The sequence below is a fragment of the Onychomys torridus genome, chromosome X (assembly GCF_903995425.1).
Source record: "Onychomys torridus chromosome X, mOncTor1.1, whole genome shotgun sequence".
Classification (NCBI taxonomy): Eukaryota; Metazoa; Chordata; class Mammalia; order Rodentia; family Cricetidae; genus Onychomys; species Onychomys torridus.
In genome coordinates this window covers 86,891,488-87,179,845 of record NC_050466.1, presented here as the reverse complement: position 1 = coordinate 87,179,845, position 288,358 = coordinate 86,891,488, and the positions used below count along the sequence as shown (strand labels likewise).

At 37.5% G+C, this 288,358-nt stretch overlaps 1 protein-coding gene and 1 non-coding gene across 3 annotated transcripts; one reads left to right on the top strand and one right to left on the bottom strand.

Annotated features, from left to right (window-relative positions):
• Positions 1–78,517: 78,517 nt before the first annotated feature.
• Positions 78,518–252,540, bottom strand: Ar (androgen receptor). 2 transcript variants are annotated; one of them, XM_036174680.1, is made up of 8 exons: positions 249,958–252,539; positions 150,839–150,990; positions 112,896–113,012; positions 95,760–96,047; positions 90,313–90,457; positions 86,513–86,643; positions 85,503–85,660; positions 78,518–84,803 (listed from the first exon to the last, which is right to left on the bottom strand). In XM_036174680.1, the coding sequence occupies exons 1-8, from the start codon at positions 251,511–251,513 to the stop codon at positions 84,648–84,650; spliced, it is 2,703 nt and encodes a 900-aa protein (XP_036030573.1). In that variant the 5' UTR covers positions 251,514–252,539; the 3' UTR covers positions 78,518–84,647. The 2 variants fall into 2 exon arrangements, with proteins under 2 accessions (XP_036030573.1, XP_036030574.1); XM_036174681.1 differs by lacking the exon at positions 85,503–85,660 and having other exon boundaries at positions 84,699–84,803; positions 249,958–252,540.
• Positions 210,952–211,055, top strand: LOC118574855. Its single transcript, XR_004943753.1, has one exon. It is a non-coding gene; the product is annotated as a U6 spliceosomal RNA (small nuclear RNA).
• Positions 252,541–288,358: the final 35,818 nt, after the last annotated feature.

Sequence of the window (288,358 nt, the reverse complement as noted above, 5' to 3'; positions counted from 1 at the left end):
TTCTTTGACAAATGTGGGTGCTCTTGTATTTGGTGTATAGATGTTCAGAACTGAGACTTCATCGTGGTGGATTTTTCCTGTGATGAATATGAAATGTCCTTTTCCATCCCTTTTGATTGATTTTAGTTTGAAGTCTATTTTGTTAGATATTAGGATAGCTACACCAGCTTGTTTCTTAAGAACAATATTGGAAAATCTTTTCCCAACCCTTTACTCTAAGGTGACGTCTATCTTTGATGTTGAGATGTGTTTCTTGTATGCAGCAAAAGGATGGGTACTATTTTCCTACCCATTATGTTATCCTGTGTCTTTTTTTGTTGTTTGTTTGTTTGTTTGTTTGTTTTTTGGTTTTTTGAGACAGGGTTCCTCTGTGTAGCTTTGTGCCTTTCCTGGAACTTACTTGGTAGCCCATGCTGGCCTTGAACTCACAGAGATCTACCTGCCTCTGCCTCCTGAGTGCTGGGATTAAAGGTGTGTGCCACCACTGGCTTGCTAGCCTGTGTCTTTTTATAGGTGAATTGAGTCCATTGATATTAAGAGATATTAATGACCAGTGATTGTTAATTCTTATTATTTTGGGTTTTGGTGGTGGTGGTGGTGGTGCTTGTGAGTTTCCCTTATTTTGGGTTTGTTAGTGTGTGGTTATCTATTGCCTGTGTTTACAAGGGTACAGCTAACTTCCTTGGGTTGCAGATTTCCTTTCTGTAGAGCTGGATTTGTGGATCAGTTTTGTTCAAATCTGGTTTTGTCATGGAATATCTTGATGATTGAAAGCTTTGCTGGGTATTTTAGTCTGGGCTGGCATCCATGGTCTCTTAGTGAGGGCAGAACATCTGTCCAGAACATTCTGACTTTCAGAGTCTCCATTGAGAAGTTGGGTGTAGTTCTGATAGGTCTGCCGTCATATATAACTTGGACTTTTTCCTTTTCACTTCTAATATTCTTTCTTTATTCTGTATGTTTAGTGTTTTATGTCTGAAGGAGATTTTTTTTGGTCCAGTCTATTTGATGTTCTGTAAGCTTCTTGTATTTTCATAGGCATGTCTGACTTTCACGTGAGAAAGTTTTCTTCTATGATTTTGTTGAATATATTTTTGTGCCTTTGAGCTAGAATTCTTCTTCTTCTATCCCTACCATTGGTCTTTTTATGGTATCCTAGATTTCCTGGATGTTTTGTGTTAAGAATTTGTTAGATTTAGCATTTTTTTGACCAATATTCATCCAGTATTTCCTCTATCGTATCTTCAATGACTGAGATTCTCTCTTACATCTTTTGTATTCTGTTGGATGTGCTTCCATCTGTAGTTCCTGGTCATTTACCCAGATTTTCCATTTCCAGAATTCGCTTGGTTTGTGTTTTTTTTTTATTGACTCTATTTCAATTTTCAAGTCTTGAACTGTTTCCTTCACCTGTTTGATTGTTTTTTGTTGTTGTTGTTGTTGTTTTTTTCATGGCTTTCTTTAAGGGACTTAATGATTTCTTCCAATCTTTTTATTGTCTCTTCCTCCACTTGTTTAAGAGAATTTTTCATTTCCTCTTTAAGGGCCTCTATAATCTTCATAAAGTAATTTTAAGAATGTCTTCTTCTGCTTCTTCTACATTGGGATGTGCAGGTCTTGCTGTTGTATAACCACTAGATTCTGGTGGAACTATATTGCTCTTTATGTTATTGAATGTATTTGTATACTGTCGTCTACCCATCTCTTTCTTCTATCAGTGCATGTGTGGCCTGTGCCTTAGGGGGTCCCTTTTCCTCCTCTAGTTGTAGATGGGGCCTGTGGCTTAGGTGACCACTGATGCATTGGAGGATATTTGGGGATAAAGGGAGGCTGCTGCTGGGTCTCTGGGGCTTCAATGGGTGGGAGTGGGGCATGGGATGTGACTGTGGAGTCTTGGGCCTAGAGAGCACTGTTGTCCAGCTGGGAGCACAGACACTTCCCTCTGTGCAGGTGGTTCCTGTGGTAGCTGATGGGGTGGGGCATGGTTGGATGTGAGGGGAGGCTGTTGCCAGATCTCTGGGTCTTTGATGGCTGAGAGCTAGGCACCGGTTGTGCCCCTGGAAGCTAGGGCCTAGAGACCAAAGCTATCTATCCCAGAGCCCAGATGCTCATCTCCTCCTCCAGGTGCAGGTGGTTCCTCTGTATTTGTTTCTTATGCCTTTTCTTAGTTTCTCTTTTTTTTTCTGCTTGTTTTCTTTGATGTATTCAGATGTGTTAATCTTTGTTGTATCTTTTTATATTATATTCTGTATCATATTATCACTTAGAGATCTGTTTGTTTCTAATGAGAGTCAGGAAAAGGGTGGATCCTGATGAGAGGGGAGGTGGAGAGGAACTAAAAAAAGACCCAGTATGTTGGGACTGTATAGATGGCTCAGTAGTCAAGAGAACATGCTGCTCTTGTAGAATATCTGATTTAAGCTCCCAGCATACACTGTGTGGATTTTACAACTGCCTGTAACTTCAGATGAAAAGGGATTTGATGCTCCTTCCATAAGCTCTGCATGCATGTTGTGTACATACATACAAGCAGGCATGTACATACATATAAATAAAGTAATATATTAAGAACACAGGGTGTTCTAGAAGAAGGTAAAACATTCCATTTTGCAGGGAAATTCAGTGTAGCTTAGGAAGTTCTAAAGGGACGCTCCTTAGGATTAGGGAGGTAACCAACTCAGAAGCCTCAGGAAATCTTTGAAATTCACTGAATGTACCAGGCTCCTCTGTCTTGAAATTTACATAAATAGTAAGGAATTCTAAAACATATTCTCATAACTAGCTGAGACATTCTCAGACCAGCTGAGTTATTTGGAAGAGGCTCAGACCAACTAATCTACCCAGAAGGGACACTCCCAACTTGTCAACCTGCCGGAAAGTCACTCAGTGAACTCTAGGCTCCAGATTTTGTGAGCCATCACTCATGCTTGGTGTTGTGTCTGTTTTTAAGTAGTTTCTAATATTTCTGTAAGAAACCTGAATAAAATTATTTGGCTCACCAAACTGGACTTTGATAGTATCATTGTTTTAGTCCTTTGTTGGTTCCTTGTCTGGAGTGAGTAGGTATTTGGTTTTATTTCTCAGGAACAGTGTCATACATCATCATACTATCCTTAGGCTGTGTGTGAATGTGTGCATATACGGTGTGTGCGTGTGTGGGGGCGGTTGTATGTGTGCCTATCTTGATGGTATCAGTTGTGTCTCTGTTCTGACTGCCTTAGTGGAGTCTTTTAAAGTTTTATTGTGCATCTTGTATGATGGTACACATCATTTCTGTTCTAGTCATTCAAAAAATTGTTTTGTCTCAGGGATGGCATAGACAACACACAGTTTATTCTCCCTTCCTACTTATATTAAATCACTATTAAAGAGAGAAATCAGTAACTTCACTGACTTTTTAATTCATGGGTGATTATGGTTAGAAATGTGAAGTAGGAGAAAATGAGGTAATTTGGGATGATTTGGCTGCCCCTGACATGATACCTATCAGGTTTGTCATTCAGAATTTGAAGTTAGAAATTCTTTTAATGCAATATGCTAATGAATACCTACTTTGTGCCAGGTTCTGTGTTAAATATGAGAAAAATATGAGAGTGAGAAAGAAGAAGCAAGCTGGGCGGTGGTGGCGCACGCCTTTAATCCCAGCACTCGGGAGGCAGAGGCAGGCGGATCTCTGTGAGTTCAAGACCAGCCTGGTCTCCAAAGCGAGTTCCAGGAAAGGCACAAAGCTACACAGAGAATCCCTGTCTCGAAAAACCGAGAGAGAGAGAGAGAGAGAGAGAGAGAGAGAGAGAGAGAAGAAGAAGAAGAAGAAGAAGAAGAAGAAGAAGAAGAAGAAGAAGAAGAAGAAGAAGAAGTTGGAAGAAATTGCACAAGGAAGTTTACAGGAAGTGGAGTATGTGATTTCCTTGTTTAAAAAGATTTTCTCTTTCTCTCTCTATCTTTCTCTGTATGTGTGGGGGGTGTGGGGTGTGGGTGTGCAGGTGCCTGTGGGGCCCAGAAAGGCCCTGGGTCCTCTGGAGCTGAAGTTATAGGTAGTTGTGAACTGTCCCACATGGGTACTTGAAACTGAACTTAGGTCCTTGGCAAGAGCAATAAACACTCTTAACTGAGCCACCTCTATAGCTCTTTTCTTAAGGAACTAATTTTATCATGATGCTGAAAATATTTGGGCTAAATAGCTTACTAAAGAGGCAAAAATGAGAGACACAATGAAGGGGGGATATGAAGACCATCAGGGGAGAGGTCTGGGAAGAGTTTGTGTTGGGTACATTCCCAGAAAGCTAAATATGATTTTATCCAAAGGAAGAGAAGAAAGAGAGAAGGAAAACTGAAAACTCAGGGGCCTAAAATCACAGAACACATCAGAGTCTTGTGATTAGAGCATACCAGGAAGAGGTGGGGAGATGTGATTTCACAGGGAAGAAGGGCATAGAAAGTCCACCTGCAGTGCCAGTTAGACATTTCATCTTATCATGAGAATGGTAGGAGAACCACTGAGGAATTTTAAGAAGGAAAGTTGTATAATCATACTCTATTGTTTGCTTTGTTTTATTTCTTTGCATTGTAGTTATGGAAGAAATATTTTTGGCTGAAAGAGAGTAGTGCTGAAAACTGAGAGGCTACATAGAGCATTTTCTCTAAGCTAATAGAACAGATAAGAACTTCACAGTAGTATGAACAGCATCAAAGTAATATGGAATCAATGGGTTTGTCAATTATCTCTCACTCTAGTAAAACTACATAAGAGCCACATGATCTTAATACCATATTACAGTAAGTATTACTTTCTCCCTCAAAAGTCCACAGATCAGCTGAGTTGCTGTTTATCTAGGATTTCCTTGATTGGCTACAGTGCTGAAAATTTGTACAACATACTTTTATTTTTTGAGACAGAATTTTTCCGTGTAGCTCTGGCTGTTCTGGAACTACCTCTGTAAACCAGGTTGGACTTGAACTCAGAGATTCATCTATCTCTGCCTCCCAATTGCTGGGATTAAAGGCATGTACCACTATTTCCTGGCACCAAAAGTAGTGCTTAAAATTATTTTCAGATTTGGCATACTGTCACTTATCCAAGCTTCTAAGGTTTGAGAATGGGTTGTTATTTCCAAAAGTCGGATTTAGGCTTGATACCCTAATGTAACAGTGTTGATAGGTGGCAGGATGCCCGCTTCCTCTGAAATTGTCATTGTAGGCTACTTTAAAGAGAGTGTGCTCCCTCCATTACCCTCTCACATGTGTTGTCTCTCTCATTGCACACTGCCTCCACTCCTTTCTCTTTGAACACACTAACTTGGCTTTTCACTTTCTATCATAAGGCAATAACCAGATGCAGATTACCTGCAGGCTCTTGAACTTTGAGAAGCACGAGGTAAAAATAAACATCTTCCCTTTTTAAATTGCTTAGTCACAGGTGGACTGTTATTGCAACAAAAAGTGAACTAAAACATAAACTTTTCCTTGATTAAAGATGAAAGAAAATCACACAGGCCAGCCTTGACTTGAAATAGAAGGACACTGCAATGACACATGCCGATTGGCATAGATAAAGGGAATGATTAATAACTCTACCAACTCAATTAATTTATTACAGTTGGATCTGAAGAAGGACACAGAAAAGGGGAAGAGGTGAAATGGGTTATATGACATGTTTGAGAAGCTGAAATCAAAGGCCACTGTGACCTGATCATAGCGAATGGAGAGAGAGAGACTGGTTTGATACAAATCTGTTAAGGATAAGACCATATAAGTTTTCAAGTATAATGTTAAGGGTTATGTTTTATCCTGTGTTATGAGAAGGTAGTACAGAATTATGAGCATGGGAGGAAAAAGCCTTAAATTTTGGTACTGCCAGCCAGATAGGAAACAGTGCAATTCCTAGCTAAAGGTGAGCCTTACAGAGCCTGGGCCATTCTCCAGTCTGAAGGTCAAGGGTAGGTATGTAGTATATCTTGGTAGTAAAAGGCAAAATTTCCAAACCTTTAGTACTATTGAAATTTGAGGTGAGACCATTATTTGCTTTGAGGCTGGTCCTGTGCATTGTAGAATGTTTCACAGAATCTCTGGCTTCTACCTGTCAGAAGCCAATAGTACTATTCTCTTCAAATTGTAATAAAAATGTAAATGTCTAACAGAGTCAAATGTCCCTTGAATGCAAAATGACTGCTTGGTAGGAACAAGGAAGTGCTATGTTTTTTAGAGTGCTTGATACTCCCTGATATCCATTTTCCTCTTATTTTGTGGCAATATAGTGCCAAACTTTAGCTGATCATGTAGAATTCTCTTGCAACTTAATATAGTATTAATACTAAGTTTTCACCTGTGAAATTTAAGTAGAAATGTGATATGAGATTTATGGGAAGATTTCTTAAAATATTTGGGGTATGCCATGTTTTTGGTTTTCTACATATTCCTTCCTAAATCTGTGTTCATAAAAGGAACTCTAATAGACACGGGAGTCCATGTAGAGCTGGGTAATTCTGTAAGAATAGCTGAGCAGAAAAATGGAAAAGGACTCTGGCTCTCAAGATGTCCTGAAGATGTCATGCCAGGCTGCATTGCCTGCATCTAGGATTCTGTACAGAAAAAAGTCTTTAACATATCCATGTCATGTTTTGTTTTGTTTTTCTGCCTTGGTACTGCTGAATCTAGTTCTAACTGCTAAATACTAGTTCTTATCCATAATATGTGAGGGGACGTCCTTCGAAGAGCTTCTGAGATTTTTTTCTTTACCTAAAAATAGGATGAAGAGCAGCTGTTTCCTCTACTTTCAGCCTTTGGACATCATTGTATGAAGAATTGCTGCCTGGCACAACTGTAGTCATCTGTTAACAAACTAATGAGAATGAAGCAGACAGAATGAACTTCAATCCTTGATATCACTGAGCTGCATTCTGAGCTTTCCTTATAGTAGTAACTCCAGCAAAAACTCCATTCCCCTTGAGGCACTTCCCTAGGATATGTTCATCAGCTGGTCCTTGTTGTGATAATGCCATTAAACCCAAAGCTCTATAACTAAGTTCCTATATGTGCTTACAGCCACCAGAGGACACTACGGTCTAGATGAGCCTTGTCAGCCAGCAATTCAAGCCAGTCCTCCTGGAATCATTTATTGCCTGGATCAGAGGCCCACCTGCCACTGTCTTTAATTTTAGGCTGGGGCACAAGAGGCCCTAGGAAGGAACCTCACAGGCACTGGTTTTTAAAGGAAACCTTAATGCCTTGTTTTTGTTTTCATTACTCAGTTTTAGGCTTTGTGGGGTAGCAAGAACTCCTCATGGTCTCAGAGACATGGATTAAGGCCAAAAGTAGCTTGGAGCACAGGCCAAGGGATATATTTGGAAGGTGGATTCCAACTCCTCTTCCTCCGGAAGGGGCAGGCGGGCCTTGGCCTCATGCCCAGATCAGAGAACCGTAGACTCAGAGCTGAAAGAATCCTTAGCACAACAGGCAGAAATCCTTAGTTTACTGGCCCGTGACTGCCCTGAAATTATATGCTGAATTGTGGCGTCTGCATCCACAGATTTCATCAGATTCTCAGTGGTCTGAGATGCCACAAAAAGTTAAAAAGAACCTAATACTCTAAGTCACAGACAAGGACCTAAGAAGGGAGGGACTTGCCCAAGGTCAGTTATTCAGGAATAGAGCTGAGATTAAAGTCATAGACATGCTGCACCACAAAAATATTCTTGAAATGTTTGTGTTCAAACTGGAGAGTAGGGACCCAGGTTGTGTCAGAGGTAAACTAGAGCTGGATATATAGTGGATATATAGTGTCTTGCAGAGTCTCTTTCGCTCTCCTTTCTGTCTCTGTCTCTGTCTCTCTGTCTCTCTCTGTGTCTCTCTTTCTCTTTTCTCTCTCTCTCTTTCACTCACTCTGTGTGTTTGTGTGAGGGAAGGTAAGGAGTACCCAAAGTACTCAGAAGTATTTTGAAGCAATTATTTGAGTTCCTTCCCTATTATTATGTCTACTTACTTCTCTTATTCACCATGATCACTAAGTTTCCTTGGATTCCACCCCCCTATGCCAAAACAAAGTTTGACTGTGAATTGAGCACAGTCTTCATAGCTTCCCTCATATTTTGACTTGAACAAATATGGGTCTTGGTGATACTCATTGGTGGGCTGTGAAAAGATCAGAAAAAGTATTATTAAAGTAAAAATTATTAGAGAATCTTACAGTGTTTTCTAACCATCCTGATTCTGTTATTAAGATCAGTGACCAATAGAATGCCAAAACGAGAAGAAATCTTAGACACTCTATAGATTCAATTCCTTGACAATATAAATGAAGAAATATTATCACATAGAATTTATGAAACTATAGTTTGTACCCAGTATTATATTATTCCCAGATCTTTCTACCATGTTGCCCATATCAATTACTTTCCATATTGTTTTGAAAAAAAATATCTGACAAAATTAATTTAAGAAAGGGGTAGGTTATCTTGGCTCACAGTTTGAAGGTACAGTCCAACATGATGGAGAAAGCGTCATACATGAAAAAGGTGTCATGGTGAGTGCAGCTCTATCTATGGTGGCAGGAGTGTGAGGCATCTGTTCAAACATTGTGTCCCTTGTCAGGATGCAGAGAGAGATGAATGCTAGTGCTCAGCTCACTTTCTGTTTTTTATTCGATGTGAAGCATCAATCTATTCATTGAATGTCACCTGCAATTGGGATGAATCTTCCACTTCAGTTAACCTAATCTAGAAACTCCCTCACAGATGTACTGGGAAATTTATTTCCATGGTGATTCTAAATCATATCAAGTTGATAATCAAGAGCCATTCTTCTGAATGTATTTTACTTCTGCTGGAAAGGTGCACCATAATAATCTTCCTATTCATATGCATGACAGACAAGATCCTCAAAATAGGCCAACAAGCCCACCCTTTATTCTCTAGCTCTTTAGCTATGTGTCTTTGAAGGCACAATAGCAAAATGAGAAGAGTTCCACACACAAAGAAGGACTTCTTTTGTCAAACCTCGGAATTCTCACCTTTAAAGTGAAGATAGTAGCTCACTGGGAACTCCTTAGTTCCATGCCTTCGTGTTTGTGACAGACTCTCATTACTTAGTTCAAGTTGGCTTCATCCTTGCTAGGCAGTCCAGGCGGGCCTTGAAATGACAGCCATCCTGCTTCCCCCTTCCCAATATTTGGAATACAGACATGTATCTCAGCAGATACATCACTATGTCCCTCAATTCCTTTTATCCAGCTTTACATCTTCTCACAGTATTGCTTACTTTTCAGCTTGCTCCATAATTTCATTGCCTAATGTGCTTCTCTAAACAAAGTATGATTCTACACAAATGTAGAAATCTCAATTGCTTTATTCACTTATGCATGCTCAGTGCCTAGATCAATTCCTGACCCACAGTGTGTACTCAGTGCAAAGCTGTTGAATGAATGACTAGGGATTAAAATAAGAATGTACAGGAAAATTCCCAGGTTATAGGAAACCATCACTTTGAGATGGATCTCTGTCTCCTTTCATCCTAGGCATTCTAAGTATGTAAGATAACTGAGTATTCATTTGTTGGACTGCTTTTACCATAACTTCAGTCTTCTCTCTTCCCCATGTACCAAAGTGAAATTCTTTCTTTCCTATTTGTAAAATTGGAGACCATGTCCTCCACCAGTTTTAGAGGGAGTACAACAGCCAAAGACACTGTATCAGTTAGATCTCTAGCTACATCCCCCAGATCATGAGATTTTTGTATGGAAAGAGATGAGAGGGTCATTTGCTCTCTCCTGAAAAAAGAAATGGCCTAAACTCCATGAAGTATATATGATTGATTTACTGAGCAATTGAGTTCCTTTGATGGACTGAATTCAAAAGCACTTTGTATTTATAAATCTCTTAGAAGCCAGAGGTTATATAACTGCTAAACTTTCTGTGGTGTGAGCTTTGTGAATTTAACAAGAAACTACTGAATGTATTGTGCAAACAGGCTGGCCTCTTTGGTCTATTCTTCGCTTCTTTCATCAGCTGACTCACCCTTGAAGTTATATACATCTCATCAGCCTTTATGACTATCTCCCGGCCCATCTCATGTATCTCAGCTTAAATTTTCTGGGTGAGTTGGTCACAATATCTTCTGCATCTCTCTGATTCTCAGCCTTCATCTGAGGAGACTCTAGAATACACAATGAGAATCAGAAGTGACAAAGCAATTTTTCTCAGTAAGTAAGTAAGTAAACACTGAAATCCTATAGGAAAATTTGTGGACCACTCCACAAAAGTTTCTGAGGCAATAGTGTCAAAAAACCTCCGTCCTGGATAAATTTTCAGATGCACAGAGCTAGACGCATGTAGATACCTAAGAGGTCCCCTGTGCACCTTAGCTGATACACAATTCTCCTAGGCAAGATCCTAGACAAGCACTAGGTGGTTTTTCTTATATATCACCCTTGATAAGGAGCTCATTCCATCTAATGATAACCGGTTTTCCTCATATCTAGATCCTGTGGTTAAATCATGGATTTCAGTTCTGCCTCTGGGAATCTCTCATGCCCTATCTGCTCTTCCTGTCCTTGGCAGTTCTTTGGAAACCTCAAGGCAGAGAGCTCCTCCTTCAAGTCTTGCCTTCTCCAGCATAAACAGGCATAGATCTGCTTTTGTACTCCCCTACTCTGTCTGTTCACTCCCTTCTGGATACATCATACATATGGCCCTTTTAATATATGATACTCTGTGCTAGACAGTAAGGGCCTAGGAAGGGCAGAGTGAAAAGGGACTATTGCTTCCCTTGACCTGGACCCTATACACATGCTGATGAAGCTTAAGTTGTCATTTGATTTTTGGCTTTGAAATGTTGATGTTGGTGACACTCAGTAAGGACAGTCTCAAGTCCCTTTCCTTTAAACTGCATGCACAGCAATTTCTTTCGTTCTGTGAAGTCAGGTGACTCTCAGCATCCAAGTGACGACTTCCCCATTTGTAACTGTCAATCATCTGATCAGGTTCAACCACTTATTTCAACATGTTGACAACTTTTTGGAGCCTTACTCTGTGTCCTGAAATATTCCTCCTCTCCCTTACAGTTTTCAAATTTTAGCAGTAATCATCTCATGTCTTTGTTTGTGAGCCTGTTTTGTTATTTTGTTGAAATATCCAGACCTCCAGTCATTCTTTCAGGGGAGTGGTCACCTTCCCCAAGTGCTCACAGGGACAGTTCTCAAGGCCTGTGGCATGGGAATGACCTTGAGCACTGAATACAAACACAGCCTCAGCTGAGAAAGCAGCTTCAACCTTAATCTCTCCCCCAGCCTGGCTGGCCTCTGTCAGGGAGAACCCCACACACTGGTTGGCTCAGTCAGCAGTGAATGGAATAAGATTTCCAGTTGGCTGCCAGGGCTGAATTTCTGGAATATCAGGCCAAGCAAGGACAGATCGGGACAATATGATTTTGCTAATGGCTCAGGAGCTGTCAGATTCAGTGGGCCTGCAGTTTGCTGGCCCAACAACTCCAGCATTAGACCCAAACACTCTGTTTCTTTTTTCCTTAAAAGTATTCCCATCTCTGATACTCATAGAGAAAAGACTGAAGATTAAAAAGGACTGTGATATCTCCACTGCATTTTTCTCATTAGTTCCTTAAATAATTTATGTACTATTTTATGTGTATATGTATGTTCTTGAGTGGATGCAGGTGTACTGTGTGCGTGTATAGGTGCCCATGAAAGCCAGAAAGTGGTTGGATCCCTTGGAACTAACATTGCAGGAGTTGTGAACTACCTGATATAGGTGCTGGGAACTAAAAGAAGTTCAGCAAATGTTGTTAACTACTGTGTATTAATTATTTTTTCTGTAACATTTTTGAGAATATATTATAATTGCATTTTTCCCTATTTCTCCCACATACCCCTCCACACTTTCTTTTAAATGTATAACTTCGTTTTCATTAATTGTTATAATATATATGTATATGTGTATATATGTATATATATACATACATACATACATATATACATACATACATATTGCTGTGAAGAGACACCATGACCAGAGCAACTCTTATAAAGGAAGCATTCAATTGGGGTGTCTCACTTACAGTTTCAGAGATTCAGTCCATTATCATTATGGTGAGGAGTATCACTGCAAACAGGCAGACACAGTGCTGTAAGCTGTAGCTGAGAGTCCTACATCTTACAGGCAATAGGAAGTCAACTGAGACACTGGGTTTTAACCTGAGCATAGGAAACCCCAAAGCCAGCCCCCACAGTGACACACTTCTTCCAACAAGACCATACTAACTCCAAACAAGCCACAACTCCTAATAGTGCTACTCCTTAAAAGATTATGGGGGCAATTACATTTAAACTAACACACACACACACACACTCTCTCTCTCTCTCTCTCTCTCTCTCTCTCTCTCTCTCTCTCTCTCACTTATACACCACTCAATGAAATTAAAGAAGATAAACATAAACCCCTGAGTGATGTCTAATAGAATACAAAGATATGGCTAAATGAAAAAACAAAGACAATTCAGGAATTTGAAAACCAAATTCACTAAAGAATAGAAATACTTAAACTAAAATTAAGATGTGATTAAAAACTCAATAACTAAATTAGAAAAATTAGGGGAATACCTTATGAGTAGGACAGATAAAGTAGAAGATAGACTATAGGGATTCAAAAATAAAAAGAGGAATGGAGTACTCAAAGAATATGAAGAATTTAATAAACCCAATACCATAAAATGATCATGCAAAAATTCTGAGACACCATGAAAAGATTAAGCCTAACTATAAGTAGAAGGATAACAATATTATATCAATGTCATGCAGTAGATCTTCAAGAAGATCAAATCAAACTTCTTGAAATCAAGGAAAATCACACCCATACAAATACAAGGATCACTCAGAACACCAAATAGACAGGATCTAAAAAGAAACTCTCTGAAGTATGCTAGAGTTAAAATATTATTTACATCTTATAAAGAGGGTACTGAAAACTGCAAGCAAAAACCACAAATCATACATAAGGAAAAAACCATCAGACTAACAGCTAATTTCTCAACAGAAACTTTAAAGGTCAGGAGAGCATGGAGTAATGTGATCGACAACCTAGACTACTGTACCAAGTGAATTTTCTGCCATAGTTGAAGGAGAAAGAATACCTTTCTGTGATTAAAAACAAACTAAAATAACTTATGTCCATCAGATCATCCATAGAGACAACACTGGAAGCAATAGTTCTGACTGAAGAAGGGGATAAGCATAGTCAAGGGACTACAGGGGAAAAATGAAGTTATAATTACTCAAACCCCAAAGAAGAATTAAAACAAACAAAAATGGCAACAATTATAGCATACCTTTCAATAATAACTTTAAATATTAATGACCTCAGGATTCAATCAAAGGACAAGAGTTACCTGAATGGATTAAGAATCAAAACCCATCTGTCTGTTGTCTATGAGAAATTCATTGTACTTTCAAAGATAGACACCACTTTAAAGTGAAATGATGGAGGAAAGGAGTTCAATTAAATATGAGTAAGAAGCAAGCAGGGCTTACTATATTAATATCTGATGAAATAGATTTCAAACTCAAATCAGAAGAGATGATGGACAATTCATTCTACTCAAGGAATTAGTTAATCAAAAAGAAATACATTACAATTCTAAACATGTATGCAACAAACTCTGATATATTTAATTTCTTAAAAAGTATTCTATTATGACACCTGGGGCCATTTTGGTGTCTGAGGACCACACTGCCACTTGGAGCATACTGATCTGAGTGGCCTGCACTGCCACCTGGGGCTGTGTCTGTTTCTGTGTTCCTCTGCATCTGGGGTCTGTGGTAATGTTTATAGCCTGTGTTACCACAGAGGGTCATAGGAATCAAGCTTGTTGAAATTTCAGCCATGGGATAGCTGACCCTGCCCCTGCTGGACACTGCAGCAGGACAGATGGCCTATCCCTCATAGGAGAGCTGTCCCCCCATTGCTCAGGAGAGACATGGCATGGTCCTAGGAGAGCTGGCTTTGCCCCTTGCCTCAGGCGGGTGGTCCCAGTGGCCAGACTAACCAGCTCAGCTACCACCCAGACCTACATCCTGGGCCTTAGGTCAGAGTACCCTAACATCTATGACCTGCTGGAGCATGTGAAGAGACTGGTCTTGCAGAATGGTGGCCACAGGATCTCCATTATTCAGGGAAACAGCAAAATAGCCAAGAGGAGTTTAGGTAAGAGTCCAGTGATAGTGGTGTGCCAGAGGCCAGAGACCTTGAACTAAACCAATAACTAATTGCAATAAACATTTGAGGATAGAGCTGAATGGATAAAAGGCTAGACTGCATGACACACCACAGTTCTCCAGGTTACTAGCATGAATAAAAAGGTGTTGGAGAGATGGGAAGACAGAAGAGGGAAGGAACTTTTTTGCTTGTTTTAAATAGTTTCTTTTTGGGTTTTCTTTGGGGAAGATGCTATAGGAGAGAGGGATGAATATGGAGGGACTGGAAGGTGAAGTTCCCAAAGAATCAATGAAGAATTATGTTACTAAAAAGTATACTACTAAAATTAAAGATACTGAGTAACCTCATCCTAGAAGATCAGGTGATTTAAATACTCCACTTTTTCTAATAGACAGATCATCTGAACAACAACAAAAAAAGAAACACCAGAATTAAATGATATGACACATCAAGTAGACTTAACAGATATCTACAGAATATTATACTCAAACTCCACAGAATATACATTCTACTTATAAGCCCATGGAAACTTCTTTAAAATAGACCACATTCTGGGACACAAAACAAATCTTAAAAAGTTAAGAAAAAAATGAAGTAGATTCATGTATAAAATCTGTACAAAATGCAATAAAAATTAAAATAAACAACAAACAAGTCTCTAATAAGTGCATAAACTCATGGAGATTAAACAACTCATTACCAAAAGATAAATAGGTCAAAGAAGAAATCAAAACATTCCTGGAACTAAATGGAAATATAAACACAATGCAACAATAACTCTATAACACATGAAAAACAGTATCTCCGGGGTAGTCCTTGCCCTGGAGGAGATGAGAATGGGGAGTGGGTTGAGGGGAGGATGAAGAGGGGTGGGAAGAGGGAGGACAGGGGAATCTGTGGCTGATATGAAAAATTAAATTAAATTATAAAAAAGAAATAATATAATGATGCAACTCAAGTGTAGACAAATTTCTTTTATTTCCTTTCTTCTCCCTCAGAGCTGAGGACTGAACCCAGGGCCCTGCACTTGCTAGGCAAGCGCTCTACCACTGAGCTAAATCCCCAACCCTAAAAGGGTAGATGAATTTCTAAGTGGTCTTATTAAATAAAGAACACAGAGCCAAATATAGAGGTGAAAGCCTTAGAGATCAGGGAAATAGTGAGAGACACCAACTAACCTTACCTCATCAGTTCTGCAGCTTCCCAAATGCAAGGTACTTCCTGTCTAACCTGAGCCTTTATTGCCTTGCTTTTCTGCCCTCTCATTGGATCTTAGCCCAGCTACCTCACTTCCTTGTTACTGCCTGTCTGTACAAACCTCCAGGTCTCTATGGTTGGTACTGGGATTAAAGGCATATGTCATCGCTTGGCTCTCTTCCCTAGTGTGTCCTTGAATACACAGAGACCCTGCCTGCCAAGTGATCAGATGATTAAGGGCATGTGCTATCACTGCCTGACTTTTGTGTTAATGGCTTGCTATTTCCTCTGATCTCCAGGCAAACTTTATTTATTAACATACAAATAAAATATCACCACACTCGAGAATTAGAAAAATCAAACCAAACCAAACTCAAATCTAGTAGATGACAAGAAAAACTAAAAATCAGAGTTTAAATTAATTAAGTAGAAATTAAGAATACAGTATAAGGAATCAGGAAATTATTTGAGAAGATAAACAAGGCTGACAGATCCCTAACCAAAAGAAAGATACTAACACAATTAATAGAATTAGAGATGAAAGGGAAAACATTCCAGTAGGTGCCACAGAACTTCAGAATATAGTAAGGGGTATACTTTAAAAATACTTTAAAAATCTGTAATCTATTAAGTTAGAAAATCTTAAAAAAGTGGATAAAGTGATAGATTCATCCAAACCACTGAAGTTAGATTCAAGAGGAAATAAACAATTTAAGCAGATCCATAAAAATAAGGAAATTGAAACAATAATTAAAACCTTCTGAATGTAAAAAGCCAAGTTCCAGAGAATTTTAGAGCAGACTTCTACCAGACTTTCAAAGAAGATCTACAACCAATACCTCTTCATTTATTAAAAAAAAGAAAGAAAGAAACAGAAGTAGTACTTCCAAATAACTTGTATGAAGCCAGTCTTACTCTAATATCTAACCCAGGTAAATACACAACAAAAAATAAAAGTACAGGCTGCTAACCATCATGAATATAGATTAAAAATTACACATCTAAATACTTGCAAATCCAATACAAAAAGATCATCCACTATGATCAAGATGGCATTATCCTAGAGATGCAAGGATAGTTCAGCATATGAAATCAATAAGTGTAATAAACCATATAAATGGGCTTAAGAAAAAATTACATAATCCTCTCAATAGATGCAGAAAAGGCCTTTGACAAAAATCCAAATGCATTCATGGTAAAAGTCCTAGCCATACCTAGTAGGACCAGAGGGAACATCTATATATGACAAACCCACAGTCAATGTCATCCTAAATAGAGAGAAAACTCAAAGAAATGAATCAAAATAAGTAATGAGCCAAGGCTATCCTTTATTCCACCCCCTTTCCATATAGCGCTCAACAAATACTAAATAAGAGAAGGAAGCTAAAAGGATACCAATAGATAAGAAGTTAAATTATCCTTGTTTTCAGATTTTAATTATGCATAAGAAATCCTAAAAATTCTACCAGAAGACTTCTAGAAATGATCAACAATTTCTGCAAAGTGGCAGGACACTATATCAACTTACAAAAATCAGTAGCCTTTCTACATCACAACAAACATGCATACAGAAAAAATCTCAATTCATAACAACATCAAAGAAAATAAAATATCAGCGAATAGACCTAATCAAGGAAAGAAAATACCTGTAAAATAAAAACTTCAAATCTCTGAAGATAGAAGTCTACCCCCACCATGATCATAGGATGGTAGAATTATTATGGTGAAAATGATTATCCTGCCAAAAGCAATTTACTGATTCAATACAGTCCCACTTAAAATCCCCACAAAATTCATAGAAGTCAGAATATACCCTTAAACTCAGATGTAACCAGAAATGACACAGATAGCCAAAGTAATCTTACCAAAAAGAAAAAAATATGTTGGAGAGATTATCATTCTAGATTGCAATCTGTAACACATGGGTATAATAGTAAAATTATCATGATCCTTGCTCCAAGTCAGTATAGACCAATGAGACAAGATAGAAGATCCAAAACATGAGTATATATAACCACAGCCATTGGAAATTTGATGAAGATGTAAAAAAAATATACACTATAGAACAGACAGGATCTTCCACAATTTGTGGTGGAAAAAAATGTATTTTCATATGTAGAAGAATGAGACTTGATGTGTATCTATCACACTGCACAAAAAACAAACTCAAAGTAGATTTTTTTTAAATTAAGCTTTAATGTGAATCCTGAAATGCTAAAACTTCTAGAAGAAAGTGATAGACCCCAGACTCAGGGTATTACCTTCTTGGGTGGGCGCCCCAAGAACCCAGACTCCAGTCCAGTTGATGCAAGCAGCAAGAGGGTTTTTTTCAGGCATTTGTACAAATGGGCTGTCTCCTCTCCACAGAGTAAGAGAAGGCCCGAACTGCAGTCACATACAATTTTTATAGGCCAAAACCACAAGCTTTACATAAGATTGAGGGGCTCTACAGGATTGGTTACTTTAAAGGTTACCTTAGGTTCAGTTGAGGTTTCTCCGAGAACTTCTGGGGGTTTACACATCAGGGCGTGGGCAAAGGTTACAGTTGTTTTTCCCGGAACACAGTAATTATCTTAATTATGGTTGAGCAACATATCTTAACAGATATCTTAACTGTGCTTGAACAATGGTTTAGCAATTCTGCTTTTAGTACAGGTTTTAGTTCCTCATTCCCAAGAGGGGGGGAATAGACCTGAAGGCTCAGGGTCTTTCATTTCCCCATTTTCTTTTGGGCAGATTTTAATCCTAAAATTACGGTACTTTGGGATCCCTCAGAGTCTGATATTGTTGCATTAGGACAAGAGCCTGTACAACTGATAATCTTTCACGAATAAACTGCAGAAACTTATTTAAAATGCATGGACCAAGGGTTAAAAGCAAGAGTAAAATAAGCAAGAGACCCATGATTGTGGACACCAGGGTCGTCATCCACAGGGATCTATTAAACCATCCCTCAAACCAGCCCTGCTGGGCTTGCCGATCTCTTTGTCTTTTGTCCAGCCTGGTTCTGAGCTTTTCCATGGAGTCCCTGACCACCCCAGAGTTATCTGCATAGAAGCAGAACTCTTCTCCTAGGGCCGCACATAGGCCACCCTCCTTTAAAAATAACAAGTCTAGCCCTCCTCTATTTTGTAACCACTTCTGAAAGGGAGGTAAGGGACTGCTCTAACTTTGAGACTGATTGTTCTAGTGCTCGGAGGTCCTCATTGACTGCAGCCTGGAGGGTTAAGTAATGTTGATTCCCTTGAACCAAGGCAGCTGTCCCTGTCCCTACCCCTGCTGCTACCCCAAGTCCCAACATGACTGCAAGGGTTAGGGACACAGGGTGTCACCTGGACCAGCACAAAAAAGGCTCCCTCTGTTGCTTGCTTGAGAACATCAGTCGATACACAGTGGGTTAGCCTGGTGGTGCAGACCCACCAAAACTCCTTAGGCAGGATGGCATAAGGTCCTGTCTGGTTGGCAACTGGGATAGTCAAATTACAGAGGCCAGCTTGTGGCCCAGATGGTTAGCTGAGGCAAAGGCCTGTTCCACTGACTTCAGTTAGGGTCAATTTAGGAGTGGCATTCCAGAGGCAGTCAGAGGCCTGGCCAGAGGTGTAATTTCCGGTGACAGCAATACCCTCATAGTAAGGGGGTGGCACTCCTAGACATAACCAACAGGGGTCTGCTAGGCCAGGGTTGGTCTGATTGACAACCCCAAAAGCCCCCTTGACTAGGTTGAGCAACCTGTTTCCAGTCCCCTGTGGGCTCCAGGTGCTGGGCCTGCTGGGGCCCTGGGTCAGGGTTGTTAGGGATCTGTTCACCTGGGGGCTGGGGATCGGCTTTCTGGGCTCGGTGGGGACCTTTTGTTCTGCCAATACTTTGTTTGGTTCCAATACTTGTGGGGCGACTGAGGGCACAAACCGATGGGAAAGAGTGAGGAGGGTCCTCCAGTCATATCCAGTAGAATTATATTTTCATAGTCCCCAAACTCCCTCTAAGGCCAATGGTGGCTTACAATCAAGTGTTAACCTGATGAAGGGGCCCTGTGGGTAAGGGGTCTTTACCCAAAAATCCATCCGTAGGGGGTCGTTGCCTGGTGTGGTGCCCCATTTTCCCGCCAACCTACCAAAGGACGATGTCTCACAGCCCCATCATCTATCACAGTAGTACTCCTGTGGGGAGTTGCACCCAGATCTGCGAATGTCTCTGTTCCCAGGGCAAACGTACCAGTCGCTAAACATTGCCCCCTCTGGTGCTCTGTTAAAGGCCTTAAGGATTATCCGGAGGTCTATTTTCATCTCCATCGGGCATCCAATCCTGTACGGGCCAGTGAAGGATGCGGTGCTTAGAATGACATCAGTGCCTGCAACGGATAGGGTCCAAGTGGTAGTTCCTGGTACGTGAGGGTTGTTAGCAGACAGGGTCCTGGTTACTCCCATCATTAGGACCAAGATTAGGCCCGCAAGATTTTGAGCTTTAGAGGATTTTGGGTAGTTGAAGCTTCTATCTGGGCGCCTCAGGGTCCTCACTGGTCTCAGCGGGAGCTGGCTTGACGTGGGAGGCGTGGATCCAGGCCACAATTCTGTCGACCTTGACGGCTGTTGGTGTGGTCAGCAGCACGGGCTCTAAAGTTTTGGTCTGGTGTCTGCGAACATAGACAGAGTCCCCAATTTGGAAGGAATGAGGCACCCTGGGTGGTTTAGACTGGTACACTGCCGCCAGTGGCTTCCAGACCTGGTTCTGGATGAGTTGTAGGGCCTTCAGTCGAGCCTGGATTCTGGGGGATGTGGAAAAGAGTCTATGACAGGTCCCAACAGATCTGCTATTGGGGGAGGGCCCCGCAGAGGATTTCATAGGGGGTCAGTCCAAAGGAAGCAGGAGTGTTCTGGACTTAGAACAGGGCCATGGGGAGGAGTTTGACCCAGTCTCTAGTGCCAGTCTCCATCGCTAATTTGGTGAGGGTCTCTTTTAGGGTCCTATTCATACGTTCTATCTGTCCTGAGCTTTGGGGTCTGTAAGTAGACAATGTAATTTCCAATCTAACCCCAGTACCGTGGCCACCAACTGACTTACTTGGAAGATGAAGGCAGGGCCATTGTCTGACCCTATTACCTTTGGCAGGCCAAAACAGGGGAAAATCTCTTCCAAAATCTTCTTGACCACCACTTGAGCCATCTCTTTCTTCGTGGGAAAAGCTGCCATCCACCCAGAGAAGGTGTCTATAAAGACTAAGAGATACTTAGCTCCATACCACCCTGGGCGGACTTCTGTGAAGTCCATGTCCCAGTTTGTCCCTGGTTGGGATCCTTGTGTGCGGGCCCCTTCCGGCAGCACGTGACGATTGGCATTCACCTTGGCGCAGGGGACACAAGACCCCGAAATTTGCTTAATCAGGGAATCTAGTTTGGGTATGAAGTAGAGTTGTTCTTCCCTCTGTAGTAGCTTCTTGAGCTTTTTATGTCCCAGATGGGTCAGGCGGTAGAGGTCAGTCACTAGTGTTTTAGCCATCTTTTGGGGTAGGACCGTTTTATCCTGGAGTCTCCAGGCCCTGTCTTTTTCATTGTACTGTGCCCCTATCTGTTGGACAATGTCCAGGTCTTCATCTGAGTATTCATACTCAGGGGGTTGTAGCTGTTCTTCAGATGTCTGGAAGGCAAGTACCTGCTCTCCCAGGGCAGTGGCTTTGGCTGTCTTATCTGCCATCCTATTTCCCTGAGCCACAGGGTCATCTCCTTTCTGGTGGCCTGGGCAGTGAATAATACTCAGTCTTTTGGGCAATTGAAGGGCCTCTAGGAGATCCAGGATCTCTTGTTTGTTTTTAATGTCCTTACTGGCAGAGGTCAACAACCCTCTTCTCCAATATATTTCCCCATGGACATGTGCAGTGATAAATGCATACCGGCTATCAGTATAAATATTAACTGTCCTACCTTGAGCTGCTTTTAGAGACTGTGTGAGGGCTACCAGTTCAGCTTGCTGGGCTGAGGTTCCAGGTGCCAAGGCCATCGCCCAGATCACCAAGGTGGTGCCATCCACCATGGCTGCTCCTGCCCTTCGTTCACCCTGGTGTAGAAAACTGCTTCCATCCATGTACCAGGTGTAGTCTGCATCTGGGAGCAGCTGTTCTGTTAAGTCTTTGCATGTGCCATGGGTTTCAGCCAGCACTTGATGGCAGTTGTGCTGTACTATAGCCTCCCCCCTCAGGGAGCAGGATGGCTGGGTTGAGGGAGGTGACTGTCCCAAAACGGATCTGCTCAGGATTTAGCAACATAGCCTGATAGTGGGTGTCTCAGGCATTTGAGAGCCACTGATCGGGGGTTGCCAGATCACAGTCTCTATGGCATGTGGGGCCATTACCATGGTAATGGTTGCCCCAGGGTGAGCTTGTCGAGGAATCTTTGATCAGAGTCTCTACTGCGGCTATCATGCGGAGACAAGGGGGCCATCTGGCCACCACACTGTCCAATTTCTTAGAAAAATAGGCTACTGGTCTTTTCCAGGGGCCCAATTTTTGGGTCCGGACAATCCTTGACCCAATGTTCCTTTTCTTTGCAGTAGGCACATTGGTCATGTTCCACCTGCGGCCTCCTTCTGTCTCCCTGGTTTCTATTCTGCCTAGGCCTGCCCTGCTCTGTCCCAGTGACTATGGTGGCCAGGATCCTCTCTCTGTTCCTGCTCCCTGTGCAATCTTTCCTCCTTTTCCCCTGGTGTCTACCTTTTGTTCAAAATCTTTTCAGCTTCCCTTACTAGGTCTTGTAGGGTATACCCCTGAAGTCCCTCCAACCGCTGTAGTTTGGTGCAGATATCAGGCGCGGACTGTCCGATGAAGGACATTATTACTTCAGCTTGTCTCTCTGGCGCCTGAGGGAGGAAGGGAGTATACATGCCGTATCCTTCCATTAATCACTCTAGGAACCCTGCTGGAGTCTCCTCTGACCCTTGGATTATAGCATGTACATTGGCCAAATTGGTGGGGCATGTACCTGCCTCTTTGAGACCTGCCAGGAGAATCTGGCGATAGAGACGAAGTCAATCCCTACCAGCCCCAGTGTTGAAGTCCCAATTGGGGCGAGACAAGGGGAAGGCCTCATCGATCTCATTCGGCAGCTGGGTAGGTCTGCCATCATCTCCCAGCAAATTTTTGTGAGCCTCCAGGAACACATGCTGTCTCTCTTCTGTCATGAGGAGCATCTGTAAAAGCTGCTGGTAGTCCTCCCAAGTGGGCTGATGAGTCAGCAGGATGGATTCTATCAGCCCAGTTAATGCTTGGGGGTCTTGGGAAAAAGATGGGTTTTGGGTTTTCCAGTTACAGAGATCAGAAACAGAGAATGGCCAATACTGGATTTGGCCAGCCACCGAGGAGAGGGGAAAAACCTGTGATGTCCAGGTGCCCTCCCCTTCCCCAGTGCGATCAGGGTGGAGGCGGAGGCGGCTACTGGGAGGTAGCAAGGGGTCTTTGTGGGGAGAGGGGTCTCTGCAGGAAGAGTCCGCCTCTCGAACAACCACCATGGGGGGTTCCCTCCCTTGCGGCATAAGGAGGGGGCAAATCCATCAGCAACAAGTCTCCCAGGCCTTCAGGGAAGACCGGGGGTTTCCTAGGTTCCTCGTGCTGAATTTCCTTGAGAGGGTAAAGGGAAGAGGTGGGAGGTGTTAGGGGGGCAGCAGGGGCTGAGGGGGCAAGGGGAGTGTAAGGGTCCGGGGCAGGGGTACAAGGGGAGTTTGGGAGGGGGGTGGAGGTCAGGATCCTAGAGTAGCTGGGGAAGATGGAGTGGAGAAGAACGGCTTCATCCAGACAGGGGGTCTCTGCCAGATTTTCCTATACTGAGATGTAAGGCACTTACTTGGTCTGGGTGCCCATGTGGCCCTTGGTCATAGACTCGAGCCTTCACCTGTAAAGTGATATCAATGTTAAAGGTCCTGTCCCTCGGCCAGCCAACCTCAAAGGTTAGCCACTCTGAGGAGCAGAAAGTGATCCATTTCTTCTTTTTGACCTCCAGGGAAGCGTTGTGTGCCTGGGCAAGGACATCTCTCCAGTTATCTGGAGTCAAACTTAGGGGGAGTAGTTACTTGTTGCCCCATATTGAGAGAAAGAGAGAGAGGTAAAGACAAATTCCGAAGAACACAAGATAGACAATTATAGACAAAACAACAGACACAATCCTCGAGGTGGTCGATCAGCAGTAAACCGAAACTACAGATTCAGACGGGAGTGGCCACGAATGGTTTCACTCCCCGGAAAGGAGCGACACTAGGTCCTTCTCCTTCCTCCAGAAGACCCAGAGGAGACCTCCAGGGTGGGACAGGGGGAGGGGTTCCAAGGCATGTCTGCCACCCCACAGGTCCAATAACCAGGTACAGGTCCTGGGCAGGCACAAAATACAGATGCCTAATTGACCAGACAATGGACAAACACAGAACACAAAACACAGTTAGAGGTCGTTCTTACCTCCAACTGGCCCCAGAGTGGGGGTCTGGGGTCACCCCCCCAAAATCCCAGACGAGCCCCCAAATGATAGAACCCAGACTCAGGGTACTACCTTCTCAGGTGGGCGCCCCAAGAACCCAGACTCCAGTCCAGTTGATGCAAGCAGCAAGAGGGTTTTTTCAGGCATTTGTACAAATGGGCTGTCTCCTCTCCACAGAGTAAGAGAAGGCCCGAACTGCAGTCACATACAATTTTTATAGGCCAAAACCACAAGCTTTACATAAGATTGAGGGGCTCTACAGGATTGGTTACTTTAAAGGTTACCTTAGGTTCAGTTGAGGTTTCTCCGAGAACTTCTCGGGGTTTACACATCAGGGCGTGGGCAAAGGTTACAGTTGTTTTTCCCGGAACACAGTAATTATCTTAACTATGGTTGAGCAACATATCCTAACAGAAATCTTAACTGTGCTTGAACAATGGTTTAGCAATTCTGCTTTTAGTACAGGTTTTAGTTCCTCATTACCAAGGTGGGGGGTAGACCTGAAGGCTCAGGGTCTTTCATTAGGACTTCATTTACCCAGAAGTTAAGGACAATGATTAAATCAGATCTTAGAACACTAAAATGCTTCTTTGCAGAAAAGAAAACTATCAGTTGAATGTAAAGGAAGCCCAAGGAAGCCCACAGAAAGGGAAAGAATCTTTGCCACCTATACATCTGGCAGAAGATTAATACACACACACACACACACACACACACACACACACACACACGCCTGAGCACATACTGTGGGGTGTTCTCTATGCTGTGAATGTGTTGCTCTGATTGGTTCATAAATAAAGTGCTGATTGGCCAGTAACCAGGCAGGAAATATAGGTGGGACAAAGAGAGAGAATTCTGGAAACAGGAAGGCTGAGTGAGGAGACGCTACCAGCAGATCTGAGCAGAGAGTTCTCTAGGGAAGATATAAAAATGTCTGAAAAATATCTCAAAAAATGTTCATTTTCCCTAGCAGTTAGGGCAATGCAAATCATCAACTTTCATATTTCATCTTTACCCTAGGAAAAATGACAAATATCAACAAAATAATGAACCACAAATGCTAGAGCAGATGTGTGAAAAAGGGAACCCTCAGTCACTGTTAGTGTAACTGCAAACTGGTCCAGCCACTATAGAAATCTGTGTACAGCATTCTCCAAAAGCTAAAACTAAATCTACCATATGACCCAGCTATATCTCTCCTTGGCATGTGCCCAAAGGACTCGATGTTTTACTCCACAGATACTTGCTCATCCATGCTCATTGCTGCTCTCTTAGCAATAGCTAAGGAATGGAAACAACCTAACTGTCCTTCATCTGACAAAAGATTATGAAAATGTGATATATTATACATTGTGGAACACTATTTTATTATAAAGTAAAATGAAGTCATGAACTTCGCAAGTGAATGAATGGAACTTAAACCCAGAAAGATAAAAGACACACATTCTCTCTTGTTTGTGTAACCTAGGTTTGGAGTAACTGTAGATATGAGGAAAGCAAAAAGGGACCATGGTGGGGGTGGAGAGAGGGGGCTCTGAATGGAGAATACAAGGGTATAGATATTATGAAGAGGGAAATAAAAATGTATTGAGGGAGGCTTACTGGGAGAGGGTAATATTGGGGGAGAAAGTGGGAGAAATGGGTAAAGGAAGTCTCTGATGGTTTAGATTCTAAAATGTTTCTCAACCTTCTTAATGATGCAGCCTTTTAATACAGTTCCTCATGTTGTGGTGACCCTCATAAAATTATTTCATTGCTACTCTAGAATTGTATTTTTGCTACTATTATGAATCATAATATAAATATCTAATATGTGACCCCCAAAGGGGTTAGGGTCCACAGGTTGAGAACCACTGGTTTAGAAAAATAATGAGAAAGTGTTGGACCTTTGTGGTGTCTAAAGGAAGGTGGATTAAAGAGGTGGGCAGAACATTTGCACCTCTCCATAAATGCCTGGTTTGGACAAGTGGTTGTTTCTCATTTCTGTCTTTCCATGTCTTATGACTACTTCTAGATCAATGCAAAAATTAGAGATAAAATTTCCTTTCTGTCAAAATGTAGAAATCATAAAGTCAGGTGAATGGAAGTAGGATAAAACTGATATAAAAGCATCTTATTAGAAAACTATTATAATATCAGGCACTGAGGAACTAAGCAAGAGTGGAAATACTTGTTATATAGTAAAGGTACGAGTACAATTTCAAGGTAAAAAGTCACAGTTCAGTAGAAGCAATTGTGAAAATGACATTGAATTGATAGTGAATATCTTGATTCAATTATGTGATCTGATACAACAAAAGTCAATGAAGTGACAAGGTGGTTTATAAAGCATGGAACTTGGGACAGTAAAAGCTATCAGCTTCCTAGTATACATTGGTTGACATGGCCCTTCTACACAGGGAGTCATGAATCTTTTTATTATGTTTCATCTATGTGTCAGTCACTATGTACTTAGAGTTCTAATTGGTCTTGTGTGACAGAAGAATTGTACTAGTCCAGAATATTAGCTATCTCATCTCAATTTTACAGATGAAGAAATGAAGCCAAGGCTTTCCACCATGTAATGGGAAATGGCTGAGTAATAATTACCAAAAGGACTTAATAATGACATTTAACATTAGAATCATGTTTACAATAGAACCCTTTTCTGTTAGAAAAGCCTTCTTGAAATATTAAGATTAAATGATAAAATGTATATATGGAATATGTTTTAAAATACTACAGGAGGTGAAAATTAAAGTAGAAGTGGTAGAGAGTGAAAATGGAACAAGATGAATCAAGATAATGATATTATGATGTTCTTTATTAAGTTTATGTTTACTTTTTTCAATAGTAAGTTAACAAATTAAAAAACAAAAAAACATCAGCACTGTTAAGTGATGATTGTTGAATTACTTGTATGGAAAACATGGAGGGTTGTTGGTGAGTCAGGGTGTGAGGAGGTAAGTTTCTCTAGTTCTCTAGTTTTGCAGTGTCTCACGAGGCAGTCACTAGCCTCTTAATGTGTAGCTGTTGGAATTTGACACTGACTATAAATAAAAAAAGTACATTGGATTTCAAACAGTAGAGATGTCAAAGAGAAAAAGGGACATACATGGAAGCACACACATGCAGATATATATAAATCCCTCTGGATCTCTGTGAGTTCAAGGACACATTGGAAACAGCCAGGCATGGTGACACATGCCTTTAATCCCAGGGAGTGATGGCAGAAAGTAGAAAGATATATAAGGTGTGAAGACCAGAAACTAGAAGCATTTGGCTGGTTAAGCTTTTAGGCTTTGGAGCAGCAGTTCAGCTGAGATTCATCTGGATGAGGACTGAGAGGCTTCTAGTCTGAGAAAACAGGATCAGCTGAGAAACTGGTGAGGTGAGGTAGCTGTGGCTTGTTCTGCTTCTCTGATCTTCCATCATTCATCACAATACCTGGCTCCGGGTTTGATTTTATTAATAAGACCTGTTAAGATTCATGCTACATCGGGGAGGTGAGGGTGAGGGGCTGGGAAGAGAGAAGGGAGGGGAAACTGTGCTGAGGATGTAATATATGAGAGAAGAATAAAAAAGAGATGGCAATAGTCAATCAAACTACATTATCACTCATGCACAAATATCATAATGAGACCTATTTAACGTTGTATAGTAAATGCACGTTAAAAATAAAATAAAAATTAAAATGTAAATTATACCACTATTGTCAATTAAGAACTGATCACACATTGAAATGAAAACATTTTACATATGGTAGATGAAGTAAATACACTATAAAATTAATTTTTGAAACCTTTAAAAGATGTGCTCAGTAAAAAATATGAGATTATGCAGTCATGAACTATACAATAATGCTTCAGTCAATTGTAGACTTTAGGATCATAGCCCTGGAAGATGACATTGAAGTGATGAAACATGAGATGAATAACTTCTAAGAAAGAAAAAAAATGTTTTGGTCATGTTTCCTGTAGCTGAAAATTTCTCCAGCCTGTCTTGTCCAGCAGTCTGGATGGACAAATCTCTCCCACCTGTGGGTCCCACAGCCACTTATAATTACTCAGAGGCTTATATTAATTACAAACTGTATGGCCTATGGTTTCAGCTTCTTGCTAGCTAGCTCTTCCATCTTAAGTTAACCCATTCCTATTAATCTATGTATTGACATGAGGCTGTGATGTTACTAGTCTGCTGGTGTCTTGTTGCTCCTTGGGTGATGGCTGCTGTCTCTCCTGCTTCTGCCCTTCTTCTCTCTCTATCTCTCCTTGGATTTCTCACCTGGCTATAAGATTTCTTGCTATAGGCCAAAAAAGCTTTATTTATTATCCATTGGGAGCCACACATATTCACAGCATACAGAAAGACATCCCACAGCAGTTTCCAGAGTTCATTAGCAATTGGCTGTGAGACTTTTGATCCTGCAGCCAGGTAGTATATTGTAGGACAAGTGCATGGCAGAAGAAACTACTCATCGCATGGCAACTGAGAGGCAAAGTGAGAGCCAGGAGGGGGGCCAACATTTCCAAAATCCTTTAACAGGCATGGTCTTAGTAATTTAACTTCCTTCTGCTAGGTCCTACCTCCTAATGTTTGCACCACACCCCAAAATCACTAAAGGGTGGAAACCAAATATTTACTACATGGGCCTTTGTGGGGACAGATTCAAACCATAACACTCTCTTGATTTTCTCAAGAAGTCAGATCAAGTGACTGATCCATGTTACCTGTAATAGCATATTTTATGACGTTTTCATGATGATAGGTTCATCTGAAATGTATTGCTCAAAATGTATGGCTATTAGTAAGTGAGGCATATGAAGAATACATATTTCTGGCCAGTGACAAAATGTCATTAGCTACTTAATTTCAAAGGCTGTGATTTTTAGTTATGCATTTGTTCATTTCTTCATTCACATTTTTATGCTCAAATTGAGAACTCATGAAAAAAATATTGTGAAAGAGAAAGCATGAACTATACTAGCTTGAACAAATTACTTAACCTCTTCATGCCTTAGTTTTATTATCAACCATTACTCAAGGCTGTTAAAACCCTTGTACATAAACTATTCTTTGTTTGTCAGTTTACTGCTATTATTTCAAAATTCCCACTGAGTTTTAAAGAGAAAGGACTTGTATGTAATTCCTAGTTTGAGATGTTCATCTGTTGGCCTTATTTGTTTAGGAGTTTAGTGGAACAGCCAATCATGGTGACAACACATAGAAGAGCAAAACTTCATAGTACCTTGCCAATAAGAAAAAGAAAAAAGGAAATGTTCCCATGCTCCACAACCTTCTTTGGGAGCAGATCACCAAGGACCCAAAGGCCCAGTAAGTCCCAACCCCCTCACAGGTTATATCAAGTATAGTAGCTGTATCCTGAAGTCTAATCCTTCAAAATATAGGCCTTTGGGGAGAATGATAAAGATCATAATTATACCAGTGCATTTCATCAAATCTAAGATGTCATTGAATTCATTCTATGATTTTATGCAACACTAAGGAAAAGCATCATCAAAATCCAACATACTATTTAGATAGTACCAGACTCAAGAAGCCTTCCATTTCAGAGGTGCCAACAATTTCATGCACTTAGATTTTTTTTTCAAAATCATGAAAGTCCATCTTTTCCACTTGACTGTGAACTACTTAAGGACACAACCTTAAATCAAAATTACTGCCCTTTTTTCTATTCAGTAATGACATGTGATATGTAATTTATCTCCTTTATGTAGTTAGCTTGACTTCTATTCCTCTACATTTTCTCACTTTTGCATACTGGGAGACAGTTATAAAGCACATTAGGTACCATAGATGAGGACATCATAGTTCTGTGAGAATTTATGACTGTCATGAAGGTACAGAGAGTATGTGACTATGGAGTCCCTAGCCCCAGTATACACATATATAATACAACCCCTACAACCAACATTTGGGGGACATTATGGAAAAGGGGACATATTGTAAGAACAAGGGGCCTAGGACACCTTCTGCTAGATAGTGTCTTCTAGACATGAAAGGGAAACTGTGCACAAGAAAACTCAACAATACAGTTGCCAAAATAAGACCTGTGTAATAAGGATGCCAATTGACGTGCCAATGTGGATGGGAAAAAAAATCACAGGGACTCAAACGACAGATGAAGAGCTCCAGGCTAATGGGCCATCTAATCACAAGTGGTGAGCCTTGAGCACATGTAAATTTCAGCAACTTCCTTTCTCCTGTGTGTGTGTGTGTGTGTGTGTGTGTGTGTGTGTGTGTGTGTAATTTGTATGTAGAGAGACAAATATGTATTAAAAAAAAGAGGTCATGAATTTGAGGAGTGAGGATCACAGAATACAATATACACATGAAATTCTCAAAAAATAAGAAAATAAATAAAAATGCAATGACAATAATTTGTACAATTTTTAAAGTCTTTCTAGGTATAAATATTTTAACTTTATAGTTACATAAACTTTGATTAGTTCCTTGTAACTTTTATCATTCATTTTATTCATTTGCTATTTACCTTTTTGAGTCCTCATTTATATTTTAAGTAGGTTTTTGTAGCACCAATCCATATAGTTGGGTGTTGTTCTCTATCTCTCATCTCTCTCTGTCTCTTTGTCTCAGTCTTTCTCTCTTCTCATCTTCTTATGTTTTTCAATTTGTGTACTAATTTAGGCCATTCATGGATACAGTGGTTAGTGGTAAAGTTGAATCAACATTTATCATTTTGTAGTTATTTGGTGGGGGGTACCTCTTCCCATTTTCTGTCTCTGGTGACTTTTAGAAGTATTCTGAGTACCTTTTTTGTTTTTTACAAGTGAGTTCCTTTTTTTAATAAAGATTTTATTATATTTAATTTTAATTGTGTGTGTGTGTGTGTGTGTGTGTGTGTGTGTGTGTGTGTGTACACCACAGAGGCAGAAGAGACATTGAATCCTCTAGAACTAAAGTTATAGGTGGCTGTGAGTCAATCAACTTGGATGCTGGAAACTGAATTTGGGTCCTCTGTAAGAACTATATATGTTTTTTTTAACAGCTGAGCCATGTTTCTGGGCTCCTTCCCTGAATTCAATTGAACATTTTATAATATTCTATTTTTCTCCCCTCACAAAAAATCAATTACAATTCTTTCAATAAAGTAATAGTTATACTAAGTTTTGCAATATAACTGTGGTGGTTTGAAAGAAAATGCCTCCTCAAAAGGAGTGACACTATTGGGAGGAGTTATGGCTTTGTTGGAGTAGGTGCGACCTTGTTAGTGTGTCATTGTGGGAGTGGGCTTTCAGATCTTCTATGCTCAAGCCACTCCCAGTGTCACAATTTACTTCTTGTTGCCTGTGGATCAAGATATAGAACTCTTAGCTCCTTCTCCAGCATCATATCTACCTGCATGCTACCATGTTCCACCATGATGACAATGGACTAAATCTTTGAAACTATAAACCACCCCAATTAAATGTTTTCCTTTGTAAGAGTTTATCACTGAGTGACCCACCCAGTGAATTCTTGTCAGAACTGACTCTTTATTTTTGCATAAGTATATGAATAATTTCTTGTAATTAATCTGTTCTTTTCCAGGTATAATTCTGAGTGATTTAACTCAGGTAGATCTTTGATGTAAGATTAAGTACTTCCAAAAGTAGATACTATGGTTTCTTTCCTATGTCTATTCTTGGCTACACATCCCCTATACTGTGTTTGCATTTTTGCATCTTGGATTTCTGTGTTAGTAGCTTATTGTACTCTCCTGTTCTGTTTCAAGCTGTGTAACCACTGCCCTTGTTTATTCTGTTATTTGGATGTTAATATAATTCACAGAAATGCTTTCCTGTCAAAGAAAAAAAAAGAGTTTCTGATGCCATGGTGTGTCTTCACAGCAGTTGAAACCCTAATAAAGACAATAACCTAAGTCTAAATTATCTAAATCTATTTTCAAATAATTCATTCTGGATTGAGGAAGTTGCTGAGGACAATTGCAGTAACTATAAGCATAAAGACTAGACCATTTTTATGTAGAGCTCAAGTAACCGAGTATTTTCCATTCTTTTTTGTTCTTATTATAGTCATTCATTTAACTTACTATAATAACACTTGCTTACTAGTATCAATTTAAGCAAATAGTGAAGGACCTATATGAAAAGAACTTTAAGTCCCTGAAAAAAGAAATTGAAGAAGATGTCAGAAAATGGAAAGATCTCCCATGCTCATGGAAAGGCAGGATTAACATAGTAAAAAAGTCGATCTTACCAAAAGCAATCTACAGATTCAATGCAATCTCCATCAAATTACCAACACAATTCTTCACAGTCATAGAAAGAATAATACTCAGTTTCATATGGAAAAACAAAAAACCCAGGATAGCCATAAGAATCCTGTACATTAAAACAACCTCTGGAGGCATCACAATCCCTGACCTCAAGCTCTACTATAGAGCTACCATATTAAAAACAGCTTGGTACTGACATAAAAAACCAACATGTGGACCAATGGAATTGAATTGAAGACCCTGACATTAACCTGCACACCTATGAACATATAATTTTTGACAAAGTAGCCAAAATTAAACAATGGAAAAAAGGAAGCATCTTCAACAAATGGTGCTGGCATAACTGGATATCAATGTGCAGAAGGCTGCAAGTAGATCCATATCTGTCACCATGCACAAAACTTAAGTCCAAGTGGATCAAAGACCTCAACATAAATCCAGTTACTCTGAACCTGATAGAAGAGAAAGTAGGAAGTACTCTTGAATGTATTGGCACTGGAGATCACTTTCTAAATATAACACCAGTAGCACAGACACTGAGAGAAACAATCAATCAATAGGACCTGTTGAAACTGAGAAACTTTTGTAGGGCAAAGGACACGGTCAACAAGACAAAGCAATAGCCTACAGAATGGGAAAAGGTCTTCACCAACCCCACATCTGACAGAGGGCTGATATCCAGAATACATAAATAACTCAAGAAATTAGACATCAAAATGCCCAACAGTCCAATTAAGAAATGGGCTATAGAACTAAACAGAGAATTCTCAACAGAGGAAGTTCAAATGGCTGAAAGACATTTAAGGAATTGCTCAACATCCCTAATTATCCAGGAAATGCAAATCAAAATGACTCTGAGATACCACCTTACACCTGTCAGAATGGCTAAGATCAAAACCACAGAAGACAGCTTATGCTGGAGAGGATGTGGAGCAAGGGGAACTCTCCTCCACTGCTGGTGTTAATGCAAGCTTGTACTGCCACTTTGCAAATAAATATGGTGCTTCATTAGAAAACTGGTAATCCATTTCCCCCATGACCCAGCTGTAGCACTCTTGGGCATATACCCAAGGAATGGTCAATCATACCACAAGGGCATTTGCTCAGCTATGTTCATATCAGCATTGTTTGTAATAGCCAGAACCTGGAAACAACCTAGATGCCCTTCAACTGAAGAAAGAATAAAGAAAATATGGTACATATACACAATGGAGTACTACTCAGCAGAGAAAAACAATGACATCATGAGGTTTGCAGGTATATGGATGGATCTAGAAAAAATCATCCTGAGTGAGGTAACCCAGACTCAGAAAGACATACATGGTATGTACTCACTCATAGGAGGATACTAGATGTAAAACAAAGATGACTAGACTGCTACACAACTCCAGGGAGGCTACCTAGAAAACGGGACCCTAGGAAAGACACAGAGATCATCCAATGACAGAGAAATGGATGAGATCTACATGAACAATCTGGATGACAGTGGGAATAATGAAGCGCAAGGTTTGAGGGAAAGAGAGCTTAGGGGAGCAGGAGATCCCAGCTGGATCAAGAACAGAAAGGGAGAACAAGGAATAACAAACCATGATGAATGATGACCACATGAGAATAGGAATAGGCAGAGTGCTGGAAAGGTCCCCAGAAATCCACAATGATATATCCTCTGTAGACTGCTGGCAATGGTCGAGAGAAAGCCTGATCTGACCTAGTCTGGTGATCAGATGGCCAAACACCCTAACGGTCGTGCTGGAACTCTCATCCAATAATTGAAGGAAGTAGATGCAGAGATCCTAGACCAGGCCCCAGGTGGAGCTCCAGGAGTCCAATTGTGGAGAAAGAGGAGGGACTGTAAGAGCGTGAATTGTTGAGACCAAGATTAGAAAAGCACAGGGACAAATAGCCAAATGAATGGAAGCACATGAACTATGAACCAAAGGCTGTGGAGCCCCCAACTGGATCAGGCCCTCTGGATTAGTGAGACAATTGTATAGCTTGAAATGTTTGGGAGTCACCCAGGCAGTGGGACCAGGACCTGTCCTTAGTGCATGAGCTGGCTGTTTGGAACCTTGGGCTTACATAGTGACACTTTGCTCAGCCTGGAAGGAGGGGATTGGATCTGCCTGTACTGAATTCACCTGGTTTAAATGAATCCCCAGGGGAGTCTTGGCCCTGGAGGAGCTAGGAATGGAGCTGAGGGGCTGGGTGGGAGGTGGGGGTGGGGGTGGGAGGTGGGAGGACAGGGGAACCCAAGGCTGATGTGTAAAATTAAAACACAAATATAATAAATAACAAAAAAAGGAGAAGAAAAAAATAAAAATAAAAATTTAAAAATCTCATCATGGAAGCAGCAGTGTGACCATGTGAGTCATGAAAGTCAATGAATTTCATACTTGGTAAAAAAAAAATTGAATCTCAAAGTGTGGCATACACTTTCTGGTACAAAGCAATAAGACTTCTATTGTGTTTATACAATTATACATACTTTTTCACATGCATATATGTATTTTTGTGCATGTGCATATGTATATATCTTCATATGGATAAAAATTTACAATTTTGATCTATCACAATAGCTGAATGTTTGAAATTTTGTATTCTTCAAACTAATATAAGAAAGGATTCACTAAATAATGCCACTAATACATATAATCAGTATATTTTTATTTTATTAATTTCATGTTTAGAAAGTGCTAATTGTTATCTGACAAACATATTTAATAATTTCAGAGTGAGGTGACATAATATTTGAAAAACATTTGATTACATTTCTCTCCAAAAACCCTTTTATATTATTATGTATTTTAAAATTAGGGTACAAAATAGTGAGTTTCATTATGACATTTCATATACATATATCACTGTACCTTGCTCATATTCATTACTCAGTACTTTTTCAATAATAATTTTCCTAACTACTTTCTAAATATTTGTCCTTATGTCTGCAGACAAGGTTAGTTCTCATTCCTCATGAAAGAAATTTCTTTTTGTAACACATCCATCCACCATTATAGAAAACTACAACTGATGTTTTCTTTTCTATTTTACTATTACCTATTATTGTAGCTTCTTCTCTGCTCACTCTTTCCTTTTCAAGTTTATTGTAAGTCCCCTTCTACTTTTGCATCATTCATATATATATATATATATATATATATATATATATATATATATATATCATAATTACAAGAGAAAAACACAAAATTTCTCTTGCTGAGTCATTTGGGAAGATATAAAATAATAATAGCTGGAAGAATTCAAACCTGCTGGAGAAATTGATATGTTCAAGGAAGAGATTTTGCAAAGTCATTTTTCAAATGTGTCACAGAACTGGAACTAGGATCTGAGACTATTGACATGTAGTTTTGAATCCTTCCTGCCAAGAAGAATTATGGTAATACAGGGCCTAGTCCCATAGACAGAGCAAGGTCCATAGGTTAGATCTGACACCAAGTATCTGGTATCTGACAATATTTGTGTCCAGTGGGTGGAATGATGGACATGACTTTAATCAACTTTTAGCCGGATACAGTACAAGCAGCTCCAGCCAGTTTAAGATGACTTGTCATCTCCCATCTATTCTGCTGGTGGCAGCTTTGTTGGCAAAACTAGTATCTAGTTACGTGTTCATCTTAGTTAAGTAAGGAGGGTAAGGAGAATTCAGTACCCATGCATTATTTCTACAAGTCAGCTTTCTAGTTTGGGCAGAGAGGTAGCTCATGGATTGGTGGAAAGAGTTATAGAAATCAAGGCACTTTGGCTTTCTCTTTTTTTAATCTTCTTGGATTCCAGAAGATTCTAACTTCCTTCTTAAGAATAGCTAGGGCCTCTTTGACTTAGTCAGTAAGCCCAATCTTGCTTGATGGTGGGTTTAGAACCAATCCCAAAAAGATGCTACTTGGCTTCATTTCATTATATCTATATTAAACCCTTTTCTGGCTTTTGAGTTTCTACATGGGTTACCTAACTTGCTTCTAAATTCCTGTCTGTGTGCCAAAGCTAATGTGGAAAGTAATACATTGTTTTTGGCTTGGATAACAAAGGTAGTCAGCTGAGAAAGTAGCAAAGACTGAAGGAAGAGACAGACTGCTTGTCAAATGGGTATTAGTGCTAGTACTAGTTCCCACAAAGAAAAGACCCTTTTGTGCATGTGGGATATCCAGAAGATGTCTTTTTTAAATTCACATTGCAGGGGGCAGAGAAGCATAGATGAGACCCTAAGAGAACATTTTGAAAGAAATTACTAAAGGAGATTCTCTGGAATTTTGTGAGGATTGATAGTTCTCTGCTCACTACATGTAGCTCCTTTTTTCTTTATATCAAGTCTTCACTGTTTCCTTCCATGTATCTGTCCTTAATTCAGATCTTTAGGCCAAATTTTACTCTTGAGCTCTAGGAAAGTATTAGATTTCTATGTTCCTTCTTTACCTGGAGAATCTCATATTCGAGTGTCCACCTAATCAGTTAGCCTGCCAATAATCACTTGTAAATTTTCCTATTTGCCTTATCTGATCACTTTTTACATTTTCTCAGATTTTGATATTTCCTGTAATTCTGACTTGTACATTTTTACATACTTCTCTGATTCTGTCTGTCCTGTAGCATTCTCATTATTAGATAGAAATGTTTCTTCCACTAGAAATTGTTCCTTTTAGGGGTAGGGACTGATGTCTTGATCTCTGTAGCCCTAATGCTTTTTGGGGGGTCTTCCACACAGCAAGTGCTCAAAGAATATAGAAATGAAGCTTTTTTCTTTCCCTCCCTTCCCTTCCCACTCTCTTTCTCTCTATTTTTCTCTCTCCTTGCCCCTTCCCTTCTCTCTTCTGTTTCTGTCCCCTCTTACCCTCTCCCTCACCCTTCCTACTTTATTTTTTTTTTTCATTTTGCTGTGTGCATGCTGACACATGATAAAAGTGAAATGATGAGAGTCATGGGTCTCAAACAAAAACTGAAGAAAGGGGTGTGAAGCCAGTGGCCTTGAAGAAAGGAAATGAAGAGAGATTTAGGAATCAACTATTATACTCCAATATATACACAGGTAATTTTTTTCAACATAGCTAGGAGAAAGTTGAAGGGAGTCATAAAGGAAGCAGAAAGGTTTGCTGTTGCTATTTAAATGTGGAAAGGATATACACAGTGGGGGCGGGCTGGATTGGAAGAATGGTACATGTTAAGGTGTACAAATGAGCCCAGGAAACTAGCACAGGTAAGTAGGTAGCAAGGGAACTATTTAACTATATATTTTACTCTCGTTTTATGATGATTCTGATTCATTCTATATAAGCTTCCCTGGGAATATACTATTTAACAGGTACCACCCATGCTAATAATACGTATGACTTAGGAAGTAACCTTTAAGAAACACTGATGGTGGTGGTAGGGTTTCAGAATTAAAATAAAGGGATAATTGAATCTTGGATTAGTGATGGAGAAATAACCTCATTTGCACAGCCCTCCAAAAGAACAACTCCCCTCTGGTGGTATCCTCAACATCCTATACTGTAGTTTAGTCATTTTGCTATTATACTGACAATACAAATTAACAGAAAATGCCCATTTAAGTTGAATTTCAGCATTGCTGTAATTATGCCTCATTTGCCCTTCGTTTCCTTTCTAAAGTGGCACAAAATAAGTCATCTCTGGACTATATGAAATAAAGTCTTCTAGGAAGGGGAATAATTTGATGCTTCTACTCCTAAACCCTGGGGCTTTCCTGGGTGTGAGAAGACAGAGCTGCTTAAAGAAGCATATAGACATAGAAATAACATTTGAGTAGATCTTCTTCCTGACTGTCAACCTTCTTGTATACTCCAATTGTTCCTAAAACAATCTTTTACACACTAGTATATTGAGGCAGGCTGTTCCCTGTAATCCAAAGCACAGCAATACACTAACATTGTATATCTTGTAAATACTAGAAGAAATATAATATCACACACTGGCCAAATATATTTCATGGGTCTATAATACTATTATAAATCCTAAAAGGGATAGAATGTTTTAAAAATTCACAGATATCCAGTGAGAAGGGTACTGTTACTATCCTTATTTGAGGCATGAAAAAAACCTGACATACAGATATAACTTCAGAGTACCACAGCTGGGAAGTATCAGAGAGAAGGATGGAGTTTATGAATTCTAGTTTCGTATAGCAGGAAAAGCCTTTCCTCAAGGGTCTAAAGTTTTTTTTTCCTTTTTCTAATTTAGAAAAAAATATTCATTTTATATACCAATAAAAACTCCCCCTCTTCCCTCCTCCTGACCCTTCAGCCTCCCCCGTCTAATCCATCCCCATTCCCTCCTACAAGAAGGTAAGACCTCCCATGGGGAGGTATATTTAGTAGAGGCAGGTCCGAGTCCCCTGCCCCCCTAGCCTCAAGGCTGTGCAAGGTGTCCCACCATAGAAGTGGGCTCCAAAAAGCCAGTTCATGCACCGGGGATGGATCCTGATCCTTCTGCCAGGGAGCCCCTTAAGCAGATCAAGTACACAACTGTCTTGCTTATACAGAGTCCAGTCCAGTGGAGGCTCCACAGCTGTTGGTCTAAATGTCTTGAGTTTCCACTAGTTTGGTTTAGTTGTCTCTGTAGGTTTCCCCATCATGATCTTGATACCCCTTGTTCCTAGTATCCCTCTTCTCTCTCTTCAACCAGACCCGTGGAGCTTGGCTATGGATCTCTGCATCTGCTTCCATCAGTTACTGGAGAAATAGTCTAAAGTAATAGAATTAAACCTTTAATGTACCACCCTACAAAGCCACCCCTTCTTCTGATCTCAAATTACATATTTTTAACACAGCATGTATTAAAATACAGACCAGAGGTGTCAATTAGCTGACTTTCAAACACTCTACCAATTAATTCAGTTAGTTAAAAGGTTTTCTGTACCCACCCCTTCAAGGCCAGAATTCCTGCAAAAGAGAGCAAAAGTAACATGTTCTGAGTTTGAAGCTGTCCGGCCTCAGTTGTCATGTGTACATACATCCATGTATGCATATGAAAGTACAAAAGATGCTGGAGGAAGAGTAACTCAGTGAAAGTTGGGTCTGGTTGGTTCATGGGTCCTTAGGGGAAAAAAAGCCAATGTGGCAGTCTTTCTTGTATGCTATTATTCCCATGATCTTGCTATAAAAAATTTCCATTGGAAACCACAATGTTGATATATTAGTGGAGGAATCATTTCCTTGTAATGAATAACTACTTGGCATCTACAAGTCACAATTACTTCTGAATCAAAGCTTCTAAATCAGTCAAGGGTGGAGAAGGTGGGCTGGCACAGATGGTGCTTGAGCAGCATGCACAAACAATATGCCTGGAAGACTGATGGAAGTAGGAACAAGATGAGAAAGGTGGGAGGGATGGAAGAAGAAAAAGGAAGACAGCAGAACTGGAATTACCTAGAAACATGTCTCTGCATAATTTTGATCTTTGATGCCCACATAGTTTATCTGAACTTGTTGAAGATGACAGTATGATTTAAAGGAGCAAAGTGAGAGCTAGTTCCAGCTCTTTAACTTCTGTGCAGTGGCTGCTAATGAGTGTAGGAACCTCAGGAGGCTCAACAAACACTGAAACTAGCTTACAATTCCGAAGCTTCATTGCTTTTCTATGTTTGAAATTCTAGAAGTCAATTTTATCCTCTGTGGTATTTTCAGGGTCCAGCTGGCTTTCACTCAGTCCTTGGTATAAGAACTGCTAATAAGCTTCATTGTTTTGTTGGTCTTTTACAGAGCTATGAAACACCAATGGAAGAATTTCAACATTTGGGTCAGGTGTTGAAAAAACACATTCTAAGGTCTGTAGTTGTAATCATGTAATAAAGATGTTACCCCTTTTCCTATGCTTGTGCAGAAATATTACACCGCTTTCTTATCTAGGATTTAGGTACACCCTCAGAATCTTTCTTTGACAATGAGTAAGTACTGAAATATATAATATTTATTCTCAATCTCACTTAGGCCAACAATATATACTATGTGGGCAATGGTTGGCTTCATGCACTCATGGGCTTCCGGTTGGAACACTGAGTCTGTAAAGGTTCTTTCAGCACTGTCTATTCTGAGCACCTCCTGGAAAGAACCAAGAAGGATAGCTACTTCCCACCCCAAGGTCCTTAGGTATAACCTAACAAATTTGAACTATTTCTACTGTTTACGCTAAAAACTTTAGAAGTCCTAGAGCAAAATTATAAATTATGTTTGATAATTTAATTTCCACATCTGAGCAAACTACTTATTTCTTAATTTTATTTTTGTTCTTTAAAAAAAAAAATGTTCTCATATATTACCACACAGATCAAAGATTCTCCTCTTTCTTCTCCTCTCATTCCCTCCTCCCAACTCCTCTCTCCCCCAGATCCACTCCTCCTTCTCTCTTTAGAAAAGGGCAGGTCTTCCAGAGAGATCAACCAAACATAACATATCAAATTATAATAAAACTAGGCACATCCCCTCATACTAAGTCTGGATGAGGTAACCAAGTAGGGGGAAAAGGATTCCCAAAGCAGGCAAAAGAATCGGAGACAGCCCTGGTTCCTACTGTTAAGAGTTCTACAGAAACCTCAAGCTACACAGCCATAACATATACGCAGAAGACCTGGGTCAGACCCATGCAGGCTCCCTGGATGTTGGTTCTGTCTCTGTGCGCCCCTATGGGCCCTGGTTAGTTGATTCTGTGGACCCTGTTCTTGTGGTTTCCTTGACCCCTCTGGCTCCTACAATCCTCTCTTATTCTCTTCTGCAGGGTTGGTTCCCCAAGCTCTGCTTAATGATTTGCTGTGGAACTCTGCATCTGTTCCCATCAATTGCTGGATGAAACCTCTCTGGTGATGGCTGTGTAACCAGACACTAAGATGGCTGGTTCAGGTTCTGTATCCCTCATTACTAGGAGACTTTGATAGGGTCACCTTCTTCAGTTTTTGGGAGTTTCCATTGTACTAGGTTTTGATCTCACCGCCCCCCTCAAATACCCCACAATTCCATTCATCTCTCCCAGTAGTCTCTCTCTCCACCAAGCCACCTAATTGTTCCTGTTCCCATCTGCAAAGGCCCCCAGTTCACTCAGGAAATCTATTTTATTTCCCCTTCCTAAGGAGAATCATAAGTCCCCCACTTGAGCCCTCCTTTTTACTTAGCCTTTCTGAGTCTGTGGATTGTAGCATGATTGTCTTTTACTTTATAGCTATTATCTACTTATAAGTGAGTGTATACCACTTGTGTCTTTCTAGGTCTAGTTACCTCACTTGGGATGTTCTTTTTTTTTTTTTCTAGTTCTTTCAGTTTCCCTGAAAATTTAATGATATTTTTAACAGCTGAGTAATACTCCATGTGTAAATGTACCAGATTTTCTTAATACATTCTTTGAGTGAGGGACATCTAGGTTGTTTCCAGTTTCTGGTTATTACAAATAAAGTGAACAAATAGTTGAGCAAGTGTATTTGTTGTAGGATGGAGTATCCTTTGGGTATATGCCTAGGAGTGATGCAGCTGTGTCTTGAGGTAGACAGATTCACATTTTTATGAGAACCCATCATATTGATTTCCAAAGTTGCTATACAAGTTTGCACTTCCATCAGCAATGGAGGATTGTTCTCCTTGTTCCAATTCTCTCCAGCATGAGGTGTTTTCTTGTGTTTCTGATAGGTATAAGATGGAGTCTCAGAGTTCTTTTGATTTTCATTTCCCTGATGGCTAAGGATGCTGGACCTTTTTTTTGTTTTTTTTTTTGAGACAGGGTTTCTCTGTGTAGCTTTGTACCTTTCCTGGAACTCACTTGGTAGCCCAGGCTGGCCTCGAACTCACAGAGATCCACCTGGCTCTGCCTCCTGAGTGCTGGGATTAAAGGCGTGTGGCACCACCACCCGGCTAGACATTTCTTTAAGTGTTTTTGGTCAGTTGGAATTCCTCTGTTGCGATTTCTCTGTTTAAATGTATACCCAATTTTTAAATTGAATCATTTGGTTTGTTGATATCTAGTTTCTTGAGTTCTTTATATATTTTGGAAATCAGCCCTCTGTTAAATGTGGGGGTGGTGAAAATCTTTTCCCATTCTGTAGGCTGCTGTTTTGTCCTGTCAAGGTGTCCTTTGCCTCACAGAAGTCTTTTAGTTTCATGAGTTCCCATTTGTTAATTGTCACTCTTAGTGCCTGTGCTGTTGGTATTCTGTTCAGGAAGCAGTCTCCTGAGCCAATATGTTCAAGGTTATTTCCCACTTTTTCTTCTATCAAGTTCAGTGTATCTGATTTTATGTTGAGTTCTTTGATCCATTTGGACTTGAGTTTTGTGCAGGGTGATAGATATGGATCTATTTACATTATATAAGCCAAAATCCAGTTATACCAGCACTATTTGTTGAAGACACTTTCTTTTTTCCATTGTATATTTCTGGTTTCTTTGTTGAAAATCAGGTATCCATAGGTGTGTGTACTTATGTCTGTGTTTTTTATTTCATTCCATTGGTTAGCCAGTATGTTTTTATGTCATTCATGCCGCTTTTACTGCTGTAGCTCTGCAGGACATCTTGAAATCAGGGATAGTGATACCTCTGGAAGTTCTTCTATTATACAGTATTGTTTTAGCAATCCTGGGCTTTTTGGTTTTTTTTTTTTTTATATCAAGTTGAGTATTGTTCTTTCTAGTTCTGTAAAGAATTGTGTTGGAATTTTGATGTTGATTGCATTGATTGTAGATTGTTTTTGGTAAGCTGGCCATTTTTACTATGTTAATTCTACTGATCCATGAGCATGAGTGATCTTTCCATCTTCAGATATCTTTTTCAATATCTTTCTGCAAAGATTTAAAGGTCCTGTCATACAGATCTTACACTTGCTTGGTTATAGTTACCCCAAGATATTTTATACTATTTGTGTCTATTGTGAAGGCTGTTGTTCCCCTGATTACTTTCACAGTGCATTTATTGTTTGTATATAGTGGGTGTACTGATTTTATTGAGTTAATCTTGTTTCCAGCCATGTCTCTTAAGGTGTTTATAGGAATTCCCTGGTAGAATTTTGGGGTCACTAATGTATACTATCATGTCATCTGCAAATAACGATGCTTTGACTTCTTTTTCAATTTGTAACCCTCCTTGATCTCCTTTTGTTGTCTTACTGCTAGAACTTCAAGTACTATATTTAATAAGTATGGGGAGAAGGGACAGCCTTGCCTTGTTCTTGATTTTAGTGGAATTTCTTTGAGTTTCTCTCCATTTAATTTGATGTTAGCAATTGGCTTGCTGTGTATTGCTTTTATTATGTTTAGATATGTCCTTTGTTTCCCTGATGTCTTCAAGAACTTTTTTATGAAAGGGTGTTGGATTTTTTCAAAGGCTTTTTCAGAATCTAATGAGATGATTATTTTATTTCTTTCAATTTGTTTATATGGTGGATTACATTGACAGAATTTTGTATGTTGAACCATTGCTGCCGCTCTGGGATGAAGTCTACATGATCTTGGAGGTGGACGATCTTTTTGATGTGTTCTTGGATTTGGTTTCTGAGTGTTTTATTGAGTATTTTTACATGAATGTTCATGAGGGAAATTGGTCTGTAATTATCTTCCCTTATTAAATATTTGTATGGATTGGGTATCAAGGTGACTGTGGTCTCATAAAATGAATTTGGCAATGTTTCTTCTGTTTCTGTTTTGTAGAAAAATTTGAGGAGTATTGGTTTTAGCTCTTCATTGAAAGTCTGGTAGAATTCCACACTAAAACTGTCCACAACTGGTCTTTTTTAAATTGGGAGACTTTTTAATGACTGTTTCTGTTTCCTTAGAGGTTACAGGTCTGTTTACATAGTTTATCTGATCTTGATTTAACTTTGGTAAGTAGTATCTCTCAAGAAATTGTCCATTTCTTTTGGATTTTCCAACTGTTTGGAGTAAATGTTTTTGAAATATGTCCTAATGATTCCTTGTATTTCCTCAGTGTCTGTTGTTATGTCCCCCTTTTTGTTTCTGATTTTGTTAGTTTGGATATTCTCTCTGTGTGTTTCAGTTAGTTTGGATAAGGGTTTTTCTATCTTGTTGATTTTCTCAAAGAACCAACTCTTTGTTTCATTGATTCTTTGTATTGTTCTTTTTGTTTGTATTTTATTGATTTCAGCCCTCATTTTGATCATTTCCTACCATCTACTCCTCTTGTGTGTGTTTGCTGCTCTTTGTTCTAGAGCTTTCATGTGTGCTAATATGAGATCTCTTAATGAAGGCAATCAGTGCTATGAATTTTCCTCTTTCATTGTGACCATAGATTTGAGGTATGTTGTGCATTCATTTTCATTGAATTCTAGGAAATATTTAATTTCTTTCTTTATTTCTGCTGTTAACAACGTAGTCATTCAGTAGAGAGTTGTTCAGCTCCTGTGAGTTTGTAGGCTTTCTGTTGTTTCTGTTGTTGAAATCCAGTTTTAATATGTGGTGGTCTGATAGGATGCAGGAAGTTATTTCAATTGGTTTTTTTAAAATTTTTTTCTTTATTATTATGTGTTTTAAATTTTATATATCAGACATGGGTTCCCCTGTCCTCCCCCCTCCTGCCCCACCCCCACCTTCCCCCTAGCCCCTCCCCTCCATTCCCATGTGCTCCAGGATCAAGGCACCCCTGGAGATTCATTTAAACCTGGTGGATTCAATACAGGCAGGTCCTGTCACCTCCTTCCAGACTGAGCAAAGTGTCCCTGTGTAAGCCCCAGGTTTCAAACAGCCAGCTCATGCACTAAGGACAAATCCTGGTCCCACAGACTGGGTGCCTCCCAAACAGATCAAGCTATTCAATTGTCTCACTTTTCCAGAGGGCCTGATCCAGCTGGGGGCTCCACAGCCTTTGGTTCATAATTCATGTGCTTCCATTTGTTTGGCTATTTGTCCCTGTGCTTTTTGCAATCTTGGATTCAACAATTCACGCTCTTGCAGACCCTCCTCTGAGGTTTGCAGGCAAATGGATGGATCTAGAAAAAATCATCCTGAGTGAGGTAACCCAGTCTCAGAAGGACAAACACGGTATGTACTTACTCATAGGAGGATACTAGATATAAAACAAAGATGACTAGACTGCTGCACAACTCCAGGGAGGCTACCTAGAAAACGGAACCCTAGGAAAGACCCAAGGATCACCCAATGGCAGAGAAATGGATGAGATCTACATGAAAAACCTGGATGACAGTGGGAGTAATGAAGGGCAAGGTTTGAGGGAAAGAAAGCTTAGGGGAGCAGGAGATCTCAGCTGGATCAAGAGCAGAAAGGGAGAACAAAGAATAACAGACCATGATAAATGAAGACCACATGAGAACAGGAATAGGCAGAGTGCTGGAGAGGTCCCCAGAAATCCACAATGATATATCCTCTGTAGTCTGCTGGCAATGGTCGAAAGAAAGCCTGATCTGACCTAGTCTGGTGATCAGATGACTAAACACCCTAACAGTCGTCTTGGAACTCTCATCCAATAACTGATGGAAGTGGATGCAGAGATCCTCATCCAGGCCCCAGATGGACCTCAATTGTTTTTGTATCTCTTGAGACTGGCTTTGTGAGTACATATGTAGTCAGTTTTAAGGAATGTTCTGTTAAGTGCTGAAAAGAAAGTGTGTTCTTAGTTGAGTGAATGTCCTTGTGGTATGGTTGAGCATCCTTTGGGAATATGCCCAAGAGTGATAATAGGTGGGTCTTGTGGTATATAGATTCTCATTTTTCTGAGAAACTTTCATACTGATTTTCAAAGTGACTGTACCAGTTTGCACTGCCACCAATGGAGAAGTATTCCTCTTGCTCCAAATCCTCTCCAGCATGAGCTTTTATTTGTATTTCTGATTTTAGCCATTCTGACAGAGTCATTTGGCTTTATATTTCCCTGATGGCTAAGGATGTCAAACATTTATTTAGTGTTTCTTGGCCATTTGAGTTTCCTCTGTTGAGAATTCTCTGGTTAGAACTGTACCCCTTTTTAGTTGGATTATTTGGTTTGTGGATATCCAATTTCTTGAGTTATTTATATATTTTGGAAATTAGCTCTCTGTCAGATGTGGGGTTGGTGAAGATCTTTTCCCATTCTGTAGGCTGCTCTTTTGTCCTGTGAAGGTGTCCTTTGCCTTACAGAAGCTTTTTAGTTTCATTATGTCTCATTTCTTGTTAATCTTAGTGCTTGTGCTATTGGTGTTGTTTTCAGGAAGTTGTCTCCTGTGCCAATGTATCCAAACCTATTTCTCACTTTCAGGGTATCTGGATTTATGTTGAGTTCTTTGATCCACTTGGACTGGAGTTTTGTGCAGGGTGATAGATATGGATCTATTTGAATTCTTCTACATGATATCTAGTTAGTCCAGCACTGTTTGTTGAAGATGCTTTCTTTTTTTCCATTACGTATTTCTGGCTTCTTTGTTGAAAATCAGGTGTCCATAAGTATGTAGATTTGTCTACTTCTTCAATTCAATTCCATTGATCCACCTGTGTGTTAATATAGCACACTAAATGAAATAAAATGAACATAAATATTTTATAGTATTTTTATTATTTAACATTTGTAATTGTTAAAATTCATAGAAACAAATAATATAATGGTGGTAAAGGGGTGAAAGACAAATATGGAATTTTGGTTTAATATAGAGTCAGGTTTACAAATTAAAACAACTCTAACAATTGACATTGATGATCTTTACACCATATGAAAAGAGTTATCACTGAATGATATATTAAAAGTATTTAATTTTAAAACCAGTAGTATCACATAGTAATATATAATTTTTAATGCTTAATATGTCAGATAAAATAAATTTAATTAAAAAATGAAATTATAGTCTTTTGTTTTTGATTGTTCTATAAATATCTGCTAGGTTCATCTGAGTCATAACATGTTAGTTCCATTGTTTTTCTGTTTAGTTTCTGTCTAAACAATCTGTCCTTTAGAGTTAATGGGGTGTTGAAGTCTACTACTATCAATGTGAGAGGGTTGATGTGTGATTTAAGCTTTAGTACTTTTTTTTAAACTGGGGGGGGGGCTTTGTGTTTGGGGTATAGATTCTAATAACGGATTTGATAAGTATGAAGTGTCTTTCTCTATCTATTTTGATTGACTTTGGTTTTAACTCTGTATTTTAGAAATTAGAATGGCTATACCAGCTTGTTTCTTAGGTCCATTTGCTTGGAAAATCTCTTTCCAGTCTTTTACCCTGAGGTAATATTTATCTTTGATGTTGAGGTGTGTTTCTTGTATGCAGCAGAAGGACAGAGTCTGTTTTCATATACATTCTGTTAGTCTGTGTCTTTTTACTAGGGAATTGAGTCCACTGATATTGAGAAATAGCAATGAACAATGATCGTTATTTCCTGTTACTTTGTTGTTGGTGGTGGTAGTGATGGTGTTGGTCTTAGTCTTGGTCGTGAGTGTGTGTGTGTGTGTGTGTGTGTGTGTGTGTTTGTGTGTGTGTGTGTTTCCATTCTTAAGGTTTCACTGATATGAGATTTATTGCCTATATTTTTCTGGGTATAATTAACCTCCTTGGGTTGGAATTTTCCTTCTAGTATCTTCTGTATGGCTTGGTTTATGAACAGATATTGTTTAAATTTGACCTTATCATGTAATTTTTTTTATCTACACTGAAAGTTTTGCTGGGTATTGTAATTTGGGCTGGCATCTATAGACTCTTAGAGTCTGCAGGACATCTGTCCAGGCACTTTTGTCTTTTAGAGTCTCCATTGAGAAATCAAGTATAGTTCTAACAGGTCTGCCTTTATCTCTTGCAGTTTTCAATATTCTTTCTTTGTTCTCTGTGTTTAGTACTTTGATTATTATGTGGCAAAGGGACTTTCTTTTATGATTCATTCTACTTGGTGTTATCTAAACTTCTTGTACCTTTATAGCTATGTCCTTATTTATGTTAGGAAAACTTTCTTCTACAATGTGGTTAAGAATATTTTCTGGACCTTTAAGCTGGGTTTTTTCTTCTATTACTCTTAATTTTTGTGTTTGGTCTTTTCATGGTGTCCCAGATTTCCTGTATGTTTTGTGTCAGGAAGGTTTTAGATTTAACAATTTCTTTGACCAATATATCTATTTCTTCTATCATATCTTCAATGTCTGAGATTCTCTCTTCTTTCTCTTGTATTCTGTTGGTGAAGCTTACCTTTATAGCTCCTGTTTGAATTCCTAAATTTTTCATTTCCAGAATTCCCTCAGTTTGTGTTTTCTTTATTATTTCTATTTCCATTTTTCAGATCTTGAACAGTTTTATTTGATTCCTTCAATTGTTCATTTTTCTTTAAAGAATTTATTATTTTCTTTCAATGTTTTGATTGTCTTTTCCTCAATTTTTAAAAGAAATTTATTCATTTCCTCTTTAAGGATGTCTACCATCTTTATAAAGTTGGTTTTAAGGTTGTTTTATTATGCTTCAGCTGTGTTGGTATATTCAGGGCTTGCTGTAGCAGGATGACTAAGATCTGGTGATGATATATTGCCCTGGCTATTGGAGATTGTGCTCTAACCCTGGCATCTAGACATCTGGAGTTGGGGTGATTATAGGTCTAGGTACATATTTCTGAATTTGTCTTTGTTGGATTGATATTTTGTTCCTTGGTTTATACTTTCTGGTCTTCTTGCAGGGGTGTCCTGTGGTTGAGTAGAGGGTCTCTGTTCAGTTTGGAAGCTGGACTTCTGATGGACAGGGTGGCCTCTTGTCAAGCAGGGGGTTTCTTCCTGAGTTGGGGGCTTGGAGTTCTGACAGCTGGAATGGCTGTTGGTCTAATTGGGGGTCCTCTGGGATCTGAATGCTGGTGTGATCTCTAGGGATCTGGATGCTGGCATGGCTTCTGATGCATCAGGGGGCTTACACTGGAGGTGTGGGCCCCCAATAGGATGACAAGGAGAGGAGGAGCTATTGAGCTTAGGCTGGATGGGTTCTGGGGGGGTATTAGTGGTCTGGAGGGGGATTACATGGGTATCTGGATACTGAGGTATCCTCTGATGAAGCAAGGGGGCTTTTGATAGAGGTGTAGGCTGGGGATCTGGGTGCTGGTTTGGCCTCTAATGGGGTAGGGGGCTTCCACCAGAGGTGTGGGCTTGTGATATGATGACAAGGAGAGGAGGGTTTAGGCATCTGGGTGCTGGGGTAGCCTCTGCTAGAGCAGGGGACCTCTGCTGGAGGTGTGGGCTGGGCATCTGGGTACTGGAGTTGCCTCTGCTGGAGCAAAGTTGCTTCTGCTGGAGGTATGGGCTGGGGATCAGGGTATCGGCAAAATACTTCTGAAGAAAAATATATTAGTCATATTTCTATCACAAATATATAAAGATGACAAAGAACAGTGATTTATTTTGTCTCCTATATATGACACTGTCAGTGAGGCCAAAAATATGTGGCTAGATAGGTCATGGGCTCAATAGGAAAATCTACTATTAAATTATACTAAATGGGCATAACAACAAAATAATTTCTAATGACATATTGCTATACCCATAGATCAATGGATTACTCAATTGTCATCAGAGAAGCTTCTTCTTGTGGTAGATGGCAACAATACAGAGACCTAAGCTTGTCAATGTGCAGAGAATAAGAGATTTTGGACTGCTCAGCCTTGAATGTCTATATCACACCCCTTTCCTCAAGGCTCAAAGATTTATGTCTTAAGAGGGAGCAGAATGATAGAGCAAGAGGTGAGAGACAACTTCAAGGAAACAATGTTTTCCAATATAGCAGAGCACGGATGAACTCTCTGGGACTGTGACAGCATGTGCAAGATCTGCACAAACTCAAACCAGACAATATCTAAACATGGTGGAGAAGTGGGCATAAAGCCCATCTCTGTACGCCCCTCCCCACCCAGCTGTGGAGCTATTGGCAGTTGATTGCTTCTTCAATGGAGTGACACCTGGTATATATTGACCACAATCCAGGGCAGGTACCATGAGTAGCAAGCAAACACAAATCATATTCTATGTTGAGAGGAAGGGGGTAGTGGTGGAGGGAGGGAAGGAGGTAGGGAGAGAGAGAATGAGAACATGAAGTTAGGTGGGTAGAGAGGTAGAGGAGGATCTTGGAGAAAGAAAGGAATGAACATAATCAAAATATTTTGTATGGAATTCTCAAGGAAATAAAAATATGTAGGGTGCACGAGTGCTCTGGCATTCCTGTAGAGGTCAGAGGAGACAATTTAGGAGTCTGTTCTTACCTTCCACCATATTTTGAGTCATTGTCTCTTATTATTTCTCCTGCTTCACAGAGTACTCCTAATAGCTGGTCCATGAGTTTTCAGGAAATTCTCCCATCTCCATCTCCAATCTCATAGCAGAAGTACTAGAGTTACAGACACACATCACTACATCTAGCTTTCTATATGGGTTACAGGGAGCTGAACTCAGGCAATCAGGCTTGTGAGGCAAGTATGTTTATCCACTAAGTTAACTCCTTGGTCATAATAGTATACTCTTGGCTTGAATTGCTGCCATTTAATATTGTGTCAATCTTATTCTAAATGAATTAGACATGTTTTGTGGATTGTTAAATGCACAATAAGAGAGGTAAAGAATTCTGTTCAAGACCAACAACTGGTATATTATAAAGTCAAGATTTGATCAATGATTTATCAGTTTATCAATAATTTTTGCAAGTTGGGTGTGGGGGTTCATCTTTTTAATTCTATCATTGGGGAGTTGTCAAATAAACCACTCACTAATTCCATTGTTCCCACCTGAAGTTAATTCAAATTACAGAGTTGCTGTCAGATTGAAGTGAAAACTTCACTTTTTCAAGACCCTGTTGATACTATAGGGGCTTTCACACAGCTAACAGATTTTTCTCTTCTTAATTCTAAAGCTCAAATGATGAAAAAGGAAATATACAAAAGTGTATAGCTTTAGGCTTCACAGCAGATCAGGGTGGCACTTGTGTCCTTACCATGTTGAGTTGCTGTGTATACATTCCTGATAACTCTGCTAGTGTCTCATCCCTTTTACAAGACCTACAAAAAGCAGACTCAGACCTAAAAAAAAAATGTCAGACAACTCAACATCACAAAGCATGCTAAGCCGAAGACAGCATGTGTACTATTATGACCATTCTGGTGCCAGAGTTATGCTAATGTTCAGGTTATAAAAATGGTGTAGCTGGGCGGTGGTGGCGCACGCCTTTAATCCCAGCACTTGGAAGGCAGAGACAGGCGGATCTCTGGGAGTTCGAGGCCAGCCTGGTATACCAAGTGAGTTCCAGAAAAGGCACAAAGTTACACAGAGAAACCCTGTCTCGAAAAAACAAAACAAAACAAAACAAAAAAACAAAAACACAAAAACTGTGTAGAGGGCTAGAGGGTTGGCTGAGCAGTTAAGAGCAGTTGTTCATTTCCCAGTACCTGTATGCTTGCAATCATCTGTAACTCCAGTTCTGGGAAATACAATGTCCTCTTATGAACTCCACAGTACTAAGCGTACACATAGTGCATATATATATATACATGCAGGCAAAACACCCCCACACATAAAATGAACAAGAAAATACTCTTATGGAATCAATAACTCAGAGAATATACACATATCCAATTTTAATAGATAATGACAGTGGTCAAATCACATTGCCACTAATAAATATGAGAGAAACCATTAGTTTACATTCTTACCAGCACTCAGTCTTGTCAATATTCTAAATGATATTTTGGCTTTGGTTAATATTCTAGATATGTACTTTACAAAGCTCTCTCTAGTTACAATATGAAACATGCCTCAAGCGATTTTATAGATGACATAGACATACCTCCATATTCCATTTCTATTATAACAAATGAAATTGCATGGAAACAGAACTAAGGAAACGTATTTTGACCAAGGAAGGGAAGAATTTATGTCTCAGAAGGTTCAGAAATCTGTTCATTAAACATAGGATTCACAATTTTCTCTGAGCACCACAATAAACTCACAGGGACATTTGGGGGTATTTAAATTTTTAAAGAAAAACACTGTGATATTAAACATTTGTCAAGGATCCCATAACCTGCTTGCTTGAGGTGGTTCACAGGTGTAATAGTAGATTGTACTATATTTTTTATGGTTGCAGTATTAAAAATTAAGCACTGTGCGTAAGTCCACAGGGGTCAGGAAATAAAAGGAGTGATGTCCAATCTGATCCTAAAGTCTGAAAAGATGTCTAATGTTCAAAGGTGGTTACTTAAGAGGAAATAATATATTTTATTTATATTAAGATTTCGCCTTAATTTAGTCATAACATTTTAAGTGGCAACTGTATTGTTTATAATGAATACATACTAAGTTGGGGGAATTTAACTATTTAATAAATGGAAATGTTGGGTACCCTGTTGGTCTAGACTCACCATGAAAACACATTGATGAGACACTAAGGAGAATATTGGCAACCAAGAAAGTTTGGGAAGTTACAATAGAACTTGATGAACCATAAGAAGTAGATTGGAATGGTGACCTAAATGCTTTCACTCTCACTTACCTCTCTGTTCTGTACTAGAAGACAAAAAACTCCCCATGCTCTCTTCCAGTTTTGTCTTGTCTATCTCTAAACCCCCCCCCTTGCTTGAAAGCTGTTAGGAGTTGGGTTGAGTAGGACAAGCATCTTAATGCCTCTGTTGTCTGCAGAAGAAACAGTGATTCCAAGCATCTATCGTGGCTTTTGACTTGTGGCTATATTTTTATTAACAGCTTCATTTACTTTATGTTATCAATAGGTGCAATCATTTGAAATAAAGCTATATAATTTATCTGTTCTGATTATCATTACCAATGGATGGAGTGAAATTATTAATTTACATCTGGACTCATTTTATGAAAAAGATAACTACAAAGGGGATTATAATCACAAGAGGATTCCCTCTAACAAATTGATCTTTCCAATAACAAAGGAACTCTGACGCCCATGCTAGGTAGACAGGCTGGTGGATAATTAGGGGAGTATAGGTAGAGAGTAGATAGAGGCCAAGATATATGATCCAAACAGGTATACAAAATCAAAATTACCCTTGAAGAAACAATATAAAACTTTTTAACATTTTATTTTGAAGTGTGTGTGTGTGTGTGTGTGTGTGTGTGTGTGTACATGTGAGTGCATGTGCTTGGAGAGTTCTGCAAAGAGCATTAAATTCTCTGGAGCTGGAGTTACAGGTAGTTGTGAACCATACCATCCAATGTAGGTGCTTGCCTGGTCCAAAAAAAAACCTCCATTTGTCAAATTCTGATGGTTATACAACAACCAATATTCCTTAGGAACTTGTGAAGCTAATTGCACTCTGCCAAAAGGAGCCATTTATCTTACCACTGGCAGAAAGGGCAAATGGCTGTCTGTGGTGCCTTAGCATACCAAAGTCCATGCTGGCCTACAGTCTCCCTCAGTATCAAAGGTACATGTTATACATTTCAGATTCCATGCTGGCATCCTGGCTTTTCTCACCTTCCCCCATCCTAAACTCCCTCCATCTCAAGAGCTTCCCTACCCCTAGCTACTCATTCCTCCTTATAACCCTGCAATCTCAGCTATCCTTTCTCTTTTGCATCTTTCTGCTGGTCCTCTCTTTGTCTTCATCTCTCCCCCACTCCTCATACACACTGCTCCTGCTTCTCTTCTGTCCAGGTCCAGTCTGCTGGCCACGTTCAGTTTATTATTTTTCTCTCTCTCTGCTCTGGACTTTTCCAGATGCCTCTGGCTGTTATCTCCCTTATAGCTATAATAAAAACCTTCTGCTTAACCATACCTTGGAGCAGTCAAGTCATCAGTTTATATGGTGCTGGGAAACAAACTTAAATCCTCTGCAAGAGCAGAATATGCGTTTAACTGTGGAACCATTTATCCATCCCCAATATTAAACCCTCAAAAGTTCTCATCAAGATGGGTAGGAAAGAAAACTCAGAGGCATAATGTTATAGAACAAATACTCCAGAATTTTACAGTGGTCATGTAATGACTGTTTGTTTTAAATACGGCACTTTTACCATGCAAGGAAAGGTCAGAGGTACGACAAAACCCAGTATCAGAATTTCATTAGGAGGAAGTGAGGGAACAGAAGAGAGAGTGGCCAGGCCTGGGGCAGAGACACATGCAGGAAAGAGAGTGGGAGGGGGAGGAAAGAGCAGAAGAGAAGAGAGGAGTCTGGGTCTTAAGAATTCCCCTGCACATGCACAGGTGAGCTTACAGAGCTAAACCATGCATGCACTGATTGCATGATCGCGCTGCACGCATTTGCACAGTCACACAGCACACTGATGTCGTAAGATGTAAGTAAGACTCCTTACTTAGCTACTGAACTTTGCATGTGTAGTCATGTAGCTGGAGTGACAGAATCCTAACAATGACTCTTTGTCAACATTATACATAGGCTTCCCAGAGATACAACCAGATTCTAACACAATGGTTAAGATTAGAGTGGACAGGGTCACAGGGTAGTCTGAACCCTTGTAGGGTAGTTTTCTAAGGAGCAAGTGCAGACAATAATTGCTTTATTTTCAAATGGTCTTGCTTCCACATGGCTACCACAAAGTTTTCTTCCCTAATGTCTTGACAGTTAAAATGTTATTATCTGTTTTAAAAAAGTAGATATGGGGTTAGTGAGATGTCTCAAAAGGTAAAAGTGCTTGGCACCATGCCTGATGACTTTAACTTGATAGTTGAACTGTATGATGGTGGGAGATAATCAAGTCCCACATGTTGTCCTCTGACTTCCACAAGTATGGTGTGGCATGGGCATCCACGCACTCAAACACACACACAGCACAAAACACAGTCAATAAATAAAAACTTTTGAAAAGAAAACAGACATGTTCTGCTTTTGGAAGAATGCAATTGTGAGAGCAGCTGCTATGTTTCTGGAGATTCTGGGTTCAAGAGAGGGTTTGGAAGAACACAGTAAGAACTAGAACTTGGGGCTTCTGAGTAGAAGGCAAAAGTTTTATCCTATTGGCCCCATTGATCCAAGAGCCCCGCATCTGCCTTCTAGCACCGTGAATCAGTAAAACTATAATCCAAACTAGTTTTCTGACTTTCCATAGACTAGGGAACTCCTTTTGCTCAGGCAGCTTGGCTCCTGCATCTGGTCTCAGGCCCAGTGCCCAGATTGTTGTACTGGGAAACTTCCCAGACCGGTTTTGGGCTTTTGGCTTCCCTACCTAAGAGCTCAAAAGAAAGGGTTGGTGAATCCCTTGGGGTAGAGAGGATTTGCAACCCACCAGGGAGCTCTGTTGGAATGCTCATTCCCCTTGTCTCTGGAATTAAAAAAAAAAAAAAAGAAAAGGGAAAGGAAAGGCGAGTAGGGCCAGGAAGAGCCCTAAAGCAGGGAATTAGTTTCTGCAACTGTCTCCTAGCAGGTACTAGGCAGGAAGGAGCATTAGGCCTAACTCCTTTAGCCTGAGGGAGAGATCTGACGATTGCTTACTAACTGGGTTTTCCACCCTCCCTCCCTTTTTCCTCCTTCTGCTCCTTGGGTTATGGTGACCTGAAACATCTCTCACAGTCAGTTCTGAGGCAGCAGTGCCTGAGAATAGCTCACAGATCAGCAGCAGTCTTTCCCCGACCTCCGAAAAGATAGGCAAGGGGAAAATTGTGCTGCATTGCTTTGCATACCCCACCTCTAAGTGCAGTGTGGGGCGGGGGTTGAGTGCTGAGGGGGTGGGGAAGTCATAACCTTGTGTTCCTTGATGTTATTTGATGTTGGTTTTGGCTGCATTCAGGGAGCTAAAAAGCATATAAAAATGAAGCTAATAAAACTGTAGGGCTAGAGAATGGGCCAGGCACAAGCTGTGGACTCCCAGAACAGCTGCGACTGAGCTCTTGAGCCCGACTGGCTCCCATTCCTTCCAAGGTGCAGATTTGGGCAAGGCCACAGCCAAATTGCAGAAAATCGTTGACCTTATTGGCCTATATTATTTGAAATCTTGATTAGCATTTTAGAGGGAAGACAATGGATGACATTGAGCATCCTGTGTGGCTACCATGCAGCAGGACTGAGGTTGTTTCCCATCCCTGCAGCACATATACCAATCAAGCTGTTCTGTCAGTCTTCCCATGAGGCAATCTTAAACTGAGAAAAAGTGTGACAATTGACTTACTGGGGGTAGTCATCAAGATAGTTATAAAGAAAAAAGGGTTCTGATTATTGGGACCAGCTCCAAACTATGAAAGTCAACCTATTTAGGTGATTTGAGGGATCCTTAGAAAGCTCAAGTGGAAATAGTAAATGGAGCCATCTGTATGGCTCCCTGATTATCTGGGAGTGAAATGTGGCAACCAAAGTATACCCATATGAATGTGAGTGATGGACATCTGTAATTGGTTTCTCATATCTACCAAAATGGTGGTCCATGCATATCAGAAACTAGGATGAGACTCTGCCACATAAACTTGATTAAAGTAAAAAGTTAACGTTTCCTACAGGGACTCCTAATTGCAAAGGAATTGGGTTTTGAGTTAGAAAGCCACAGCTCTGACTTTGCTGCATCTTATCTGTTACCCTGTATGACTTTCCTACCTTCTATTACGTTTTCTCATCTTGAGAATGCTTAGAGACTTTTTTCTGGTTAAAAGTGAAAACAAACGTAATGTTTGCCAATGTGTTTACAAACATACCAAGTAAATGCTTAGTATTCAACAAATTCTCAGCTCCTCAGCTCCAAGATTTACTAATGTCCATAATGATGTCCAATAAAGTTTGGGGTTATGTATTCTCTCCAATATAGTCATAGATGTTGATATAAAGAATCCAACTCTGGAGGCCTCAAACTTAAGTGATCCATAAAAGATGGTCCCCATATCCATTTTGATAATGAGGAGTAGAGCTAAAAAAAGAGAAAGGGAGAGATGGATAGTGTTGTGATCTGAGACAAAAACCCCAGATGACTCAGAGAGGGACAGATTGCACTTGATGAAGGTCAAGGACACTTTTCACTTCAGTACTGGAAGTGTTGAAGATGGAGAGCTAGTGATAGATGACTTCATAGTTGTTTTAGGAATCCTTATACTTGCCATCTTCTCTCTGTTTCCTTGGGGATAGCCTTAACTCTGGTAACCATCTACCCTGACATCTATCCTACCTTTACTTTGAAAAGATTCACTGGAACTCTGTCCTATTCATTTAGTAGAGGAAGTAGTCAGCCAACCCCAGCAGCCATCTTGAGATTTATTCTTTAAAGATTTATTTTATTTTTGAAGTATTTGTAGATATGTGTCTGGGAGTGAGTATGTACACATGTGAGGACAGTTGTCTGTGGAAGAGGGCATCAGACCCCTTGGAGATGGAAATACAAGGGGTTGCGAGTTACTTGCATTAGGGGCTGGGAACAAAGCTCAGGTCCTCCGTAAGAGAGTACATTTTCATAATATCTGAACCATCTCTACAGTCCCTTGAGATTTCTTTTATCTTCCTTCTTACTGATAGCACAAGACATTTATGACTACATGAAATCCACTTACTTATTACTAGAATCCTCATTGGTGGCCTGATAGATTAGCTATAGTTTATAGAACAGGAAAATTAAGCTTATAGAGATAAAATTACTTACATGTAGTCATCTATTGATAGAACCAGGACTGAAATTCAATTATGTGTGACTGTGAATACTTCCAGAAAAGTTTCCCCCAAAGAAGACTTCATATGGACTTACAGTGTAGGAAAAGCCAAGGCCTCAGTAGCACATTTTTCTTCTTCATATGGACTTACAGTGTAGGAAAAGCCAAGGCCTCAGTAGCACATTTTTCTTCTTCATATGGACTTACAATGTAGGAAAAGCCAAGGCCTCAGTAGCACATTTTTCTTCTTCATATGGACTTACAGTGTAGGAAAAGCCAAGGCCTTAGTAGCACATTTTTCTTCTTCATATGGACTTACAGTGTAGGAAAAGCCAAGGCCTCAGTAGCACATTTTTCTTCAACACCTGGGTCCGCACATTCTTGTTCATAACACAACTTTCCCTTTAGACATAGTTTCATAAATGAAAGATTTCCCTGCAGGAAAGACAAGTCTCTCACAGTGATTGATAGATACAGTAGAGAGTTCATGAAAAATCTCTGGCTACCATTTTAGGCATGTCTGTGTTTCCATTCCTCCTATCTCTAGTCCAGTTTTGAGCTAAGCTTAGTGTCTTAGTTGGGGTTTTTATTGCTGTGAAGAGCCACCATCACCAAGGCAACTTATAAATGAAAATATTAAGTTGAGGGGGCTTGCTTACAGTTTCAGAGGTTCAGTCCATTATTATCATGACAGGGAGCCTGGCAGCATGCAGGCAGATGTGGTGCTGGAGCTGAGAGTGCTACATCTTGCAGGCAACACAAAGTCAACTGATAGTCACACTGGAGGAAGTTTGAACAAAAGAGACTCAGAGGGGTACACTTCCTTCAACAATGCCACACCTTCTAATAGTGCCACTCCTTTGGGGGATCATTTTCTTTCAAACTACCACACATGGTTTTCTGGTTTTTATTCTCAATGAAAGTCATGTTTTCTTCTTGTAGGTTTGGTTGCCATGTTCATGATACAAATGTCTCTCAGGCAATGGTCTCACTGCTGATTTGGATATTGTTTTCCCCTCTTGCAATTGCCCATGTTCCTCTTGCCTGTTTTTTCCCCCAGGTATTGACCATACTTCTTTCCTATTTTTTTAATTCTAATTAAGGGGAAAGTGTATACTCAGTCTCCTACTATCCTAAGTTTCCCACATATGGGGAAATTGAATGGATCAGCACATCTGAAGTGTAATTGGTAAGCCTTGCCATGAGAAAACCATCTTCATACCATGATCTTGTCATTCTTTCTTCATACTTTTATTTCCAGGCACCATTTACTTCATCTGGGGTAGAATTATCAGGGTGCTTCTACCAGCCTGGCCACCAAGGGACTTTGGTCTAGAAATCCATTATGTTTATAAGGATGCTTCTGTTTACACTGGATATATTAAAATATTAAACTTTCATTCAAATATGCCTCCTAGTTGATATGATATAATAAGTTGATACTCTACAAGCATTGAGATAAGAAGTCTTAATATCTTTCTCTGGGATCCTAAATACAGACATAGCATGAATCTGGAGCTTCCTGTGGCTGGTTTTTAGATAATGGTAGAAGTGAGAGGGTGGTAATTATTGCAGTAAGAGGTGTGTGTTGGAATCATTATGCTTCAAAATGAAATATTTGTATGACATTTTTTCTTGCATTTCCAATAAAATTAAGAGCTTTGGGGTCTAAATGCTATAACCTTCAAAAGATACAGTCTGAGCATGGCAGTGTTTGTCTATGCACCAGAATAAAGCTTATAAATTAGAATCTGTCAGTCAGAGTTCTCTGTGGAAAGGTTATGCTGTACCTGAGAAACGTGTACTACCTAATTAATTCTAGTCTAGATTGTAACTGCAGAAGCAAGATAATGTGATGGGGGAGGAGATCAAGCTCTGATTTTCTTTGAGGTTAAATTTTCCTTTATTTGTGACACAGATATAGGACTCCCTGGGTTTCCAAGATCTTAGTGACATGGCCCTGATGGGAAAGAAATTGCTTAGGTTATTATGAATATAGTGAGAATCTAGTAGATGTAATAGCCTGAGATGGGCAGGGCAAAACAGAAGCATTATAGCTTAGTTCATTTGCATTATAGTTGATGCACGTTTAAAGGATGGGAAATCCATGAGACACAGGAGTAAAATATTCCATGGGAAGTAAAAGGCTGAGGGTGAGAGTTGAGGTTGTGAGTATAGGTTCATACACACATGCTTAGAATTATATGAGGCAAAATAATCAGGCAGGAGGTCAAAGTTGTGCACTGGATAAACATAAGGACTATAACATATACCTCTTCCTGCAATACGGGTCCCAGAAAAATGAAAGAGGACTTCCTTAACCCATGTGCTTTGTAGAACATCATTTTGCTACATCATATGAACAGGTTGGGATTGCTACATTATATGAAAATTTTGAATGCATAGTCAGTACTTAATCTATTCAGTGTAACAGAAGCAGCCTTACAAACATGATGGATTTATTGAGGAGATAGAATTCACTTGTTTCACTGCTCACTCAGCAGTTACCTGGTTCAGTTAACAGTGGTGATGACAAGTAAGGAAAAGTGAGAATATAGTCACTTCATGTCAGCTCCAGTGATGGGAATGAAACTCACTTCTATATTGCAGTTAGAGGGAAAGGATTTTCTCTGACACATTGAAGACTGGCTCTGAAACCAGTGAAGACAGGTATTAATGATACCATGAGTGTGATGAAGTTTTGATGGGAACTTCAACAGGGAAGGATCTGGCTCTTATATTGTACCAGACCCAGCAGAAGGAAAAAATGAAGATGTCCTAAAGACATTTGTGTCTCTCAATCTCACCATGAGACTATTGAAACAATTGACCCCAAAGAAATGAGAATTTTCATGAGAAATCTCACTCTAGGAGAAAGAAAAGGCCTTAGCTTAAGGGGAAAGTGATCTTCCAGAAAGACTTCATATAGTTCTAACAACTTTGTCAGATCACCTTTCTGAAAACCAGACAAGGATGAATCATTGCTGGGCAACTACACTCTCAATGAGACTGTTTAGATGTACAAATTCTGACATTCTAGTTAAACTTTAATCCACTTCAGGTTCCTCTTACTAATGGGATCACATTGAATAAATCTCATTTTGCTATTAATTTGATTCTTTTGATTGACTTAGTGAAAATAGCCAAACTTGATTTGGAGCACAGGCTGCAACTCCCAAGTTGGATAATTATATTACTTGTATATTCATTTCTCATCCCCTTACTGACACTCACCCTTCATTTCTGCTCTCTGTTAATAGTTTTGGAGTAAGCTTCAATAATGTCTATTACATAAAATAAGAATAGTATAGGCCTTGAAATAAATACAAATTTTAGTCCTATATTTGCCTGTGACTTTAGTCATGCCTCTCTATGAACCTTACCTCCCAATTACCATTTCTTTTTTTCTATTTATTTATTATTTTATTTTATAATTAATCTAATTTTACATATCAGCCACGGTTTCCTCTCTCCTCCCTACAACCCACCCCCCATTCCCACCTCCTCCAAGGCAAGGTCTTTCTGGGAGTCAGCAGAGCCCGGCAGATACAGCCAAGGCAGGCCTGTCTGTGGTTGGAGAGCTTCTCTCCAGCCCCTGCCAAGCCCTATTAGTCCAACAACCCATTTATAAAATAAACACACAGACATTCATATTATTTAAACTGCTTGGCCATTAGCTCAGGCCTACCATTATCTAGCTCTTATTCTTATATTTAGCCCATTTCTCTTAATCTATACTTTGCCATGTGGCTTGTGGCTTACCAGTGTCTTTACATGTTGCTTCTCATGTCAGCGGCTGGCAGTGTCTCCTCCAGCCTTCCTGTTCCCAGCCTCCTCCTCTTCCTTGTCCCACCCACCCTATCCTTCCTGCCTGGCTACTAGCCAATCAGCACTTTATTTATACAGAGTGATATCCACAGCACTTCCCCTTTTCTTTTTTGTTAAAAAAGGAGGGTTAACTTTTACATAGTAAAATTACAGATAACAAAACAATTATCAAGCAAGAATTATAGTTACAATATTAAAGAAGATATCTATCTTATATTTGTGAGTTTAAAGTTTTATATCTAACTTACCTTGTATCATAACTGAGGAAATTATAACTATCTAGTCTTCAACCACATCAAAGACCTCAGAAGGATATAATAATACCCGAGAACCGGGAGAAGGATGCAAGCAACTTTTGGGAGTCTTGCAGGGTAGACAGAGACAGCTGGCAGCCTGGACAGTCACCTAATGTTCCTTTGTAAAGTTGGGGCATTTGTCTTCAGCCCACAGGGCTAGAGTCTCTTGGTCACTTTTTTCAGTGTTCTGTAGAATGTCTGGCAGTTTCCTCTGTGAAGCAAGAACCTGAAGGACCATTTTGTCAAGCAAAGTTCAGTGGTCACCTTTCTATGGGTCCTGTATGTCCAGTTGATCAAGCAGTCCAGGTAAGAACAGTTTCTTGCCCAAATGGCTATTTTTGCCAAGGTGAAGATAAACTCCATATGAAGTGTCTTCAATGCCCATCCTCCTCTCTGAAGTAAAACGGTGCTGCCAGGAGCAGACATGTCTCACAGTCCAGAAAGTCTAAATTTTAAAAATATTTTAAATGCCATATTCTGTAGACCTTTGAAGTGTTTGAAGATTACCTGTCTATCTGAAATATATCTATGTATACCTAGAAAACTTAACTAACATGGCTACGAGTATGATTATCATAGATGACTAATTATTAATCTATTTTAATTATCCATTATAATTTTAAATGAGCTGTACAAATATAATACCTTAAACAAGAGTAGAAATATACACACAGTATAACAAAATTAACTTTAAGTTTGTATCAATAGCCTAAAATCTATACCAATGTAAAACATTTTAAACAAGTTGTTGCTCTTTAGAAGTAAGTTCCTTAATCTACCTTTGCAGACAATTATATCTATATCATATCCCCTTTTCTTCTTTAGAAAGAGATCACATTTATAATCAACCTGCTTTAAATAAAAATATTGGTTTTTCTCTGTCCCACACCAGAGGGCTCTTCTGATTTGGGACACAAGAATCTCAACCTTTTCTTTTAACAATATGCCTGGGTTTAGAGAAGGAGTGAGCCAATTCCATCTCCAAAGCCAGCTTGATAATTTTGGGAAATTGGGCATAGTTTTTCTCACAACTTCCTGCTGGAGGGGGGCGCTGTATCTTATGGGAACACAAAGAAAATTTTAGGATTATGGAGTAGTCTGTGAGGGTAAACCTCTGAGCAGGTTGCCTTGAAATCATTCTGGATGTTAGATCATCTGGGTCATTGTGTCATAGGAGACCCTTTCAGGTGGTCTTCGCTGATCAAACCTGATGTATCTTAATCTGGAACAAATCCACAGCCTCTGGCTTTCTGTGGGAACAAAAGCAGAGACTCTCTTCCAAAGCAACATATCCTTACATCCAAATTTTGAAGTCAAGGTACCTTTAATTACATATTTGTTTAACTCAACAGCGTTTACAATCAAATCTTTTTCTGCAGTTAAAAGTCCCAAAGACAAGACAAACCAGATCCTCTGTGTAGTACTCATCTTTGTAAGATTGAAATGCTTCTGTTGCTACTGGCTCCACCCACCTCAGCTTTCCAACATGGCGGTGGTACAGTTTACCGCCAGCTCTGGGTCTGGAGCCATGTGTAGCATCAACTATCAGAAGCAGTTCTATCAAAGCAGTGCATAGCCCAGAAACCTTTTTTTTTTTTAACTAGCAAAGGCTAAATCCACCACGCAGCAGAGTAAAGTGCCGCTTGTAGACTCCTCATTTCCGCCACACTGCAGGTCAGATGCACACGCCAGGAACCTGCCATAGTAGCTCAAACCAGCAGGCTGCCGCTTTAGAATCTTTTTTCTCAGGTTTTAGGTGGACATTCTTGCCAACACATTGGGTGCCATTTGTAGTTGGAGAGCTTCTCTCCAGCCCCTGCTAAGCCCTATTAGTCCAACAACCTACTTATAAAATAAACACACAGACATTCATATTATTTAAACTGCTTGGCCATTAGCTCAGGCCTACCATTATCTAGCTCTTATTCTTATATTTAGCCCATTTCTCTTAATCTATACTTTGCCACGTGGCTTGTGGCTTACCAGTGTCTTTACATGTTGCTTCTCATGTCAGCAGCTGGCAGTATCTCCTCCAGCTTTCCTGTTCCCAGCCTCTTCCTCTTCCTTGTCCTGCCTACCCTATTCTTCCTGCCTGGCTACTGGCCAATCAGCACTTTATTTATACAGAGTGAGATCCACAGCACCTGTCCCCTCCCCTCTGCACCAAGGCTGAGCAAAATGTCCCAGCATAGGCCCTAGGTTCCAAAAAGCCAGCTCAGGCACTAAGAACAGGTCCTAGTCTCACTGCCTGCAGGCCTCCTAAATAGTTCAAGCTAAACAGCTGTCTCACTTATCCAGAGGGCATGATCCACTTACATGGGGGCTCCTCATCTAGCTATTGGTTCACAGTTCATGCATTTCCACTACTTTGGATATTTGTTCCTGTGCTTTTTCCAATCATGGTCTCAATATTTCTTGCTCATATAATCACTCCTCTCTCTAGCTTGTTGGACTCCTGGAGCTCCACCTGGGGCTTGGCTATGGATCTCTGCATCTGCTTCCATCAGTTTCTGAAATGAGAATTCTATCATGACAGTTAGGGTGTTTGGCCATCCAATCACCAGAGTAGTCCAGCTTGGGCTTTCTTGATTATAAAGGAGACTAATAACCCCTTCCTTGCAAAGTTCTTGTCAAGAGTAATGAAGTTATTCTCCATAATGAAATAAAGGTAATATTTGTTTCAAAGAGATTGTTCAGTATGTATTTCTTAAATGTGAGCATCTAAGGGAAATTTGGGACCTATTTGATGTAAATATTGATCCTACTACAAGCCAAAGATAACTGTACTCTTTGGATGGGTTTGTACAGGCACTTATAAGGAACTAGCCAAAGGTTTTTTTTTTTTTTCTTTAAGTCTCTTTTTAGAGAGCCCAAAAGCTCAGAGTATAAGATTAAGACAAAGGGGAAACATGATATACTGACATTAGAGGGTGAATATGGCTTAGCTGAAAGAGAGAATTAGGAGTGAATGGAGGAAAACCACAATCATCACTTTCTCTCTTGAAGGTGATATAGAAAATGTGGATAAAAGGAGAGTAAAAGAATTAGGAGGGAAGGAAAGATTGTGAAAAGATTGGAAAAAAGAAAGGGAATAAGAGAGGAATAGGGAAACAAAATGAAGAAAATGAGAAAGAAAATTAATGATAGCTTGGAATAATCCAAATTAAATTGCCCATTGGGTTTGTCCTACCCTGAGACTCAAAGATTAGGAAGAAAAGTGAGGCACAAAAAGAATTTTGACAGAATGCATGTAGTGCAGTTCTAGTCTAGCTGATGGAATACAGGGATAGCATGAAAATTGCTCCCTCATGCTCCACCCTACTTTAGTTTTAATCGAACTGAGAAGACAAATTTTGTGTGGCAGAGAGCCTCATATTTTTAGCTGCTTCTCATACCACTTCATCCAAGGACTTGTTTTTCCTACAAATTGTACACCTAAATCTTCTTCATTCTCCTCAAGCCTTGTTGTCTGCTACTTTTCCACATGGAAATCCAAGAGGTGACCTTTTCTTTATTTAGTATCCCAAAGAGGAGTGCTGGACTCAAGCACTGATAAGGAAGAAAACAGATGTTAATATTTGCTTTATGTCTTCTCCTGAATCACCAAACCTTCTTTTTTCTCAGCTATACAGACATTATAAGACCGTACACAGGGAAATCAAGGTAATTATACCTTTGGAAGAGCAGAGAGGCTTTCTGTGTTTCTTGGTTGATGACAAAGTGATAGGCTTCTAGACTGCTCATTAGCAGTAAAAACATGCATGTCTCTTCTGCAATATTTTGGAAGAGTATAGGTTCCATATATTTCATGGGTTCTGACATACCAAGCATTTTATCCTCTGGGTTCAGCCTCAGTGATCTTCTTACACTTGTCTCTGTGTGACACTTTGTTTCCTTCCATTACAGTCATTACTACACTATACTGCTGCTTTCTATTTTCAAGGGTCGTGCTCTTTTCAGGTCCACACCACATTTGTTCTACCTTATCAGCAGCGACCACAAAAGCCGAGACACCTAATTTTGATTAGAATTTTTGAAAGTATGAAAGAATGAATAAATGTTCTAATTTTCCTTATATGCCTAGTGTATTTAATAAAATAGTGTATAATTGCTGAGTTGAGGAGCTATATAATAAGCACTGACTTTATTACTTATTTGCTTGTTTGTAACTCAAATTTAGTACCCATTAGTCATAATAATAGATTCTCTGTATGATCTTCACCAAAAATAGATAAAAGTCATATATATTAATTACCTTTGAAACTGTGTGAAAATATATTTGTAGGCATCAAACATAATATTTAACATAATGTAAGCATTAAAAATCATCAGTAGAACTATTTTCCAGGCATTATCAATAACATCCAGTGCCAGAGACAATAGATAGTTTAACAGATGAAGGTACTAAACTTCTATTTGTGACACAGAGTTGAACAACTAGGGAATGAAAGCCTGTCTTTCCCAAGATATTCAATTAGAAAAAATAGAAGATTTAGAAGCCAAAGATGTGGGTTTTAGTCCTAACTTAAGTCAGTTACTGTCTTTATTATGGCTTCGAACAAGTATGTTTTATTGATAATCTAAATGTCTTTCAACTGAATGTTTTATAATTCCAGAACCCTGTTATAAGTTATTATTTCCTTTAATAATTAAATTTTACAATAGAGGGATTTCTTACCTCAGTATTTTGAGTCATCACATAATAGATACAATGTCTGATTTTGATTGCCAATTTGATTGCATTAAGAAACATCTGGTGCATTAGTGACTCTCACTTTGGGGTGTATCTTTAAGGGTGTTTCCAGAGAGGATTAACTGAGATGACAAGACCTGTTCTGAATGTGAATGGCACAATCCCAAGAGCTAGGGTCACAGACTGAATAAAAATACCAAAAGGAGAGAGCGAGCATCAGCATTTGTTTCTCTCTTCTTCTTCTTCTTCTTCTTCTTCTTCTTCTTCTTCTTCTTCTTCTTCTCCTCCTCCTCCTCCTCCTCCTCCTCCTCCTCCTCCTCCTACTCCTACTCCTACTCCTCCTTCTTCTTTTTCTTCTTTTTTTTACTTACATGAGTGACTAAAATTTTATTCTAAACTTTAAAAAATAGTTTCTTTTTTATTATTATATTTGTGTTTTAATTTTACACATCAGCCATGGGTTCCCCTGTCCTCCCCACTCCTGCCCCCCCCCCCACCTCCCACCCAGCCCCTCCCCTCCATTCTCATCTCCTCCAGGGCCAAGACTCCCCTGGAGATTCATTTAAACCTGGTGGATTCAGTACAGGCAGGTCCAGTCCCCTCCTTCCAGACTGAGCAAAGTGTCCCTGTGTAAGCCCCAGGTTCCAAACAACCAGCTCATGCATTAAGGACAGGTCCTGGTCCCACAGACTGGATGCCTCCCAAACAGATCAAGCTATCCAATTGTCTCACTTATCCAGAGGGCCTGATCCAGCTAGGGGCTCCACAGCCTTTGGTTCATAATTCATGTGCTTCCATTTGTTTGGCTATTTGTCCCTGTGCTTTTTTCCAATCTTGGTCTCAACAATTCACACTCTTACAGTCCCTCCTCTTTCTCGACAATTGGACTCCTGGATCTCCGCCTGGGGCCTGGCTGAGGATCTCTGCATCCACTTCCATCAGTTATTGGATGAGAGTTCCAGCTCGACTGGTAGGGTGTTTGGCCATCTGATCACCAGACTAGGTCAGATCAGGCTTTCTCTCAACCATTGCCAGCAGTCTACAGAGAATGTATATCATTGTGGATTTCAGAGGACCTCTCCAGCACTCTGCCTATTCCTGTTCTCATGTGGTCTTCATTTATCATGGTCTGTTATTCCTTGTTCTCCCTTTCTGTTCTTGATCCAGCTGGGATCTCCTGCTCCCCTAAGCTTTCTTTCCCTCAAACCTTGCCATTTATTACTCCCACTATCCTCCAGGTTGTTCATGTAGATCTCATTCATTTCTCTGTCATTGGGTGATCCCTGTGTCTTTCCTAGGGTCCCATTTTCTAGGCAGCCTTCCTGGAATTGTGTAGCAGTCTAGTCATCTTTGTTTTACATCTAGTATCCTCCTATGAGTGAGTACATACCATGTTTGTCCTTCTGAGTCTGGGTTACGTCACTCAGGATGATTTTTTCTAGATCCATCCATTTGCCTGCAAACGTCTCTGAGATACCACCTTACACCTGTCAGAGTGACTAAGATCAAAAACACAGAAGACAGCTTATGCTGGCGAGGATGTGGAGCAAGGGGAACTCTCCTCCACTGCTGGTGGGAATGCAAGCTTGTACAGCCACTTTGGAAATCAATATGGTGCTTCCTTAGAAAATTGGGAATCCATCTCCCTCAAGACCCAGCTGTAGCACTCTTGGGCTCAATCATACCACAAGGATATTTGCTCAGCTATGTTCATATCAACATTGTTTGTAACAGCCAGAACCTAGAAACAACCTAGATGCCCTTCAACTGAAGAATGGATAAAGAAAATATGGTATATATACACAATGGAATACTACTCAGCAGAGAAAAACAATGACATCATGAGATTTGCAGGCAAACAGATGGATCTCTGCTTTTTTTATCCATTCACATGTGTGCAAGAAATCTCATTCTCCTCTTGTCACCACCAATATGTCTTCTTTTTAACAAGGTAAGTACTCTCAACCTGTGGGCCAGCATGAGTCCTTCATCCTTTAAGTTTATTCTTGTCATGTGTTTGGGAATAGCCTTGAGAAAGACAATTAATAGAACAGTTAAAGTACATTTTCCCTTTATAGAAGTATTCTATTTAGTAAGTAAAAAGAGAAAGTCTCATTATATAGTCCTCAGCCTTCCATGTTCTTAGATAATGGTCATTTGCTACCATACTTGATGAGTGATTTACTATTTTGTTATACTTAATGTACTAGCAAGTGTAGACAGAGCTCATCAATGGCTGCTTCCATAGCAGGGAGAAGTCCAGATACTTTGTTCTGTACAAAAACACACATTTATGAAGTATTGCTTTGTGCTAAAACTTTTGAACCTTTTGATCAAGCCACTAGTTCTAGTGACCAATTTTTCAGAATCTCTAAAAGACAAAGAAATTTGTTATGAGGAAGCAGACAGTAAAATGCAAATTGATAGCATCATACCAGTAAAATACTTAAGAATAAATTTAAACAAGGAGGCTCAGGGAGTATACATTGAAAACAATAAAGCACTGTTGAAAGAAAGAAAATAAGGCCTAAATAAATGGAATTACATTAATATGCTTATATATTAGAAGACTTACTGTTCTTAAAATTACATTACCCCAAAACCTAGTTACAGATATGTGGACATTCCTATCAATAATCTCAGTATCATTTTTCTTGAAATTGATAAACGATTTCAGAAGTCATATGGAAGCACAAGGGATCCCATATAGCCAACATTAGACTAAAAAGGAAAAAAATGAGACTAGAATTTTATAATTCCAAAACTTATCATAAAGTTTTGGTAATCAAGAGAATGAGACATGATACAATGAGAAACAAATAAAGCAATGGAATAGAATTGAGAACCTGGAAGTAAATTCTTACTTTAAGTATCATATTTATTTTTGAAGTGAGTACTTATAAGTCTGCATGGGGAACATCTTTAAAACACAAAGTACTGAGAGAATTGGAAATCAGTATGCAAAGAATGAATGATGAACCTTTATCTCAAACATGGTACACAAATTAATGAAAGTTTAACAAATACTAACCATGACTAAAATTGTAAAATTTGTATGGAAAAATATATGTACAGTATTTTGAAGTCTTGTTTTAGACAACAATTTCTTGGCAATACTCTAAAGGCAAAAGCAGCAATCAATATAATGGCTAAATGGACATAATCAAAATGAAAAGCTCTTGCAGATTAAATGAAGTCATTCAGAAAAGGATATCCTACAGAATGGGAGAAACTATTTCAAATAATATAATGGCTTGATTCTAATATATATATAGTAACTCAATGATGAAAAGAAATAATATAATTTAAGAATGGGCAGATGATTTTAATGAATAGCTCTCCAAAGAATATATACAAATAACCAACATAATGGAATGAAGAGATTACCAGCATTATTAGATATGAATAAAATTTAAACGAGCCCAGCATGGTGACCCATGTCTCTAATTCCAGCACTTGGAAGGCTGAGACAGGAAGATATCCACGTGTTTAAGGTCAGCTTAGACTATAGAGTTCATTCCAGGCCAATATATCTCTTAAAAATATAAAAAATGAAAATGGAAATTTAATTGAAATGCTAGTTTGCACCATCTGAGAAAAAGACAGATAATATTTAGGTAAAATGAGAGATTAGAAGCCACCTCTGGGTGGCCTAGTCAAAGTTCAGACAAAAGTCAATAAACTATTTTTATAAGAGAAAACTAAAATGGTGACCATGAAATGGGAGAACTAGATCTTAAGGGCAAACAAAGAGAACCATGGGCTACATGTGACATCAAAGCAGGAAGAAAGCTGTCAGGGAGGAGAGAGTGAAACTAGAGGGAAGCACAGGATAGAGAAGAGTGATGTGGGCAAATAAAAAATGTGTTTAAGAATGCCATGCTACAAGAAAAATGTCTAAAATATAATAAATGTTGCTGAGTGTGTAGAATAAATACACCATCATACACTGTTGATGAGGATGCAAACTTTTTAAAGTACTGGATAAAGCTAGCACCTCCTCAAAATGCTGAATCATTGAGTCACTGAGACCCAACAATTCCACTCCTAGGTATATATTGAAGAAAAAATTAACAATAACAACAATAACAAAAATAAATATTCATACTGCATCTAGTATATGAATGATCACAGTACCATTAATCATAATAGTAAAACCATTAAAATAATTCAAATTTACATCAACTGATGAATAGTCACAATGTGGTATATATATTGGTTTTTCGAGACAGGGTTTCTCTGTAGCTTTGGAGTCTGTCCTGGACTAGCTCTGTAGACCAGGCTGGCTTTGAACTCACAGAGATCCACCTGCCTCTGCCTCCCAAGTGCTGGGATTACAGACATGCACCACCACTGCCTGGCAATAACTACATTTTTATCATTTACACACATTTCCCTTCCTCTATCTAACTCCTTCCATGTCCCTATAACTCCGTCTCAAATTAACGATCTCTACTTCTTTAAATTCACAGATATACAGATACACACACACACATACACACACACACACACACACACACACACACACACAGAGGTAGGGAGGGGGAGAGAGAGAGAGAGAGAGAGAGAGAGAGAGAGAGAGAGAGAGAGAGAGAAAGGGATGGAGGGAGAGTAAGCCAGAGAACCAGAGCCAGACATATGTGAGGCACACACACACACACACACACACACACACACACACACACACACACACATGCCTATATAATATTTATATATTATGTATAACATATAGAAGCATATATATGTCTATATAATATTAAATAGGTTTTCTGAGTCCATTTAGTTTTGTTTATATGTGCATATGTTAGGGTTTGATCTATCAGAAAGTTCATCCATGGAAAAATCAATTCTCCCTTTCTCAGATGTCATTGATTACCTATAGTTCTTCATCTAAGTGGGGGATCTTATAACATGTCCTATCCATGCTGTCATGTCAACTGGGGTTGTCATTACATAGAAAATAGATGATAGTTGTGGTTGCTTTTGTATTTAGTCTTGTGGTTTTATGTATTTTGATTGGAGGAATTCAGGTTATTAGTATTATGGGTTATTATCAAAGAGTATGCATTGATTTCTGCTGTTCTGTTGATTTTGTAGTGTTTTTTCCACTCTCTTGACTATTACTATAGTGGGACTTATTCTTTCCTGAGGCCTCATAGAAAGATTCATTTTTCTTTTCATTTTGAAGTATCCTTTATATATTTTTTTCTGTTGATTTGGCTTAGTGGTCATCAATTCCTTTAGCTAATTTTTATCACAGAAATTTTTTTCTTTCAATTATGACAGATAGCTTTGCTGGGTCTTGTAATCTGGGTTGACAGTTGATGTCTTTCAGAACCTGATAGTTCGCGTGGACTGCTGCACCCCACCATGGCCTTTTCTGATCCTACAGATCATCCCTGAATGTGAGGAGTGGCACTTCCTGGCAGATTCTCTGCTCTCTCCTAGGCAGCTTTATTAGGTAGGCTAGCCAGACATCATAGAGACAACTTCCAGAGGGACTCTGATTCTCAGCTTTCTTGCCCTCTTCTCCATTTCTTGTAGCCACTAAAACAGAAATTTAGCATCTCCTGAGATTGTAATTGCAAAGTTATGCTGTAATAATTGCTTACTATATGTGATTTTTTTACTTCAATTCATTTTTTTGGCTTCTTTGGATTCTTTACTAACATATCAGTTCAACAATGACATTTAAAATATCATTTTTCTATTTCACTTAGCACTTTAGTTAGTTTCTCAAAGCTTATTTGTAATTCCTGATCTTATACAATTTTTGTGAGTTCTTTGTGACATTGAGATAACAAAATTATAAAAATGGAAGTGTTCTGCTAGTACACATAACTACAAGCCCACCCAGTGGCTTATGCTTAGAAAGGGGAGATTCAATGTTTAAAAAAGAGACCTTTATTACCATTTTTGGAAATAATAAAAAATTAGGCCCTGAATATTGCTATTAAGATTAGCATTAAATGACCAGAAAGGATTTGGTAGCAGAAATATAGAAGAGCACTTAATATGGGAGACCCACCTGAACAAGGACTACTAAAAAGGATTTTCCCATTCTCCAAAGAAAATCTTTGGCCTTATCCTGAAGAATAACGCTTTTCCATCCACATTTCCCACATTCTGGTTTTATAAGTCCATATCCTCCAATACCTCAGAGCACCTAAAATTGACCACATGTGTCTATATGTATCAGTTATTTGTATCTTTGGCTTACATCAATATAAGTGAACTGTATAATGGCCTAAGAAACATTGACAAAAACACCTCCCCACCAAGATGGACACATACATATGAGTAACAAGCAGAGTGGTATGCTATGTGCTAGAGTCTGCTATGAATAACAGATTACTGATGTGTGGAGACAAAGCTGATGGCTAGATATTTGCAATAGAGGAAGCTCTAGGGCATAGGTTTCTGAAATGAAAGCACAAGGTGACAGGTATGAGTATAATCAAAGTGAGAAAATACCAGGTTGATAAAATTTTTGGTTTTTGCCATTTTTTCCCACAGTCCAAGAAAGTATGGAAAAGCTGAAAAAAGTAAGTCAGAGAGTCTTTAGTTTTTTTGTTCTACATATGGGAGATGATTACCCAAAAAGGTATAGGAGTTATATGAGTTTGTTAGTGAATAACATAAGTGATAAATCCCAATGCTTGTTTATTCTGCCTTCCTTAACAGACAAATATGTTTGTAGATTACTTGGATGCCAAATGAACTGCTAACCAGACAGGAATGGAGAGGAATATTCTTAGTTCCCAACTATAGTCAAATGAAGTTTGGGCATGAGGCTATGTGGAAATGACTTCATATATACCAGATATAACTGACACTTTCAAAGTGGATGAGTAAGAAGACAATTGCATTATGATATAGATCCATCTTCCCTCTTGTTTATGTAGCTACTGCCTGCTTTGGGGTTACTTGGGTCTCTTTATAAAAGCCATTAAAAAAAGCAACCAACCAGCCTTTTAAGACAGATACAGTGATCAAGATCGTAGGCTTTGGCAATTCACTTACTTGAGTTTGAGGTTAGGCTGTATTGTTTAGAAGTCATCTTAGTCTATACTAGATGTCTTTGATTGCCTGTCTATATAACAAGGGTAACACTGCTCCAATGGTTGATAGGAGGATTATATAACAATACTATAAAGAGTTTTATAACATACACAGTGGAAGGAATGTAGCATTAATATTTCCAGATATTTTATTATTATTGTTGCTATCATTATTACTGTCAATTCTATTCTTTAATCTATCTCTGCTTCACATTCTATTAGATTCTCATACAAGTTTTAGCTTAACTTCTATCGTGTTACAGCTTTATTAAAATTTCTTAGTTATTTCAAATGGTGTCCTAAAATCAGTTGTGAGCTGTGGCAAGGCATATATTAATGGTTTAAATATTGATGTTCACAGATAATTTTCTTTAAACATGATGAAAGGCCTAGATTTTTCCTTTCTAAGGCTGTTGATCTCATTTGCACTCATATTTCATTTCTTAAATGGGAGAGAAGGGAGGGAAAGAAGCTTGGTGAGCTTGCTCTGTGTTACATGTCACACACAATCCTAGTAGCCTTTTCTCATACTATGGCATATATAAGGCCATTATCTTTCACACATGGTACCTGAGAATGAATGGTCTACAGAAGAAATTCTAATTCTTAAAAATGAATATTTTCACAATCACAATTCTTAACAATGAAGATTTTCACAACCAGATTCACCTTCACCTTTTTTCTCTGTTTTTGTTTGCTTTGACTTTTTTTCCCAGAAAGAAGGGACAAACTTTCTCTGCCCTGGTTGTCTACCTAGCTACCTTCATCTCTTGTGATGTTTTAGCTGATTATTCAAGGACAGGGTAGATATTACCTCAGGTAGAAAGTTGGAAGGTTGTCATTTCTGTAGAATTTTCTGATTTCCTGTTTAGATGAATGAATGAGCTCTCACAATCAACTGAACACCAATTTAGCTGACCCACATCCTTTACTACTTCTGAAGTTAATGTTACTAATCTTTTTCTCTGGGGTTTCTTCTTTACTGTTTGGGACCCTGGTGTCAGAGTCACTCTGGTAAGGCCATGGCAAGTGCAGGTGGGGTAGCCGGCAACACGTGCTATCATTACAGAGATGATTGAACATTTGCATTTCAGTATTTGCATTATAAGGTCCTGAGGTCTTTGCTAAATTGATATGTGAGAAGAACAATACTGGAAATCAGGAAATGTGGGTTTATTGGTTTAGATTTATAGATATCAATTATTCTGTAGCAACCTTTGGGTAAATAACATTCACAGGCCTCAATTTGCCTCTCTGTAAATTGGTTGATTGCTGATCTCCCTGCAGTCTTAGGATGTTATGATGTTTAGATTAGGTCAATTATCTGACAGTGTTCTTGGAATTAAAGTGTTGGCAAGGACTTTTACGAATCCCTGTTACTCATAAGATAAAGGCTATACTCTTTTATGAGGCCATTTTGTATGTGTGTGTGATTCTTTTTGTATACTTACATCACTTACAGCCATTCTCTTCTTCAATTCTCCCTATTATCTCAACTCAAGTACTTCTAGTTTCCTTTACAAGCCTGACAACTCTCACCTTAGGCAGGATTCTATTTTCTCCACTCCCAGGCTCATCTTCATTCAATTTGAGTTGTGGTCTTGATATCTTTGAGAAGTCTTCCTTGACCTTACCTCCAGACTAGGCAGTCACTATTCCTCTGTGACAATGACAAAGCCCATTGACCTTCTTGTCATAGCATCCATTAGGTGATATTACAATGATCTGTGTCTTTTTTTTTTTTTGCCTCCCACAGTAGACTCAGCTGTTCATCAAGGTAGAACTATACCTTATTCTTGGGAAGCAAACAGAATGGTTGTACAAATAAATATTTCTGAACAACTGAAAGTTTTTAAAGTCAATGAGATTCTCTTTCAAAGTTACTCTAACACTGTAATGACCTATTTTTGACACAGTTTTACTTTGGGTATGCATGTGACTGCTAAGTGACTGCTCTGTGTTGTCACAGAGTCTACCTCTTCTGATGGTCTATTTTCTGATTTGTGATTTGAGGCAATGCAATGCAATGAGGAAATGTGAAGCACTGTTTACAAAGTTTGTGTTAAATCAGCTTTTTCTTCATGGAGCCTTGCTGGTTAGCAGTTAGACCAACTCTCCCAAATGACGTTTGCACTTAAGCCATTGAAGGGAGATGAGAAGCTTTGGGCTAAAGTGTGGCAAAATTATTGGGATGCTTAAGCCATCCATATCTGCCTATTTTCTCAGAAAGCCATCCCCATAACCATGTCTCTCATTTGCTTGTGCAGTCCCTGTTAGAGCTCATCAAGTGTGTCTCTTCTTTACAGTGGTGAAGAAAGCCACTTGGAATAAGTAGAAGGCAAAGTAAGTTCAGCTACTAGGGTAGAGATTCTTGGCCTGTGTACATAGGAGCCAAATATAAACTGAGTCTTAAGGATGGTCCCTTGCTACAGGCTCTAGACTATAATACCATTATACATTTTGGCTCAGCTTTCCTATGTAAAGTAGAAATTTGGAATATGCCTAAAAGCCCTTATAGCCCTAAGGTTAGCAATTCTAAGCAGGAAATTTATGTTTGTTTGTTTGTTTGTTTTTCAAGACAGGGTTTCTCTGTGCAACAGCCCATATGGCCTTGGAACTCCCTTTGTGGATCAGACTGGCCTTGAACTCACAGAAATCCATCTGCCTCTGCCTCTTGAGTGCTGGGATTAAAGGCATACACCACTACCTCCCTCACTAAAGTTATCAATTATAAATTAAAGATCAACCTTATTTCTTTGAGTCGAATGATATGAGAAAATTGTGGGATAAGTGTTAATAGATTACAATCCCAGATTGGTTTAAAAATCTAGGGCATGTAATAGACTGTCAACTCACTGAAACCATAGTGCTTGACTAGGATTTATTTAGCTGCTACTTATCTCTCTCATTTACTCAATAATCTCTATGATAAATACATGATTTCACTTGTGTGCCCTTTACCAAACATCAAGATTTCAACAGTATTTGACACTCTGCCTCCCACCACTTGTTCTCTGAATCTTTGTTGAGTACAAACTGTGGATATGCTAGCTCCAAAACTGTGTTCTGCAGATAGTGAAAGTCCTTTTCCTTTTAATCTTAGGTCATAAATATGAAAAGTAGTTTTGGAATTTTCAGTTACCATAGTGTTTGGGCTGGAAAAGACTTTCTATTTCATACGGTTCCAAATATCTTCTCATAGACATTTAATTTACTGATGAATCAACTCAGATCTAGAAAGGGTGGTGCTTTCTATTTTCATACATTAAATGCATAGGCTTGGGTAATAACTATGTATTAGTTGCATGACCATAGACAAGTCAATACAGGACTTTCGTCTGCAGGTACTTTCAAGTCTATTAAGTGTCTTGTCTCTGAACTTGGTGTTGCTACTTCTGGAAAAAGAACCTGTGATAGATAGTAACCACCTTTCCAGGAACTAAGTGGTGAGTAAAATCAAGTAGTATAGTTGTTGGGTCATTTGTTGTAGATGCAAGGCAGGACAGCCTAAGCATGATGGTCAGTGACCTATTCTAGATGCAGGCTCTGACTTATGTAACTTACAAACATACACATGCCTCTTCTTCATTGTAGGCACACAGATACACATCCTAAGAATTACTGATATTTCTCTCTTCTTGCTCATGCATTGATATCAGGAAAGATTTGAGAAATCCATATACTTTGAGATGTACATGGGGTTCTAGAATTTTAATAGGGAATAGAGCCAAAACAAATAGTCCATCAGCTGTGTGACATATGTTCTCACTGAATCCCCAACCCAAACCAGAGTGGAGACCTGGAACAATTCCCTTTACATGTGAGGATATGAGGCACAGAGAACATTCTTACTGCTGTCGACGATACCAGCAATACCTCAGTGATGGATCGATCATATCTCAATATCAACAATTCAATTTGGGATTTCATATGTATTAACATAGGGATGAAACAGGAAGAGCTCTTACTTGACAAACCAAGAAGTCTGGCTCAGTTTATACTTGAGTGGTTGAGGATAGTATGGACCCCAAAAAAGGGAGGTTGAGAATATGCTCATTCTTGTTCTGAAGCTTGGTTCAGACTGAGTAGTGATGCACCATGCTTTTATAGGAACCAGCACATGAATGTGAGTAGCTGAGCTTTGGGCAGATTTCCCTTAGCTCACAAACTTGGGGCTTCTCACAAAAGGTTGCGATGGGCTGTTGGTGTCCATCTGTGCTTTCTAACACAGATGCTTTGTTATTTTGGTGGTCTCGGGTCATCCTATGCTAAGGTTAAGATAGGGCAAATTTATAACCCCTGGCTAAGAGTCTTTAAAAATATACGAAAATCAAAGTAGCATGAAAGGCCACTGGGCATGATACCAATTCTTGACTCCAATAAAGACAGCCAATAAAAAGAGTTAATGAAAAGAACTCTGATGACATTCATCTGAAATTTTAGATTGTTTTATGTTTTAACAAATTAACAATGGTGATAAGAGGACATTAGCAGCTTTTTGGGGGGCTCTTTGTTAACAATAACTTGAGCCTGCAGCCACAACAGGGTTTGTGGCCAAGTTTTAGCTGGCAGACCAACAAGCCAATATTTTACACAATGGATGACATTTCTAAAACCAGACACAGAGACAAACTGAGAGTCGCACACGTATTTCAACAAACAAATTTCTGCCATTTTTAATTGTATTTAGAGCAACAAAAGATTCCAAGATTACAAAAAGAGAACAGAACGCTAGCGCTTGGGGCTGGTCCTGCTGCCCAGTGGAAGCCAAGTGCTGCTGTGAGAACTGAAGCCCCATCAAAAGAAGTTTCAAGCAAAATTAATTTGTTTCTTTTGAAAAAATTTTGAATAATGCTTTCTCTCTTTGCTCTCTCCACATGAAATTTAATTCTTATCTCTGGTTACATTGTCTATCCCCTCCTACTGCCAAATTAATCTCAAGGACAGTGTAAGAATGTCATCTGAAATGCCCTCCCTAATCAATGTCCATTATATCTGTCTAGAGCAGAATGGTGTGTCAAAAAGTGGTGAGGGTACTTTTATTTTTTTTTAAACAATGGTGGCTACTCTCAGTGGCCAAAAGGAATTATAGGACAAGTTCATAGGCACTTCCCTGCAGGACAGTTAGCACCAAGTGCTAAAGTCATGAGATACTGCAAACCTAGTCTGTCTCTCATATAAAGCACAATGACTCAAACTACAAGGTGGCAGACAGAGTGCCTGCAGAGAAATAGTAACATTTCAGAATTGGTTCTTTTGAGGGGGTACTGTATATGTGTGTCATCCAGTTGTTGGCCAATAGTATCTGCAGCTAAACAATAGTCTTACTGAGTAGCTTACATGGAAACTATTCCAGGCTATCTATGCTGCCCATTTCACAGCTTCTCATTTAATTCCATGAAAAGCCAAGAGACAATTGGAACACGGAAAGGAAGTAGAACCCTGCTATGCTGAACAAGGACTGAAAAGCACTTAGTGCATATTACCTGCTTCCTGGCCAGAATAAATTGATCACATTAAAGATGGGCCAAAGGCTGGTTTTTGTTTGTTTGTTTGTTTTTTGTTTTTGTTTTTTCTCTAAAATACCACCTGCTGAATTTAATTATCTACCGTTCTTTTGAGGGATAGGAGAATTCCCAGTGATTTGTTACCTTGGATGAAATTTCAGAAGAAAAGTGACAAAATGTGGGTTTTCTGCCTTCACCTAGAATGCTTGAGGGTTAGGAGGCTCTGGGCAACAGACCCCAGTGTCAAACTCTTAACTGAAGAAAAATACCTCTACTCATGAGTAGCAATGGAACTGTACCTACAGAGATATGACTTCTAGTACACTAACAAATTTTAACAGAGAAAAATACATTATCAATTATCAAAATCTTTACAGAACATATCCCAAACCAGAATTAGAGCACACGGACACCCAGTAGCAAGAGCACCTCAATTGCAGGGGAAAGAATTGATGTGACCGAAGGAGCATTTGCTCCAGGTTCCCAAGATCAGGCAACTGCCCTTCTCTAACAAGAATGGTGAGGACCAAAGAAATAACCTTCCTTCTCCCAATGACTCACATCCCACAAAGAGGATGCTGGCCACTCCTTTGGGTGGGCACTTGGCTCCACATCTAGATTTCTCCCTATTGCAATTCCCAGGCAATTTCAATGAGATTTCACCACCCTTTCCACATTCATCTGTCTTAAGCTAGTAAAGTGCAATACATCATGTACCCTACCCTTTCCTCTTCCACCCCATTGTAAGGCCTGAACACCAGGCTCAATATGGGAAGAGTTATCAATTATCTGATCAATCCAGGTGTCTTATCCATTCTGAGAGAGCATCCAAAATGTAACTGCAACCTCTCTTACAAGTTCATGGCATCAGATATGACCTGGAACCAAATATAAAGGTGCAGAGAAAGGTAAAGCTATCAAACACATTACATCTATATATATAATTCAGTTTTGAAACATGGATACAAATACTAATTTACAATATATTTCAATTTTCTGCCTAAAACTGCAGAGAACTTTTTGTGCTGTCTAAACTGGGCAGAAATGAGGGTTTCTGCCTGCCCTCCTTCTAGTGCAAAATCTAATCCTTTAAACGTACCCCTTCTTATCAAGGGTTTCACATCTTCAAATAAGCTAACATGGGCACTAGCAAACACAGTGGCCAAGACCAGCTCCATTTCCAACCATGCAAAGATGGAGCTTCAAGAATTTGCTCTGCAACTACTAGAAAAAAGAAAAGCTAATTCTGCTTATAAAATCAGCTAGTGAAGGACACTATAATCCCATTTTTTTTCCAAATTATCCTCAACACTTCTAAATATGTATATTGTGAGACAACCCTTCCCCACAAAGTCTTCTAAGTAAGTCATCAGAAAAGTCCTCCAGTCTGTCTTTGGATAGTTTACCAAAGAGGCACTAATGCTTGTTCCTTCCCTGCCTTTAAAAATTTTGGTATCTTAGCAGATACAACATAATCTTTGGTTACATAATGTAATGCTTTCATCTCCTTTTCTACTTAAAAAAAAAAATACTTTCAAAGATTTTCAAAGTGAAAAGTGGTAAGAACCAACCTGTCTGTAAAGGCAGCCAGGAAAGAAACTTCTTAGTCCAAGAAATTTCACATGCTTAATGGCTTCTTTTGACTTTCAATTTGGGATTTGATCTGGAAGGTTACCATTCCTGGTTCTCAAGTATGAAAACCATGCCTTTTGCCCAATGACTTCTTACCCGGGCAACTAATATAGGAGAATTATAGTCAGCCTCTTTTTGTCCAGGGCCATGTTATGATCATGCGGCGATAGTCAATCAGTTGTTTTCAGAAAACTTTCTAAAGTGAGATGCTGCCATAGGTCTTGGGGAGGTATAAGGGATGTCTTGGGCCTTTGTGCCCTGACAAATTTAAGGGAAAGAAGGAGACAAGACCATACCTGTACTGAATAAAAGAGTTAGAAGCCCCTTGAAGCTTAAAGTCAGGTAATTTGTGTAGTATCAGGTTATTATGTGGATGGTGGACATAATTTTTTCTTCAAGTGTATTGACTATATCTTGTTATATATACCTGTATGTATTTAGAAATAGAGTATGGACAGAGAAGGATATTAGCATCAGCACATTTCTCAACCTGGACAATTAACCTTACTACCCAAAGGACAGAGTGAAACTCCCCCCCCCCCCTTTTTTTCTTTTTTAGTGCCAGTGAACATACATAAAAATATACATATTACTGATTTTCTGTTTTTCAAAGATATATGACAGAATCCTTCAAAAAAAATCCCTTTCTCAGAGTAAGGTAATTTAAAAAAATAATGAACTTTCCAAGAACAATAATATTATTGTCTGTGGCATAGAAAATCTATAGAACAAAGAAGCTAACTCCCATGTCAGCTCAGAGTCCACACACAGTGAGCTGCCCTGTGAATGAGAGTTGAAAGCGATACTTGACTCTTTTCTTTAACCACAGAGTTCGTGACCCAGCCCAGATAGGCCTTTTCCATGGTGCTCCTCTTTTGTCTCATCCTCACATTCCATTTTCATTGAACACTGTAAAACTCTTTGGAGATGATCACCTTGACTTGTCCAGTGAGTGATCTTCATCTTCCATCTTACCAGATGAGTGGAGCAATGGCCAGTCATTCACAGGTAAGCACAGTTTACCAGCAACACTCACTCTGCCGAATAGAGTGCTTACAAGATGAGACTTCTGCCAGTCACACTAGCTGGAACATTGATGGCCAAAGAAATAAAAAGAAATGAAACAAAAAATAAAAAAAGAAAGAAAGAAAGAAAGAAAGAAAAGAAAAGAAAAAGCAAAAACCAACCTCTTCTTTGCCTGTGTGGGAGAACACAGCCAAGCTATAACTTTCATTGCTTACTCAAATCCCAATGCAGAAACAGTAGGCATAAGGCCTTGTGTAGGCTGTTTTCTCTAGTTCTGTAACTTGGAAATTTGGAATTATGTAGTTGGTGTTGCTTTAATTGAACTGCTGTTTCACTGATTTTTTGGCTTTTGCAAGTAAAAATAAAAACAAAAACATATACATTCATAAAGACAAGAGTCATGATCTGGAACTCCATAAGATGAAAAACTTCATAGAGAAATGGAACAAAGAGCCTCTAGTATTTACAAAGACAAATAATGTTATAATAAAATCCATGTACCATAGAAGATGGAAATTGCTTCAAAACAGAAGTAAAGGAACTATTAAAATGTAACATAGTTTAACTGAAAGGAGTGGTGATATTTTTTCTGTTTAAGACACAGCTAAAAGAGATCCTGTACATAAGCCAGATGGTGTCATCACAAAGCAAATCAGAATCTACCTATCCTAGCTCAACAAGGGAACCTGTCAGCTTCAATTTTTGTCCAGCAGTGCTGGATCGTCATATCACTCATCTTATATTCTCCCTCCCTTGTTATTTAAAGAAGTTGTTTTGCGAATTTGTTTTGCTATTAATATCAACACAGAAATCAGGGAAGGAAACTCATGTGTATCATATCATGTCATTCAGAAACTGTCTTCTCAATCAACATAGTATACCAACTAAAATGGGCAGTTTGGGGGCTGGCCCTTAAATTCTTAAGCTCGGCAGTAAAGTGAAGAGCTGAGTGAGGAATAATTGTACAAATGCAAGAGTAGGTGGGAATTCTTCCTGCACCCAAGGTTGAGGAACAGAGTCCACAGAAAACAAGGGTACCAATGGACTACATGAAACCAGTGACCCAGGGCGTGGGTCACTGTTTATGTTTATGGGTGCAGTCTATTTGCAGCCACAACAGCAAGATCTGTCCAATAGGAGTCATGGCTCTACAGAATGTCTCAGTGGTCCTGCACCCTCTGACTGAGAGGCAACAACTCTGGTGGGGCATTTGAGTGACTTTGGCTAAGGTCATCCCAGCAACTGCAGTAGAGGAGGATGAGCAAACTGGTCCCCATCTAGCCAGATGGCATTCATTTATTTGGCTTTAGACTTTGCCTCTGAAGATGTTGGCAGCCTGTATTCTCTTTTTTCCTTCTCTCTTCTTCCCATGATTTCTGCAGGTGTGTATTCTGGGTATAAAGGAGAGCAGTTTATGCCTTCTGGTTCTAGCGTCTTCACTCTTCCCAGCTTGGTTACTTAGTTTTTTACCTCCACCATGGTCTGGGTAGGCCCTTTAGTCACTCTGAGGAGGAAATTGACATTTCTCCACTTGATAGGCGTATATTGTCTCTGGAGGACAGGGGCAAGGTGCCTGCCCAGTTTGTCTGGTCCCTTTGATGATTTTTTTTCCCAATTTGTCTAAGGGCTCCAGAAATCTGACTGTTGATGACGGACATTGAGTGAGATGTCTTTTAGACTGTTGACATCTAAACACAGATGCTGTGGCTGCTGTTCTGCTAGCCTTCATGGTGGTAGTGGGAGGGAGATATTAGCAGTGTCTACAAACACATCCAAAGAAGTGAATAAGCTTTACCACCATGGCTTAAATGCATTATAGTGAAGTTCAGGCTGACCGAACACTGAAGAACTGTGGAGTGACAACATGGCTACAAGGAGTCTGTAGGTCCTTTAAAAGTAGAGGAAAAGGTGATTGCTCTAAGGGATCAACTAGTCACTGTCCTTAAAGGGAGAATGGCTAAGCCATCACTTTCTTTTCCTCTGACTCCAGCCACAAAGCTCCTCTATGGCTCACATATGGAAATACAGACATAGATCTGAATGAAGCCTTCCAAAGGGTCAGATCTCTCTGCTTTCTTCTCACTGACCTAACTTCGGTGGAAGTGGCCAAAGTAAGTTTTGGCTAAAGAGAACATTCAGTTCAAAGCTCTTAGCAAAGCAATTGAAAGTCAGTTGAGGGTGGAAGCAGAGGTTAAGAGAGAAAAGGATTTGAAGGAGGAGGCATTCCCATGCAGACAAGTTTTCAGATGAGAAGCACATTTCAGCACAATGGATTGTACTGCAACTGAGCACTCTAGCACTCAGGGACAAAGGCTGTGGGGAAGCAATTGGTCATCCATCTGCCCTCCTTGTCCTCTTTTCTCTCTAGCCTGCCAGTAAGCTTTGGGGTCATCCTGCTCTTTAATGGCAATAGCCATTAGCAACAACTGAAGTTTCCCACAGAGAGACAGGATGAACAACAATAGTGACTCCTCATGTACCTGTGATTTTTACTTTCTTCTTTCTATTCACTGTTGGCTTCTTTGGGAATCCTATGTGTTTATTTATTTCTTGTGAAGAAACAAAGCTAGCATTGTTCTTTTTTGGCTTTTTATTTTCTATGTTTGTTTCTTCCCCAGATACTTATAGCTCTCTAAACTCCACATTGTACAAGGTGAGTAAACATTGGCATGGTTGGCACACAGCACAGTGCTGTAAACAAGCACAATTGACACTGGGCCACATGGGGACCATCACAGATTCAAAGGAATACAACACAACTCAAAACCCAGGCAGGAGCCACAACAAGCAGCAGATTCAAAATGTGCCATGGGAGGGTGAAAGAGGGAGAGAAGAAGAGGAGGAAAGAAGGAAAAGCCCAGGAAATAGAACTGAGGAACATGATCACGACAGACTGTACATCAGTAGAGGAATTTCCCCCAAGGCACTGCAGAGAAGTAGTGCAGAATTATATAACAGGCAGAAGACGTCTGAAAAGGGGAACAAGGTGCATTTGGGTATGAAGGTTTCCAAATCTTCACTGTGTGTGGAAATAGATGGGCTTGACTTTCCCAGAAAGGATCTTCGGCACTTGCACAGAGATGATCTCTGCCATCATTTCAGGAAAGTCCACGCTCACCATGTGGGACTTGATTAGCAGATCAAAAGTGAACTGATGCAGCTCTCTTGCGATCTGTAGGGAGAGTAAGAGACAGAACAAATGTGGTTTGTAAAAGCTGGGCTCCTGCCCAGCTCTCCTCCCACCTCGGAATTCCAGTACCTTTAGCATTTTTGTCCCAAGGCCTAGCCTTGATCCTTTCCAGTGAGTGAGTGATTGTGTGTGTGTGTGTGTGTGTGTGTGTGTGTGTGTGTGTGTGTGTGTCTGTGTCTGTGTATCTACCCATTTGTGTGTTTGAGAAATGATCTCCAGGGAGGCACCAAGGGCTACTAGATATCATTTATACCATTTCAAGTCCTCTGACTTAGGACTGAGTGTTCCTCTTTTCACTCCTCCATTACACACACACACACACACACACACACACACACACACACACACACACACAAACTCACATGTATAATTCTCAAGGAAAAGAGGAAAAAAATATCTAGGCTTGTTTTGTCTGCCAGGGAAGTTCATCTGCCTTAAGCTTCTTCCCTGCAACCCAGCTTCTCTGTACTCAACTTGTCCACCCCTTTCACAACATCCAGCTGGGACACTGTGACCTGTGTTCCTTTCTTCTCCATTGCATTTTCTTCTTGGACCATACTCAAAGCCAGAGGCAAATGGAAGCACCTCCCAACAGGTGGTGCCAGACCCTAGAGGAGCCTATTATCAGTGTGCTCTATCAGGCTGCTCCCCCTGATAAAGCACCCTCTGTAGTTTGCTTACAGGCTGCACAGAATCCAGAAGCTTGGTGAGCTGGTAGAAGCGCCTTGAGCAGGATGTGGGATTTTTTCGTTTGCATGCAATGATACGATCGAGTTCCTTGATGTAGTTCATTCGAAGTTCATCAAAGAATTTTTGATTTTTCAGCCCATCCACTGGAACTGATGTGGGATGAAGACAGAATGGGGAGGGGAAGCATGCCCACGAAGGAGCATTAGACAAAGCACCAAATTTTCTGACCACAAACTTGACCCCTCCACCCCCACCCAGAGGTAACCATCTATTTGGCTTTCTGTCAGTTGAAGTCTGTGTGCCTGGTGCCTTCAGAATAAAGGATTTTCTGTACTTAACATGGAGGAGTTAGATAAAATAGACTGAACTTTCTTTTGGACTAGTTTTTTCATGTACCCATTTCTCAGGTCCCAAACTTTTTTGTTCTCCATCAAACTGTGATTTAGACATTAACAAAAAAACAAAAAACAAAAAACAAAAAACCAAACAAACAAACAAAAAAACTCCCCTGGGTTATCAAATATCAAATGCCTCTATTCTCCCCCATTCCACTCTGCTTAGAGAAGACATTAAAGAAAGCTTCCTTGATTGCCAAGCAAGTCCTGTCTCAGTGGCTTCAGCCTCCTTTGGTAGCTAGAAAAGGAAATGTCCTCTAGGAGGTGATCCCTCCTGCTGTATGTACTCCTCTGTAAGGAATGCAAGGTAGCTTGTGCCTGTTACTACAGTAGAGACTACAGGATATATTAGAGGCTTGTTACAACATCTTTAAAGGCCTTATTTCAGTGAGGGAGTGAGGGTAGAGAATCTGGTAGAGGCTGAATTAAAATTGGTCTTTGTAAGGAGAAAGGATGCTGAGGGGACATGGAGGGTGAAGGGAGGGAGAGAGAAGAAGGGAAATGTCCAGGAGCTGTATTCTCCCTAATAACAGTTTAGTGGAAAATGTAGCCCCCCCTGGAGCCTCTGTGCTCCCAGTGGCATCCTCTGCAGACCCAGGTACTTACTAATGCTGAAGAGTAGCAGTGCTTTCATGCACAGGAATTCCTGGGGGGTTATCTGGAGCCATCCAAATTCTTGAGACAGGTGCCTCATCCGCACACACTGGCTGTACATCCGAGACTTGTGCATGCGGTACCTAAGCAAGAGACATAGAGATGAAAAGGAGTAATGAGGGGAGCCTTCCAACCAGCATACAGGAAATGTTTCTTGAAGCCCCTCCCTCCCACGATTTTCCAAGAAAAGCTGGCTGTTTGTCCTGCTAGGACTTCAGGCACAAGGAACTATGCTGTTCTCTCTGTTCCCCAAACTTCTGCTATCCAGATAAGGACTCATCTTCTCTGGTCAGGATATGGTTTAGCACATGGAATTTCCAGGTCTGCATTTCCTTTCTGTTTCCTGAGTCAGGGACAGGAAAGCATAACCAAATGAACACAATGGGGCAGGGACATGGTCTCCCTGACTACAGTGTTAGGATCTCAGCTACAGCCAGAGCCAGAACCTGCCATCTAAGCAGCCCATTTCAGGATTTCTCAGAGAGACTACCAGGCAATCTGATCTTAATGTAAGAATGCCAGGGTTTGCAAGTAGCCACAGGTGTTTATCTTGTCAACATCCCTGCCTGCCATTTCCTGTAATAGAAATGTAATCATTTCTTTAAAAACACCTAGCAATAGATATAAATTGCACATTGTCCTTTCACAATGAGTTCCAGTGCTTCTAAATGTGCTAGGGGTGTTTTGCAATGTCTATTCTCAATGTCCTCTGCAGAGGGGAGCCCACTCCCTCAAAAACTGGCTGTTCCTTACCACAGTTTGGGAGTTGTAAACATCTGTGAGCTGCTTTCTTATGGTGAGTTGTGAACAGATTATCACATTATCACCTATAAATTATGTGGGGAAATGGCCAAGGCTTGGACAGCTTTAGGGTGGAGACAACCTCTCTGTTCCATGTCTGGCTAGGGCAACTCTCTAGGAAAAGACACAGTATCTCCAACTAGTAGGTCTCTAAGTTGAGAAGTGTGTGTATGTGTGGGGGAGGAGGGGAGAAAGAAAAAAAAAGAGAGTAGGGGGAGGAGAGAATTCATTTGTAGTGTGTGAAGAAAGAAAGAGGAATTTGACACCAGCTTAAGTGCCTAAGTGATGAGGACAAAGACCTCCCAGATGGACTATAAAGACCATGTTTTGATATTCTGGTTCCCAAGCCACTAGCCTGAACAGGCTTATCATTGCCTGGGCAGAAGCTCTGAAGCCTATCTCACAGAGACCTTGGCTGCCCTGGAGGAGAGAAGGTGGCAGGTGGTGAATTATTCAATCCAGGCTGAAATACAACTGGACAAGGGAAGTGTTTAGATAGTATCACAAGTCAATTGAGCAGAACAGCGCTGCTCTAAGCTCTTTTACCCTAGAGGACATTTGACTAAGTTCTGCCTTCCTTGGAGCCTAGCTGTGCTCCTGTCCTCCTGCCCTAGTTTCCATTGTATTTGCATGCCTCCTTTGATGTCAACATTGCAGTGTTTGAAATCATGGTCCCAGCATAAAGGATTCCTGGACTATTGCTGTAGGCCCCTGAGACAGAAAATATAGGGAGTGGATAGGAGAGAGGAGGAGAAAGCAATGAAAGGAATTCAAAGAGGAAATAAACAGGAAGCAGGAAGAAAGAGTTGGGAGAGAATTAAAGGAAGGAAAGGGGAAGTGCAGTAGGGGGTAAAAATAAAAAGGAGGAATGGAATCCAAAAAGGGAGCAGAAGTGAGCATTGATAAAAGAGAAGATTAAAGGAAAAGTGAAGATTGGAAAACACTAAACATAGTGCCTGGTACGTGGTAAGCACTTAGTTAATGATGTGTATGTGCTGTTATATTATTTATATTATATAAATTATTATATATTTATTATTATATTATTATTCATCATTCTATGGTGAGAGATGTATGACTCAGGGAACTTCAGCAATTCTCACATGGTTACAGAGCTAGAATTTAAGCCCATTATCCTTACAGCATGGATTTCCACAAAGAAGGAAAGAATGAAGAGAACTTTACTGAGAACAGAGTTTTGGCATTCTGTTGAGTAGCATATGGCTTTTCTCAGCTTCAAGTCCTCGTCTTTGTCTCTCTGGACCACAATTGACAGCCATTATTGTTCTCAACTGGGGAGTACTGCATTCCCAGTGGACAGTAGAGATAGATGTATGGCATCAATTTGGGTCTCAAATGATTAAAATCTTATTTATCAAGCAGGTACCAGGGATACTAAATGTAATGCATTATACAAAACGGCATAACATCTTACACGTGAAAACACCCCAAAATGTCAACAGTATCTGTATTGAGAAGCACTGGTCTAGATATTTGTAAGGACTCTGATAGCTGTATTGCAATTGGTTCCTACAAATGTGAAGGAGCCTTGTAGCTTGATAGATCTAAGCCTGATATCTTCAGAATTTACTGTGGCATATTTTTATGAGATGAGTGAGACCTAGCTACAATGCTGAAATAGGGTGCCATAGGCATTCCTGGAGAAGGAAAAGGCTATTTAGAAATTGATCACTGTGCAGACCCCTAAAGGTCATAGGGCTCTGAGGAAGGTGGAGCTTAAGGAGTTGATTCAATCAGTAGCAGCAGTGGTTATGGGGCTTTATAATGTCTACCCCAGAAGATGGCATCAAAGGTAACTCTTGGAAGGTCTGGAAACCAAAGTCCTGGTGGCTATTCTTAGCTTCTGACTACCAGGGCTGGCTAGGTTGAAAAAGAGCAGCTGGGGACACTTTCATGGCACAGCTATGTTTTAAGGAACCAGAAACCTGTGGATTTTATTTAAAGACCTGAAGGAGGAGGAAGCTTAATTCCTTCCCTGACTGAAGGGATTCTCTGTAATAAAACTAGCTCAAGGTTCCTGGGAAAATTATTCTGATCAGCTCCATTCATAGGAAAGGGGGAAAGGACATGAAAATGGGGTCCCTAGACTGTTTCCTTCCTTTCATATCCTTTCCATTGATTTTTCCGGTTTCTTTCCTTTCTTTCTCATACAGTGGGAGAAGATGCTATTTTGCAGCCTAGGCTGGTGGCTCACTTTGAATGTCCTACAGAAGTTAATTTAATCTTGAACTCCTGATCCTCCTGTCTCAATCCTTTGAATGCAAAGATTTTTGAGCCACCATTCCTGGCCTAAATGATTTTTTTTAAGTCTGTTTTTTTTTTTTTTTTTTTTTTTTTTCGAGACAGGGTTTCTCTGTGTAGCTTTGCACCTTTCCTGGAACTCACTTGGTAGCCCAGGCTGGACTCGAACTCCCAAGTGCTGGGATTAAAGGCTTGCAGCGCTGCCAACGCCACTGCCACTGGTGCCACCACCACCTGGCTAAGTGGTTTTTTTTTTTTTTTAAAACCATGGGCCAGGAAGACTACACCCATCAATTTCTGTTTAAAATGGTTAAGGGGTTTTGTACAAAGATCAAGACATGGATAATAGCAGAACTAAGACTTTAGGAGAGAATATGATTCCAAAATCTAAGCCCTTGGTTAAATTCGTGAAAGAGAAATATAGTCAGTAGGAAGACAGATATGAATTCAATCTATTTAAGAAAAGGGAAATGGCAGGGCCATTTGATTTTGACACATATAACCTCCCACATCCCAAAAGACATGACTATCTATGAAAACATATCAATTTACCATGGGAATTCAGTGAGACAGGTTCTTGAAAGTACTGAACATAGTCCTGGCATGAAAGTAATTGCTCAACAAATAGTGACTGACAGAAGTCCTCAGTGGTAGCAGAGGGACACAAGGCTGGTCATAGAAGTACTTACTCATTGAAAACCAGGTCAGGTGCAAAGTAGAGCATCCTGGAGTTGACGTTAGTGAAGGACCGCCAACCCATAGCGAATACCATGAGTCCCATCCAGGAATACTGAATGACTGCCATCTGGTCATCCACATGCAAGTTGCGGAATCCTGGAAAAGATGGGGCAGAGGCAAAGTCAGATTACCATTGGTGGGCTGAGTTATGTCTGGGCCTCTGCTTTGCTGAGAATATGGAGCCTACACAGCCACTGAGGAGCCCTAAAGAAGTCACTGACAGCTCTTGAGGGAAGGGTTGTAAAGAAGAAAAATCTACATGGTGGTGACCCATTCTCCTTCACTGAGCTCTTCCAATGAGACCATGATAGCATCAGAAAGAGTACTGATGTTTGGAAGGGAGTCACAATCTCACACTACTTACTTATAGTGAGTTGACTCTTTTCTGAGCCCTTTACTTCTATTACTCATTTCATCTTTAGATGGAATATTATATATATTATAATATAACACACACATATGTACTTTTATTATCTCCTCTCTGTGCATCAGTAAAAATGAGTTACAGAGAAGCTCAGGAGTATGTTCAAGGTCATATGTCTATATCTAGCAGACTGATTTCCCAAGCCTACATTCTTGATCATTGCACCTTTGGCAAGATTCAGTTTAATTGCCAGTTCTTCTATGTGGACAGTTCTCCTCATTTTACAAAGCTGTCTTCTAGTTGTAATCTGATGTCAGCCATGCCACAACTGGGAGGAGGATACACTTACATATCTGTGAATTATGGGAGGTGTTTAACAAGTATTGCTTTCTCTACACCCTCTTTAGGTTTTTTCCTCCATGAATCTCTTTCTGCTCTGACCCTCCTAGTTTTATACCCTTCTCACACCTAAACTGCTGCTGTAATACAGAAGCAGGCTTTGTATGACCTGTACTACTAGACTAATTTCTTGTCACTTGCCTTCTGATAATTTAGGTCCCATCCTTTCTTTAAAACTTATAATTTGTTGAATGCCTCATTCTTTTCCAGGCCTCTGCCTAGGCAGATGCCTTTGCTTAGGATGTAACACTACATATCTTTCAAGTATTTTTCTGAAACTAGCTCCTCTGTGAAGCATTTTCCTACTTATGCAAGAGCATGGACCAATGATTATTACTTTACCTTTTCAAGGAACCTGGAATAGCTTTAGACAACTAAAGAACTCAGTTCACAATATCATGATTTAGAAATGGACACATCTTTCTCCTCTACAAGACTTCAAGTTTATCTTTCTATTCATCATTAATACATAGTGTACCTTAGGTATTTGACTGGACACTTGAAAAACATTAATCAAACAATAAGGTATGGCTCCTCAATATTTTTCATTCAGTTTTTATAGAAGAGGAATTTTATTTTCTCCTATTAGCTTGCCTTAAGTGCAGGAATGAGCCCCCCCCCCAAAAAAAAAGTTACATCTGTAATATCACATAGGTAGAACATACAGGCCAAGTTTCCTGGAACTTTCCAATTCTTTGCATGATTAAAAAAATTTAGAAGTATCACCCCACAGATCATCCTTACTAGTACCTCCTTTATTTTGGTACTACTCATTGAGAATTATCATTAAGAATGTTTCTTTCAATTTAGAGCAAGCATCTGTGAACATTTGATTCTAATGACCCCAGATGTGACACTTATTTTATCAACATGGAACCTAAAAATTAGGGCAGTTATGTGACTTGCCCAAGGTCATGCTGCCAGTATGGCTGAACTAGAACTAGAATCCAAGAATTTTAGTTCTCTGTTCCATTCTTTTTTTCTTTTTCGGTTTTTTGAGACAGGATTTCTCTGTGTAGCTTTGTGCCTTTCCTGGAACTCACGCTGTAGCCCAGGAGGGCCTCAAACTCACAGAGATCCACCTGACTCTGCCTCCTGGGTGCTGGGATTAAAGGTGTGCACCACCACCACCCAGATCCATTCTTTCTTTTAATCATCTGCTGATGGTCACAGCTCAGAGATTATGCAGGTCATCTGCTTTTCTTAGCCATGGGCTCAAGTGTGAGGTCTTCACTATCAGAATGCTCTCTGCCCACTCACCCACTCACTCACTCACTTCCATTTTCATTTTGTTTTAGATCTCAAGTCTCCTAGCCATATGCTATTCTAGAATACCTCATAACATCACCCTGCGCTGTTATCTTAGCTCCCAGGCCAGTGCTATTTTCTTCATTGTATTGACAAATGAGCAGACTGGCTGGAGCCTCACACTACAGAGCAGTACTTTCCTGGCACCCTTCTATAGTATAGAATCCCTGGGTCTGATCTTTCCACGTAAAAGATAAGAGGCCAGGTTTAATGAGGCTACAGTTAAGGTTCACATGGGGAAAGAGTCCTGGGAGTTTGAACACTGAGCATCTGTGGTGTGATGCAGTAGACAGGAAAAAAGCCCTAGTTGGTAAGCTTTTCTCTTCTGATGGAATATGTAAATCTGAAGCTATGTGGAAGGGGTAAGTATTAAACTGTGCAGGTATCAAAGAAACTATACAGATGCCTGCCCCCCAATTGTCCAACACCAGAGAATTAACAAAAAGGGGAACATTTCAGTTAAGCTGCAATACTAATTAACAGTACCTAGAGTTGCTTAGCATTCAGACACTGTACCTTTGAACACACAAACAACACAGCACACCAGCTTTCCATTATATTGCACTCTGTTTGTAATACCTGACTGTTCTTTTAATGCTTAGCTTTTCAAGTAGCCTGTTCAGACTACATGGACAACAAGGGGAGATGGGGGAAACTGCAGTCTCAGGGAGTAGATGATGCTTCCTTCTTATCTCATTAGACAGTTCAAACCTGAGGTCAGTGTCAAAGAAAGGCTGGTGGCAAGTTAGACTGAGCTTAATGCAAGATATAGCTTTAATATTCAATCATCATAATTATAAGCTACCATCTGGAGAGCAGCTACTGTGTTTCACCTCCTGTACTAGGTATTCTTTATACATAAACTTTATGCTGATGACAGTTCTCAAAGTGTTCTACCATCTCTAAAAATGAGGAAAAAGCTGCACAAAGACCGGTGATTTACTTAAGGTTATATATCAAGCCATAGCTAGGATTCCAATCCAGATCTATCTGATTCTAAATATGCTATGTATATACAATTGATTCAAGTGTCTCCAATTTTTAATTATAATTATTAGTGTGCCAGGTACCTTATGAGAAATTTCCCAGGTGTTATCATCATTACAGAAAATGTACAACAAAATTCATCTGACTAGGTTCTTGCATAAAACAGAAACTCACACGTTGAATGTGCAAATTGCTTGAACTAGTAGGTGATTATGGACAATTTGAATAGTCATTCTTATGAATGCAGTAATCAGCTTCCTTTAGGAGCTATTCTTCTAAATGATTCAGTGTCAGAGGTCATTTATTCTGGAAAGACAAATGCTAAACTGATTTTGGCTCACAGATTTGTTAATGCAAGGAGAAGGCTTCCCATGCTGAGGGTTGAGCCATGGACAGCTAGTATTTCCAGGTAAAAGAAATTCTGCCATGGCCATTGGTACTAGGTTATTTCTAAGGTCACTAAATTAGAAATCAAAGTATCTGAGTTCAAGCTCTAGTTCCATTGTTAAGTAACCAATATAATAAGTTAGTCTTTGAGCTGTGGTATGTGGGAGAGAAATAAGAAGATCACTTTTGAGACTCATTTATATGAAAAGGTTGTGAATCCTATGAAATGAGAGATGTTAAATAATTGGAAATTGAGAATCTCCATTAAAAAATGGCATCAAGACATCCAGCTGGATAAATGATAATAATGTCTTTTCTCTTGTTTGTATTCTTGCTCCCCGTGTGAACTCTCAGTTTTGGCACAGTGCATATCCAGCCTCAGTCCTTGGGCTTCCTGCCCAGTAATCTTACTGGCTACTTAAACTCTGTTTTCTGATATGAGAAAGAAGTAGGGCAGTTCTAGAAGCTGGGACTGGGACCTTGTGAGTTAGAAATACAAAATGAGTTCTTGACAATCAAAATACTAAGTTGTCATAAGCAGAAAGCCCACTACATGATTCAAGTGGCTTTCCAGGAGGTTTGGACACCTCATTGTAAAGCCAAGAATGACAGAAACAGAGAGCTATTACACACAATTTCTAGAGTTCATAGGTTGGAGGTAGTTTGGAATTAGGAGGACCTGGGTTCAAGTTGTATTTTTTTTATTTTATGTATGTACATATATACTTCTGTCTTTAACTGTAAGATAATCACAACTCTTGTCAGAATTTAATTCCATGTAAAATAGAGAAATGGGCACCTACTTCATAGGGAATTCTTATGATAAACCGATCAGAAAACTGCTTTTTTCACTATAATGAATAGCAGTTTTCATTAAAAGGTAGGTTAATCTTTGACTTCACAGGAAGAGACTTGGTTGTTGAAGTTTCAAAAGAATTTTTGAATCATACAGTCTCAGGATTGGGAGAATCTTTAAAGAGCATACGCTTCATTGCCTTGTCAAAATGAATTCCAAACAGCCCCAAGATTGTGTGCCAGTGAATAGCAGCTGTAACTTAGTTGGGAGTAATACCGAGGGAGATACGATGGTGAGGTGTTGAGAATTAGGCAGAGATTCTGGTTTAAATCAATTGAGTGGGTCACTTGTATCTGTGCACAATGCTTTTTAAGAAATAAACAATTTGTTTACTAAAGGAATGTTTGTGAATCCTTAGATAGAAGCTATCTAAAGCTTCCCTAATCTGTTATAGCTAAATAATAAGACTTATTTAAATAACAATGGTCTGCTAAGAGAGTTCCCATTCTTTACTGAAGGTATCTTTGAGAAGTAAAATAATCACTTGGTAATTCTTTCAGCATGACCTAACCTTTCTTCCCACTATAATTTCTAAAATACTGTAAAAAAAAAAAAAAACCACTAAGAGTTCCTTGAAGTGAAGTTTAAAAGTTATCAGGTTAGTTCAAAATGCTCTTGATATGTATAAATAGAGAAACAAACCCAAAAGAGCAAAGGCTCACAAACTGGTTTTGAGCAGAGCTAAGACAAAAACCCTGTATTCTGGCTCCCAACTTTCTTTCTACCATACCATATAGAAATGCCTGTGGGCTAGTTCAGGCTTAATACTACCTCTGGCATGAACTTACATGTTACATATCAGAAGAAAATCTTGGGGATTATGTATGTAGCTATAGCTCTAGGATATGTGATTTGGGCTTAAATGACAAAGTATAATCACCATGCATTAAAGAAGTCATAGAGGATCCTAGCATGCTGTCTGTCTTCCTGCTTTCTGACTCTCAATTTCCCCAATGTTTAAAGTGAGACTTTACTATGACCATCCTTTATCTACAGTGTGGCATTGAGTACTGCTTGAGTTAACAAGTACTGGCCCAAAGAACCATTCAATAAATATGATATCCCTTATCCCACATCCTTATTTTCCTTTTCCTTACCGGGCAAGGCCTTGGCCCACTTGACTACATGGACAAGCTGTCTCTCACCAAGCTCATTGAGGCTAGATAACAGGGCAGCAAAGGAGTCAGGCTGGTTGTTGTCATGTCCAGCACACACCACTCCTGGCTCAATGGCTTCCAGGACATTCAGAAAGATAGGCTGACATTCATAGCCTTCAATGTGAGATACTGTCATCTTCTGGGATGGGTCCTCAGTGGGACTGCCAGCACTGGAATTTTCTCCTTCCTCCTGTAGTTTTAGATTTCCAAGTTTTTTCAGCTTACGAGCTGTTAAGAAGTAAAAGAAATTTGAATTTATTATCAGTGGCCAAAAATACACACTGCAGTTACCCTGTTCGGAAAAGTGATTGCACTGAAAAAAAAAAAAAAGATCTTTTTCTCTTGTTATAGAATCTAAGTTGCTTAAGGACAATATTTATTCAACACTGGTTGGATGAGTGAGTTAGCATCCATCACTGTTAAATCCCAAAGTATCATACAATGCTTTCCCCTTTGATCCTTCCTCCAGACCACTCTAGTATATCCTTATGCCAGAGTGTAGGCTTCAGTATTTATTCCTGGGACATTCAATTGATTCATTTACTAAAACATTCATGGCTGATTTGTTTATTCATCTATTCTCCATACTTCCATTGGCAAATATTTGTTTTCAGGTAACATTATGAACATAGTCCCTGCTTCACTCTTGTAGAAGAGAAATAAATACCCACAAACAATTCTAGAAAGTGCCAGCGTAGTACAAACTACAATAGATGCATCATGAAGGGGGAAAAACAATCTTCCTGCATGGTGAGGTTAGGGAATACTTTACCTCAAAGGTGGCATTTCACCTAGAGCTTAAATACTGGTAAGAATTTCACCAGGTAGAAATGGGTAGAAAGGGTTTAAAGAAATGGGACAAACTAGAAATCAGTGTGAGTATAGTTTATACTGTATATCTGGAAAGATTGGCCATCTATAGTGTTATAAACAAACTGTGGCCTGGTTTTAATGGATGATGTATATTGCATTAAGAAGTACAGGCTTTATCTTACAGGTAATAAGCAAATAATGAACACTGTAAACAAAACAACAATATAAATGTGTCTATATTTGATATTTATATTAAGAAGTTCTGACTTATAGGTTATAGGCATATTCTGAACATTGTAAGTGAGAAAGCTATGCAAATGCATTTATGTTAAAGTGACCAAAAGTACTTGTTAAATGATGATGTGGACTTTATTCTGTGGGTTCTAAATGGGTAACAAAAAGTACACCAGTTTGGAAATCAGGTCCTTTTTCTCTATCCATGCGTTCTTTTCAGCACTGTGAACTGAACATAGTCCATGCTTAATAAATACTCATCACTTAGCCAGTATCCTAAGTCATCTTTTTTGCTTTGAGACTTGCATTGAACAAAGCTGATCAGGCTTGCTTTGAACTTTCTCTGTAAGCTGGGCAGGCATTGGATTCGTGATTCTTCTCTCTTGGCTTCCCAGTAGCTGGAAGTATAGGTCATTGCTACTAGGTTTAGCTCACATACATATATTGGTACTTAATGTTCTCTGAGGACAGAAAGGCTGCCACATATTCATGTCTTTATAGAGATTCAGAGACTAGATTTACAGCAGTTGAGAATTTACATATCAGATGGGAATGAAGTTTAGAAAACAGTCTGAAAATCCTTTATATCTTCAGACTACCAAATCATCCCACCTTGGGAATAGTGAGCAGGAATTTTCTGGTGTGCTGCTTCCCACCACATACTATAAAGTGCCTGAGATGTTGTCTGAATGATATTCATAGTTGATCATGTACCATAACACATATTAATTTTCTTCTTTAGCAGAGGGGAAGAAATGGAAGGTAAAGGATCAGAGCCTGTAATAGTATTAAATAAATAACATGATGTCCATGACTCTATTATCCATCTATAAAAAATGGAAATCATACTAGGAGACAGCTGTTAGAATATTAGATATAACATTCTTTAAAACAACCACAGTAATCCTAAATTCAGTCATTAAGAACCATTTTCCTGACATACTAACACACATATGCACATATGTGTGAACGTTTGGGCATGTGCATGCCCCCCCACACACATACACATACACACACTTACTTTAAAGGTCCTCTGGCATTCCAATGGTTACTTTCTTCTGTTTTCCCTAGCACTTATATTGATAAGTATAAATAATTGAAAAGGTCATAACTCTGAGATCTATCATAAGCAGATGCACTGGGAGTAGACCATAAACTGAATTTTTCTCTAATCCTTTAAAAAAATAAATAAAAAAAAAAACAAAGAGAAGTTGATCCCTCAATTTAAGTGCATAAATTTGATAAAACCTACTATATATCTACTTCTGGCTCCATAGAAAAATGACATATCTGGAACAGACTTTAAACCCTAATTAGAAAAGTAAGGCCTTTACTGCAAATTTTATCATACTCTTACTCAGTAAATCAAAGTAATAATAGGTTGCATGTTTGTATCAACACATAGGACAGGGAGAAGAAAATGATGTGTCTAAGAGCATTGAGAAGAAAAGGGGGAAAATAATAAGTAAGCCTGAGATCCCAACCTTGACTGCAAGATGACCTTGTCCAACAATAATTTTTGCAGGATTTGGGCACAGTCAGTAATAAGGAGATAGGCACTTCCATTGCCAACCAACTTTCACCTCCCACTTAAAGGCATAAGCCTGGGGGTTTGGTATGAACCTAGTCAATTTACTCCCAGAGCAAGAGGCCTGGTCTTCATAATGTTTTGCCATTTGGTTAATCTATTTCTTACACTGGATCTTTTTCATGTACATGGCACTGCAAACTGATGGTGCCTCCAGAATGTTCCTGGTACAGTTCCCATATAGACCCCACACTTATTGCTGGTATTTTCTAGTCTTGAGCTTAGGGAAAAATAACCTCATTGATCTGAACCTGCTTTACCTAGAAAACCCACATTCCTGTACTTTATCATGTGGTTTTTCCAAGGAGTCTGAATCCCTAAGGTCTTATCTTCTTCTACTATAATCTTTACTCCTTTAGTAGCTAGCATCACATGTAGAAGTGGAGAAACAGGAAGTTCTGAAAATAGTTCCCTGACTTAAATGGAAACATGTCTCGGGTACTGTAGTGGTACAAAGAGTCACAGCTTGGCAAATAGGAAGAGTCCTCAGAAATCATCTTATCCAGTGTTCACATGTTCAAATATATTCAGAATGTACCCAGGAAATATAGTGTGTCGATATGTGTATAGAAGAATGGTTGGCATCCTGCCTGACAAACTGGGATAAAATGTCTTACTGCCTTCCTTTCACTAGAAGACATTCATGTAACATGTAAAATCTCTCACGAAGTGCATGTATTCTAAGCTGAATTTAGCCCCTAGCTATCACTTTGAGAATTCTTGTATTAGTCCAAAGTTTCAAGTCAAAGATGGGGAAGTGGAATCTGGTGAGGCTGAAGCAGTCTAGTGGCAGAGCCAGGATTGGAACCAGGGATCTTATTTTTCATTTAAAATCCCTTGTGACTCATTGCTTCTCTTTCACTGGCTTATTCCTGCTCTATTTCAGTATGTGTCTCTCTGAGATCCTTTCTAGGCGTATATTATTTCATATTGTAGCCACTAGTCCTGTGTGGCTATTAAAATAATTAAGATAAAGGAAATAAAAATGTAATGCTTGAGTCTCACTGGACATACTGCCAGTGTTTAAAAACCACATGTAGCCCGTTACTGCTGAACAGAACAGCACAGATATAGAACGTTTCCATTATCTCAGAGAGTTCTGTTGAATAGTGCTATGAATATGGCCTGCTCTCTGGGGCAGCTGTTCTATTTGTCATGCTATGCTAAAGCCATTCATAAGAAAATAATCCAAAATGAATGATATATATAGATGAATCCACTGAATTGCACTTAAAAGGTGCAAGGACAAAGAGAGTAGTTGGTGTTGTTACTATCAGTGAGATTTAGTCTGTCACCACTATTCTGTATGGTGACTCAAATCACTGAGGTGATGACTTGTAGGCCTAAACAGATTCATTTCAAACAAGATCAATATGCATAGGGACTGTGGGGAAGATCCATCAAGATGAAATTATTCCCATTTCTTTGAATTGTACCAATCAGAACTTGGCTGGCATTTTCATATCTTCTTCCAGAGCTATAAGGCATCTGCTTTGAAGAAGAAAGTCTGCATTCCCATTTGCCTCCAGGACCCTGGCAATGTGCTGTCTGTGTGATCATAGGGGCTCGAGCCGCACCAGGTGTTCTGAGCTTGAAGAGGGTGGCTGCGCTAAACATAATTGAAATCGGATTCCATTCATTCTGTGGGGATCCTCTGTTCTCTCTCTGCAGCAGAGGCCAGCATGTTGCTAGACGACTTGGAATCCTAGACAATGAAGCTTGCTAGTCTCAGCTGTTACTCAGTGCCCAAGGCCTTGTTTTCCTCCATGAAGGCCACCCCCATGCTCCTCCCTTCCCTGCACCTGAGCCCCAGAGTCAGAGATAACTCTCTATATAAGATACACACAAACTAACTACTATGACAAAGCAGAGGCTTACCTAAACTGAGGGGCAAAGCAGAGAGGCGGCGCCAAAAGTGGGTACTTCTAATGGTATATGAACTGCTTTACATCTCATCACGGTTTTTAGACTTAGGTTACAGTAGTAGCATTAAAGGATCCTCACAAGGTACGATTTGTTCCTATCTATTCTTCTGGAGCTTGGCAAGCTTGGATTCTGGTATATCAGCCCTGGGACAGTGGATTTCTGTGGAAACTACCTCCACAACATCAAAGAGAGCCTTTTCAAATCATGTTTCATGGTGTGTTCCTAAGGAGGCCTACGTGTGCTTAATCTGTAACTTCTCTAACCTCAGTGACCTTTAGGAATGTTTCCAGATCAATTCTTTGTTTTCTGGGTTATATACCTTCTCACTCTCAGGCAGCGGAGAGGTGTAGGTGATGTTTCTAGTCTTTGAAACTTTGAATTACTGTGCCCAAGGTCAAGGTTGCCTCTCTTCCTGATACTTCATCATGGAATTTGGAATATCAAAGAATCATTTTCTCTGGAAGACTAATTTCTAGGATGGCCTCCAAGATTCTGAGCCCCATGAGTAGGTGCATCTTCGTTCAGTTATGCAGTCATGTAGTAGTGTAGTTGCTCTTGTGGAGTACTGAGCAAATGATATTCAAGTCCCAATTCAACTGAATGTGAAAGGCTTGGCTGAATCAGGTAAGCTTTTAAAATACTGAGCTCTTTCCATTAAGACCATCACCATTTGAGGGACTCAACAAAAATAAGATTCTCTGTAGCTGGCTTTGAAAATGAGGTTGCCTGAAAAGAAATAGAACTCTCCCTCCCACAGCCGCCCTCCACTACCCATAGCTCCTCAGCTAGGGTTAGAATCTCAGTGCCCTTTTATCTTCCATGATGTAAGTTTTAACTGGCTGGTCCTGGCATGTATGGTGAAATATGCCCGGAGCTTCAGGAGGAAGAAGAAAAAAGTGACACTGAAATTTTAAAATGTTGTTATAAAGGGCTTATTATTTGCTTGGTGGTAATGTTAGAGTCTTATGGTATGTATGCTCATAAACAAATCAGTTGTTTTCTCCTATACTTTAGTTTGCTAATCTACTTGGTGAAAATCCAATCTGATTACTCTATATGACTACTTTATGATGAAAGCCTAGCGAATCCTTTCTGAATCCTGTGAAAGTATAACCCAATGGACAGGCTCTGACTTTTCTCCATAATGGATTTCTAGCAAGAAACACTTTGAAAAGCTGATTACAGTGGCAAATTGTGAGGAGTATCAGTTTTCATTTTGGGTGAACGATTGAAGGCCATACTGACAGCTTTCAGAGTCATTATATAATAGCAAGATCTAACTCACAGGGTTGTGATTTTTACAAAAGGGTATGTGTGTACATTGCTTAGTACAGAGTAAATTAGGTAGGCCAATATATGATGGCTTTCACTCTTACTGAGCCCTACTAATATTACTCTATGTTTATGCTCTTTATCCTAAATAGGTAAATTTTCTAAGAAGAAATTAACTACTTTCTGAAATTTATAATATACACCACGACTAAAATCTAATAGGGAAGAGAATGATAGTTCAAAGGATTACTAGCTATCAGTCTAGTATACCACTAGAGCCCTTAGGAACCTATGCATTTCTTCAAGCATCCCTGTGGAAAGGCAAAGTGAACTTTAATATTGTGACCTCACCTGCTTTCCAATCAGAGCAGCGGTGGTATAGTCTATAATATCTACATTTGGAACTCTATGTCAGATTTTATTAGAAAAAAAATTCTATTTTCAACAAAAGAGTTTGGGGACCTATATGCTGTCTATGCTTTCCCTTGCTTGCTTTATAGATGGAGAGATGAAAGGGCAAAGGTAAGTCATACCAAAACACATAGTTACAGCAGAACAAAAGACAGAAACAGATGTCTTAGCTTGCAGGGTGGTATGCTTGCCTTGCTGCTAGCTTGACCACTGTGCTATTAGTAAGAATGGTCAGAAGCAGGGATTGGAATCAGACTCGGGGGGAATTAGGACAGGGGCAACTGGTAGAGAATAAAAACCAGTCCTTGACAAGAGTGAAGTAAGAGCTTAGCAGGAAAATGTGACCAAGTGGAATTAATAAATGTAGGACAAATATCCTCTCAGGCAAGAAGGCTCTTTGGTCCCCACCCCTGCTGGCTGACTCCCATTCTCTTCCCAGTCCCAATTCTTCGTCAGGAGAATAGCCAGAAGAGAGAATATCAAATTTTATCTTTCAAGGTTTATGTTGGACTATTTAGTCTAATGGTTTTTAGTTTGTGGAGGAGTAAACATAATTAATAATAGAATGATATGCAAGGCTGCACAACCTTGCCAAAGCACAGAAACTATTTCCAAGTCTCCCTCCTCCGACTACTGAGCCAGAAGAAAGGGGTTCACTGTTCAAATGCCATCCTGAGTGAGGAGCACAGGGTCATTGCCCCAAACCTGCTTATGAGAAATTGTAGAGCTTGGAAATGCTTTTGCATACCAGGCTTTTCCACTGGAAAAAGTAAGTACATGAATTTAGAGCATACATGCTTTCACAATTACATTTAAACTGACATTAAAAACAAATGCGAAACAGTCCATGCTGAACAGGTCAGCACGACCTGGAAAGCAAACGAGAGTTTTTTCTTTTTCTTTTTCTTTATTTTTTTTAAAGAAAGAAAAGAGAAAAAAAGGGGAAAAAGGCCCAATGTTAACAGGATTAATTATGTCAGTCTGTCGTAAATAAAAAAAAATACCATTGGTGTGTTAATGGTTTTATTACAGGACAATTTCACTAGCAGAAATATTCAGTATTCAAAGCAAATAGAAAGCAGTTAAAAAATAAACCACATTAGCCTTTCAATCCACATTAGAGAAGTTCTTGTTGACTAGATTAAAATTTTGCCCTGAGAAGGAGGAAATGTCCCCGCTTCCGCTCAAAGTTGGCTTTGTTTCCCACCAAGTACGGCTAAGGAAAGGGAAAGAGAAAGATTGTATACCAACACACATGCAAGAGTGCTGTGTGTGTGTGTGTGTGTGCGTGTATGTGTGTGTGTGTGTGTGTGTGTGTGTGTGTGTGTGTGTGTGTACGCACAAGTGCGTGCATGTGTGAAGGTGGTGACTGGAAAACGGACAGAGCAGGAAAGGCAGGTCCCAAGCAAGACAGAAAGAAGATTTTTACTTTCATTTTTGTCTGACTAGGCCTTGTATACTGTGCCTTCAACTGGAGGAAACTACTTTCAATATGGAGGTTGTGGGAAGACAGAACAAAAACCTGCAAATGCTGAATGTCTCATCTGTTACATCAGTATGTCTCACACATGATCTGATTGGAGGCAAGAGTTTTCTGTGAGAAGTAGTGGGGAGTGAAGGAAGCACTCAGGTGAGAAGAAGGGTAGACACACTTCCTCTATTAGCTTAGCCTTGGCAGGAAACATCTGCTGCTCAGATTTTGCCTTTTTCTGCCTTATGAAAGGTTCAGGTTGTGTGGGCTGCTGCAAACAGAGTCACCTTGACTTTGGGGAGAAAAGGACTATGTGAATCTAGTTTTTTTTTCTTTCCCTCCAGTATTTTAAGAGAGGGGATGGCTGGATGGCTGGCATCTCTTCTAGGAGAAGCAAAAATTTGGTTCTTCTTTCCTGTCTGTAGATCAGTAACTTCCTTCAGTTCTTTTCTATGGCCTGAGGCTGAAAACTGGACTTTTGGCAGAAATCCAAAAAAGCCTTTTTCACTGCCTGGTCATTTGAGATATATGTAATTGCCAAACTTGAATTTTCTAATATGAAAGAGTGATTTTGTTGAAAGTAGTGGCTTAGGAAGGGTGGGTTTATACCTAACATGCTCAATAATCAGATGCCTGAGTTGGGTCTTCTGACAAAGGAGGCATCATGCACAAGTGGAGAAAGAGGTGGTTGCCATTTTGGAAAGGGGTTTCCATACCTCTTTTCTTATCATCTTATAAGAAAGAGGTGAAATGAAGAAACAGACAACTGTTATTTGGGGATTTTTTTCTTTTCTAGTTAGTGACAAATGTACTTAAGAACTTCAATATGAGTACATGTTTGTGCACCTCTTCATAAACAATAGACAAGAACTAATTTTTTCAGAGTAGAGAATATGATGGGGCACAGAATAGGAAGGTGCAATGGAATGTTTCCGTTACAGCTGCTCAAAGACCAATAACAATTCTTTATTAATGGTATTCTGAATTTGTTTGCTAAACTATCTCATAAAAATCCCAATATCCTTACTCAGCTGGAAATGAAATCATTTAAAAATGAATATGTCTGTATGTAATAGTTCACTAATCAAAGCTTCTATGTCTTATTGCCTGTCAAGGAGAAAGAATCCTCAATTGCTTTTGGCCTCAGAGTAGCCAATATGACACTTCACTGTGTCAGCTTAGGTTGGTAACCTTTCATCTTGATCAAGATCTACATCTTAGTTTCAAATGCCAGTCCAAATTTTCTGATGGTGATTAGCACTCACAAAATTTTAGTTGCAGACTGCTAGAAGGTTGAAACTATACCTACCAATTTATTTCCACTTCAGCCTCAGAAGACATTATTCAATGAGATGGTAAGCCAGTAGGAAAAGAAGGAACTGGCACACCTAGGTTTATATTTAGCATCAATTAGTTGGACTAAGTAACATGGAATCTGATGACAAAAGAGGTCATCCAGGGTAGTCATTATATTTCCAGTTTGCTACTTAAACATATGTATGTTATCATGGAAATATCAATAACTACATCTAGATGTTTTATTGGTTTCTCTGTGAGCACATACTTCTTTTCATAGTTTTCCTTCTAAGCAACATGCCTCAAAAGGTGTTCAAAGATCTCCAAAAAGTTATCTCACACAGGTAAATTGTCTGAGTTCAGTAAATAAGAAAATAGTTTAAACTTGTGTGGTCTTAAGGAACACATCTTACAACTTATAACAACAAACTGAATGATTTCAAACGAGCAGTTAAATTACTAAAAAAAAAAAATTAAACTTTTTCATGGATTGCTACATTTGGGAAATACTTGGCTCTCTATGTAGTCTGTTGTGTGTTGTGTGTTCTATTTTCTGTTCAATACGTCAGAAAAATATTATCTACAACATTGTCTTTTGAAAGAGCAAATGTGGGATTTTGGATCTCTCAAAGCAAAAGTAAACACCAATAAAATCTTTCTAAGGCTAGCACATTTTAAAAATTCAAAGATTTTAAGGAGACATTTTATGAGCAAGATTCAAGTATTAGATATGGAGTATCATCAATTTTGATGATAAGAAAAATATTACTTACCTCTAAATATAGTTCACTAAAAGCAAGTATTTGGAAATGGAACACATCTATGTGCTTTCTCAGATAACTGGTTTGGAGGTAAGAGAGAGAATATATGGTATCTCCCCACACAAGTTCCATTTGAAAGCACAATTAGAAGATGCAAACTTTCTTCCTTTTCAAAACGTGTGAGTGTGCGTGTGTGTGTGTGTGTGTGTGTGTGTGTGTGTGTGTGTGTGTCCAACTGGGAGATGGCAATGACAGCAAAAGATAGAAGGCTTCAAGTCTTTACTAAAGAAAGGCTAAATCAGAAACCAAAGGACCAAGGGCCAGTAATCCAATACTTAAAGCCATATTTAACAGCAGAGAAAGAAAAGTCTGTAGTGGAACATGGGAAAACAAAGATCAATCTTTACCTAAAAAAGGAGTAGAAGGTACAATGATAATTACTGTGTACCTACTACATGACCCTTTATTTACACGTGTAACAATTTTATAAGAAATGGTGTTCCTACCATATAGCTGGGAAAAATAAGGCTCAGAGAGTTCTACAGAATTTCTTAAGCTCATCAAAATAGTAAGTGGCAGAATTAGGACTAGAAACAAGTCAAAGTAAATCATGTTATTTCTCCTAGAACTACTACAGGACTTTGGTTTACAAAACAGTACTAGTGGGATAGCTGGCAGTTTTTGTCTAATATGTTAAATTTTTAAGTTCCATACTCAACACCACAAAAATACCTTAGAGTTCTATGTGTCAACAATATATTGTACATGTGGATGCTCAAACACATAGAGTAACTTTTCTACTCTGTACATCCTTTTGTGATGCAGGGCTGTTAAAACTCTCAGGTATATGGGAATTGTGTGTGGAAGCAACACTTCTTAGAACTAAGACTCCATGCTTGCATCTCCAGACTGAGAGCTTTCTAGACATAAAAATCCCCAGTCCCTGAATTTCACATTTTATTATTATTATTTCTTTGGTCACATCATTTGTATACTAAGCATGTGTCCTACCACTGAGCTATATTTGTTTTGGTAATGGAGTATTGCTGTGTTTGCCCAGGCTGCCCTGGAATTCATAATTTTCCTGCTTCAACCCCTTCAATGCTGGGACTACAGGCACACATCCCTATTCCTAGCTCTCAAATTTTGAAGTGTTCTTTGTAACACTCTGTCGAATGTCAAACATGAGATACAGAGTTGTACCATAATGTTGGTGTTCTGGCTAAGTATGGGGATGTTGATAAGACAGTGTTCAACAAAACTGTTAGTGATCACCCTTTTTGATTCTGGAAGTCATTCTATTTCTTAAACTAACGTTTCTATCATGCTCCTTTGGTTAGGATTATGTGCCTATGGATATCAGTTGTGATGGACAATATAAGGCTTTTGCCTTCTTATACTGTGTGAAAGACAAGCATGCTATAGATATTCTTTGGTATACTTTAGTAGATTTGGTAGCCACTGGTACTGAAATGTGCTAAAGACAGTTTGCTCTTGTTTGTTACTTTACTGATTTACTCAGTAAGTGATGACACATACATTTGGAAAATGGATGACTTTGAGTAGGTAAAAGTTTTGCTCACAGAATAAAGTCTTTATTTATACCCAAGTTTTTTTTTAATAGTGTTTTCCAGAGAGCAGCGTTTTGGTAGGATATTAAATGATGTTATGTGAAAAAGGGGACCTGAAATTTAATTTAGTTTGGGAATCTTGAGTTATAAAGCTTCTCAGTTTATTTTATTATAGTATTTACAGTGCAAATCTTCCTAAGGTTAGTAATATGCAGGTTTCTTCTCCTCATTTGAACTTAAAAATTGGTTTCTCTAAAGCATGCACAGAAATAGTTTTCTATGAGCTCATAGTGGAAAACTGTGGTCAAGATCAAAGCAACTGTCATTTGATGTACATATAGGTTCTTCATACAAGCAAATTCTTTGGTGTAGGTCAGTGTTTCTTCTTTTGAATGGTCAGTAATTGCAGGTTTCCAAGGGGAGCTAAGTAGCCTCAGGAATAAAGCATAGGTATTTAGCAAAAGTTGATGATAGAAAGTTTGTTTCTCTCTGCATGGCCTGACACTCTTCATTTTGTAAACTGTCAGCCCCTAAACATTCAAGCTGCCAGAAATTCTCTTAAAACAAATACACAATTAATGATCTGACATATGGTCATGTCTGTCTGGCAACCATAAATCTTCAACTGCTTGAAATTGGGCTCACTTTCAGTGTGATCCCAGCTTGCCTCCCTACTTTCCTATCTCTAGCCATGTTAAATCATTTGCTGTTCCTTAAAGCCTCATCATGGTTTTATGTCTCTGTGCCTTTATTCAAGTTGTGCCCACAGCCTTGAATGCCCCTCACTAAACTTCTCCAAGTCATTTTCTCCTTATAACTTAAGACTAAAGTATAACCATAATCACTGTCTCCCTTGTGTGACATAATATTAAAAAAATATTTATTTATTTAGTGTGTGTATGCATGTATTCACATGCGTGTGGATGTGAAGATGCCACAGGTCAAAGGACAATCTGAGGAAGTTGGTTACCTCCTTGCACAATGTAGGTTCCAAAGATCAAATATGGGATGTGGGGCTTGTCAGCAATTGCCTTCACCCACTGAGCTACCATTTTGTCCCTATATAATTTTTTAAACATACATTTAAATATCAATTATTAGGCTTGTCCTCCAAAGATGTCTTGTATAGACTGTTGTACATATTTAGCAGTCAATAGGTACTCATGAAATGTATTTGTAGATAGGTGAGTGCACAGAGAGATGAAGTCACATCAATGAATTAAAAAAAAAATACACAAGGAACCATGCCATAAATGGTATTTCAGCATTGCAATCCTTTTCTTGTATCTAGGATACATGATAGGAGCAATATTATACTTTTCTTGGAGTTAGTGGCAAAGGGATTATCTTGAATATTGGAAATTACTGTTTATCATGGCATCAGACTATTGCCAGGGCTCCCTGAACTATTTTCCTAACTACAGAACTCATAGACATTGTTAAAACTTGCATATATATTAAGATTTTTACCCTTAGAGGCAAAGTTCAATCTCTTAGTAGTAAAGAAATTTCTCAATTAATCTTTTGCTTGCTTGTTTATGGAGAATGACCCACACTATAGTCCTAGCTGGCCTGGAAGTTTGTAGCCCAACTAGCCTTAAAGTTAGGATATTCCTTTGTCAGCCCCAGAAACACTGAGATAACATGCTCAAATAACCTTTGAAATAAATGTACACTTTATCAAATCTCACATGCTCTGGGTCCCCATGGTCCTTCCCTTTTTGTGATGGTAGCTGCTATCTGCAATTCCTGTACAGTCTACAGCATGATATGGTTCAGGGCAAGGAATACTTAGGCCCATGCTATTTACCACATACTGAGAACTTAGTCTCAGAATACAAAAAGAAGTGATAGTTGACAAGGGCAATAAGTGGACAAATGGAACATGAGCAAAGGAAAGGGTCAGGAAAGCAGATGTCAGGGAGGCTGGTTCTTTCTTTCTGATTCCATTTTGGAAACTGGAAGTGTTTCTTGGGAAGTCCAAAACAAAGTGAGAGATGCCAGTGCATTTATTTGAATTATGTGCTATATAAAAGTCACTATCAATTAACTGGAGGCAAGGTCCTTATTCAGACAGTTAAGGGTTGTCTTAAAAGAACAAATGGGCAAGACATTTAAAATTTTTAAGCAATTCTTGATGTATGGTTTTCAAAAGCATCCAGACATCAATCAAGAACAAAGAAAAGTATCTATTTTTCCATAGATGTTCATTTAAGAGCCTTAAAGGTCATCCTGAAAACTCACCACTCATGGTATTGTTTCATAAATACCAATAGGTTCTAAGAAAAGAAGCAAGGGGGTAGGAAGGTAGGCATGGAAACATGAAGAGAAAGCTGTACTTACTAAGTGTCTCCTAATTTAAGAGCTCCCATCATTAGCAAATGGAACACTATAGACACATCCATGCTAAAGATCATAAGATGTCAAGCCCAAGCAGACATCAGCTATAGAGTGCCATATTCTCCAAGAATTCAAAATGTCTGCTTTGTCCTCCACTTCTTCAATAGTCTGTTCATACCATATGGTTTTGGCACATACCTTACATAGGTGTGAATAGGGGCAGCTAAAATTGCAGTGCAAATCAATCTCTTGTATTAGTACTTCTATAAGCAGGTGACTGGGAATTGAAGAAAAAGGTGATAATCTTACAATCTTTTCTTTGTGGATTTTGAGATCAAATGGCAAAAAATTATAACAGCAGAAGAGTCCTTGGAGAGTCTGATCATCCTGGAAGGGAGAAGGGACTTGCACAAGACCACATTCTGAATTGCTGCTTTATTATATGTTACATAATTGTAGTGTGATACAGAAAAGGAACCCAAATTATGTAAATTATTCTTAAAAGTGACCAAAAAGTTAATACTAAACCCAAAGAGTATGAAAATGAGGAGCTATTGCCAAAGTATTCACAAAGGTCACTATGTATTGATGTTTTCTTTTATCTTTCCATTGTTTGAATAAAATATGTGTTATATACTGATACTGTAAGTTAACAATAAACTTCGGAAGAAGTTATGTCAGAAAGTAGGGGGTGTGATGATAACTCCAGCAAACGTTTATATTTTAAGCCTATGAGAATAAACACTTTGGTTTTCACTGACTTGATACCTCAAAATTAACATAAACTTTTCTAAATTAGTGAAATCAGATTTTAAGCATTATGCTGGTAGCACTTTTTTAGTGTGAGGTAATCAGAAGTGATTTTTTTGTGATCCACTGGCTGTTGTTACATACCACATATTGCATGGCAAGTCAAACTAGTTATTATGGAGAAACTCGTTGGAAAGTGCTAAGAACAGCCTGCGTCTATATAATATGCTGGTGACCTCATTGTAATAAGAACTCCTCACATTTGTCTACTACTTTCTCAAAGATGCTTTTATTCACCTTTTCATTTTCTCCTAACTATAACTCTGAGGATGATATTTATAAATTACAGATAATGAAAATGAAGTTCACAGGGGGCATGGAGTAAGTAATACATCTAGGCTTTTAATCTAGGTCTGTCTGTTTCAAACGTAAAGCCATTTACACAACATCAATAATCCTTCTATGAGTTGGCTGGATATCCATCTCTGTGGAATAATACTTGCCTATCATGCCCAAGGTGCTAGGTTCAATTTCCTGTATAGCAAAAGGCAAAAAAAAAGGATCCTTGCATTTTGTGAAGATCTATGTTCTAGTTTTCTTGAAGTTTGTTATCCTGAACATCCTGTGCCCAATGTGCTGTTTTGTATGTATGTATATATCATGGGAAGGAAACTGAGGTAAAAACTATCAGCATTGTATTCCTCATGCCCACTCAATTTAACCACATGCCCACTCAACTTAACCACTTCTTCTAGTAAACAAATCCGATCACTTTTTGTACCACTCCTTCAGTGACTGAATTCACAAATTTATGTCACAGTGCTAAACTGTATAGTAAAAATCTTAGTCATATGCAGATTTCTCTTCCAAAGAGGTTCATTGTAGTAATGCCAGAAGACCTTTATTTCGTAATGGAGGATATGGGATCTGACATGAAACCAATGTCTTAACAGGGGATCTTCAACCTAGAAGCCACTCTATATTATGCACAATTCACAGGAGGTTAAATTATTGAGAGGAGAGTGTATCATAATACTTGCTCAGGACTTATCCATGTAGTAAAACCTTTCTTTTCAATCATTCCCTCTGTCACCCCAAATGGTCTTGTGGCTTCTTCCCCACGGCATATCACAACAATAGGATGTCCTTAGAGTAGACCAAAGAAGCAAAAACAAGGTCAGATTTTTGTCAAATATTTGAATCTCATTTGATGCGGTTGCCTGGAAAATAACTCACAGAGCATCTACCTGTGATGACTGAGAGTACCACATATTATTTGAGATGCTCATGTTGAAATGGTCACTGATCAAGCCTGAAACAATTTGCTTGCAGTATTATGGTCTGGTTAAAAGACTGGTCTGTGAGAAGGGGAGGATGTTGTTATTTACAATGATATATAGGCATTGAGTGCCTTATAGAAAGCCAGAGATAACAACTGTTCCAAATTAGTCCTGAGATGGAAGAAAAGTGGGCTGAATTCCAGTCATTTGGGTTTTCCCAATTGATACTGAGTAATCAAATATAAGGTTATAGTTTTAGGCACTCAGAAATAGATTTGTTTTCCTTTGAGTACCTTTTCTAAATAAAAGTAGACTAATGGACTTATTTTTCTCATGAAAGATGCATTTGTTTGGAAGCATCAGGCAGCAGCATGGATTCTGGCATGGGGCAGATGAAGATAGGAAGAATTAGAAGAGGGGGAATATGTATCATCAAGTAGTATGAAGCCATTATAGAAGGACAATGGAGCTCATGGTAGAAACAAGCTCATGGGACACAGAGACTTATGATAGAGGGTCACCCTTGAAAGCGCTATATTTTCTAAGAAGCTACTGTGCCATTGGGAAAAATTCTTCTGGAAATGATCAATGGATTTGTAAGGAAAAGGAAATGATTAAATAGCCTGCTGATTTCTGGGAGACACAGGATAGGAAATTGGCTCTGTTTGGTGCTTTAGTCACAGATTCCAAAGAGAAGCAGCTTTACACTCCAGTTGGCTGTCTCTACAGTACGTGCAGCAGTTAGCTGACAGATAGTTCCAGGTGTTTAGAGCCTGCCTGTGCCATGCTCATCTTGCACCTGTGACAGTTTTGATTACTTGGTTCTCTCATCCCTACCAGGCCAGTATCAATATATCACTTGAGGAACTGAATCCAATCATTCATCTTCTGTTAGTTTCTGATCCTTATTTCCTGCCTCCTGGTCCTATGTCAAATATATGAATGCCATAGGTAAAAATAAAGAAGGCACCATGGGAAAGTCAGCCTGAATCTATTGAGTATATGATATTCTTAGAAACATTACAGAGGAGAATCAGATCTAAAACAATAGTTTTATTTATTTGTTTATTTATTTATTTATTTATTTATCTATTTATTTATTATTTATTTATTTATTTATTTATTTATTTATTTATTTATTTAGGTTTTTCAGGACAGGGTTTCTCTGTGTAGCTTTGTGCCTTTCCTGGAACTCACTTGGTCGACCAGCCTGGCCTCGAACTCACAGAGACCCACCTGCCTCTGCCTCCCGAGTGCTGGGATTGAAGGCGTGCGCCACCACTGCCTGGCTTAAAACAATAATTGTAAAGGATGGAGGCAAGCAGAAGAAGGGCAAGAAGAAAAATGAGGAAAATATCCATACCTCCCAGAGTCATCCCTGCTTCATAACATTTCCGGAGTCGACAAGATGGACAATTTTTCCTCCGAAATTTATCAATGGTGCAATCATTTCTGCTGGCACATAGATACTTCTGCTTCCCTGGGAGAAAAATGCAATAGTAGATCTGTTAGCGTGTCTCCAGAGTTCTTTCCTTGAGTATTTCTGGGCAAAAGGACAGTAATATATACTATAAATTAAGAGACAGTGGCCCCAAACAATTTGATCATACAGAATCAAGCCATTTGGTTTAATGCTATGCTATGTTGCTTGTTTTTCATAGATGTTTTAACAGATATTAGCGATTCAGATCCTCAAAATACTTCCATTATTAGGACTATTTACTGCGTTTGAAAACAAGATGCTTTAGCTTGACTAAACCCAAGAGTGCCCTTGAGAACATGACCAGTTGTGGAAATTATCACTCTGTTAGCTTGGCACAGGATAGATGTTGGCTCAGTCAATGCGTCCTCCTACTGACACCTGTAATCATACATAGATTCATACTTTAGCTAATTAGATACTTTTAAAAATAGTACATTACTTTTTTATGTGACCCCTAACTGTTTTTTCATTGCTAGTGATGGTACTCTCAGGCCTGTAGGTTGTATAAGCCAGAAATAAAGCCCATGCTTTGTGTGATACACAGCAAAAGGAAGTCCTCTTAAGTAGAGAAGACAAATCACAATCATGTACAACTTGAGTTCTTATAGATATACAGAGAATCTAACCTCCATCTTTTCAGGATAAGAGTTACTCAAAGGAAGATGTGGTCCAAAAACATACGATTTGCTTAGTACTTTGCTTTTGTTACATTGCTCCCAGTATCAGCCCAACACATAGCAGGCCTTTGATAGACATGTATGCATGCAGAACATAGAGATACATAAGTAAACAGAGTCACCAAAGAAATAGTCCAAAATACATCTTCAAGTACTCTGCACATTGTGGATTAGGGATAAAACAAGATGGAAGAAAACAGTCTTTTAAATCTCTATTAATTCTTTATTATTTATTCTGTTTCACTGTATGGATGAAATTTTTAGAGTTCTATAACAGAATAATGATATGTCTGCATATTTGGTTTGTTTACAGGCTTAGTAATAACCCTGAGCAAAATACTTGTAACAGAATTTATACCCCTTTCTATGATAACAAAAATGAAGGTAATTATGATGAAAAAGGTTCTACCTTCCAGCATTATGTTGAACTGTAGCAGGCAATGTACATCCTTGTCTTTTTACTAGATTACAAGTATGATGTTAATTACAGACTTGTATATGAACTTTAATTTCTGCTAAGGGAACATTTACCTAGTTTATTCAGAGTATTTATCATAAGATAAATTCTGTCAAATGCTTTTTCTGTCTTTGCTGAAATTATCATATGATTTTAATTTTTCATTATATTGATGTGGTGAGTTGTATTTATTCATTTATATATATTGAACCAGCCTTGATGTTCTACATTTTCTTTCTGGTCATATTCTTTTCTTTTAAATCACAAATCTTAAATATGATTCCATGCCTCAGCAGGAACTGAGACCATGTACCAAGACAGTTTATTTCCCCACAGCCTCCCTGTTCCTGCTCTTGTCTGTCAGACCCACAAAGTTTCCACCCAGTTTGACTTCACATCAATGTCTAATTAAGCTCTTTCCAACTTAAAAAAAAAAACCACACACACACACACCATTTTGAGTAAAGGAATAAAGTAGGTGACTTAACCACTATCAGTGTCCTTATGTCATGTGAGTGTCATTATCATTAACCTACAGTGAAGACTGAAGAATGGTTTCTCATCCTTCATATAGAAAGTTTTAATATGGAATTTAGAAGGTAAAATTAGAGAAATTATTGAGGTATGTAATAGAAAGTCTGAATTGAATAAAAAGATGTGTGATGATCTTCAAGGAGAAGATACAATATTTTACAGATTTTCGTTCTCTTCCAGTAAAGTATATAAATTTAAAACTATCAAAACAAAATTTTGCCAAAATAATTCCAAAATGTATCTAGAAGAATAAAATGTGTGATAATGCCAATATAGTTTTTGAAACAAAGAATAGTAAGATATTCTCTACCAGCCATTTAAATTACTTTTTTTCTTTATTAGTATGTGTTTTAAATTTTATACATAGGCCATGGGTTCCCCTGTCTTCCCCCCTCCCGCCACCCCCCCCTCCCCCCCTCCCGTCCCTCCCCTCCATTCCCACGTCCTCCAGGATCAAGGCACCCCTGGGGATTCATTTAAACCTGGTGGATTCAGTACAGGCAGGTCCTGTCACCTCCTTCCAGACTGAGCAAAGTGTCCCTGTGTAAGCCCAAGGTTTCAAACAGCCAGCTCATGCACTAAGGACAGATCGTGGTCCCTCAGACTGGGTGCCTCCCAAGCAGATCAAGCTATTCAATTGTCTCACTTATCCAGAGGGCCTGATCCATCTAGGGGCTCCACAGCCTTTGGTTCATAATTCATGTGCTTCCATTCATTTGGCTATTTGTCCCTGTGCTTTTTGCAATCTTGGATTCAACAATTCACGCTCTTGCAGACCCTCCTCTTTCTTGACAGTTGGACACCTGGAGCTCCACTTGGGGCCTGGCTGAGGATCTCTGCATCAACTTCCATCAGTTATTTGACGAGAGATCGAGCACGAAAGTTAGGGTGTTTAGCCATCTGATCACCAGACTAGGTCAGATCAGGCTTTCTCTCGACCATTGCCAGCAGTCTATAGAGGATGTATCATTGTGGATTTCTGGGGACCTTTCCAGCACTCTGCCTATTCCTGTTTTCATGTGGTCTTCATTTGTCATGATCTGTTATTCCTCGTTCTCCCTTTCTGTTCTTGATCCAGCTGGGATCTCCTGCTCCCCTAAGCTTTCTTTCCCTCAAATCTTGCCCTTCATTACTCCCACTGTCATCCAGGTTGTTCATGTAGATCTCATCCATTTCTCTGTCATTGGGTGATCCTTGGGTCTTTCCTAGGGTCCTGTTTTCTAGGTAGTCTCCCTGGAGTTGTGTAGCAGTCTAGTCATCTTTGTTTTATATCTAGTATCCTCCTATGAGTGAGTACATACCGTGTTTGTCCTTCTGAAACTGGGTTACCTCACTCAGGATGATTTTTTCTAGATCCATCCATTTGCCTGTAAACCTCATGATGTCATTGTTTTTCTCTGCTGAGTAGTACTCTATTGTGTATATGTACCATATTTTCTTTATCCATTCTTTAGTTGAAGGGCATCTAGGTTGTTTCCAGGTTCTGTCTATTACAAACAAAGTTGATATGAACATAGTTGAGCAAATGCCCTTGTGGTATGATTGAGCATTCCTTGGGTATATGCCCAAGAGTGCTATAGCTGGGTCTTGGGGGAGATGGATTCCCAGTTTTCTAAGGAAGCGCCATATTGATTTCCAAAGTGGCTGTACAAGCTTGCATTCCCACCAGCAGTGGAGGAGAGTTCCCCTTGCTCCCCATCCTCTCCAGCATAAGCTGTCTTCTATGCTTTTGATCTTAGCCATTCTGACAGGTGTAAGGTGGTATCTCAGAGTCGTTTTGATTTGCATTTCTGAGACTGATGTAATTCACCTAATATAATTATCCTCAGGTGCATCCATATTCCTGCAAATAGCAAAACTTCACTCGTTATGTTAAACAATTCCTTTGTGTATTGGACATATTGTTTTATCCAATCTTCTGTTGTTGGATACCCAGATTAATTATGATATGATTGCAGCACCTATTATGAATGGTGCTGCAATAAACACAGATGTGCATATTTGTAATATATTATTTAGAATTCTTAGCTAAATATACAGGAGCAGTGTAGCTGGGTCATATGGTAGATCTTCCCCACCCCCTGAGGAAAATCCATATTGGTTTCCATACTTAGCTGACTAGATTACATTTCAACCTACATTGTATAAGTATTCTCTTTTGTCTAAATCCCACAAGCACATGATTTTATTTACTTAGTGACTGCCATCTTGACTGAGGTGAGAAGAAATTAGTTTTAATTTATACTTCTCTGATGGCCAGGGAGGGAGAAAACTTTTTAAAATGTCAACTGATCATTTTGTATTTCATCTTTTGAGAACTGTGGCTATTTCACTAGTTCATTGATCAAGTTAACTGTTGGATTTCTAGTAGTTCATTTACTTTAATTGTCTGCATATTTGGTAAAAGATAAAAAAATGCAATAGAAAATAGGAAACAATGAGTAGACAAATATAAAGAGAAATAAATAACTACTAAGTATATAAAAATTGGTCAAATTCCCTAAAATAATAGAAAGACAAATTAAATAGCATTTTTACATGATAAATTGCAGGTCATATTGAATGCTAAGTATGAGTGAAGGGATATATTTGTTGGCTATTTTAAATAAATAAGAATATATGTAATTTTTTACTAAAATTTAACTTCTTGGAATAATCAGATATACAAAAATTCATTGTAGCATTTTTGAACAGAAATATTAAGATATTTAAATGTCTACTACTAGGAGATTAATTAAATCATTACATATTCATAAAAAACTGTGCAGTTATTTTTGATGATCTCAATTGCTTTTGTTTCACTTGGAAATATGTTTTTAGATATACTGGCTTGTTAAAACAACAAAAATTATGTTAACAAGCAGCATATTTGAGTAGTTCCCATTTTAATATGGAAATCCTCAGAGCTCATCTACTCAGGATTTTTCCCTAAAATGTTGAGAAATAATGGTATGTATCATTTATTAATAGGGCATTATGTGAAGTTTGATATATGTCTATATTATAAATGATTAAAGTAGTTAACATACCCATTGCATTATCTGATTATTACTTTTGCAGAAAGCATATTACATATCTATACTTTTAGAATTTGAAAACATGAAAATGGGGTTATTATTTCTGGTCACCATGATGTCACTGAAGTTTATATTTATTTAGTTGGTGTCACTGCTTCTTTGATGAGTCTCATCTCTTCTCAGCATGAGCGCAACAGATACAATAGGAACATAACCTGGATCCTCTACAGTTTTCACTCGAACACTTTTCTGAAAAGCTCTTCAAATCCTGTTGAGTCCTAGTTAGGATTTTCTACCAGTTTATTGCTCTTCAATTTGTAGAATAGTGTAGATAGGTCTAGGTACACAGCCTGAGCTGTAGCAAAAGGTAGAACTCATATAAAGAGGGGACAATAAGTTTAGATTATTAATTTATTAACGTAAGAATAAGTAAGGTTCTGCCTTACTCCCTCTTACCTGGGTCTGACTCCTTTGTATTTTTCTCTCTACAGTTCTGTCAAAGTTGTACCTCTGGGATTTGTTTATATTGTCAGGATCACTGCCTGAGCAGAATCAATGATGCATTAAAAACATGTTTCCATTTTCCATGTTTTACCCAATTGATATGTTTCTGGATATCAGTGTACACATCAATTGAATTCTAATTTAAATGTACAGAAGATACTAATTGTTTAAAGAATCTGTGTTGATATTTCTTCAAGTCCAAGATAATCCTTTTTTTTTTTTTGGTTTGTCGAGACAGGGTTCTCTGTGTAGCTTTGCACCTTTTCCTGGAACTCACTTTGTAGACCAGGCTGGCCTTGAACTCACAGAGATCCGCCTGCCTCTGCCTCCTGAGTGCTGGAATTAAAGACATGCGCCACCACCACCCAGCCCAAGATAATCTTTTTGTAAAATTACTTGTAATTATAATTTATCAATTTCATTAAATCTAAATTTTATTTGACAATCTTACAATCTCCATGAAGTATAACTGGACAAAATATTTTAAATAAAAAATAGACATACACATTATTTGACTCAGTACTTGATTTTCACTTGTATGACATATACACGGACATTCACTACAACATTCTTATAACAGCACAAGTTTAACAACAGCATGAATACCCATCAATATAAGAATAGTTAAATTATTATGTAACATTTCACCCACTAAAACCAACTTTATATATAACAATATGAAATAATCTCCACGATCTGCTGAAATATTTTGGAAAACACGCAAAATATTAATTGGTAAATAAAATTGTTATATTTTTGCTATTTTTGCTTATGCTCATAAATGTATGTAACAGCTGAATCAGTGTACAGAATTTCATGAGTAGTGGTTACTTTAAGACACACTATATTTTTGTGGAATTGTGGGGGAGGGGCATTTTTTACTATTTAACCTTTTACAGTTACCCAGTTTGGGTATAAATATCTGTGCTATCTTGGATTAAAATCCTTTCCTCTCTCCAGGCTATAGTAGATACACCCATATACATAATAAAAAGATTACAGCCTGTAACACCTCCGTGAGAAAAAAAAAATGGCTCCCAGCACATCCTAGTTTCAGATCTAAAGACCCCACTTCTGGCAGGTGAGAAATTAGGGAAACTACTCTTTTAAAAGGTTCAAATATTTTATTTTGATCCCAAATATCAATTAGTCAGTTAAAACAAGCTTGTTGAAGAGCACTAATGTCCATGGGGGGGGATTATTATTTTCTGACTTTTAGATGTTTGTAGTCTAGTAGGAGACAATGTAAGTGCATATGAAGCTGAAATATTACAAATATATGAGAATATACAAGGGCTTTAGAGTGAAGCAAGGAAGAGGAGAGGTTCAAGAAGAGAAAGAAAAGAAGAGAGGAAAAGGATTCAGGAGGAGAGGACGCAGAAAGAGAAGCCTAAACTCAGCACTATTAAAATAATGTTTATCTATGACAGCATCAAGATAAACTACAAGATGTTACCTGCATTACAAGTTGCTGGCATTTCTACTAAGCATATATTCACTAATGACTGGGAGAGAGGAGTAGGAGTCTACATTCCATATTTATTTCATAGTTTTTTTTTTCTCTACACTTTCATGCTTCTCCAAAGCAATAAGAATCTAAAATTAATTTCTGACTCTAGGGAAGCTGTACAAATACTTCTGAGGATTGATATTACATTCAGAGAAGAGTCAATGAAAAATGCAGAAAGAGAGAAGGGTCAGTACACTATTATAGTCAGTAAGACATGGAGAATGGTACCTTAGTTGGTTTGTGTTCAAGTCCTTCTGGCTCTTGCTAAGTGCAACTTGGTATAAACTACTTGATTTCTTTAGATGTGAATTTATCTTTCTGTGAAATGGAGAGAACACCTAGATCTGCTGCAAAATTGAAATGCAGTACTATTTGCAAAGCTGTAAGCATTCAGTAAATATTTCATGAGATATGCAAATATGGCAATGTAGATGATTAAATTTTGATAGGACTGAATAAAAGATATAAAAAACTGAGCAAAATGGTAGCAGTTGTTACATAATACATCAGAAGATAAAATGACTGGATAATAATCTGCAAAAAGAAATTCTAACAACTAACAAATGTTATAATCCTGAGATAAAAAATTTCATAGAAGTTTCACTTCACAGAAAGAGTATTCTTAGTAAAAACAGACTTTTTTCTAAGTAAACAAAGCATTGGAGTGCGTTCCAGACAGAGAGCATGATGTGTTTGAAAAGGAATGGAAGTTGGAAAGAGCCAAGATTGACACATGAAACAGGTTGTGAAATTTATGTTATGTTAGTCATCAAAAACAAAATATTCAATTAGCCTTGATAAAGCACACTGACACTTTTTCCTCTGTACCATTGTTTCCCTTTTTAAAAATTAAAAATATTTGGAATGTATGGTATTACCATGAAGCTAAAGTTGGTGTCAAATTCACAGTCCTTCTGCCGGAGACCCCTAAATCCTGGAATTTAAGGAAAAATGATTTCTTCTTAAAACTACCATAAGACAAGTAGGTTTGATTTTTTTGTTTCCTATCTCTATTTTGTTTTATAACTGAGTAATTATGATCTGTTAAACAATTGGAGGAAATGACCAACAGATGTGACTAGGATAATGTCATTTGAAAATTTGTGAGATAGTGTTGGTATGTTGAATGCATCCCTAGTCTTTTCTGTCCTTGCATCAGAGCATAGTGGGGGCAGGGATAGTGCATCCACAGGGAAAGGTTCATCTAGACTATCTACTTGAAATGAAGATAAAGTATTACTCTCCTATGTATTTGAGTTCCTTAAAAGAGTTTCATACAAAGAATTAGTTGTGGTTCTTTATGCCTCAGTAGGCTAGCTATTATCTATAGAAATCTACATTAGATTTCAAACTTGCGAGAAAAGATAAGTATCAACGTTTCCAACACATGAAAATTTTAACGTTTGATGAGATATAAGTTCTTATTAGTTTGATTTGATACATGCATATATTCATATTGTACTCCATAAAGCTATATGACTATTATTTTGTATTAACAAAACTAAATAAAATATTATTGGTGAATTCTCCTGAAATGTTGATATTAACTGCACTCTGAGTAAAATGGCTACTGACCAAATGATGAATCCTTCCCTTGCATTTGTGATTTCAAGAGTCAAGAGAACTCAAAACACATGATACTAGAGGTAATTTGATGGGGAAAAATCCTCTAAAACTGAAACCTTCTACCAAATCACACCAAAGCAAACTTGAGTAACAACAGCTGACAAACAAGGTTACTTAATCTCTTATAATTTTCACTGTCCCCTAAGTCCTTAGGAATCTAAGTGATTATTTTAATTTATTATTCTGGAGAAAATTTACAACAATGGGGCACCAGACATTTTCTTGGAAAACAAAAAGGTCATCTTTGGCTCCAAATCACCAATAATTTTTAGTAATCCAGAGCAAAGAGGCTTGTGACATTCCAGTTGAAAAAAGACGAACTCACAAATATCAGGAATGGAAAATTACTTCCAACTAAAGAAAACTACTCCAAATAACAACAGTATTTCTCTGTCTTAGCCTCTGTTATATTAAATTTACCCTCCTCTGTTCCCTATGAATTTATAAAGGTGTGTATTTACCCAAATATAGGGCAACTTTAATTACTTAATCAGGAAATTATTATAAAGATATAAATAACTTAAACTTAATAAAAATAAAATTAAAAAAATCAAAATTGACGTCTACCAAATAAAGATACTGAATCCCAAGACCATTTGATTTTACTAGGGAAATCTATGACATGTTGAAAGATCTAATATCAATCTTTCACAAGCAGATTATAAAAAGTATAAGGACAACTTCCCTATTCACTTTATAATAATAATAATGTTACTCAATTAACAAAGCAAGATGAAGACATTACTAAGAGTGAACTACAAACTAATTATTATGATCACAGGTAGAGGTAACACCTGAGCAAAATATTATCAAGCTAAATCTGGAATCATACAGAAAGACCAAACTTAAGCCCAGGTAAGTCCCATCTGAACTTGGGAAGTGTAACATATTGTAGCAGCTTTAGAAGAGTGGCAGCCTGATTTAACTTCAGGTTAGGCCCACAGGCATGTGGGAAGTTCCACATTCCCAAGAAGCTCCAGCAGGTTTGCTGTGGATCCAGGGTAGAGACTGGATCTTGTTCTAGTGAAGTCTCACAGACATGTGAAGGGATCCATAAACTCATCTGGAATCATGAAGGCCTAGGTTGGAGACCCTATCTGGCAGGGCAATATCTGATCATCAGAAGAGTTGAGATAGAACCTCCTCCCTAAATACCAGTCCCACAGAGGTAAAGGATACTTTAAGATTTAGTCCTTCACTGAGTATAGGGGAGAACAAAGGTGGCTAGAATTGAAAGAAAAATAAAACACAAAAGAAAGCTTAAGAGATCAAATCAAGAAAATAATTCTAGCTGCTCAAGTTTCAGCATAAAAATGATATAAAAACCAAAACAAGACATCAGGGTGTGGTGGTGATTGCCTTTAATCCCACACAGGAGGCAGAGGCAGGCAGATTTCTGAGTTTCAAATCTGAAAGGAAAAAAAATCAACACAGCATGTCTCCTTTAGAAATCAATAATCCTATAATAAATATACCTAATAAAAATAACTTGGAAGAATAACTAGACAAAGAATTCAGAAGAATGATTATAAATCTGTTCAAACAGTTCAAAGAAGACAAGAATATACTCTAATAGAACAAAAATAAGGAGATGAGTAAAATAAAGCAGTCAGTTTAAGATATGGAAATAGGGACAGAATTTCTGAGTAAAACAAACTGAAATTCTTTTTGGAAATGAAAAACTTATTAAGTAAAATAAAAGCCTCAATGGAAATCTTCACCAATAGAATTGATCCTGTGAAAAAGAGTTAATCAGGGAAGCAAGATAAGGTTGAGGAATTGTATTACTTAGTAAAGGTAAACAACAAATTTCAAAAGAAATAGGAATGGAAATTTGGAGAGTTCTGGGATATCGTGAAAAGACCTAACCTTCTGATTATGGGTATAGAAGAAGAAGAACACTATAGCAAAGGCATAGGGAATATTTTCAAGAAAGACATAGAAAGAAAATTTCCTAAAACAAGAGTAAAGAATGTCCATACAGGTCCACACAGAACTCCAAATAGAGAGGTCTAAAATATATTATAGCTAAAATATTAAAAGCATCGAATAAAGAAAGGGTACTAAAATTTGAGAGAGAAAGATCATATCACTTATAAGGGCAGGTCCATAAGAATAACATCTGCTTTTTTGACAGAAACTTTTAAAGACAAAAGGAACTAGAAAGATAAATTCCAAGTTCTGAAAGAAAAAATGTCAACCCAGAATATTATACTCAGCAAAACTATCCATTAAAATTGAAAGAAAAAGAAAAACATTCCATGCTGAAACATATTAATGAAATTTATGATCACTAAGACAGTTCTACAGAGGATACTGGAAGGAATACTTCAGTTTGAAGACAAGTATAAACACATCCAGGAAGCCACAGAGAACAAATAAATGTTCACCAGAGTTAATAAAAAGAAGTCTAAGGAAACAACACACAAAAGAATGACAGTTATTAATACACATTATTTAGTAATAACTCAGTATTAATGTACTCAATTTCCAAAAAAGTTATTCAATAGAAATAGAACCAAGAAACAATCTGATACAGCTCTTATAACATTTAATAAAATAGACACAAACCCAAACTAGTCAAAATTTATAAAGAAGGTTACTTCATACTAAATATAGGAACAATATACTGAGAGGATATTACAATTCTAAACATATATACACGAAAACAGTTTTATCCATTTTCATAAAAGAAATTCTATTATATTTGAGAATGAAGATAACCCTAGCACAGTGAGAGTGTGTGACTTCAATACCCCATTGTCACAAATATGCAGATTATCTGGGTAAAAGATGAACAGAAAAGAAAAGTTGAACAGATTATTGTAGTTAAATAATCATTCTACAGAACATTGCACATTAACACTAAAGAAACAAATCATTCTCAAGAGCCTATAGAACTTTCTGCAAAGTGGATCACACATCAGGAAAGAAACCAGATTTCAACAAATACAGGAAAATTGAAATAACATCCTACAATCTGATCACATTGGGATAAAACTGGATATCAATAATGATCGAAACTAGAGAAATGACACAAATTCATAGAGACTAAACAACTTGCTACTAGATGAGAATGGGGTCAAGAACAAATCACAAACCAATTTATAAACTCTAAGAACTGAATAAATATGAAAACGCAATATTCCAAAATCAATGGGGTACAATGAAGGCAGTTATGAAATGAAAGTTCATATCACTAAGTGCCTTGATCAAAAAAAAAATTAAGGTATCTTAAAATAATAACCCAAAGCAATAAAATTAGAGATTAAAAAAGGAGAGATAAAAAATGAGGAAATTCAGAGAATCATAAGGACACTAAACTGGGAGATCTAAAAGAAATGAATTGAATTCTAGATTTTTCTTACCTACCAAATTTAAATCAAATGAGGTAAATAATTTAAACCGACCCATATCAATAAATGAGATAGATGTAAAAAAAGATCTCCTGACTATAAAAACCTCAGGGCTGATGGATTCAGCACAGAATGCTTTCAGCTCTTAAAAGAAGAACCAATGCCAAAACTTCCCAACTTATTCCATAAAACAGAAAACCAAATTCTTTATATGATGTCATCATTAACTTGATCCCGAAACCAAAGATTTAGTGCAAAACGTTAATTATAAGATGTCCTGGCTAGTTTTTCTTTATCAACTTGATGGCTAGAATTATCTAGGAAGAGGGACCTCAATTGAGAAAATGCCTCTATCAGATGGACTATAGGCAAGTCAGTAGTGCATTTTATGGATTGATTGACAGAGGAGGGGGCCACTGGAGGCAAGCTAAGTGCAAGAAGCAAGCCAGTAATTGTGATTCCTTCATGGTTCATTTGCTGACTTCCGTTCATGACAGACTGTAAATTAGGTGAAATAAACTTCTCTCCAAATTTCTTTTGACTGGTTTGTTGCTCTTAGAACAAAAAGTATGTAATCTATTTTTTATTTTTTAGTAGCCCACAGTTAATAGACTTAAATGTTTTAGAGAAACTTTGGATTTTTTAGAGAGATTTTGGATAGTTTAAAGAGATTAAACTTTTAAAGACTGTGGGACTAAAGTTATACTGTTTTGTGATATTAATATCTATATGAGATTGTGACAATAAAGAAGTGAGATAATATTATGGTTTGATAGTAATGTATTAGTGTGTCAGCTTGACAAGGAATCAATTATTCCTGTTAATTTTTTCAACTTTGCACAACTAGCATTATCCGGGAAAAGGAATCTCAATTAAGAGAATGCCTCCATCAGATTGATTGTAGGCAAGCCTGTGGTACATTTCCTTGATTGATGATTGACATGAGAGTTCCCAGGTCACTGTTTTAGGTGCCACCACTGGACTGGTTGTCCTGAGTTCTATAAGAAAGCAGGCTGTGCAAGCCATGAAGAGTAAGCTACATTCCTCTACCATCTTTCCTTCAACTTCTGCGTCCAGGTTCCTGCCTTGAGTTCCTTTGCTGACTTCCCTTCATTATGTACTATAAGCTGTAAGGTTAAATAAACTCATGACTCTCCAAATTTCTTTTCTTCATGATGTTTTATCACAGGAATAGAAAAACTAACAGAACATAGGCCAATCTCCCTTATGAATATAGACAAAAATCTGTCAATGTATAACTACCCAATAGAATTCAAGATTACATAAAAAAAGATAATTCATGATTAAGTCAACTTTATCGCAGAGATGTAGGGATGGTTCACATATGTAAAACAATGATTATAATCCAATGCATAAATAGACTAAATGACAGAAACTAGAAAATGTTTTTGACAAAAATCTAATACCTTTTTGTGATAAAATAAAAGGCCTGTAGAATCTAGGGACACAGGAGACATAGCTCAACATAATAAATGTGATAAACAGCAAGCTCACAGCCAACAATTTGCTAAGTAGAGAAAAACTTGAAGAATTTCTACTAAAATCATCTTCTCTGCTCCTGCTCAATGTAATGCTTGAAGTCTTAGCTAGAACAGTAAGTCAAGAGGAAATAAAGATGAGATGGGAAAGAAAGAAGTCCAAATATCCTTATGTGAAGGTGAAATGATTCTTCTCATAGAAAAGCTAAGGGACTTCACCAGAAATCTCCTAAAGCTGAAAAATTCATTAATTAAAATAGAAGGACACCAAATTAACATTAAAAACTCAGGTATTCTCTCTCTATAGCAATGATTAACATACCAAGAAAGAAATCAGGGAAACTCTCCTGTCTTCAATAGCCTTGAAAAATTTTGGAATTAATCTAATGAAAGTTGTGAAAGACTTTCACAGTGAAAAATTCGAGACAGGAAAGACAGACATTGAAGAAAACACCCAAAGGTGGAAAGACCTCTCAAACCCATGGACTGGTAGAACAAGCATTATGAAAACGGCCATCTTACACAACGCAATCTACCAATTCACAATACCAAGACAGTTCTTTAAAAAAATTGTGACAAAGAATCTTAAAATGCATATAGAATCACAAAATACCCCAGATAGCCCATACAGTACTGAATAATAAAAACATGGCTAGAGTTATTAGCATGCATGATTTCAACTTATACTAGAGAGCCACAGTAGTACAACAGCATGATAATGGAAGGGGAAAAGTGACATTGATCAAGAAAATAGAATCAAGGACCCAGATATGATCCCATGCATCTTAAACCATCCTAAGCTTGAAAAAAATCCAAAACATACATTGGAGAAAGGACAGCATCTTTACCAAACTCTATTAAAAAATGGATATCTACAAGTATCAGAATAAAACTAGATTCCCCTCTCTTACCCTGAACAGAAATCAGCTCCAAATGTATTCAAAGATCTAAATGGTAGCTCTAAAACTCTGAAACTTCCAGAAGAATGGGTATAAAATTCTCAAAGAATTAACATCTTTAAAAGTTTTAATACTAATCACAAGTTTATGGGTAAATAAAATGCTGTCTTCTTCATATCAGGATTAACAGAAAGATCTCTGTCTTCATTACTGTTCAGTATTGTAGTAGAAATCAAAGATGGTGCAATGATTCAAGAGAATGCAATAAAAATACAGCTATGTTGGAAGTGAAGAAGTAAAATTATTCGTACTCACAAATAACATTAGCTTATACTATTAAGTCTAGTAAAGACATTTTGTAGGTTGTTATATACTACTCGGTCTATATACAAATGGCAAGTGCTGTTCTATAGCACAATAATAATTCAAAATGGAATGAAGAACATATTCATTTACAATAGCTTCAAAAATATAAAATACTTTCAAAATGAAATTGACACAGGAAATGCAAGATAATACATTTAAAACTATGAAATTAAATAATTTAAATAATACACAAATGATAGAAATCTTATGTTACTGAATTTGAAAACTTTAGATTGTTAATGTGGCAATTATTATCAAATTGTTCAAAAAGAAACACCTTCAATTTCCCTCAAAACTGGCAAAAGAAAAATTAAATTTGTATGTAAATTCAAAGATTCCCAAAATGCCATAACCATTTTTAATTGAAGGACAAATTTAGAGGGAATTGGACTTCTTAACTTCAAACCTCACTATAAAGCTACAATAATTAAAACGTAGTATTTGCAAAAAAAAAAAAAAACAAAAACAAAAACAAAAAACAAAAAACAAAAAGACAAAACAGACTATGTTTCAGTGAAATATATCTGAGACTCTACATATAAGGTCATACACTTATGATCAATAATTTATTTCACAAGGATATGAAGAGATTCTTTGGAGAAATAATATTCTTTTCAGAAAATGTTGATAGGACGGCAAGATGTCTGTAAGCAGAAGAATGAATTAGGACCCCTACCCACTGTCATTTTTAATACTTTAAGAAAATGAAACAGTACCAGATTTAACAGCTGAAGGTATGTGATTCTATGATTTTCAAAGAAAATAGAAATAAATACCTGTGAACTTGATTAAACGATAGTTTTAGATATGTCAACAAAACACTAAAAATAAAAGGACAAGAGATGCATTTGATTTTATATGAATTAAAGAAAAATTTTCTTTGGCTTAGAGAATAGAATATTTTTTGAAAATCTTGTATATGATCAAAGATTTTATCAATAAGTCAGAAAACATACATACAACCTAATAACGAAAATGGCCTAATTAAAATATGAGTAATTAACATGAGTAGTTATTTATCCAAAAAAAAAAAGATATATAAATGGTTAAAGAACCTGAGGAATGCACAGTTTGTGCCATTTGCAATATTTTAATGGAAGACACAGTGCACTATCACTAGGATAGGATGAGATTAGCATAATAAGGGTAGAAATGAATAATAATTTGTGTAGGAAATGATATGTAGAAATTAGAACCTGATACACTACTAGTAAGAAATGTGATAGAGTGGATCACTGAAGAAAAGCATTTTCAGTTCCTCAAAAAGTTACATGTAAATGTACCATATGAGCCTCAAATTTATCAGCAGGTATGAACACAAGTGAATGAAAACACATGTGAGCACACAAAAACCTGCTCATGAATATTCATTGAAATTTATTCATAAGAAAGGAATACCAGAAACATCAAATATACACCTACCATTGAATAGGTAAGCAAAAGTGGTATATCCATACATGGAATATTAGTTAGCCAGAGAAATGTCTGAAGAACTGTTACATGCTATAATGTGGATAAAAATTGCAAATATGCTCACTATGCTGAATCTAAATAGAGAAACCACATATTCTATTCTATTGTTTCATCTATATGAAATTTCTAGAGTTGACAAATTTACAGATACAGAAAGTAAAGTATTGCTTGCCAGCGGCTGGGAAGAGGGGGAATGGGGAGTAAGCGCTAATAAGTACAGCATTTCTTTTTGAGGTAATGAAAACCATCTGGAATTAGATAGTGGTGATGTTTGTAAAACTTCTTGAATACACTAAAAGCCACAAAATTGTACACTTTAAAACAGTGAATAATGTGGCACGTAGAATACATCTCAAAAAAAAAAAATCCTAGAGTGCTTTTTTGTTGCCAGTAATTCTGAGGAAGAGAAGTCTGAAAAAGAAATTAAAAGAACTTTGTAAATTGTAGCATAATTGGCCTAATGTAAAAGCACACAGAAGTCTTTGAGGCTATGCTAGGCATTCATACATTTTTAAGATATGTTGCCATGCATCATCTTACAGCATAGCCATGAAGTAGAAAGAGCAAATCTCATTAATGCCTTTGTGGAGAGCCTCAGCGACCTGCCTAAAGTCAGTGGGCAGTGTTCTTTTGTCTAATAGTGCCTTTACTTGCCATGGTCCTTAAAGTAAAAATAAAACTGAGCCCTAACTCTTCACGATTTCTCATCTCATTCATTTCAGTCTATTACCCAGTCTATCACCTCTGGTGACATCGAGATTCTATTATCTGCAGTGTCACTGAGTGGGAATTCAAAAGAGCCTTTTGAAACTTCAGTCCCAGTATTTCAAAATTCTCCTGAGAGAGGCTATATCCATGATTCAATCCTTCTTTCCCTGGCCTCTGTCCACCTTTCAATCATTATCTTTGATATTGCCATGTGACAATACCCAACAGTATATGAAGTCATATAGGTCTGTAAATTGAAAAGAATGGCTCTTTCTCTCATTCAGATGTGTAGGACACAATGTAATAGATATTCTTCTGTTACCTACTGGCTAGCATTTTGAAAATCTGTCAATATATCCTATTTGATTAATGACTGACTGATCTTTGATTGGTTCATGTCCATGCTTTTAGCATGCTTCTAAGTGAAATACCCAGGTTCTAAAAAATTCATGAAGTATTAATATTCTACCAAAGAAAAGCAGCATCTTTCTGGAGCAAAAGCAATCAACAGAAATAGCTCCATGGTTTTACAAAATCTAAATCTCACCACCCTGATAACTGCTGATTGGAACCCTGTCCATACATCTTAGTCCTGAAGATTAATAAGGCCACTGGGTGGAATTCTGGTTTTAATTCTCCCAAACGGTGAATAAAACATGTCAAGGGGAAGCTAGTGAACCAAGATCAGCATGCTGTCACTTCATTGTCAGCAGAACACAACCACTACTGCCCCTGCCAGTTTAGGCATTAGGAGTAAAGAAAGAAAGGGACTTTAGAGATAATTTCCTAAGTTACATGTCTTCTAGGTAGGAGTTTTTGTCCATGAATTCAAAACAGACACAACAAAGGCAGAACAGACATATTCCTTAAGGACTCCAGGTAGGTTTTCAAGGGTGATGGGACTGGAAAAGCCCATTTATTACTATGTATAAGTTGGGATAAATAAACTCATCCCAATACGATCACCACTATAGCCACAATTGTGCACAACTTGAGAATATGACATTGCAGAATGCCAAAGAACAGTCATGTTTGCTTGAGATTAAAAGGCACCAGACAATGAAACAAAGGCTTGATTTTGTAGAAAGGTTTGCTCTTGCCATAAATTCTGTAATTTATCTGTACAGGCTTCTAGTGACTTCATAATTAAGATCCAAAGCTGAGCTGTTATAGAAAGGAATCCTCCAGGGATCCTCAGCCATTTCTGACTATGACTTATTTGCTGGGAGATAATGATTATATCTATAATACAATCAGTTATCTACTCTGAATTATACAAATGTGGTTGGACGCATCACTCTAGTTGGAGTTATCTTTGTAGTATATTATTTTTTTGAAGGGAGATACACAGATTTAAGAGTCTTGGAGGTACTTCAAAGACAAAGTCATTATGATGAAGAGTGAAAGAAGTGTGCCTTATGTGCTAATAAGCTATGTGCAGAGAAAACAGTGGAATGAATTGCAAGTAAAGCTATTTCATCAAAAGCAACTCTTTGCAGAGAGGGTAGAGACAAGTGTGTATTTATTTTAAATCAGGCATCATTTTCCTGTACAATGGCAAAGTGACCTCCTAGAAGCACTCACATTTACATGGCGATATGCTATTTCCATTTTTCATATGGTAAAACTAAGACTGAGAGATGTTAATTGAATGGATGTATTTCCTGACTTCTAGTGTTCCTTCCTTCAGCCACATCTTTACTGCTAAAAAATCTCTGAAGCTACTCAGGGGACAGCTTAAGGATCCATTCTCTGTATATGTTCTCTAAAGTGAGTCAGCAAAGCCTAGAGTTTATTTCCTAGATACTTAGGGTTAATGTGAGGCCATATAGTCAGTCAGTCACGCTCTTTTGAAAAAAAACATTAGGTCATTAACTTCTGCTACTAGCAACAAGAATGTTAAACATTCACACTACTACAAAGGGGGATCCTTTAGAAAGTGACGTCCTTTTACTAGGTACATGTTTATATTATTGGCATTTCCCAGTGATTGCATAAGAACATAGTGATTTGTTAAAAACCAAGCATGAAGACTTACCAAGTAAAGACTAGTCCAAATTGACATGTTTAAAAGTGAGTCTTTTTTTTTTTGTGGAGCTGAGGATCGAACCCAGGGCCTTGTGCTTCCTAGGCAAGCGCTCTACCACTGAGCTAAATCCCCAACCCCAAGTGAGTCATTTTTTAAGAAGGCATCCAATACACAAATAAAGCTCCTCCTTTTTCTAGCTGAGTTTCTAAGGAACAGAATTCCAATTTTATTTTCTATAGTGTATTTCTACATAACTTGTTCTCTCTCACTAACATACTAATGGAAAAATTTAAGAATGAGCTAATTAATATTGTATTCTGATAACCTAGAGAATGTTATCAATATTTATATACTAAAGATAGAGATGGAGAATGTTAGAGAATGTGATCTTGTAAGAAAAATAATCAGACCAGTTGTGCCTGCTTCCAAGAGTTCACCAAGATGGTATCTGTTGATTGTGGTATTCTCTTCTCTCAGAGGAGGAGGGAATAGAGCAATGGTTCTTAACCTTCCTAAAGCTGTGACCCTTTAATACATTTCCTCATGTTGTGGTGATCTTCAACCATAAATTTATTTTCCTTGCTACTTCATAACTATAATTATGCCACTGTTAATAATAATGTAAATATCCAATATGCAGGATGGTCTTGGGTAGTCCCTGTGAAAAGGTCATTTGACCCCCTACTGGTTGAAAACTGCTTGTGTGGAGAGTATCATTTGACCTTGCATACAATTGTGTCATAAATGCATGACCCCTTAGGGTGTTGACAACTGCTAGATAATATAGGCTGGATAAGGTTAAATGAAATGGTAATGATTGGCACCATCTATGTTGCTATGGGAGCAATAATGCATGCTGAGTGAAGACTTTCCACTGAAGAAGATTTGAGTTTCACTGTGTTCCTGTAAGTGACTCCCATGCTCTCTAGGTAAGCCCGATGAACTCACTGGTTACCTAAGATGAACATGGGTGGAATTATACTTTGGTCTGTTGGACTTATATGAGGAGGAAGTGGAAACAGTTTCTGTCTCACAAACTGGGATAAAAGTAGGTTGTGGCATTAAGAAATAGAGTAAAGACAAAAGAAATCTCAATGAAAAGGAAATCTTGAAAATCCTTTGCAAACTCAGTCCTTTTCTGTGTTAACAAAATCAGTCCTATTTTTCCATGTTGTAATTTTCATTTCTCTAGTAGATTTCAGGCTCTACACAGAGTAGCAGACTTGCATGTTTGGAAACTACAGTCTCCAACATACCAATGATGCCAACCACTTGATAAACATAGCCTTCTGTCTGTCTCCAAAACGTAACACATGCTTGCCATTCCTAAGAGCCTGCCCTTCTGTGGCAGGGCCCCTGTCCCACAGGGGTAGTCATGATACAGTCTGATGACTGGCATGAACTGATTTGGACATGCTGACTCTGCCATACTGTTCTCAATTCTCTTGCTTCTACTCTTTTTTCTAATATTCAAACTTCCCATTATGTTCTGATATCCCAATGTAGATTACCTCGGCCAGAATGAACCTCGGGGCTTGATCACTCTGAGGCTAACTGAAAAAACAAACACCAAAACCCAAAAACCAACCTAACTCTTGTTTATTGAGAACACAGTTATCTGTTTTGTTTAAGGCAAATCACATTGTTTCTGCTACGCTCACAAACAAGCATAAAATTCTCAAGTTAAAACACATCCATCTCTCTCCATAAACCTTTCCTTTAATTCCTTCTTCTTGTACTCTTTTATCAAGTGCTCAGAGTTTCCATTATACTCCAGGCTCCAGAGGTTTCCACTTTGATGTTCTACTTATACCTCCCCATTCCTCATAAACATCTTCTACTCAGAACCTGTTTTAAACTCCATTCATGCCTTCCAAATTTGGAGACTCTCCTCCAGTGTCTAAATATCCAGTTTCTGATATTATTTATTAATGAATGTGTCCCAAGAGGTAAAGCTTTCCTAAATAACTCTACAAGTGATAGGAGTCTCAGAAACAGACAAATCATGGGTATCAAGTAATTTCAAGAATTTTCTAATTCTTTCATTCTTTTCTAATTCCTAAATCATAATATCTGATTATATACTTCCACCTCTAATCCTGCTTTTTAAAACAGTTGTCTGTTTTAAATATGATCCTGAATTTCCACTAGAAGAAATGAATTCAAAGGAAATGTTGAAAAAGAAAAATTGAGCATATATCAATATAACCTAAGTTCATGGAGAAAAGTCGATTCCCTGAGAATAAAGTCATGAGTAAAGCAAAACAAAGCAATAATTGTAGAAAATATGCTTGTGTGAGGGACAGATGAAGAGGAAATGAAGACAATTTTTGTTAGCTGTGCTACAGTGGTAGAAAGTGTAAATTTCATTTACTTAATATAGAAAAGTGAAGCTCACTGAGCCCAGTGCACTCAAGAGTTTGTGATGCATTTGAAAGAAAATCATGATTTCAGAAAAGTGAACATTCTACCATACAGCTCAGACTAGTGGAGAGGAAGGATCAGCAAGGACATCACTAAAAGATTAACGCAGGAAGTGGTAAAAACCACAAGAGAGACACACCCATATGTGAATATTAAAGAGTGCATGGTAGCTTTCAATGAGGTACAGCATTTTTGAAAAAGGTCTTGAGTGGGGCCTGGAAGAGTAACGGTACCTAATGAAATAGACATGGGGGAAAACACTTGAGGCAGGAGAGGTAGCTTGAGTACAGGTAAGGAATAGGAACATATGGGCATGCATTGGGATAAAGGTATAGTTTAACTATCTTTTACAGTTATCCCTTGCAATATCCTGGCAATCACAGGCAGGAAAAACATACTGAACATCAATTTAGAGTTAGATTAAAAAGAAGAACTATCAAATAAAATGAAATAAAATTGAAAAATGCTATCTCTTTGGGTTTTGATGTAAATTATTTGCTCTATAGCTTTATAACACTTTTTCTTTGGGGCCTCTGATATAAATCAGTTGTTATACTTATATCTCTAAGTAAAATTATTACAGTGGTGATAATCTTAGAGATATTTGTGAGGAGGACTCTGTATCATTCATTATTGAGTTCTCACTATCAGGCAGAATGCCTGGAATATAATTGCTTCACCATTTGCTGTCTGCTGCTCTCACTGAACTGAAACCACACTTTAGCCATCTTTCTCCAGCATCCATCACAAGGCCTGCCATATAACAGGTGCATCATGCCTGCTGGAATTCCATGAATTGGGTGCCTTCCTGGACCCTTAGTCCTCTGTGACTCCATTTTCTCATTTATAAAATAGAGTGGTAACAGTACTATCCCCTGGGACTGTTGTGAGTATTAAGTAAACTGTTAGTACAGTGCCTAATAGAGAAAAAAATCCAATAATTTTAAGTTTTGTAATTAATATCATTGTGGCTTGCTATTAAAGTTTACAGATCTTCTGATGAGTCTCATTCAGAGTTATCTCTGGTTCTGGGGAAAAGGGGGCATATACTTCTCTCTCTCATGCCCCATACCTGTGCTTGATAGTTAATTTGACACATGCTAAAGTCATCTGAGATGAGGGAACCTCAATTGAGAAAATACCTCCCTAAGATCATGCTGTAGACAAGGCTATAGAGTATTTTCTTATCTAGTGATGGATGGGGTTGAGGGACAGGCCATTGTGGGTGGTGCCATCCCTGGACTAGTGGTCCTGGGTTCTATAAAAGAGCAGGCTGAGTAAGCCATGAGGAGTAAGTTAGTAAGAAGCACCTCTCAATGGCCTCTGCATCGTTCCTGCCTCCAGTTTCCTGCCCTGTTTGAGTTCCTGTCCTGACTTCCATTTTGTGGTGAACAGCAGTGTAGAAGTACAACCCAAATAAACCCTTTCTTCCCCAATTTGCATTGGTCATAGTGTGTTTCATCACAGCAATAGTATATCTATATTAGATACCACATAATATTGTCTTTGCAGTGGTTAGATGCTTTGTGAAATGTTAAATCTGCAGCAAAGTTTGGAAAATATATCTAAATAGACCAGAAATACCCTAAGAATGGAGTTGGTTTACATTCATCTCTAGGCCTACACAGGACATAAACAATACATGCTTGATGAAAACAAAACAAAAGAAAAAAAGAGAGTGAAATCTATTCACCTCTGCCCAGTCTTTTCTGACATGGGACTCTAAGATGCCCAGCATCTGGAGTTCCATTTAGATGGAGCCAAGGGCTTAGATGCCAGAAAGCTCTATGCTGCCTAATTTTTCATAGCCTTCAGCCTACCTCCTTAGTTATTGATACATTTAAATAGACTCACCTATAAATCAGGTCATGTCTGAAGTTGATTGCTATCTATGTAAAGAGCAACATGTGAGTTATTTAATTCATACTAATATCTCTACAGTGATATCATTGGAGACCTAGGAAATGATTTGATAACAGACTGATTTCTCCTTCTTATACTAGGAGACATTGCTAACAGATTGGTTCAGTTTACTTTAAAAATTCTGGCACTCTGCTAGGAGATTTCACCTTATTGTATATTGTCCTTGTAACTTCTCTGGAGTTGATCACCATTGTTCCCATTTTACAGGGGAAAAATTACATCATAGAATGGGGGAGATATTCTCCTGTAATCCTGAGCAGTGTCATGAAGCCACAGTTCCTAGTCAGCCATTCCACCATAAGAGTAATCTACTGATATTCTACAGTGGCCTACATTGGTAAATTTTGATATTTGGAAGGTTGGGGGTATAAAATGCCCTTTAAAATTATCATAAATCATATGACATTGGCATTAATTTCAGATTAAATCTTTTAGTCACATATCCAGGGGGTTCCCAAGTAGTTGAACATTGTAACATTTACATAGGGCTCAGAAGTTTGGCAATAAAATCATTCCACATTTCCAAAGCATTTGTTTCTTACATTTTCTTTGTGCCTATAGAATAAAAATCTATGTTGTTGTTTGTTTTTGCTCTTTTGGGGGGCCTGACATCCACCTCCCAAATCACATATGGAAGCTTATTCTTAATTATAAATGCCCAGCCTTAGCTTGGCTTGTTCCTAGCCAGCTTTTCTTAAATTATCACATTGATCTTTTGCCCCTGGGCTTTTCTTTTTCTATTCCTGTATACAGTTCTTTATTTTTTATTCTGTGGCTTGCTATGTAGCTGCTTGGCTGGCCCCTGATGTCCTTCTCCTTCTCTGGCTCTTTTTTTCCTCCAGATTTCTCCTCCTATTTATTCTCTCTGTCTGCCAGTCCCGCTTATTCTTTCTTCTGCCTTGCTATTGGCCATTCAGCTCTTTGTTAGACCATCAGGTGTTTTAGACAGGCACAGTAATATAGCTTCACAGAGTTAAACAAATGCACCATAAACAAAAGTACCACACCTTAAAATGATATTCCCAACAAATCTTTTGATAAATTTTCTGCCCAATTCTTGTCAAACTACAAAGGCAACGAAGATAACCTTTTAAAATGATATGATCTATAGAGGAATCTCTGGAGAGTCAAGGAATCTACACAGGATGATATGGGAGAAGAGACCACGCAGAATGTTAGAGGGTTTTAGTCATAAGTAGCACACACACAGGGTCAATCCTATTTGTTAATTTTGAATTTTTTCCTTGTGTTGAAAATATATTTGGGGGTTGGGGATTTAGCTCAGTGGTAGAGAACTTGCCTAGCAAGAGCAAAGCCCTGGGTTCGATCCTCAGGTCCAAAAAAAATTTTTTTTCCTCACATAATTTATCCTGATTACAATTTTTTAATTTTTAAAATTAGCATGTAGGTATTAAATACTAATATGACATTTTTGAACAAAGTGAATTTTAGTAGAACCTCTTTTCCCCTCATGTCTACTACTCCTTGCTATTTTTAATCCTCACTTGTAGCCTCTTCTGCAGTCTCTTTTCCTCTTTCTTGTGTCATGTGTCCCTTTGCTTATCTCCCTAAAAAAACCTGGAGAGCAAGATATAAAGCTAATCAATGGTAACTGTATGAATTGTGGTATATCACTAGAGATTCATTTTAAATGTAGTAGAGACATAGACTATATCAAGCATTATCCTTTTTGAAAGAAATGTGCTCATCATGCTTAAAAGGCCAACAAAACAATATTGCTGTAACTAAACCATGTACCTTCAAGAGATCTAAAGCATTAGGAATGAAAGAGATGGCACTTCAGATAAAAGATAATTTGGCTTACTTTAAAAAAAATACTCATCTGGCTTCAGGAAAAGAAGCCTTAAAATTATTTGCACAGGTGCTGGCTCAGATTTCTATTGAATCTGGCCTCAGACATGCCTCTTACTGGACAAGGGAAATGAATGGCTAACTAATATGTAGGATAATTTATGACCTTTGTTAGCTTTTCTCCTGGCCTGTAGTTTGAAACTTAGATATTCTGGGGAGTCCAGACTTATCCTGCCAGGGTCAAAGATATACAGAGAGTACAAATACCTTAAAGTCAAAAGTCTGGGAACTTGCAGATGTTGGAGAGTGTTACTTATAAAGTCCTGGGAACCAAAGAATGAAGGCAAAGAGACTGATCTTAGTGTTTCTACTACAGATGCTAGTGGCTTCTCTGGTCACTAATTAAGCAACACAGAAGACAAGTAGTTGTCTGGGAATTTTACACATTCTCCATTTCCTTTACCCAAAGGATTACCACTGCTACCACATTCTACCTTTGTTTCCTGTCTAGCCTAGGAAGACCTTAAGTGTCCGTAACTTAATGATTGATATTTAATTCTACAAGAAGGAACTAAAACTTACTGGGAAATAGAAACTGTAGTTACACATTATTTGATTCTTATAATAGCCTCATGGGATATTATTTTCTTCACAGAGGCACAGAGATATGAAGCAATTTCTTCAAGGCCACATATTTATTCCAATTTAAAGCTAAAAATTGAACTCAGTCTGCCTACTTTCCAAGGATGCTTCAGGCAAAGAACATCACTGGACATGGACACATTTGAGACAGCTATGTACATTTTAAATAATAGTTTTTAAAATTACTGTTTTAAAAATAAATTCATATATATTAAAATATTTAAGATCATTCAGTATAACCATTTATTTGTCAGATGAGGGTATTGATGTGGAAAGAGAAAACAAATTACACTTAAGGCCACATGTAAGTTCGTGGTAGAGCCAGAACCCCATCTGGTTCTTTTACATCGCATTTTTTTCTCTACCTAGATAGGAGCCTGTTTCCGAAAAGCCCAGAGACTAAACTGGGGCAGCTATGCAGAAGGAGCCAGGCACAAAAGGTCAACTGAAAACTTCTCAAGAACCTTGCTGCAGCTGGTGAGATTCCACAGGATGACCTCCAGACTCAATATTCCTCCAAACAAGCCTTGCCCTCATATAACACCATATTTTTAGTTCAGTATTTCCCATCCTTCTGAAGTTATTTTACTACCTTATTGTACCTGGACAAGTCTTATGAATCATTTTAAGGACCTAGATCAATTGTTACCTCCCTTGTGACATCTGAAATTCTACAAACAAAATTAACACTTTTTCATGTTCTGTCTACACAAATAATTTTATACTTAATTCTAGGGCAGGCCTGATCTCACTGTTGTAATGATAAATATATGACATGTTCACCTCACAGTCACTAACTATGATTCTGGACAACTTACTTAACTCTTCTGTGCCTTCGCTCCCTAGGCTTTAAATTGGGAGCATTAACAATACTATAGTGTTGTTGTCTGCAGATCATCTAATGTATTGAGTACCCAATAAATAGTCTGTGTCTTTATCTTGTGTCTCTTATACTCGTGCCCTATATATCCCCAACTACAGAAGGATCAACTCCCGGGTTGGGGATTTAGCTCAGTGGTAGAGTGCTTGCCTAGCAAGCGCAAGGCCCGGGGTTCCTCAGCTCAAAAAAAAAAAAGAAGGATCAACTCCTGAATAAACGAACATGGCAAAAAAAAAAAAAAAACAAACAGTCATCAAAGTCATCAAATAGCTATGTTGGATTTCATTGTTGTTAGGATACTACCTTATGTGTTTATAAAGTCCTTATTAAAAACTAGACTAGGATTCTGAAATCTTCTCTGGGTTGTACATCCTCTGAGAATCATATGAAAGCATTGAAATTTCTCCCTAAAAAGTTCATATATCCACACAGAAGATCTACTATAATTGCCAGCCATGTCAAAAGACACCTTACAAAGCCCTCCTGCCATCGGCCATCATCACCATCACTCATTTTCTTGTCATGTAAGAATGCCTACAATTACAGAAGATGCTTTCAAAAGATGGTGGATTTAGCCAACACCAATTGGACTCCAATGTTTTTGTTTGTTTAGGAGAAAGAAAGAACATGAAGTTGGGTGAGTAGAGCCATGTGGAAGGATCTGGGAGGAGGTGAGGGAGGGAAAATAATATGTACAAAATATACTGCATGAAATTCTTAGAGAATAAATAAAAACATAGAAAGATGGTTGAAGCAGACAGAGGGTGCTAACAGATACCAAATGCCTTCCAGGAGCTAGAAGCTATGCTGAATGCTTTTTAGGCTGCCTCACATAGTTCCTAGGCATTCCAAGGTAACAATCTCCGTATCTCTGCTGAGCAGCTGTGAGACAGGAGAACATCTCAATCAAGAAACATCAGTGCCATTAATTATATGTTAAAAAAAAACCTGAAAAATTCACGTGCTCTTTGTAGATCTTAGTTTTCTCTTCCACATAACAGTGCAATAGTTTGACTAGATTACGTTTATTTATAAGTTCATTTTCTTCAAGTCTAATAGGATAGCACTACAAACCTTTTAAAAATTATCTTTTTTTTTTTCTGGAGCTGAGGACCGAACCCAGGGCCTTGGGCTTGCTAGGCAAGCGCTCTACCACTGAGCTAAATCCCCAACCCAAGAATTATCTTAAAACAATAACAACAACAACAACAACAACAACAACAACAACAACAAACTTGAGGCTAAATCAATTGACCTGAAGATAAATGAGCCAGTTTGTGATCTGTAGGAATGTGCTTGTCTAACTTAGGAAACTGTTAAATGTTCCCAGTTTGAAGGCTCCTCATCCACATACCACAGTGAAACCAAGGTCCATTCACACGATGACATATCCCAAGAGATGAAGGAAGAATAGAATTTTAAAAGTATGAGAATGAAAAAAAATCAATACTTTATCCATGTTTTTTTTTAGCTTCCTAAAAGAAAATGTTCTGTGTTTCCTGACATAAATTAGGAGGAAAATGGATTTCTCTTGTTCTTTGCCCAGTGGAAAATTCAACAGTGTGTTCCTCTGGGACAGCTCAGAGGAAAGGGCCAAGGACCCGTGTGTCTATTATATACATACATCCTGTCTCTGAGCTCTCCTCTTAGCTATGTAATGAAGATCAAAAATTCACATGAGCACAGATGGTAAACTGTGCTTCCTATTTTGTGGTTGTATGATAAGAATGACTTAACATTTACGCAGTTTGGTTTCATCAGAAGCAGAACTCTAACTTCTGAAGGGTATGAGATGGTAGAAAGATGATGGTCCATATGTCCCTTCTAATGAAGAGAATTGCTGATGATATATCAGCTGCTTTAGCATTGGGGCACTTTCTTAGGAAAGCAATCTTCCTTGTGATACCCATACTACTTAGTGGCTCTTTGTTTTCCCTCCACAATAGTCTTGTCTTTTCTAACTTCTTTCAGTTTTACTAGATTATCTTATTCTTTCTCACTGTCGTGTTGCTTGCTTTCTTAGACATAACATTACTTTCTGCATTGGTTCAATATATTTCAGTGTCTGTGAGGGAGGTTTTGTTGTGTTAAAATGAATGTTGACTTTGGCCTAGGAAGACCAAGATTCAAATTCCAGCTCCTCAAATGAAGAAAACAGGCTTTATGGATTGAGTATTCAAACCTTTTACATATATACAGCAAGTATTTTGCAAACACTTACTGACTGTATGCCTGAGTAGTTTTAGAACTGGGCCTACTCTTATGAGGTGTTCCGTAGAGACAGACACTAGTTTAGACAGGAGTTCCTAAGATTTCACTAGAGGGCCTCAGTAATCACAGCACAGATGGAAAGGAAAGGATGAGAAATCTATTCCTTGTCCACTTTAGAAAGAATTCTATTCTTCTCCCAGTTCTCTGCTTAGTGTTTTGCTAAATAGGCTAGGTTGATCTGAAACTTAACATGTAACCCACACCAGGCTGCTTGAACTTGTGGGAACCTTCCTGTCTCTGCCTCCTGCAAAGTGGGATCATAGGCACGAGCCATGACCACAACTAGCTCATCCATTCCTAAGTTTGGTTCTTTTTTTTTTTCATAGATTTTCACTTAACAAGTTCACCTGTCTCTTTGTTAGGCTTAAAACACATTTCTAAAAATGGACAGAGAGGGAACATGAACACCCAAATAACTGGCTTCAAAATGTTCACATATATTCATTATCACAAAGTCATAATGACTTTTTGCAGAGGCTAGTTATCTAAAGGTCAGTATGTTTCTTGTTATAGGACTAGATCTCAAAGAAGACAGACATAACTAACATGCTATGTCTGAAGAGACACACACCTTGCAATGGAAACCAGCTATGAAAATGAACCACATGAAGTTTGATAATCACCATGAGATCCTCCTAAGGGATTTAACAAACTTATGTCTATAGCATATGCATAAGCACATAAAAGATGACAAAGGATGAGGGAATTAGATATGAGAGAAGGAGGTAATAGACACAAGGAATCTTACTTTAGCAATGTCATCTAAACACTACAGATATTTAAATAATGGTATAAATGCTATGGCAATTTCTTGTTAATAACTGCTAAAAATGAACATTCTGTAACTAGGCAGACATAGGCTACTACAGAGCATCAGTGGCAAATTCTTTGCTTGGCTCATAAATTTGGCACTGACAGAGACTTAGTAGGAACTGAGTAGCAGAGCGACATTATTTACTCTGTAAACCTGTAGTTTAGTCTTATGATTGGGAAACTCAGAACTAAGCCAGAAGATTTGTGAAGTCAGGCCATCATAGAATATTATATGACAGATTCATAAGTCAGATGGCCACTCATGCTCTACTTTTGTGAGTTAGTTTTTCAGCCATATTATTTAGTACCAGATAATTCACAAAGCCCTTTCTGTGAACCATTTGGGGAATATACTGAAACACACACACACACACACACACACACACACACACACACACAAACACGCACATGTATATATGTCTTGCTCATGTTACATACTCACACATACTCACACATATATATTTATATTTCATAGTTATTCAAAAGATTATGAAAGTTTAGACAAATGTGTAAAAATTTTCATTTTTTCTTCTGAGTAGCATTTAGGATAAAGTGAGCTAACAGCTCATTAAAAAATCCCCTCTTCTAGAATTTCAAACTTTATTTTTCTCCTGTTTAGTAATATAGTATAAGAAGCCACCATACTAAGTATTCTATACAATTTTGCCAACTGGGAGTAACTTTTAAAAGATAATGTACTTTGGATTGTTACATAGGAGGCTAGAAATGTGTCAATTTCTTTTGCATATTTGCAAGTTCAAGAGAGACCAGGAGAAGTAAGAGTCAACAAGTTGCAGTCCACAAGCCAAATCCAGGGTAAAAGTTGAGAATCTCCCTTTTACTGGTTTAAAAACACCAAAAGAAAAATAATACTTAATGGCATGTGAAAATTAAATGAAGTTCAAATTTTAGTGCCCATAAAGTTTTATTGGAATCCAGCTATACCCATTAGTTTGTGTAAGGTCTACAAAGGCAATGCTGAATAGTTGAGATGGAGGCCATGTTACCTGCAAGGTTTAAACTATTTATTACCTGTCCTTTTATATGAAAAGTTTATCTGCCTCTCATCTAATGTCTGGCAGTAACATTTAAGAAAAGGAGAAATAAAACGAGAAGCAGAGCTTTGTAGGAAGATTTCTGGGACACACAAAGCCAGAATCAGTCACACTTTTTTCACCTGCAATACCTGATCAAGTCTTTGATACAAACTGATGTTTCTAGCTGAATTAATTTGCCCATGGGAAAGATTACTCAGAGTCAGGGAGTGAAGTAGACGGTATCATACACTTGCTGTAAAACTCCAAATGAAGTAACATTCAATTCCACATGAGTTGAGGTGGGAAAGTGGATTTAAAGGACAGAACGAGTTCAATAAAGGTTCACTTACATTTCTTCTCTCACAAAAACCTGGGGCAAGAGAGAAAATCAAAGCCATACTTATATAAAATTTGCCAAGGAAACTAAATTGGGACCTATTGTAAACAGCAGTGAGGATGGTGTAATTCCTTGAGTTCAGAATGTAAACTCCAGTTTCAGTTTTATGATGTGTACCAAACAGTGCTCCATGTGTACAAAACAAATGGATGTGCAGTCTCAAATGTTTTACTAGAAAATGTCTGAAAAATAGTAAATTCCCAAGTACATAATGTGCATAATGAATTAATTAACCCTCTTTGAAACATGATAATAGAGATAGGGATTCATATCCTGACTTTCCACATGAGAAAATGGAAAAGAAAGTTAGTCAGCCATGGTCACATAGGGGAACCTCTGTCCTGGATATTAACCCAGCCTTTCCACAGGCACTCTCTCAGCTCTTTCTGGCCCTGTTTGAGGACTGAGTTTTTATTGAACCGGGTCTAGAGTTTACCATCTGCTAGAAAGTCAAACTCCAAGCACATACAGGTATAAAATGCATCTGTGTTTGCTGAAACAATAGTGATATTTATAAATTGTAGAGTTGTCACAAAATTCTAAGCTGGGAAGACATTGATTTATTGAAAAACTTATTTATTCTTACTTATGTATATGTATGTATGTGGGGGTAGTTATACATGAGTGAAGGTAGCCATGGAGTCCAGAAGAAGGTACTGGAGCTCCCAGAGCTGGAGTTACAGGCAGGAGTGAGCCACCAGACATGTGCGCTGGGAACTTAATTCATGTCTTTGGCAAAAGAAATACAATCTCTTATCAACTGAGTCATGCTTTCAGCCCCTGGCAGGGCATTTCTACAAACAGAAAACTAAAGCCCCAAAGGGGGAATTTCTTATTTAAGGCTATACAACTAAGTCTTTTGAACCCCATATAAAAGCACAAGCTTTCTTTGACTTCCTGGTCTTTTAAATATTCAACATGCCTTCACTTTCACTTTCACAGTTAGCTTATCCACCGACACATTTTCTTTTCATGCCTATTTCAAACTCACAGACCATCGCCAAACATACCCACTCCCACTTTCAAACCCACATGACCTCTACTGTTTCACTGTTTTCCTTAATTAGTCATTGGTGATTTTACATTTAGGGTCTATTATTTTATTTTTGGAATTTTTTATTCATTATACATACCAATCACAGATCCCCCTCTCTTCCATCCTCCTGCATTCCCATCCTTCTCCCATCCCCCCATTTCCTTCCCCAACAAGGCAAGGCCTCCCACAGGGAATCAGCAAAGCTTGCTACATTTAGTTGAGGCAAGTCCAAGCCCCTCCCCCTGCCTCAAGGCTGTGTAAGGTGTCCCACCATAAGTAGTGGGATCCAAAAACCCAGCTCATGCACCAGTGATGGATCCTGATTCTCCTGCCAGGGGGGCCCTTAAACAGATTAAGCTACACAACTTACTTATGCAGAGGGCCTAGTCCAGTCCCATGGAGGTTCCACAGCTGTTGGTCTAAATTTCATGAGTTCCCACTAGTTTGGTTTGGTTGTCTCTGTAGGATTCCCCATTATGATCTTGATGTCCCTTGCTCATAGAATCCCTCTTCTCTCTCTGCAACTGGACAGGGTCTATACTTTCAAGACTATATAGAGCCTTCCCTGCATAGCCTGATTTTCATTTACCCCTCAGTATTAACAGCAATGAAAAAATGTGGGGTTCTCCCTTCTCTTCCTTTCCAACAAGAAAACCTGGCCAGATTACAATCAACTCTGTTGAGATCCCTCTACCAGTGACAGCTTTAAAAAGTTATACTTTATGAAGCTCCAAAGCTAGAAATGAATTTTTGTCTGACATGCCAGGCTTTTAACTCTTGTACCTGTGCCCAATCCAGGGATCTTTGAAAAATGAGTTAACTGACAATGAATGAGGAAGAGAAATATTTATGACCTTACTCTTACCAAGGCAGGTAGAATTCCATATTTCAACATCTTCACATAGGCAGTATAGATACATATTAAAATATTGAAAAATCAATAAATGTTCTTTTGGGTTGATAATATAGTCCCCTGCATTCCAATAGAGCTAATGATCCTAGTAAACTCAAAGCCACCTATCTTATCCAGGCAAGAAAAGAAATAACAACAAAGATAATTATTATTAGTAGTATCCTTTTGAAATAGGGCCTTATTAGGTATTCTTGGCTGGCCTAGAACTCACTGTACAGACCAAGCTGGCCTCAAGCTTACAAATGCACTAGCCTCAGCCTCCTGAGTGCTGTGATAGTAATAATTTTGTCATTTTGTTTACCTATAACATACTTTTCTAGTATCTTTCAACTGAAACCTGGGGCCCACATTCCAAAGTATTCAAATAGCTTAGATAATGTACATTCCACGGCTCTGTAAGACATCCGAAGGTGCCATAGACTAAAAATCCTCAGTCTAGGCATGAGAACCCTCCCTTAGAGTTGTTTGTCAGAAGAATTGAAAAGATTCTTAAAATAATACAGGCTATTGTCATCGCCCTTGGCTCCCTCCCCAAAGCTGAAAGTAGGTCCCTATTGCTAAAGACACTACATACACAGGACAGAGGACTTGGAAGAATTGAATTGGTAGTGACCTGAAAGCCTCTTCCTTGAGAAGTACTTCTCAGAGTATCCAAAGGAGCTAGCTATGTCAAGGGAGGAAAGCAAACAATAGTCCTCTCCAGCTGTAAAGATTTTGAATGACAACAATGACCGAAACAGAAAGATATCCTCAAGGGTGCAATGATGACATATATCTTGGGAGGGGGTAATCAATAGCCACCAAACTGGACTTAAGGTACCCTTAGTAAGAGGGAATTTATGCCTGGTACTGCAAATCTGTGGCTGGTGAGGTTATGGACCCTAGAGGTGAACCTACTACTTTGATGAACTATTATAATTTCTAATTGCATTCTAAATACATTTTAACCCATTGATTAGTGTAACTATCACTCCTCATTAAAAAAAGGCCTCCTTAGCTCAGTGGTAGAGTACTTGCTTTGCAAGCACAAGGCCCTGGGTTTGGTCCCCAGCTTAAAAAAAAAAAAAAAAAAAGCCTCTTTTGTAGTAGAGTGAGATCATTACAGAAAGTCACTACTGGTCAAAATGCAGAGAGCAACTGACCTTTGCATACCCAGCCCCAATTGACACATCTACAACATAGCTCTTGTACAGAAGAAGAGGGAGTACAAAAAAAGTAAAAGCTATATGGGCAAGACATCTTCTGTGAGATAATATCTTCTGTATTTGACAGGGAAGTTACATGCATGAAATCTCAACAATAAACTGGTTGCTTAGTCAAGACCAGCACAATGGCAACACCAGGTCAGTGCGGATTGGATAAATCTCACAAAGCCACACCACTAGATAAATTAATGGCTACTGAGATAGAAAGATTCAATTTTCTCTGGGACTAGCTTCCTAATAGGTTATCCAATCTCAAGTGGTTAGCTGTAAACACATATATAAATGAGCAATACTAATTTAACTCAGCAAGATGTATTTATATATACATATTTATATATGTATATATATATATATATATATATATATATATATATATATATATATTAATAACAATTCAAGAGGAAAAAGTCATGAATTTGAAGAGGAGTAGCAGGAACACAAGAGGAAATGGAGTGGGGAGATAGATTATCCAACCCAAAGTGGTCATTTTTTTTTTGTATTTTTGAGACAGGGTCTCTCTCTACATAGCTTTCCTGGCTGCTCCAGAACTCACTATGTAGATCAGAATGGCTTAGAATACTCCTGCCTCTATGTCCTAAGTATTGGGATTAAACAAATGTGCCAATATACTTTATAGCCCCAAAATGGTCATTCTTAAATATATATCCATATGATCAACACTGAGTGGGGTTACACACACACATACACACACACACACGCGCACACACACACATACATAGATACATACACACACACATATATATACATATCTACATACATATACACATAAACATAGATACACATATACATACATACATATACACATATACATAGATACACACACACACACACACACACACACACACACACATACATCTATCCCTTGGTTGCCTGTATGATGACAGTATGTGTGTTTGCGTGTGTGTGTGTGTGTGTGTGTGTGTGTGTGTGTGTGTGTGTGTTTGTGTGCGCGTGCTCGCACGTGTGTTTAAACACTACAATAATTAAAAAGTTAAAAAAAAATCGACAATTGGACACCTGGAGCTCTACCTGGGGCCTGGCTGAGGATATCTGCATCCACTTTCATCAGTTATTGGATGTATAAGCGTGAATTGTGGAGCCCAAGATTGGAAAAAGCACAGGGACAAATAGCCAAATGAATGGAAGCACATGAATTATGAACCAAAGGCTGTGGAGCCCCCAGCTGGATCAGGCCCTCTGGATAAGTGAGACAATTGAATAGCTTGATCTTTTTGGGAGGCATCCAGGCTGTGGGACCAGGATCTGTCTTTAGTGCCTGAGCTGGCTGTTTGAAACCTTGGGCTTACACAGGGACACTTTGCTCAGCCTGGAAGGAGGGGACTGGACCTGCCTGTACTGAATCCACCAGGTTTAAATGAATCCCCAGGGGAGTCTTGGCCCTGGAGGAGATGGGAATGGAGGGGAGGGGCTGGGTGGGAGGTGGGGGTGGGGGCGGGAGTGGGGAGGACAGGGGAACCCATGGCTGATGTGTAAAATTAAAACACAAATATAATAATAATAATAAGAACTAGCTCCCAAATAAAGGCACAGAGATTTATTAATTACAAAAAAAAAAAAAAAAAAAAGGAAAAAAAAGTTAGCCGGGCGTTGGTGGCGCACACCTTTAATCCCAGCACTTGGGCAGGCAGAGGCAGGTGGATCTCTGTGAGTTCGACGCCAGCCTGGTCTCCAAAGCGAGTTCCAGGAAAGGCACAAAGCTACACAGAGAAACCCTGTCTCGAAAACAACAACAACAAAAAAAACAAAACAAAACAAAACAAAAAAAAGTCATGAAGTTGAAAGGGAGATTGGGAAGGAGTAGAAGAGGGGAGAGTGGGGAGTGGAAATGATGTAAACACAGTACTCATGTGTGAAATATTCCCCAAAACAGTAAAAATAAAGTAGCTAATTTGCATGGAGCATATTCTCTAGTCTGAATGCTTTTTCATGCTTAAACTTCAGATGTACAAACCATGGACTTTAAGCAATTACACTGCATTTAATTTGTGTTATGAAAAAATGGTGAAATAAACTTGTATAATATTGTGCAAGTAAAAACAAAACAAGACAAATATCCATTAGTGATCTTGATTTTATTAAATAAAATATTACTGAGTTTCAGGAACTTCCGTGACTCCAGGGTCATTTTAAGACCTTGCTGTGTTTCTCTGTTCTGAACATTGAATGATCCCCTCCAGCCCACATTGCTTGTCTTTCCTGCAGTCTAATAGTCTAGATTCTATAGGATGGTAGAGATCCTGTCATGAAGCCCTGGCAGCTGCCCTTCTGCCTTCTTTTATTTCTAAATTCTCCAGAAAACTGCCATGTAGGGTAGTATATATGGCTGAAAAAAACCTTCACTTTTACAATATAAATGATCTTTCTCCTGTTTTCTAAAAGCAATCATTTAGTCACCTAGACCCAAAGGTGGCACTGGTCATGATATAATCTATTGATTATTCATTTGCTCACTTGAACTCATTTTTCATCTGGTATGGCTACTACTCTAGTGCCAGGCCTGCTGCCAATAGTAGCTTCAGAATGCTACTCTGCTTCTTTCCCTGCAGTAAAAACAGGGTGGTCTGTGACAGGGTATTAGAAAAACAGGGGTGTTTTACTAGAGAAGCTGGAGTGATCTGAAGTCCTTGTATCATATTTTCACTTTATTTTCTGATAGCTGTTTTTTCATTAGTACAGTTAAGAAAGGAAGGCACTGCTTTAAGGCTCTTTCTAAATATCTATGCTTATGCCCTAGGACCTTGGATCTCATGTTAGTCTATCCTGAACAGCAGCAATGCTCCATGTGGAAGTAAAGGTAAAACATGCAGCCCATTTTAGTTCTACCAAATGCTAGTCACCTCCTTGCACTTTTTGGAATGGAAGAAAAGAAAATGATGGCTTTCTGTTTTGAATGTATTTCTCCCATCTAGGGGCAACATCCCAGTGTCTATTTGAGAAAAAAGTTCCAGACAGAGGGAGGGTAGTAGAATGTATGAATAGAAGGCCTAAGTCTTGGTGATCAAGGAGGGAGGGATTACTAGACTAAATTAAAGGTCTAGAATGGGAGTTTCTGCTAGGTTATGTAGGCTAGGCACATCTGAAATCTATGCAGATAACAAGTAGGTTTCAGCCCACTCAGCCGAATATAAAATGCAACTTGTCTGGAGATTCTGGACCAACTGTCCTGCCCTGAAGGCAGTCCTCTGATGAAGAGAATAAAACTGTTGCTTCCCTCTGAGTTTTTATCTACCGTGGAGTTGTTATTGCAAAGACAGGTCCCAAAGAGGCAGCAAGCAGGAGGGAGCAGGTGCAGATACTGATGGTCTGCCGAACACTGAGAACACTTCCTTTCTGGGGTTAAAGCCAGGAAGCTTTTGCTAAGGAACAGTCTTGTATTCACTACATAGAACAGCCTGCAGACTCAGTTGGGGTTTCTCAACTTCTAACCTCTCTAATAAGGACAATTTTTTTCCTCACTATGCAGTACAGTTGACAACAAGCAGGCAGGAAATTTAATTTTTCAAATTATTAATTTTGCTTTCATTCCTAGGATCCACCAAACACCAAGCACCAGCTGGGACCACCTTCATCACCAACATTGCTTGTACACCAGGGCAGTCAATGGAGCTCAGCAAATATAACCATTTGTGTCTTTAATATAGGTTCTGTGACAGGGCCCTTGCTAATGACTCAGTCCCTGGGATTAATTATCCAAGGGCCCTGAAAGGCTGCTGTCCCTCTCTAGGAGGCAGAAGCAAAAGGGAAATATCAGGAAGTAGGTAAGACCGTTTTACCTTCAGCGGCTCTTTTGAAGAAGACCTTGCAGCTGCCACAGGTGAGAGCTCCGTAGTGACAGCCAGATGCTTCATCTCCACAGATCAGGCAGGTCTTCTGTGGTGGAAAGTAATAGTCGATGGGTAAAACGTGCTCCCTGGCACTGTCCAAACTGAAAAGACACACGCACACACACAAAACAAAGCAGCACATGTCAGTGGGTGGCAGAGATCAATCTGAAGTCTATGGTTTTCTGAGAACTTGTACATATTAATGATTATTCTATATATTGCTCCAGCCAACCAGTGTGAAGCTGAGCTCTTTTGAGACTTTCCCTGAGCATGGTGTTTGTAAGGTTTCCAACGGTATTGGAAGAACACTTTGGATCCTTCCAAGGGATTAAGCAAATTCTCAGGGAGTAGCCAATCTCAATGGCTCTGCATTTGTAAAGGAGGGAAGAAGGCAGGAACCCTGAAGTTAAGGTGTCAACTTAATGTAATGCTCAGACAACATGTTCAGTCATTAAATGGCATGAACCTAACCTTACTTCTCCCAAAAGGAGGCCTATCACCAAAGCATATGAAACACCAGAAGAATTTTATGTATTTTAGCTGTTGGAGTCTTACCTAAAACAGGAATATTATCACAGGTAGTCTTGAGTTATTGTTATGAGTGACAAGACGAAGCAATTGTGGAGTTACTCTTGATATTAATATACAAGTGAAAGATGAATTAGTATTATCACAGCCGTTTTCATTTGTCTTATAAATCAATTCCTTTGTTTTCCTGTTGGGCCTCTCTGTATCACATGGGCATGTCCCTGGCCCTGCTCTGTAACAAAAAGTAACAGAATCCCCGTGCCAGAGGCTTATACTGAGAAATGATACACAGCAGTGTCCAGTAGTTTGAGGGATGCTGCCAAAACATCTGACCTTTACAAGACTTACAGGTTCCCTGGATGAAGATCATGCTTTAGAAGTCTAACTGCTCACCTAACTAGTCTAGCTGCTTATGTCCAAGACCTGTGTCTAAATTCTTACAGGTAGATGTGAAGGAAAAGAGACAGAAAAGCAATTCTAAACTGTGTGTTAGTTTCTCATCTCTTTTAGTAATTAACTCATTTGTACAAATAGAATATGCTTCTTGCTAACCAAACGTCAAATTTTGTCTATGTTCCATGTCCTATGTCAAAATGTAAACAAAATGTTTAAATAACTGCCTATGTTAATCTGCCTCACATAAATGACAATTGTCCACACTCTGAGCTATAGGACTACAACTTCCATTTTTTTAATCAGTACTTCTCTACCAAAAAAGGAAGAAAAATGAGCCATAATTGGAGTCTATTTCTTGTGCTTAGTTGTTTCATCATCCCATAACAACTAAACAAAACAAGATTATTCTTTTCATTAGTATAGCTAGTGTACAGTGGAAACAAGGAAGAATAAGAAATGACAAGGTTAAAATGATTTGATACCAAGCCACATTTATTTTACTCTAAATCCAAAATAGTTTTCATTATCTAAATTCTTCTCACTACTCACCTTTGCTATCTACTAATGGCTCCTTATTTTCATGCAGAGCATAGCCCCTAGTATCCAGCAAAGTATTCAAAGTTCTTCTCCCTCCCACTCCAATGAGCAGCCCTGGCAAGGTATAAGCAAAGACAATTTAGGCTACAATTTCTAAGTCTCTATGATGGGAATACTAACCTTTCTTCAAGAGCTGAGTAAAACAGAACGAATTGAAAATATTTGTCCTATAAATATGAAAATCCAATAACTAGCTTTGGTGGCCTGTATTCTCTATAAAATGCCCCATTTCATGCCATTACTAGAAAGTAAACAGAATCAATGATAACATATCCATGTGTTTGAAAGAAAAAGAGACCATTTCAAATATACAACTTAGCCAAGCTCAAAGAACATCACTCACTGTTTTCATTAAAATGTCATTCACTTGGGTAAATATTGCGCCTCCATTCTCAGTCCAGAAAGAAGCAGAAGAAAATTTTCATAACTTTTTTCGTCTACTTTCCACCTTTTTCAAGTCTCTATGACTAACACAAGTGAAATAAAATAAAAAATACATGTAGGGAGGCAGTCTACATGCCAGGCCATTCCATACATAATCATCTCATTTAATTTCCCTCCCAAATTTTCCAGATGACTTTGGATTATCTTTATATTCTGATGCTTAGAGAAATTAAGCACATTTATGCAAAATCATACATCTAATAAACTGAAATGCTAAGATTCCATGTCTGCTAGGTCTGACTCCAAAAAGAAAATTCTTAATTACTGACAAATTAGGTTATATGACTGACAAACTATGTAATATGGTTGGAAGTTGGAAATTTGTAGATAGCCACTGGCCCATGGATGAGTCACAAGGCTAAAATCTAGAGTTTATGTTCTTTCCCTTCTGTAGCTCACCATCTATGAGACAGAAATTTAAGAACAAAGAAAAGTAAAATAATGTAGTAAATAATAATTTCTGACTGCTACATATAAGAAAACAGATGAAAGATGGGATTGTTTTTAAAAGATATGAGTATAAGTGACAACAATAAAAGTGGTTTTTTAGGTACAAATTACATGTAGTGTTAACAAAGTGGAACAATACAGTAAATAGATAAGTGAAGTGGTCTTTTTAAAAACGATTGTAAGAAGAGAGTGTTGAGTCGGGGTGTGGTGACACAGGCCTTTAATCCCAGAACCCAAGAGGAAGAGGCAAGTAGATCTCTGTGAGTTCGTGGCCAGCCTGGTCTACAAAGTGAATTCTAGGACAGTCAAGGCTGTCTCAGAAAAAATAAAAAGAAAAAAGAAAGGAGAGTTGCTGTTCAATGGGTGTAAAGTGTTACTTAAGCAAGCTAAGTTCGAAAGCTGTGCTATGTAAATTCTATCTAGGGTTAATATAGTGCTGCACATTCAATTTTGGTATGAGGGTAAGGTATTATTATTATTACAACGTTAAAGAAATATGCATTTTTACCCACATCAAAATTTAAACAATAGATATTGGCAATAATCCAATCAAATGTATATTCAAAAGAAGGTTAAAACAATCACCTTTTTGTTGAGTAGACATAAACTTAATAAAGGACACCTTAAAATTACTAAAAGAAAATAGGAGAGCAAAATAATGAAGAGGATTTTAGAATCTGAGTTTTTATGAACTACAACTCACTTTGATTAAAGGCCGGAGTAGTTTCTCCTCTCCCCTATCCTCTACTGAGTTCTCAAAATATTTTGGACAGCAGCCCTTCTACAGACTCTATCTTATAAGGGCATGCTGTAGTTCCAACTCATGGGCTAAAGTTTGGGAGATAAAAATAAAAATTCTCACTGCAGTTCCTTCTCCCAGATTCCTTCTCCAGTGAAACATTTGCAGATGTGATCAGGAGGCACGTGCATGAATTCTCATAGTAGCTTTGTTTATAAACGCATAAATGCCAACTAGCTATTGACAGGACAAAAGGGAGATTATAGCATGGCATATCAATTCAATAAAATACAAGCCAGCAAAGACAAGGACTGAGTGAAACTTCACAGGTAAATCTTACACACTAATGTTTAACAGACCTAGCTAATAACAGGATGCATCTACTTCTGTTGTGTAAATTTTAAAAAGAGCCCAAAGCAACAATATTGTTTAGGAATATATGTGGAAAAGTTATCAAAATTTAAGAATATAACAGCTCCTGAATTTAGGACAGTGTTAAGCTGTAAGGTATTGTTGGGGTGATGATCTGAAGAAGAGAGATACATAACACCTACCATATGTAAGGTACCATTCTAGGTGTCAGAGGATAGGGAAACAAACAAAGCAAACCAAAGTGTTATGCCCTCACAGATTTTGAATTCTAGTAAGCTTAGTGTAAAGGTGGTAATAATATTGTTGGTTCTTTAATTAATTAGAGTATGTAAGCATTCATTTATTTTATTTTTATGCATATGTTCTTGTCCATGAAATGTTTTAATTTCTTCTAAATAGCACTCTATACACAAGCACAGAGGTTTGCTTTGAGAACAAGCGCATCATGCCCAGGTTTACATGCTTACTTAAGATGCACGCCTAATTAAATAGAAGTGGATTGCCAGAAACTGTCAGCCTGAAAATACCAGGTTAACCTTGAGGGAAGTTTGACACAGGAGCTCTTAGGACTTAGCTCTGTCTGTCTCTTTGTCTCTGTCTCTGCCTCTGTCTCTCTCTCCTCTTTCTTCTTCTTCATTCTTGCTTCCACATATGATTTTGAGATCTTTGAAAGTTGGGCAAACATTGTTAAAATTCAGTTGACCATAAATGTAGGGATTTATTTTCAGATTCTTAATAGTGTTCCTATCTATGTGACCATCATCCTTTTTTATTTTTTACCTCTTGGTTAACTGCTGCATATACACAATTTTTTAAACTCAAATAATTTTAAGATGATAATATTCATGGTAGAGAATGGAGAGAGAGAGAGAGAGAGAGAGAGAGAGAGAGAGAGAGAGAGAGAGCCTATCAACTATTTTTATCTCAATTTCCCCCTCTCATTTTTGTTATTCTAGGCTCTGTATATTTTAATAAGAACTTCAGGGCCAGTTTTTCAACTTCTGATAAGAAGACAACTAAGATTTTAAAATTACAATTAGTACATACCATGCAAGTAATTAGGTTTCATGGTGACATGTCCATACCTACATATGTTGTACTTTGATCATATTGACCATCCTTTTAAATTATTTTCCCTCATTCTTATCTGATATTTTGCTGGAGAGTTCCTTCATTCCTTAGGGATTATTGACACCTCAACAATACTAAGTCTTTTGATATATGAACGTGTGATATTTTCTTATTTATTTTCTATTTAAAATTATTTTCTATAATGTTTTCTGATTTTAGTGGACCAGCCTTGTACTTCTTTTGTTTAATTTATTTGTATTTTTCTATTTTGATAATAAGAAATGATCTGTTCTTTTTATTTTTATATTATTTTTTCCAGAAGATACAAATGCAATTGGGTTTCAGACTTCACTCTTATTCTGCAAACTGGCTAAGCACCTTTGATTATTTCTAATAGTTTATTGTAGATTTCTTAAAACTAGTCTCTGTAGCATCATGAGATCTGTGATTAAAGGTAATTTACTGCTTTCTCTTTAATCTTGATGCTTGTTACTCACTTTTCTGGCCTACTCCCGGTGGTGAGAATCTATAACAGAATTGTAATGCAAATGAGAGTGGTCATCTTTGTTTTGTGTCTGATTTACATGGTAGGTTTTCAATCTCTGATTATTAAGTATGATATTAGCTTTTCAGTTTTCATAAGACGTCAGTCTGGTTAGGTTAGGAAAGTTATCTGATATGCTTAGTTTTCTGGCTGTTTAATTATAAATTGGTATTGAACTTCAGCTAAATTTTTTTTGGTGTCTGTTGAAGTTATTATTGTTATCTTTTATTATTTTTGTTTGTTTTGTTGACACTACTAGAGGTTGAATCCAGGGCCTTGCACATGCCCACTAAATATTTCCCCACTAAGTTAGATACCTAGAATCTTTTCTTTTGAATATGGTATATCATATCAGTTGATTTCATCTGTGAAATGGAGCTCACTATGACGCTGTGATAAATTCCTTCTTGTTATTGTTTATAATATGTTTTATTTTTAGTTGACTCAATTTGCGAGTACTTTGTTCTTGATCTTTTTTGTTTGTTTGTTTGTTTGTTTTTCAAGACAGGGTTTCTCTGTAGCTTTGGAGCCTGTCCTGGAACTCGCTTTGTAGCCCAGGCTGGCCTCAAACTCACAAAGATCCACCTGCCTCTACCTCCCAGGTGCTGGGATTACAGGCATGTGGCACCACCGCCCGGCCTCTTAATCTTTTTTAAACCTAAGTTAAGGGATTGGAAAGATGGCTCAGCCATTAAGATCATTGGCTGCTCTTTCAGAGGGCTAAGGTTTGGTTCCCACCACCCACATGGTGGCTCCTAACCATTTATAACTCTAGTCCCAGGGGATCTGATGTCCTCTTTAGGCCTCCTTGGGCACCATGCATACATGCAGACAAAACACCCATGCACATACAATAAATAAATAAATTTAAAGTTTCAATTAAAATGCAATATTTATCCTACGGCTTCAGACATCCTAGACAAGTTCTCTATTACTAAGTTATACTCCCAGCCAAGGTGTAGACCAAGCCTGGAATTCATGATTCTATGAACCTCCCTCCCCCTTCAGCATATCCTTCTGGCATGCATTACCAGAAAAAGCTTAATCTCGTTTACAAACATGTTTTCTAAAGTAACCTCTACGTTCATCGGTCAGCTAAATAATTTGAATCTTCTTCTTAGGTATATCTAAGTTTTGGTGTGACACATTTTCACTTTCATCTATCTTTTTTTGTTTTTTGTTTTTTTTCGAGGCAGGGTTTCTTTGTGCAGCTTTGCGCCTTTTCCTGGAACTCACTTGGTAGCCCAGGCCAGCCTCGAACTCACAGAGATCCTCCTGGCTCTGCCTCTCAAGTGCTGGTATTAAAGGCGTGCGCCACCACCATCCGGCTCACATTTCCATCTATCTTAAAGTATCTCATCTCACCTGTATTTGCTTCTTTGACCCCACATTTATTTTAGAGTATGTTGTTTCTTTCTATTCATTTGTGAATTTCCCATTCTCCCTCTGTTACTGATGTTTAATTATTTCCATTATGGTAATAGAACTTATAGAATTATTTTTTAATGAATGTTCTTTATATTCGCTTTGTTTCATTTCCAGAGTTCTGGAATGGTTGAGTCTAATAATTTTTGCTTATATTTTCATTGTTTTAGGAAAGGGTAGATGCATAAATATCCTTATTCAATCATTCTGGATATCTCAACATTCAAATAACACTATACTGTGCATGGTACAAAATTGATCCACTATATCTTGAAAGAAAAGAGGTCAAGTATACTCTTCATTTATGCATTCATCTATTAATTTTTTATTCAGTAATTGACATTATATGGGACAACTCTGATGAATGATGGATATGCAAGGATGATAAAGGCACTGGAATTTTTATAGGGAGTTTTCATAATCTCAATTAGGGTTAAGAAAAATGCAAAATGTTGCAAGAGAAATGCTGTAAAAGGGGCCAGGTTGGGTCCAAGGGTGTGCTCACTATTTATTATGCTGGATATTTTACTGTGGAATCTAGAGATCAGATAGTGGTATCTATGACTGTAAACTGTAATTAAATCTTAAGCTTGATATATATATATATATATATATATATATATATATATATATATATATTCCTTTATAAAATATACAGAGATGAATAAAGGTATTACCTGTTACTACTATACATGAGATATTTATAGTCTTTGTGGTTATTTCCATTTTTATAAACCTTGCACCACTGAAAAACACATCAAGATAGCTGGAATGATGACAGCAAGACTTTAATATCCATGCCTTGCCTATTTGACAGATCTATCCTTTTCTCCTGTTATTACTCTTAGAAATGGAGCTGAACAGATGAATGCTTATTATAGTCATATCCTTGCATTTCCCAAACCACATCTGCTATCTTCTTTGAGCCAAGTTTTTCCCAACAGTTTTCGAGCCATCATAGCCAATCGGCCATGGAAGAATTAGCCAGATTGTATCCTGCAGTGCTGTCGAATCTTAGGGCAAGATCTGTTTCCATATTTTGTTTCCGAAATGCATTGCCAATGAAACAGGAAATGGAAAGCAAGCAATCAATTAAAAAAGAAACGCTTCATTTCAGCTTATATGTTAAATCTTTTTAGACTAGAATGTTTCTCACATCTTTCATTTTAATTTTGAATAGTAAGAAGACGATTTACTGAGGGCTTGCCATGTGCTATGCACCAACAAAAGTGCTTAATTCTCACAATTATTAGTGAAGGGTACATAGGCTATCTTTATTTTAAAAAATGAGGAAACCAGAGCTACAGTACCATTTGGTAATATCTTTAGAACCACACAATCAGTAAGTGGGAGAGCTAGGATTTTAACTTTATGATCTTTGTACTGGCTAACTTGAATATTAGCTTTACATAGGTTAAAGTTATCTGAGAAGATGCAACCACAAATGAAAATGCTTTTGAAAGATTGAACTGGAGACAAGCCTGTGGGTTAATTTCGGGGTTAGTTCAAGAAAAGGCAGCTGATTGTGGGTGGTCCCACCCCCCAGCCAAGTGGTTCTGGGTTATATAAGAAGGCAGGCTGAGGAAGCCATGGAGAACAAGTCAGCAAATCACATTCGACCATGGCTTCTGCTTCATTTCCTGCCCCTAGGTCCCTGAGTTCCTGCCCTGACTTCCCTTAGTGATGGACTGTTTCTTGGAAGTGTAAGCCAAATAAATATTTTCCTCTCCAAGCTGCTTTTAGTTGTAGTGTTTTATCACAGCATCAAAACCCCTAAGACAGTCCTACAAATCCCATGGTTTAATTCCTTGTGCTTTATAGCACTGTCTCCCTAAACTATCACGGTTGGATAGCAATAAAAGATCTTTTAGTCCAGTGTTTCTTACTCTTGACCACACATTAAACCCATCTGGGAGCTTCCTTAAATTAACCAATGCCCTTAATCAAATTAAATTGAACTTCAGTGGTGTCTGGACATCCACTCCCCCCCACCCCAAGTTACCCAAATGCTTTAGTGTCCAGAAATGTCTGGAAGTCATCTTGTTCAACTCTGCCCACACTCACTGTAAAATTTTGGGCCTAGAGAGGTACAGAGAATTGATGAGAATAAAAAGGTATTCAGAATCAGGCCTGACACTGGAATTCAGGTGTTATAATTCCTATGCTAGAGTTCTGTTTTAGAGTAAGAGCTAGTCTTAAGTTCTCTGTGAATGAGAAACAAGGAAACTGCAAAAAAGAAAAACCGTATATAATAACCCGCATAATACAGTCACTTAGCTAGATTCCAGAGAACTTTTAAGAAATGTTAATAGCATTAAGCAATGGAAGTACTACTAAGAGAGATGGAACTGATTTAATAGTCATTGAGCTCCCTAGTATGTATCAGACACCAGGCATAGGGATCCAGGGATGCACTTATGCATGACCTCTCTCTTAAGTCTGGTCTGTAATGTTTGCTCTGAATGACAGCAAGTCTCCTCAGACCCTAAGTCCACAGATAAGACCAATGAAGCTCAAAGTCAAATACATTTTTAGTAAGTTGTAGTAGCATTGAAGGAGAGAAAAGCTAAGACTCCAAGGAACAGAGAGTTCTGAGCTAGAGTGCCACTATTGCTGATCACTAGTCATCTACTCAGTTTAACTATATGCTCAGAAGGTTTTTGTGACAAGTACATCAGACAATACATGGGAAAGGGCCTGGCATACCCAGAGAAGTTGTACCTTTTACCTGTTTTTACCATCTCCCTTCAACATCTCCTGGAAATGAGGCTGTAGAATCTTAGACTGTACAGTGGAGTATACGGTAATTATGCTGCCTCCTCTGCCAGACACTAGTTAGCAGCAGCCAGTAGAAACACTGAGGGGAAAGTCTATCTTTAAAGCCCTTTTGTGACATTGTTTGAGGCACAGAAACACAGACAATGTGGCATAAGAAATGTGAAAAAATTTCAGCCACGTGTCTATGTGCCACTGAAACTTAAAGAAGACAGATAGCACCATGTCAGCAGACACAATTTGTTAACAATGAAATGCTGATTAGATTTCAATCTCAAATTGAAACTAGGAAGCCAAGGTTAAATACTTCATGTTGGCTCAAAGAATATACAGGAGCTAGAAAAATAGGTCTATTGTATCACTGACCTACAACAGAACAGAACTTACTTTGATCTCTTAAACTCCAACACAAGGAAAGAACCCTGTTCCCCCAAATAATAGACTTCTTTTTTATTGTGGGAAGGGGGATTTTTGGCAATGATTAAAAATCCTTGACCCCATTTCACTCCAGATTACATTGCAATAAATAGCACAATAGTAACACCTGACATTTAGTAGGTGCCTCTAAGACCAAGCTGGAAGACTTTAAAATATAACCTCATCTAATCTTCAGAACAATTCAGTGAGGTATGTATCATCATTGTCATTTTATGGAAGGAAATTGAGGTACTGCTCGTTAATGATTCTGCCCAAGACACATAAGCAGTAAATGGTTGCCCTATACTTTGAACTCAAGTCTTTCTGACTCCAAGGTTACCCATTAGGCTGCAGTCTCTTACAGTGTGTATCAATCTGTGGTGACTCAACACAGAAAATTTGAGTCATTCTGGACTAAATGTACTACACTTCCTCAATGCATCCCACCTGCCGCCACCTATCAGTTGATCAGTGACTAATATCTGTTCATTTCATGGCTGAAATAGTTACCACACACATGCAGCTTTGTCTTCAAAATAACTGTAACGATCTTATTCAAGTCCTGCAGCTTCTTGTCTGATCCTCACACCAGACCCTAGCAGCATTCTATTGAAAATATCTGCTTCTGGAGCTTTTCCCTCTTGCAGCTCTCAACAACTCATGACTCACAGTCATGAGTGGCTCTAACTTGTTGCTACATTAGAATCACAAAGAGGTGCTTATTACCAATATTATTACTGAATCTAGATTCTTCTCAGTGTAGAGTTACAGGTCCAACCTTAGTGCTTGCAATTTTATTAAATGCCTAAGTGAAAACTACATGGCCTAGAGGATATAAAATCAAAGTATTCTCCTGGCATGCAAGGCTTCTTTCTAGTTCTTAAGTTCATGCCTTCCATAACCTCTTTCGTATCATCTTCCAGTGCTGTGAAGATACTGCAGGTCCTAATATAACTGCCATTTCAAGCCTCTCTGCTTTTACTTCCTTTGTCTCTCCCTCTAACTGGAAAACTTCACCCTGCCCTTGATCAGCTGTCTCTTTCATAGCATTACATCATTATGTAGGCCTCAGCAGAAGAGGCCAACAACTCCTCCAGGAAGCCCCCTCTGATTCTCTATCCTTATTTGTGCAGTAGAACTCTGTCAAAGAACCAGTATCTCCAGATCACATGCTTTCCACCCAGCATTTGGCCAAGTGCTGCTGCTTTTCTTTCTTTTATGACTCTCAAGGAATAGAAAAGTGCTTTTAGGACCAGCCATGTTATCTCTCAAACAGCAGCTAAAGGTGAAGAATAAGGCAGACACCGAACAACTTGGGATCCTGACTCAAGATGCTGTCATATCAAGATGCCATATCAAACTGCTCTTTTCCATAAAACACAAAAGATTAAGAATATCCATTCAGTCTCAGTCTTGGCCATGAAGTTCCCACTCGTAGCTAAACCATGTCTCTCAGATTATTTCTCTCTAGTTGGCAGAAATGGAGAATGATTACTTTCTGTGCTCTTAAAGTAGACATCTCTCTTTGTAAATTATGAAGAAACACAAAGATCAGCAGAATGTAATCTAGGATAAAACCTAGGAAAGGACATATGTCATGCCTGATGTACTTCGGAACCAGGTACTAGTGAAGTGGCACGAAGCTGGTGAAATGTCATTGTTAAGTAAACAAAAATAAACCGTTTAACTTGATGAAGAAGTGGCCTCTGGCATGCTACCTTCATCTCTCATCAGCCCCAATATAAGGAGACAAACTGCTGCTATGGAGAGCCTGCTTTCCCTTTATGGACAGGGTCTACACTCCTGTGTTTCTGCTGTGGAATCTTCCTTAACTATATAGATTAAAAACGATAAGACATTAAGGATTTCCCAGCCAACTGTGTGACCAGTCACCGTGTTTTCTGATCCTCAGCTTCCTCGTTTTCTAAAACCCATATTTGTAAGGCAGTGCAAGTACATAAGGTGTAGTCATGGGGTCTGTATGACCACCTGATAAAGCAGAGTTGAGTCCAAAGAAGCCTGAGGAGGTTAAAAGCCCCCTCTAAAGTTGAATAGAAAGAAATAGGGTTACAATATAAATTCCTTCCAATGTATCAGCCTGCATCCCTGTACTTATATATAAAACAAGGGGTTTCATTAGAAACTGTAATTTGAAAGAATTGGCAACAGCGATTTATAGCATTTCATAAATAAAAAACCTTGAACATTTATCCTCATCCATTCTGTTAACGAAATTTTATTCATCACGACCATAAGCCAGGTACCATTAAACTGGAGATACAGTGGCAAACAAGTCAGATAAAATTCCTGACTGTCTTAAGGTTTCCACTTGTATGGGTGGTATATGAAACAAGTACAGAATGTTGAAACAAATAATTTCAGACACTGCTAAGTTCAACATTCCTCTCACAAATATTTTTATTCCATTTCCAGATGAGGAAAAGAAGGCAGAGAAATCAAGCAACTGAGCCAGCCAATAAACAACAGAGTTGTGCCTAAGAAAGCACAACTTCTGAATAAGCAGCCCATGTTCATTCTGCTTTATGGCTTTGCTTCTGGTACTAGTTTCTAGTAGTGTCTGGATATCTTATTCTTTACATCCTTGGTTAACACTGTCTCTGAAGGAAGATGATGCTTAGTCAAAATGGTTGGTGACCATAACATCAGGAGAACTAGGCACATAGCTTTTAAAACAGGACCAGGGTGTAGTTAGAGTTTTCCTGCCTGGACCAGACTGTCAGGACAAATCTCTCTTACCCGCCAGTCCCACAGTCGCTCAGACCCAACCAAGAAAGCACACAGAAACTTACATTGTTTAGAAACTGTATGGCCATGGCAGGCTTCTTGTTATCTGCTTCTTCTATCTTAAATTAACCCATTTCTGTTAGTCTATACTTTGCCACATGGCTTGTGGCTTACCAGTGTCTTTACATGTTGCTTTTTCTGGCAGCGGCTGGCAGTGTCTCTCTCCACCCAGCCTTCCACCTCCCAGAATTCTCTTCTCTCTTGTCCCGCCTATACTTCCTGCCTGGCCACTGACCAATCAGAACTTTATTTACACAGAGCGATATCCACAGCACCAGGGTGGTGTGGAATGTCTAGGAAAACTTCAGCTACACCAGGGTGTTTGCTGGTCTGCTTGGCTGGAGTTCCTTGAGAGTAGCCAGGACTTCTTTAATTCACCACTCTATCCTTCATACTTAGCACATACATTGGCATCTAATTAGACCTTTGTTAAAACTTTGTTTTTGAATCTGTGAATGAATGAATAAGAGAACAAGTAAATGCAATTTTCAGAAATCTGGGTTTTCATGTTTCTGGCAAAGGGAAGCCTCAGCTGCTTTTCTCTGAGAACAAGGAAGTGTGACAAGAAATAGGTGGACCTTGACAAGGAGGAAGAAGGGAGTGGGACATTATCATATAAGAAATAAAATCAGGTCAGTCGAAAGTGAACTGTTCTCCTCTAAGACACAGTTAAGGGATGGCTTTTATAGATATATTCCAACTAAGGTGTAGAAAGTTATTCTTTGTACACCATACTTAGCCAATGATGAAACAATCAATATACAATATGGTGGTTCTTACCTTCTGTACAGTTTGGAAGCTGTGAAGAACAAACAGCATTCTGTTGGATTAGAGCTAGGATTGTCTGGAGTCCTTTGGAGGTCTAGGTAATACTTGGGTGCTTAGGGCCCTCTGCTCCATTTAAAATAAATATTCTATTTTGTACATTTACTTCGATTAAGTGTTTGTGGTTTTCAAAAAGCACTTGCAATTGAATTGGAGAGAAAAAAAAGTCCCAATATTCACTAGCTCTTAATCACTGCCACCTGCAGTATCCATAGTAACATTAACTGAGCAAGCACTACAGTTTCTCACTTATGGTATCTTCTTATCAGTAGTTGTATAAATTAAGGAAGCTATTCCAAGTCATGTGTTCAGCACAGTGCATGGTACGTAATATGTATACATTGCATAGCCAAATAGGACAGGTTCCTGAAGTTAATTTGAAAAAAATTACAAATGAGATTAATAGAGGATAATAAGGAGAAAGGAAACAGTATTTTGTGTCTTTAACAGCAACATTGAGACATAACTGTTGTACCAAAATGTTTATTTAAAGTGTAGAATTTGATCAATCTTATTGTATTTACAGATTTAGACTACTATTAGCACTATCTAGTTTCAGGACAGTTTTATTATCTTAAAGTCAAACCCTACACCATTAGCAATCTCTCCTCATTCTCTCTTTCCTGCAACCTCTGCGAACCGAATCTACCCTTTGGTCTCTATGAATTGGTCAATTATGGAGACTGTGTGTAAACAGAATCATACAGTATGTGATGTTCTTGACTGACTTTCTTAACACATAGTTTTCAAGGTTGAATGATTTATAAAAATAATGCACAATTCTTTATATAGACATACCTTGATATGTTTATCTGTTCATCATTTGATAAACATTTGTTTTGTTTCTACTATTGGCTAATATTAATAATGCTGTTGTGCATATTCAGATTCAGGTTTCCACGTGCCCATATATTTTGATTCCAATGAGTATGTATCTAAGAGTGAAGTTACTAGCATCTAGAATGCCTGACTGGGAATTGTGATAGGGTGTTTGTATGACTTGCTTAAAGTCCCTAGAGGGTTTGGCCAAGTTGGCTGTGCCTGTGTACATTCCCGCTAGCAGTGCACAGTAACTTCGATTTTCCAACATTTTTAACAATGTTGTTACTTTATTTACTGCTGCTGTCACTGTTATGGTCATTTTAGTCAATATGACATGGTAGCTCACTGTAGTGTTGACTTCCATTTCCATGGAGATGAGTGGCATTTAACAACTTCTATTTGTTCGATTGCTTTGGAGAAATATCTAAATCGTGGTTTTGTCTATTTATTGTGAGACTTAAAGGGTTTACATATCTTTCCTACAAATTCTTATTAGATTCATGGTTTGAAAAGGTGATGTCCCACTATATAGGTTGGATTTTTACTTTCTTATAAATTACTCATTATAATTTGAAGCTCAAAAAGGTTTTTATGTGGCTTGTTACATGATTTACTTCACAAAACATTTCATGTTAACTTGTGTTTGGTTGTTTCTGGGTGGAGGGCTGGTTAGACATCTCTTAGATCTAGCTTTTTTTTTTTTTAACAGTGTTGTTCAATTATTTCGTTTCCTTGCTGGTCTCCTTTCTAGTTGTATTAGGCATTATTGAAAACAAGGCATTAAGCTCTCCAATTATTATTATCTTCTCTGTATACTTTAGGGTTTTGTTTTGTGTATATGTTTATAACTGTTCTATCTTTCTGATGGCTGACCCTTTATTATTACAATGTTATTCTTTAGCTATAATAATAGCTTTTATCAGAAAGTTTTATTTTGTCTGATACTAGCAAAAATCACTGCAAATTCCCTTTTGATGACTAGTGTAATACTCATTTCTATCCTTTCACTTCCCAACTATTTAGGTATTAGGATCTACAGTGAACTTCTTATAGCTGGTATCCAAATCTATCATTTTGTATTTATTCATGCTGACAATCTGTCTTTTGACTTGACTTGATAACTGTTATCTAACTTAGGACTGCAATTTATGTGAAAAGTCACATCTGGCCTATATCTTCAGTAAGCCCATAAAAGTAGAAAGCAGATTTATTAAATGTGGCAACATTGAGAAGACAGACAAAGAGATCCAGCAGACCCCCATCATTGACTGGACTTCTGACAAACTATGAGAATTGTTTGAAATCTCATTTCAGGAGACAAGCTGTCCCTACGGCTGGCACCTTTTCCTTTTCCCAGCAAGGGATTTCTGATGGGAATCGCCCCCTCCCATTTTCATTGTACTAAAGTTCATTCAGACTTTGGTTCTTGTCATGTAACATGTTTTGTGAGTTATTTTCATGAAGTTTTAATTATAAAAGGCAAGTCAATATATAAAAATCAAAATCCAAAGCTAATTGTGTTGTTGATTGTTAGATAACAGCTTCATTTTGTTGTGGTTTCTCTGTTATTTTTCTCATGCTGATGTTAAGGTTCTCTTTATATTTGTCTCAACACTTTGACTACTAGTCTCTTCATTTTCCTTCTTACCAGCTTTTCTGTGACACTTACTCTTTTCAGCAAGTTTCTCAATACTTTCATTACCTTTTTTTCAAATATTCTTTCTTCTTCCTTCTCTTCTTCCTCTCTGATAGTGTTGCCACATGCATGCTGGGGTGTCAAGAAGGAGTCCCATCATTCTTTGAGGTTCTTCATTTTTTATCATTTCCTTTCTACGTTATAAAATATATAATATTTGTTGATTATGTACTCAAATTTGCTATTTCTCTGTCAACTGAAATCTAATTTACTTCTAGTAAATTTTAAATTTCAACTATTATACATTTCAACTACAGGCTTTCTATTTTCTTCTTTAGAATTTCTGTCTCCTGATTGACATTGTGATCTTACAGAAAATTATTCTTATGATTTCTTTATTTAGGTAGTTTCTATATTTTCAGTGTATTTAAAATTGACTATTTTAAGTCCTTACTACTAAGTTCAGCATCTGGTTTCTTTCTGGACATCTTTTATTTATATTTAATTATTTTATATCATATTATATATATAGTATTAATTATATAAAATATTTCATAAATATTATATGCAATTTATATTTAATTCTTGTGTATATGGCATATTTCCCCCTTGCTATGCAGGTCTCAGAGATACTTTATATATTGTAACAACATTGGATGTAAACTTGCCCTTTTCTGAGACTTGTTTTTTTTCCTGTTTGAGCATTTGTTTACTTAGTGAACTGGCTGAACAATTACTGGGAATTCTGTTTCTAAAACATTGCGGAACCTCTGATGATTCTGCTCACATTACCTTATTTTTGTCTTGTAGACTACTTTCTAATTGGTTAACTTTAAATTTTTTTTTAACTCAAAGGCTGCTCTTAAACTCCCTTAGTTAGATTTTTACCTTTTATTATTAGATGTGCATGTGGCTTAGAAAACGGGACCCTAGGAAAGACACAAGGATCGCCCAATGACAGAGAAATGGATGAGATCTACATGAACAACCTGGACAACAGTGGGAGTGATGAGCGGTAAATTTCGAGGGAAAGAGAGCTTAGGGGAGCAGGAGATCTCAGCTGGATTAAGAACAGAAAGGGAGAATAAGGAATAACAGACCATGATAAATGAAGACCACATGAGAACAGGAAGAAACAAAGTGCTACAGAGGTCCCCAGAAATCCACAATGATACATCCTCTATAGACTGCTGGCAATGGTTGAGAGAAAGCCTGAACTGACCTAGTCTGGTGATCAGATGGCCAAACACCCTAACGTTTGTGCTGGAACTCTTATCCAATAACTGAGGGAAGTGGATGCAGAGATCCTCAGCCCGGCCCCAGGTGGAGCTCCAGGAGTCCAATTGTCGAGAAAGAGGAGGGACTGTAACAGTGTGAATTGTTGAGAACAAGATTGGAAAAGCATAGGGACAAATAGCAAAATGAATGGAAACACATGAATTATGAACCAAAAGCTGTGGAGCTCCCAACTGGATCAGGCCCTCCGGATAAGTGAGACAATTGAATAGCTTGAACTGTTTGGGAGGCATCCAGGCTGTGGGACCAGGACCTGTCCTTAGTGCATGAGCTGGCTGTTTGGAACCTTGGGCTTACACAGGAATACTTTGCTCAGCCTGGAAGGAGGGGACTGGACCTGCCTGTACTGAATCCACCAGGTTTAAATGAATCCCCAGGGAAGTCTTGGCCCTGGAGGAGATGGGAATGGAGGGTTTGGATGGGGGAAAGGTGGGGATGGGGGCTGGAGGGGGAGGACAGGGGAACCCATGGCTGATGTGTAAAATTAAAACACAAATATAATAAATAAAAAAGGAGGAAAAAAAGAAAATATAAACTGAACTTCACATGAAAAAAAAATATTTCCATGGTATGGTGATTTTTAAATTTTGTCCCACATTTATCAAAGGATACAAGGTTTCAAATTCCAAAGTTTTTCCCCAGCTTATTTTCATAAAGTAAAATCTTTTATTATATTAGAAACAATTTTTTTGTTAAGGCTGAAATTGTAAGAGTTGCTCTTGGGTCAAGATATTATATTGTTCAAGCACTATGTACTTTTTCAATTTTAAACTATGTCTATTTTCCTAATGGATTCATATGTAACTTGAATGATGCTTCAGGGTAGATTCCACCTTACATCTTTCAGAGATTATTCTTGAGTCAGCACAATTTAGCATATATGTATAGTTTTACACACACACACACACACCCCAGTTAGTGTGATCCATTAATGATCTGGTAACATCTCATTGTTATTCTGCTTTCCTCGTTGTGTCCATTATCTAGTCATAGAGCTCTTAATTTATTCTTAGTTGATGATGACCAATATAGCTACTGTCTTCAATAAAGTTCTTAGCAAGAAACTTCTGTATGCTTTTTCAATGTGAAATGAAAGCTTGTAGAGCTCTCCATTCTAATGGTCTTCCTGTCATCCCACTAGCAGCATTTCCATGTCACTGCAGTGTGGTGAAAGGTCAGGGACAGTGGTTTGCTTCTCCCAGACTGATTCTTTCCCCTGCTTAACTGATGGTAGGTGCTAGTCTATTTGGCTTTTTTTTTTTTTCCCAGTATGGAGATTTTTCATCTTGTATATGAGCTGGGGCAAACACAGTCAGGAACCCAGTATTCTTGGCTTATCAGAACAGAGGTGAAGCTCTCATAAGTAGAAATGAGATGAATAAACTGATTTCCCATTCTTTTAGATGTTCTTCTGCAATACAGGGTTAAAGACAAATGCTGGAACCATATTCATCAGTAGGATGTTAAAGGAGGAGGATCTTTTTTCTTGTTTCATCTGTTTGAAGAACACTTTATATCACACGGAGCTAAGAATGGAGATCATGATAAACCATAGTTCGAATATTACAGATTTCCTGTTCTTAGTCAAATTTAGTATATTTTCTTGAATACATTTTTACATTTTCCTACATGTCCTTTCCTATAAATACTTTTTCACATTTTAATTTATAGTGATTGTATTAATATTTTATTAGTTATTAATTACTGTTTTGCTGGATAAAATATATAGCAAGAAATTTGACCCATACCAGGAAACTGCATGTATAAAAGCAATCGTAAATAAAGCTGTATGATTCAGCTTGCAATAGTGTATAAACTGGCCTAGTGATCTTAGACTGATCTTAAGGACACTGAGGATCCGAGAGTACATTAGAATAATGACCTGGGAAGTTCTGCATTCAAGATAGGTTGCTGGACAATTTAAAAGGATTTAGAGTTTATTCAATACTTTACCCAAGCACAGAAAGGAAGGTTGAAAATACAATCAGCAGCCAACACAATTCCTTTCAGTTCTTATATCCATAAGATTAAAAACTATACTTAATGACTGTTAAAATAAACCCACACTTACTATTTGTAAGTACAGGAGCTAAGAAGGCTATGTTCCTTTAGATATTTGTTCAGCTAAGTAACTAGAAAATATATTTAAATTATACTGAAATAATATGTATTCTCATGTTTTTATACATGAACAATTTATCTGAAATGTAATATAATGTTTTATTTTCAAATATGTTGCATCCTTTTTTCTGAGTTGCTTAAATGTGTATCTTTTTGTTAAACAGGAGGGGCAAAGTGGATTTGCAGTTAACCCTTGTGTAATAACTTCCTATGTAATATTTAGACTCTTTTTTTTCCATTGAGAATGAGTTTATTCTCCTCTATAAAGAAAACTTGAATGTTTATGAGTAAATGAATGTTGAATTATGTCATCTCTAAGGTCCCTTTTATCCTTCATGCTCATTATTAATGAGTCTCTCTCTCTCTCTCTTTCTCTCTCTCTCTCTCTCTCTCTCTCTCTCTCTCTCTCTCTCTCTCTCTCTGTGTGTGTGTGTGTGTGTGTGTGTGTGTGTGTGTGTGTGTGTGTGTGTGACAATACTTCTGGAACATGATTTTTTTTTTTTATAGTCATTAAAAGTCTCCCAACCAAAAAAAGCCAAGGACCAGATGGTTTCAGCGCTGGACTAGGCCCTCTGGAACATGATTTAAATCAAACTTATCTATAAAGTCTCTGAAGTATGACCTCCAAACTCTGAAACCACGAGGACAATAATGATGGATTTCAATGTAGTTTATAATTTAAGACTGTTGGATAAGAAAAGTTACGAATAAACTTAAATGTGATTGTAATATATATGTCAAGGAACCAAATTTATCTCTATCCAAAGATCTCCATAAATCTATAAGAAACAGATGAAGAGCCAAATAAACAACAACAACTGAGATAAGGCCAAGAACATAGAAACAAATATAAATGGTCAATAAACATGTAAAATGATGCTCATTTTCATTCACAGTTGAAGAAAGGCAACAAACAATGACAATAGAGTATTGTTCTTATCTCTCATATTTACAAGGATTAAGAGGCTTATGATATCTAATATTTATAATTTCATCAAAGGAATAGGTAATATCAACCAGCACTTAAAATGTACATATGCTTTTATTTGACTATTTAGCATCTAAAAACTTATGTGATGTACAAAAGCATGCGAGTAAAAATAATTAACTGACAAAAACTACATTGGCATAAAAATAATGTAATCTGTGGAGAGACTTCATTGATCTTCATAGTAAAACATTAAGAAATCAAAATATAAACAGGAAAATGTAAACATATAATTCCATGTAAAAAGAAACAAAGCTAAGAACCCACATTATCATTAATAATAAAACAAAGTGCACACACAGTAAATCAGATATAAACAATGTTTTCATGAGAAGAACATAGAATAAAAGCTTAAAATTTATAATGGCCAGTGTTAGTAAGATTGCACTGAAACTAATACAATCACATATGTTGTTAAAACCATTTTCAAGTTTATAAATCTTTTAAAAGAACTACAGCATGTTCCAAAAAGTATGTTCATACTTTGCAGCCTAATAATGCCACTTATGAAACTAATCCTTAAAATCAATTCAGCCAAAACAAATAGTCATAAGCAGAGCATACACTGTCACTGTATCCATAATATTTCAAAATTAAAAGAATAACAGCTGTTTAACAGGGAAAAAAGCTTGTCATCACACTTTGGTATACTAAATCTATGGTGAAAATCCCAACATATCTTTTAATATTGATGGAAATGTTCTATTTCTGAACTATTAAAAATGGGCACACTTTTAAACATGTGTGGTTATTCAGCATTTATCTTGTGGATAAAGGAGATTGAATAGCTGAAAAATTAATTTTCCTTAATTTTATTTAGTCTAAACTTAAGTTCAATCAGCCACTTTCATTGAATTGGACACTAGTATTCAAAATACCATTAAAAATTGGAAGCTACAACATAAAACATAAAAAGGAAAATTTTAAATTTAAAATAAATACGATAGAAAACCACATTTCACATAACACATGGAAATATAAATTCATGAGAAAGAAAATGAAAATGAGTTTGACAGGATGATTAGCTCGTGGTATAATTTCTTTTCTTGGATTTTCCATTCTTTTCAATGTTTAATTCTTTATATTACATGCTAGTTTTAAATTTTAACTCATAGTATAGAATTTCAAATATGTGTTAATTTTACTAATATTACTTCATTAAGTCTGTAGGTGTAGAGTTTCCTCTGACAGTTACAACTTTCACTTCTTTGACAGGAGCAAAGAGATGAGGAACCAGTCTCCTCCCAGCATTCCTATCCCAAATAATACCAAGTTAAAAACATAACACTGTCCGTGCAAGTCCAAAACCTTGGTATGGTAAACTGTTTCTACTAAAACAGAGTAACTATATAGCTAGTAACCTGCTTCTATTAATAAACAGTGTAATAGAAAGGTATTCAATCAACTTATTTTGGAATTTTAATAATAGGAATGGGAACTGCTCCAATTCTCAATTTTGCTTTCCATCTCTCAGATTCAAAATGCAAACTTTCCATGTGATTAACTCCACTGGAAACAGCTCACTGTAGTTGTTAAGGTATTTCCACTGACCGCAAGCAATATGAAACTTGATTTACAGATCAAGTTTGATTTCATGCTGATTAGTAACCTATGAAAAACCTGTGGCCCTACTGGGCATCAAACTGGAAGGCTGATATGTTAAGCCAATTTTATAGAAATCAAGGTTCCTGTTGGATCTGGAGTCCTGAGGCCAAATTCAACATACACATGGGCAACAGAACTAGATGTGAGTACAAGGATGGTAGTAGCTCACACACAAATGTGTGTCCTGTTAGTCCTAGAGCCAAAATCAGACAGGGGAGAAGGCAATGCCCAGAATCTCTTGGTTCTATTTGATTCAGTTGTATGTGGAACTCAGGCCAGTAGAAATGAAGTGGCATTTCATCTGGACAGCTCTGAATGAGCACATGAGTCACAATGGAACCAGAACATCTGGAAAGAGAATGAATTGTTCTCTTGTATTATTTTTACTAATTCCTAACATTTGAATCACACTTCAAAGTTTGAAAAATGCTTTCAACCCATTATCCTATTTGATGTTCACAACAGCCCTGTGAGGCAGGCACAATACTCAGTCCATTAGCAACAGCTGCCTCAGAGACTGATGTTTGTATAACACATTGTCTTTCAAAAGTACTATCTCACTTATTCCTCATAACTCAAGGAAGAGTCTAGAAAGTTTCAATTCCTCGGTTTATAGCTGAGGGAATCACAGATAGAAGAAGGCAAAGATGATTACTGTGGCTTTACTAGATATACAGTAGTCTTAGATCCTAAACCCAGTGTTCTAATTCCAAGCTTACAATTGTTCCAAAAACACAATATCATCTCTTTGTAGTTCTGTATGTTGACAATATGCAAAAGAGCTGGTGGCTTAGATCCTTTCACTGACTTAGTCCTGGTTTTAGACATTTGCAATACCTAGAGCAATCTCAAATACATAGCATTCATTCTTTTCTGCCCAAATACATCTTAGTTGGGGCAATTGCTTCACTATCTCTTAGATTAACATTCTGTGTATCTCTCCCCCAAGTTATTACTATCAATTGAAAATTCTATGAGGTGATGCCTTGATTTCAAATCCTCTGAATAAACTAGATTTAAAATAGAGAAGAAATTGCCAGGTCTCAATGAGATAGACTAATACTTATTGCATGACAAATTTACATCTTAATCAATAAGCAGCAAAATATTTTTTTAATTCCTTTTGCGTGTATTATTTGACAATCTTCAGAGTAATAAATTACAGTCAGGTAGAATAAGTTTTGAGACATACTGTGCAGCACAGGAACTATAGTCAACAGTACTATATCGTATGTTTCAAAATAACTGATTTTCAATCCTAAATGTTCTCATTACTAAAAGTTGTAAGCATATGAAGTGATACAATTTCAGCATGTACATACAATATCAAAACACTACACGATACCCCATTATATAAAACTTTTAAATTAGCCAAAAATAAATAAAAGAACTTCAAGATGACAGTCAAGACTCTGTAACTTCAGAGAACACTGATAACTACCTGCATAAACAACATTTGACTGTGTTTCATTTTGTAGAACTCAATGTTTTATCAGGTTCCTTTCCTCTCTCAACTCACTCTAAAATCCTTCTCTTACCACTTTTCTCTTCAGAATTATCACATATTCACCATCTTATAAATTGCATATATCATGATATTTCTTTGGTTCCATAATGCACAATGCCTAGTACATATTACACACCCGACACATATTGTTGGACTGATTCACTTCAATGAAGCAGTGCCAGTGAGCTGTCAATCATTCTACCATGCAAACACTATGACATGTCCACTTTGGGACAAATATGAACGAGTAAAACTCGATTTGATGGAGAGTCAAGACTAAACCCTCACCCATTTCTGAATAGACAGATGGATATTATATGGTTTTCCTGAGTTACCCCTTTGGCTGTGTGTCAGCCATGGATATAAGAAAGGGAAAACTGCTTTTCTCAGACAAATTAACAGGCCAGATGACCATTTCATAGCCTGCAGAGTGCCTGTAAAACAAAATGGCAAACTGCTCTACAAATGCTTTCTCATAAAAAATGTTTCAGGGTGGAATGGATATACACATGCAAGCAAAGCTGGCCCTCCAGAAAGTTTGTGCACAATGAAAGTGGAATCATCTAAGTAAAAACAATGAGTCATCCCATAATCATGTACACAACTCTAGAAACTAGGAGGCAATTCCAACTGTGTCCTCTCTAACACAGGCCACTGGGAGCAATCTTTGGGGTGTGTGAGGCTGTGACCTTTGTGTTTTCTAATACATCAAGTTTCCTACCAAACTCATTCAGGAAGGAAATGACTTCTTAATTAATTATTTCTGGACTTCATGTAATCAGTTTCAGACCACAAAATCCCATTTTGATACTGATCACTAAGGAAATAAAGTGATGGATTATTTAAAAAGTGTTATGACATTGAATCTTAGAGATACTGTCTTGTTTCTTGCTAGTTATCATATTATCTCATTACCTAGCTGTCATGACTATGTCAAGATCTTTTCTCAAAAGGCAGACAGAGACAGGATGCATAAAATGCATTGTGCTATAAGCATGTAATGAAAAAAATGAAAGAATTAGTAGGAGAGCAGAGCAGAGGAAGGAATAATAAAGAGATTAAAAACTTTTTAAAAAGTCATGTGGATATTCCACTACTGTAGAAAAAATTTTAAATATACCTACACACACACACAGGATGAGTAAAATATGGAGTTATTCTATACTCAGACACCGATTCCTCCACTAGATACCCCAGGTTAACAAATAAAAATCCCGATACCAGGAATGGGTTACCTTCTTCAGAGATTTTGCCAGTGGGGTCCCATAGACTCCCCAAACTTTACAAACTGTTGCTAATATTTTTGACTATCTTCCAGAACTTGACAGTTAGACCCTACTGAGGAAGATACCACATACATGAACATCATGAAGAACTCAAGCTTGTATTGACCTGGAAGCTTTATCCCTATTAGCTAGCTTTCATAATATTAGAAGGCGCTATGCATGATACCAGAGGAGAAAAGTGATCATCACTCTTATCCAGTTTTGAACCCTGTAGGCATACCCACTGGTGAAATAGTGACACAAATGTCATAGAAATTACCAAACACTTTATGATTCGATTTATAACCTGCTACACAATACCTGGCACCATTATCCTGGTTAAGAATTGTGGTTACACAGGTAATAGGCCACAGGGAAGAAATTACTATTATTTTGCTAAGTGGACATAGTATTAAACCAATTCATTTTGAATTATTGCTAGTGACTCTTTCAACTTTCACTAGAGAAGCTTCTATTCGTAATGGGTGATGATTGTATTAACAACTGTTCAAGATGCTCTGGGGTCATCTTCACAGGTATAGGTATAGGTTTTCTTGCTGGGGGATGTTGCTATATCTTCAAGCTAATATTAACACAATAAAAATCACCTCCCAAGTTTTGAGTCTCTCTGACTTTCTTTTCTGTCAGTCCTTTCTTAAATCAAGTAAAACTGTGCCATATATCATAGGCAATCACAGGAGTGATATCATATTCACAGTCTTACCCTTTCTTACAGAGGAGAAAATCATACAGAAAAATGTAATTAAGTTCATATTAAAATTTTGCTGTCTACAATAAAGTGAAGCTAGAGTTTTAAACTATCCATGTCAGACAAAAATTTCTTAAAAATAAACTTTAACCTGGGTAAAAAATTGTGTTCATTCACTTGGTAGAAATGGTTTGATAGAAAAAATGAAATAACAACTATCCTTTATATTTATAATTATATATTATTATTTAGACTTTCTAGAAAAAATATAGAGTTCACAGTTTTGCCTCCTATTTAACTTATTACCATATTCTGTAGGATACATTATTATAGTCAGGCAATAACAGATAAAGGAGATTTGGCATTGGTGTGGCTATCACCATAATAATATCTCTAAAATGCAAAGCTGAGTCTCCAATTAGGTGTACCTTTCTGAGTGTATGGAAACCTTAACCCCTCTTGGAGCTTCAGTTTCCAAACCCATAAGATGGGGAGATTGAACTGAATTATCTATAAATTCCTGCTTCTTTGAAATAGTTTGTGGTCTTAATTTATATTCATTATTGTATGCTATAATCTAGGATAAAGGTGAATATTGAAAGCTTCTGTATTTCTTGACAGAAATTTTAAAAGTAAAACCAATGAAGGAGGTATTCACATAAACTACTGAGCATTAATAAAGTCTTTTCCAGTATTCTGAAAATCTGTGAAAAATAAAATGATAAATCTGAAAGTATCAATTATAGGTTCAAGAAATCTTCTGAAAAATTTAGTAGTGAGGTTGTTGAGAGTCTACTGCATACTTAACATTTCCTATTGCAAGAGACTTTCAATCATCAGAAGACAGATTGCATGATATAGTTGACATTTCAGATTTCTTATAATCCTGAAGAAAGACATATATAATTTACTATCAATTAAAATACAACTGTACTGGAGAAGAAGAAACATTTGAGGATAAAATGGTCTAAAATTTGTTTTTCTTCTCCAGTACATGTGACATAATTGTTTATCACATTATTTTCTTTACAATATGACTAAAACCACCCATGTAGTTTCTTTAAAAACACAGAATTTACAACTGAAATATCATATAAAACAGAAAAATACATCTTTGAAAAAAAGGTTACATGCTATCAGAAAAATTTCCTCATGTAAGCAGTTTGTAAAAGAACCTCCATCCCAAGCAACTTCTTCTTGAAAAGGGCACATCCCCAATTGTATTTAAAACTGGCAATGAATCAGAATATTTTAGTATGAAAATTTATAAATAGTATTTGAAAAGTTACACAAATAACTTATAACTGTTGTCTTAAAACATCAAATAGTGCAGGATGTGGAAAGTGTGAAACCCGTTTCTACCTAACTCCTTTTCCTTCTGTTCCATGGAGGATGTCCCTTTTACAACCTGAGGCACATTTTGTCTCTTTTGTAAATGTATAAACATATGGCTGTATGTATTTTCAAATATGGCAATTTCTGTTTACAAATGACAAACAATAACAATGAAAACCTTCTCACTTGACTGTAGAATAGCATCTAACTAGATACACATTTTCTTAATTTAAGAGTTACATAATGACCCCACATAAGCATTATGTGATTTATTCAACAACTTCCCCCAGGCAATGGCATGGAAAAATCCCAAGTTTGGTCTTAAAAGTAAATAAATAGTTCCTTCTGATATTCCATTTAGCTTCAAAATTATTTTCAATTGTATTAATCAATACTGTGAAATCTCTACAAAGAAAAACGTACACGCAGTTCTTTGTGGTAGAAATTGGCTTTAACATTGAATTCATTTGTCAAATTGAAACATTTTGAACTCTTATTATTTGTACTATATAGTAAATATTGATCCAACCATCAATTAACATGGAGGTTAGGCACCAGACTAGGCACAGGATAGATAAATGGGTAGGTTCAGAGAGAAACACAGTTCATTTCTTTCTCACCTTAAGAACATACATAATGTTAAATAGAAAACAAATAGCAATTTAACCTTCCAAATACAGTGTTGCTGGTTTAATAATTGCCCAAGGGCCCAAATCTAGTCCTCCAAAATAGTCTCTGAAATCAAATACATTCTCAGAGTCTTATTTCAGCAGTAAACACAGTGTACTAGCAGTAAAAAAAAAGACCAGTTTATACTTATAATCTAGTATAGCATATGGATAAATAGCTGTACTCAGTCTAAATGCATACAAACCTTAGCTAACATAAGTTAGAGTTGATAATTATCAAAACCATAAGTACATAAAAAGCAGAATATATAGGAGCAAGTAATGGTACACATACCATCTCTGCCTCCTCAAATATAAATATGTACTTTCTATAATGAATATCCATTTCTGGGTTTCTTCTAGTTACCTCTACCTTCATTTCCACGTCCATCTCTCAGATTTTTCCTCAAAATAGTGGCTGTATAATTAAAAAGCATAGATTCAGATTAAGCTCTCTGATGGTAACAATTCTACTCCATCTATCACAGAGACTCTGAAGAAATGCTTGGTAAGTCAATGCCATCACACTTGTTTGAAATCACAAACAGGTATTTTGTGTTTCAATAGCTGCCCCTTGCAGGAAAAAAAGAGAGAGAAGGAAAGGAATATAGAAATGAGAGGAGGAAGAGAGGAAAGGAGAGGAAAAGGCAACACAAGAATGTACCTAAGGCAAAGGTTAGAAGCAAATGATTTTTTATTCATAAAATAATATTTTAACTAATTCCCAAGGATAAGCAGTGCCCTTATACTGTTTAAACATAAATCAGCAAATCCCTAAGCACACTTTTAATATCCCTAGAGACATGGGTACTCCTTACCTCCTCAAGGAAACTTCTCTTTGCAATAAAGAGAGACTGTTACAGAAAACCACAAGCAATCAAAATGCAGAGTTGTGAAGTTCAGTCCCAATAGATTCATATACAAATCAATCTTGCACCTAAGTCTCAGAGAACATTGTGGAAGAAGGGCCAGAAAGAGTTCAGGAGCCAGAGAATCAGGGAGTTTGCTGTGAAATTGTGTCTTTATAATGTCAGGAGCTACACCCATAAAGTCTCACCAACCATGACTGCCTAAACATGAACTGAACAAGGATATCAATAACAGACATACTACTGTGAATGGGGAAGGCTGAGGAGGCTTCAATCTATACAAAGACTTATAGGCAAATAAGGAATGCTGAGCAAAGGAGATAGTCTCCCCCAGAAAAGAGCACACCAACTGGTTATCCAATACCAAGTGGTCATCCATAAAAACATACATATGAGTAACATTATGCAGACTGATTAGGGTTTTTTTATGTATTTAGGAACAATATAATATATATGTATATGTAACAACAATGAGTGGACAAAAAGGCCATGAAATTAAAAGAGAGCAAGGAAGAGCATATAGAAGGCTTTGGAAGGAAAAAGGGAAAACAGGCTATAGTGTAATTATATTATAATCTCAAAATATAATAAATAATTTAAAAAGAAAAGAAATGATAATCAAGAAAAAACTGCTGTTTGTGAAAAAAGCTGTTTTGAGTATTGAGGTGGTAGCATTAATATTGTGATTCTCAAAATCTTATATGTATAATGTGTATATACTGGAACAGGTGATAGCTTCTCTATTGCCTACTTGTGTCCTTGTGAAGAAAGTTTATTGATTTAGAGAAATATAACATATAAATATTTAAATATTTTTTCAAAAATGAATGAATAGCATAGTTTTCTCTTATATGTTAAACAAGCACTAAAAAAAAAATGTCATGACAGTTAGGGTGTTCACCAGTCTGAATACCGGGGTAGACCAGTTCAGGCACCCTCTCCACTATCGCTAGTAGTCTAATCTGGAGTTGTTCTTGTGGATTCCTGGGAATCTATCCCTGGTGTATGAGCTGGCTTTCTGGGGCCCATTTCCTATGGTGGGATACCTTGCTCAGCCTTGATGCAGGGGGACGGGTGGGTGGGCTGGGAAGAAAGGCTGGCGAGGAACAGGAGGAGGGATGAGCGGGGGATCTGTGGTTGTTATGTAGAACACATATAATTTTTTCTTAAATAAAGAATAAAAGAGGAAAAAATTCAGAAATAAATTATTCAAACATATATCTATTAATCACTACTAAATGTAGGGTACAATACTTTTGTATATTTCTGAAAATCAAATTCATGACATTGAATAGTTAATATCAAAGAATAATATACTGAGAATAAAAAGCAACCTTGGTCTGGAAAAAAATAGAAAATATGAAGGTAGAAGGGAGACTATGAGGAAAGACACAGACCTGTGGAAGGAGATATAACAAGACAGGGGAGTATGGGACAGGATATAATCCATGTCCATTATATAATATGGTAAAACCTAAAAATTTGTGATATTACACTAATAAAATTATAAAACAACCAAAATTGTCATGAAATAAATTAGAAATATCAATCTAAAAAATAATACAAAACGGAAATTGGTCTCTCTCTCTCTCTCTCTCTCTCTCTCTCTCTCTGTGTGTGTGTGTGTGTGTATGCATGTACTGTAAATGTATGTATGCATGTATTCATCTGTGTGTGCATATACATGTATGTGTGGAGCACAGTTGTTGAGAGTTGTCACTGCCTTCCTCAATCACTCTCCAACTCTTTCACTGAACCTGGAGCAAACTTATTTGGCTAGGCTAGCTCGTCAGTGAAATCTAGGAATCCACATATCTCTATCTTCCTAGCAGATTACTTTTCTAATTAGAGTAAACAATAACTACTATCAAAGCTTGCAAAGGAAAAAAATGAAGTATTTGTTTAGATAATCGATGTTTAGCACATTTCTGTCTCCAATTCATTTCATCTCAATTTTTATAGTCATGTTCATATGAAACAGTGCTGGGCCATAAAACTCCTTAACATCCATTATATCATTCAAGTGTTAGCAGAATTCAATGACATTATCATGATTGTTACCCCTCCCCCATTTCAAAGGTTAATAAACAGTCAGAGGTTCAAAAGGAGAATTAATTGCTAACGTCCTGAAACTCTGGCTAAGCTGGTAGTAAAGACAGTCAGGACCTCAAAATGTTATACAAGTGATCTATTCCTGAAACAGGTTGCTTTTTTCACCAAAATTATGCTATATTTAGTTAAATATATTAAAATAATTTTATTCCAAAGTAACACATACCCAATTATAAAGTGGTAATTGTATAATTCTACTTTTCCTTTTTATAGCTGGCTGTACTGAAAAAAATCTAGCTTAACTACAGAAGATATCTACAGTTTCTAGGCCATGACAAACTAAGAGCTCTCTATAAAATAGGATAAAGCATCTAGTCCCAGGAAAATTTACTAGACATATTCCACAGGCCAGTATGAGAGAACAGTTCTCTATTCAATGTGACCTCTAGAAAAACCTGCATCTCTACTTGTCAAGGAACCCAAAAGTTTGGCTTGAAGAGAACAAACCATAACAGAGGCTAGGCTGTGCTGAAAACATTCAGGAAGTTAATTTTGGATGACCTAAGGATTTACGGTTCCCAAGGACATATGTGTTCTTCTTATGGGTATGTACGCAATTTTGAATTGAACTCACAAGCAGTTAAAAGTGTGTGTGTGTGTGTGTGTGTGTGTGTGTGTGTGTGTGTGTGTGTGTGTCTGGAGATGGAGCATGAATGTTTAAGACCTGAGTCTACAAACTGTAGCTCAATCTTTCTGTAAGTTTGTATTGGGAAACAGCCACATTCATTCACTTTAGTGGTATATACAGCTGTTCAGGGGAAATGTTTACTAGACTTGCCATTCCCCCCTCAAAAAAAATAAGAAAACAAACAAACAAAAAAAACTCAAACCGAAACAAAAGAAAAACCTGTTGACTCTTATTCAAGACACTTAACAAATGCTCTTCCTACATTTCAACAAAATTACTTTCTGAACAAGTTGCCACACTCAGTAAACCTTTTTATGGTTATGCAATCAGAGCAGGGTACTTAACTGTTTCTATCCCTGTGGAATTTGTGTGATCTCATCTGTATACTCTTAGTGTTTGATGTGCAGTACCCAGAGAGACAGGCATTTAAACTGCTTCTCTTAAAGGAATTTTCACTTTCCAGTGCAAACCAGGAATTACTTTATGTCTTGAACTGCTTGAGAAACCATTCCTTATGATTCTTCAAGTGAATGTCCTGTGGTTATGACCAAACAGTTTCTCTAGAGAAATGGATTTTAATGTACATTACTCACTTATCTACATGTGCTTAAAATGAGTGTGGTAAGAACATGTAGTATGATAATCTAATTATCTGAGTAGCTTCTTATAGTTTAGGAGAACTGTATACACATACCCTGAACACACTGAAGAAAGCTGACTCCTCAAAGTATACAGTATACTTAACAAGTAGTCTTGGTTTAATAGCTTAAAAAGGCCAAGGTAGATTTTAAAAAACATTTCCAAAAATAAGATATTCAAAAAAATCAAACATAGAACTTTAAATTGTTCTATAAGATGGATTTTGAATGTTATTCCTTGTGTATTATTAACATAAGTTAAACAACAGAAATTAATCAGAATAGAAAATAAAATGCATTTTTTAGAAGACATAAAAAAAGTAGGATCACAAAAAAATCTTTTGTCTTGAGAGGAAAGACGTGATTACGGCATTTTGTACATTTATACAATTTTCATGCTTGGAAATTCTTTAAGATCACACAACTGAAGTTACAATTTTTCAAGTGAAGAGATCATATAGGCATGTTAATTGAATTTCCTGATGTTGATAGAGTTGAGAAATGGTTCTGGATTTCCTAGACTGCTATGTTTGAACTGTTAAGATCCATAGTAAGGGGATTTGGGGTTCATCCAGTCTTTGTTGTTGTGCTATTTTGTTGTTACAGTTTCTCTTTTGTTGTTGTTCCAAACACCACAACTAAGAGAGGAAAGGGTTTACTTCATGTTGTGTGTTATGGTCGATCATTGAGGGAAGTCAGGGAAGGAAATCAAAGCAGAAACCATAGAGAAATTCTGTTTGTTGACTTGTTCTCTGGTTCTGTTCACTGGGTAACGCTTACTAGCTTTTTTCCTATTGACAGGACCATCTTCTTTCTATAGTGCCACAGATAGTAGGCTGGGTGTTTCTACACCCAATTAATCAAGGCAATCACTCAGAGAAATGCTCAGAGACCAACCTGATCTAGGCAATTTCTTAATAGAGACTGAATTGTTTAGTAGCATGATCAGTCTTTACTCACTGGAAGCCAGTAACATCAGGCCTTGACAAACATAATTCCAGACACAGAAGTAGGAGGAAAAAATTAAACCACTAAACTACACTATTATAGTAGTATTATAGTGGTAACCTAGTTAGTTTTGGTCTCTGTCTTTAAAATGTTTTGACTCCAACAAAAAAGGCCTTTTCATTTTGTGAAAATTTCCTACATGTATGCATGTATCTGAACATATCCATCCCTCACTGCTTCAATTTCTCCCAGGAAGCCTCTTCATGTCTCATTTCCCTACAAACTGTATGGGCAGTAATAACTGGACTCAGGGGGTTTAAAAAATAAAAGAGGATAATTTTTCTTTTTTTTATTGAAAATAGATTCTTCTCTCACACAATAATACACCCCAACCACAGTTTCCCATGACTCACAGTACCCAGAGAAAAACAAGGAAAAGAGTGAAGTTTCTCCAGCTCCCTATGAATAGTACAGTATGAAATGCTAAGAATTAAATAATTAGAATGAACAAAGTCATTTGCTGTTTCAACTTACGTGAACAGATAAAACACTCAGATACATGACTTCAAATAGCAAACCAAAAATTTCATGACCCATGAGAGTAAAAAACAAATAAAAAACAAACAAAAAATAAACAACAAAAACTTTTCTAATGAATATTTTTAACTCCATAGGATATATGTAACAATATAATAAAGAGAAAAAATAATTTAAAATAACTTTTACCTGTTAGACTGAAGATAAAGATAGCTTTATAAAACTGTATACATTCAATTGTACTGTACTTATAGATAATACAGTCTCATAAAATGTTTTTAAAAGGCATTTTGTAAAACAGGTCACAGGGAGTCATGATTTTATATCTCAGCTTACTTCGATGGCAAAGTTCTAAAAATATAATATGATTTTTCAAACCTTTTATTACTGACAGACCTATTAGTAATCTTTCCAATAGGGTCTATATTAAACATCAGGGCTAAAACTTTTAAAGAAACTTGTTTCAGGATGTTTTAGTGGCAAAATCAAGCACTGTTGAAAATCACTTCAATTTAATACATATTATAGTCTATATCAAAGTCACAATTTCTGCAGGTTTTAAATAGAAATAACTGTTTAGAATCCATTGCATATTATACTTTAAAAACTTTATAAAAATTGAAAAAGCAAGAGATTTTCATTAAAATGACAATAGTCTCATCTGACAATACTTTTAGTTTATTGTGCTAGGATGAAAATGTATGTGGTTATTTTGTTGAGTCTATTGTGCTTTTATTTATTTATTTTTTATTTTAGCAGTTTTTCTAAAAGTTATTTTTTTCAAATTAAAATATAATTATATCATTTCCCCATTCCCCTTTCTCCCTCCAAATCTTCCCATGTACCCTTCATTTGGTCTCTTTCAAATTAATGGTCTCTACTTATTAACTGTTAATAAGTATATATTGCTGGAGAGATGGCTCAGAGGTTAAGAGCACCAACTGCTCTTCCAGAGGTCCTGGGTTCAATCCCCAGCACCCACATGGTGGCTCACAACCATCTGTAATGAGATCTGGTGCCCTCTTCTGGCCTTCAGGGATACATGCAGACAGAACACTGTATACATAATAAATAAATAAATCTTTTTTTTTTAAAGTATATATTGCTATCATTTGTGAGGATAGCCACTACTATAAGTGTTTGATCTTGGTTTTTAATATTAATGTACAGGTGCTTGTCTAGTAAAAACACAAATAACCTGCCTGGGAAAACATGTCAATGGGTACAATTGTGGCATCAATGTTATATGATTACCCACAAGTACATGTTGATTGAGTTTAAGGCCTGCTTCATAAGATGGAACCCATGCCTGGCACCCTCAATGAGGCCAAGAATCTGTGGCTAGATGGATGATGTGCTTAGGAAAGATTTGACTATTATCGTCCTGCTATGTGGACATAGGAATTAAACAACTTCCAGTGACATATTACAATATCCATAGATCACTGTACCACTCAACCTTCATCAGAGAAGCTTCTTATTGCAGTAGATGGGAATTAACACATAGACCTACAACTTTATGACATTCAGAAAGTGAGAGTCCTAAACTGCATGTTGATGTCATCCCTCTTCCCCTAAGGCCCAGAGATCTATTCAGAAGAGAGCATAGAGAAATTGCAAGGGCTAGAGGTGTTGAATGATGACTGTTGAATCAAATACTATTTTATGGGCACAACAGGGCAAATACACATATGAAATCACAACAAATGTGACAAGATACAGAAAGATCTGCACAAGCTCAAGCCAGACAAAAATCTCAACATGGGGGAGGGGAAGCGGGCATGAAATTCCACTCCTAGGTGAGGTGCTATTGACATTTGGTTGTTGCTGGGACAGGGAAAGTGTTTTCTCCAATGGAGTGACACCTGGTATCCTAGTTTATTTTCTGTCAACTTGACACAAGCTAGAGTCATCTGGAAAGAGAGAATCTCAGTAGAGAAAATGCCTTCCTAAGAATGGCCTGTAAGAAAGACTGTGGGGGCATTTTCATAATTAATAATTTGTATGGGAGGTCCCAGTCCAGCCCAATGAGGGTGGTGCAGCAGTTGTTAGGGCAATCCTGGGCTGTATAAGAACACAAACTGAACAAGCCAAGTAGAGCAATTCAGTAAACAGTGATTCCCTATGGTCTCTGCTTCAGTTCCTGCCTACAGGTTAATGCTTTGAATTTTCACCCTAACTTCTCTCAATGGTGTTGTAAGCTAAAATAAAGCCTTTCCTACTCAAACTGTTTTTAGTCTTGGTGTTTATCATACAAATAGAAACCTAACTAAGGACCTAGTGTATTAAACTCCAGGGCAGGTCTCACATCCGGGAGGAGAAGTTAGCCAACAGAAACTGGACTCCATGGCAGAGAGAGAGAGAGAGAGAGAGAGAGAGAGAGAGAGAGAGAGAGAGAGAGAGAGAGAGAATGAATACAAAGTAAGTTAGGTGGATAAGGAGGTGGGTGAGGTTCTTGGAGGGGTTGGGGGTAGAAGGGTGAATATGATCAAACCACACTATTAAATTCTCAAAAACTTAATAAAATTATTTTTATTAAATAAAGACAATATTTTAACCTATTCTAAGATAAAAATATTACAAAGACTTTATTTCTTGGAGAAAGGCTATGTTTTATCACACTTAAAATGATTATTCCCCTAAAGTCTAAAAAAGATCTGAAATCATCAAATTATTGTTAACTGTCTGATTAAAGGTCAGGAATTAATAGACAGAAACCAATGCTTTTTGGAAAATTACTCCAAATAAATTATCCATTGCCTTTAATTCATTATGTGCTTTCTAATAAATAAAAATCATGTATATATCTGTGAGTTGCAAGGATACAGTCAACATTATAAAGACATTATTAATTCTGTTTTTGAAGAAAAATCTTTATAACAAAGAAGGAATCTGATTTTTTTCAAAATTTTTGAAATTTTTATAATTCTGTTATTGGTCTGACAAAATATTGTGGATCTTTTACATAGATTATTTAATAACTTAAAAGAAAGGGTGTGGATTTGGGTGTGTGGGGAAGATCTGGGAAGAGTTTGGGGAGAAGAAACCATAATCAGAATATATTTTATTTAAAAAAATCCTATCTTCATTTAAAAAACAAACTTTAAAACAGGCTAAGGAGTTCAGAAATTTAATTTGAGGGAAACGTCCAGAAAGGAAAGATCATCTATGCTTCAATGAAAAGGTAAAAATGTGAAAAGAATTCACATAGGAAAGAGGCTAAGTTATTACCCTTGGCCTTTACTAAGCTAAAGTAAGAAGTGAACATTGTTAACAATGGTGAAACAGTGTAGCTCTGGTTCCTACATGTGTTGTGTGGGAATGTACTCAAGTAGATAAGGTCAGAAGAGCATTAACAAAGAAGAAGTGTTAGCAGTCTTTGCCATTGGTTATATATTCTTTTTCCTTGGCATCATTTTACTTTCTTTTTTTTTTTTAAGGAAAGAAACACCAGAGTCTGATTTCCTTGGAGTTTGAGTTTTGGTCTTCTATAATTTATCAATTCTGTTATGTTATCTAAACAAGAGATGCCACAAATCAGTTACTAACAATGACTTAGTTGTTCATTAATACAGTTTGAAGAGGCAGCAATTGCACTGTTCTCTTTAGGATTTTCTCAAAGCTCTGTTGTGATAAAAAAAAAAATACCATAACAATCTTTATAAGTACTTGATACTGGATTTGTAAGTAACTGATGATGGTATAATTTAATCCTCAGTCTTGCTGTAACACCTAGTAGAGTAAATAAAAATATTTCCCCTAAGAATATTGTTAAAATGAGTACAGAAATCAACAAGGAACATGATGTGAAATACAATAACTTCCTTTTCCACGCTCTCAAATATGACAATTGTTTGAAGGGAAACCCAAATTCCTCTAAAACTTGGAAAACTGAGTGTTCATTGAGTAGTAGAAGGCTCCTGGATTGTAAGTGATATATGTAAAAACACATTCAAGAGCAATCAAAAGACTTTTTTTTTTCCAAGACAGGGTTTCTCTGTGTAGCTTTGTGCTTTTCCTGGAACTCACTTTGTAGCCCAGGGTGGCCTCGAACTCACAGAGATCCACTTGACTCTGCCTCCCGAGTGCTGGGATTAAAGGTGTGTGCCACCACCGCCTGGCCAGGACTTCCTTTTAAAAAGGATTTCATCCAAAATTCTTTTAAAAAATGAAAATGTGGTGGTCCTTTGTATAAATCTCCATGGTCCTATATTATATTTACTTAGAATGTGAAATCTCTGTGGTGCTTATGTCCTTATCTATTGGTTACCCCAAGTCTCTGCCAACTTTGTAAAGTAGAGGCCACCGTGGGTGAACCTAGATCTTCAAATTCCCCCATTAACATAAAGTGACTGATTTCAGTGAATATTCCAACCATATGATTCTTATTAATAAGCCTATGGCCAGTCACCTGTAAGAATAAGGGGTCCATGAGGGCTCTATATAAGCAAGATGTTACTTTTGAATATATCATTCTAGTTTCATAATTACATATAGTATATTTTAAATTAAGCATATAGTTACTATTTTGTTTATACTTTTCGTACATCCCCTATCTTTGTAAAAAGAATTATACCTTATGTTAATAAACTACACAAACTAAGATTTTCTTCTATATAGCTTCTATACACAGAATCTTTTATTCCTTGGTCATTCACAGGATAATATGTTTTCCTATTTAAGGGAAGAAAATATTTCATACACAGTGTCAGCAGTAGGCACAAAGAAGGAGGCAACTCAGGGGGAAACTGAAGGATGGCAGTTACATCACAGCTTTTCAAACCTAGGGTATTTAACTTATGGGTTTCCCTAGGAATTCTCCTTCTATGCCATTGAAGAGCACATGATTATTTAATTCTAAGACCTGTTTTGACTTGCTTATTTTCACTTAATAGAACTGTGTGATTGGGAACCTGTTTTCTTGGAGAGTACCATTCAACTTCAATAGGATGGGAGAAGGGGTACAATACTCAAAATGAGAACAAGCTACTCATCCAAGCCTAACTTAATGCCACTTTCATTTACTTTGGTAGTGTGGTAAGGAAACCAAGTCATATGTAACAATATTTAAAGGAAAAGAGGTCATGAATTTGAGAGGGAGTGTGAGCAGAGATACAGCAAGATTTGGAGGGAAAGGAGGTGTGATAGAAAAGATATGAATACAGTACTTTTGTATGAAATTCTAACAATAAAATCTTTAAAATTAATGTAAATAAATTCATCAGAAATACATTCAGAAGCCAAAAATCTTCAGTTTTTAAATGGTTTAACATGTGATATCCTGTTCATTTTAAAAAATAATTTTCTCTATATGTTTTCTTACACCTACATGTTTTCCCCCTAGCTGCACAAAAGACTTATATTCAGGCAGCATTCATATTCTCTTCTGTCCAGTTAATTGAAAAAGCTTTCCACATATTCATCCTGTACATATAAAGATCTTCTATAGTAAAGTTACAAGGTCAATCTCTGGCCACCAAATTCTGTGTTTGGTAGCATTCATATTTCTTGCCCATAGTTATGATATTTTCTTTCTTAGGATAATTTGTTTTAGGTCCACAACTCATATACCTATACTGAGCTGGTTTAAAGATTAATCTTATACCTGGAAGAACCCACAATACAAACTGTAAAATTTGGGAGGAAAATCCCCAGACAAGTGTGAAGTTACAGAAACAGAAAATCAAAGGTCATGGTGACCATTGCAGGCTTATTGTCTTCCCAAGTAAAAATAGGATTCAGAACTCAGAACTCAGCCAGTTTCCTGTCATTTGCATTTTACTATTTATTTGAACAATAGGCAGACACCAGCACTTAATGGAGGAGCATGGTCTCACATTACACTTTAAGAGACATTATCAAAATTGATGATTTCCAGATTTCTGCTCTGTCTTACATGATGGTTTTTTTTTTTTTTTAAACTTGGGATAGTCTGGACAGGAGGGAAGCATAGTTTACAAACTCTTAAACTGAAGAGATCTTAAGCAGTCATTCTGTCCATCTCTGTCCAGCGTCACATCTAACTATCCATGCATACAAAAAGCAGAAAATACAAGTGATGAGAGCACACTGAAAAAAAGAAAGGGAAAGTAGCTTTACATTCATATTTCACCATTTACAAAATGCTCCCACATCACTTACCTAACTTAATTCTCTCCCTAATGAGATAAGTATTTAACCAGTCTTGGTGAGGTAGTAATTATTGTCATTATTTCCAGTTTATGGATAAAGAAAACTTAAGTTTAAAAAGGTAAAGTCACATGTCTTGATATCATTAAATAGTGCAGTCAGGCCTTGACTCCAACTCTTTCGATAAGAGAGCTTGAAGAATTGCTGTTACCATAAGCACCTAGTCTTTCCTAGTGATATATGTATAAACTTATGACTTCTAGTTTAAGACTTTATTCATCTTCATTTAAAAAGGAAAAGGAATTTTACCACCCCATCTCAACTTAGTTCACAAGTTCTTACAGTTTTTGAAGATTAATGAATTAATCAATTAGCTCATTTAATGTGTATGTATGTGTGCCTGAATGTATGTAACTGTACAATGCTTGCAGAGGTCAGCAGAGGCTGTTGGATCCACTGGAACTGGAGTTTCAGACAACTGTAAGCTTCCTGGAAACTGAACCCAGGTCCTCTACTAAAGCACAAAGGATTTTTAACTGCTGAGTTATCTCTCTAGTCCCATTCTTACTATTTTATGGCCTAAACCAAATTCCCGGCTCTTTAACTGGTCAGGGTTGGAATAACAGGGTTCTCGGAGATCATCAAACATCTAGAAAGATGGAGGAAATAAAACATAAAAGAAATATCACTTTAACTCTATAGCTAATAGAAAACAAAAAAGTCAATTTCAGAGAAGAGAAAAAGTCCCTTCAAGTGCTATAAGCTTCTTTAGTAAATATCAAATATTCATTCAGTAAGAAGTAAAAACCAGGAAGAATGCTTGACAGTACAGCTCTGCCCCCTGTCCCAGTACCACCCCTCAGATATGTAAATAAGCTAGAAAAGTACAGAGAAACTGACTGCTGTATTCCGCCCACCTGCTCCCCCAAAACTACATCTACCATCTTTGATTTTAAGACTTGTTCTTGAGAATATGCCTATTCTTTTCTTTTCTTTTCTTTTTCTTTCTTTCTTTCTTTCTTTCTTTCTTTCTTTCTTTCTTTCTTTCTTTCTTTCTTTCTTTCTTTCTTTTTTTTTTTTTTTTTTGGTGGAAACAGGCAGTGATTTCCAGGAAGCAGACGAGAAAAGCTCAATCTACTCAGGTCTACTCAGGTTGAATGTGCTCCTAAAATGTGTATCTGTATCAATAAGAAACTTTCTCCTAATGGACATTTGTGGGACACAGTAGTCAATATTACAAGAAAGAGAACTAAGTGCACTGGCAGCAGAAAGGTCAACACAAGTCCTGTCTCAAATTTATATCAGTTAGAACAACTGGAAAAGAGCAGTTGGTTCCATTTTAGCAGACATAATCTCCAAATGGCCCTTTGACTGAAGTTTGCTCTGGAAAATGTAGAAATAAAGACAAGGTGGTTAGATTGGGTCAGCTACTTACAAATAAGGTAGACGATAAGATACTGGCAGTGGAGTTCTTAAATAGATCTTAGTTTATAGTCAGCAAACATTTTGTTAGACTTGTTGTATGGCCCTGACAAAAGAAGTGAGCAATGCAGAGATGGCCCTTGCCTTTGTAAATCTAAGTAAAACCAGAAAGACAAGTTTGAACATGAAGTTACAAGCATAGTGAGTGTTATTAGTGGGAAAGAAGCCCAGCTGCTATTGTATTTTTATTTCCAAATTTCTCTTTAATATAAAATTAATGGTGTGATGATTAGAGATGATAAATGTAGAAAACATAAGAATCATCCTAAAATTACACTCTCCATGCCTTTGCTGAACTCTACCTGACAACACATTGGAGACAGGGAAAGGGGAAGAAGCAATCTGGAGAGAGAACCTAAGGTGCAAAAGGAGATGGAGAATAAAAGCCAATCGTGAGGTCACTCCCATTTACTCAATGTCCGGGGACATCACCCTGTCATCAGCTTGGCACCATCACATTTTGCTTTCTGGTAGTGGAAAATTTTCCTGACCTGGTTATTTAAGTGAAATTTGAAGAGCCAAGGACGCTTTCAGAAAGGGTATGTGGGGAAAATGCCAACTGACATTCCCTCCCTCTTCTGCTCTTCCAATAAAAACAGGCTTTATTATCTCAGGCTGAGCATGACTAATTGTGAAGTGCTGGGTTGCGGCTGCTTACTGGCCTCTGTGGCCTCAGCACTAGTCACATTGCCTTGCAAAGTGCTTTGAGATTCCCTGAGACCAGAAGACACTACTGATTACCTTGATTCTAGTATATAGATAGTCCAACAAATTCAAAGCGTGTTCTTTTAATCAAATAGTGTGGGAGCAAGGAGAACTTGGGAAATCTCTCCCAGGGCAAGCCTGAGCTTAGTCTTTTCAAATCTGAAAAAGATTGGGGTACAAGAAGTGGTGGCACAAAAATGGGCACGAAGAGCTGGAGTGTGCCTTCATATGGAATGTGTGCAAAGAGCAACTGAGATTGCTGGCCAGGAGATTGAGTATCAGCTTCTGGTGCATCACAGAACATACTGTACCTGTCCACTTTGGAAGCCCCCAGAACTGGGAGGGTGAGGCAGAACACACAGAGCCTTGGAAGAATGAAAACTAATCAGTCCTTACAGGATCTGTGCATCTCAGCAAGGACCAAGCAGTAAAAAGACTTCCAACACTGGCTGGGGGGCACAGCCTAAAGTGGGGTGGAAAAGAGGAGAGATATAAGGCAAGTGTCTCTTATTTGCCTAGTGTTTGATCTCATCTCCATTCTTTTTTTTGGCTTTTTTGAGACAGGGTTTCTCTGTGTAGCTTTGGAGCCTTTCCTGGAACTCACTCTGTATTCCAGGATGGCCTCGAACTCAGAGATCCGCTTGCCTCTGCCTCCCGAGTACTGGGATTAAAGATGTACACCACCACCACCCAGCCCCTCATCTCTATTCTTTTAACAAACATACAAGGTGGCATTTCAAAATTCCACCTTAAAGGATAAGAACATCAAAGTTCAGAGCAGTTAAATCATTTTCCTGGAATTGTACTCTAGGTGACCATAACCCCATGTCTAACCAATTTCAAAGATAATTCTTTCCCTCACATTATATCAAGTGTCTGCTCTACAAACATTCCAGTAGAATTCTCTAATATGCACAATGTGGTGGTGTATTTCTGATTCAAAGAGTGTGTTTAAGTCAGAGAGTATTCCAGACTCTCAAGTATTTTCCTTAAAAATGTTCATCTATATTAATGCACTAATGAATAAACTCTATGTAAGAGCAATCTTCTATTACCAAATGAGTATTTTAAAGCAGTCAAACCAGCTTTGGAAGCAAGCACTCGAACTTTATGGCTGTTTATTTGAACTTGTTATAGCTTGCCTTCCCCTGGAAAGCATATGACTATCTGAAGAAATGAAAGGAACATTACAGAATACTTATGTAGCATAAATCATGCTTGGCTTCTAGGGAGCTTGTTCACGTTTAGACCAATATCACATATGGAAAGTACTCTGCACTGCCTAATTGTTGATCTAATATTTCTTAGTAGGGAAAGCTGTGGACTGGGACCTGGGAAGACCTTGCTTCAATTCCTACTGCTCCTAATTCCCAGCTCTATTTCCCAAAACAACCAACTTCACACAACTGAGTTAGTTCTCTTTTTTGAAAATAAAAATGCCTGTTCTGAGTATCAAAGAAAGATCTTGTAAATTACAAAGCCCAAGAAAAAGGAAATATTTGAATTTTCAGGCAAGCCAAAGGAATCAACAATATGATGAAATTGACAGTGATGAATCCTTTTGTGACATGACAAAAAGTAGAAAAATAGAATCTTTATTTATTTTATGTACATGTGCCTCCTACTTTATATGTGTAGCATATGCATACAGGTGCTTGTGGGACCTGAAAAAAAATAATGGATTCCCTGGTTCTCGAGTTATAGGCAGTTGTGAGCCTCCTAACATGGTTCTGGGAACTGAACCTGGGTCCTCTGCAAGAGCAGCAGGCACTCTTAACCATTGAGCCATCTCTTTACCCCTATTGCTCCCTTGCCTCAAGAAGTATCATTTTAAACTGTCTTTAAAGAGAAGTATATAGCTGGCATCAACTCATAACTCTATAAGTAGGTCTATCATAGGCTTTAACTTGTTCTGAACTCAATATTTAAAAAAAAAACCAAAAAACTGTGTACCTCTATAATGCCTCAAGAATTATGCAAAGGAAAGAAGAGTCTGGAAATGTTGAAATGAGTAGATACCAAAAATTACTGTTAGGCAAGGGTTGGTGCAGACAGATTTAAAACAGTATTGGTAATTCATGTACTTTGGGTACAACATAGCCCACTGGCTGAGCTGAAGGTTAACCACTGCTAATGTGATAACTTGTTCCATTCTCAACTCTCCCCCCTCCCATCTTCCAAAAACTTGAAACAGATCCTGGTAATTGATCTCTAAAGTTCCCTACTGATAGCAGAACTAGGCTCTGATTGTAGAGCAAAAAGGAAATGAGTAGTTTAAGGCATAATTCAAAGAGCTGGATTAACTACAACCCAAATTGTAACTTCAGAATTTTCACTGTAGAGATACTCTTCAAGTGGACAAGCCATCAATTGGACAGACATTTGAGTAACATTAGCTACATTATGGTTTAGCATAGACTATCAAGTAATTGACAGATCTAACATTGCTTATAACAGCTGTAAAGGAAACCAAATGGTAAATATATCACAGCACAACCCATTTCATTGTCCTATTTCTCAGAAATTCAATCCATATAGCTTACTGTTGTAGATAATCAGGCTAATATTACATGACAAAAACAATTCTGAGGCACACGATATATTTACTTTCTATCAAATATTTTTTGTGTTTAGTCTATGTTGTATGTGTACATGTGTGTTATGATGTCTATACATGGATGACTGTGTGAATTCATGTGTCTAAGAATAGGTTCATGCAGCCCATTGGGTACTTGTGGAAATCAGATTTTGTTAATCTGCACCTTCTACCTTGATTAACGCTGGGTCTCTTTGGTGTGGAACACTGCACACATAAGGATAACTGTCTCATTGCTTTCTGAATAATCTCCTGTATCTGCCAACCATTTGACTGTAGGATCACTGAGATTACAGGCATAGGCTACCACTCAGCTTTATATGGAGTCTGAAAATTTGAACTTAGGTCCTCATACTTGTACAGAAAACATTTTACCTACTGAACCATTTCTCCAGCCCCAACTCTTACATATTTTATGTAAGAAATAATTCACCTGAAGTGAGTCCAATAAAGCTCCTTTGAATGAACTTTGCAGAGGACTGGAATTACAGAGAAATGTTGTTCAGTTTGACTCTCAACAGCAAAAAAGGAATAGGACTTTCACTACTCCCAAAAGAGTTTGATGGGACAGAATTTTAAACACAAAAAAGTCTGGAAGAGTTGAAAGATAATGTGATAAAATTAGGGTTCTGTTTTTTAGTGTGATACATTTACCCAAATCTCTATTCTGAGAACTTCATAATTAGGAAAATGTTATCAGTGGTTTTCCCAGATTATGAAGGTGTGCCATTAGGCAACAGTCAAGTAATGATATTATTTTTTTGCATCCCAGTATTTCCTCAGCACATGGCTTCACAAACTATCAAATTTAGAACAAATGCTTACACAAGTTCTTGTAGCTGGCAAAGCTAGAGTCAAGTGCAAATATGTGTGTATTCAAGTTATGTGTTCTTTCAATAGAGTCAATACATTTAAGGGTTCCTTCTGTATCAAAATTAAAACTTCTTTGACCTTATCTTCAAGACTTACGTGCTGAAGACATCCTCAGGACCTACCCAATTCACTTTCCTCCTTGAAGATTGTGGTTGATCTTGTCTCTGGATCTTCTCTTATACTATTTGCCTTGAAATTTAACTCCCTGTTTTAATATACCTTATCCATTAACAGTTTCCCATGGGTCATTTAATGTAGAATATGGTAGAGTAGAGGAGTTTTTGACTGGAGTAAGTTCCTCAGTAAACAGCATATATATTCACACTATGTATTTCTCTCTATTATCCCCAGTGAGAATCTGCATGTGGTAGAGAACTAATTAACAGACAGAAAATATACATGGAGTAAAGGAGAGAGTTGTCCTGTCTTCCATTTCTGTTTTATCTGTTAATTAATTTCTTCTTTATCTTGGGGCCAAAGTAGACTGTGACTTATATTTACAATACATACAGGCATAAATAGAAGTGTTCCATGGGATGTTTCCAGAAATTAAGATGAAACTGATCATAGGAAAACTCTCTGTAGATTGCCTAGATGCCTCAAACTTTGTATGTCATATATATCTTCCAAAGTTTTACCTGGCAAATAAAGGCTGCAGTTACTAAACAATGTACTCCTCCACAGTCTTCTTGACACATTATTCTCTGTGGTTGTTCAATATATCTGCTATGTGTCAAATTACACATAGTGCAAAAAGGACTAAATTGTTTTCTCCTTTTTTATTTATTATATTTGTGTTTTAATTTTACACATCAGAGAACCTGCCCCCACCTTCCCTCCAGCCCCTCCCCTCCATTCCCATCTCCTCCAGGGCCAAGACTCCCCTGGGGATTCAATTCAACCTGGTAGATTCAGTACAAGCAGGTCCAGTCCCCTCCTTCCAGGCTGAGCAAAGTGACCCTGTGTAAGGACTAAATTTAAGTATATGTCTATCTAAAGGAGAATCAGAAGAATTGTCAGTCACCAAGTCAACTAAGATTCAAAATCTGCTTCTGGTTTGATAACAGACATCTACCCCATATCATTCTATCAGCACAAATATATTATCCTTCATAAACAAGAAAAACACCAAGCTGTTATGTAGTCTTGCAGACCCATGACAATATGACAAAATAAATAACAAAGAACTCTTATAACTAATACCATTTCCTTTCTCTAACACTTGAAATTTTGCAATAGAATTAGAAATCACAAATTTATAAAGGAATACCACTGAAGGAGTGTGGAAGTTATGGCACAAATCACAAATAAATTGAAACATAATATGACTCCTTTGGAAAAGATAAACATAGAAAATATTATACTATTCTGGGTGAGGTACCCCAGAACTAGAAGGACAAATGCTGGACTTTCTCATCTTTGGTTTCTAGTTCCAAATCCTCATAGGTGAGTATGCAATATAGAGGAAGTAGCCACAGAAACCAGAAAAGGATAAAGGGACCATGGTTGGAGGTGAGGGGGGCTTCAGAGGGGAATCATAGGATACAGGTGATATGAAGTGGAAAATGAATGAAAAAAATGAGGGGGTCTCCAACTTGGGAGAAAGGAGGTCACTGAAGAAGGAGAAGAAATAAGGGACAAATATCACCAAGGTTGTTTGATAAAGCATTGATGAATCATATTATTTTATATTTACCTAGAATTATTTATACACACACACACACACACTATATATATATATGGAATTTATGCCACATGGGTTGATAGTGCTCCCCACAAAAATCATTAATTAACAAAAACACTAATATCAGGCATGAGAAACCTCCTTTCAAATGGTTGGTCAGGGTAGTCCAAGTGACTTCCTCAATAATATAGACTATCCATGTAGCCCTGGGTTGTCTTTCAGAGGTTGAGTGAGGGGTGAGGGAAGGCTCCCATTGATGAAGATGTTGCATACTTAGGACACACAATGATTCATGCTTAAACTAATATGCAAACCTCCTTCTTGTAGTCTAGCTTCCAGAGTATGATAAAATACAAATTTCAAGCTGCCAAGGGAGGAAGCAATTAAATAGTTTCAGTTCCAACTGAAACACCTAGGAACTATAATAATGGCCAATATGGCAAAATATCAATATAAGTGAAGTAAAAAGCACTCATAATGGTGGTAACCAACAGCTGTCTAATTGGACTTAAGCTCACTCATCAGAAGGGAAATCTTGCCTAGTACTAGAAACCTAGCAGTTTCCCAGGGCTAGTGAGGTCATGGATCTTAGAAAAGAATCTACTACTGCCACTTTGCTAGGACAGCATAACTCCTTTCTACATTCAGAATCTTATCCTTAAACTTGTAGATATTTGCAGCTACCACCCCTCATGAAAAAAGCCACTCTTTACAGCAAATTGAGACCATCACAGAAAATCTCAACTGGACACAATGGATAAATCATAAGATTGTGGGAAGCCCAGCCTCAGTGGATACATCTATATCACAGCTCTGCATCTGTGGTTCAAGGAGTATCACAGAAGAGAAGACAGAAGGATTTTAATGAGTAAGAATGCCACGAAGTCTGCTGTGGAACAGGCTGTCCTAGAAATGGCTACATAAAGACATGTTTAAGTGGAATGAGGACAGTTTCAAGGTTTTACTATATTGTGCAGATTAGCCTCAAACTTAATGATTCTCCTGTTCCAGCCTCCCAAATGCATGTACCACCAAGCCAAGTTATTTTAGTATATTTTAAATGTACAGATTCCTGACCTTTGTGCAACAGCAAATGAATCATAATTCCCGAGAATAAGAACTATTTTAAAGTCATATGTAGCGGTATGGATTGTAATCCCAGTTTTTAGGAGGCTAAGACAAGAGGATTGCAAGGTTCAGGTCTATGATTCCCTAGGAAGTTTTGAAATAAATTGATGTGAAAAATAACACTTTCAGCTTTGTACAAGAGGCACAAAAATAGATGCAAAAGCTTAAGACATCACTCTCCTTGAGGACTATCTAGGCATGAACAATGACTGAAACAGTTTAGGTCAAATGTCATTCTGTATACTTAGGATTGAGTCCATAAAATTTCCTCTGCCAAAGCTGACATGTATCAAGTATCCTCTATCTATTGTGAAAAATATCACCTGATCTTTCCTGATAACCAATATCCTCCTATGCCAGGGCTCTGGAGATGCCAGGTCTCCCGATCAGTGTGATGAAGAGATAATGGTTCAACAAAAGAGAGCTATGTAGTGCTACTTTGGTCATCAGCCAAAAGGAGCAGAAACAAAGATAAAGAAAGTCAGTCTTGGGATTGGTAGTATGTTAGACCTTTTCTCCACAGAGAAAAATCAAAGCCAGATTAGGAATACATGCTATATATTTATGTATGCATACATTTATCACCACAGCTTTGCAAAACAAGAACAAAAAAAACAAACAAAAACCCAGATGTGGTTCTAAAGTATTTCAAGGACAGTAAATCTTAAATGAATCTATTTTGCCACTGACATAATTCTCAAAGTTGGAAATACATTCTCATGAATGGTAACTTTAAAAAAAAATAAGATCAAGCAAGATGTACATACTGGGATACTAGTGCTAAGACTTATGAAGGCAATTGGGTGTTCTCTGCTATTTTTTTGAAATTTTGGAAATATAAAATACAGGAATTTTATTAGTACCATAACTAGGACACAGTTTGGGCATTCTTAGCAGTCAACTATCAATGGCATTATCAATGAATTATGGGGAGATAAATCTGAATTTTTACCACAGCTATTATTTGCTTGTTATCCAACACTGATAATTATCTTACATGTTTTCTCTCTTTGTCTATGGTAAAGAACATGCTGCCTTACTTGGAAAAATGGAGTCAGGGTCAATTTCTTAATTTTAATACTATCATAAGGAAAAATGAGCTTTGCATAAGAAATTAACTCATCAAATATAGTTTATTTTATCACTATATTTGTAGTAGTGTAAGGTTTTTTTTTAAAAGAATGCAATATAATTATAACACTTATTCCTTCCCTTTCCTCCTTCCAAACCCTCACATATACCCTTTTTGGTCTCTTTCAAATTATGGCATCTTTTTTCATTACTTACTGTTATATGCATATATGTATATACATCCCTAAATATAACATGCTCAGTTTCATAATGTCACTTATATGTATGTTTTCAGGGATGATCACTTGGTATTTAATAACCAATTGGTATGTTCTTCCCTGGGAAGGATTATTTCTCCTACTCTTAGCATTCCTTAATTTCCTATAGTTCTTTATATAGGGTTGAGGCATCATCAGTTTTTCCCTGATAATTTTTGTAAATCTATTGATGTCCTCCTTGTTTACCCTAAGGGTGCAATAGTGGCAGAAATACCTTTGTAGTAACCAATACCTCTCATACCTCAATAGGAAGGAAACCATGTTCATTACTGGAAACTCAGCTATTTACTCAGCATTAGTTAAATCATGAATATTGGAGAAGAACCTACAATCACCACTGTACTAAAACAGCCAAGTCTCTAATAACAATCTAAATATTTGTGCTTACACCCACCAATATGTTTAGTCTCTGTTTGATTTTGAGGCCCATCCCACAAGAGGGAAATTATGCCTGGTTTTATTATAAAACATAAAAACAAAAAACTCATGGCTGAAGATATTTTATGCCTGAAAGGGGAACTTACTACTATTATTTAGCAAAACTGAAACAATGTCATGTTTTCTTCTGAGTTCTTATGTTTAAATCCATAGATAAGAGCTACTGTCTAACTTAGTCAAAGTAACTTCTCTTTGCAATGGATGGTGGAAGATGAAGGGATACATATCTTGTTCAAGTTACTGAGAATAAGTGATGCTCACATGCTCATCCCTAAATAAGATATTTGTAGTACCTTCTGTAAGGGTGAGGAAACACTGTAAAAGAGAGGGTGGAAAGAATGTAAAAGCTGGAGCATAGGGAGATGATTTGTGAAGAGGAATCTTCTGCATATGACATAATTGATGCAATCATGTTCTCACAGCAGCAGTGGTTGCCTGCACAAGACTGGGCCTGTTGACAGTTAAACATAGATAACACACGAACCCATACAGTCCTACTCCTCCCTGCAGAAATATGGGCTGCAGATGGATTCTAAGGGAGGAGCAGTAATTAGCTTTAGTTTTATACCTGATGATAATCCACAAGGCTTCAATGAATACTTTCAAACTCATGGTCACACTGAGTCTGTTGAAATTCAATGCTTACAAAACATAACTAAACAGATGGATGAGGAAAAAAGACCTGTAAGGAGAAGGGGGTGGTAATAAGTATAGAGGGAGACAAGAGAGAGTGGCAATAATCAGAATTATATATATATATATATATATATATATATAGTCAAGAACAAGTTTAATCAAATATTTTTAAGTAGCAAAGATGTTAAATCTATTAATCTAAGCCCCAAATAACCCCAGGTATTGACATTTTCATTCACTATATTATTTGATAACTATAGCTTTCACATTTTACATTGCTAGAGTTTTATAAAAATTTTGTACCAAATCAAATCCTGTCTATTATTTCTGATATAGTCCCCTTTTATCCTCTCATCTTTATCCCTATCTTAGTCTAGGCTTAGCTGTATGCAGCCTATGTAATCACTTATCTCTGACATAATTTTCCTCACTTATTAAATGGGCATGATTTCATATGTTGAAGATTTATCATGAGGATTACTACAAAATACCCATCACAGTGGCTGGTATGTATGAGGTCCCAAACAATTATAACTGGTACAGTTATTATGCATTTTTAAGTGAATAACTGCTGTGGATATCGCTCTGTGTAAATAAAGTTCTGATTGGCCAGTGGCCAGGCAGGAAGTATAGGCGGGACAAAGAAAAGTGAATTCTGGGATGGAGAAGGCTGGGGAGAGACACCGCCAGCTGCCGCCATGAGAAGCAACATGTAAAGACACTGGTAAGCCACACGCCATGTGGCAAAGTATAGATTAACAGAAATGGGTTAATTTAAGATAGAAAAGGTAGATAACAAGCAGCCTGCCACGGCCATACAGTTTATAAGCAATATAAGTTTCTGTGTGCTTTCTTGGTTGGGTCTGAGCGACTGTGGGACTGGCGGGTAAGAGAGATTTGTCCTGACTGGGCCAGGCAGGAAAATTCTAACTACAAATAACAATAACAGCAATCCTGTTCTTACAAAGATGACAGTATAATGTCTGTGAACCACATTCTGGAAACAAGATTTTAATAGTATATAACTTTTAATTTTTGTATATAATGTAATTTTAGTTGAAATTTTATGAATATTCAGTAATGACTTTTTCTACATTGAAGTAAGTGTCTATAATGAATGATAAGAAAAACTTATACTCTTGAAAACTTAAACTCTATAAGAAGTGCCTGAAGACTTAAGTGAAATTTTGCTGATTTTCTATGTTAAATGCCAGAAAATACATTTATGAAATGAATGGTACCATCTTGAGTTACACTAATCTCACAATTACAAGAGCAGATAGCAAAGAAAAGAAGGAAAAACAGAGGAATTAGAGGTGTGAGGGGAGAGGGAGAAGATTAATTCTGCTTGATTACTACTAATTGTAAAAATTTCTTTCCTCATTGCAACTTAAGGAGTGGTTTGTTTTGGTTCATAGACTGAGCATGTGCTTCATCATGACAGGGAAGGCATGTAGGCAGGGAGGTGGTCACATTGTGTCTGCATTCAGGAAGCATCAAGAGACACGTGCTAGTGTTCAGCTCCTTTCCTCCCCTTTGTTCAGGCATAGGGTCTTAGTTCATGGGAGGATGACATCTACATTTATAATTCTTCCATGATATGTTTAGCATTTCTGAAAACACTTTCATAGACATATCTGGAAATGTATTTTTTGGTGATTTTAAATTCTATACTTCACAGTCAATGGATCTAAACACCAGCATGAAGAGTAAAAAACTGTACATGATTCTATTGTATATCTAGGACCCCAAAACAAAGCTTACATGGGGTAGAATCAACTTAGGGCCTAGATGATATTAGATAAATAATTTTTCTTTACCTTCAGTATTCTCCTGGAAAAATATAAATGATAACTCACAGTATTGCTTATGTTGCTTACATTAATTATCATATGTCAAATGTGTAGTAAAGCAGTTAGCATGTAATATTCATTAAATATTAGTGTGGTGATAATCATCATTGTCAACTTCACAGAAATGCTTTGGCATTGTTTTACAGATCCCTTAGTGATTCCCATGTGCAACCAAGACTGAGAATCTCTGGCTTAACTCCTCAGTGTTTAAAACATGAATACTCTTTAATGATAAATTCACTGAACAAATATTAACTATGTATCTTCTGTGTATATGACACTCTTATAGGGCTAGGGATACATATAAAACAGTTAACAAGCTTCTTGCCTCATACAGTAGACAATCCAGTGGGGGAAGTGAATAATAAACAAGAGAACAGACACATTATCTGTTAATGACAAATGGAGTAAGTACTTGACAGAAATATCCATCATGTTTTGTTAGTGAGTAGTGAGACCATTAACTTCAAATACAATGGTCAAGGAAGACCTATATGAAAAAAGAGCTTGTAAGCTGAAATCTAAAGATTAAAAAAATAGCAAAAGATACCTTTAATTTCAATAGATATACATTGAAAATCCAGATTATACATCAGTAATTAAAGAAATATTCTCCATCTCTTGCTCAGAATGTTTCTATATTAGAATATTTAATTATTATAATATCAGCACTTACCAGTATAAGTATACCCAAATATTTTGAAAATAGCTCCAATAACTTTTAAACTATAGTTTGATCATTATAACAACACATTATTATACTGAAAATACTTTTAACAAAAGATAAAATACATGTAGACACCATTATGTACAATACAATAATTATTACTGTATTTGTGCCTCTACCCAATATACATGATACAGGACAAATGAAAATAAAACCTATTTTGGTGATTGCTTGGGAAGAAACATGGCACTTTTTCTGGGAGATCCTTCTACCTTAAATATCTTTAAGGGAAAAAGAGTAACTAACCGTCTGCTTAAAATGACTCAACTCATAAAGTTGGAGAAGAAATTTTTGATAAATCACTGTGAAAAACAATTAGTGGTAGCTTTAAAAATGAATGGTAACTGAAGAACAATACACACACACACGTGCGCACACACACACATGAGTTATACAGTCATGAGCCAACTCTGAGAAAGAGGAATAAATAATAAATTGACAAACTATGGAGCCTCTTACAAAGGGAAGCAGCCTAGATCATTCACTTTTATTTTTGAGATTATAATATATTTCTATTTTTTCATTTCTTTTCTTATCTCCAAACACTACCATTTACCTCTTTCCTGCTCTTCTTCAAATTAATGACCTCTTTTTTCACTAATTGTTATTGCATGCATATGTGTTTGTGTGCATATATTGTACATATATTCTCAAATATAACCTGTTTAGTCTGCATAATGTTACTTGTGTGTATGGTTTCAGGGCTGACAATTTGTCACTGGAAAGCCAGTTGGTGTGCTCTCCGCTGCAGCAGACCACCTCTTCCACTCCCAGGTTTCCTCAGTTACCTATAATAACTAGTGTAAGTTTGAGGCTGTATGGGGTTTTTCCCGGTCCAGTTTGGCATGTGTATTGGTGTCATCTTTGTTCAGCTCAATTTGAGCAGTCATGTAAGTGAGACTTTATGGATGTAGCTTCTGATATTACTAGGAGACACAATCTCACAGAAAACTCATGGCCCGCTGAGCTAAAACTGATCTGAAAACCTCCTCCCTGAGGAATAGCTTTCATAGTATCAGGAGTCTTGCAAGGTTCCAAAAGATGGTGGTAACTAACAGTCCTACCTAGTTATGATGCCTATGAACCACATCAATGACCAGCATGACAGGATAATGCTAAGGATGCAGTAGTGGCATGCATACATTGGTGGTAACCAACAGCTCTTTCATTGGAGTTCAGACTCACCCAACAAGAGGGAAATCATGGCTGGTACTGGAAGTCAAGCAAGTTACTTCATGCTAGTGAAGTCATGATTATTGTGGGAGAATATACAACCACTACTTTATTAAGCCAGTATAATCCTTAACAACAGTCTAAGTATTTGTCCTTGTACACTAAAGGAAAAATAACTTATGCAGTGTTTTAATGCAAACTAAAAAAGAAAGATTATGAGAAAGGGCATAAGGTATGATGACAGAGTGAGCAGATAAAATAGGCTTTAACAATTCCATAGAAACCTGAAGCTCACAAATTTCTCTCAAGGTATTCTAGCATAGCATACTACCACAAATTTATGATTGTGCTAGAAATTGGTAATAATATCTTCAATTTTTACTGAAATCAGTATTCCAAGGACTACTTGTTTGATATTTATGAAAATAAGCAAAGCTTATTACCACCACACTTTCCATAGATACATCACTTACCCTATCCAAAGTACATAATTTGTTCTTATAGCACTCTTCTGAAGTAGTGCTTTTATAAATGTAAGTAGCTTTTGAAGTGGTTTCAATAAAATGTCATCTGCCATGGAAAATGTTTTCTATCTGCCTATTCAGTTTTCTCTATTTTCCCAATATCCAGGATCCTTCCGAAATAAAAACTTGTTACCAGGACCACAAAGAATATTATGTCATTCAATGACAATGAGGTAAACACTAAAAAGCATGGGGCAATAAAAAATGTTGCCAAAAGTAAATGAATAAGAGGACTTCATAATCTTATGTGTAGACTTGCATGCTTGTAATCTCTATCACTTAGAAGACTGAGGCAGGGGGTTCATGAGTTTGAGGTCAAACTGGGCAACACAGCAAAACCCTGTCTCAGAAAATAAATGGAAAATGATAAATATTTGAAATAACTTCAAGATAAGAAAAAACTGGTAAAATTAAAATCATGATTCTCTATATCTTGATAAGCCTCGGCTTTCTGCAACAGCATCCAACTGTCACATTATATAATCCTTGTCTGGCCTCACTATGTAGACCAGGCTGGACTCAGACACATAAAGATCCACCTTGTCTGCCTCCGAATTTCTGGGATCAAAGGTGTGTGCAAAGAGAACAACAACAGGCATGCTAAAACTAAAGTGTGGGAGACACAAGACCTCAACCCATGAAAGGAATACAGACAATTAGGAAATGCTGAGAGCAAGAGAAACAGTCCCCCTCAGGGAATAACACATCAATTGGTTATCCTAATGTTATGCCAAAAAACACATACAAGTAACATTACCTAGACTTAGCAGGGTATATTAAATATTTAGGAATAAGTGCAAATATTTATATGTATGCAATAACAATTAATGAAAAAAAGAAGACATGAATTTGAAACAAAGCAAGGAGAGGTGTGTGAAAGGGTTTGGAGGGAGGAAAAAGAAGGAAGAAAGTAGATAATTATATTATAATCTCAAAAAACTGTAGTAATTAAAAATGAGGAAGTAAGCAAAAAATAGTAAGTATTTACGATATAGTTAGAAATAAAACTTGTTTAGGAAAATGGCAGAAGTAGATTCTTCTCTAGGATCTATGGCTTCTCCATCTATGAATAGTTGGCTAGATTTAAAATACCAGGCATACATACCCTCCTATTGAGCATGCCTTATAAGTCCCACTAGACATGTATGAGTGACCTATGAGACAAAAGTGTTACTATTGCAGCCTTTGAGCTCTCTTGGTGAGCCAGTCATTGTTATGGTTTACAGGGTTTACAGCTGGGTAGAATTTTCCTTTGCTATTCTCTTTTGGGGGCTTGAGTAGTGACTTCTGGTACCTTGAGAGCTAGTCCTCAGGCATGAAATTTTCAGGTCAGTTCCCATTGGTTTCCTCTAAGTCTTTTGTATGAAGTATATATAGTATATTCATCAACAGGCTCTTACCTTCAAGTTAGTTGGGAATCAACTAAGAGCAATGGCAATGCCTTTATTTTTTCAGAGTCTCTTAGGTCCCCCTAACAATTATAAGGGAGTTTTCCCATCTATGGAGCTGGAATTTTAACAGCTATCTATGGTTCTTGAGAAGGGAGGCATTATCATACTTAGTGTAATGACATCATTTTATATATGCATGTGTGTGTACACATTAATATTATACTTGTATTTTTAAGTAAACACGTAAAATAATGTTTTACTATGGGTTTCTCAAACATTCTTAGTGTTACTTATCCTTCCTTCCCTTTTCTCCTTCCATAGTACCATTCCTCCTGACTCCTTAAAGTCCTCATTCACATTTTTCCCATTTTCACGTTCATTGCACCTGTGTCCTACTATCATCCTCTCTAGAGTTCCCATAGAACCCCATTTTAACATGGTCCCTTTTTTCTTTCTGATGTCTATGTTTACATCAGTTTATGTACCTCAATATAAAGATTTAGAGACAGGGTTCCCAAATAAGAGAGAACATAATGTGATGTTTTCCTTTCTGGGTCTGGGTTACCTCACTCAGTATAACAGATTTCATTCATTCATTCAGTTCCATTTATTTATCTGAAATTTCATGATTTTATTTTTCTTTATGCAGACCACAGTCTCATTATATTCACTAGTTGAATGGCATTTAGTCAAAATGAAGAAACTTCATGACTATGGAATGCCTAACTCCAGAGTACACATCTATAACATCTATGCCTCAGTCTCAGGAGCCATCATGAAGAAGGGATAGCAGAAATACTGTAAGATTCAGAGGACTGGGATCCCTGCTGCAAGACAGTATCTTCTAGACACAACAGGGAAGCTGCACACATGAAATCTCAAAAATATGGTTTCCTAGAAAAAACCTAAATAATGACACCAGTTGACATGCAAATATGAATGGAGGAAATTAAAGAAGGAGAGATTCTTTTTGTTGTTGTTGGTTTTTTTTGTTTGTTTTTTGAGACAGGGTTTCTCTGTGTAGCTTTGTGCCTTTCCTGGAACTCACTTGGTAGACCAGGCTGGCCTCGAACTCACAAAGATCCTCCTGGCTCTGCCTCCCGAGTGCTGGGATTAAAGGCGTGCGCCACCACCGCCCCACGAAAAGGAGAGATTCTTAATTTGAGAGGGAGTGGGGAGGCAAGAGAGGAATAGCAAAGGAAGTGGAAGCTGTTTAAACAATGTAAATTCTCAAAAAAATAAATTAAAAAATACATATATATCCTAAAAGAAAGATTATCAAAGAGAAGAATAATATATGTTCATTTATAATAATAATATATTATAAATTTTAAAAAATGATTGACATAATATAGTAGAAAAAGTTACATTGTCAGATAATGTCTTTGCTCTATTTCAGACTCAGTCACTAAATTAGGAATGTCAATTCAGATAAGTCAGTAAATATTTTTGTGCTTAAGCTGTTGGATCTGAAAAATAGAACAGATGTTCTATATAGATATATTTCATAAGACATTTATAAATAGTAAACAAAAGAGTTTTAAAAGGTTTTCTAAAGACAAAACTTAATAAATAAATGTAATTGGTTTTTTTAATTGTAACAGATTTCAACAGAACTTTAAAGCGTAATAATCAAGATAAAATGATTATTAGTAATTAGGAAGCCTGAGGACTACATAGAGAAGAAAATAAATGCTTGATTCCTTTCATTTTCCCAGGCTACATTTGTACATAGACTCTAGTACCACTGTAGAACATAACTGTACAATAAATATAGTTTTGTAAGCCCACTTGTTCCTATCTTCAAATACAAAAATAGTAATTACATATTGCACTTTTATTATGTGCCAGACATTTTTATGCTCATTACTTCGTTTTGTAATGATAAGAATTGGAGAAAATAGGTTTTTATATATGTTAACAATAAATAAATGATGATACAGAGAAGCATAATACCTTACACATGGTCGCAGCTAACAAACAGAAAAACATTTAACATATGGTGCTAGGGAAAATGAATTTTAACATGCAGAATAACGTAATTAGACCCTTATCTCTCCTTCTTCACAAAACTCAAATGCAAATTAATCAAGGACTTAAACATAGAACCAAAAACTCTAAAATTATGAGAGGAAAGTGTAAGGAACACATTTCAACTTAAAAGCACACATAATGATTTTCTGAATAAGAGTCTGGTAGCACAACCATCAACAGATGGAATCCCATGAAACTGTGAAGCTTCTGCACAGCAAAAGCAACAAGCAAGTAAACCTTGTGAAACGAGCAAATAGAATGAGGAAAAATCTTTGCCAGCTACTTGTCTGATAGAGGATTGGTGTCTATACAAAGAACTAAAAAACAACAAAAAAACCCTAAACATTAGTAAACAACAAATTTAAAAATTGGCCATAGAACTGAATAAAAAATTCTCAAAAGAAGAAATGCAAATGACTAAGAAAGGCTTTTAAAAGTATTCAACATTTTTAGGTATCAGGAAATGCAAATTACATTTACTTTAAGATTCTACTTCACTTTGGTCAGATGGGCATCATCAGGAATACAAAGAGCAAAGTGTTTACACAGACATGGTGAAAAGAAAACACTCTAACACTGTTAGTGGGAGTGTAAGGTAGTACAACCACTTGAAATAATTCTGGACATTTCTCAAACATTTGAAGTAAAATGGCTCTATGACCAAGCTATACTTCTGTATTTATGCCCTATATGGACCATATATCATACTACAGAGACACAATTATGTTCATTAATGCTCTATTTTTAATATCTAGGAGAAGAAATCAAGCTATATATTCAGTGACAGATGAATGAATAAGGAAAATGTAGCACATGTACACTATGAAATATCACTCAGCTGTAAGGAATAGTTAAATGATAAAATCTTCAGGTTAAATGGTTAAAACTGGGAGAAAAAATAAAACTTAATGAAGTGACTCAGGCCACGAAAGACAAAGGCCACAGGTTCTCTCTCATATGTGGATCTGTTTTGTATATTTAAGTTGGAACATAAGTGGAATCCAGTAAATTAGAAATGAAAGTTTGGGGTTTACCATGTTAGGGGAGTGGGGAGTAGAAAACTGAAGTGGCATCAAAACCACAGAGAAAGAATACAGGCAAGTAGAGAAGCTTAAGCAGTGAGTGTGGGAGAACAAAGGAAATCAAGGGCAAGGGGAGGTGTAACATAAAGAAAGGGTATATATCATCAGCCATATAGAAACTGACAACCTCACAACCTAAGAGGGGATACTGACAGTTAAAGGATTAAGCAGCGATAGGTATGGAGGAAGGAGGGAGAGGAGATGGTCATGGGTGAGTTAAACAAAACTAAGGTTGCATGGAAAATTTCTATAGAAACCCATTACTTAGGAAGCTAATTTCAAAATACAACTTAAAAAGCAAGAGTTCAAATGAAGTTACTCTGAATGATATTGTTCCCAGAAGATGTGGATTATTCAATGAAAAGTGTCATATAAGGTATAGGGATTTCCTACTGGTTATTAGACATGGAGGCCCAACAGTTCTTAAAGACAACACAATACTGCCATTGCCCTTGGTTACCGGCAATAACTGTCTACCTATATCTATAGTAACACAAATATATATACATAATAGATATAGATAGATGACTGATAGATATATAGATAGATGACAGATAGATAGATAGATAGATAGATAGATAGATAGATAAAATGAAATTGTATCACTTGAGATGATGATGTTTCTTCCAAGAGGCTGAGATTATCTAAGGAAAAAACCCAGTGCCTTGCACAAGAAACCCCTGTTCAAGTAGCTGGGTCAGGGGAGTCCAAGAAACTCTCAAAAGCAACATAAGTTATTGCCATTTCTCTTGGTTGCCTCCCATAACATGAATGTAAGACCCAGTTGATGAAGGTACCACACATTTCAGACACATGACCTGATGGAATTGACCTGGAATTCTGCTCCCTAAGGAATACCCAACACTCATCAATAGACATATCATCTGGACAAAAGCTAAACAAAGGAATAGTGGAGTTATATGATAAAATAAATCAAATTAACCTAAAAGACATCTACAGATATGCTACTTTACTACTAAAGGAGCATTATTTTTCTCAGCAAGCAATAGAACTTCCTCCAAAAATGTCTACATATTAGGAGACAAAACAAATCTCGACAAATATACAAAAACTAAAATAACATTTTACATTTTTATTGCCACAATGGAATAAAGCTACAGATCACAGCAATGCAAACTACAGATTGTATACAAAATTAGAGACAAAACAACATATCAACTAAGAAATGGACAGGGCATCACATATACTAAAATTGGAACAATACAGAGAAGATTAGCATGGCCCCTGTGCAAGGATGACATGCAAATTCGTGAAGCATTCCATATTAAAAAAAATGGACAGGACTAGATGGATTTAGTACAGAATACTACCAGAGCTTTAAGGAATAACTAACACCAATACTCCTCGAAAAAGAAGGAACACTTCCAAATGCTGTTTACAAACCAGTTTTGCCTTGGTACCAAAACCAGACAAAGGCCCAAGAAAGCTGGCGAATTATAGGAAAATATCACCAATCAACAAGATGCAAACCTTCTTCGTAATTACTTACAAACCTAATCAAGAACATATTTAAAAAGCATTATTTATCCTGATCAAGTCAACTTCATCTAAGAGATGCAGGAATGGTCCAACATACATAAATCCATAATGGTAATCCACCACATCAATGAAAGAAACCTAAAGCTGAAAGGACTTTGAGAAAATCAACACCTTTTCATGATATAGGAGACACATTTCAACATATTGATAGCAATAAAAGCAAGACCATAGCCTTTGTAATGATAAATGGAGAAGACCCCAAAGCATTTCCTCTATCACCAGGAACCAGGCAAGGATATCCATTCTTTCCTCTTGGGTTCAATATAGTGCTTGAAGTCTCTGTTCAAGTAATAAGACAAGAGGAGATAAAGGGAATACAAATAGGAAGAGAAGAAGTCAAAGTATCCTTTATTTATACATGAACTGATTTTATATATATATATATATATATATATATATATATATATATATATATATATATATATATAGTTATAGACCTCATTAGAAAATTAGAAATTCCCGTAGCTAATAAACACATTCAGCAAAATTTCATAAAATTAACATAGGAAATAAGCAGCCTTCCTATATTCAAATGACAAACATATCAAAGAAAAAAAGAAAGAAAGTGATGCCAATCACAATAGCCTCAAAAATATCTTGGAATAAATTTAACAAAAGGAAATGAAAGACTTGTACAAGGAAAATGTTAAGACACTGTAAAAATAAATGTAAAATTATACCAGAAAATGTAAAGAACTCCTATACTCATGGATTATTGGGGTTAATATTGTGTAAATGGCCATCTTACTAATGGCAATCTACAGGTTCAACAAAATTCCCATAAAAATTCCAAGCCAATTAATCACAAAAGAATGGAAAAAAAACTTAAAATTCATGTGGAAATACAAAAATATCTTGAATAGCCACAACAATACTGAACAATAAAAACATTGTTAGTGGTATCAGCACTCTTGATTTTTTATTTCTTATTTTTTGGTTTTTCAAGACTGGGTTTCTCTGTGTAGCTTTGCACCTTTCCTGGAACTTGCTTTGTAGACCAGGATGGCCTTGAACTCACAGAGATCTGCCGCCTCTGCCTCCTGAGGGCTGGGATTAAAGGCGTGCTCCACCACCACCTGTCAGCACTCTTGATTTTAAGTCACACTACAGAGCCATAGTAATGTAAACAGTATGGTACTGGCAGAAAACAAACACATTTATCAACAGAATAGAGCTGAGGACCCAGATATAAGCACATGTTTAAACAGCCACCTGATGTTGACAAAGAGGCCAAAAATATATAATGGAGAAGAGAAAGAATCTTCAGCAAAGGGAACTCAGAATCACTTGATAATTTCATGTTGATAATTTCATATAGAATAATTAACTAGTTCTTTGTCTTTTACCCTGAACAAAACAGCTCCAAATGGATCAAGGACCACTACATGAGACTTGATACCTTGAGTCTGTTAGAGAACAAAGTAGGTAATGTATTTCAGCTTACAGGCTCAAGTAAGGGTTTTCTGAATAGGACCCCAGTAGCACAGGCATTAAGACCTACCTACAAGAGTCAAATGGGAACTCGTGAAACTTAAAAAAATTCTGTGAAGTGAAGGACATGTGAGTGAAGAAGAAGCCTACAGAACATGAGAAAATCTACCATCTATTCACTTGACAGAGAGTTAGTATTTAGAATACACAAAGACCTCAAAATGTAAACATCAAAATATACTGACAAAATAATGGGCATAGAACTAAACAAAAAATTCTCAGAAGAGTACAAATGAATGAGAGGTTTCAAGAATGCCAAATATTTTTAGCCATCATGGAAATGCAAATTTAAGCTATTTTGAGATTTTATCTTACCCAAGTCTAAATAGCTAAGACAAAACAGATGACTACGAATGCATGAGTGTCAGAAAAGTGGAACATTTATTCACTGTTGGTAGGAATTTAAACTTGTGCAGCCACTTTGGAAATCAGGGTTGGGGCTTGCCCCTCAAAATGCTAGAAATAGATCTGCTACATGGTCCAGCTGTACCACTCTTGGGCATGCTACAGAGGTATTTGCTCATCTGTGCTCATTGCTCCTCTATTCACAATATCTAGGAACCGAAACAGCATAGATGTTCACCAACTGATGAATTGATCATGAAAATGTGGTATGAAAAGTGGAAATTTGTGCCAGATGTGGTGGTGCATGCCTTTAATCCCAGCACTCAGAAGGCAGAGGCAGGCAGATGTTTGTATTCGTGGCCAGCCTGGAATATAAAGCAAGTTCCAGGACAGTCAGGGCCGTTACACAGAGAAACCCTGTCTCAAAAAGCAACAAAAAGGGAAGAAATGTAAGTTTGAAATTTGTAGGTAAATGGACAGAGTGGGAGGTCATTCTGAATAAGGTACAATACTACGTGTTCTCTTTCTTGTGTGGATGCTAGATTTGAGTATGTTTAAATTGGAGTACTAATAAAAGTCAGGAAAGGAGTAATAGGCAATGGGGTGGAGATTTCAAGGGAAAAGTGATAAAACATGGGTGATATGAAGAGGGGAAAAATAATATAAAAGGATTAATAGGTGAAGAATAGGAGGGTAGGGTAGAAAAGGAATATGAGGAAAGATAACTAACACTAATGATTTTTGGAAAGCCACATGGAAACCTACTACTGTAGAAGCTTCTTAAAATCACTTTAAATTGAGTTGCCCTATAATGGAGGGACACTGACCGTCCTAGACTCTATACACTATCAAATAAAAGGGCCAGTACTATATATGTGTTATCTCTTTTCAAGTGTTTGTTCATTGGAGTCTCATATACCATCACCATGTTAAAAGCTATTGCGATTACTCTTGGATTACATCTTCTAGAACTTGTTGGCATGACCCTAGTGCTAAAGACACCACATATTTGAGTCATAGGACATAGAGAAATTAAGCTAGTACTAACATGGAAGCTTCATCTGTATTGAGTAGATTTCACAGTTCTAGAAAGTTCTACGCATAATATCAAAGAAAAAAGAAATTAACAATTTATCCAGCTGTGAACCCCTAATAGCTACAAAAATGACAGACCTGAGAAGAATGAGAAGAAAAAAAAATGACGCCCATTGGTATAATAGTGGCACAAATATTACGGGAATAATCAGTTACTTTATAATTGGAACTTTGTCAGTACTTCAGAGTATCCAAAAGCTTAAAAAATGACAGGTTTTTGTGATGGGAAAATGGCTTAATGGGAAAAAGATGCTTGTTGCCAAGTCTGAAGACCTGAGTTCAATTTATAGGACTTACATGGTGGGAGAAGAGAACTGAATCTTTCAAGTTGCCCTCTTACCTCCACAGGTACACCTTGGCATGATCATGTCCATACACATATATCCTGCGTGCAAGCACTGATTACACACACACACACACACACACACACACACACACACACACACACAGAAACACACAGAAACACACACACACACACAAATGATCAAACAAATAAGTAAATGTTATATGCTTTTCCCCCGAAATGACCCATCCTATAGACTGCAATGAGTATGCCAGTTTGAACAACACATATTCATTTTGCTATAATTGCATATCTCCTGTTTTCCTTGCCCGTGACTTGTTTGTGTAAGACAAGACTCAAAGCAATGGTCTCTGACCCAGATAAGATAAAGTAAAATATCACAGCTGTAAGTATCAACTTTTGCATGTGAATTCTCCTTGTTCCAGAATATCATGGGGGCAGTGAATCAAATGGTAAATTTCTGAAACATTTATGATTAATTTCTGGGCCTGGGCTGCATGCTCAGCAGGGAAGCCAAGGTCACTCAGATTCTGTACGCAGTCATATCTAGAAAAGTAGCAAATGCATCTAAAATGTAACTTTAGTAGGACAACACAAATGCTCGCTTAAAAAACAATGTATAATTTTAAGGTACCATCCTTAAAAGACAAACATGCAAAACAAAGCAGAAAGTTTCTAATTTAATAATTAAAAGCCAACACAGTTGGATATAAGGAAAGAATCATGAGAGAAATACAAGTATGTTTATGTACCCTCTTTAGAAAAACTAAAAACAGAACTACCATATGACCCAGCTGTACCACTCTGTAGCTTATTACCAAAACTTTGCATTCTTCTGCCTGGATACTTGCACATCCATGTTCATTGCTGTTCTATTCATAATAACTAAGAAATATAAACAGTTTAGGTGTATGTCAGCTGACAGAAAACAATGGAAATGAGATACATGTACACAATGGAATTTTTTCAGCTGCAAAAAAAGTTAAATTATGACATATGCAAATAAATGAATGAGATTAGAAAAATATACTTGGTAAATTTATCCAGGCCCAGAAGTACAAAATATGCATATTCTTTCTCATATGGGGATTTTTGCTTCAATTCATTAGTTTTCATTTATTTAAGTTGGAGTATCTGTGGAAGCCATGAAATTACAACATTTCAGGAGGGAGTCATCTTAAGGGAGGAAGAAGAGTAGATCATAGGTAAAGTAAAACAGAGAGGAAGAATACTTGGGGGCAATAAGAGAGGGAATGGGTGGATTGGAGAGAGGAGTGGGAAATGGAAGGAGGTGGAAACAAAATAGAGCTATGAAAAAGCCATGTGAAAACTTACTATATTGTAGCCTAATTAAAATATATATTGAAGAAAAATAATCTGCATGGCTAGATTATTCTGCTGCTAGAGGAACATTTTGTTTTCTAAGGAAAATTTCCATTGCCAGATGGAGAATATCTCTATAATAGTTGTTAGTTGGGGAGATCCCACAGGACTCCAAAATAATACATGCTTTTGTCTGTCTTCTCTATTGTACTCCAGAACTAGAGAAGAAGATCCTATTGACGAGAACACCCCACATCTCAATTTCAGGATATATAGCAAACATGCTAGAAATTGAGCTGGAAACTTCCTTTCTGTTAGCTAGCTTTCAATGTACTGGAGCTGGCTGCTCAGGGGGAAAAATGTTAACGGTCTTACCCAGCCGTGACTCCTCTGAAAATCAAAAGCAATGTGCCAGGTAAGAATTGCCCACTAGTGCAAAAGATGCAGGATTCTTTGAGAGGTAGGCCAACTATCCTCTGACTGGATTTGGGGCCTATTCCATAGGAGGAAACCCATGCCTGATCCTCTAAGCCTGGACAAACTCCCTGAGAGGTCACAGATCTCTCTGGGGGGGGGATCTTACTACTGTTGTTTAATTAAATTGAGATAGCATCAAAATTCATTTTATTTATGTTTATAGCCATAGACAAAGGATACTTCCAAGCTTAATAAGAGAATCATCTCTTTGCAGTGAATGTATCAGGAGGATACAGAGACTCATGGCTGCCCCCAGATATTGAAAGTAAGAGACAGCTGAGGGCTCAGCCTCAAACAAGACATTTATGTCACCCCTCTAAGGTTTAGGGGACATTGTAGAAGAGGGAGTGGGAATTATGTGAGATCTGAATGATAAAGAGAATGTCTACAAAAAGCCATCCAATAGGCATGTACTGACAGCAGCCAGAGTTATTTGCGCTGAACCTGCATAAGACTACCCCTGTCAACAATAATTCATGGATAGAATAGGGGCTCGTGCACTCTTACTCTACAAATTAATGGCTGTGGATAGATTCTGGGAGAGGAGGAACCATTGTCTTCCTGGTAATTGTTTAAAATAGGCAGAAACATGGAAAGAGCAAGGGGATTCATGATTGCCTAAGACTGGAGGACATGGAGAAGCTGGGGGTTAGAAGTATCTGACGAGGAAAAAAGTTACTTCTCTGAGGTAATGGAAATGTTCTAAAACTGATTTTGAAAATGTTTGAACTACTGCATGAATACGCAGAACAAACATCAGATTGGGCATTTTAAATTGGCAACTTTTGTTACATAAATTTTATGTTGATACAACTGAAAGAAAGCCAGCATACCTTTCAATACAAATATGAAGCCTTATCATTGGTGTTTTTCCAAGTAGAGAAAAGATGAGAAAACACTGGATGTGTAAGAAGAGAGCAGAGTCATAGAAGGATCTCTTTGTCATCTCTCCTTCAGCACAGTTGGTTGAACCCTGTCTGCTTCAATGACTAAACTCAGAAAAATAAAATATCTACTCTTAATGGTTGTAAATATAAACTCTGTGGCAAAGGTCAAGATTTCTAAACACATAAAGATATATCAGCTTGTGTTTCTTCTTTTCTGTGGTTTTCTTTCAAAGTAAAATTTTTCATTAAATGAAAGAAATGACAGAGACAGTAGTAGCTCTCAAACTGTTGACTCTTGGACACTGTTCTGTGGCCTTGTCTATGCGCACACTCAGTGTAGCAGCTCTTCCATAGGTACAGGAGAAAACATGTGCATTAGACATTAGACAGCAATTAAATATTTGATGATTCTATAATGAAACCATACAAGAAGTGGTTGTTTTAAAGAAACTGTTGTTACTGACTTTCACAGAAAGAAAAAAATCCAAGGGTACACTGAGGGCCTAAAGCAAAAGCCCAAAACAACTATACAGTCCCAAATATCCAAATTCAAGATCTTTGAGAACCCCATGGCATGCAGTCATGCTGCAGGCATGAGAGCACACGTACAAGAAAGAATACTTTTGTAACATGTATAATATGTCTCTAGGCTCTACTGTCTGTGGACTAGCTAAAATGTAATATAAACAACTCGCACAAGTTTTCTAGTGTTTTCATTGTTTCTTCGACTCTCTCTCACCATAATTCTGTTTCTGGATAAAATTTTTCTTGTTCTTTGCTTTATTTTGTGTTCTCCATGTAAAACTTAAACTTTTTTTTTTTTTTACTTTTTAGCAGAAATAAGATTATTCTTACCAAAATAGACTGTGCAATAGTTTAATGTGCAGACAAACATAAACCTGACTAGTAATGCAGTACACCTCAGAGTTAGTACAAGTGTAAATAACATCAGAAATCATTATAATTCTGAGATGCAATGTATGTTTCCTTATTTTCTTAAGTCTATTTTTTAGTGGAAATATGGTGGTTCTTTTATATTATCAAGGTCATATTCTTTTAGACTTACTCAAGTGTATCAATATAGTACATATAGTCAGAATCTCTGGAAGTCTTTAATGACTTCCTTCATATATTCAATCACAACCATCTCATTTCATCACAAAAAATATCACCATTGAACTAGGTTCATACCATAATCTCAGAATTTTGGAAGCTGAGGGAAAATTTCTATAAGTTCAAAGTCAATTTGGGCAGTCAAGTGAGTTCATGTTTCAACACAACCAAAAACAAGTATAAAACAAACAAAAACATCACTATTGTACTGTTGCAGGTACTTACCTAGTATACCTGAGGCACTGGGTTTGGTTTCTGTACCAAAACAACAAAATATTCACAATAGATGCGCACACCAAAACAATACCTGAGAATAAACTTAACAAAGAAAATGACCTACTTCACTGAAAAGTTAAGGCACTAAAGATGCTAAATCATCTCATTCTCATCGATTTTAATAATTAATGTTGGAAAGGGGGCACCATACCAAATAAATCTATAGATACAATTCAAGACCAACAAAAATACTTGATAGCATTTGTTCACAGTCATAAAAATTTCTTAACAGTCATAGAAAAAAATCTCAAAGTTTATATGAGAACACAAAAGAGTAAAAAAAAATCAATGCAATCCTGACCATAGATGCTAAAACTGTATGTTGGACAAAGGACAATATCTTCAACAAATGGCTAGAAACTTCATTTCAACACGCATTAGAATGAAACTGGATCCTTACCTCTCATATATAATTCAATTACAAGTGAATCAAGAACTTCAACATAAGACCCAATGCTATAAAACATTTGGTGGGAAAAGTCTAGATAATATTCCAACTTATGGGTGTAGATAAGGACATTTGGAGTAGCTATGAGGTAGAGCAGGAAATAAGGCAATTTACAAATGGGATCTTGTGAAACTAAAGATTTTTTTTTTCTAACAGAGGAAAGTGTCACTTGAGTGAAGAGACAGACCAAAGAGCAAGAGAGCTATACTGCTGAAACTAAATTAAATTCTTCAATATATGAAGAACTAAAAACAAAACAAAAATCATGAAAGTATCCAATTAAAAATACTTAATACAAACTTAAAATGTGCCCCACATCTTTAGCCACCAGGGAAACAGATTAAAACTACCTTCAGATTCCATCTGACTCCAGTAGGAGTTGTCAATGTCAGGAGTAAAAATTAAACAATGCTGCTGTGAGTGTGGGACAAAGGGAAATTCTTATGGAAGTGTAAATGAGAGTGGCTACTTTGAAATCAGAGTGGGAATTTCACAGAAAAACTATAAATGAACCTGCCATGTGCCATTCCTAGGCATATACCTAATGGACATTAGTTCTTACTATACAAATACTTGTACATCCAGATTCGCTGGGGATGTATTCACAGTAGCTAGGAAACTGAATAAATCTATATGTCTATTGACTAATGAATAAATTATAAAAATGGAAGAAACCACACAATTCAGATATAAGACTTGGAGGAATCCAATTGGAACTCATCTGGAAGACTTCTTCCCAAACACTAGCATTTATAATACCAGAAGGAGTTATATACACTGCCAAGGGTAAAAACAATTGGTAGACCTATGCAGCTGTGATGCCTAAGAATCACAACAGTGACCAGAATGGCAAGATATTCTGAAAAGTGCAACATAGTACTGGTATCCTGGCTACTCACTCAATAAGAGGAAATTTAACTGATATGGTAACCATAGATCTACTCTTGGCCAGTGAGGCTAAGAATATTAAAGAACAGATTACTGCCATGTTTCTAAACCAGTGTAATTCCTAACTGCATTCTAAGTATTTTCCATTATACCCACAGATATATGAGGTTCTCACACATCATCAGAGAAGTTTCTTTTTGTAGCACATGAAAATCATTACAGGGATCCACAAGTGGAAAAAGCAGAGAACAATTGACCTTGGGGTATCCAACTCCAGTTGATACATCTACAACACAGCCACTTTGATAAAGCCTTGGGGAATATTGTGAAAGAGGGGGGTAGAAACATTGTAAGAGCTAGAGTACTTGAATGTGACAGTGTCTTCTGTATATGAGAGGGAAGTTGTACCATGAAATCTCAACAATATTGCTGGCTAAACAAGACCTGAACAATGATCACACCAGGTGATATGCCAATATGCATGATGAGACACTCACAAGGCTCCACCTTTAAATGCTGAGCTTAGACAGTTAATGACTATTGAGAGAGGTAGAATCCATCTTCTCTAGGATAAGTCTCCTACTTTGTTTTCTAATCCCAAGTGGTCAACCCTAAATATATATGAACAATATTCAATGGACTAAGCTTGTTGAATATATATATGTGTGTGTGTGTGTGTGTGTGTGTGTGTGTGTGTATAAGCGTGTATATTTGTTTATTTGTAGTAATAATAATTAAAGAATAAGAGACCATGAATTACAGAAGGAAAGGGAATGGGGACAGGAGAGGAATTGAAAGTAAATGAGAGAGTGAGGGAAATGATAAAATTTAGTATTCATATGTGAAATTCTCATAAAAATAAATAAAAAAATTTAAATGTGGTATATACATACAGTAGAATATTACTGAGATGTGAAAGGGATGGAATCATAACATTTCTATGTTAATGTGGGGATCTGGAAAATAATATGTCAGTGAGGTCATGCAGATCCCCAAAGAGAAATGTTAAATTCTCTATCATATGTGAGTGTTAGCTTCAAATCTGTTGCTTTATGTGTTTCACCTGGAGTACACGTGGAATCCAGGAATCTAGAAAAGGATCACTGTGTGGAGAATGAATTAAGGGAGTAAGGATAAATGAAAATAAAGAAAGGAAATACCGTGGGGATGAGGCAAAATGGTTCAAGCAGGTAGTGATGTGGTGGAAGTGGGGAAATCAGATGATATGAGAGGAGTTAACCAAATAAAGTGTTCATGAAGAAGACACATGAAAATTTAAGATCTTGCAACTCAAGTAATAAGTATAGTAAGGGGATAGAATGGTGATGTGAAAGAATGTGGGTAGAGATACTGGGAGCTTACAAGGGGCCACAAGAAATATAGGAAAAGATCACAAAGGGGGCACGATTAAACAGTGTTAAAGATGTGTGAAGAAGACTTATGAAGACTCACTCATTTATTAGCTAATTAAATGTAATAAAAAGATATTTGAACTGTGTAAAGAATGAAACAACTAACGAACAACTACATATTACTTATAAGAAGTTAAGAAAAGCTTTCTTGACCTCTTTCAATGTTTCTTTTCAATAGATGAACTATTCAACCTTTCTGTTTCCGCAGTTTTGTTTTTTATTCCCTTTTTTTAGATTATAGTATAACTATAGCATTTCTCCCTTCACTTTCCTGTCTCTAAACCCTTCCATGTATTCCTCCCTTCTCCCTTCCAAATTCATGGTCTCTTTTTTCATCAACTGTTACTGCATAAATATATATATGTATATGTATATACACAAAATTTCAAATATAACCTATAATGTTGCTTTTATGTATGTTCTGAGAGTTGACTATTTGACACTGGACAACCAGTTAAAGTAAATAATGAATACTTCTTTATTATTCCTACACTGTCCCCTTCATTGCACATTGTTTCATTATCAACCTTAAAAAAGTATTCATTCTTGGCCCACTTTTATTTTCTTGGTTTTTCGAGACAAGGTTTCTCTGTGTAGCTTTGTGCCTTTCCTGGAACTCGCTTTGGAGACCAGGCTGGCCTCGAACTCACAGAGATTTGCCTACCTCTGCCTTCCGAGTGCTGGGATTAAAGGCATGCACCACCACTGCCTGGCTTGGCCCGCTTTTTACACCCTTAGATGTCCTGTTTTCTCCTCTACATATTGTCTCAAAGTCTATAAAAATACTTTAAGTGTATTTAGCAGATAATATATTTTCTATCTAAATATTTCAGATAAAAATATCAATCACTTTTCTTTATGTTTCTTAATGATACGAGGCAGAAATTGTCTTGCCCATCTGAAGAAGGAAAAACTAATTGCAGTCAGTCTCTTCCTTTACTTGAATCAGCTATATTACTTCTCTAGAATTTGTCTTATGAAGCCTGAGCAATTGGAAGAAATCTAAGTGCTACATTTGATTCAGGCTTTCTTTGACTCAACACTGTTGCCAAAATTAATGGAATCACAGACTAAACTTTTACAACAAATCTGAGAGTCAGTGGACTTAAATATGATGATGATCATTTCCTTCGACTGCATGACTATTTGACATAAATGGATTTAGCAAATTAAAGAGTGGATGTAAGCCAAAACTGAGAACATAGTACATGTATATTTTCAAACTAGCCTAACAGAACATTAGGACATTTGTGCAGCTTTCCATTTTGACAAAAATGGATCTTCAGTAATATCCATCTTAGGAAAAATATATAAATGTCTTTGTTATTTGGGAGAGTGAGACAAAAAAGGAAAGGAGAGCCAAATGTAATTCCCAGTAAAAGAGACATAAATTTTGAGAGGATACACCAGAAAAGAAACACACTTAGTCATTAGTATTTTTTCAGACTATCTTCTATGGTTAGTGTCTCATCGGACTTCCACAGCTAAACTGAAGTAAGCTGCCATTTAGAATAATAATGTCCTAATCTTTTGGCAGGGAACTTAGATATCTTCAGCTCCCATCTTCCCTACATTTTAATCATTTATCTCAAATGGTAAGAAATGGAGTCCAGAACATGTAAGTGATTTTGTATACCTCCTCAATAGCCATAAGATCCAGACCAATGTTGATTTAGTTTGGAAATGTGTGTTTAAGTGACTCCGCAGTAAATTATAAGAATTATGTACTTACATTAATCATCAGAAGTTCTAGATTTAATAAATTATCATTTCCAGAACTTTCCAAAGAAACTGTTACATTGTTCTTTATTTAAAACCTGATAATATGACAATATCTATATGACACTGAGAAGGTCTCTCTTCCAATCTGGACTTCAATGATCCGATCCTTATATATGAAGAGTGTTGAATACCATGAAGGAAAGCAGAAAAAGGTCCTCAGGCTACATACCCATTGAGTTATCTTGCAGCTGTTTTTGCAACAGGATATAACTAGGTAACCCAGATTGGCTTTAAATTTGAGACTATCTTGCCTCAGCCTCCTTCCCCTCCCCTGTGCTGTGATTACCACAGGCATGCTCCACCAAACCAAACTGCTTGCTTACTTCTGCTGATTAGAAAGAAAACAGAAATTGGATAAGAAATGAAAGCCTGGATTCAGAATATCCTAAGAAAATGTCCAAAGTCTGGAGTTGAAAGGGAACTTTAAAAGTCAATCAGTGTCAAACTCTATATAATGCTTTAGATAACCCATCAATTTATGCCAAATCTGCTGTCCTCAAATGGGGAAACATGAAGACATTTAGAACAAATATAACTGTTGACCTAGATGTCAGAAGAACAAGAAAAATAAACATCGACACAGGAAAAAACCGGTTCATCTGTTTTATTCCACCTTGCTAACTCAAAGTTAAATTATCTAATGGTAAAAGTTTCACAAGTACTTTCTGAAGTACTTTATTTGAAGCGTTTTAGTTGTTTCTGTTTGCTTTTCTTTAGCTTGAGTATTGTTCTCTGAAAGTATAGACATTTCACTTGAATGACTTTCTATTTTCTGCTTTGCAGAATGGGTAATATCAGAAAGCAGAGTCTAAGGTTCATCATGAGACTTACATAAATCATATAACCAATAACTGAAGAAAGACAATGATGTGCTTGGTTCTAACTCTCACTCTTTTTTAAATCTATCTGTCTATCTATCTATCTATCTATCTATCTATCTATCTATCTATCATCTATTTATTTTACATCCCAATCACAGTTTCCCCTCCCTTCTCTCTTCCCAGTCTCACCCCATATCTCCTCTGGCAGGACAAGGCGACCCAGTTTGATAAGTAAGATCCCAAAAGCCAGTAAAAGAGTCTGAGACAGCTCCTGTTTTTTCTTGTTAGGAGTCGTCCCACAAGTAGACCAAGCCACACAACTGTAACATATGTGCAGAATGCCTAAATTAGTCCTATGCAGGCTCCCTGGTTGACAGTTCCAACACTGTAAGCCACTATGAGCCCAGGTTAGTTGATTCTGTGTAACTCTCATTCTTTAACATTCTAGTGACAGTACTCTAATCAAATTAGTTAATCTCTCTGGGTCTCAATTTCTTCTATAAAATTAAGTTTTTAAAGATTGCTACCTCTTGGTAGCAGCACCCTGGGCTGTTGTGAGTAAGAAAACATCAGGGTACTTTGTGTGTGGATGAATAGCTTTTCCATAAAGAAGCTAGGGTGGGTCTAAAAAGCACTTTAATCACAATAGCACAATTTTGAGAATGATGATTTGCATGTTTTATTGTTTTTAACTAGTATATTGTGTTAAGCAAATACATTGCAGGGTTTCATGCCAGGGAAGTGATTATTTGATAGACCGGTTGGATTACTTTGCTTCCTCAAGGCTTGTCTTACAGACTAATGATCTGCTTAAAACTCCAAATCCTTAATTTCACATAGTAGTAAAACAGAAAAAAATGACAATTCACAGAAAAATACGATAAAATCAAAGAAGCTCTCTTTTCTTTTATAGAATTTTTAAGTCTAATGCTCCATCAACACGAGGGTCAACACTAGGACCTCTACTCAGAGAATATTAAAAGTATCTTAATGTTTTAATGAGATTTTTAGCAGACACAATAATTTTAATTTTATTTTTCACAGTCAAATTAAGAGAAAATATGAAAGTTACTACAGACAATATGGAGGTCATGATAGTTACAACTTAAGTATTTATTGATGGATAAGACAAAATACTTTATGCCATGTGGATAGATTATCACTGGCTTTCACCATGGATACATCATCTCAGAAAAGTGTCCTCTCATCCTCAGCACAATACTCACCTTCGCTCTCCAGAAAAGGCAGTATGGAGCCTGAGAAATCTGAGAAATGCCTTCGACATAAACAAAATGGCTGAGACTTATTGCAAAAGAAAGTCTTATAATATTGTAACTGGATATTTTATATTGTGCAAAATTCACTCTGAACTCTGATTATATTTTTTCTCTCTTTTTTTTTTTTTTTTGGTTTTTCGAGACAGGGTTTCTCTGTGTAGCTCTACACCTTTCCTGGATCTCACTTTGTAGACCAGGCTGGCCTCGAACTCACAGAGATCCGCCTGGCTCTTCCTCCTGAGTACTGGGATTAAAGGTGTGTGCCACCACTGCCCGGCTAACATACACTATTTCTTAACATTACAATCAGTACATACAATTTTTAAATTTACATTTTATTATTTTAAATTATTTATCAGTATGTGTACATGTTAATACTTTATTGGTAACCCCTCCATATCTCCACTCACAAAGTAGACTGCCCCAAATCGCTACATGCCAAAAGAAAAAAACTAGAAAATTGGTTTAGATTTCTAAGAGATAATGCCAAGATTGCATCCTACAGCCTACATATTCTAACACATGCTGCCTTAGAATCAGAACATCCAGTTAGTTTGATGCAGGGTCTCTCTTGTTTCTGATGCTGGTCTGTGAGTCTCTTCTGTCTGTCATCTAACTTGCTGTAGGTATACTGAGATGACAGATGCATGCTACTGCATGGCTTTTTTGCATGAGTTCCAGGGTCTGAATTTAGCTCAGCAGGCTTGGTTTGCAAAGCAGTTTCCCCGAATCTCTCACTTGTAAAGCTAGGAAAAAAGGGGTTTCAGGAACATTCATTTCTCTGGTGTCCGTACAAAATCCTTTCTAAAGACATTCTCTAGCAGCTTGGGGACAGACTTTGACTTAGATAACTTCTTAGGAACCACACTGCTTTCAGCACCTAATGGAAAAAGAACTTTGCAAATTTAAGGTGATAAAACTTTTCTCCTGAGCATAGTAAGTTGTGGGCAGGGGAAGAAGCAGGTAAGTTGTGTGGGGAGATTGCATTCCCTCTTATTTATAGGCCCACAGGACCAAAGAAAGATTATGCAGGCACAAATGCTCACTTTAGTTTTCAGAGCTTTGGACTGCTGATCCCATGTCCTCCCATAGAAACAGTCAAAATCATTGAATGTAGAGATCTTTGACTTAGATAGGGCTCCCAGTAAAGACCTAGGGTCAGGAACAATCATTTGTGATCCAATTATGCAAAAGATGTCCTTTGTAAACTTGGTATGATCCCATTTTCCTATCTGTTTTGACTTGCTTAAACCAGACAAAAAGAACTGAGCTTTAGGGTATTTTCTAAATTTTCACCATCTGATTTTGTTTTTGTTTTTGTTTAAGCTTGCCTCCTTGCAACCTTCTCTTTTAAAGTTACATCTAGAGAAAAGTCACAATTACTCCTCAAAAAGCATTTGGAGGGGCTTTTCCATGCATGGATTAGTCCATAGCCCTCAGAGGAAATATAACTGTAAAGTACATTACATGGGGGTAAGACTCAGTTCTTTCTTTCCCCCATGCTCAGGTCTTAGAAAAAATGGATAAGGTTTCTTCCCTAAAGTATAATATTTATTTGTGATAATAAAACAACCACACTATAAATCTAGAAGTCATTTGTGAATTGACAATACACTTTTAGACTTAAGTTTTCATCTATAAAGTTAAAATTTATATTCCTGTACACAGATGAGAAAACACAGATAGCAGCCCACAAAGTGTGGACATAAATCTGGATGCTTTAAGTGTAGGTCCACTAATCTTTGAAGGAGCCCAATGTTTCACTTCCAGTACTCTTGGTAGCCATTCAACTTTTTCTCCTACCTCAGTCCAGCCAAGAGGGAAAGAAAGCCTAGACATGAGTAGTAGGGGACACTTATCTATCACCCACCTCCATCTCTGCACAAAGAATGGGGAAGCAGGAGGAGGTGTGATACTTTGCTGATGGAGTCTTGGAATGGAAGAGAAGGAAGCATTTCTCCATCATCTTTATTACTCCTAGTCCTCAGGGAACATTGTGGGTAAGCTTATGAAGCTAAGGAAATAAAAAAAAAAAAGGAGAGATGACACATTGCCCAAGAAATTCACATCCCAAACTCATTTTTCCTGAATTAGCTGTGACTTTGATTTTCCATTTTACAGTTAACCAAGGCACTTAAGTGCCTGGATTAAGACTCTGGACCACAGTACCCAGAAAGGCTGTAAAACATTTTCAGATGATTACTAAGAACATACTAGAAAAGAGCTATGTTGAAGGGAGGCAAGAGGGTTTGGCTAATGGAGGATAGACTTAATGGCCTCTGTGAAAAATAAAGCTAAAGTGGTTTGGAATTGTGAAAATAGCATTGAGGCCAGAGGACAAAAAAAATTGAAAAATCAAAATTCAAATCCCAAATCCACTAAGGTACTCACTGTGTGACTTTGAATAAATCGTTGACCTCTGTGAAGTTTGATTCTTTATTCATAAAGTAGAACTAATAATAACCACTTAGAATCAGAGTACATAGTAAACAAGAAAATAAAAATTAAAATGTAGCAGCACTTAATAGTAAAGAGAAAAATACTCAAGAACATGTAATATTTGACCAGAAACAGTTTACCCACAGAGGAGAGATCCTTGAGCGCCAGATTTTCAAAGCAAATATAATAATGGTGCTTTAATACCATTGACCATATATTTGGAAAAACTAGGAAATCAGCTCATATAATAATCTTTGCCACTCTCACCTCTAACCTCAATATATACAGAGCAAATACATAAAGAGTTTGAACTTAGAACACCACCTACAGTTCCTATTTAGCAAAATCCCAGGTCCTGTTCAGTATCACGTACTCAAGACTCCCTCCTCCACACATGTGAATTCACAGAGGCTGAATCATTTCACTCCTGTACTTCAGAAGTCAAGATTAGATTAAAATGTAATCACTCATAAGGTTTCATCTTCATATACTCAAAATAAAGTCACCCCCATTTTACGATGCCATGCTCACTTGGCTAGGTAGAATAAAATGTAAGTTTTTGCTTATTTGATTTGACATTTCAAATTTCTCATTTATTAGTAAGATGTATGCCCAGTGAGTAGAATCTTGAGTCTTGAACAAATTCCTTCCTTATTTCTCTTTCTATCCTTGGGATCAATGAGAGGGTTTTCTATCCTTAGGATCAAAGACATGTATAAAGTTGGCATTAAGGAAATGTATTGATGAATGAGAATAATATAATTTCATCATTTAATCAAATTTAGATTGCAGAATAATTGAAAGGATCCTACATAAAGACTTGAAGAAATCCTTGACAAAAAAAAAAAATGGTTCCAAATAACTTATATACTTGTTCATTAATTCATTTCATAATGTATCTTCAGGGTTGAAGTGTAGGTCAGTAGTAGAGTGCTCACTTAATATATAAGTTCTAGTTCCAAAATGACTTAAAGTAGCAAATATGGTCAGTAAGCTTAAAAACTATTGATCTATTATTAGGTGTTTATAGTTCATATCCTACTTCTACACATTGTCTTCATTGCCTTGTGGATGTGTCTTAATTATCTCCAGTTTTACTTTTCTCATCTGTGAATAAAAATATGTTGATCCCTTTGCCTACATCCCAACTGGTTTTGAAAACAAGAGAATGTACTTGAAAGTACTTGGTGGACTTTCAGGCACATTATACTTCTTAGAGAATGTAATAATTCAATCGCAAACATCCAATGGCTCCATTCCCATTTTCCAGTCCTACTTCATTTATCATTTTGACTGGCTTTACCAAAGCTAAGTACTAGGTCCCTTGAAAAAAAATCATCTAAAATCCACATGAAGAGGACAGTGAGAACTATATCTTCTGTCAGGTCTAAACAACTCTTAGTTTGCCTAATTTCATTTAGGTCCTCAGAATGCCTGGTAAACTGGTGTTACTACTGCTAACACTTATTAATATCAAAGTTTAAAGTTATAAAAAATCTTCCTTTTGGGATTCACTGTCCAGCAATGGTTTAAGCCAAAAAAAGGACAGTGAGGTAGGTTTGGTTAGCAGTTAGCAGGGAGAAAGGCATCATGATGTAAAGGGAGTGGGAAACTGTGTCAGGAATGTCAACAATGCACCACAAGCTGAGAGGAGTGAGACAGGAAGAGGACATGAAAAAACATGGAGTGGGTAACAGAAGAGAGGAACAGATGACTTGACTGAAACAGAAGACTAGGGACAATGAACTATCGAAGAATCCCATATTATGAATCACTTTTCCCCCCAAATTCAGGAATTTGGATTTATAAGACAAAAACAGTTAACACATTTGGCTTTGAGAACACCTAATTAAAACTTTCTGTTGACTTCTATACTAATAATGGAGAATAATGTGAATGTATATATAATTAATAATGTGAATATTCACACCATAATAACAATACATGAGACCAGAGGCTGAAAAGAAAATGGAAAAGGAACACATCAATATGATACTTTCATGTTACTCTCACCCATAAACAGCAAGAGCATTTATAATTCAAGACAGGATACCCACTTGTACAAGAGCTCCCTCTTTCTTACACTCTTACTTTTATAAACTGAAGAGTTCAAATGTGATAAAATAAGAAGTCTTTTTCAGAAGAAGATCACTATAAAAAACTACAACTGTTCAAAAAGCAAATCATGGGATTCTGAGGCCCAGTTGATACAACACACCTCCTAACCTAAGCCTCACTGAACATCAAAGAGGAGGAGCGGAAATACTGTAGGAGCCAGAGGACCAGGAGTCTGCTGTGATATTGTGCCTTCTACACATGACAGGGAAGATACATGCATGAAAATCCCCAAAATATAGCTTCTTAAAGAAGACCTGAACAATGCCACATGGCAGAGATTGGATGGAAGAAAAGTAAGGGGGAAATGACATGAAGATGGGGGGAAACATGTTGAGAAGCAGAGCTCTAACAGAAGAGGAAGGGAGATGAGAGAAAGAAAATGAGGGTGTAAGCTAATAAAATTAATTATATAAACATATGAAACTGTCAAACAGAATAATTTTTAAAGGAGAAATTAAAAGGTATTCTCTAGAATTGAGAAGGAGGAGGGGCTAGAAGCAGGCTATGTCACTGGTTCCAATGGAGGATAACTAAATAGAATTCATCTCTTATTTGCCTATCTCTGTGGACTTGGGAATGGCCCTTGCATCTTGCAATTTCTCAGGCTGCTTCCAAATGACTCAGCAGATCTTTAAATATATCCAGGCAAGGATATATTTCAATCTCTTTGGCCAAAGTGGCCAGGAAGATACATCGTTAAAATGAGTTTCCCAAGAAAATTCAGCACTGCTGTGAACCTCCTCTCTTTATACTAAATATCTTTCTTTTGTTATGTCACCTGCTGCTTGCCAGTTGAGTGAATCACAGGAGAAGTGGGGTTGTTCTAGGCTATCAAAGGAGTGAGGAAATTCCTGCTCTGTAATTCTATGGGCAAAGTGGATTGTTATGAACAATGAAGTAACCAAGTGCTATGATATATCATTCTGTATGCTGTGAATGTGTTGCTCTGATTGGTTGATAAATGAAACACTGATTGGCTAGTAGCCAGGCAGGAAGTATAGGTGGGGTAAGCACATGAAGAGGAAGAGGAAGGCTGAGTCAGGAGTCTCTAGCCAGACACAGAGGAAGCAAGATGACAAGGCAGAACTGAGGAAAGGTACCAAGCCATGTGGCTAAACATAAATAAGAGTTATGGGTTAATTTAAAGTGTAAGAGCTAGTCAGTAATAAGCCTGAGCTAATGGCCAAGCTATAATTAAATTAATATAAGCCTCTGTGTGTTTGCTTGGGGGATGCAAGTAGTAGAGATATGTCCCAACCCCTGGCCAGCCAGGACACAGGAAAACTTCCAACTATAACCAAGGGCCTAGACTTTGCACTGGCTCATTCTGTTCTCTGTGGAGGACCATGACCTCTGTCCGAAAACAAGGTTCTTCTTACTCTCTGTTTCTCCTTGGACCAGCTCAGTCTTGTGTTCTGAAGCATCAGCTAGTAAAAGATTTCAGCTGGAATGAGGAAAGTAACTTAATAATTTGAATCGCTAAAGCAAGTCAGAGTCCCTGCTATATTCAATGACCTCACACTTAGAGTCCGGCCAAGGCATTTTAGAAACAGGAAGCTTTGTGCAAGAGAAAACCAGGCAAGAATAGCCTAGGAAAAACCTGTTCCCTTCAACTATAATTGTATTGCTAATCTCTATTTGTCTGGTCTAATGATGATGATGATGATGATGATGATGATGATAGTGACAACGACGATGACGATGACGACGACAGCAATGGTAGTAATGATGTTGATGATAGGTACTATGGTACTGAATACCAAGCTTTTACTATAAGGCAGACATTGGGCTAAATGTTTTCTATTTATTTTTTTACTCCCTGACATAAAAACACAATGAGAAAAAGATTAGTAAGAAAATAAAATAAACTTGGATGAATGAAGTTACTAAAAATTCATAGCTATTAAGAGTCAAGATTTAGGCTGTTAGGTGTCAAAATGTATGCCAGCCAACACATGTACTTTAGTCCTGACCCTGAATTTTTACTCAAGGGCTTTCAGCTTCTTTGTTACTTATTAGAAATCCCTAACTTCACAGGGTATCCCTAAAATCATCCAGATGGATGTTTTGAACTTATTTAGAGGTTTTACAGTAGTTATAAACTGACTATGAGTATTATGTATTTAAAATCCAAATCTGTGCCTCATCCATGATTTCCAGTATGTTCTATGTCTTTCTGAATATCTTCAGTGAGGTGAAATTACTACTCATGCCAATAGACACACAGGGTGTGATGAATAAAAAGTGATTAACATTTTAGCACTTACTTACATGTGATGCTCTTTGGTTAAGACACTCTGTTTAGACCTTAGAGTAATAATGCAAGAAAAACAGTATTCCATAGAGAAAGAACTTGACAATCAAAGATGTTAAGTTACTCACTTGAGGTGGTACCACTGGTAAACAATTATGTCACAATTGAAAGTCAGGTCTGATATAATTTGTGAGGTCCCTTGTACTTTTTTTAGCTCCTCCTTCATGAGGAACAAAGGCTCTCTTAGTGAGAAAGGATCTTAGGATTTTCCCAGTTCATTGATCTCTCTAGGTTGGCAGTTTCAAATACCTATAAGGGTTAAGTAAATAACTGACGTGACTGAAGCAGTTCAAGGGTCCCTAGGCAAACTGCAAAGCATGGGTACCATCTGGAAGAGGAGCAGCTTTTCACCTCCTGTCATTTGCCAGGCAGGAATGAATACTATATTGCTAGATCTTTGTACCCAAAAGTAGAAAGCTGAATTTCCATTGAAAATATTGACAGTAATTCAATGAATGAACACATACATAGACACACTGTTTAGGGTAGGCAAAACATACCTGGTTCTAGTGGACAACTTTTCTCTTTTATTAAACTGTAACCTATCCTCATTGGTTTTTCCCTTTGTGGTACTACAGAAAAAAACATTGAACATATTTATGTGAGGGCAATCCTTCAGATGTATGGAGGGTACAGTTTATTGCTCCTTGCCTCCCTTATTATATTATACCCAGTGTTTCAGCTCCTCCATGCTTTACAAAATAATGTCACATGAATTGTGGGGTTGAATATCATACTGCAAGCATTAGATTTATAAGAGCAAGGCAAATTTTTATTCTGAGTTGTTATGCATTTCTAAAAACAGGACTTCTGACCTCACCAGTTGTTTGTGGCAGTCAATGCTATTAACTCAGAATCACTTAATACATATGGACTACCATTCACTATGTATCACAATAGAAACTATGCATTTTGGAAATTTTATAAATATCCAAGAAGCAATATTTGTTCTAGAAGAGTTTAGAGGAATATATGTAGCAAAATGATTTGCATACATGTATTATGATTTAGGGACTAAGCATTATGTATATTGATTAATCAGAAATAAAAAGGTAAGAATAAATTGATTCTTAACTCGTATGAAGCATTCATCCTGTCATCCGATAGTCTCTTCTCAAAATCTCACAAGCTAGAAATTTCTAGCCCTGTTTTCTAGATGAGGAAACTGCAGTTAAAATTTTTCAACAATATCATGTTAGAGATGACTTTTTCTTGGGTTGGAAAATGAGAAAATTCATCCTGTGGGAAGCTGTATTTGAGCTAAGACTAGAAATGCAGACAGTATTGAAACTGGGATAATTTTCAAGGCCAAAGGTATAATAGGAAAAATAATAAGTTCAAAGAACAAAGGAGTTGGGATCATTTCAAGTGACAGAGACTAGGTCCATTTGGCTAGATTGTTGAAGAAAAAGAAGAAGGAGGAGGAAGAGGAGGAGGAGGAAGAGGAGGAGGAGGAAGAGGAGGAGGAGGAGGAGGAGGAGGAGGAGGAGGAGGAGGAGAGGAAGAAGAAGAAGAAGAAGAAGAAGAAGAAGAAGAAGAAGAAGAAGAAGAAGAAGAAGAAGAAGAAGAAGAAGAAGAAAGGAAGGAAGGAAGGAAGGAAGGAAGGAAGAAAGAAAGAAAGAAAGAAAGAAAGAAAGAAAGAAAGAAAGAAAGAAAGAAAGAAAGAAAGAAAGAAAAGAGAGCTGTGGGAATTCAAGCTGGAAAAATAAGCCAGATCATAACCAGACCTGAACATTAGATTTAAATAAATTTGGACTTGAACTTACAAATCAGTGCAGAGGAGCTGAATTTATGTGGAGGTTGTGTAGTGGGTGTGTACCCTTGAGGTTAGAACCCATGGTGTTGCCTATGCTAGGCAAGTACTCTATTATCCTAGCTCAAGGAACTGAAATTTTAATCCTGCATTACATAATTATTCAATAAAGCTTCCTTGTGACAAACACTACGAATAGGGAGATAAATCACATAAGGGTCCAATCGTCAAAGAGCTTATCTTCTCAGGGATACATAAAATAGGATTCTAAAAAGATTTTAACTGAACTTTAGTACCATTTTGTGGCATGAATACAGTGTGAATGAAAAAGCAGCAGAGAGAGTAGGAGAGAAGAAATTTGAGATTGCCTCACAATACAGTAGAAGGGATAAGAATTTGAATTCGGGTAGATGGACTGATTGTAATTCTGAAAAGCTCCATCTCTTCTTTTCCCAGAAACTCTGAGGTCATCTCTGATGGAAAATGCTGAACTTGGAAGGGGAGAGATCCCTTAGAGAAGAGACCACTCTGTTCATTTCCACATCTGACCTGACATACTTTGAGTCAACCTACTACCTCACTGAGGTTCAGCAAGCATCTAAAGCAAACAACATATCATCCAAAAACATGAACATGGCTAAGATTTTTGTTCTATTATTAGATAATTGCTAGGAAAAATAGCTCAGTCTAACTTGGTCTTTTTTATTTAAAAGGCTGATCAAACAGATTTCATATGAACAACTGGAAACTCCTACAGACCACAAGTTGCTAACCTTGTTTTTTTTTAAGCAAAGATAAAAGGAGAAGATATACAGTCAGAATAAATAGACATATAACATGTTTTAGAGACCTTTTTACATCAAAATATTGAACACCAAATGTTTCCATCTTTACTATCAACTCTGAGTTTATGGGCTTTCTTCATCTAATTAGAAGTTAGACAATGCTTCAGAGCTGTGGCACAATATGGCAAGTTTCGAAAGATACTTTCACTCGGGCACTGCCAATTTTCAAAAAAACAAAAAACAAAAAACTAGCTAAGTGGTTATCAATTGCATGAGCAGAAAGATTGCACCTTCTTTCTTTTTTATTTTATAATTTAATTTAATTTTACATATCAGCCATGGATTCCTCTGTCCTCCTTCCCCCCCATTTCCCAACCCAGGCCCCATTCCCATCTCCTCCAGGGCAAGGACTCCCCTGGGGACTCAGCTCAGCTTGGTAGATTCAGTCTAGGCAAGTCCAGTCCCCTTCTCTCTTCACCTAGGCTGACCAAAATGTCTCTGCATTGGCCCCAGGCTCCAAACAACCAGTTCATGCACTAAGGACAGGTCCTGGTCCCACTACTTGGGGGCCTCCCAAAAAGTTCAAGTTAATCGACTGTCTCACTTATCCAGAAACTACTTAGTAAAGAGGACCCTAAAAAAGACACAGGGATTGCCCAAAGACAGAGAAATGGATGAGAACTACATGAGCAAAGGGAGGTAATGAAGTACAAGGGTCAGGGGAAAGAGAGCTTAGGGGAGTGGGAGATCCCATCTGGATCAAGAACAGAGAGGGAGAACAAGGAAAAAGAGACCATAATAAATGAAGACCACATGGGAATAGGAAGAAGCAAAGTGCTGGAGAGTTCCCCAGAAATCCACAAAGATACCTCCACAATAGACTACTGGCAATGGTTGAGAGAAAGCCCAAACTGACTTACTCTGGTGATCGGATGGCCAAACACCCTAACTGACGTGATAGAACTCTCATCCAGTGAGTGATGGAAGTGGATGCAGAGATCCACGGCCAGGCCCCAGGTGGAGGTCTGGGTGTCCAATCGGTGAGAGAGATGAGGGATTGTATGAGCAAGAGTTGAGACCATGATTGGAAAAAGCACAGGGACAAATAGCCAAACTAGTGGAAACATATGAACTATGAACCAATAGTTGATGGCTGTTAGAGAAGGAAGAGTCACTTTCTTTGAGAAAATGCCTGTGGGTTGGTTTCTCATGTTCCAGTAGACAACACCACATCCATGTGCATATGGGCAGCACTAGAGTGTTAAAAGCTCTTTTACAGATAGAAACCAAACTTCCCAAGGGACGCACAGATTCTCTGACTCCTACCTCTGTGACATGGAGGCAAGTTATATAACAATCCAGGGCCTTTTTTCTGAAAGTTGATGTAAAAATTACATTTATTAACCCATGCAAATGCCCAAGTTACTATGATTGCTACTGTTATAATTATTTGTTCTGAAAATTGAGTTCCAATGTAGAATTTTCTAAGAAAATAAAATACAGTTTAGTTTCAGAATAGATTCTGAATAGGTACAGACACTAAGTTTGCTGTGTGATCTTGGCCAAGTCTTCTATATATTGCCTCAGGCACCTCATCCATAAAGTAAGATAGCTGGAAAGAGGATTGCCCAAATTCTATGAACTCTAATAGTCTAGGATTTCAGGCAATTTCTGTTCAGCTTTCCTGTAGGTACCAGCTTTAATTAAAACCCATGTTTTTCAGAATCAAACTATTTTGCTATTATGTCCAAAATATATATTCGCTCTATTGGGTGTAGCAGTCAATTTGTATGGTTTCTTATTATTTAATTTAATTACTTGTTTAAAGTTTTGGAAAGCACAAAAGGCTTACCCTTTCCCTTAAATAAGACCTTAAAACCACACATTAACAATTCACTGACTTGGAATCCAAAAGAAAATCTCCATCCCTTTTTGAGATTTCTATAAAATAAAAATTGGGGAAGAGTGAGGAGAGAAAACAGATAGCCAAAGTGCTCTGGAAGATCATTTTTTAATCTCCCTAAAAAACAGGAAAGTTGAAGTCTGTACACAAAATCTGAGGGAAAAACTAAGAAGTTCACTGGAAGGCATGGATTTTATTAATCTTGCAAGTTTTTCTACATACAATCTTCATCATTTTATAAAGTGGAATGTCAGATAACAATCATCAGCCCCAGAGAAGATAGGTAACAAGGAAGACCCTAAGAGGCACACATTGGATCTCCTGGGGAAGAGGAAATAGATGAGATGTCCTGGGTAAACTGGGGGTGGAAAGTAGAGGGGAGGGAGTGGGGGATGGGAACAAGAGGGATCAGGATGGTCAAGTTGGGGGTGAGACAGAGGGGAAAAGTAATAAAAGAGTTATCTTGATAGAGGGAGCCATTAAGGGGTTAGGGAGAAACGTGGTGTCAGCACAACTCTGAGGAACACACCTAGCTATAGTGGAGAGGGTGCCTGACCTGGCTTTCCTTTGTAAACAGATTGGTGGCTACTCTAATTGTCATCATAGAATCTTCATCCAGTACCTGACAGAAGCAAAGGCAGGGATCCATAGCCAACCACTGGGCCAAGCTCTGGAAGTCCAGTTGAAGAGAGGGTGGAGGGTTTATATGAGCAGGGGGGCATCAAGATCATTATGGGAAAACCCATAGAGACAGCTGACTTGAGCTTGTGGGAGCTCACAGAATTTGAATGGACATCTAGGGAGCCAGCATGACACTGACCTAGGCTATCTGCATCTGGGTGACAGTTGTGTAACTTGGTCTTTTGTGGAGCCCCTAGTAGTGGGACCAGGACCTGTCCCTGATGCATGAGCTGGCTCTTTGGAACCTATTCCCTGTGGTGGAATGCCTTGTTCATCCTTGATGCAGTGGGGAGGAGCTTGGTCCATCCTCAACTTGATATGCCATGCTCTGCGGATTCCCAAGGGAGACTTTACACCATTTGAATGGAGAGGGAGGAGCAGTGAATGAGGGGTTGGTAGAAGGGAGGTGGGGGAGCAAGCCAGAAGAGAGGAGGGAGGCAAAACTGTGATTGGTGTGTAAAATGAAATAAAGAAAAAATAAATAAAATGAGTTGTGCTTTTCCAGTTTTCCAGGCCAACATTTTGCTAATCATCTTTGTCTCATTTCTTTTTTCACAATAAATATACCATCTGTCAATAAATGCTACTGACTCTTTTATCAAAACATCCAAATCCAGTCATTTCTTAATCTTTGGCTACCTTAGTCTAAACTACCATAATCTCCCTTTTGGAACCTGTAGTAGACTCAGATCCCCGCTTCTCATTTATTCCATAGTCCCCTTTTTACAGAGATGAGTTGCCAAAAAAATGTATGATGTGGCCGGGCGGTGGTGGTGCGCCTTTAATCCCAGCACTTGGGAGGCAGAACCAGGTGGATCTTTGTGAGTTCGAGGCAAGCCTGGTCTACAGAGCGAGATCCAGGAAAGGCTCAAATCTACACAGAGAAACCCTGTCTCGGGGAAAAAAAAAAGTATGATGTATCCAAAAGTAACAGGTGTTATGAAAAAGAATTCTACTAAAATGTAAACCAGATTATAATGTGCTGCTTGTGTTCCCAAAGTAAATCTCAAAGTCATTAAAAATACTTAGGATGTCCACCTTAACTTTAGTGTTGTATTTACCACTCTTTACTTAGGCACATTAGCCATATTGGCCTCCATCTTTTGTGTCTTTTGTCATATCTAGAGTGCCCCTTCTTTAGTCTCTTTGTGCCTGAAATTATTTAATTTTAGATAGTCATGTGGTTCACCTCATTTCCTATAGGTCTCTTCTTAAGTATTACATTCTTGGTAAGGCCCAAGATGACCAACAAATATAAACTGTGACTTCACACCATTAGTACCTACCGACCTTCCTCAGTCTGCTAATCTGCTCTGCATGACACTTATTCTTTGTCATGTTCTCCATGTCTCCCCTCATCAGACTGTCAGTTCCAGGGTGCAATTCTTTCATGGACATTAGCTGTGTTTCTTTGTATCTCTGAATTTGACCATTCCTATCTGTAAAGTAAAAGAACTATGGAACAAAATCAGTGACAAATGACTGAAATAATATTAAAACTGAAATCCCTGTTTGCCTCCTTTGAAGCTGCTTTACTGCACTTACCTAACTTTCCTGAATGCATTCACGAGCATTATTATAATAGTTTCAGCCTATACTATTTGTACAAGGTAAAATGAGAATAAAACTTGAAATCTGGTATTGTACTCTCTCCAGTGTTTTTCTTTTGTTCAGGATTGTTTTAGCTATCCACTGTTTTTTGTTGTTGTTGTTGTTGTTTTGTTCTTCAATATGAATGCAAGGAGTTCTTTGGTTTGTCTTGTATTTCTGTAAAAAAAAAAAAAGTCACGGGAATTTGATGGGGATTGCATTAAATATATAAATTGTTTGAGCAGAATTTTTATTTTCACAATATTAATTCTGCTAATTTATGAGCATGGGAGGCCTTTACATCTTGTACTATCCTTCTTAGTATCTTCAGTCAGAGATTTAAAGTTTCCAACATTATTGAAGTCTTTCACTTCCTTATATTTATTCCTAGACATTTTAATTTTTTCAAGGCTATTGTGGATGAGAGTATGTGAATTAGTTTTCCCATCCTGCTTATTGTTGGTGTATAGAAAGGTTACCAATTTTTGTAAGTTGATTTTATATCCTGTCACTTTGCTGAAAAGTGGTCATCATTTCTGGAAACTTTCTAGTGGAGTCTCTGGGACCTCTTAATTATAATACTTTATCACCTGGAATTAAGGAAAAGTTGCCTTATTTCCTATTTCTATTTCCTAAATTTATTTCTAGATTTACTCCTCTAGCTAGTGCTTCAAACACTGTGTTGAAAAGGAATGGTTATGATGGAAAGCCCTAATTTGTCCCTAATTTTAATGTGATTGTTTTTACTTTTTTCTCCATTAGGATGATTTTGACTATTGAGGTGTGCTTCTTCAAGAACTATTCTTTCTAAAACTTTTATAATGAGGACATTTTGGATTTATTATATGCCTGAATTCAGTTCAGAAGTATTTTAGTGAGAATTTTTGAATTTATGTTGTCAGGGATATTATCCTGTAGTTTTCCTTGGTTGGTGTATCTTTACCTGGTTTTGATACAAGAGTAATACTGGCTTCATAGAAGAAATTGAAAGTGAATTCTAGCTCTGAATGTTTAGATTTGAGTATGTATCCTGAAGTAACCCTAAAAGTCAGGAATGTAAAAAAGGGACATTTATTGAAGGGAGAGGAAATGTTCTAGAATAGTGGTTCTCAACCTTTCTAGTGCTATGACCATTTAATATAGTTTCTCATGTTGTGGTGATCCCCAATCATAAAATTATTTTCATTGTCATGTCATAACTGTAATTTTGCTACTGTTGTGAATCATAATGTAAATATATGTGTTTTTGATGGTCTTAGGTGACCCATGTGAAAGGGTTGTTCAACCTCCAAGGAGTAGTGCTACAGGTTGAGAACTGCTGAGAGGAAGAGACAGGGGAGAGAGAAGACAGAGAGAGAGAGAGAGAGAGAGAGAGAGAGAGAGAGAGAGAGAGAGAGAGAATAGCAGGACATGTGTACTATGAAAGGGGAAATGTAAAAATGAGTGTGGTTACTTTAACTGGAGGGCAGGGAGGAAGGGTACTATTGAGGAAGGAGTGATCTGACGAAATTTGAAAATGACATAGGGAAACGTATTATTTCATTAGCTTACTTAAAAACAAATATATGAATAAATATTAATATAAATAGTGATATAGATTATATTGATATATAGATAATGTTCACCTCAAGCACCATAGACTGACCAAAGGAAATTTCTCTTTGAGTAGTTAGTTCATGGAAGTCCAAGAGACCCCCAAGGCAATGTAGACTATTGCTACTACCCTTGATTACCTCCCTAAACCCTAAGGGAAGAGATTATTAATGAAGATCCCAGGCACTTTGGACACAGGACTTGAAGGAAATGAGCTAGAACTCACCTGGAAGCCTCCCTGGGGAATAGCTTTCATAGTATCCAAAGGTGCTATGCAAGCTTCAAAGACAGAAAAACATTCAGTATTCCTACCCAGCTGTAAAGCTTTTGAAGCACAACAGTGACTAGCCAGTAAAATATTCTTAATGGTACAATAGTGGACCTATTATTTTTTTCTCTTATTCCTTGAATCATTTCACTTGTGTTTATCTCTTCCTTCCATGTGGAAAAAGACTCATTTATTTAGAGACTCAAAACAAGCCTCTGTGTCAATTGAAACCTTCAGAGCAGGATAATTCCTCTTTTTAATAATATTTTTATTTTATAATTAACTTAATTTCACGTATCGGCCACGTCTCAACATCGCTCTCTCTCATACGATCCCTCCTCTCTCCCACCAATTGGACTCCTGGAGTTCCACCTGGGGCTTGGCCTTGGGTCTCTGCATCCACTTCCATCAGACACTGAATGAGAGTTCTATCATGACAGCCAGGGTGTTAGGCCATCAGATCACTAGACCAGGTCTACTCAGGCACTCTCTCAACCATTGCCAGTAGTCTACAGTGGAGGTATCTTTGTGGATTTTTGGGGACCTTTCTAGCACTCTGCTTCTTCCTATTACCCTGGGGTCTTCATTCATCATGGTATCCCCCTCTCTGTTCTCCCACTCTGCTCTAGGACCCATTTCTAGGACCCATTTCTGGGCCCTATCCCTTGCCCGAGAATTCTTCTTGATCTGACCACCACACTGGGTGCCTTCATAGACTCTGACACAACACTAAGGCTCATTAATTACCTTGAATTTAATTCATTACTTATATCATTGCAGATTTCTCCAGTCAAAGACATCAGAATATATTCTCAGCAAATGCAATGACATAGTCAAGAAACTGTTGAAGAAACTAGTAATTATTATTACTGGAGTGGTAATGTTGAATAAATAGAAATAGACTGCAACCTCTGACTTCACTGTCTTTTCAGAAGTACTATATTCCCTTGCTTGAAATATCTATCAAGACCTGTAACCAATTGATTGGTATCAGTCATGTCTCCATCTATTTTTATAAGGATTAAAGACACCCACAGGGAGTGGGTATCATGTATCATGATGCTGCTTTTCTTTTGTCTTGAAGTTCTTTGAAAACTGTGACTACAGAACTATCTCTCAGCTGGATCTCCTTTTAAAAAAATGTACATCCTTCTGACACGTGCTGGCAATATAGCAGGTGCTTAATGAAAACTAGTTGATTAACAGAGGCTTGTTTTTGTCCTGGGAATAGACTCTAGGACCTCCTACTTACTAGCCAAGAAGTTTATCATTGAGCTAAATTCCCAATCTGAAGAATTCTTTTTACAAAACTAACTTTATTGCTGATAATCTTCTAAAGACAGCTATTTGATCAAACAGGACCAGTTTTTCTGGGTTACTAGCAATTCAGTGACTATTATTAGGGTACAGAAGCTGAATCTGATTATGTATGACTCTTACACGAGCACGTTAACGAGACCAAAGTCCAGTACCCATATAAATCCTTGTTTCTTGGATGTGGTGTATATCATTGAAAGGGAGGCTACTTTACATTCGTATAAATATACCACTTCCTTACCTAGAAATACATACATATCATAAGGAGTGAAAGCATTTACTTTCTCCAAAAGACAATATATAAAACCATAATATTGTGACTTTGGCTATTTTCACAAATATAAAAATAACCCAAAAATAACTGGTGCCTTTTCCAGACTAGTTTAATTTTGTTACCTTTTCATGATAATTTTGTATTTAGCAGTCAAAATTGTTTCTTACTCACTTCTTAATAATTATTAACTCCAAAATGTAATACAAAGAACTATTAGCTGTTATTTGCAAATACTCTCATTATCCTCAAAATGGATGACATTATTAGTTCTAATTGACAGTTAAGCTGGATAAAACTGACGTTTCTTCACCTAGATAAGATTAAATGAAGTATGTTTTATCAGTGCACTAAAAGAAACTCTTACTATTTAAACATCTAAGGCATTCACATTTCTGGCACATGAAGCAAGGTAGCAAGGTATAACATTATATTTTAAAATCTCCTATATTTCTTAGCACTGGCAATGAACAATTTGAAAAGAAAAGCAAAAGACAATTATGTTTATAATAATATATAATACTGAGGAATAAATTTGATAAAAAGAAATGCAAATTTTATATTCTGAAGACTCAGAAAACAGTTTTTGAATAAAGGCATAAGTGGTATGCAAATTCATTCATCAGAAAACCTGGCAGCAATAATTCCCAAATTAATCTACATATTGGACACAATCTCTATCAAAATTCTAGGTGGTTCTGTGTAGGACCTGACAATATTATACCAAATAATATGGAAGTTCAAGGGACCTCAAACAGATAAGACAATATTGAAAACAACAAAGTTGGAAGACTCATACTTAATTTCAAAAGTTAGTAAAAATGTATAGCAATCCAAGCAACATAGAAATGGGATGAATAAAGATATATAGATCAGTGAATACAGTTGAATGCTAAGAAATACCTCGCTTCCACGGGTAATGGATTTGTACAAAGAATTCTGAGACAGTTAAATGGGAAAGGGCTCAACTAGTGATTCCATGACAACTAGACATCTACATGCATAAAAATGGACTAGACCACTACTTCACATCATATATGAATATTAAATAAATGATGATCAAGCACCTAAACATAATTAACTAAAACTAGAAACTCATAGAAGGAAACATGGATATATACCTTTTTGTCTTAGAGTTAGGGAAAGCCTCTTAATATGTAACACTAAATTCATAGTCCAAAAAAAAGTGGATAAACTGAATTTTGTCAAAATGTGAAGTTACAAATATTCACAAACCATAATCCATTAAAGGACTTTTATCAAAACATATGTTTTAAAGGACTAATAATAATTCAATGTCAAAAAAACAACCCAACTAAACATGAGCAAAGAATATGCATAAACATTTTGACAAAAAAGATAAAAACAGACAAAAACATATGAAAATATATTGAATATTGTCATTAAAAAAGTATACATGAAGATGACAACGAGATACTGATTCACACCCACTAGATAGCAATATCAACAACAATAATAATAATAATAATAATACTATGAGGCTGGAGAGACATTTAAGTTCTAAAGAACATTTGCTGTGCTTCCAGAGGGTCTCTGGTCCAGCATTTATATCAGGTGGTTCACACCTTTCTTCCAGATGATATAATGCCCTCTTCTGTCCTCCATGGGTACCCACACCTGTGCATATATGCACACAGACACATATATACATAATCAAATCTAATAAAATGTGATAATGTATGAGCAAGATATGCAGAAAATGGCATGTTCATAGAATGCTGCAAGAGTTCTAAAATAATGTGGACACTTTTGAAACAGCTTGGCATATTCTTATAAGATTAAAAACACAGGTATGATATGACATAGTATTTCTCTTACTAATTACCCTACCCAAGAGATTTAAAACCAGGTTTACACACACACACACACACACACACACACACACACACACACACAAATAAATACTATACATAGGAGATGGAGAGATGGCTCCAAGTTTAAAAGCACTTGTTACTCTTGCAGAGGAAACCTGGTTTGTTTTCCAGTACCCACATGGTGGCTCACAACTATCCAAAATTCCATTTCCAAGGAACAAGATGCCCCAGGCATGCATATGGTGCACATTCAAACATGTAGGCGAAACACTCATACATATAAAATAATATAAATAAATATAAGTTTAAATAAATGTGCATGAATGTTTGCAGCAATAATATTAGTAATAATATTATTATTAGCTAGTGATGACAATAATTTCCATAAACTGACAAAATGTGGCATAATCTACAAAATAAACAAAATTATTCACCTGTGAAAAAATAATGAAGCATTGACTATGTGATTTAACATGAATGAACCTAAGAAGCATTATTCTACATGAAAGAACCTAGTCACAAAAGAACTAGTATTACATGGTTCTATTTAGATGAAATGGCAGAATGAATAAATCCATAGAGACTAAGAGCAGATTAATGGTAGATCAGCATTGGCAGTGGATAGAGGGGTGACTGCTACCAAGCATATAGGATTTTTGGGGGGCTGAATAAAATGTTCTAAAATTGACTGTGATAATAGATCCATAACTCAGGATGTACTACTATATATACTGAAATATGCACTTTATGTAGGTAAATTATATGGATTGTGAATTATGTTTCAATTAACCTGTTGCTGACAAAATAGAACTCTGATACTACATGATCTAAATTGGCAACATTCTCTACTGACCAACAGCCATTCTCAACCCTGATGTGTCTGGTAGATTGGCAGCAATCAGTGTGAGAGAGAAGAGTGGCATCATTCATGAGTTTGCAAACCATAATTGGTGCCCTTTCAGCTCTGTGATGCAGACACTAAATGCAGCCCTTACTGAGTAACAATCTAAAACATTAGAATCAGGAGAGACGCTTCCAGAAGCTTTGTGTTGTGCTTCAGAGAGGTTTCCCCAAATGGTCATCATGTATACAAAATGTAACTTTCTAATATTCTGACTACTAGCGAGGGAGTTAACAGAACATTAAGCCTTGCTGGCCTACTTGAAGGTATTTGAGTATTAGTGAATAAACTGGAAAATACAGGATATGTCTAAAAATGTAGAATTATCTTATATGCCACAAAGGACAGCAAATGGTGGTAATCATATGGTAATTCACAAGTCATTATTTAAAAATCATTGCTGTGTTTAGGATGAGGATAACGCAGTATAAATGAAGTGCTGACGGGGTAACCGAAGGAGAGTGATTTCCTTACTTTTTTCTTTGTTTACCAATAATCATTTGCATGTCACCTGAGCACCCTCATGTGAAGACTAGCACTGACCTAGACATACAGAATAGGGGAATAAAGACTGATCCAGACAGAGTTTTTGGGAAAAAGAGAGTATAATTATTCTCGGTGTCTGAGAAAAGGTTATCAAAAGGGCTAAAAGAGGGAAAAGGACAGAGGTTGAGATAGGCTGTGTGGATAGCTCAGTTCAGAGGGCCCTGGATTCAAACCCCAGTACTGCAGGACACATACATACATACATACACATATACATACATACATACATACATACATACATACATACATACATACATACTATAGACAGACAGACACAGATACAGACACATACATACATACACTAAATACTTCACTAAGTCTTCAATTTATGCAAGCTATCTCCCACAACTTTCGCAGCAACTGCTGAACCTGTCTCTAATCACAAGGTAAAAATGTCCTGCTGTGAGGCTATTCATTTTACAGTTCCTTCTTGTGATCTTTTCTTATCTTCTACCTGCCAGATTTTCATTCAAGAGATTCTTTAGGAGCATGCCACAGGTGTAATAAGAAAAAAAAAAAAACCCTGAGAAGTAGAGTTTATATTTCAATGTCAAAGGCATGTTAGGAGTGAAATAAACGCAAACCAGGCATAGGCAGCATTTGAGGAAGCTGCAGACAAAGACAAAATGGAGGAGTTGGGGGTTGGGGAAAGATTTCCTTTTCACTCCTTTACCAACATCACAAAATGCAATTTTTGGTTTGCTTTTTATTATTATTATTTTTCAATATCATGAGTTCAGATATGATTATAAATCAAGCCTCTTGCTCTTTCCCACCTAGTCTGCATTCTCTTCTTTGCTTAAAGAGAGCTCCAAATGAAATTAATTGTCCTAATATCACCATAAGTAATAACAATAATAAATTGTCCATGTTCAATTCATAGGATACCACCAAGAATGGCCACTGTATGTTTTTGCAAATAAAGAGATTAAAGAATCCTTTGTTTAAAAGCATTTATGTAAACCAGATGAAAAACTAAAACAGTGAGGAAAAAAAATGAAGAAAATTTAACGTGCCAATAAATTCAATATATTATTTCCAAGTATCAGCTCCATGAATGAAACTCTGATGAAGTAAAATTAGCACTGCCAAGAAAATACCCCAAACCAACCCTACAACTGAAAAACTCCAAGCTGCTTAAAAAACATGACACCAAGCTGAGAGAGATTGCCTACATAAGAGGGTCCTGCCATGAAAGCATCTTGGGACTACTTACAAATGGGGTGCCAATGGACTTGGCTATTTGACATTGGGTTCTAATGACTGGCACCCAGAAAGAACTCACTATGTGTTTACTGACTACAGAGGACAGACACTCCTTCTCAATGTTACTGATTCTGAAAGCCTAGAGGCAGAAATCATTCATTGATCCTAAAACAAAATTTTGCTTAACAAGACAAACTATATATTATATGATACCCTGGAAAAAATTCTTGGTAACGAGGAAGGAGAACGGAGATAAAATGGGAATTGATAGAAATGCTGTACTTAGAAAATAATAATAATAGGCAAGACTTTCCAATGCCAAGGCACTACTCAAATAATGCCTATTATGGATTCTAGAACAAACAAATAAGAAATAGTAATTTCCACTCTGCTTCTAAGTAATTTCTCTAAACCCAAATTCAAATTCTTGCATGGGCTCTTTAGGGCTCTAAATTTGTAAGAATCAATGTTTACCACAGTATTATGCTGCTAAGTTGTAGTCTTGTTTGATCACCAAGAGAAAACAGCTCCATAAAAATAGCATCAGGCTTTTAAACAAGACCCATTACTTTTATTTTTCCTTCTGTTCAAAACATATACTAAACTAAGGAAAAAAAGATTGGGACTACCTTCAGCTTCTGCCTTCTCAGTAGAAACGTGGCTGATGTATGACAAAGTTACTGTTTCAGTTAGCAAAGCTAAAAAAGTCTCCCTCATGTAATTAATGTTCATGATAACACACAAGAGAAAAAAGGAGGAACCCAAAAAGTTATGAGAAGCTTCCAGAATTTGGGGGTTTTTTAAACTCAAAATCAGCATACAGTACATGCCACCTAGGGGGAATGAGCTCTGGGCTTGCCTTTAAAAAGCTTTTGCCTTTCATCCAGTTATGCCTGTGAAGTAAGGGGAAACAATAGAAAGTAAGAAGATATTTCCATTTTAGAGATTGTTGGCATGCTCATTAGATCAGTTGAATAATTTTCAAGAAAATGATTCAAATAATTTTTCTAGACCTTAGAAACGGAGTTTATCAACTCAGTCAGAACTTCATTGACTCTAGTACATTCTCACTAGTTGAGCTCAATAATTTAAAGAGTGTCAATGAGGCTTCAAAGTATAATATTCATCCTAATAGAGAAGGTACCCCTCTTATTAAGAACTGAGATAAAGTCAGAATACTTACTATATAAGTGCTAGAAAGTATTTTTATTTACTGGCTGGAAATTCAGACTGAATTCTCAAAACTACATCTTAAACTAACACAGAGAACTGCTACTTTCCTTCTTGTTAAGTGAGCAAGTTGGGGTGGGGTATCTAGAAGGCCAGATGGCTTAGGTGGCTAGTCTTAGCATCATGCTAAGTTAGGAGGCACTTTAGATAGTCCCACCCAAAGAAAAGTTTGTAGTAAAAGAGGTATTCCGTTCTCTAGTTGACAACCCTAGGGAAAAAAAAATAACCATACTGAGTAAAACTATTCTCATAAAATGAAGACCTTTTATCCCATAGTAAAAACCACCACAAAAATAAACACTCTAACTTAACTGGAAAAGATCTGATATCAAATGAATCTTTGAAAATCCTGTAAGACAAACCTTCAAAACCAAATAGAATATAAGCCGCGATAAGAAACTGTTTCTTCAACAGCTCAGAAAAAGCGTATTTTTTGAAAATCCATCTTCTTTTTTAAAATTTTTTATTTTTGGACACTGTCCTAACAACCAAGAACAATAAAATATTAGAAATTGTTAGAATCAAGTCAACAAAATTATAGTATATCTAACAAAGAGATTTGGGAGATGTCACAGATAAAAGAAAACCATTTGAGAAACAGACAAATTCATGGGGAGCATGAGCACTTCAGGAAAACCAAGCCTAGGCATTAATTATTCAGTCAATACTCCATCTTATCAGATGAAAAGATTATCTTAACCTAGTGGGGAAAACTTTTCAACTAGTCTCTAGGAGGCTCGAGAAGCAATAAATACTTTTAATAAGGCGAAATTGCCCACTACTTTTCTCCTGTCCTAATTAGAACCGTGGGACAACATTATGGTTCATAGGTCACTGACAGTTCTTACTCAATTTGTTATCACGAGCAACTCATGTTTTAAAATATAAATATGTCCTTAAAACGAAAAATGTAATGAGGTGCCTTACTCTTCCCTCCCCAGTAGAAATTTCTGAGCACACTCAAGTAGCAGGACATGTTTAACAGTTTTGTTTTGTTTGCAATACTTGTGAGTCAAAATCAAACCTGCTTAAATTGTTCGCTTATAGTACCTTCTTTTCTTTTCAGGTCTAATTCAAGCCCGAAATAGAGACTTCTGATGTGTTCTAATCTACACAGAAATAAAACACATTTCAAGAGGAAACTGGCCCATATAATTACTCCCAACAGTGAGCCAATGCTGAGAAATCCGTGAGAGCAAAGTTTCCCTGGTGTTTACCATGAAAGCTACCCCAACTACCTGCTGTAAATGTGCCCTGTTGGATTCTCTAGGCTGACCTCCAACCAGAGAGCAAGTCCCTGGTTGCTTCCTGGGAAGAAATTGCACTTCTTCACACCGGGGCCCTCAGCAACTAGAGGCGGCTTTTCTTTAGGAACTGAGAAATTCTATTATCTCTCTTTGAAGGATACGGGCCGAAATCAGGTTTTTACTTTTATTTTCCTTTTATTATGCCAAGACCATGCACGGACGGGAAGGTGAATGTTAACAAACCCATAGACAAGAAACTGCCCACATTTCTGATCATGTTTCTAGGACTTTGAGGAAAGCAGAGGAAAAAAACAGTGAAGGGTTTATGAGCGTCATTTCTGAAAAATGGCCCATGCAATTGGATTTAAGTTTAGTACTTGGAACACTTAGTACTTGGAATATCAGAAAGATTTTAATGGGGGGATTTTAGGTGTCTGAGGGAAGTGTAGGGAAATCTCAAAGGTCACCAATTAGCACTCGGAGCGCAGCAAAGATTCCTGGGCTTAGGTGGAACTTTTCACAAGAGGACAGTCCCCAGGAGGGCTCCAGATGTAGGGCAGTCCTGCCGATAGAACTGACTGAGCTGTTTTAGGATCCCTCGGAATGTTCTCTTGTGCGGGACTGTCTACATCCCCAAAACGCAAACTGCTGCTCTGTGCCCTTGGTTAAAAGGCGGCATTTTTAGGAGAAACTTACCGCATGTCTCCATAAGGTCCGGAGTAGTTCTCCATCCAAGGTCCCATCTCACTTTTGATGCAACCAGGACTAGGATAGGGCGCTCTGTTCACCACTCCACTGGGGTACCACACTTCAGAGGCAGAGAAGTCACCCTCCTGGCTCGCCAGCCCCTGAGGGGGGCGAGTGTAGCCATAGGGGGCTACAGGCCCGGCTTCGCTCGAGCTGCTGCTGCCGCCCCCGCCGCCTGGCCCGTATAATTGGCCTTCTTCGGCTGTGAAGAGAGTGTGCCAGGAAGAAGAGGCGGTGGCTGGGGGCGATCCAGTGCTGGGTCCGGCTGCACTCCCTCCGTGTAGGCTAGCCAAGTCCCCATAGCGGCATTGCGCTGCGGCCGCAGCCCAGGGGCTGCTGTAGTCCAGAGGGTTCTCCAGCTTGATGCGGGCGTGTGGATGGATAGAGGGTTGGGAGTGCGGCGGCCCGGTCAGAGCCAGAGGAAAGTTGTAGTAGTCGCGATTCTGGTATGCTGCTGCCTCATCCACTGCTCCGGATTTATACAGAGACAGAGTGGACGGGATCTCAAGTGTCCCAGAGCTACCTGCTTCACTGCTGCCAGAGCAGCCCAGGCTCTCGCTTTCCAGCCCTTTGGCATAACCTCCCTTGAAAGAGGAAAACTCAGCAGTCTCTTCCGTGCCTTTGCCCGGGCCCTCGTCCAGGGGAAGACCTTTGCATTCGGCCAGTGGCGCACAGGGAGCGGGACGCACCGCGGGTGGACCTCCCAGGAGCGACGCGTACATGCAATCTCCCCGAAGCTGTTCCCCTGGACTCAGATGTTCCAATGCTTCCACACCCAATCCCATAGACACAGACACTGCTTTACACAACTCCTTGGCACTGTCAGATATGGTGGAATTGCCCCCTAGGTAACTATCCTTGGAGGAAGAGGGAGCCCCAGTGGCCTCCCTTGCTCTCGCGCTGCTGCCACTGCCTTCGGATATTACCTCCTGCTGCTGTTGCTGCTGCTGCTGCTGCTGCTGCTGCTGCTGCTGCTGCTGCTGCTGAAGAAGTTGCATGGTGCCGGCCTCACTCAGGATGTCTTTAATGTCGGTGGAGCAGCTGCTTAAGCCTGGGAAAGCGGGGCCCAGCAGGGACAACGTGGATGGGGCAGCTGAGTCATTCTCATCTGGAGGAGCTGGTGGCTGCTGCGGCAGCCCCTTGCCAGGAGCTGTGGCAGTCCCAGGCTCTGGGAGGCAGCCGCTCTCAGGGTGGCCCTCAGAGGCTGACTGCTGCTGTGAAGGTTGCTGTTCCTCCTCCAGGGCCAGGTAGCCTGTGGGGCCTCTGATGTGGGCTTGGGGAGAGCCATCCTCGCCATGCTGCTGCTGCCGCCGCCGCCGGGGGCTAGTCTCTTGTCGCTGCTGCAAACAGGCGCCTGGAGGTGCTATGCTAGCGGCCTCAGGGTGCCTGGGGCCCGGGTTCTGGATTGCTTCGCGCACGCTCTGGAACAGATTCTGGAAAGCTCCTCGATAGGTTTTGGAAGGGGGGCGTGGGTAGACCCTTCCCAGCCCTAACTGCACTTCCATCCTTGAGCTTGTCTGTATCTTTCACTGAATTCCCTTATCCTGTCTCCTCGTCTCTTGCTCTGAAGAGTTCAACTGACTGATGATGTAGTAGCTGCAGCTAGCTGCCCACCTGCGGGAAGCTCCGGGGAAGAAAACTTGCAGGAGGAAAAAAAAAGCGCCCAGATAGCCTCAAAGTCTCCTGTAAAGGAAGGCACGCACTAGACAGGATCTGCCCTGCTAGTTTCACAGTCTGTCCCTAAATACTTGAAGAACAGATTAAAAGATGCTCAAAGCTTGACTTGGGGGAAAGGAAAATCCTCTGCTTTCCACATGCAATGTCCACTGAAGCAGGTGCAAATAAGAATTGGGCTATTTTCCTTTTGTTTTCTTTTAGCTTTTGTTTTGCTTTCGACTACAGAAGCCCTGACTGCCTTTTCATCTTTTGATTTCTAGCTCCACACGCAGGGTGAGGGGCAGGCAGGTGGAGGTGCAGGGGGAGAACCTGGAATCAGGGGCTTTCCAGGCGTGCTGTTGCTCCTCTGTCTCTGTGCTCTCAAAAACCTTCTTTGCAACAAGCTCGTCTGCTCTCAGCCAAAGGGAGTTACCTCTGTGCAAACTGGCTGGCAGAGCTGGGGGTGTAGGGGAGAGAGAGGGTTGGCCAGGAAGCCTGCCTAGTCAGCTCCCGGAGAGGGGACCTGGGAGGGGGTAGAGGGTGGAGGGGAGGATGACAAAGGCAGCTGTAGTCCTACCCGACACTTTCCTCGCTTCCTCTGCGTCTCCGGCAGCTTTTAGAAACTTCACCGAAGAGGAAAGGGCAGCTCCGGGGCGGCGGCTTCGAAGCCGCCGCGCTGCAACAGGCGTCGGCTGTCGCTGAGCTGGGGCTGGCGTGGTCTGTCCCTTTAGCTTCCGTATGGCACTTGAGTGGTTAGCTCAGTCTTTTCCCCTCTCTTGCCCTCTCAGCCTCCAGATTTGCTCCGGACCCTCTGGCTCTCCCAGCCGGCTGGCTCCCAGGGATCTCCGAGGGGGCGCTGGGAGATGGAAAGCAAATGCAACAGTTTGTGAGTCGGTCCCGCCCCCGCGGGCCGGCCTCCCTGCCTTCCCACCTCCTTTCTCTCTCCCCTCCCCTCCCCTCCCTTTTCCTTTTCTCCCCTCCTCTCACCACAAGCCAGCGCAGGGTGGCTTTAAAGAACCAAGTGCTGGCATAGTATGGGTGAAGGCTAGAGTGACTCCCTGTAGCCGCCAAGGACCCCTCTTCCCCAAATACCCTTGTTTTCCGGAACTAGGTTTTGGGCTCCAGACTAGAAGCTTTAATTTGGAGTGATTTTTAACAGACAAGTCTACCTGCTCTCCAGAAGGCGAGCACAGGCCCGATTTCAGATTTCATTCCTAAACCCAATCCCAAAACAGATTCTTGGAAGTGGAAAAGGGAGGAACGGGCACTAAAAGTACCAGCTACCAATAGTTATTAAGGGTTCTTCCCAGGGTCCACCAGCACAAACAGAAGGGGGAGTCCCAACAAATTAAAGAACAAGCTGCAGTCATGCATGCCAACTCTTGTAGAAACCTTTGAGATTCTCCAATACAGTAGACAGGAATTCTTGACACCATGCCATTTGCCCTGAGATTTCTGGGTCCAAGAAATCAGAGGTCATTTCTACCTTATTTCCTGCCCTTCTTCCTGTTGAGGATTACCTGTAACTGACTCTTTTCACTTCTCCAGACTCGCAAAGGAAAAAAAAAAGGAAACGAAAAAGAAAAAATTCTTTTAGACAAGTGTGCAAACACAAATGTCAGAAACACGGGTCCTGTGCAAATGGATCCTTGGTTTTGTCCAAAGGTTTTTTTGTATATAGATGCCTTGAGATTTCCAAATTGTTTGCTCTTGAATACTCCTATCCTACATAGAGAAATTACTATGGAGGGTTGTTCTTTCTTCTGATGGACAGGTAGGAGTGAAGGCAAGTGAGCAACAGAGAGTGGAGGGTAGACTATTCAGGATTCCTTACAGAAAGACTGTAGACCTACAGATAGTTTATACATCTGGATCTGTGGAAGGTCTCTGTTCCAAAAGACACACAAAGTTTGTTTTGTGAGACTCACATTGTAAATACTTGTTTTTATTTTTAAATTTTTTTGTTAGGGTTTTCTTTCTTTCTTTGTTCTTTTCTTTTCTTTTTCTTTTTTTTGAGACAGGGTTTCTCTGTGTAGCTTTGTGCCTTTCCTGGATCTCACTCTGTAGACCAGGCTGGCCTTGAACTCACAGAGATCTGCCTCTCCCTCCCCAGCGCCACTACCGCCTGGCTTATCTTTCTTTTGAGGCAGGGCAACATTTGTTTTGTACAGCAGGTAAGTCTTGAACTTATGAATCCCCTGACTCAGCTTCCCAAATCCTGGGGCTGGTGGACTAAGCTGTCACACCTGGTTTCCATGTTTACAGGCCTCTACAGTGAGGGGAAAAGCTTTAACCTGTGTAGTGAAAATTTCCCCTGGCCAAATAAGTGAGCTCAATGGGGAAAAGAAGGCTATAGATCAACTATATTTCACAAATGAATGATTGAATCTAGGGTATTTTTGTACTCTCTATATTAACAGTACATTAATTGTACTCTCATCAGCTCCACATCTCTTGAGAAATGGTCATTACAACCTCATATCTATCAAAGCTTTTCCACTATTCTAGTCAAAGGGGATTGAATCAACTGGCAAGACAGCAGAACAGAATGAATATATGTCTCAGAGCCAGGAGAACTATTTGGCTATAGATTGACAGTGGAAGAGGCCACTGATGGAAGTGACTGAACAATGACAAAAGAAAAGAGGCCAGGAAAAAATACTGTGAGAAATAATTCATCTTTCAAAAAGTGAAAGCACAATAAATATTCCAACCAAAGAATGAAATAGTCTGAAGTTTATGTTGCTTCCACAGCATCAAGTTGTCTTAACAGAATTCCTCACAGAAAATTGAAGCCCAAATACCTCCCCTCAGAAGGCTGTTGCGACAGTGAAAAGAGATACAATGTATAAAAGAGATTTGTGAATAGGGAAGCATTCTGAAAGTTTGAAGGATGTCCTTTTACACACACACACACACACACACACACACACACACACACACACACACTTATGGGTAAAGGCCACAGGACTACAGTGGATGCCTGCATGATGTTGTTCCTGAGAGGGCACCCAACATGTTTCTTTTTACAAGGTCTTACACTGGCCTAGACCTCATTAAATAGGCTAAGCAGGTTGGTCAGTGAGTCTCTGCCTCCACGGTGTTGGGGTTCAAAGTGTGCAGTCCCATTCCCTGGCTTTTTGTTTATATGTGTGCTAGGGATCAAGCTCAGACCCTCATGATTGCTACTCAGGACCTTTCCAGATTGAGCTGTCTTCCCAATCTTTTTTTTAAAAACTTCTAAAGTGAAAGAAACTCTCACCAATTACCGTGATGGAGAAAGTTGACTACTGTGATCACATATGGCCATATCCATTATTTGAACTTTGTACTCTGATCCCCTTCTCAAATCTTGTTTACCCACTTTTGTTTTTACGATCAAGAGACAACTGCTAAAGAATATGACATAAATTAGTACTTACACAATCTTTTTCTCTTGCTTCCTCCCACTCTTTTTTCTCCTTTGAAATATTTTTAGCCATTGAATAGAATCCATGGTGTTCTCCCAGGTCATTTGACTTCATAGTAAGTATCTCTAACAAATTCAGGCGGCTTTTAGAATGGAATTTTCCCTAGCCTTTGCTTTGGAAAACTAGAGCAAGTTAACCTTCGAAACATGGTGGGTATTTTCATAGTCTTATGAGTATATGCTGACATATTTCACAAATCTGTTTACTTCTCTTAATCTGGCTGCTTTCAATATAGTTCAAGACACTCATTTCCTATGTGCACAGCTCTTTCTTTGCCAATTAGTCCTTGATCAAGCAAATGGATTATATATGTAGCTTTATAAAGATAGAATTTACATACAATGAACCACATACATTTAATGTTGTACAAATTGCTAATTTTTGAAACTTGTCAATATATGCATCTACAGATAATAGTATTTCCTTTCAAGACACCAAACTGATGTATATGGAAGCATTCTTTTGTGCTTATTTGGGCTTCTTCTCCCACATTTCCCACTCAGGCAGCTGATGATTGATCTGTCAATATAGATTTCACCCAGAATTTACAGCAATGGAATCATAAAATATGTACTTTTTTGTGTTCACTAAGCCTAATGTTTTGATATCCATCCAAATTCTTATATGGATTAGTACATAATTATTTCTTCTTTATTGCTAAATAGTTTTCCTTTGTGTTCCTATATCACAATTATTTATCTACTCACTTTTCACAAAGACATATATTCTTTTAGGATGGGGCTATTACTAGTAAATATACTATGAACATTAATAAAAAGATTCTTTTGAACATATGATTTAACTTTGCTTAAATAAATAATACACTGAAATTGATTGGATGATTCACAGGGCAGTTATATGTTTACTTTTGTAACAAAACGCCAAGCTGTTCTGAAATAGTTACACCAATTTGCATATAAAAATTTTACCCACACTTGATATGGCCAACATATATTTAATACTAACATTTCAGTCAGGTGAATGAAAGATTCTGACTGAATTTGCATTTGTCCAATGAATATTTATGAATAAGGTTTTATATTTGCTTATGCTTCATTTGTTCATTTTTTATTTTAATTGAAATATAATTATAAAATTATATAATTTCTTTCCTTTCCTTCTTCCAAACCCCCATCCCACCTTTACTCACTTTCAAATCTATAGCCTCTTTCTTTAATTATGATTGTTATACACACACACACACACACACACACACACAATGTTCATAAACATACAAATACAATCAGCTTAGTCTACTTCATATGATTTAGATATATACAATTTCAGACCACTTGATACTGGAAAAATAAATAGAAGGCTCATCTCTGGGGAAGATTGTTCTATCAGTAATGTTAGGTATCTGTATATGTTTGTCAAGAGGTAGGACCCCTTGAGATTTCTTTGCCTTTCTTCCTAGCACTCAGGAGGCAGAGACAGGCAGATCTCTGTGAGTTCAAGGCCAGCCTGGGCTACAGAGTGAAAGGTGCCAAAGCTGCATGTGGTGGTATTGTGTTCCCCAAAATATTGTGTACCCTAATAAACTTATCTAGGGTCAGAGAACAGAACAGCCACTAGATACAGAGGCTAGAAAATGGTGGCACTCATGCTTTTAAGGCTAGTATTCCAGAGGCAGAAATCCTCCTGGATCTCTGAGTTCCAGGCCACACTTAAAACAGCCAGGCATGGTGACTCACGCCTTTAATCCCAGGAAATGAGCCTTTAATCCCAGGAAGTGAGGGCAGAAAGAAGAAAGGTATATAAGGCGTGAAGACCAGGAACTAGTAGCATCTGGCTGGTTAAGCTTTCAGGCTTTCGAGAAGCACAGTTCAGCTGAGATCCATTTGGATGAGGACTCAGAGGCTTCCAGTCTGAGAAAACAGGAACAGCTGAGGAATTGGCAAAGTGAGGTGGCTGTAGTTTGTTCTGCTTCTCTGATCTTCCAATTTTAATCCCAGTATCTGGCTCCAAGTTTTATTTTGTTAATAAGACTCTTTAAGATTCATGCTACAGCTGCACAGAGAAACCCTGTCTTGAAAAAAAAAAGAAAGAAAGAAAAGACAAGAGATTTCTTCATTCCATTTTAGCTTTCTATTAGTGTTGTAGTTGTCTGCATCATGTTTAGGAAGCTGTATTATTGAGGTGTCATGAGTGTTATTTTTAGGAGGCAAAATCTCACAGTAGATTTCCTGGACCCCCCCCTTTTTTTCCTCACAATTTTCTGTTCCTTCTTCCATTATGTTCTCTGAACCTCAGGTGCAACAACTGTTTTGTACATGCAGCCATTGGGCACTCCATGGTCAATTGTTCTCTATATTTTTACCAGTTGTGGTTTTCTATAATGGTTTTCATCTGCTAAAAAGAGAAATTTCTTTGTTGAGGGGTGTGAGCTACACTTATGTGGATAAGTAGAATGAATATAGTTAGGAATTACGCTAGCCTAGTAGAGAAGTGGTGATATGTTCTCTAAAATCCATGACCTCGCTATGCTTTGGTGGTTGGTAAGGTTTCCAGTGCCAGACATTTTTTCCTCCTGTTGAGTGGGCCATAAGCCCAATTTTGGAGCCATTCTTTGTTATCAGTCTAAGAGATTCTCAAAACAATATAGGCTTTTGCTATTGTTTGAGGTTGCTTCCCAGAGGTTTAAGGTAAATCCCCATTGCTGAAGATACCATGCACTTTAGATGCAGGACTCAGAAGATACAATCTAAATATCATCTGAAAACCTCCTCCCTGAGAATTAACTTTCATAGTGCCAGAAGGTATTATTAAAGCTGCCACGGAAGGGAAGCCATTAGTTGTCCTAAATACCTATAGACCAAAACAATGGTCAGCATGGAAAGATATAACTAAAGTTGTGATGGTGGAATGTCTTTAGTATTTATATGAAAATTTTCTTCAATATTTTATTAATTTCCTCCATTTTATATTTTTTTGAGAATTACATACATGAGTATTCTATTATCATGGTTTCTATTCCTCCCTTTTCCTCTTCCACTCTTCCTGTATATCTCTCAACTTCCTACCAAATTTATGACTTCTTTTGTAATTATTGTTTTTTTCTACACAGACAGACAGACAGATATATGCAACCTGCTGAGTCAACTTAATGTTGCATATTTATGTATATGTGTAGGACTGACCACTTGGAATTGGCTAACCTATCATTCAGCTTGTTCTGGAAAAGACTGATTCTTTCTTTCTTAGCAGCCATTAAATACTTATAGTTCTTCATCCAAGGGTGAGGCCTTGTAAAATTTTCTCCATCCATAATGTCATGTAAATTGATGTTGTCATTGTATAGGACTTGTCTAGGGCACCATATTGTTGAGATTTCACAGATACAACTTTCTTGTAAAAGATTTTATGGTCTTCCAGCTCTTACAATCTTTCTATCGCTTCTCTCATAGTGATCCTTGAGCCTTAGGTGTAGAGATTGTATGGTGATACATCAGTTAGCACTGAGTACCCCATGGTCAGTTTTGATCTGCATTGTTTTTTTCCTGAGTAGTTGAAAAGATCTACAATACCAGGAGTAAGTTCTCTCCTATTGAGTGGACCTTATTACCAATTGATAGATTGATGTTGGTTACTCCCAAGATATAAGTGCCTTTTTTTTGCAACAATAAGATTATCTTGTCATTCTGGTCAATATTGTGGTTCTTAAGCTTCACAGATTTGAAGGATTATTGATGGCTCTTCTCCCTTAGATAGCCTCCTCAGATACTGAGGACTATTTCTCAGATAGGAGATTTCCAAGTCATTTCTAGGTTAATTCTCCCAAGTTATATGTCCAAAAATTGTATGGTAACTTCAGCAATGAGGTCTTAATTTCAAGTTCTAGGAGGTAACCAAGGGCAACAGTAATAACCAAATATTGTTTTAGGGTTCTCTTGGACTCTCCTAACCAACAACTCAAAGGGATGTTTTCCATGCCTAGCAATGGGAATTTTGTAAGATAATCTATGGTTCTTGAGGTGAGCATTATTTACATACAAATGGAAAATATATGTTATGATTCATTACAGTAGCAAGATTACAATTATGAAGTAGTAACAAAAATAATTTTGTGGTCAGAGGTCACCACAACATGAGAAACTGGATTAAAGGGTCATAGGCATTTGGAAGGTTGAGAACTACTACTCTAGAGCTACTTTTTCCTCCACCATCATGACCAATTCTTGATTTCTGGGTATGTTCCACATTATATACTCTCATCTAAAGATTATGAAATGGGATCCATAAATAAGAGAAAGCATGTATCATTTGTCTTTCTAGGTTTGAGTTATATCACTATAATTTTTCTAAATCCATCCATTTACCTGAAAATTTCATGATTCCAGTTTTCTTTACATCTGTGTGTGTATCACATTTTCATTATCAATTCATCAACTGAAAGATACTTAGGTTGTTTCCATTTGTTGTGGATATCGCTCTGTGTAAATAAAATGTTGATTGGCCAGTAGCCAGGCAGAAAGTATAGGTGGGACAAGCAGAAAAGAGAATTCTGGGCAGTGGAAGGGTGAGGCAGAGAGACTGCCAGCTGCCGCCATGACAAGGAAGATGTAAGGTACTGGTAAGCCACAAGCCATGTGGCAAAATACAGATTAATAGAAATGGGCTGAATATAAGAGTAAGAGCTAGACAATGGTAGGCCTAAGCTAATGGCCAAGCAGTTTAAATAATATAAGTGTGTGTATGTTTATTTTATAAGTGGGTTGTCTGACCAATGGGGCTTGGTGGGGGCTGGAGAGAAGGTCTCAGCTACATCCATTCTCTAGCAATCATGAGTATGATGTTAATGAACATGGTTGACCAAGCATTTGTGGAGTAAGATATTGAGTCCTTTGGGCTTATGCCAAGGATTTGTATAACCTGAGCATGTAGTAGATATATTTTGGTATTTTGAGAATTCTACACACCAATTTTAGTAGTGGCTGTAACAGTTTGTAATCCTACCAAATGCAAATAAAGTCACTGTTCTCTGCCAGCCCACATTTATTCACAATTGTTTTCTTTTTCTTTCTTTCTTTCTTTCTTTCTTTCTTCCTTCCTTCCTTCCTTCCTTCCTTCCTTCCTTCCTTTCTTTCTTTCTTTCTTTCTTTCTTTCTTTCTTTCCTTCATTCTTCCCAGTTATCCTTCTAATTTTGTGAGTTTCTTTCTTTTTCTTTTGTGTAGCTTCTGCATAAAAGGGAAGAGTTATGCTATCTATCTTTTTAAGTTAGGCTTATTTTAATGACATGGTAATCTCCAATTCTACCCAGTTTGCTTCAAATGGCATAATTTCATTTTTTCTTCATGCCTTAATAAAACTCCTTTATGTATTTATACTATATAGTGGGAATTTGTTCTACCAATTAGCTTTGAGGTATAAGCCTTATTGCATGGCTTCTGATCCGAGTATGTGATCACTTGAAAGGAGAGGGGGTGGGGTCAGGGTCTTTCTTCTTGAGGTGGAATCAGAAAGTTGGATCCATTTGCTCCTGGCAGAATGGACACTGGCTGTTCACTTGGTGCTGTATTCGTGAGAGTATCTTCCCCTTTATTTCTTTAATAAATCCTTATTACCCCCTTAAACAGACTCATGTGGATTTCTCATAATAATATTATATTTCCTTTATTTATTAGTCTGTTGACTGATAGGATGATTCCATTTATTTTAGTGTTTTTTAAACAAGTGTCTGTTTGTTTAATTTTTTTATAATAATTTATTTTGATCGTATTCTTTCCCCTTTTCCAGATCTTCCCCACCTCCTTACACACTCAATTTCATATTCTATCGCTCTCTAATAAAAACAAAAAGAAACTAAAAACAAACAAGAAAAGCTATGTCTCTTGAAGACTAAACATTTTAAATTTAACATTTATTTGCCCCCTTTTCAGTTATGTTTTTGGTTTCAAATCAAGTAAATACTTTTCTAACTCGAGATCACAAATATTCCATCTCTGTGTTTTTATTGGAGATACATTATTTCACTATTACATTTAAATGTACAACCTAATTTGAGTTATGTATATGTATATATATATATATATATCTTTTTTCAGTTATCTCTAGAGTATGTCTTTCTTTACAGCATCCTTATGAGAGGTCCATAACCACCATGGCAGGATCCTGTTAACAGGCAGACAGGTATGACACTGGTTCAGTAGTTGAGAACTCACATTTTAAGACATAACCGTCAAGGAGAGAGAGAGAAAAAGAGACAGAGACAGAGGAGAGGGAGAGACAGAGAGACACACATACAGAGACACAGAGAGAAAGACAGAGAGAGGTTAGGAATGGCAGGCATCTTTTGAAACCTTAAACCTGCCTGCCCCCAGTGACATACCTCCTTCAACAAGACCTTACTTCCTAATTCTTCACAAAGTTTCACCAAGTGGGGACTAAGTATTCAAGCATATGAACCTATGGGCCCACTCTCATTTAAATTGTCACAGCTTCAAAAATGTACATTCCTAGCTCACAATGCAAAATCCATTCAATCCATTGCTCAGAGTCTTTATAGCCTTCTTGTTTCAGCAGTGTTTAAAAGTCCATATTCAAAGTATTCTTTGGGACTCAATGCAAAAACAAATAGCTGTAAACCTTCAGAAAATTAAAGAGAATACATAGCCCCATTGTACAGAGGCACAGAATAAGAGTTTCCATTCCCAGAGGGAAGAATAAGGTGCTAGAAAGCAAGGATCAGATTATAGCAAAACCAGATCTCACAGTTTATGTTCATCATATGGGACACATGGTGGCATTATGTGAAGTCTAAATGCCATGGGAGTCTATATTTCATTATAGTTGGAAGCCACATGACAAACCTACTGGGCTGACTGTAAGCATTTTATATGGTTTTCCTTGGCAGACATTCCAAATTCTTAGCATCTCCAAATTTAAGATTCCTTCCATCATTGATGCTACTGTTGTAGCATTACAAATACTTCTCTCATGGACTGTCTGCAGACATCTTAATGCTATCACATATTGCCTAATTTCCAAGAATTTTGATATGAAAATCTGGGTGGAGTCATTCATGATCCTGTGGCTCTTGCATTCTACATACCTGCAAAGTCACCTTTGCATGGACAGCAGTAGGCTTCTATTAGTTTTAAGAGTAACTAGAAACCTTGGACTATAGCTCTGATATAGCCTTTGAGTTCTTAGGCAGTTGAACATGGTGAAACAATTCCTGAAAAGAGAAAAAAAACAACCCCCCCCACAAATGTCTAGGCATCCCTGTGCTACCACAGTGTCCCAGAGCTGTTCCCAGCTCAAGAAAAAAATATTATTTAAAAACAAGTTGACTCTTTCATACTCTTGAACCTTGATGGATGTGGCCTGATCAAAATACCTGTAATGCCAGTAAGGTATTTTTCTTCAGTTTTCAATGCAAAATGTTCAACTTATTTGTAATAAGACTGATGCCTTCAGAAACCATGCTTTTCTTAGCCTCAATGTTATACTCTATTTTTTGGTCAAAATGAAAGATTTTCTAAACTTTTTACTCTGATTTTTCCTCCCGTGTATCACTGTAAGCCTAGCCAACAGAAGCAAGGGTACCACCATCAGCGTGGCTCAGTGTATAAATATACTGGTATTACAAGTATGACCACTTGATGTAGAAGGAGAAAACTGACTCCCACAAGTTGCACCCTGACCTTTACATGTGCAACATTGCATATGCATGCCTACCTACATCATACACAGGTATAAAAAAAGAAATAAATTTAGAAATAAGCAGAAAAGAAAACATGCTATAGCTTTAACATTGCACTGACTTCAAACTTCATCACACTTTTAAATTCAACATCTTAACAAGTTTCATTATATAAATAGAATGTAGACACATTCACCAGTATGTAGCATAAATGGGATCTAGTTCACAATATATTCCTCATTCACATCTGAAAATCATGCACACAGTTTTAACTTTTCTGTTTTCCATGAGCTTTTCAGAGTGAGCTATACTTCATATTCAAATAATAATGGTAAGTAATAAATATCTACTGAGTGAGTAAATAATTGTTTTTATACATGTTAAATTCTGTTCCAAAACTTGGAGTTTGGTTTGAGTTAAAACAAACAATCAAAAACTTTTTTTTTTTATCAAGTTGCAAGCAAAACAGAGAATCCCTCTAATGTATTAACTTAACAAATATTTATTAAGTACTTATTATTTGCCAGGCTCAGTGCTAGATACTTGGGACTCACTACTGAATAGGATAGTGTGGATCCAGGAAAGAATGTGAAAAGCCACTTAAATAACTAAATTTGACTTGGGCTGGAGATAAGGATTTAAACTTACAAAAACAGTCCTCCAAAGTCAGCACTCTTTTGATGTGTGAACACATACTATTTTGTCCTCATAATGAGCAGCAACATAATATTTTCTCCCTGTTTTTCAGTGTTAGAACCTACCTCTTGTATTATTCCTCTGAGAGCTTCAAATCGGACCTGTCTGATCATTGCCCTGTTACAAGCTCTTTTCAGAAAAATTAGAACAGAAGCTTTTTTCAAAATGACAAATATGATCATATAATTTCTCTACTCTATAATATTTAATTGCTTAAACTAGGGTTTTCAAGTTCTTCTTAACTAAACGTATTGAAGAAAGCCTGACATCAAAATTCAAAGGTTTGTAGTAGAGACCGGCTGGTTAGAGAGTAGTTCATTGTCAGACAGAAATATGACTTCAATGTTCCACATTATTTTCAAGAACAGAATTATTCCCAATTTTAATATGATATCTCCTGATTTTAAAAAATTCTTGACTACTAGTTTAGGTAGCTTAAAATTATCATGCAGTTGGATGGTGGCGCACGCCTTTAATCCCAGCACTTGGGAGGCAGAGGCAGGTGGATCTTTGTGATTTCAAATCCTGAATGGTCTACAGAGCGAGTTCCAGGACAGCCAGGGACACACAAAGAAACCCTGTCTCGGAAAAACAAAAAAATCATCATGCAAAGATGAGGTTTACCTGTGGACAAAAGTCAGCTTATGGGCTGCAAATCTTTAACTCTCTGACCTTCAGGTTCAAGTCCAAGGTTCAAGTTCTACAGCCTAACCTTAAATGATCACCACAATTAGACTGTAATCTCTCTCTGCAGCCACTTCTTCCACTTCTTTCTCTTGTCAGTCACATCCTATTCTTTGGGCTTTCTATGGACATACATTATTCTCTCAGACCTGACTATCTTTATTCCACACTGTTCTCTTTTTCTGAACAATTTAGTCATCTTTTCCTTCATGAACAAATGTATCTCACTATTTAAAACAGTTCAAACAATGAGTTGTCTGGTAAGCTTTATAGATTTTTGAAGCACAGTTCATTTATGTGATACTTTCTTTTTATCTCCTTTAAGATACTTAATCAAATCAGATAATTATCCTAATTTCATAGATATAGATATTTCTATTTAAGTAGGCAGTGTTCCTCCATTTGTAGTTAATGTCATTTATTCACATTTTGCTTGCTCAGAATATAAGTAGAAATTCTGTTTGTACCAGGTACTTGGGAAGGCACTAGGACTAAGAGTTCTAAATGTTCCATTTAACCAAAATAAAGGTATAAAGCATTAAATTACAAAACTGTAAAAAGGAAAACAGATAACTTTAACCACACTTCAGGTGTTTGGTCACTAATAATAATCCACTACAACTCTACTATGTTACATTACACAGGCATTACAGGACGTTGAAAATGACTTGTTTTACATATGACATTGGATGAATAACTATTATTAATTTGAATAGAGGACACAGATAAGTCTTGACAATGTTAAGTAATTTACACAAGATCAATAAATTTATAAAAGACAGGGTCCAACCTATGAACTTACGCATTTTATTAATATTTGCTGATCTTTTAATCTCTATACTTTAGCAGCCTCTCTGAAGCTTGTCCATTCATTACATGCAGGCTGTACATGAACAAAGGTGTTATGTAATGTTTAGTTTAACAAGGCATTCATTTTGAAACAGAATTGTAGTCTTATATTAGGTAAAAAATAAAAGATAATTTCAATTTATCTTAATATTTTTATGATCTTTGATTTAATGTCTTAATCACTTTGCACCTGTTTTAATTTGCTGGTAAAATAGAGTTAACGATAACTTCCATCTTGATTGTTTTTTTATGAAAACAGAACAAATAATGAATGTTAACCAAATGTGTAATAATGATTGTTAGAACTGCCTACTGATTATGTGATAATGTATGTTTTTTTTTTATAGTCCTCAACAACTCTCTAAAGGAAATAGGATTGCTCATTGTTATTATTATTTATTTTTTCTGTGCTAAGGATGGACGCAAGGGCCTCACGTATACTATCCAAGTGGTCTACTGCTGAGGTACCACCTAGTCAATTTTCCATTTTAAGATGATAATGTTGAGTTTGAGGTTGAGTCTGCCTGACACAAACAAAATGTCACATTGCCTTTTATGCATTAGCAAGCTGTTGTTTACTGGTACTGTGTATAAAATGTTTACTTTATAAACTATGTAAGGATATTTGACCTCAAGTTCAGGTGCTTGCAATAATAATGGGATTCAAAGTTTAAATTCCATTTCAATGATTTCTCCATCTGAAGGAGGAGTCAATAGTTAGAACTTTCAATAAGACCCTCTCTTCTTTCCTACCTAGTCTCATATTTCTCTAATATAAAGGTATACATAATATCAAGTCTACCCTAGAAATGACCTTGCAAAAATTATCTTCTATAAAATGCATATTTGTAGATGGCAACATACAGAAAATCTTACTTCACATTCATTTTGACTGCACTATTAATTGACAAAGGACTTCTAAATGAAAAATAATCATTACAGAAAATTTCATCTCAATACTTTTAAGGATAGTTTATTCTAACAAAGAGAAAACAATATAAAGAATGAAGAAATACAAGATTTTTATCTTTTATTTTTATTTTTTTAAGAAGATAAGCAAGATAGACTCTTGCCCCAACTAACCAAAGGAAAAAGAGGTGACCAAATTAACAGAATCAGAAAACAACAGGCACCAATGACATTTAGACTACTGTAAAGTATGATCCTACTTTGTTTTATCATTTAAAACCAGGAGTCAAATATCAGGGTAATAACCTGAAAGATCAGATAAGCAGAGCATCAGCCACTAAAGAGTTCTTACTGCTACAAATTCTCAGACCAAATGGGCCTGAGATCTGATCTCCACTTCCAGAGTGCTGGGATTAAAGATGTGAGCCTCCCAAGTGCTGGGATTAAAGGTATGAGTCACCACCACATGGCCTCTATGGTTAACTAGTGGTTAGCTCTGCGTTCTGATCTCTGGGCAAGCTTTATTTGTCAGAACACAAACAAAATATCATACAACATTTCTCCCTTTTTGTCTAAACAAAAAGCACAGGTTTTAACTAACAGAAAAACTATATACAATAAGTACAATAACTATATACAAGAATATACAGGCAATAATGATATTAACAATGTCTAGCCCATTAGCATTTGACAAATTCAGAGAAAATACTCCATTATTTGTCCCATATTGGTGAGTCTAAAATGTTGTACCTAATTTACTTTTTATCTTAACTTGGATTACCAACCCAAAACTATCTTTTAATGTCTCTAAACCTTATGCATTTCACACCTCTTTTGTGTCTTTAATGAATTTGTTAAAAGGGAAAATTATAACTATCTTGTCTTCAACTCCATCAGAGACCTGAGAAGGATATAGTATCACCTGGGTAAACAGGAAGTATAGAGCAAAAACTTCCAAAAATAAAAAATTACAGAAACAGCTGATTGCCTGAATAGTCACCCATGGTTCCTCTGAACATTGGGACATCCATCTTCACCCTACAGGTCTGGAATATCTGACAGACTTATATGTGAAGCAGGATTTTAGAAGTACTGTCCCACCTTGTATTAGCAAAGTTCTGCAGCCACATCCTTTTCTGTCCTACTTGTTCAATTTGGAGAGTATACTGTCAGCAGTCAAGGCAAGGGTACTTTCTTACTCAGTGCCTAACTTTTGTCACAAAGAAAGTAAACTCTGTATGGAGTTTTTTCAGTGCTCATCATCTTCTTTGAAGTAGCTTGGTACTGCCAGAAAGAGACATGTCTCATTGTCATAAAAAAGAAACTTATGTTATTAAATCATCTTAAATGCCATATTCTGTATATCTCTGAAGTATTTGAAAGCCACTTGTCTATTTAAAATAATTTCTATTTGACCTTGAATACATACCTAATCTGACTATAAGTTTGATTGTAATAGGTGACTAACTACTAGCCTACGTTTTTTCATTATCCTAAATAGTTTGTAACAATAACTTTCAAGGACTAGAAATTTACATTACATTGTTAAATGAGCTGTATAGGTACAATACTTTTAACAAGAGTAGAAATGTATGTACAGTATGTTCTAACCAAAATAACTTTAAATTTGTATCAATATACAAAACTCTATATAAATGTAAAATATTAAGATAGTAGTTTATTTTCTATCTTTTTATCCTATCATTTCCATGAAAATATATACAGTATAACAAAAATAGCCTCAAATTTGTATCAATGTACAAAAACCCAAGCCAATAATAGTTGCTTTTTTGGTCTAAAAGTAGATTTTGTGTCTATATCCCCCTTTTCTTTTTAGAACAAGATTTTTGAATCTAATCTCCTTTGTTCAGCTTTTTTCCTGACCAGTACCAATAACAATTTGTAACCAACCCCCTAAACTATGACAAATATCTATAACCCAATGAATGACCAAAAACTGACCACCACCTCACCTCCTGGGAATATGAGTGTCATGTTCTTAAAATTACTTAAAATTGCCCCTGCTGTCTGGGGCAATTGCATCTTCAGAAGACCCTGAAAAAAATGAGTTAATTGTCAAGTCCTAAGAGAGATAGCTGTATCATTTGTTATCCAGTCTCTGTGTAATGAGAAAGTGCAAGGCATGTAGTCTGTGAGTCTGGACCATCTCAGCTAGCCATCTTGAAATTGTCCTAAGAAGTTTGTAATCCAATGCTGATCTTTAGGTAGTGTTTGTCAGCTTAGTGGCATTACCATGGTCCAGGTAGAATTTTTGTTGTGGGCCCCCATAATCTTTTTGGAGACTTCAGAGATCACTGTTAGGAAAGCTTATCATTCACTGTAGAAAATTAAACATCATTAATATCAAAACAGAAAGTTTATCTTAGGGTCCTGTTTTCTAGGTAGCCTCCCTGGAGTTGTGAATAGCAGTCTATATGTGACAAACCCACAACAAACATCATCCTAAAATCTCAAAACAATCTCATTAAAATTAGGAACTACACAGAATTGTCCATTATCTCCACTCTTTTTCAAAATAGTATTTGAAGCAGTAGGAGAAGGAAATCAAAGGTATACAAATAGGAAAATAAGTCAAATTGTTGATATGCAAGATGACTTGATTTTATGCATAAGAAATCCTCTAAATTCCATAAGAAAACAGTTTCAGCAATGTGACAAGATATAAAATCTGCTTACAAAAATCTGCCTTTCTATACATCATCAACAAGCATACTAGGTTATTGAAACATTTGCATTCACAATAGCATCAAATAAAATAGAATATCTTGAATAAACATAACAAAGCAGGCAAAAGCCCTCTAAAATTGAAAACTTAAATCTGAGAACAAAGATATTGAAGAAGACACTAAAAAATAGAATGACCTCTCATGATCATGGATTGATAGAATTAATATTGTAAATTGACTATATTACCAAAAGCAATCTGCATATTCAGTGTAATCCCAATCAAAATTACCTAAGTATTCTTCACAGGAATAGAAAAACAAAAGAAAATAGAAGAAAGGAATATATTTTACATCCTAAATAATTCTGAAAAAAGGAATAATACTTGATCAATGGCCATTCCATATACCAATATATCACAGAAGAATAGCAATAAAAGCATAAATATATTGGCACAAAATAGAAATGTAGAACAATGAAATAAAATAGAAAATCCAAATGTGAATGCTTATAACTACAGCCATCTGATATTTGACTATGATGCCAAAACATACATTGGAGAAAAATCAGCATCTTAAACAATCAGTTCTTGGAAAACTGAATGTCCACATGTATAAGAATGATAATAGATCTAAACCTATCATCCTCCATAAAAATTAACTTCAAAATGGATCAAATACCTAGATGTGTAACTCAAAACACTGAAAACAGTGGCAACACCCTTCTAGATATAGGTGGAGAGAAGAACATACTGAGTAGGACACCATTTATCCAAAAGTTAAGAATTATAATTGAATAGTGTAGTTGAAAGTTTTCCTGTGCTTGCCTGGCACCAAGGTCCCACAGCCACTTATAAAATTCCTGTGTCCCACCTGGTCCTGCAACCACTCAGACCCAAGTAAACACATACAGGTTTATATTATTTTTAAACTATGGTCATGGCAAGCTTTTCGCTAGCTAGCTCTTACATCTTAAATTAACCTATTTCTATAAATCTGTGTTTTGCCACATGGCTTGTGGCTTACTGGGACTTTAACATCTTGCTTCTCCTGGCAGCTGCTAGCAGTGTCTCCTCTGCTTTCTCTATTTCTTCTTTCTCTCTCCCTAGTTGGAATATTCTGCTTAATCTTATTCTGCCTCACCATTGGCCAAACATCTTTATTTATCAACCAATCAGAGCAACATATATTCACAGCATACAGAATGGTATCACCCATCAGAGTAGGCACAAATTCGTATATCAAAGAGAAGGGAGTTGGGTGGGGGGCACTGGAAGGAGTGGAGGGAGGGGAACCTGAGGTCAGCATGTAATGTATGAGAGAAGAATAGAAAAGATAGAAAAGAAAATTTGATGTTCAAAAAAAGAATGGGGATTTAGCTCAGTGGTAGAGTGCTTGTCTAGTAAGCACAAGGCCCTGGGTTCGATCCTCAGCTTAAAAAAAAATAATAACAATTGTAACTGGAGCCTCATAAGTTTAAAATACAACTTTTGTATGACAAATGAAACAATCCATCACATTAAGAGGAAGCCAAAGGAATGAAAGAGAATCTTTGCCAGCTATTTGTCTCACAGTGTATCAGTATCACAAATATACAAAAAAACTAAAAATCTAGAGTACAGAAAACAAATTACTAAAATTAAAAAAAAATGTCTGTGGATCGAACAGAGATATATCAAAAGAAGTTATAAGCATTGCTTAAAAGTTAATATATTATAAAATAAAATAATTTTGAGTTTTCATCTCACCCTAAGTCAAAATGTGTAAGATCAAGAATACAAATGACAACAAATTATGGTGAAGATACAAGAAAAGGAAAACCTCTATTCACTCTTGGTGGGGTCAGTGTGGTGCCATAGTACAAATACACAATGGAATACTATTCACATGTAAAGTAAAATGAAGATATAAAATATTTTAGTAAATGGATAGAACTAGAAAATATATTAATTGAGGTAACTCAGACCCAGGGAAACCAATGTTACATAGTCTCTCTCATTTGTGATTCTTAGCTCCAACTCTTCAAATATGAGCACATAACATGGAGTAACAAGGAACCAGGAAAGTCAAAAGGAACCATGAATGAGGGTATAGTGAGGTCGCTTTGGATTTCCCTTATACTCAGTGTGCCTTAAGTCTAATTAGATAGCTGTTGGTCACCACCAAGATGACTGACATTATTACACCTTTAGTGATTTCCTACCATGCTGGTCATTATTATAGTCCATAAGTGTCACAGATGGTTAGGGATATTGATTGTGTTTCTTTTGTGGCAACTTGCATGGCACTTTCTGCAATTATGAAATCTAGTCCTCTGGGATGAGGCTTTCAGGTTAGATCCAGCATTAATCATCTCAGTCCTGTGATGTGCATGGTGTCTTCAGCAATAGGGACTTATCTTCCTCCTTTGACAGGCAATCAAGAGCAACAGCAATAACCTGGAATTGTCTTGAGAGTCACTTGTACTAACCTGACTAACAACTAGAAAGGAAGTTTCTTATGCCTAGTGCTATGACATTTGTAAGATAATCTACAGTAAATGGAGGTTATTATAGAAAACCACAAATGGTAATAATTCAGAAGGTGATGGTCAACTCAGCTCAATGGATATATCCATAACATACCTTTTGTACCTATGGCTAAGGGAATGTTAAAGAAGTGGGAATGGAAAGATTGTTAAGAGCCAGAATATCAGGAACTTTGTTGTGAGATTGTGTCTCCTAGAAATCATGGGAAACATACATCTACGATACCTCAAGAATATAGCTGCCTAAACAAGATGTCAACCATGGAGAAACCAATAGACTTGATAATGAAGAAGAGGGAAGTCTTATGGGGTCTAATTCCTAGACAAAGTATGAAGGCAACTAATAACTATTGAAAAATGGAGTAATAGTGTATCTTAGGGGTGATCTCCCTAACTGGTTATCCAACACAAAGTGGTCAATCATAAAATCATATACACATAAGACACACTAAATGAACTCATCAGGTTGCATTTATTGATTTATGTAATATAGTAATATGATTCAAAGGAAAAAGGTCATGAATTTGAGAGGGAACCAGAGCATGCATGGGAAAGGTGTCATGATGTGGGTTAGAAGGAGAAAGAAGAATTTAAAAAAATACTGTAGACTAGTTATGTGATTGGGTAACCTTTAAGCTGATCAGCTCAATGGGCCATTTGCCCCATCTGGTCTTATTTTCTTTATGCTTTAAAAGAAAGCTTGTTGTTTTTAAATAAATGAGTCCTTGCTTGGCTTGGCTCCCTGGTGTGTCTGATTATCTCCCTCACTTACCTTTCCTGGGTTCCAGGTCTCCCTTCTTGGAGGACCTAAGTTCCTGGTGGGGCAGAACTCCATATTGACTGAACATAAGAAAATTATAATTTAAATCATCTGAGCCTTTATCATTTGCTGTGGATAACATGTTCTGTATGTTAGATGTGTTGCTCTGATTGGTTAATAAATAAAACACTGATTGGCCAGTATCCAGGCAGGAAGGATAGGCAGGACAAGGAGAGAGGAGAATTCTGGTAAGTGGAAGGCTGAATCAGAAAGACACTGCCAGCTGCCACCATGAGATGTTAAGATACCGGTAAGCCATGAGCCATGTGGCAACTTATAGATTAATAGAAATGGGTTGATTTAAGATATAAGAACAGTTAGCAAGAAGCTTGCCACAGCCATATAGTTTGTAAGCAATATAAGTCTCTGTGTGTTTACTTGGTTGAGTCTGAGCAGCTGCAGGACTGGTGGGTGAGAGAGATTTGTCCTGACTGTGGGCCAGGCAGGACCAGGAAAACTCTAGCTACAATCATTTGTAAGACTATATAACTCCATTACTAAATTCTCTATTGAAATTTTAACATAATAACATTTCTCTTTTCTCTTTCCTCCCTCTAAACCTTTGATATGCTCCTCTCTGTTCTTCTTAAAATTTATAGCCCTTTCTTTCATTATTTCATACATATATGTGTATTCTTCTATGTATAATTTAGCAGATTGTATTCAGGAATATATCTAAATATAATATGCTAAGTTTATATAATGTTGCATGTATGTATGTTTACAGGGTTGACCATTTGTACGAGACAACCAACTTCTGTGCTAAGTTTATTTTCATAGTAACTTCTTTGGTTAAGTAGAGCATGCAAGGTTATTTCTGTTGTATAGAAGAGGAACCTAAGCACGGGAAATCTGAAGTAAGCTCTCTGTTGTCTTCTAGCTGTTCAAATGCAGAAAAGTATGAACTAAAATTTTCTTTTGTGAGAGTTCTCTCTTTCACAATGGGCCTTCTAGTGCCTAGCCCTACTCAACAGTGTTTCATCCTTAGTCCAGAAGCCACAAATTGTTTGCACCCAGTGGAAAACTGGATGGAATTAGAGGTTGGAAAGATCCATCTTGAAATTGAGAAAATGCTCACAATTGCGTCTGTGAATAGCTGACAGTGAAGACATAAAGTAGAGATATTGATTAGATACTGTTGATAGATTTTCCAAACCTGTTTACACTTGCCTTCGTAGGTATATCTCCTCCTCAGAGAAGTATGACTGTTTTGTAAGTCACTGAGAAAATGCCCCCAATTACCTTAGTTTCACTCAGAACCCCTGTAGTTATTTAATAATAACATGGATCAATGTATGAACAACAAAATTTTCTGAAGGTTAGACTAAGCTAGCTATGCAAATCATACAAAGAAAGAACATCCTTCTTTTGCATCTTTGAAAATGGAGGGTTATTGTTGAAAATCCTTACATATTATCTAATGAATCACAAGAGGACTATTAGGCATGTCATTTAAAAATAGAATACCTATTTCAAACAGATTATTCAAACTTTTGTGACTTTAAACATTACAACCAAAGCTGTAAAGTAAATGGTATTTTTCAATAGACCAAAAGTGATAACCTTCTTAACTTATTTGCAGGGTAGAGTAATTCTGGGTATTTTTCTTCCTACATAAACTTCAGTACTGGAATAAGGAATATTTAAATAGCACAAACATTAGCATATCAGTAATGGTACTATTTTCTCCTCCCTAACATTATACTCCTTGTTCACTTATTTTCCGATGCTTGCCAAAAGGCAGTGGTAACGCTCAGAAAAATATGTCTGCAAGGTTGCTTAAAGTAGCCTCTGTCACAGGAAGCAAATCAGTTCAGGGATGTAGAAACAAAAGTGATATTACTATGGGAAGAGTAATTGAATCGTGTGGTCAGATCAAAATTAAAGTTGTCTTACAGTATGAACTGTAATAAGAACAGATATTTATTAAAAATTTACTTTGTGATACCCATCCTTCTAAGTGCTTCAAGTAGAATAATTTAACAGAAAGAGAACTTAACTATGTGCTCAGTTATTTCCCTTAATGTGCATGAGTGTATTTATTTTCAGGTGAGAAAAAAGAATCATAGTGATTATAGTAACATTTTTTGAGGTCATGTATATTGTAAGTAATTAATAAAGACATGATTGAAACCTCTGACATGTAGCTTTGTATATTGTATTAGTCTGTCTACTAAATAGTATACGTATGTCACTTCTGTTGACCTCTCTTGATGCACAAAACCTTTCAAGAATTATAGGCTATTTTCACATGACCTACTATGTATCAGGAATTTTCTCAAAAGGCACATAATGCAAAATTAGCTAAGTTCATCATTTAAAATATTAATTTAGTAGGGTTTTACTTTGCTGAAAAACACAATAATTGGTACAGGTTTAACATTTTAGCATTTTAAGGGATTTTTAAGAATTAACCTCAATATATAAGTTTGACTATGAAGGCTCTTATTTTTGCATATTCTGTCATTTTTTGGGATAGGGTTTCATTGTGTAGCACAGCCCTGGCTATCCTGAAACTCTGTAGACCAGGCTGGCCTTAAACTCATAGAGATCCACCTGCTTCTGCCTCCCTAGTGCTGGGACTAAAGGCATGTGCCACCACCTCCTGCCTGTTTTTGTTGTTGTTTGTTTTCTTTTTCTTTTGATTACTATTCTGCTTCTGTTTTCTTCTCCTAAGACATACTAATAGAATACTATTTTCAATGGGGGAAATTATATTGATGGAACACTAGCCCAGCTCTTTTGTGTGTGAGTCTAGAAAGTTCTGATAAAAGTACTATAGATTTAAGAATCTATAGTAGATTGGTTGTTCTGGCATGCTAGTCAACTCACAAGATCACTTTGACTGTTATTCCTTTAAATAAGGACTTGTCTAAGGTCAGGGGTGTCCTCACTATGAATTCTATTATATACAAATACTTTGGTATGGCCATTAAAATTTTCATAGGTTATAATAACGCATTTAACCGAACCATTAAAAGCATACTTCAACTCCTAGATGCCTGTCCACTGAAGAATGGACAAAGAAAATATAGAGCATTTACACAGTGAAATATTACTCAGCTATTAAAACATAAAATCATGACATTCACAGGTAAATGGATGGACCTAGAAAAAAATCATCCTGAGCAAGGTAACTCAGATCCCCCAAACAAATAATGTATAAATTCCTTTTTATGTGGATGTTAGCTGTTAAATACTTGATAAGCAAGTTACAATTAGTGTAATAATGGAGGTTGGGTATAGCATAAGGGACTAGGTGGAGATGGATGGATCTTCCTAGGAAGATGAACTAGATTAGAGAATTAGAGTTGGATTTGTGTGGCAGAGAATGGAAGAGGAGGATAAAATGGGGAGGGGAAGGGCAAACAGGGGAGAGAGGTAATATGAGCATGGACAGCTAAAATTAAGGGCCATTAGAGGGGTCCTATAGAAACCTAACACAGTAGAAGCTTCCTAAAATATATACATATATGAAAGAAATTTAAATATACTGGCCAAATAATGAGGGAGATAAACCCCAACTGGGCATCTTTTATCACCAAATAAAACCTCCAGTTCTAGGGATGTATTATATTTCATTGAGTTATTGGCCAAAGTTATTGGAGTCCCATGTAAAGCCCAAAACATCATAGGCTACTGCCAAGGTAAGACCACATTGTTGGTCTTACAAACTGATGGTAAGACCCTATTGTTGAAGATAACAACTATGCAACTCTTTGAACATGCAGAAGTCAAGCTGTTGTTTACTTAGGGTCTTCACCCATATGGACTAATGCTCATGGTACTAGAAGGTACTCTGCATGCTACCAAAGTAGAAAAGTGAAAACCAGACCAACTACAAACCCTTTTATCTACAATGGTGACTTACCTATAAGATATTCTGGTTCAATAGTTACACAGAGTTTATGGCAGTAAGTAACCAATATCTGATTGGATTTAAGGCCTGCTCCATGAGATGGAATCTATCCCCAACATTGCTCATGTGGCCAAGAACCTCAGACTAGATATGCCAGAGATTGAGGGGAAAAACAAGTGCTATTCTTCTATTAAAGGAACATAGCAATTGTAGATGAATTTCTAAATGATCTTATTAAATAAAAAACATGGAGCCAGAAATTTGGGTTAAGGCATTCAAGAGATCAGGGAAATATGGAAAGCCACCAGCCAACCTTACCTCACCAACTCTGCAGCTTCCAAATTGAGAGTTACTTCCTATCTACACATGCCTTTATTGCCTCGCTGTTCTGCCTTCTCATTGGCTATCTTAGCCCAGCTACCTCACTTCCTCTTCCTACACAGCTCTGTCACTTTCTGTCTGTCTATACAGACATCCAGGCCTCTATGGTTGGTGATAGGATTAAAGGAGTGTGTCACCATGCTTGGCTCTGTTCCCTAGTGTGGCCTTGAACAAACAGAGATCCTACCTGCTATGGAATTAAAGGCTTCTGCTGCCTTACTTCTTTGTTTACTTGAAATGGCTGACCCTTTCTCCCTGATCTCTCGGTAAGCTTTATTTATTAACACACAAATAAAGTATCACCATATTTCAGCACAAATAAAATATAACCACAGGAAATAAAATTGCTCTTACTGACATTCTGTTATATTCATAGAACAGAGCCTTGCTCAGTCATCATCAGAGAAGCTTCCTCGTATAGTACCTGAGTACAAATGGAGACCCATAGCAGGACAATGTGCAGAGAGTATGGGACCTTGGAGCACTAAGTCACAAATGGGTTGGTTCCATCAAATCTCTCCCATAAGAGCTCAGGGAACTTTGTGGAAGAGAAGGCAGAAAAACTGTACAAGCCAGAAGGGATGGAGGACACCAAGGAAACAAGCCCTTCTAAACACAATAGGACTCCTATGAATTCACAGAGACTGAGGCAGCATGCATAGGGTCTGCATGTGTCAAAGCCAGATGGGGTTCCAGCACTTAGAAGGGAAGTGGACACAAGCCATCATCCCTAACCCAGAAGCTATCACCAATTCATAACTGCTCACAATGGAAAAATTAATTTTCTCCAACAGAGTCTCAGTGGGTATGTAGACCACTCTTAAGGATAGGTCCCATGCCGAGTAGTAGATGGTAGACACAAATCAAACTCAATGGCAATTTTGGAGGTCCTTTTTTCTTTTCTTCTTTTAAATCTTTCAGATCTTTTAAACACACACACACACACACACACACACACACACACACATATAATAGTTTCTGATTTTATGTTTTTATAAAATTTCTGTGTGTTCAAATATGTGTGTTTCTGTGTTGTGATTTTTCTTCGACTCATTTTCTTCTGTTTGTTTGTTTTGTCCTATTCTGTTTGGTTTTATTTCACATTATTATTATTATTATTATTATTATTATTATTATTATTAAGATATCTGTTTGTGGGTCTGGAGAGATGGCTCAGAGGTTAAGAACACTGGCTGTTTTTCCAGTAGGTCCTGAGTTCAATTCCCAGCACCCATATGGTGGCTCACAACCATCTGTAATGAGATCTGGCTCCCTCTTCTGGCCTGCAGGGATACATGCAAACAGAACACTATATACATAATAAATAGATAAATATTTAAAAAACAAAGATATCTGTTTGTTTTCTAAGGATATAGAGACAGAAAAGGTGTGGATTCAGATGGGAAGGGAAGTGGGTAGGATCAGAGAAGAGTTAGAAGAGGGGAAACTCTAATCAGCATATATTGTATGAAAAAACTTTTCAATAAAAAGAAAGTGTTTCCTGATCTTCTCTTTTGACAATATGGTCCACATTGACAATACAGATATAATCCATTCCAGCATTCATCTTTTCTACAGTGGGTGTAATTACTGCGGGAAGTTGAACTTATATTCATTATGTTTTATTTTGTAGATCCGTTAACGTATCAGCTTCTTTCTCTGTCTCCTTGATTTCAGCTGTGATTGTTTGTCATGTCTCCTGGCTGTTAAATTCCTAACTGGTAACATAAGATAATGCATTAACATTACAATAAATAATAATATTATTATGTCCTAAATATGAGTTATTAGGATCCAAGAACATGAATTCCACTGTCTTGAATGCATGTTCTATAATCAAAATTGCTACATGAACTTTCATAGATACAAAGGGAAAAAAGTCACAAATCAACATGTTGTTGGGGGCATTAGTTTAGTGAACTCGAAAAGAGTAAGTAAAAGGTTTCTATAAGTTTTACATGTTATATTATAGCATTCATTCTTAGTATTTCAGGGTTAGTGAGGCTAGAGGTATGTTAATTTTGTTAATAAAATCCAAGTGTTTTTTACCTAACATTCATGAGGCTGTTAGGTCTGATTTAAATATTGAAATGGTTAAAAAAAAAAAGTCTAAGATAGCCCAAGATAGTTAAACCTACAACATTCCAGTCTTCCACAGTCATAGTGTTCTAGTTATCCATGGTCAATCTGCATGATTATTAATACAGATGTGGCTTCTTCTGAAAAATGTCAGTTCACTAAGTAGGTCCTACCTTTTGAGGGCCTGGCATGGCATGACCCTTCTTTGAGTTTGGCTTCCTGGAATCTAGCAGCAGTTCATCAGGCTTGAATTGCTCAGACTTTGGACTAGTCTTGTTTCCCACAATGATGCCATCATAGCCTTTTAATAAGTGGAGGTATAAGACAGTGCTGTCATGCAAGTACATGACTCTGATTGGTGTTACCCTCAGCTGCTGCCATTTCTATGGAAGACCCATTTTATTTTCATTTCATAGATGAGAAAATGGAGGGTAAGATGTTATTTGCACAAGACTTTTATTATGAAAGTAATAGAGTCATGATTCCAATGTGTTCTTATTTTATAGCCTCTGTTCTTAGGTACTATATGGCCCCTGCATGGTGTGTCTTGACCAATGTGTACTCAGAATGGCTTTTTTATCAAAGTAACTTTGAACCTGTGGCTCCTGTCACTAAAATGGTGACAGGACACATTTTGGCTTCTTTAAGTTGCATCTATTTTTATCAGTGAGAATCACTATTACTATGTCAAAGCTTCCTAACTTGGGTTGAAACAACAAAAGTTTTCAATGACCACAAAACACAGTATCTTGATATATAATATTGACTTTTAGTAAGTCTTTGCATTACTGTTTGCCTCAGTTTTCATGATTTTTATTTGTTTTTGAGGTGGCATCTTATTACATAGGCCTGGTTGGCTTGTAACTCACTATGTAGACCAGGCTGACCTCAAGTTAACAAGATCCTCTTGTCCCTGTCTCTACACACTGGTGTTACAAGCTTGCAAGGTACCTTTCCTACAAGTTCTGTCACTGTAAAAAAAATAATACTTTAAGACTAACAACGTTAGTAAAAGCTGAAAATACTTGTATAATAGTAGAATTATGTGAATATAAAACTCACCAATGACTTGCCTTTAATTTTTTTTTAAGTATAAGGTTTTGTTAGTTAAGTGTCTTGGTTGTAGTAATAGAAACCCAACAGCTCAGTCAAGGAAAAAAAATCGATACCAGCCTATAAAGCTATTTATAATTCAGGTAAAAGAGAAGTGCAATAGAACCAAATTTCTGTTCAGCCTCTGAAACAATTAGAACAAGGAACCCAGAAATGCCAGGATTCTCTCTCAATTGTCTCTGCTTCCCTAAACATGCACGCTCCTTCTCTGTCTATAAACCACTTTCTCTAACTTAGACCCACATTGGAGAAAACAGCCACTGTTCACAAGTTCAAAGTACAATTTAAGAGATAAACTGAAGGGATCTCTCTTGATTAAAAAAAAAAGATTCAATGGAGGAATTTTATTGTACAAGTCTGGGTCAGATAGCTATCCTTCAAATACTTAATTGTCACCAGGAAATACGTTTTCATTGTTGAAAAATCCTAGCACTTACTAGTCTTCTGAATAGGAGAAAACTCTTGTAAAGTAAGTGACATACAGTTTTATTTAAAAGGGAATCTTAAGAAACAATCAAATACAATTCTTTCACATAAGAAATTATACGTTTTCACTAACTAGTACAGCCTGAAAACTTAACTGATGAGATGAGGAAATACATTTTTCTTAACTTACCAAAATGTCTTTGCCCTCCCTCAGCTATGACAAGGAACCATAAACATTCTAAGGTTACTAAAATAAATTTCAGAAATATTATCAATTAGCTTTTCCACTCTCCTGAAAAATAGAAGCATGATTATTGTTTGGAAGAAAGCAACCAGAAAAGTCTTTTAGTGATAACATTTTATGATTTTATTATTGTTAAATTTCTTACAGTGCCATAATCCTTTTTCTATCAGGTATTAATTCTGGGGAATATATTTTTATTTTTATTTTTATTTTCATTCAATGTGTTGCATGCATCAATGAATTAGCCTTACTAGGGCTCAAATCTTCTTTGACTTTCAAATCTGTCTTCTAAATATTAGAGAATCAAGCAAGACCTGGTATTTGAGAAACACCCAGACCATATAATATATACATTTTGTTTATTCTTATCATAATAAAATAGGAATAGTTCTTCATCTATGAGGAACAGAAAGATGTTACATTCTCCAAAAGAGAAGAGGTATAGCTGGTATTTTTTTCAATTTTTGTCTTTTTAAAAATTAATTATTTAGGGGCGGGGAAAATTAATTATTTAACTTTCTCATATAGTATGTCCTGATTACAGTTTTCCCTCACTCTACTCCTCCCAGTTCCCTCCACCTCTCCTGTCCTCCAGATCCACTCCCTTTCTGTCTCTCATTAGAAAAGAACAGGTTTCTAAGATACAATAACCAAATATGACAAAACAAAATATAATAAAATGAAGGAAATCTATCATATTGAAGTTGGATATGGCAACTCAACAGGAGGAGAAGAGTCCCAAGATCAGGCACTAGAGTCAGTGACCTACTTGTTCTCACTGTCAAGAGTCCCCCAAAATATTCTAAGATAAAAGCTATAATATATATGCAGAGGACCTGGTGCAGATCCATGTAGGCCCTGTGCTTGCTGTTTCAGTCTTTGAGCTCATATGTGCTTTGCTTAGTTGATTCAGAGGGCCTTGTCCTTCTGGTATTCTCTATCCTCTGGCTCTTATAATCTTTCTTCCTCCTCTTCTGCAGGGTTCCCTGAGTTCTGAGGGGAGGGATTTGATGGAGACTGCCCATTAAGACTCTCTCCACTTAATGTCTGGCTGTGGGTCTCTGCATCTATTCTCATCCGCTGATGGAGGAAGCCTTGCAGAGCTGGTATTTTAACTTAGTCTTCTTGATGTATAGCTGGGAAGACTGTTAGCATAGTGTATTGAAATATTTGTTCTTATGCTCCAGAAGCAGAGAGGAAACCGCATTCAGGCATGCAAGATACAAAAAGGTTCAAAATGCTGTGCAAAATGAGAGATGCTAATTAAAACATGTAGCTCATTTTGTCAAATGATATTTGTTTTTCCTTAATAAAAGATCACTGCTATCAAATTCATTTCCTCTGAGAACCTTTCTTAAGTGCAAAACGCTAACAGTCCCTGAAATTTCCCACCTGTTGATTTGAGCCCATCTGTACTTCAAAACAGGTCATAATAGTATGAAATGAAAGGAAGTTTTCAATTTGTTAATTTTCTTTCTTAAAGCCTTTTGTGGGCCCAATCTTTGCCTTTGACTGGTTTATAGATGTAATCACTGTGATGCAAATCACTGATGGTTAGCTTAAATCAATTATTCTCTGGTAAAATAACAATAAAGCTGTAATAATTATACACTTTAAAATTTCTGTTAATTTGTAATAGCATGCAATGTAACAGACTTCATTATGAAAAACATACATATGTGTAACAATTCATGTCTATGTTTACTTCTATATTCATTGTGCTATATAGTTTATGAACTTGTGTTATGTCCAGTAAATAATTTCAAATCCTTAGTCTCTCACTTACATACCTCTTTATCATTTTCTTTTAATCTAAGACCAGCTGTGTTTTCACTTACTACATTTTATTCAAAATGTTTTATTTCACTGTTAATCTAAACCAGTGATACCTGACCAGGCTTTGCAACAACCTGAGATACTTTTGTTCACACAGTTTCCTCTATGAAAATTCCCTTTCTTCATTCCCTGTTCTGTTATCTAAAATATTAACTGTCTTCCAAGGCTCATCTCAAAGTTCATTTTCCCTATAAAAGCTTCCATTTCTACACAAATTCATTCTTCTTGGACTAGCTACATTTTTGTTGCTGTGATAAAATACCATGACCTAGGCAACTTAGGGGACAAAGAGTTTATGCTAGTTTACATTTCCAGAAGCATAAGAGTCCATCATGGTGGGGAGGCATAGCAGCAAGAATGACAGCCGAGTCAGAAAGCTGAGAGCTCACACCTTGAACCATAAGCACAAAGAAAGTACTGAATAGAAAGTGGTAAAAGCAAAGCTTGTTCCCAGGAATATAGTTCCTCCAGCAAGACTGAACCTCCTAAACTTCCCCAAACAGTGACACCAATTGAGGATCAATTATTAAACTATCTGAGCTTATGGGGGGGCATTCACAGTCAAACTACTATACTTCTGAAGAAGTCCCTGGTATTTCTGACACCTACTTCATCCTTAGCAAAGTATATATAATATTTTATTTTTTAATGATTGAAAATATTTATTTAGACAGAATCAAAGAAAGACAAGAAAAGTAAAATTCAAAATTATTTTGTTTTTCTTAATAAAACAAAAACAACATACATAGAGAAAATGTGACATTTTTAATACTAAATAAAAACCAAGTAACTGTATGAAGTCTAAGCCTTTTTCTTTACAAGTTTTTCAGGGAATCCATGACTTGCTTGTTTCTCGGGCTATAGATAATCGGATTTAACACAGGAATTATGACTGTGTAAAGCACAGAGTCTATGGTATCTTGTTCATTTGCTTCATGAGATGGAGGGTGCACATACATGAAGAGAAGAGGCCCATAGTAGAAAGACACAGATAAAAGGATCATAAGATGTAGCTGCCAAGAGGAAACATTCTGTAGTAACAAGGACTACAAAGGAAAAAAAATGATCATGCATTCAGAGAAGCAAATCATCTTATTCATCTGTATGAAACAGTAACATCTTTGGTGTCACTGTGGATGATACACAAGCATCCACAAAGGCCAGACAACCAAGGAAGAAGTACATAGGGATGTGCAAGTGGGAGTCATTCCAGACAAGAATGACCAAGGTTCCCTACAATAGTAAGGTTAGATCACCAGGAATAACAAGAAAAGGAACACCTGTAGCCTTGGAGAGCTTGTGAGGCTGTAAGAACAAACTCTGTCAGCAAACTTGAATTTTTCATTTCTGGGTCCTCATTTGGTATCCCCTGAAATGAAGCACATGAAGAATGTCCCCTAGGATTCACTAATCAAATAAAAGAATAGTGTATTTGATACAGAATAATAACCATATCAATATAGTATTTTAATTTTATTTCCTGTTACTTAAACTCATAGAATATGTTTGGAGAAATTAAAAAGCTAAAATATTCTACAATTATAACTATAAGAATATGATGAAATAACATGATTTTTACAATTCTGGAAGGGAAGTATGTCTAGAACATAAGGAAGCCTTTCTCACCTGTGGTGCATTCCTTTTATCTGTGTCTTTATAATATTTTAATTTTTATATTCATTCTTCCTATATATCAATAATGAACCCAAAAACTTGCCATAAATTTTTACAAATATGTGCATATGAAATTTATTGTATTTCAATAAAGAAACATTTAAGATTTACTTTGAGGAAGTACAAATATTATAGAGAGAACTCTGGAAGTGCATGCTAGGCAAGATTAGTCATATTTTGGTTGGTGAATTTGAATGAGTCCTTTACGTGTTGATTATATTCTGTTTACTTATATATTGAAGGATTCTAGAAATAACTTTCTTTTATCATGCTTGCCAGATAGTACACCCTCAACAAATACTTTGATTTCATAGGATGAGTATCCCAGCTTGAATATTTTTTCTCACCTCCATAATTAGTGTCCAGTGTAATAGAATGGGCAGTATTGTCTTTGGGATGAGATTGAATTATAAGTACTCCTTTCTTGTGAATGGAATTAAGTGTTTTGCCTAGTAGAAAGCTTGACAGAGAAGTTCATTCCCTCCTTTACTCTTTTGCCTTCTATAGTTACATCTCTCCAGAGGATTGACCATACAAAGCATCATTCTGGAAGTAGGGATTCAATACTCTCCAGATAATGCAACCAATGAAAGCATAAACTTCACACAGAGCTGATAGGTAATATTTGTCTACCCCTTTTTAAATTACTCAATTTGTAGTAGCATTTTTGTTATAGGAACATAATTAGGCTAAGACAATTTGACTATCAGGTGGAATCTTGCATATAGAGGTGCTTTGAAGAGTATCCATATTTAAAAAAAATAACTTGTATTAATTAGTACGGGGTTCAACCCATGAAGTAGCTGAAAAGATTCTTGAGAAAGTAGAAATCACTATACCAGACAATTACAAAAAATGATTCATGGATAAGAGAAATATAAAAACACTTCATGAACAGGATGCCTCAGTAAAGGATGGTTTACAGAGATGCTGCAGATGGTGTTGTATGGCACAGAGAGTATAGTGGGTGTGAGGGTATCATGCCTGGAGAAAATGGGAGTGTAAAGAGAGACTGACAGAAAAATTGTCTGAATAACAGAGGGGCTGAATATGGAGTGTCTTATAGTAGTCTGGAAAAATATGAGAAAAATGGAAAATATAGTATAAGTTTGAATTATTATGTATTATGCAGATTTTCTCAGAAAGACAATAATTGGAAAAACTAAAGAAACTGGAATTATTGAAACTTCATAGCTGAAAGATTTTTCTGTGTCCTGGCCTGCCAACAGTTGTGACAAATCTCTCCCACTCGCATCCCCCAAGTAAATACACAGAGGCTTATATTAATTGTAACTGCTCCACAATTAGCTCAGGCTAACTACTGACTAGCTCTTACACTTAAACTCAGTCAATTTTTGTTAATCTATATGTTGCCATGTGTTCTATGGCTTTACCTTTGTGTCGTTACATGCAGCAACCTGGACCATGGGCTGGTGTCTCCTGACTCTCAGACTTCCTCTTCCCCGCAATTTAGCAACAAGTGCCTCCAACTGGGAAGGAAACCGAGGTTACAAAAAGTCTGGAAATCTCTGGCTAGGCATATTTTTATGAGTTGAGGTCTTAGGAGGTAATCAGACCATCTGTCCCTGTCCTACCAAAAGGCTGCAGGACTGTGGGTTAGATATTTGTCCTGACCATGAGCCAGGTGGGACACCAGAAAAACTTAAGTCATAAAACTTTATGTAAAAATTTTTATTTACTTTAGTATTGAAGAATTATTATCTTATATTCTAATTGTTGATTATATGGCCTCATATAAAATAGTCTTAGTTTGCCAAGAATTTGAGAAAGTCAGCTTAGTACTAAAATATGCAATCACAGCTTCAGAAAAGGAACATCACCACTCATCAAAATTTATAATTTCATATCATGAGTCTTCTGTTCCTACATTTACTCTTAATTAAGTGCACAGTCTGGGAATTAGCTGACATGACACCAAGACCATGATACCTCCCTAAGTATCACATATAAGTAATACTAAAGTATTTCTGAAATACTATAGTTTCATATGCAAAGTGAGAAATGACATCATAATTTTTTCACCAAGATGAAAATGAAAGAAATAAGTTGCTGCCTACTCCCAAAGCCAAATATTAAGCTAGTACTCATTCATCTCAGGCACAGGCTGGGAGGGAGGGGGAAGAAAAGACCTGTACATCAAACACCTTTTGGGGACCTAAGTCATTAGAGTTCTGGAAGCAGACAAATATCCTTGGAAAGGCATAATTGGACCACTGTGCATAATGAGGATTTCCTGACAACTGAGTTTATCATCAATAAGAAAGAAGGCACTGTGGTGATATATTGTTTGTGCTTTAACAAATAAAGCTTGCCTGAAGATGAGAGCTATCCACTAGATAACTATAGAGGCAAGGCAGTGTTGGTGCCTTTAATCCCAGAACTCAGGAGGCTGAGGCAGATAGATCTCTGTGGTTTCAAGATCACCCTGGGCTACACAAGATAGAACCAGGCTAAAAGAGAAGCATAGCCAGGCATTGGTGGCATACAACTTTGATCCTAGCACTTGGGAGATGGAGACAGGAAGTGAGATGGCTGGGTGGAGAAAGGAATATAAGGCAGGAGGAGACAGGAGCTGAGAGTCATTTCAGCTGAGTATTTTGTAGAGGTAAGAACTAGTGGCTGACTGCTCTGCTTCTCTGAACTTTCAGCTTTTACTTTGATATCTGATTCCAGGTTTTTATTAATAAGAGCAGTTAGCATTCATGAAAAATTGCACCAAATATTCTGTGCCAATTGGCTGTCAAGGTTGGCAAGCAACAGATAAACAATGCTATGTAGATAAATCTCAGACACGGGATTGGGGGGAAGAATGGTGCAAGGGGTTGAAGTAGTGGCTGAAGTGGAGGCAACAGAACACAAAATGGGGGAGGGTAAGTGGCTTTCCCAGTGGCAACAGGACAATGGGCTTGAGGGGGAGGGGGAATGGCCTTCTCATAAAGAAAAAAGAAAAACATAAAAAGAAGAGGCCATCACTTTGAGCCACGTACTAATCCAAGTCTCTTAAAGACGCAGTTAAAGGAAAAGTTAATGAGGTAGTATAGTTGGGTTTTATATTTTGACTCTTTACTCTTTTGGCTCTTTGGGGGACCTACCACCCAGTTCTCAAATAAACACACACACAGACTTATTACTACTTATAAATGCCTGGCCTTAGCTTGTCTTGTTTCTACCCAACTTTCCTTAACTTAAATTATCCCATCTACCTTTTGCCTCTGGGCCTTTTCCTTTTCTTACTTTTGTAAATCTTACTTTTACTCTTACTCTATAGCTGGCTAGGTGCCTGGCCCTTAGCATCTCCTTCTCCTTGGTCTCTTATTCCTTCATCTTCCACTTATGTTCTCCTTCTATTTATTCTTTCTGCCTTCCATCCCTGCCTATCCTTTCTCCTACCTAGATATTGACCGTTCAGCTCTTTATTAGACCAATCAGGCGTTTTAGAAAGGCAAAGTAACACAAGTTCACAGAATTAAACAAATGCAACATAAAAGAGATCTCCATGAGTAGACTGGGGGTGAGGAGGGCAATGGAGGGTAGAGGATGGAGGATGAGAACATAAGGGAATGGGATGGTCAAGCTGGAACATGGATGGAATGGATATAGACAATCTCTGTGCTATAGCTAGTAGACTAAGCTGGGGTCATCCTTGTGGATTTCTGGGATCTTTCCTAGCACCCAGTTTCTCCCTATCCCCATATTCTGGAGTATAAAGGTGAGAAAGGTAGTGGACTAAGAACTATGATTTTTGAGCAATCCACTGAAGCTGTGAAAATTAAACCTGTGCCTAATGGACAACTGATATTGATATACCAATGCATGCCAAATTGGATGAAAAAACTTTACTCAAAGGAGAACTTTTCTCTCCTGAATATGCACAGTGACTTCCCTCATGAACTTGATGTTATTGTCACAGGGAACAACGTGGTGGGCAGCCCATAGATAACAATCACATGGACAATGGCATTGGAATGGAAAATATGGTCCTGTAAGTACAGGAATGAAACTCATAGGATTTTTAATCAATAAAACAGGGGCTATGGAGAGAGGGACCCTTTGGTAGTAGTATAGAGAACATGGAGTAATTTGGATCTGAGATGAATATGTACCAGATAAATGAAATACTAAGTAATGCACTGAAGGGAAGGAAGATCACTATAAAAGAGAAAGGAGGTAGAGCAAGAGCAATGTCCCTTGGATTGAAAGGATTGGCCTTGGAATTATTCTTGTTGGGGGTACTGGCATTGAATGCATAAGCATAGACCTAGGCTCTGAGCTTGAGATCATAGGTGAGATTTTGGACCACACATGCTCTGTTAATCATAATTAAATGATCTCAATTGAGCTTTAACCTGTGGTTTCCAACATTGAGTACATGGGCCAAACCAGTGAGTGCATGAGCTATGATGTGGAGTGCATGGGCTTTCCCATTGAGGCCCAGGGACCTGAGCACATATAGCATGGTGCCTGAAGCATATGGGCCCTGTGATGGATTTTATGGCCTGGAGCACATTGATGAGAGCAGCTTGAAGAGCATAGACCCTGCTCTAGGGACTATCACTCAATATACAGGCTTGTCCATGAGTAGCATTTGTAGTGCTGGTTTCTACTGGTCCACTGAGATGAGGTCAGTCAATGTTGGAGAAGGTTTGAGGGTTCCTTTGAGTAAGTTGGAGGCCATGATCTTGGTGTGGCCAGTGTGGCCTGCCAGAAATTTATGAAAAATCACCCATTTGATTTTATATGGAAATTCCAAAGGACAAATTCAGTAAATGTGGCCAC

Coding starts and splice junctions, on each gene's coding strand:
- Ar (XM_036174680.1), bottom strand. CDS start 251,513: ATGGAAGTGCAGTTAGGGCTGGGAAGGGTCTACCCACGCCCCCCTTCC. Junction 96,048..112,895: donor AGCAGGGATGACTCTGGGAG/GTATGGATATTT, acceptor ACTTCTTAACAG/CTCGTAAGCTGAAAAAACTT. Junction 90,458..95,759: donor GTGGGCCAAGGCCTTGCCCG/GTAAGGAAAAGG, acceptor CATCTTTTCCAG/GATTCCGCAACTTGCATGTG.